Source organism: Haliotis rufescens, unplaced genomic scaffold (assembly GCF_023055435.1).
Source record: "Haliotis rufescens isolate VD_foot unplaced genomic scaffold, xgHalRufe1.0.p SCAF_16, whole genome shotgun sequence".
NCBI lineage: Eukaryota > Metazoa > Mollusca > Gastropoda > Lepetellida > Haliotidae > Haliotis > Haliotis rufescens.
The window spans coordinates 5,168,244-5,456,601 of record NW_025963846.1 but is presented as its reverse complement, the minus strand read 5'-3'; the positions used below and the strand labels follow the sequence as shown (position 1 = coordinate 5,456,601).

The 288,358-nt window shown below is 41.8% G+C and overlaps 7 protein-coding genes and 1 long non-coding RNA gene across 13 annotated transcripts; 5 read left to right on the top strand and 3 right to left on the bottom strand.

Annotated features, from left to right (window-relative positions):
• Positions 1-10,353: 10,353 nt before the first annotated feature.
• Positions 10,354-50,135, bottom strand: LOC124144226 (copine-8-like). Its single transcript, XM_048396812.1, has 21 exons — positions 50,025-50,135; positions 42,227-42,267; positions 36,069-36,112; positions 33,905-34,008; positions 33,404-33,443; positions 32,113-32,183; positions 27,352-27,383; positions 26,446-26,474; positions 26,217-26,320; positions 25,509-25,604; positions 22,502-22,543; positions 22,027-22,102; positions 21,447-21,503; positions 20,865-20,926; positions 19,782-19,934; positions 19,370-19,445; positions 18,508-18,635; positions 17,767-17,869; positions 13,257-13,314; positions 12,115-12,188; positions 10,354-11,818 (listed from the first exon to the last, which is right to left on the bottom strand). The coding sequence occupies exons 1-21, from the start codon at positions 50,099-50,101 to the stop codon at positions 11,618-11,620; spliced, it is 1,668 nt and encodes a 555-aa protein (XP_048252769.1). The 5' UTR covers positions 50,102-50,135; the 3' UTR covers positions 10,354-11,617.
• A 4,604-nt stretch (positions 50,136-54,739) lies between these two features.
• Positions 54,740-100,396, top strand: LOC124144227 (constitutive coactivator of PPAR-gamma-like protein 1). Of its 4 annotated transcripts, none has more exons than XM_046513529.2 (16): positions 54,740-55,648; positions 73,616-73,695; positions 77,529-77,638; positions 77,835-77,941; positions 79,314-79,369; positions 81,634-81,715; positions 83,871-83,965; positions 85,224-85,343; positions 88,120-88,276; positions 89,189-89,453; positions 90,229-90,337; positions 91,225-91,431; positions 93,730-93,961; positions 94,463-94,698; positions 95,270-95,427; positions 96,469-100,396. In XM_046513529.2, exons 1-16 carry the CDS (start codon positions 54,928-54,930, stop codon positions 96,479-96,481), a joined length of 2,748 nt encoding a protein of 915 aa, XP_046369485.1. In that variant the 5' UTR covers positions 54,740-54,927; the 3' UTR covers positions 96,482-100,396. The 4 variants fall into 4 exon arrangements, with proteins under 4 accessions (XP_046369485.1, XP_046369482.1, XP_046369483.1 ...); XM_046513526.2 differs by having other exon boundaries at positions 54,741-55,648; positions 81,634-81,790; positions 93,730-93,955; XM_046513527.2 differs by having other exon boundaries at positions 54,741-55,648; positions 81,634-81,790; positions 94,478-94,698.
• Positions 100,397-102,695: 2,299 nt separating this feature from the next.
• Positions 102,696-115,301, bottom strand: LOC124144230 (EEF1A lysine methyltransferase 2-like). Its single transcript, XM_046513530.2, has 6 exons — positions 115,171-115,301; positions 110,835-110,900; positions 108,380-108,500; positions 107,708-107,815; positions 104,143-104,377; positions 102,696-103,417 (listed from the first exon to the last, which is right to left on the bottom strand). Exons 1-6 carry the CDS (start codon positions 115,266-115,268, stop codon positions 103,320-103,322), a joined length of 726 nt encoding a protein of 241 aa, XP_046369486.2. The 5' UTR covers positions 115,269-115,301; the 3' UTR covers positions 102,696-103,319.
• On the top strand, positions 115,177-130,229 carry LOC124144231 (ras-related protein Rab-7a). Of its 2 annotated transcripts, none has more exons than XM_046513533.2 (5): positions 115,177-115,308; positions 124,943-125,011; positions 126,504-126,630; positions 128,403-128,621; positions 129,102-130,229. In XM_046513533.2, the coding sequence occupies exons 2-5, from the start codon at positions 124,959-124,961 to the stop codon at positions 129,318-129,320; spliced, it is 618 nt and encodes a 205-aa protein (XP_046369489.1). In that variant the 5' UTR covers positions 115,177-115,308; positions 124,943-124,958; the 3' UTR covers positions 129,321-130,229. The 2 variants fall into 2 exon arrangements, with proteins under 2 accessions (XP_046369489.1, XP_046369487.1); XM_046513531.2 differs by lacking the exon at positions 115,177-115,308 and adding an exon at positions 116,918-117,044.
• Positions 126,637-128,395, top strand: LOC125380987. The gene is made up of 3 exons (XR_007221567.1): positions 126,637-127,219; positions 127,260-127,316; positions 127,413-128,395. It is a non-coding gene; the product is annotated as an uncharacterized LOC125380987 (long non-coding RNA).
• Positions 130,230-134,682: 4,453 nt separating the features above from the next.
• On the top strand, positions 134,683-158,876 carry LOC124144232 (OTU domain-containing protein 5-B-like). The gene is made up of 9 exons (XM_046513534.2): positions 134,683-135,297; positions 141,677-141,770; positions 143,546-143,610; positions 144,688-144,844; positions 145,856-146,004; positions 149,473-149,667; positions 151,066-151,270; positions 152,024-152,155; positions 153,052-158,876. Exons 1-9 carry the CDS (start codon positions 134,833-134,835, stop codon positions 153,240-153,242), a joined length of 1,653 nt encoding a protein of 550 aa, XP_046369490.1. The 5' UTR covers positions 134,683-134,832; the 3' UTR covers positions 153,243-158,876.
• A 2,705-nt stretch (positions 158,877-161,581) lies between these two features.
• On the top strand, positions 161,582-177,568 carry LOC124144233 (serine/threonine-protein kinase pim-3-like). Of its 2 annotated transcripts, XM_046513536.2 has the most exons (7): positions 161,582-161,730; positions 172,604-172,667; positions 174,541-174,647; positions 174,762-174,809; positions 175,024-175,387; positions 176,285-176,461; positions 176,683-177,568. In XM_046513536.2, exons 2-7 carry the CDS (start codon positions 172,613-172,615, stop codon positions 176,838-176,840), a joined length of 909 nt encoding a protein of 302 aa, XP_046369492.2. In that variant the 5' UTR covers positions 161,582-161,730; positions 172,604-172,612; the 3' UTR covers positions 176,841-177,568. The 2 variants fall into 2 exon arrangements, with proteins under 2 accessions (XP_046369492.2, XP_046369491.2); XM_046513535.2 differs by lacking the exons at positions 161,582-161,730; positions 172,604-172,667 and adding an exon at positions 174,243-174,422.
• A 95,514-nt stretch (positions 177,569-273,082) lies between these two features.
• Positions 273,083-273,421, bottom strand: LOC124144293 (filaggrin-2-like). The gene has a single exon (XM_046513631.2). It carries the CDS (start codon positions 273,419-273,421, stop codon positions 273,083-273,085), a length of 339 nt encoding a protein of 112 aa, XP_046369587.2.
• Between the last annotated feature and the right edge of the window lie 14,937 nt (positions 273,422-288,358).

Below are 288,358 nucleotides of genomic sequence, written 5' to 3'. Positions count from 1 at the left end.
ATTACCAACAGGCACCACAGGACGATTGGGCTATACAATTACCAACAGGCACCACAGACTGAGTGGGCTGTACAATTACCAACAGGCACCACAGACTGAGTGGGCTATACAATTACCAACAGGCACCACAGACTGAGTGGGCTATACCATTCCTCAGGACATTCACCCACATTGTGAAACCCACGGGTATGGTGCTGACAAACAAACAATCATTATTAGAATTTCCAACTGGAACCAATGAACAGAGAAACCTGGAACGCCTAAGGGACGTAAACGTTTACCCCTGCACAAATAATGGCACTGTCTACAACATTTACAACATTTACTTCTCGCACATTGTATATTTCTTTTCTTCTTTTTTTCAGCTATATGACGGCGGTCTGTGAATAATCAAGCCAGGACCAAACAATCCAGTGATTGACATCATCAGCATCGATCTACGCAATTGGGATACAATGACACATCAACCAAGTCAGCGAGCCTGACCACTCGATCCCGTTGGACGCCTCTTACGACAAGCATCGTCGCCTTTTACTCAGCTCCTTGTAGACTATGGGACAGATATGTCACATTATACATGTACATATATTACTCAATGTCTTACAGTTCATTCGAAATTAATCGTTACATGCACACACAATACGTCATTCTACATACTTTATTAACACTATTTCCCTAGCCGTACATACCCCGAAAGAAATATATCCAATAAAGCCCATGCAAGTCTATAATATTTGGCAAGTGGCAAGCCCATGCAAGTCTATATTATAAAACATACATACATGCATATTATTGATCGGAAACTGTCTCAACAATCGATTTATTGACTTTTAGTGCTTACCAACAGCAATATATCGATATTTCGATTTATCGTGACACCCCAATTACATACATCACTGCAACAACAGCCTGGCTGGCATCACTTGGCATCACTGGGCGTGGCATCACGCTTCACCGTCGAAAACTATCCCCCAGGAACACAGCGCTGGGGTGCCGACACCATCTGACAACACCCACAGACTCTGTCCCCCTGGGGGTCCCCAGAGATCAGTACCCGACGCTCATAGCACACCCGAAGGCGCGATTGCGAGGCCGCTTTATCGGGCACGTCACCCCAAGGACCGAGCTGAATTCACTTGATCTGTCTACATCGGTAACAGGGTTACCGACCCGCCCTCCGTCCGGTAGGTATGCAGCTCAGCCCCTGGGCCCGAGGCACACGAACGCACCCCGGGCCCATACTGTTATCTCACGCTGTGAGCCGTTGTTGGTAATTCGAAGTAAGCGGCGTCCTGTCACCCTCCCCACGAAGACAACATCAGCTCGCCATGGCGTCCCACCTCGCCGACAGCAAGGACTGGGTCACCTACAAGCTTCTGCGTCTCCCTGGTTCAAAGCGACTGTGACTCAGACAGCGAAGATTTACTTTATATACCCTCATGTTTGTGCCTAATCAGCATAACGAAGTCACGTGAACGGTATCGACGGACAACAGTGTTACGGTACGAGCGAGGCGTCTTAAGTTAAAGTTCTTGGAAACCGTGTTCTAGGTGATCGTTGTTAAATGTGTTGGGAGAATTAGGCTTAACGTCTGTTTGAACACATCCTCGATTATCGTGTGGTTCTAGCACAGGACCGTGCACATGTAACCTAATATTCTATACCAACAAACTGGCAGACCAGGTCATGGGACTAATCTGTGATCTGAAAGTGAGTGGTAGTATTTAACATCAGCATTCAAACAATGAAGTGACGACAGCAAGTGTGCCACACTCTAAATCTATGTGTCCTAATACTGAATGTTCTAATTCGGGCAGCTCTCCAAGAACATGTGTTCTGCAGTGTTCTATAATGAACATAAAATGATAAGTAGAACACTATATGTTATACACACAGCTCGTAACTATGTGTAAATAAAAAACGCTCTCTCCATCTGCTTGAAGATTAATAGCTCATCCTCAATAAAAAGTCTTTCGTGAGCAAAGCCAAAATCTTTGACATAGACATGACCATGAGAGACAGTATGCCTGTAACCCTTTTTTTTTATAAATAATCATTTAAAAATCTTCCATTTCAAGAGGCAATAACAGCTGTTGACTGTGATGACCATTAAGCATTACTTGAAAAAAAACCAATATAAACATATAAAAGAATAAAAATAGTTTATTACAATAACCTACAATGACGAGCAAAAGGAATGTTACCCATCAACATTGTTTCTCAAAGGAGAACAGGAAGATACTTGCATGGTTAGAAGACATGAAATAACAACATCATTACAAGATACGCCATCAGAATCAAGTTGGTTTAAAATGTACCTTGTTGCAATTTGAGATGCATCAGTTGTGAGGGCGAAGGGTTTGTTTTGGACGGGATATTCAAGGATGGGAGCCGTTGTTAGGGGTTGCTTTAGCTTTCGATGGCCTGTTGGCAATTGTTGGACCATTCGAAACACGCATTTTATTCAGACGGACGGAAGAGGGGAGGCGATGCCAGAAAAGTTTGCCACAAATTTGGGTTAATACGAGGCCAAACCTAAGAAATGACGCACGTCATGGACATTTTTGGGGCCTTTGATCTGTGTGACTGAATCTATTTTTAAAGGATCGACATGGATGCCATCTTTGCCGAAGACATGCCTCAAGTAGATGACTTGTCGCGATTTTACATTTGCTTGGTTTTTTTAAATGTTCTGAAAATGTTTTAGACAATATTATGATGTCATCTTCATTTATTAATATGTAAAGCCAATTCATTTCTTTTAGTGCCTGGAATGGTTTGCTAAAATGCCATAGGAGCATTTTTGGGGCCGAAAGGGGGGGGGGGGGGGGGGGGGGGGGAGAGGGGGCGATTCCATTCAAAAACACCATCGGGTGTAATGAAGGCCGATTTTTGTTTTGGATCTGGATGGATTGGTTTTTCCCAAAAGCCACTCGCATGGCTGTCGACTATGAATGGAATCAATGACAGGGGGAAAAATATTGGCTTGGTAACTGCATATAGAGGCGTCTATAATCTACCGCAAAGCGATAAGAGCTATCCCGTGTTTTAACCATGACAACGGGAGAGTGCCATTCAGAGGACTGGGCTGAATGATATTGGCTTCTAACATTTCTTGCACCTGTCTGGACCATTCTTTCCTAATGGCTGCGTTTTGCTTATAGAAAGGGAGTCTAATGGGTCTGGCGTCACCTGTTTCTATAATGTGATGTATGTATGTATGATGCGAACGGTTATATCCCATTAGTTAGACGTCCCATTAGTTAGACGTCCCAATTGTTAGACATTTCTATTTAGGCAAAGAGGGAATATACCTACAGGTGTAATGGATCAGTCCTAATTAGATTAAAGTACTGAGTAGGGATAGGGGACTCACAGTTTAGGGAGTATAAATGTTATAATTTCGTTTAATTAACCTAAATTACCTTACTCTCAGCACAGGTTCAATAGGCATGAGATTAACTGTGTAAACTATGGAGTAGCTTAATTGTCTTACTGTATGATCAGTTGAAGGAGTTGAGTTTAGATTATCTACTCGTCAAACAAATAAAAATGATCTTGGGGTACGTATCATTATCAGTATCGATATGGCTGGTTTAAGGAAAGTAGAGTACATCACCTCTCGGCGTGGAAGTGAGCAGTTGATATTAGATGGATATATTTACAACAGAAACCGCGAGAGGCAAACCTTCACACATTGGAGATGTGTCGTCAAGACGTGCAATGGGAAATGTACGACTGTCGGTGACTTTCTTTGCAATCAGCCGGAACATAACCATCCGCCTGGAGATGAAACCAGAGTGAACTTTGTCAGCAATCTTCGTGAAAGAGCGCGAGAAGAAACCACACAGTTGCAGGCATTGTACGAGGAAAGTGTAGTCTATTCTCTCTTGAAACCACAATTTGAATTAGAAAATTATCTGACGTCCCTACCCCTAAATAAAGCTATCCCTTTTCCTTTATTCGTACTTCATGCCACCACCTACCAATTGAAAAAGGAAGATGGAATGGGATACCTATTTGTGAAAGAAAATGTAAACTGTGTTTTATTGATGATATTGGAGATGAATTTCACTATATTTTTAAATGTCCATATTTTACTAAAGAAATAATTTTGTATATCCCACCTACATATTCTAAAAGACCTAATATGATTAGATTTCAAAGACTTTTCACTTGTAAAGAGATATCTGTATTAAAAAACCTTAGTAAATTCTGTAAATATGTAATGCAAATTGTAAAATCTTCCGGCTAACCATATATCCGCTATTATAATGTGTATTTTGCTGTCATTTTGTACCTCCTATGCCGAGGATCTCGGCCTGAGCGTAATAAAGTTCTGTTCTGTTCTAGAGGAGCAAGTCACTCAAGAAGATGAAACCAACATGCCAGCGATGCCATTATTTCACCAAACTGTATACAATTTATCAAATGTAAAGTGTCATTAAATGTTAATTATAATATTAAAGTATCTATTTAAAGCTGCTTTGCTTTGTTTGTCAGATCTTATCTGGACTATTCCATTTTAAAGTCTGAGGTAACAAGCATAAGGATTAGTGTGCGCTCAACCGTTTAAAGTGTTGTTATAAGCTGTCTAACTATTGGGACGTCTAACTAATGGGAGGACACCATGCGAACACCCTGAGCAAGCTGGGTCTTTGTGATTTTTGCATTTTACTGTATACTTCGACTTTCAATATTGTCACTAGTTTTAAAACGCTTTTGAGGACGAAAGCTCCATGACGTTCAGGGGTATTTTTATAGTGCAAACCATCTCAATAGGTTTCTTTATAAACTTCATTTATCCAAAATACCTAATTGTTTCAATGTGTTTTAAAAGTGCACGGAAGTTCTATCTCCTTTTTCTGTTTATTGTATTCAGCAAACATTCAGCGTATCCCCTCCAATCATAAACCCCTCCCGGCAGGACCCTTAATCCCCAGGGTATCTATGAATGTCAATCAACACCGCCTTAGGTCGCTGGATCTCACGTATGGTCTTTTATTACATAAAAAATATTTATTACACTGCTATTTTCATTGTTCTGTTTAAAAATCACCTACATCTTGACAGAGTATAAGGATCTATACCGAAACGTCGCCTTTACAGTAATAAAGAAGTTGTTATCCACACATTGTGTCTACTTTGTACATCTGTACAGTTAGTATGTTTCAGTGAACAGAAAGAAACTTTCAATATTCTCTCCATAGGTTGAATTTGAAATGTGCCGTAAAAAAATCTCAGCTCTCTTTACAGAAGAAAATGCTCAGCCCCTAAAAATGACGAAAGCCAAGTATATGCGTACATTGAGCGAGAGGAGACGCTATAACTGGAACGTGGTTATTAAACAATTCATTCGCTCGGTTCTTGTACGTTTTGAAAATACTGTTCGACTTGTAGCCAAGATCTTGCAACTCCAAAGCGCGGACGTGGCTGATTTTACCCGACCAGACCCACAGAGGAGAGGTGGTGAAATTGGGTTTAACTTTAAAGACTAGTGCACTTGAATAGCGACGGGACCGCCTCCATGGTTTTGTGGGTAGCGCGTCCGCCAGGAAAGCTGAAGTTCGCAGGTTCAGTCCCTGGCCGGGTCATACCAAAAGACATAATAAGTTGTCAACTGGCTCACACACAGGGTACATCACACCCTATGCCCGGAGGAATCGGTTGACAACGTTACATGATAAATAATTACATGGAAAATAAATGCCCGCTACTTAATCAATTTGAAGATAGTGTTTTAATGTAAGGTGAGATAATGTTGTTTATACCCTGCATGGTGCTGGGTATTAAGGAGCTAAAACAAGGACTGGTCAGCTCGGACAGGGACACGACCACACGCACGCAGGCACGCACGCACATGTCACTAGTCACTATATAAGTGCAATAATCTTGAACGTGACAAAACATCATTTCACGCCACCACCATGCACTCACAGTCAATGCGCGTGCGTGTTGTACTTTCACTGCCTGTACTTTGACGGGACTTATGTCATGTTTAAAGTGATAGCCCACTGAGATGCCATGCCACAGTTTAACAACAGACGGGGAAACAACAAGTACCATCTTTTAATGTCTTTTGGTATGACGCGGCCAGGGATCGAAACACCGCCCTGTGGTTAATATGGCTCTGTGGGCCGACACTCCATACACTAAACCAGGGATACCGGAACGCCAGACGACTATGGGATATAGTAACTCATGCAGCCATGTCTGAAACCAGGGAGACTATACAAAGATGTTGACACCCTGCTCAAGCTAATAACCACATGGTCACAAGACACTACTGATGCTTCCTTCATTCTTAAACATCCAGTGTGGGGGCACGGGTGGCCCAGTCGTCTAAGGCACCGCGATTCGCTGTGCAGAGTTGCGTCCCTTGGGCATGGCAGAAACCTATGATTGTGGGTTCGAATCCTGGTTTGCCCCGATTATGTTTCTTGGTTTGTCAGCACCATACCCGTGTTCGTGGGTTTAAACGTCTGAAACCTGCATCACTTCGGGCTTTCCTCCCACATTAAGCTGACACGCCGTGATATAACTGGAATCCTATTAAAAGCGGCGTTAAACCCAACTCACTCACTTAAACATCGAGTGTGTTTCAATTTGACAGAGCTTAGAACAGTGTTTCAGTCATATTACATCTGTGAGCTTATTGTGGGCAGAAATCCCAAAGCAACATCGTTGGTTTAGACTTTAACACTTGAAACCAGGTGAGTACACTGTATTTATATATCATTTTGTGAAGGAAAACAGAAATTGCATATGACTGTTTTTAAATTTGGAAAACCGTCTTTGTGGGTCTCACAAACCATGGGTGGCCCAGTTGTCCAACACTGTGCACATGGTCAATAAATGCATAGTGCAATCTTTAAAAGTAAGCGATTTAACGAGACAGTTATGTCACAGGTACTAGCTTATGGGTGGCAAGTCCAAAACAGAGTTTCTACAGGTTTACCACTTGAAACCCAGAAAGCAACCACCTGGGGTGCTGACAAGCCAAAGATCACAATCATGGGAAAAAACATGATTCTCACACTGCATAGCGACACAGCTCTGCACAGACTTGAGGGCAACTGGTGCCCCTTCATAAACGTAGAGGAGAAAGGGGTATTCCACAGAAACATAAGTACAATGATGTAATTGTTTTAGATGCCACCAAGAACTGGAGCCTTTCCTGGATTGTGTTCGTCACTGATTGAGTTGGATTTGCCGCAGCTTTGAACAGTATTCCAGTAATATCAGGGTGAGTCAGTTTAATGTAGGAGGAAAGCCCAAAGTGATGCAGGTGACAGACTTCAACCACTTTGGTGAAACCCACGAACAAGGGTATTGTGCAGACAAACCTAGAAACATAATCGGAGCGGACAGCGATTTGAACCCACAATCATGTTCCTGGCATGCCCAAGGGATGCAACTCTGCACAGCAAGTTGCAGCAGTTTAGACAACTGGGCCACATGTGGCCATGTTTGTCAATGAACAGTTCAGATAGATAAACTGCGTTTCAATAAATCATATTGACTCTTGAACAACTTACAAGTAAATTTGTGGGAAATAAAAAGTCATTACGGAGACGTTAGCATATTTTATTGTGTTAACATGTTCGGTTTTCAATCATAAAATAATCATGCAAAAACACAAGATATCACTAATTGCGTAACAATATACTTCTTGAAGTCTCATACCAATCTTACAGCTATTCATATATCCTGTGACCAAAGACATAGGTAGTCATCACATTTGCCATATCATACATGCACTATATAAAAACACTGCTGTCAAACATGCAACATATATAAACACTGCAGAGTTGACCCATGATAACACTATCAATAGACAACATTGGTGGATCAAGAGGGTTCCTGGAAATCTGTTAATTCAGGTTAAAATTATACAAGTTGCCATGTTATTTGCACTGCAAGAACCCTTAAACGCAACTGTTATCACTCTTTGAAATCTCTGATATAGATAATACAACAAAGCTATCTAAAATGGTACACCTCACTTGGGTAAATAATAACAAGGGTTGGTAGACTTGCACAGTGCACACAAGAAGCAGGGTTGAGACTGGAGAAGCATACCTGAGACTCAAGAAGTATAGCTGAGACTCGCAAAGCAGGGCTGAGACTCACAAAGCAGGGCTGAGACTCACAAAGCAGGGTTGAGACTCACAAAGCAGGGCTGAGAGGGCATGTTCCTTACACTGTAACCTGACATTACAGTGATGTCCTGGGTGGCCCACATAGGACATACACTACAACAAAAGCTTGTTATCCCCTTCTGAAATGGTGAATCAAGAGCAAAGAAGTTGCGACTGATTTGCAAATAATCCAAATATTTCTACAAAAACTAATGAATTATGACCTCACAGCACAAAGGCCAGAGTACTGTAACGCCAAAGATTTGTCACCCAAACACTGCCTGAATGAAGAATTGATGCTTGAATATTGTCAAAAATTCCAACAATATTTTTTTAATAGTTTTTAGAATTACATAAGTAAAATAGACAAAAAGCAATTCACATTGAATCAGAATTTTGAGCACAAGCAATTTCTTTAGTATTTATAAGAAAAAAGACTTGACAGCTTTTCATTTTACATTGAAACTGTAGTCTGTACATATTTTGTCCTGGCCTAAAAAAGTCGGATTATTACTGAACACAAGTGCTGTTAGCCCATACATAACAACAGCAATAACAGTGGGATGAGTAAGTGAAGGTTGTATAAAGCCAGTCAATAGTATTTCAGCCATATCCTAGCAGCCAGTAAATAACTGAGTCTGACAACAAACTGAGTGTCTTGAAGCATGATCCACTGCATCAGGTTACTATGACAAACAATCAACCAGGCTCAGTTGTTCATAATAAGCATGAGGTACTGGGGCCTGGGTCACACCACAGGTCACCAGACAAACCCATCACTGGCAAGGGCGGATCCGGCATTTCTAAAAGGGAGGGGTCCAATACATCAATTTTATTGCCTACAACATACTACTACATTTGCTTTTCAAAAAGGGATCCACCTATGACTAGTGAGGAATAAAACCAAGATTTATCTTTCTCACTCCATAGGATATAACAATGACTTTAACGCGATACAAGTAATGTCATTGTGTGAAAAAAACGCAAAATGGCATGTTTATTACTTTGAAACCTACATGTACTGTTAAAAAGAAGTGCCAGGCACTGATAATACTGGCATTTGAACACTCAACCTGTGTCTCTGAGCAACGAAGGGAAGACGCAGAACCTCACTCCAATATCAGTGTCAGCTGTTTCCACTTGGCGACAGTGTCATCTAGTAACAGCACGGACTCTTGCAACAAACTACCCACATCGCAACCAGCAGTCTGATGACCCCTCCCAACAAGTCCTACTGAACACTGCATCATACTTTATCACTGTTACATATATACACATGCTAAAATTATAAATGAAAATATAAACAGCAGATTTCACACATGCTAAAATTATAACAGAAAATATAAACAGCAGATTTCACATGTGGTAAAATCTCTAGAATATCAGAAAACAGTAAGATGCTCTTCACTATCTATAATAAACAACATTATAAGAATAAGAACTTTAAATGAGTATAAGATTTGTGAATAGAATTTTTCTGTTCTACACATCAGCAATCATAAACTCTTTTTTTCAAGAGGCAGTTCCTTACCAATACATTTGTTTCAAAAATTAAAAAGAGTATAAAGTCATGTAAAGGCTTAAAAAACATTCAAATTGATGTCAATTTAAATTGACCGACAAAATCAATGAAACACACTTGACCTGACTAAGTTCAACAGGGTCAAGCCTAACAAAGAGGTCAAGGCCATCACAGTTGTATACAAAATTAGCTGCAACAATACAAGGTGATAGAGTTGACTGCACAAAACACACATTGTCTGACCTTGGACAACAAGGTCGATGCCATCATAGATGTTGATATAACATTGACCCGCAAAGACAACATTGCATTCATTTTTGCAACAATTGACCATATACAGTCTTGAATAACAATAACAACATGTGGACTGTGACTTGTATTTCTGACATTCACAACAATCTTGAAGTTTATTCTTCATAATTCATCTTCAAAAAGCTGCAATGACTGAGGCCTTATGAAATGTATTGACCCGGTCAGCACAGAACCTCCAGCAAGACCTGAGAAGGATGTAGGAACGAGTCACCTAATCTCTGATGATGGATGTCAATAATACACCATGTGATGACATAATGGTGATTAACATTTGTGGTTTCTATATCCCAAATGACAGAAATACTGGCACTCCAGGACCAACAATTGATTGTCCCCACCCAAAATCCCAACCCCAACCCCCAACCCCCAACCCCCAACCCCCAACCCCAAGAATATGAAATGGTAGGTCCCTTACATACATCTGCACATACAATTTCAAAATCATTTAACATTTCTGATTCAAGTTACATGTGGTGTTATTAGATCTTCTCGCGATACAGAACCAAACAAAACAGGATGTTCACATCTGAAACATTATATATGCAAAATATATTTTCCCCAAATATGCTACCATTGTTTGAACTTGTGGTTGCGTGGCCAATTTGCCCTGGCAGTGGTAAGTTATGCCTGTAAACTGATCAATGTTGATGCTTCTGACTGGACCCTTGTATTCCTTATGTAGCACAGAAAGGCTTAGAGACACTGACACACCCACTATTGACATGAAAACACTTCTGATTACAGATTACTGATTACTCCTCTGAACCATCATCATTTGTGAAATTATTATTGAAAGTACTACTGGAAGACAAGCCAATAAATATTTGAAAATATAACATCAACCTAATTTCCTGTGTTAAGTATGTGAGCGGGACATTGACACAGTCTAAGACATCACACTTGACTTGAAATACTAGTACCAGTAGCTTCTTGATGATGACAACACGATAACTCATACCATACCAGCCAATATCTGGAAGAAGCATCACTCTAGTATCAATGAAGCTTCTAACATTCTATCAATGCAACATCTAAGTACAGTTATTAATACTCATGCTACAGATCCCTTTATCCAGCAACTATTTGCTTGTTTACAGCACAAACAACTGAGGCTTGCACAGAAACTATAAAATAAGTTAATTCTTTATCATTCATTTCAAGTCAATGACAGATTAACTATAGTAAGGTGAAGGAATCAGGTGGTCCTTCACCTCCTTTGAGTAGAATATGTTTATTTTTATTGTCCCATGCCTTATAGTAATAAACAAGTAAAGTCATCAGTGAAGTTCAGTTTGATCTTCTCTTAGCGGTTCCAATACATATTGCACTAAATCACAAACTGGCATGGTGTATGTCAACCCGCTACATGAACACGTACCCTGTAAAACAATGTCCTGTTGGAGCTGCCCATGCCCAGACACAAGAGCAGCTGCCTTGTCTGTCATAATCTCTCCAGTGGCCTTCACTCTACAAAAGTTTTCTGTCTTGGGGCACCCGATAATGATAAACAATATTTTGTTCTGGTTTCTCCTTAAATAAGAAAAGTCTGTTCTACAATGACCGCACAAGGGCAGTGTTCCACAAGAAGGGTCTCTTCTCAGCCTAGGATTTTGTCCTATGTCACCGCCTCTCTCCTCCCCCCTCACTGCTGGGAGACCGGGAGAGAGCTGACTGAGGTGATGGTGAGGCGTCTCTCCAGGGGGGGTTTGGGCTTGACGTTGTGGCGCTGCATGTATGACAGGAACTGGTCGGGGATCTCCTCCAACACTTCCTTAGCTAGTCTGGCCTGAACAGACTGGGGGTCCTCGCCATTACGACCAAGGAAGTCACGCAGTGGGACAAACTAAAACAAGACACAAACAACCACATGTATATTTGAGATAAAGTTCAAGTTTCAACCATTCAAATTTTTATATTGTTATACTGAAACACACATTGGATATGATAATCCTATTAGCAGAATAAAAAATTAAATTTGCTCCTAAAAGTTGAGTCATGGTATGTTTAGCCAGGAACAAAAAAAAAAATATTACTTCAACTGTTTTATCATTTGATCATGTCTGAGAAGAGAATTATGATGTAAGCTCAGCCACTTTTGGGCCAAGTAAGTTAAAGAAGCTACTACATTTCAGGTGTTACCTGTACAATGTCTCTCTCAGCATACCGTCCTCGTGACGACAGCTGCACATCATCGCCATCCAGCACCTCCATGGCTGCAAGCAAGAAACAATTGTCAATCAGTTGTCCACCTACAGGGACTTCAACGAAATGCATGTGGACGGCAAATCTTTCTGAATGAAACTTTTTACAAGTTATTTCAAGAGTGAATGACGTTCAAAGTGACCATTAAATTTGACACAATTATCACATTGAGTTCATTATTGGGTGTCATAAGTGACTGGAAAATGCTTCAAATGTTCATCAATCAAGCAGAAGTGAGGTGAGGTGAAATGTGGTTTAACGTCGCGTCCAAGATTATTGCACAAGGACAGGTTGGCTCGGAGTGCATGCACGTCGCTATATATAGTGACGTGCATGCACTCCGAGCCAACCTGTCCTTGTTTTAGCCCCTTAATGACATGCACCAGGCAGGGTAACAACAAGTACCATCTTTTAACGTCTTCTGGTATGATGCGGTTGGGGATCGAACCCCAGACCTTCCGCTTTCTGGGCGGACGCTCTACCACTAGACCACGGAGGCCGTCTGAATGAATCAGAAATTTTGTGAAACTTTTACCTTAAACTTATACAGAGGTCACCCACACATTAGAGATCATGCATTCTAAGCTTCATAGGTTCTATTCAAAAATACTTAAGTTTCATCAAATTCCATTCATAAATATTTAAGTTAGCACAAGCTTTTTTGACACCTAGTTCATACTTAGTGACCTTGACCTTCAATCTTATCCAATCATATGTCCCCAATACTCCCTGGGGTTATACAGGATGTATATCGGGTCAAATACAATAACATCTGTCATAAGCGTGTGGTTGAGCAAACCAAACTAAATTGATCTGGTTATCAATGAATCACATGTCATCTTTGCAAAAGTAAACAATAAGTTACATTTAAATAACCTGATTTTTACCAGGTTTTTTTACAAAGACCTTGGTAACTGAGAATGCCTAGATCAGTCCCTAACTAAGTATCTGTCAGTCCTCCTTCATTATCTAGTTCTAGATGTCAAGTAATACTGAACAAACGCATTTCTCACATAATCTATCTCTCTCCAGAAAATCACAAATCGGAGATATAGATTTATTGATAGATATTACTTTACCTTCGAAGTCTGCATCCCCGACACCGATGATGATGATTGACATAGGCAAACTGGCAGCCTGGAAACACACCATCATCAAATAAGTACAGCTTTAATCATTCAAGTATAACTGACAGCAACTGACAAATCCATTTGTATTGCCTTCTGGAGCAATGAACACCTATTCCCTAATCTCAATAGCAGACAGCATTGGCCCGGCATATACTATATTCTATAAGCACTAGCTGATCACCTGATGCATACTGCATAAGAACCATTAGCAATATTCCAACAGTAACATGGTGGGGGACACCCGAAATGGAGGGTAATCAATCCAAGGGTCTTTGGCGTGATGAACAATTGCTTTAACCACCAGTCCACCCCACGGCCTCAGCTGATGTATGTGTCAAGCCCCATAAATTGAGGTGGTATAGGTGAGTGAGTGAGTGAGTGAGTGAGTGAGTGAGTATGGTTTTACGCCGCTTTTAGCAATATTCCAGCAATATCACGGCTGGGGACACCAGGAATGGGCTTCACACAATGTACCCATGATGGGAATCGAAGGTGGTATAGGTAGTTCAAACCTTTCAGCCACTTGGTGAATGCTATCTAATTTTGCTGAGCAATACTACCGGGGTACAGCTATATCAAGACAGTGTGTAGGTACACATCGCTGGACCTGACAAACCAGTTGTTGAAAGCAAGAGCTCCACTCAAAGCTGTTTGGATTCTATGGGACACATCTTGTTACAATAACCCAAGGGTTGTAAAAAAAAGAGGACCCAGGTGGCAATATAAATTGATTTGTCAGTTGCTGTTAATCATAAGTCACAAAGGTTTTTGAAGGAGCAACGATTTTGAATAATCCATAGAAAATTAGTTTTTATTATATTCATGGAATCATTTTGGCAAGGTCCAACTGCTGTTATGCAACAACTTGTTGGCCATGAGTTGAAATCCATGTTGTTTACAAACCAGAATTCTAGTTCGATACACGATTTTGAGTGTACTATGCATAGACTTGTTAGTCCAACAAAAATTTAACTCTGTAATTCCAGCCTAGTTCGGCAAAGGTGGAAACTGGGCTTTTATAGTAAGTTAACGCCCTTGGCTCGGGAAGATGGTCTGGGGCATGTCGGTGATGATTCCAACACTACTCACCTTAATGATGGCCTCGGTGGTCTGGGGCATGTCAGTGATGATTCCAACACTACTCACCTTAACGATGGCCTCGGTGGTCTGGGGCATGTCGGTGATGATTCCAACGCTACTCACCTTAACGATGGCCTCGGTGGTCTGGGGCATGTCGGTGATGATTCCATCACCACTCACCTTAACGATGGCCTCGGTGGTCTGGGGCATGTCGGTGATGATTCCAACGCTACTCACCTTAACGATGGCCTCAGTGGTCTGGGGCATGTCAGTGATGATTCCAACGCTACTCACCTTAATGATGGCCTCGGTGGTCTGGGGCATGTCAGTGATGATTCCAACGCTACTCACCTTAACGATGGCCTCGGTGGTCTGGGGCATGTCGGTGATGATTCCAACGCTACTCACCTTAACGATGGCCTCGGTGGTCTGGGGCATGTCGGTGATGATTCCATCACTACTCACCTTAACGATGGCCTCGGTGGTCTGGGGCATGTCGGTGATGATTCCAACGCTACTCACCTTAACGATGGCCTCGGTGGTCTGGGGCATGTCGGTGATGATTCCAACGCTACTCACCTTAACGATGGCCTCGGTGGTCTGGGGCATGTCGGTGATGATTCCAACGCTACTCACCTTAACGATGGCCTCGGTGGTCTGGGGCATGTCAGTGATGATTCCAACGCTACTCACCTTAACGATGGCCTCGGTGGTCTGGGGCATGTCAGTGATGATTCCAACGCTACTCACCTTAATGATGGCCTCGGTGGTCTGGGGCATGTCGGTGATGATTCCAAGGCTACTCACCTTAACGATGGCCTCGGTGGTCTGGGGCATGTCGGTGATGATTCCATCACTACTCACCTTAACGATGGCCTCGGTGGTCTGGGGCATGTCGGTGATGATTCCAATGCTACTCACCTTAACGATGGCCTCGGTGGTCTGGGGCATGTCGGTGATGATTCCATCACTACTCACCTTAACGATGGCCTCGGTGGTCTGGGGCATGTCGGTGATGATTCCATCACTACTCATCTTAACGATGGCCTCGGTGGTCTGGGGCATGTCGGTGATGACTCCAACACTACTCACCTTAATGATGGCCTCGGTGGTCTGGGGCATGTCGGTGATGACTCCAACACTACTCACCTTAACGATGGCCTCGGTGGTCTGGGGCATGTCGGTGATGATTCCAACGCTACTCACCTTAACGATGGCCTCGGTGGTCTGGGGCATGTCGGTGATGACTCCAACACTACTCACCTTAACGCTTAACGATGGCCTCGGTGGTCTGGGGCATGTCAGTGATGATTCCAACGCTACTCACCTTAACGATGGCCTCGGTGGTCTGGGGCATGTCGGTGATGATTCCAACGCTACTCACCTTAACGATGGCCTCGGTGGTCTGGGGCATGTCAGTGATGATTCCAACGCTACTCACCTTAACGATGGCCTCGGTGGTCTGGGGCATGTCGGTGATGATTCCAACGCTACTCACCTTAACGATGGCCTCGGTGGTCTGGGGCATGTCGGTGATGATTCGAACGCTACTCACCTTAACGATGGCCTCGGTGGTCTGAGGCATCTCGGTGATGACTCCAACACTACTCACCTTAACGATGGCCTCGGTGGTCTGGGGCATGTCGGTGATGACTCCAACACTACTCACCTTAACGATGGCCTCTGTGGTCTGGGGCATGTCTGTGATGATTCCATCACTACTCACCTTAACGATGGCCTCGGTGGTCTGGGGCATGTCGGTGATGATTCCAACGCTACTCACCTTAACGATGGCCTCGGTGGTCTGGGGCATGTCGGTGATGATTCCAACACTACTCACCTTAACGATGGCCTCGGTGGTCTGGGGCATGTCGGTGATGATTCCAACGCTACTCACCTTAACGATGGCCTCGGTGGTCTGGGGCATGTCGGTGATGATTCCATCACTACTCACCTTAACGATGGCCTCGGTGGTCTGGGGCATGTCGGTGATGATTCCAACGCTACTCACCTTAACGATGGCCTCGGTGGTCTGGGGCATGTCAATGATGATTCCAACGCTACTCACCTTAACGATGGCCTCGGTGGTCTGGGGCATGTCAGTGATGATTCCAACGCTACTCACCTTAATGATGGCCTCGGTGGTCTGGGGCATGTCGGTGATGATTCCAACGCTACTCACCTTAACGATGGCCTCGGTGGTCTGGGGCATGTCGGTGATGATTCCATCACTACTCACCTTAACGATGGCCTCGGTGGTCTGGGGCATGTCGGTGATGATTCCAACACTACTCACCTTAACGATGGCCTCGGTGGTCTGGGGCATGTCAATGATGATTCCAACGCTACTCACCTTAACGATGGCCTCGGTGGTCTGGGGCATGTCGGTGATGATTCCATCACTACTCACCTTAACGATGGCCTCGGTGGTCTGGGGCATGTCGGTGATGATTCCATCACTACTCACCTTAATGATGGCCTCGGTGGTCTGGGGCATGTCGGTGATGATTCCATCACTACTCACCTTAACGATGGCCTCGGTGGTCTGGGGCATGTCGGTGATGATTCCAACGCTACTCACCTTAACGATGGCCTCGGTGGTCTGGGGCATGTCAATGATGATTCCAACGCTACTCACCTTAACGATGGCCTCGGTGGTCTGGGGCATGTCAGTGATGATTCCAACGCTACTCACCTTAATGATGGCCTCGGTGGTCTGGGGCATGTCGGTGATGATTCCAACGCTACTCACCTTAACGATGGCCTCGGTGGTCTGGGGCATGTCGGTGATGATTCCATCACTACTCACCTTAACGATGGCCTCGGTGGTCTGGGGCATGTCGGTGATGATTCCAACACTACTCACCTTAACGATGGCCTCGGTGGTCTGGGGCATGTCAATGATGATTCCAACGCTACTCACCTTAACGATGGCCTCGGTGGTCTGGGGCATGTCGGTGATGATTCCATCACTACTCACCTTAACGATGGCCTCGGTGGTCTGGGGCATGTCGGTGATGATTCCATCACTACTCACCTTAATGATGGCCTCGGTGGTCTGGGGCATGTCGGTGATGATTCCATCACTACTCACCTTAACGATGGCCTCGGTGGTCTGGGGCATGTCAGTGATGATTCCAACGCTACTCACCTTAACGATGGCCTCGGTGGTCTGGGGCATGTCGGTGATGATTCCATCACTACTCACCTTAACGATGGCCTCGGTGGTCTGGGGCATGTCGGTGATGATTCCAACACTACTCACCTTAACGATGGCCTCGGTGGTCTGGGGCATGTCAATGATGATTCCAACGCTACTCACCTTAACGATGGCCTCGGTGGTCTGGGGCATGTCGGTGATGATTCCATCACTACTCACCTTAACGATGGCCTCGGTGGTCTGGGGCATGTCGGTGATGATTCCATCAGTTATGATAAGAAGGATGAAGTAGTCGGCCCCTTGCTGTGAGGTCTGTGCAAAGCTGAAATGAACAAGCAAAATAACTCCAGACATCTGCTTGTGAGTGAAAACATAGTTCAGTATCTATGGCAATTTAAATGAGTCTGTTATGTAACAATAAAAGAGATATTTTATTTTTGTTTCCATTTATGAAATCTTGTGACAGATACTTGGTTGGGAACATTCTAATGTATCAGTCCAACTCATATTGTAGACTCTGTGTATTGCTCTTTCACGATTCATCAACATGTAGCAATATCTTGAAGGCATGGAACCCTCCCCCCACCCCAAAAAAACCCACAATCACATGAAGATGTTTTTCAGAAACAACAGGCATATCACGCTAATATTGGGAAGACATTATTCCAGTAAAAATAGGAAGATAGCATATGTTCATGATTTTTGTTGTTTTTGTTATTTATGGTTTCTTGTTTAACATTGCTGCACTCACCAATATTTCAGCTACGTGATGGTGCCCTGTAAATAATTAAGTCTGGACCAGACAATCAAGTGACCGATATCATGAGCAACAATTTACACTTTCAGGGTACAATGACCCGCACTCAACCACAGCACAGGCTGCTGTGGACCAATTGTAAGCCAGAAGCCCCACAGGCGTTATTAACAATACAGATCATCAGCTACAGGAGGCGGGATTACCTGGCCACATGGTTGACGACTGGAGCAAAGTTGGTGGGTCCGTACAGCTGGACAGAGTGGAGAGTCCTGTGGTAGGAGTCCAGCACCCCCTGCACCCCTTCACAGTACGGGTTGTTGGGGTTTCCATTCTGAAATAAACATGTTCAGGTACTACTTCATGGAGTAAGGATATTTCTCTTCTAATTTGGACTAAAATTTAAAGATAAATGAATGGACCATGTGCACATACTATATTAGATATTGCAACTTTATCAGCCTCAAATAAGTGATTATTATGATAAAATATATATCACAAATTTGGTTCTAAATGTGATGATATATTCTTGACTCAATTGTACATATATATCAACTTGTTCTTGAGTCTATATGTCTAAAATATTGCAGAAGCGAAGATAAATTTAACTCACTCACTCACTAGTATGTGAATGACCTTGACCTTTGACAATATCATTATAACAATCACAGCCCTTCCCGAGTAGAAACAGTAGTATTATTAGTATTAGTAGTAGTTGAAGTAGCACCAGGATAAACATTTTCCACATGTTGGCTTATCTGTGCCAAATCAGGGTTATCTCCCTTACACAGAGATAGAAATTGGAACTTGTCCTATAGTCCTTACCAAATCTGACCAGTAGTTAAGGTATCGTAAAGATGAGAAGAAAAATGCCATTTTTAAGGGCTTTGCTATATGTTATCGCTTTGAGGACTTGTGGACTAAAAATGTTGCTATCTATCACTGCTTACACCATACTCTGTACCACCCAATAAGCCTGTGTTATTGGTTCCAACCTCCTTATTCCTTCCTATAAACATGCCACGTCTCAATACATCAAGCATAACAAGCTAAGGGCTAGGTACTTACCAATGCGAACTCGTGAGATACAACGCCATCTGGAGGTAGTCTGGCACCGAATCCAAGCGCAGGGAACAGTTTGTCACTGGAAGAAGGAAGCAGCATATCAACACAAGCCTGGCCTCATTACTGTAACTTATGACAACATGCCTGCAGGCTTTCAAATACAGTCATTTTCTAGAACAATGACTGACCATACAAGTCTTCCAAGATCTTATTCAAACTTAGCAATGACTGAGAAGAATGTCCCATCAAAAATATCAAAATGTCCTGATGCCATTTATCTCTAGCATATCAATGGCCTGGCAGTGTCCAAAACTGAGAAAGAAAGACAAGGGGTCCTCATTTCACCCATGACCAACAGACAGGGGACACAACTCTGTGCTTTAGGCCACCTGTTCACATGGCTACGAAGACTCACGTATCATAATCCTGGATGATGTCGCCGACAGCGCGGACGGCGGTGGCGTATGGGTTTGGTCTGTAGGGGTTCAAGTAGTGCAGAGAGGTAGGGGTTTTCGGGTCGCCATTCGAGGCAGTAAAATCAACAGCAAACGTACAGTGTAGTCGGGTTCTGAAATGTTGTAATAAATATAGAAAACTCAATTACTATATAGTTTAAAAATTAATTCAAATAATACTCAAAACATTTTTAAAAGTTTAGTAGGATAAAAATACATTTACTTCCATAATATTAATTGAACCTCATAATTAATAATAGCTTAGTAGTAATCCCGCCAATCCCGGCAGCATGCAAAAACACAGTCCCCATGAGCCAGGCACTATCAGCACTTGTTAAGGAATCTAGCTAACTGATAGGCTAGTTGCTGTCTTGTGAACACCCATACAAGTCAGCTGGACGGCCAGTACAGATATGACCTGATAATGCTTGACAGTGAAACACTAGCTGGTCACAACTGACTTTGTGGTACCACACTGATAGAACAAGGGAGATTATTTTTGTTTGTGTGTTGTTTAATGCCAAACTCAGCAATATTCAAGCTATATGAAGGCAGTCTGTAAATAATCAAGTCTGGACCAGAAAGTCAAGTGATTGACATCATCAGCATCGATCCACGCAATTGGGATACAATGACATATATCAACCAAGTCAGCCAGCCTGACCACCTGATCCCGTTCATTGCCTCTTACGACAAGCCTATGCGTTGAGAAGACCAATTCTACCCTGGATCTTCACGGGTCACAAGATAAATCTTATTGTCACAGGCATAGAGTTCACCAACAAGAATTCTTTGGAACATGTAAACTAAAAGGACAAATACATTACATGCATCCATAACCCTGTGAACAGGATCTTACAAGCTGAACATTCATGTACACATACATGTACCTTGTAGTGCACAAGCCCATTCAGGTGACTGACTAAATTGGTATTGACCCAAGTAGCTCATAACCCAGTGGTTGATAACATGAGCAAACCCCATCATAAAAGGACGACAAAAAGTCAGTGACATCACACACTGTAATCACCCGGGTAACTCACCCTCCTCTGATGTAATCCAGGAAAGTAAAGACCTTAGCAACCTTGCACGACATCAGCTCCACCTGAAGCAGCAAGAATATTCCATCAACAAAAGCCCAGAACACAAGAATACATCAACCAAAGCCTTACGACATGGCTGAAATATTGCCGATGTGACGTAAAACATAAACTCACAAAAACTCAACCAAAGTCAAGAGCATATAACACTTCAATTCAAAAGACTTCTATTATTTAATCTAGTCTGGACTGTGACATTCCACATACATACTAACTTAAACCAACTGGATCTGATCAGTATTGTCAATCAGGCAGCACAGGAAACAACAGGAAGAGACTTCTAAACTTTAATAACTAACATGTACAGCAATCATAAGTTGAATGGGTCCCTGGACCTGATAAAATGCTGAATGCATTTACAGTGATCCAAGACAAAATGTTAGGCACCCCGGTATTCCTTAGTGTAGTCAGTCCTTACATGCATTGGGTACTGGGGATTTTCCTGTGCTCAAACCTCCATAGGAAGACAGTGTCAAATAGTTTGTTTGGTGGATGATGTAAGGAATTAAATCACTACAAACTTACAACTCCTGAATTCTGATACTTGTTCCCTTTCTTTGCCTTCTTCTTTGGATTTATACACTGTAACATAATGACATTCATGTATTGTACACTGTAACACAATGTCATTCATGTATTGTACATTGTAACATGTCATTCATGTATTGTACATTTAACACAATGTCATTCATATATTGTACACCGCAACACAATGTCATTCATGTATTGTACACTGTAACACAATGTCATACATGTATTGTCCACTGTAACATAACGTCATTCATGTATTGTACATTGTAACATGTCATTCATGTATTGTACACCTCAACACAATGTCATTCATGTATTGTACACCTCAACACAATGTCATTCATGTTTTGTACACTGTAACACAATGTCATTCATGTATTGTACACTGTAACACAATGTCCTTCACATATTGGTACTCTGAAACACATTGTTTCAGACCATTACATAACGTCAACGGTTCCAAGCTAAACTTCCAAGCATTGACTATTCAATAAAACCAGTAAATCTGTACAGGGTACATGGAAATAAAGTAGTGGTATATAGAGGATACTGAGTGAACTACCCTACTCCTCACCTCATATCTATTCTGCTCTATCCTGCCCCTTGACAGCTCCCGAAGTGAGGAGGTGAATTCCCCAATGAAGTCATGTCTGCAACCAACACAGAGGAACACTGATGACATCACATTCAACAAACCTTTGTGTGTATCAATAGATCTAATATTGGGCATTCACTTTGTTTGTTTGTTTTAATGCCTCACTCAGCAATATTTCAGCTCTATGACATCAGTCTGTAAATAACTGAGTACGGACCAGACAATCCAGTGATTGACATCATGAGCATTGATCTATGCAATTTGGATACGATGATATGCATCAACCAAGTCAGCGAGCCAGACCACACGATCCCATAATCCGCCTCTCACGACAAGCATGGGTTACTAAAGGCCTATTTTAACCTGGATCTCCACGGTGGACATTCAGTAGTATTGTTGACTGTGAAACATTACATGTAACTACATCAAACCTGAATGGGGGTCACACACTTACCCTCCATCTGCATCCCAGTCATAGCACTGGATCTTGATAGATCTGGGGACAGAGACAGGTAACATAAGTCCATCTTACAGACACTATTCCTCGCTGGGGTCAAACTACCTAGTGTTGTACAGGGGAAACATTTCCAGCACTTGTAAATTTAACATAAAAAGATTATTTCCTACCCCAAAGAGAGAGAAAGGGATGGTGATGTCGCTTCCAAATGAAGCTTTGACAGTGTGAGGTGAGGTGAAATTGGGTTTAACATCGCGTCCAAGATTATTGAACTTATATAGCGACGTGCATGCACGTGTATGTGTGTGTGTGGCTGCTTGTACTAGTCCGGACTGATGCCGATTTATAGTGCTAGCTCACTGAGATACCATGCCGCAGTTTAACATGAATACCCCACTCAGACACAGTATACTGACTCCGTGACGACCAGTCCTTGTTTTAGCCCCTTAATGCCGAGCGCCAGACAGGGTAACAACAAGTACAATCTTTTAACGTCTTTTTGTATGACGCGGTCGGGGATCGAACCCCGGACCTTCCGCTCTCCGGGCGGACGCTCTACCACAAGACCACGGAGGCGGTCAGCTTTGACGGTGATGAGGTCCATGGTAATGGAGGTAGACAACACTGGATAACTGGTGCAAGTGCACTGTTATTTTATTGTGTATTAAAATATGTTCTTGAGTATAGTGCACACTTTTTTTTTCCAAAAAACACAGCTGGGTAGAAGGGGGTGCGCATTATACACGCCATAATGAGTTTGGATGTTTTTTTCCCCCCAATGCAAAGACACTACCATGAGCACGTAACACTGGAAATATCATGTCAACAAATCCATACTGACGTACACAAATTAATCATGTAATTACGCTGTCAGGTTGTAAAAAGTGTACATTGTATATCTGACTTCAAAATTCAAAATTCCTTTTAATATTGTTTTAATTAATTTCAGCGAAATTGTGTGTGAAGCGATCGGAAGATCGCACAACTCACCATTATTAACAGCAACCATAGTCAGATTACCACTATTGACGCCTTGAAACAAACTTTAGTTGATAGAGAATGGAAACACATATCATAAATGCCATACTTTGACTCGTTAAAAGTCATATTTGTTGTAGTTTGAAAATTCTATGTCAACATGTAGTTCTCGCTATCACGTGCACGGTGACTGGTCAAATTGTTCCATGTAAAATAAATAACCGGCAATAGCGATCAGCTGCATCAAAGTGCTACCCTTAGGGTTACTATTATGTTAAATATATTTAGTAAAAGCTGCAACTGAAATAACAAGATATTGGAATATATTATTCATGATAAAAAAATAGTTTCAGATACAATTTTTCCTGATCCTTGTATCAAAATCCTCTAAAGTTATATCATTGGGTAAGTTTTAACCAAATAACCGGTAGATTCCAAGAAAACATGTGTATAGCTGACTGCTGTTTCCAGCTTAGTTTACGAGAAAATACACAAGGTAATCTTAATCCCTGGATGTAAAACAATGCCTAGCAGAACAAAAAATACAATTTTAAACCTTAAATCAACATGTCTGGTGAATTTTATATCTCAAATTTTAAATTGTATCACTCGTTTGTTTACCAGAATTCGCTGAAGAGGTACGGTGTAATTATTTTCTGCACATAATACTCGATTTTCTTTTTTCAAAATACTGAATCCGCTAGAGGTGGTAGTGCATAATACTTGGGTGCACACTATACTCAAGAAAATATGGTATGTCATTGAGAGGCCTACCTGGTGTTTCTGTGATGATCATTGAGAGGCCTACCTGGTGTTTCTACGAGGTCATTGAGAGGCCTACCTGGTGTTTCTATGATGGTCACTGAGAGGCCTACCTGGGGTTTCTATGATGGTCATTAAGAGGCCTACCTGGTGTTTCTGTGATGATCATTGAGAGGCCTACCTGGTGTTTCTATGATGGTCATTGAGAGGCCTACCTGGTGTTTCTACGAGGTCATTGAGAGGCCTACCTGGTGTTTCTATGATGGTCATTGAGAGGCCTACCTGGTGTTTCTATGATGGTCATTGAGAGGCCTACCTGGTGTTTCAATGATGGTCATTGAGAGGCCTACCTGGTGTTTCTATGATGGTCATTGAGAGGCCTACCTGGTGTTTCTATGATGGTCATTGAGAGGCCTACCTGGTGTTTCTATGATGGTCATTGAGAGGCCTACCTGGTGTTTCTATGATGGTCATTGAGAGGCCTACCTGGTGTTTCAATGATGGTCATTGAGAGGCCTACCTGGTGTTTCTATGATGGTCATTGAGAGGCCTACCTGGTGTTTCTATGATGGTCACTGAGAGGCCTACCTGGTGTTTCTATGATGGTCATTGAGAGGCCTACCTGGTGTTTCTACGAGGTCATTGAGAGGCCTACCTGGTGTTTCTATGATGGTCACTGAGAGGCCTACCTGGTGTTTCTATGATGGTCATTGAGAGGCCTACCTGGTGTTTCTATGATGGTCATTGAGAGGCCTACCTGGTGTTTCTACGAGGTCATTGAGAGGCCTACCTGGTGTTTCTATGATGGTCATTGAGAGGCCTACCTGGTGTTTCTATGATGGTCATTGAGAGGCCTACCTGGTGTTTCTATGAGGTCATTGAGAGGCCTACCTGGTGTTTCAATGATGGTCATTGAGAGGCCTACCTGGTGTTTCTATGATGGTCATTGAGAGGCCTACCTGGTGTTTCTATGATGGTCATTGAGAGGCCTACCTGGTGTTTCTATGAGGTCATTGAGAGGCCTACCTGGTGTTTCAATGATGGTCATTGAGAGGCCTACCTGGTGTTTCTATGATGGTCATTGAGAGGCCTACCTGGTGTTTCTATGATGGTCATTGAGAGGCCTACCTGGTGTTTCTATGATGGTCATTGAGAGCCCTACCTAGGGTTTCTGTGATGGTCATTGAGAGGCCTACCTGGTGTTTCTATGATGGTCATTGAGAGGCCTACCTGGTGTTTCTATGATGGTCATTGAGAGGCCTACCTGTCATTACATAGCGACCGCACAGGGATGACAAATGGCTTCCAGGTGGGGTTCAATGTCTTCTTGATCACCTCCGTTCGGTGTACGATGGTGAAACTGCAACAATGTAGCAAGTAATAAATCAACCAATAGTTCAATCATGCGAGTGACTGAGTGACTGATGTTATATACCCAAAACTCTCGCTTCCCAAATGTTCCTTATATGTCACTCCATTCTATGGATCGTCATAACTTCCTTCATTATCTCATGTCACTAGGAGCTAGGGACTAGTGGTCTGTATCTATCCAAGTCTGTCTATCTTCAGGTCCTGTCACAGTCACTTCAAGTCCAGTCACACATAGGATTCATCATCTTAATACTTAACACTGAATTGTACTCAATCCCAATACAAGTTCATCCAAGCCTTTGATGTGTTTGTTTGTTATTTTATGCCGCACTCAGCAATATGCCAGCTATATGAAGGCGGTCTGTAAATAATCAAGACTGGACCAGACAATCCAGTGATTGACATCATGAGCATTGATATATTCAAATGGGATACGATGACATGCATCAACCAAATCAGCGAGCCTGACCACCCGATCCCGTTAGTTGCCTCTAACAACAAGCACAATCACCTTTTACGGCAAGCATGGGTTGCTGAAGGACTATTCTACACTGGATTTACAGGTCCAAAGTCTTTGAGGAAGATTCCTGGCCATTCCTACCTGCCATCCTCATTGGATCTGCTAAATGTCAGGAATGGATCTGATTTGCCAAAGAAGTCCTTCTTGTCTAGTTTGTGAGCACAGAACTGCATGGTTGCTTGTTCCTAGAGATAGAGAGGCATTTGTTATTCATCATAGAGTTGCCTCCCCTTGGTCAACAACAGCTGGAAGGTTTCAGAAAACAATTACCAACAGACTTTTAAAGACCAGAATTTATTTTTAAACCTACCTTACAGCTGCTTAGCTCCTCAGCAGTAACTGCAATCAAGTAAATTATTATTATTAAACACTGTGACATTTTCTTTATAAGGGATTGTAAAACAATATTGTTTTGTAATATTGTGAGTGACTGTGTTGAGTTGAACACAACTTGGAATACGTTTTCAGTTATATCAGTGTGTCAGCTTAATATTGTAGCAAATACCCAAATGATACAAGTTTTAGTTATTTTAATGGTCTTTACATGCATCATAAGGGTAAATAGAGCTACAGATAAGCAGCGTATTTGTGTAAACCCACGAGCATGGGTATGGCACTGACAAACCTAGAAACATAATCGGGGCGAACCGGGATTCGAACCCACAATCATAGGTTTCTGGCGTACCCAAGAGATGCAACTCTGCACAGCGAATAGCGGCGCCTTAGACGACTGGGCCACCCGTGCCCCCCTATGGAAAATGATCTATGATTGCCAACTTGTCATTTGTCTTTCTTACGTTCAACTGACAACAGGATCAAGTCTAGAGTGGAGTGAAAATACCAACATATGATCATGTCAGAACATAAACCACTACTGTTAATGATGACAAAATATACCACTTTTTATGATGTCATAAAATTGCAGAGTGTTAATTGTATATTTTGGCAATAATTCCACAACAAAATACTGCACTGTTTTTAACAATCCTGCAATAGAAACTCTACCTGTTGTTTATGATCATGGCACAATCAAGAATCATTATTCAGGGTGAATCTGGGGTTTGATCATAGGATTCTTGCATTACAAAGGATGCAACTCTGAACAGCAAATTGCTACCGCTTCAACGACTGGGTCATCTATTACTCCCGTATTCCCTAATCAAGCTAATAGAGGGAAAGACATATCACTTCATTTATTCATTACTAAAGTACTCACTAGCAATTGAGCCACTTTTCTTCTTAGGCCCCCTGTGGAAGGAAAAACACCATGAAAACAGTGTTGGCAATGAAAGGAACTCTGAAGGTTTATTTTACATTTGTTTCTATAATATTTCAATCTAAGGACACCTAAAGCTCTAACTTTTATACCATGGTTATGAAAAGGGTCCCTTGACAATGTGAAAGACAATGGAAGCTTAGAGACACAAAAAGAAATGAGTGAGTGAGAGAGTGAGTGAGTAAAAGCAGTTTCATGTTAGTCAGCATTACTCCAGCTAAAGCACCTTGTAACTAGTAGTGTCGGGGCCTAATGACATAGCCATGTCACAGAGCCAGATCATCGGATTCCAATTGTAGTGATGTCTCCCTATAAGCATGAAGTAATCAGGCCTATTCATACCTACAACCCCACAGGGTCTCCACATATACACCACCCAGCCAAAAGCCACAACACAACACTAGCATTGTGCAGAAGGCTGAAGAGGATCTGACCACCAACAATTCTAGGTGTATATCATATATCTTTTTCAGATATACATAGTATCTTATTCTTAAAAAAACAGATGATGCATGACAAGGGTCTATTTTTACCACTTGAAATTCTGATGAAAATTATGGAAAAATGAGTGAGTGAGTGAGTTGGGTTTAACGCCGCTTTTGACATTATTCAAGTTATATCACGGCGTGTCAGCTTAATGTGGGAGGAAAGCCCAAAGTGATGCAGGTCTCAGACATTTACCACTTCGGTGAAACCCACAAGCACGGGTATGGTGCTGACAAACCTAGAAACATAATCGGGGGGAACCAGGATTCGAACCCACAATCATAGGTTTCTGGCGTGCCCAAGGGACGCAACTCTGCACAGCAAATCGCTGCGTTTTAGACGACTGGGCCATAAGTGCCCCACTATGGAAAATGATCTTTGATTGCCAACTTGTCATTTGTCTTCCTTACACTCACACACGTTCAACTGAAAATACCAACATATGATCATGTCAGAACATAAACCACTACTGTTAATGATTAAAAAATATAACACTTTTTATGATGTCATGATACTTGCAGAGTGTTTATTGTTTATTTTTGCAATAATTCCACAACAAAAAACTGCACTGTTTTTAACAAACCTGCTTATTTATGATCATGGCACAATGGAAACATTACATTGTTGTTTATGATCATGGCACAATGAAACTACTATATTGTTGTTTATGATAATGGAAAGACTACATTATTGTTTATGATCATGGAACAACTACATTGTTGTTTTTGATAATGGCACAATGGAAAGACTACATTGTTGTTTATGATAATGGCACAATGAAAAGACTACATTACAGTTTATGATAATGGAACATCTACATTGTTGTTTTTGATAATGGCACAATGGAAAGACTACAATGGCACAATTGGAACAACAATGTTTCTAAAGTAATGCCACAATGAAATTGTCAACACTTTACTGTTGTTGCAAGTGACTGAAGCAGGAATGGTGGTTGTGATGAGTCATAAATGTCAGCAACTTTATCCACTAGCCTGAAACTCGAGTCTAGCAAAATTATGGTTCGTCTAGTAAGCTCACATAAGAATAACCTTATATTAACCAAATTTATTTCATAATATTGTTTTCTCACAGCACATATTACACTGAAGTATACTGTTCAAATGAACTTTTTATGTCAAGTAATCCCCTTCAATGAAGAAAACAACGCCTTAATCAACATTCTAGTGATCGTTTATGCTTTTAATCATGCAACAAATCATTATTATGACCAGCTAACTATCACGAGTCATGACTGTCAAGATGTTAACATGCAAAACAGTGTGTGGCTACAGCCCTAGTCTTAACACAGCTGTACCCAGAGGGAAGCGGAAGTGTGTTCGGTGTATGTACACTTGGGAGTGAGTGAGTGAGTGAGTGGGTAAGGGAGTGAGTGAGGGAGTGAGTGAGTGCAGGATTCAAAATTCCCTGTACTGTACTGTATTGCAAATGGCATGGTTAAAACAAATTCCTGATTGCCAGAAACGGCACATGTAGAAATCATTTTATTTGACCAAACATGTTTATTATATGAAACCAGTGATAAATGTACTTTCACAAAAGTTTGTTGTTTGTTGTTTAACGCTGCACTCAGCAATATTCAAGCTATATGACGGCGGTCTGTGAATAATCAAGTCTGGACCAGCCAATCCAGTGATTTACATCATGAGCATTCATCCATGCAATTGGGATCGATGACATGTATCAACCAAGTCAGCGAGCATGACCACTTGATCCCGTTAGTCGCCTTTTACGACAAGCATAGTCGCCTAATACGGCCAGCATGGGTTGCTGAAGACCTATTCCACCCCGGAGCAGTCATGGACAATGAACATTCTTAATGGACAGTATGATTTACAAACTAATCCTGGGAATTCAGAAACTAAGAAGGGTATTCTTATTTTCAATGAAAGGAAAGGTCAAACTAGCTCATGGTAAAATGACATTTACAGACAGATCAAAGTGTTGCTCTTGTTCATATCATCAGCACATGTCAATACCAAGGGTCACATCTGAACATCTTTATGAAAGAAAACACAATGTTGATATTATATCGTCTGCGACAGGTTGGTTTGTGTAGGTGGATGTGAAGAAAAAGAAGAATAAAGAAGTGAAGTGTCAACTGTGGTTGGTTTGGTTATTTAGACTGACAAATTTGTTGTCTCGCATCAAATGAGTGATTTCGGTAATTTGTTGTCTCGCATCAAAACACGGGCTGTTTACTCGCGGGCAGGTGACCACGGAGTATGTTGATCACTGTGTCGGATTAACAAGACTGATTAATGAGTGATTTCGGTAATTTGTTGTCTCACATCAAAACACGGGCTGTTTACTCGCGGGCAGGTGACCACGGAGTATGTTGATCACTGTGTCGGATTAACAAGACTAATTTCGGTAATCCGTTGCAAATTAGTTTGTTGGAGTCGGAATGAAAGACTGTCGGATTGAAGGGTCTAAATAGCACTGATTTAATTGGTTCCCCTCATTTGTGTCGAATAAAGCCAATTGTCAGATTAACGAGACTTGACTGTATATTGGGAAAGGTCAATCAGGAGGAGGGAGAAGAAATGTTCGGACAATTAATAGTTGATGCAGATCATCTCCATCACTGTCTCTCTAGCAAACTAACTATTCTTTCAATAGAGTTTGACACAACATTCAGGTAATATAGATTAGGGAAAATCTAATATCAATATGATGTAGGACAGAAAGAGTTTAGTACAATATTGGTAAATCTAAACTATTCTGTTTTCTAAGGAGTTAAGCAAGAGATTTGACAATATGACTTAGTATAAGGTACTAGAAAGTAGTCAGAGACTTCTACAATGCAGAAAGCATCCCTATAACTATGTTTCATGTACACATTTCATTCACATTTAATGATGAAACCAACAGTATGGAGGATACGGAGGTGGACAAACACACTCACCCTTCTGCATAAATGCCTGGGTCTCTACAGGGTTAAAATGCAACAAAAGAATATTTAGTTTACTTTTCAGTATTTAAAAACTCCAGTAAGGGTACAATATGGTTCTAATACAAGGCTGATTTTATTAAACAAAATACTTGTTACGAAGGAGATCCTGGATGCACCTGCAGGCAGTGACAGATCAGCTAATGAGGGATGAGTAGTGCCAGTTCAAGTGATATTGTGATGCCGTATTTGACGTAATAAGCGTCTGGGGCACTCTCAAAATTAGAAATAGGGGGCTCTTATTAGAATATAATTTTGGTGAGAAAAAACCCCAAAGAAAGATTGTAAATTTCGTAGTTTATGCTGACAGCCTGAAATGATACAAAAGAAAAGTATGTGCCTATCATACAAGACAGATATATTTTCCAGAATTTAATTGCCCTTAATTAAGGGTGCATATAACACATGAGTGCGTATTATAAACTAATAAGTAAGTCTTCTGTACATTGATCAATCGAAAGGGGTGCTTTTTGGCGAACCTTTTCCAAGCCAATATATTAGCAAATATCGCTGTGGGCAGTTATTAGAGCGAAGCTTATTACATTGAACACAGTATATTGTGCTGCAGTAGGCTTTGTGTTATATATGTTGGAATATATTCTGTTAGGTTATTCTAATAACATGAATGAATATAGATAAAATACGTCATTGTTACTGATATTACCAGGAAATGCATCTAGTATGGCTATTTTATTGTTTTGTGATATTGTTGAATTGTACGGAAATTATTGACATATCGATCCATCTTTATTACTGTGAGGTGAGGTAAAATGGGGTTTAACGTCACATCCAAAATTATTGCACTCATATTGCGACGTGCATGCCACCAAACCTTCCACTCTCTGGGCAGACGCTCTATAAACTAGACCACAGAGGCGGTTCTTTATCAATTAGACTTTGGAATAGAAAGACCATATGTCATCACTCTGGGGTTATCAAATGTCAGTTGAATTTCAACCGCCTCTGTGGTCTAGTGGTAGAGCTTCCGCCCATAAAGCAAAAGATTCGGGGTTCGATCCCCGGCCATGTCATACCAAAAGACGTTAAAAGATGGTACTTGTTGTTACCTTGCCTGGCACTCGACAGTGAGGGGCTGAAACAAGGACTGGTCGGCTCGGAGTCTGTGTACTGTGTCTGAGTTGGGTATTCATGTTGAAATTATATAAGTGCAATAATCTTGGACGCAAAGTTAAACCCCATTTCACCTCACCTCAGTTGAGTTTCAACTGTCTCCAGATACTTACATGAGATTCTTGACGAGACGGTTGGAAGAGACAATCTCCCCAAGACTACATTCAAATCTGCCCAGAAAGTCCTGTCAACAACAATAGAACTTAAACTCAACTTTGTGCTGCAAATTATGTTATTTGAGTAACCAATCAGAAAGTAGCATGAGAACAGTAGTCCAGCCATGATCAAGTTGAAATTACAACTACACTTTTAATCCATATATCTATCATCCTAGGGACTTCTGACAAATTGAATCTGCCTCAGTCACAAAAAACCTACGGTCGATCTTTGAAAATACTTAATTATGACCAATTTGTACAGCTATCTGTGACAAGCAGAGCTAGAAACAGGTAATACATTTCAAAACCCATCCAATACTGGCAACCAAATTGTTCACAAGACATGTCACAAGATTCAAGAAACTTATCAAAATTCAAATCATTTCTACAAGGTCAAACATCAAATGAAATGCAAAAAAAACCACATTTCTTTAGATGCATTACAGTGAAACTAAGGCACCATTCCACAAAGAGATCTTTGTGCTAAGCCAATCCTATCTCCCATACTTTAACACAGACTTACGACAATCAACTACGAAGATTACTTTGAGGAACAATGCCCTGGTTGGTTCAGACACCCAAGCAATTCCAGACAACAACTGTCAGGGACATCATCACAGCCACCCATCTATCCCAACACGAGGGAGGGAGGGAGTTGGGTTCAAAGCTGCTCTGTAACGCAGTTGGTTGGTTTGTTTGTTTGTTATTTAACGCCACACTCAGCAATATTCCTGCTATATGACGGCGGTCTGTAAATAATCGAGTCTGGACCAGACAATCCAGTGATTGATATCATGAGCATCGATTCACGCAATTGGGATACGGCGACATGCATCACAACCAGGTCAGAAAGCCTGACCACCCGATCCTGTTAGTCACCAATTACGACAAGCATGGGTTGCTGAACACCCCGGATGTTCACGGGTCTGTAATGCTGTAATATGATGAAGTCACTTTAGTGAATTCAGTGGGATTGGTACTGACGAGCCGACCAGTGAGCCTACTGGGCCATGAGTAAGTGAGTGAGTATGGTTTTACACCGCTTTTTAGCAATATTCCACCAAAAACACGGCGGGGGACCCCAGAAATGGGCCCACACATTGTACCCATGTGAGTAATCAAACACATGTCTTAGGCGTGATGAGCGAACACTTTAACCACTAGGCTACCCTACCGCCCCGGGTGTGATATGACCCATGATAACACAGATATATTACAAATTTATAGGAATAGCAGATGTACATACATGCTTCTTGAGATCTGCACTGGCCGAGTCCACATCATAGCTGAAGAAAACACAAACATGGCATTAAAGCATTGTACCGGTGACTTTATCACCATGGTTATTGCAGGATGTTAATGTAGGCTCAAATAGGGAAAATAGAACAGTGCAGGGTTTTTCAAATAAGAGAAAGTTCACATGTTCAAATACAGTGAATTTCAAAACATCCTGACAAGGAGCAATCCATTTTGAAGAAAGAACAGTTTAATTTCTACACTGTATCATGAATATTTTACCAAATCCTGTCACAGAATTAGATATACAAACAAACCGTGATGTTCTAAATTTCTCAAATCTAACAGTTCTGTTATATAAATACAGTATCCCTGTTTCATGACATTATTTTGCAAAAGCTCAAAAATAGGAATCTTAAACCCAAATATGATCTTGTTTAAAATAACACTTTCTTCTTTGGCAAACTCATACCAACACCAGCTAGATACCAAGTTTCATGAAAGTTCTCACATTTCAAACTTGAGTTTCTGTGACTGCTCAAAGTAATACTGCATGACAAACTTGTGGACGAAGTCTGGGTTCAGGTTATTCCACACAATTTCTGTTCGTCCAAACTGAAACACAATTATGTCTCTGTTACATAAACAGAGGAGGAGGAGGATACACCACAGGCATATTTGTAGAGGACATCTTTTGTGGGTTTTGTGACCACAAATTTTAAGTGTTGAGCTCCACATATGCCATAGAAATTTCTTGTCATAGCTAATATATTATGGCAAAGAACATTTTCTTTATTTGTTGTACAATGCCCATACTCAACAATATTCCAACAGCAGGGATATGACGGCACCCTGTACATAATCAATTTTGGACCAGACAATTAAGTGATTGATATTGTGAGCATCGTCCCACTTAAAAATGTTGATCTGATACTTCTAGCATGGACATAGATAACGAGGAGCTGAAGATGCTGGACATAGATAACGAGGAGCTGAAGATGCTGCTTCATCACTTCCACATTGTAGGTTACTGATGACTCCAGGACGAGTGAGACTGACTGTAGGCCACAGCTGTCGGTCAATGACCATATGACAATGTGGGTGGGGGTGGGTACACATACTGTACAGTTAGCAATGGTTAGGCAGCAGATTGACAAACAGGGTGGGGACGGGCAGGTGCACTATGAACTGTACAGTGAGGGAGCAGATCCACCAACAGGGTACAGATGGCAGGTGCAATATAAACTGTACAGTGAGGGAACAGATCCACCAACAGGGTACAGATGGCAGGTGCAATATAAACTGTACAGTGAGGGAGCAGATCCACCAACAGGGTACAGATGGCAGGTGCAATATAAACTGTACAGTGAGGGAGCAGATCAACAAACGGTACAGATGGTAGGTGCACGATTAACTGTAGAGTGAGGGAGCAGATCCACCAACAGGGTACAGATGGCAGGTGCAATATAAACTGTACAGTGAGGGAACAGATCCACCATCAGGGTACAGATGGCAGGTGCACTATAAACTGTACAGTGAGGGAGCAGATCCACCAACAGGGTACAGATGGCAGGTGCAATATAAACTGTACAGTGAGGGAGCAGATCAACCAAAAGGGTACAGATGGCAGGTGCACTATAAACTGTACAGTGAGGGAGCAGATCCACCAACAGGGTACAGATGGCAGGTGCACTACAAACTGTACAGTGAGGGAGCAGATCCACCAACAGGGTACAGATGGGCAGGTGCACTATAAACTGTACAGTGAGGGAGCAGATCCACCAACAGGGTACAGATGGCAGGTGCACTACAAACTGTACAGTGAGGGAGCAGATCGACAAACAGGGTGGGGTTAGGCAGGTGCAATATAAACTGTACAGTGAGGGTGTAGATCAACAAACAGAGTGGGGACGGGCAGGTGCAATATAAACTGTACAGTGAGGGAGCAGATCCACCAACAGGGTACAGATGGGCAGGTGCACTACAAACTGTACAGTGAGGTAGCAGATCGACCAACAGGGTACAGATGGCAGGTGCACTACAAACTGTACAGTGAGGGAGCAGATCAACAAACAGGGTGGGGTTAGGCAGGTGCACTACAAACTGTACAGTGAGGGAACAGATCCACCAACAGGGTACAGATGGACAGGTGCACTATAAACTGTACAGTGAGGGAACAGATCCACCATCAGGGTACAGATGGCAGGTGCACTACAAACTGTACAGTGAGGGAACAGATCCACCAACATGGTACAGATGGCAGGTGCACTACAAACTGTACAGTGAGGGAACAGATCCACCAACAGGGTACAGATGGCAGGTGCACTACAAACTGTACAGTGAGGGAGTAGATCCACCAACAGGGTACAGATGGCAGGTGTACTACAAACTGTACAGGGAGGGAGCAGATCAACAAACAGCACACAGTGAGGCGGCAGCACCACTGTACAGAAGTTGCAAGTTTGAAACAAGCACCATAAAGCTCAATAAAGCTGCTTTCTGATTTGCAAATGATGAATTCTCGTTCCGACATGCGCCGTAATGGGATGTCCTCAGATCTTTGCTTAGCGTTAGTGAGAACTGAGATGCGACTTTAACAAGATTGCACAAACTGCGTACAGTTAGTCAGCTGTACAAGGACAGGGTACAAACAGCATGATGTTGGGCACACTCACCTCTTTCCAGGCCTTCCTTCCATCTTGAATGAACAACACACACACTGAAACACAGTAACACACAACAGTTACACAGTTGTTCCATTCTCCGGTATATACTATATAGATATATCTAGCAGCCTGTGCAGCGTTTGCAGTGTATGTACATTACCAGCACAAACTGAAAGAAAAAAACATGCAGAAGTAGTATTTAAAGCACTACTGACCAAGCTCACTGCTAAATATAACCATTAGCAGTCACCTGACTGCCGAATCAAAGCTCAGTGGTGGATAGTTCTTGAGAAGCAAAATGGATAGAACGTGAAATGTGCACTTTGCTATTTTTGTGATTACTGTCAGTAATATTCCTTATTGGTGGAATGGCTTGTTTTCACTTCATATGTATAACACATGCAGCTATCTTCATTGATTAAACAAGGAGTTTAGTCCCAAAATCATCGTCAAAAGTCGTGATCGCCATTGCCTTGTCTGTAAACGTTCGCTGCACTCGAGTGACGTCCCTTGTTTTGGAACACCTGCTGGTTTGTACTTTTGCAGGATTTCCATGAATGAACAGCCATGTTTAGGCGTACTTTAATTCTTTCAGGTCAGCATTAAACTAAAAGAGTAAATTAAACTTCGAAACCTATTCACAAAATATGTATTAATATGACCATTTTACTCTTCCCTGTCATCATAACACGGGCACCAAACTTCTGAATGATGATGGACTGTTATGACAGGTGTACAGTACATCACGTGGACCCAATGTCGGATGTTTGCACTGTCAAGACGGCAGCTTTGAAGAGATCACACGTCTTGTTACAATGCGACAAATCACTATCAATATGGCTGTTCAAAACACAGGTGTACATAGTCTTAGATCTATTTTTAGAGATCATACTGATACTTAAAATGTAGCAGGGTGATCGCTTGTATCTGTGTCCATATTACACAATAGATCACAGCCATGTCTATCGCTTTAATAGTTAGATTAGAGATTACACATAAATGCTAATGATAGACAGTTTTTGTTGAAAGACTGGAATAGGTGCGTCTTTAGCTTACTTCTGCAAATAGCAAGTGTTGAAGCTGTTTTCAGATGCAATGGTAGAGCGTTCCGTTTGGAAGCAGCAGATATTTTGAAGGATCGATAACTATACATGCTATAGGTTTTCAGCTTCCATTTGGGGACATCTAGCAGGTTTTCATGGCTTGATCGAGATTTCTTGAGGGACAATTAGGCTTGAAAAGTTTGATCAGATAGGATGGGGCTATTTTTTTACTGCAATGGTAGGCAAGACACAAGACACAAGACACTGAATTCCACTCATGCACTTACTGAGAGTCAGTGAAGGCACTGTAGTGCAGGTGTGATGCTGTCAAACTTCAGTGTTTTGGTGCCAATGCAGGCAGCTTTGTTCTGGATGGGCTGGAGTCGTTGGATCTATTCCCTATGAGATGATGTTCAGAAGCTGTTGCAATAGGTCCAGTCGCGATAGTATGAGTGCTCTCTTAAATGCTGCTGATGTGTCTTCAGTCAGTTTGTTCCGATGTTCCGAAGATTATTATAGCATGATTAGCGAACTTCAGCGACTTGCCTTATTCCTTGACAGGTCTGACAGTAAGTACATACCGAGATTCTTGACTGAAGGTGGAAAACGGACATGTTCCCCCTCAAGTGACATCACTTCGTAGTCAGCTTTGCCAATGTGAGGCTGGCCCAACAAGTATTACCAACAAGCATGACCAACAAGCATGACCAACAAGCATTACCAACAAGCATTACCAACACGCATTACCAACAATCATTATGAACACGCATTACCAACAAGGATTACCAACACGCATTACCAACACGCATTACCAACAAGGATTACCAACAAGCATAACCAACACGCATTACCAACAACCATTACCAACAAGATTACCAACACGCATTACCAACAAGGATTACCAACAAGCATTACCAACACGCATTACCAACATGCATTACCAACAAGATTACCAACACGCATTACCAACAAGATTACCAACAAGGATTACCAACAAGCATTACCAACACGCATTACCAACACGCATTACCAACAAGATTACCAACAAGGATTACCAACATGCATTACCAACACGCATTACCAACACGCATTACCAACACGCATTACCAACAAGATTACAAACACGCATTACCAACACGCATTACAAACACGCATTACCAACACACATTACCAACAAGATTACCAACATGCATTACCAACAACCATTACCAACAACCATTACCAACAACCATTACCAACAACCATTACCAACAACCATTACATTCAGCTGCAGCATGTTTCTGTTCATCTAGGCTTTGAGGTCTTTAATGAAATGCTCAAGTTTGTTCAGAGCGGTTGCCTTGTTGCTGTCTGGACAGAAGATGTCTATAAACTGGGTGTCGCCAGCGTTCAAATGGTGTAGCGCCCTGCATGCCTGAACAACTTCTTCGAGCTGTTTGGTGTAGAGAGTAAACAGTATAGGCCCGAGCACTGATCCTTGTGGAACTCTGTAATCCAGATTGATCTGACCAGAATTGGAACCTCTGATGATGACCGATATAATAATTGCTTTTCTTCCATCGTCCACAGCAGTCTGAAGATTGTTGAGGACAGGAAGTAAAGCGGTTTCCGTGCCGTGTGCCGATAAAAACTCAGTGAGGAGCTAGTGATTTTTAAGATATTGTTTGCTGACCACTTTTATAGTAGTATGGATAAAAATATAAATTTGAAACTGGTCTATAATTTTTGAGTAAATCTCAGTCCAAGGTCGTTTTTTTCAACAGAGACGTAGTAACTGGTTTGAATTGCTGTAGCTTTGATCCACTGAATCTGTCAGAATTAGGCGACTCATCAGTGCATGGCATAAAGTTGGTGGTCTTGTCCATAAAAAAGTTCTTGAAAGATGTTGCTAGACTAGGTCACATTTTGTCTTGGGAAGAACATAATCGAGTAGCGTGAACATTTGCGACCACAATGCCTTGGGGTTCATCTAGATTCGCATGGATTCTTTTATGTGGTTAGCTTTCTTTGTCTTTTGTATAAGTCTGACAACATCATTTCTGGCTTGTATATTTCTCTATGAACAGTCAGTAAGGTTTTCCGCCACATTCATTCAGATGCATGTCGTTTCGGTTTAGCAGTGCAAATCTCATCTGAGTACCACTGTCGTTGGACTTGACCTGCACGGTTTTCAATGCCAAAGGTGCACGTTTGTCAAGAGGTCTAACAGAGTATGAGTTGTAGAGTTGTGGCCAAAAATGACATTTTCAATATGGCCGCTACAGTCTCAGAGGAGACGTCGACAGACGAACAAACAAATGGACATATGGACAATGTGCCACAACAGAAGTTCACTTGACTTTCAGTCTGGTGGGCTAAAACGGAAAGGTTCACTTAGCATATAGATTTTTCCCCTAAAAAATATTTCTTTGTTAACATTTCTTGCCACAGAAAGAACGAAAAGACGGAGGACAAAGCGTGACAACGTCCACTCCATTAAACATAAAAGTGTTAGCATTAACATACTGAAAAAATAATATGAAGTCGTAATGGGCCATATACTCCATAGATAGAGGTTACAACATTAGACCTGAGCAATACAGGTCCCTAGTTGGCTTGCCACGTATATATGGCACAGTATACAGGGATTACAGCAGTGATGACAGGAGTTGTGTCACTGTGACCTGACACACTGACTGAAATAACAAAACATGTAACTTGAGGCCCTGTGATCTAACATTCCCCACCTCTAGTAAGGCCAACAGTAAAGAAGGGAGTTTTTTTTGGAGCAAAAATCATTTCAGACAGTGTCATGATTTTCCCTTGGGCATGTTGGGGAAGACTGATAGTTGTGTACCGGTATGCATTGTAGGGGCTATGGTGTACCTCAGCAGTATTTGCTTGTCACGCTGAAGGTGAGATGAGGTGACATGGGGCTTTATGTCATGCTAAAGATTATTGCACTTATATAGCGATGTGCATATACGTTTGTATGTTTGGCTGCTTGAAAGACCCCGGACTAGCCCACTGAGAACCCCTTGCCACAATTCTTTTAGATGGATACCCCATGCCAGTACATTATCACACTGCTATAACCGATCTATTTCCGTGACTCTTTTCATGACATTTTGGTGAAATGACAGAACAGTCCTCACAGCATTGCATCACATAATCCCAAATTAAATGACTGTCATCAAATGATAGTGCCAGTGTCCCTATACGAACACATCGCCTGTCACTCATAGGCTGTAAGGCTGTCCAAAACTGGTCACGTCAGATCACTTTCATGTGTACTACGAAATTGTATTTATTCAAGTCCAAACTGCTGTAATTCACTGGTGTTGACACCGACATTAGATTCTTGAAACATAATATACCCCGGGTAATGCACGCTGCTTGGAACCTGTCCAAAATCCACCTTAACAGTTTTGGTAGTCATAATTCTGTTTTAGTTTCACTGTTTGTTTGTTTGTTTGTTTAACGCCACACTCTGCAATATTCCAGCTATATGACGGCGGTCTGTAAATAATCAAGTCTTGACCAGACAATCCAGTGATTGACATCACGAGCATCAATCCACACAATTGGGATACAATGACATGCATTAACCAAGTCAGCGAGTCTGATCACCCGATCCGTTTAGTGGCCTCATACAACAAGCACAGTCACCTTTTATGGCAAACATGGGTTTGCTGAAGGACTAACACAATAACAGTAAGCCTACTAAGGGCAATGTATTTCTTATATATCATCCTCAAGTGTTTATGTATTGTATGGTCAAACAGGATTATTTGCAGTTCTGTGTTTTGTTTATTTGCAATTACATTATTTACAAGCCTATGTGCTCATCAGCCTCGTACGTAAGTGAGAAGATATACAGTAGAACACGGATATAACGAACTACTAGGGACCAGAGAAATCAGTTCGTTATATCAGTTGTTCGTTATACACGTTTTCGCTCGGAAACGTCCGCCATCTTGGATAAGACAAAACAAAATACACACGTAACTGCAGGATTGATTTGTATTAGCAGTGATCATTCAACTGATATCAATTTACAACATTCATGTAATAACATTAAATTCATAACATTTTCTGAAGATTGTTATCAAATACATGTACAAAATTTAAACATATTTATCATTTTTCGATTTACATACGAAATGTGTAGTCTGTGATTTTACTTTGCCCTCGTTTCGCTGACTGCATTCTTGAAACGGCATCGTTCAGATCCGCCAAACTGTCAAAAACTGTTTGTTTTACAGACAAGATTACATGTACAGGTAAGATTAACACAATGCAAATTTAACAAGGTTGATCCGTCACCACTGATTGTATTGATTCACCGCCATTGTTTTGATTCGCCGCTGATTGCATACAGCCAATTGTCAGTAACACTTGACACTGAGTGAGATTTCTCAGTTCGCTATACACGTCGCTAATAAGTGATAAATGGGCTTGTCGGTGATCAGGTATCAGTTCGCTGTATCCGTTAGTTCGCTATAGAGAGTTTGTTATATACGTAAATTTTATATGATATTATATAGGAGATAAATCGGGGATTTTTTAACACTTCGTTGTATCCGTTTGTTCGCTATATCCGTGTTCGTTATATCCGTGTTCTACTGTACTGTGTATAAGAGGTGATGGCAAAGGGGTTCGCCTCTCTAACAGTTGACAAACACTATTTGGGTAATAATAAAAATAACCTACTGGACAGTGGACACTAGTAATTTCAAGTAACATATAATCTGTAACCTTGAGTACCTCGTCAGTTTTTCTCTAAACAAGCATGAAATATTCATATCCCCCGCCAATGTGACATGTTTAGTTGTGTGCAAGGCAAGAAACACTGTATGGTTTTCGAGACTAGCTCTGGAATGGAGCACTACTGCTATTTTCCGTCTTAGTCAAAGTTGTTGCCATGGAAATAGATTTTTTTTAAATCCCAAACTATCAAAGGCACCAGTTCACCACTTGACCTATCTATGTGCAAAGTTTGGTTAAGATATCTCTCGTGGTTTTTGAGTTCTGGTCTGGAAACGAAACGTAACGGATGGATGGATGGACGGGCAGCACCCATTCCTATATCCCCCTTCCACTTTGTGGCAGGGGATAATAATGGTAATAATCAGTTAAACTTACTTGGATCTGACTTCGAAAATACATCAGCATCTATCAGTTTCCTGAAAACAAAATAAGGCATGATTAGATATTTGTTCAGAAACTAGAGTGATCCTAAATTGGATGATAAGGTATTTGTTCAGAAACTCGAGTGCCCCAAACTGTTCCCCCGATCCTGACCCCTGCTCAGCCAAAGTTATGACTTGATTGGTCAAAGACTGACATGTAAACCTTGCTAGATGATGCAGTATTGTCAGCGGAATATGCATGATTCTGGATAGAAGTATCTTCTGGGTAATTAGCAGGGACACAAGACTTCTTAATAACCAACCACATGATGCAGACTTCATAGTACCCCTGAATTTGATGATTTAACAGACTGACTCAACAGGCAGAAGAAATATGAATGGTTTCAAATTAGCACCAGAAACATAATCAACATGTCCACCTTACAGAAAAAGAGCCAAGAGGCTCTGAGGCTGACCTATATTTTACTCGTATTTACATTGTGTTAGGTGACAGTGTTCCCGTTTACCGGTATTTACCAGTTTTTTACCGGTAAATTTAGGCTTGGCCTGGTAATTCAGGTGACTGCCAGTCCCTCTGGGCCGGCAAATAAAGATCCTTATAAATCTTTGTTATTGAACAAAACATCAGTGATATTCATAGAAATATATTTTTTTAAAGAAGTCAGCTTGTCTGTTACCATCAGGTCATCCCCTTGTCTTTTTTAGCGCAAGGAAATAACATTTCACTTTGCTTCGAGGTTAAATATCCATTTGTAGTGACTTTGTCTCGAAATATTAAAAAAAGAGAGAGAAAATTGTGACTGAAGTTTGTATGAATGACACATTGATCTAAGTTATTTCAGAGATGACTCATTGCACTGAACATGATGTTGAGAGAATTAAAACCAGCTAATTTTCATACATTTTATATTTGTTGAAAGTTGGGAATCAGTGGGGACTGGTAATTTTTAGAGTTGCCAGTCCACCATGACTGGCAGTTTCAAAAGCCAGTGGGAACACTGGGTGACAATTATCATGTGATTATAACAGAATTGGGTTGGGGATAACAATGGGGATCATGTGAGTGAGTGAGTATGGTTTTACGCCGCTTTTAGCAATATTCCAGCAATATCACGGCGGGGGACACCAGAAATGGGCTTCACACATTGTACCCATGTCGGGAATCGAACCCGGGTCTTCGGCGTGACGAGCTAACGCTTAAACCACTAGGCTACCCGACCGCCCCGGGGATCATGTGTGGTTACAGATGTCACAAGAGTTCCGGGATGTAAATGAATTGAAGGGTATGTCAGGGAACTGTGTGTGGGAAGGGGAATTTATCAGTTGGAATTTGAAAAGCATGCGCCAAAAATAAACCATTTTGTTAAACAATAAAACATAGCATAGTCAGTTGATAGTATTTCAAATACTCATCTGGAAAAATGTTAAGCACCATCTTTTTCTTATTTTCTATTATCAGTCATTAAAACAAAAGTTGCATCCACACAAGTTTTGGGGAACCACGGAGGACAGTGGTTAGACCCAATCCAATCCTGTCATCATGTCATCGCTATAGACATTATCTGAATTTTAGATAGTAGACATTTTAGTCGCAACTTTGAGACCTGACCACGGAGGATATTAGTAAGACCCAATCCAATCCTCTGTCAGCCTAGACATTATCTGAATTGTCATCCACAGAAAACACTACTTCATCAGATGTCCCACTGTCATTCCTTTTAAATTCTTTCTCCCTTTTCTTTGTTTCTTGTTCAGGTTTCTTTGACAATTTTGTCTCTTCATTCTGTTTCCTCTCTTTCTTTTTCAGTTCCCGATCGTTCTTTTGCTTTGCTTCTGCTTCGAAGACAACAAAAAAAGAAAAGTTTTCTCCTGAATTCCAGTTTTTAAAAATGGCATGTGACCTGGCTTTCTTCTTCCTTTGTAACCACATCCTTGTGTACATGGTCTTGATTTCAAACAGTGAGTGAAAAGTAAGAGTGAGTATTAAATTACAAGGAAAGTGTTGAAAGTATTTCTATGAACTTGAAAACAACCAAGCTGTAATAGTTTTGTACATAGTGTACCGACCCATGAAGACCCGAGTTAGAATACGTCTTCAGCAACTCATGCTTGTCATAAGAGGTGACTAACGGGATCGAGTGGTCAGGCTAGCAGACTTGGTAGATGCATGTCATTGTATCCCATTTGCGTAGATGATGGCTCATAATACCAATTACTTGATTGTCTGGTCCAGACTTGATAATTTACAGACTGCTGACCTGTAGCTGGAATATTGCTGAGTGCACCATTAAACAACAAACAAACAAACAACACAAAACATAGTGTATCATGGCAGAGAGCCTTAAAGACTCAACACGGCCCAATACAAAAGTGTGCTATTTAAAACTCGGGGAAATACTAATCATTCTGTGTAATCATTCTTCCAAAATGAGTTCCATTCATTGGTGTGAATGAATACAACATGGTGGTCACACAGTAAAGGAAGTACAACATGAATTGAAGACTAAAATTTAAAGTGCGGGAAATTGGGAATGGCTGAATTCAAAACCGGGAAAAAAACAACAACTAGATCCGCAGGTTTAAAATGACTCGCAAGATGATGAGAAACATTAGACCCCTGTGCCACCCAGGAAAAAGAAACAAAAGGAACTGTTGACACCGGCTGGGTACCAGTAGCTGATGCAGCAGGGTCACCAGTGGCTTCATTTGTGAGGACCGGGAGGTGAGGACCAGGAGGTGAGGACCGGGAGGTGAGGACCAGGAGGTGAGGTCCAGGAGGTAAGCACCAGGAGGTGAGGACCAGGAGGTGAGGTCCAGGAGGTAAGCACCAGGAGGTGAGGACCAGGAGGTGAGGACCGGGAGGTGAGGACCGGGAGGTAAGCACCAGGAGGTGAGGACCGGGAGGTGAGGACAAGGAGGTGAGGTCCAGGAGGTAAGCACCAGGAGGTGAGGACTGGGAGGTGAGGACAAGGAGGTGAGGACCAGGAGGTGGGGACCGGTCATAGATTGCTTTATCACGTAATCACCAACAGGTTCTTTTTGAAAGTTTCGCACAAACTGCTGCCATGTTCCCTTTAATGGTCACAAATTTAGAGGCTGTATCTGATGCGAATCATGCTCTTGTGAGCAATAGCCTCCAGTTTCCCTACAAATTTCAGAAGTTGTCATGGTCACATGAGTAGAATGCCTATCAACTAATGGACTGTCTAGGTCATCTTCTGTTAATCACTGTTAATTAGGGCTGGGACGAGTCCAAATTTACTACCCGGGTACCCACCCCCCTATTACCTGGCACTACCCGGGTACCCACTGTAGGTCTCAGGAGATGTCTCAAAATGTCTGAGTAGGAACATTTCTAGCACAGCTCATATCACGTGACTAACCACGAGTCCGGGTAGTCCTGTGGGTACCCGGGTCCTACTCAGTACCCACCCGACCTGGATACCCGAGTTACCCGTCCCAGCCCTACTGTTAATATTTTCTGAACTGTGGTAAGTAGTTTCTGTTTAGGTTATCCCAAACCAATTTTCACCATGACAATAATAACTTGTTTTCTTTCCTCGTCTAACATGCGAACAGGTTTTTTCCCCCGAATACTTGTAATATTTACCTCCATATTGATCATTAACTGTTTGTGTACGGAATGCCACAAGATTTAAATCCTTTAGGAACTGAAATAGATCAACCTTTTATCATAGAAACTGTTCCTGTACCATTTATCATTCTTTTATCATTCTTGTTTGGTGATCCTATTAGACGACACAGGTTTTCCTGAAATATGCATAGCATTTGAACAAATTATATTATAAACGTTTAGTCCGCAGGTATTTACAATTTTCTAAGGTAGAGAAAATGTAAAAGTAAAATTGTAAATTTTACAACAAATTGTGCATTTATATCCTTATCCTGAATCGGCTACTCATATCCTTATATATTTTGAGAGAACCCGAAAAATAATAAACTCGAAGAATCATGCCAAGGTTAACTGTGTCTAGAGATACAAGGAACTGGATCGGGTAAACATGTCACCCAACCTGCACATTGTCCTGGAGATTTGCTGTGCCAGTACCAATGGCCCAAAATGATGCGGGCCTTTGACGTCAGTCACAGAGATGTCTCAGAGGTAGTGGGACGTGAAAACCATCTCAGATTTCCAGAAACATTCTTCCATAATTGCAGCCGAAGTGCAATGATTGTGTAAAGCCATATTAGAGGAGACAGTGCGAATTTCATGAGGGTTGGAAGCAACTAGAGCAGGAAGGTCAGCAAAAGCATAGATATTATTATTAACCAAATGAATCCCAAACAAAATCATGGCACGGGAAACTTCCATAACAACTCACGGGAACTCGAAGAGATTTTTCTGCATCAAGATATATCAGAAGCGTGCATAGGGGACACAGGATTCAAGATGGACTTCTCAGGCGGGATATTAAATAACTGATCAGGTTGACCGGGAAATTGATTTTTGGCAATGAAATCTGATCGCAAGCCCATGCAGAGTACATTCGAAGCAAACTCTGTTGACGTCTAATGCATGAATCTCAATCACTGGAGCAGCTGTCACAAGAGCCAGAAGAAAGACAGCTTTAAGTGTCGGCAAGTGGTTCGCAATCAGTAGAAGTTAGATGACGCAGTATGACGTTAAGATACCAGGGTTGTGGTCAGAGCCGAGATGACTTGTAAGACTAAATTAAGGATTGTAGTTCATTACCCACAGAGACCTTGCACCTGTTGTAGTAGCGACAACAGAATTGAACTCAGCAAGATACGTAGCTAAGGTAGAATCCTTAAGCTAACGTGACAACCGGAGATGATGACGGTATTCAGCAATTTGTTGTGAAGAAGCAGGTGAGTGTGCTATCACACGCGTGTAAGTAGATCTCAAAAGCCTTCCACATATGGCCGTACAAGGACTTTGTTGACGATCTATGATCCTCTGAAATGGTCTTGACTACCCTTCTGGAGTAACCCTTGGCAACAAAGGATTTCTGTAATGCACCAGAAGCACAAATTGTGGGTTAAGGTCACGGGTGGTGCAGCTGGGTGTGATGTTAAAGAAGAACGTCGACCCTTAGTGGTAGACCATGAAATCGTCTGTCTGCAAGTTGGATGATCATGGCGAACCAACTCCGAGTTGGCCAATAGGGCAAGACCAAAAGCAGTGTGACGTGACTGGTAGACGTTATCTTCTGCCAGACCCGAGGTAGGACACCGGTTAATGGGTTACTCAATGAAAATGCAAATATCCAATTAGATCAAGAACAAGGAGTATATACCTTAAAAAATTATCTGTAGCACTGACCAATACCTGCTGATATGTTGGGACAAGAACATTGTCTTTGCTGTTTAACACCGTACTCAGCCATATGACGGCAGTCTGTAAATAATCAAGAGTGGACCAGACAATCTGGTGATTGACATCATAGGCATCGATCTACTCAATTTGAATACGCTGAGTCAATGACATACATCAACCAAGTCAGCAAGCCTGACCAAACAACACCATTAGTCACCTGTTACGACAAGAATAGTCGCCTCTTACAACAAGCATGGGTAGCTGAAGACCAATTCTACCCGGATCTTCACAGGTCAACAAGAACACTGCCCTGGATGGTTGCAAGAACAGAGTAATGTGATGCAAGGCAGCAGATGAAACAAAGTACACAAATAACTACTGGGATAGAACAGTTGCAAAACATGTCCAAAGAACAATTAACTTTATTTCGGTTTCTATATTTCAATTTGTGAAGTTAATTTTGTAAATAAGAGATTTCATCAGGAAACTAATACAGGGTTAGGTTTGAAATGGTTATTGTGATGACTTTGGCAGCTACAACAAACACTCGGCTTTCCAGGGAAAGGTTGTATTCTCTCATTACATGTCAATACACTCAGTCAAGTGTAGTCGGCAGCCATGTGGTCTGCTAGCGCACAACACACACACTTCCGGCGCTGTTACACGTGCGCACTCATTTATATAGAGACATCGTATGGATAAAGCGAGTGACTGGTTATATGATACTAAAACGCTACAGTTATTCAATAAGGAACTTTACAGTAAGCAGTGCTTTATCAGGTATGTACTTGCATCACCATGACTACATGTATTTATCAGTTGCATCATCACAAAACCAGAGTTGTCAAGACTGTATATCAAATGTTACCATTTTTCAACATAATAATTATGACAAGAACCCCTCAACTTACATTCCCAGCGCTTTACAAATATTGAGTAAGTCCAAGCAGCTGATTCAACAAATAATAGCTGTCATTATTAAAACACATCCCAATTGCAGCATTAGTTTAAAGGGCTTTAAAGTGCCTCATATACCTCGTAAATACAGGTGAGGTGAGATGAAATGGGGTTTAACGTCGCGTCCAAGATTACTGCACTTATATAGCGACGTGCATGTACGTGTGTGTGTGTTTGTGTGGCTGCTTGTACTAGTCCGGACTGATGCCGATTTAAAGTGCTAGCTCACTGAGATACCATGTTGCAGTTTAATATGAATAACCTACTCAGACACAGTATACTGACTCCGAGCCGACCAGTCTTTGTTTTAGCCCCTTAATGCCGAGTGCCAGACAGGGTAACAACAAGTACCATCTTTTAACGTCTTTTGGTATGATACGGCCGGGGATCGAATCCCGGACCTTCAGCTCTCTGGGCAGATGTTCTACCACTAGACCACGGAGGCGGTCTCGTAAATACAGAATCAGAAACAGTTTTAAATACTTTATTGAATGTGATCCCTGTTTCTTCCTGAAGGAGGTATGTAATGATGTGAGTGAATCAGGAAGGGTCACAACAAAATATGACAGTCTCTAGGAGAGGGCTAAAAAAACTCATAAACATATTTGGGGAGGAAATGAAAAAATGGACCGTACAGAATAAAATAGAACATGCTTTTGCAATTTGACATTTCATGGAGGGTCGTGAAAATAATTTACAAGCACTTGGGAAGGGTCATCCAAAAATATGACAAGCATTGGAAAAGGTAATTATTTGCAGTACTTTTGTGCATCAAAAACCTCTGACAACCCCAACCCCTACTATAATAAATGACCAGTCTCTCATGGTTAGATACATGTTCCATCCTTGAAGCTGTACAAAACAATACCATTGACATAACATCCACATCTGTGCTTATATCAACAACAACAAAATCAATCTGAGAGTAATGAGCTTCCCAGAAGGAATAAAGTACAGCTTCACTATGTACAAACATGATTTCTGACTGACATGTAGACGAAAAAGGACCGTGACAGGTTGAAATCTGACATAACCACATGATATTCTGAATTGCATGGCACAGGTGTGCTGCCGTCACTATATAGTAGCTAGTTTGTTAGTGTTGGGTCATTTCTCTGTATTAGTGTGCTTACTTCTTGGCACACACTATATGCCATTGCATCACAACGAACCAGCTTCAAGAGTGTTTCACAACAATAACACGGAAGTGCATTGCGAAATTAGGTGACGTGATCAAATGGAAATTTTCTTTGGAGTCTGACATTAGCAACCTATTTGGAAACTTCTGTAACTACGTCTTAAAACAAATAGAATTAATAACTACATTTGGGCTGTCAAAACCTGACCTCTTATGGCACATAATTTGAAATGCAACTAGATATCTAGGCTCAGTCAGTCAGTGTCAATAATTTTGTAAACAAATCCTCAAGCAGACGAATTTTCTGACTTTCGATCGTCAAATGTGAAGTGCAGGTGGATGTCTTCCACTTGTACCTCGGTGTTATCGACTTGACGTGAAACAGAACATACATACCGACATGCCACTGATAATTCCACAAGGGTAGCTGGTGCAGCACCAGTCCCAGGTTGAAATGTTGCCGCCTCCGCCATGTTTCACGTTGTCTGACGGGATTGCTGTAATAGCACTGTGTCACGTGATCAAGCAGCATTTCTCGGACCCGGACATTTGTGGAGACTATTTTCAACACAACTATCTACAACTTACAATGACAGCTGAAGAGACCAAACTGATGTGTCATCGTTGTAATTATAAGATGCCTTTCTTTGCGATGAACAGTGAATGGTGAGCAATGTCTTTTATAAATGCATTTTGTCTAGTCTTCCGGGTCAAAAGTAATAAAACATAAAGCTGCTTCGAATCCAACTCACCCACTGGCTACCATATTTATACATGCAATAAAAAGGTTTTGTGCTCGCGAAAACGAAATGTCCTTGATGCAACACCTGGTCTCCACTTTACGACTGTTTATACATTTAAAAACAATGTTTAATTTAAAAAATGTTTGACGCCGATAAGCACTCTTCCGTTTAAATCCGTTAAAACAACCAAGTGTGGAGTCGATGGATCACAAAATCTTAGTGTTGATAGAAGGGAGAATAGGTCCCCAGTACACGTGAAATTAATCTTCCATGGCAACTAAAATGAGGATCAGCGGGAGTGTAACCTGTTTGATCAGGTCACATGTAACCAGACGGTCGGAATCGTTGTTCATAATATCAACCACTCGCGAGGTTCGACAGTTTACAAGCCTTCGCCATCATATATCTGGATTACTGCTGATTGCAGGGTGAAAACGTTCATTCACTCATCGGAATGTAACAGGGCTCTTCCAAAAAAGTTCAAACTATAAAAAAAAAATAGTTTCGCTGTCGGGCAGAGGCTGTGTGAAAACGCGCAGTAATGTAGTAATATAGTAATGATAACATACCGATAAGGCTTTAAAACCGATCTTCTTCATATGAACAACTATATGTATCAAAAACAAGGTCACATCTCACATCTCGTCGTATGTGTGTACGTGTGTGTATAAATAAGCACTATAATGTCCTGTTAAAATCTGCCAAATTCATCATGCTTGTACCCTGCCACACAAGGGTATCTATTCTATTCGATTCAATGCATTTGCTGAAGAAAGTTCACATTTACACTTAACCTGAACCACGTTCATAGTTGCATTTGCTGAAGTACGTTTAAATTTACACCTAACCTGAACCACGTTCATAGTTACATTTGCTGAAGAAGGTTAACATTTACACCTAACCTGAACTATGTTCGTAGTTGCATTTGCTGAAGAATGTTTAAATTTACGCCTGATTGACCTTCTTATATTTACATATGCTGAAGTACGTTTACATTAAAACCTAACCCGAACGACGTTCATAGTTACATTTGCTGAAGAAAGTTTACATTTACACCTGCTGGAAGCCGTTCCTAGTTACATCTGTTTTTTAACGTTCACGTGTAAGAATGGGCACAACGTGTTAAGTCCATTCTGGATGATATTGCTTGAATAATTGCATGAAACCGACCCGTGAAGATCCGGGGTAGCATAGGTCTTCAGCAACCCATGCCTGCCGTAAAAGGCGACTATATGCTTGTCGTAAGAGGAGACTAACGGGATTGTGTGGTCAGGCTCGCTGACTTGGTTGATGCATGTCATCGTATCCCAATTGCGTGGATCGATGCTCATGATGTCAATCACTGGATTGTCTGGTCCAGACTCTATTATTTACAGACCGACGTCATATAGCTGGAATATTGCTGAGTGCGGCGTTAAACAATAAACGAACGAACGAATTATGAAACCCCTTTAACTCTCATTTTGCAGCAACCTATATAGTGCTGTGTGTTAGATTCCATCAGGTGATCAGGTGGTAACTTGGTTGATGCATGTCATCGTATGCCAACTGCGTGGATCGATGCTGATGATGTCCATCACTGGATTGTCTAGTCCAGAATCGATTATTTTGCAGACCACCGTCATATTGCTGGAATATTGCTGAGTGTGGAGTTAAACAAGAAACGAACGAACGAATTATGAAACCCCTTTAACTTGGTTGATGCATGTCATCGTACCCGACGCCGTGGTTCGTTGTTCACAGTATTATAACAATAGGCTATTTATATTGCGCATATTTCCACACCACTCAGGAACTTGACTAACATATAGTCTCTGAAATGAACATATCATACAGAAAAAATTGAATTGACTGGTCCAGACTCGATAATTTACAGGCCGACGTCTGTATGGAATATTGTTGAGTGCGGCGTTAAACAACACACAAACAAACAACTGTAGCCGGACAATCACATATCTGATTATAGAATTCATAGTGAGTGATTATCAACGCCCCATCAATCTTTCAGCTATTTGCGGCGACTGGTAAGAGTACTAAAACTAGACGTGTTCAACATGCTTGTTTGTATACAATCACGTGACCACCCCATGAGGCCAAATAGTCAAAACCCCAAAGTAATAGCGGATTAGAATTGGTCCACAAACACAAGCTTATTTGACGGTTGATTTGTTCGGGTGTTCAGGGTTGTTGACCTGATTGACTGGTATCATCTTGTCCCGACTATACCTTGGACATTGCTCACAATATCAATCACTTGTTTCCTTGGCGATTATTTACAGTCTCATTCAGCCGGCGTTAAACAACAAACAAATAGATAACCACATTAGTCGATTGTTCTTGAAATAAAGATTATATTAAAAATTAAATGTTCTCCATGAGTGCATTTTCCCGAGTCAATGGAGTTAACTGACTTTAAAAGTCCAGTTTCCACCCTTGCCGAACTAATTCCTGGGATCGATTGTAGCGCCACCAGTGGCTGTTACGAGTTATGTCCCTTATATGCCTCTCCTATGGACCAATCAGATTCAACCTCTCGTATCACTTGCATTTGTTTCAAACAAAAAGGCGGCGCCCAGACAAGACGATCTGATCGACAATCAAAATCAACATTGTGATAAAACGGGTCTTAGATCGCGAAGTGCATCAAATCATGTGAGCACCTTGATGAAAAACGTGAAAAGATTTAGAAAATATCTGTTGACAACGAGTTGGCAGTTCAATGTGGGAGAAAAGTCCACATTGCTAGCGTGCAGGTCGAAGATGTTCTTGTGAAAAATCTCACGAGGATGGGTATTGTGGGAGAGTGAGTGAGTGTACGCTGCTTTGAACGGTATTCCAGTTTTATTACGGAGAGTCAGCTTAATGTTTTGTTTGTTTGTTGTTTAACGCCGCACTCAGCAATATTCCAGCTATATGACGGCGGTCTGTAAAATATTCGAGTTTGGACCAGACAATCCATTGACTGACATCATGCGCATCTATCCACACAATTGGGATACGATGACATGCATCAACCAAGTCAGCCAGATTAATGTGGGAGGAAAGCCCGAAGTGATGCAGATCACAGACGTTAATCACTTTGGTGAAATCCACGAGCACCCGTATGGTGCCGACAAACCTAGAAACATAACTGGGTCGAAACGGGATTCGAACCCATGACCTCAGGTTTCTGGCGTGCCCAGGGACGCAACTCTGCACAGCAAATTGCGGTATATTAGACGGCTGGGCCACGTGTGTCCCCCACGGGTATATATGCTGGAACCGGGCCGGGGCGTATCTGTGACTCCCGAGCAACTGAGAGATGAAACGTTGTCTGTCATGCGGACCCTGAAACAGGTATATAAAATATATACAGCCCATGCAAGTCTAGATTTCTACAATTTTTTAAATGAAGACAGTCTGAAGTCTCTTTTTTATTATATTTTATAAAGTGAGTGAGTGAGTTGTGTTTAACGCCGCTTTTAACTGTATTCCAGATATAAATCACGGCGTGGCAGCGTAATGTGGGAGAAAAGCCTGCAGTGATGCAGGTCTCATACGTTTACCACTCCGGTGAAACCCACGGGTATGGTGCTGACAAACCTAGAAACATAATCGGGGCGAATCGGGATTCGAACCCACAACCATAGGTTTCTTGCGTGCCCAAGGGACGCAACTCTGCACAGCGAATTACGGCGCCTTAGACGACTGGGTCACCCGTGCCCCCCAAATATTTTATAAAGATAATGCAAGAATCGTTTTTCTGTGAAATATTTTCATTTCGGAGACTATAGATGTTAGTCTAGGAAGAAACGCTGCTCAGTGAATTCCGGCACCTCAGACCATTGGCTTTCCATGCACCCTTCCTTCGTGACCCTCCAGAAAGTTGTGAACCGTAACCCTGGCAACATTAATAAGCAGAGGTCAATGCGGGTAGCAAAGTAGAGACAGCAATAATCGTCATGTCGAAAACCCGAGTTCGATTCCCTTCATGGCTTTAACTTCGAACGCCGTAATATTGCTGTAAAATTGCCCCAGCATGCTAACGAGGGGATTGCCGGTGTATTCTAATGACACGTGCGTCGGTGTGTGTCACCACCATGGTGTTGTGGTTCTGCATTCTGATAACAAACTGATGGATAATCGATTCCTTCGTGTGGAGAGAGGAGGAACACTGTCGCGTTTTAACTCAACACACTTCTCACTAACTCCGGCGTCGTCAGGATGGTGATAATGTACAATTGATTAGAGGGTGTAATTGTTTCCAACAGTTATTTCTGCAAAGCAAACATTATGTTTATTTTTCAGACAACAGACGACTATTTGCACGTTCGTGTTTGCGAGTTGTCTTATGGAAAACTGTAGCGCATTAGTTAGCTGAACTATGGGATGCAATCCGGGCACCGTCACGTGACCTGCCAAGTATCTTGGCTGCGATCGACAGGCTGAGCACATGGCGGATTGTAGGTAGAATTTGTCTATTTTAGCTTCTTTATAATCGGAATTCTTGTGGACTGTCCACTTTCCTCTACTGCCATCTTATTATGTAATCCCTTGTTCACACGCTGCAATACAAAATGGGCATTAAGGATTTCCAGGAATTTTTAGAATCAGAGTGTTCCAGTGCCTGTGTCTCGGTCGACTTGCTAAAGATATCGAGAGGGTTCGTACCGAAAAGGCGTGGTCCCCGTTATGGCGGCTCAGGACGATTTTGTTTAGTCGTTGATGCTGAAAGTTGTTTGGACAGATTATACGGTGGCTTCTTCTCTGATTGGGTATGTGGGGGTCAGTGGAACCGGATGACAGCATTTCTCACAAGCTTGATTCAAGCATGTCACAACGCCAACATGGAGTTAGTCGTCTTCTTCGATGGTTGTCTTGAAAGTCAGAAACTACCCGAATGGTTGACACAACAACTTGCACAAAAGGAAAAGGTTCGCCTGGTCTTGCGGCACATTAACAACAAAGGCACGCCCCCTCCTAAAGTATGGTGGTCGCAGCCCGTCTTCCTCAGGGGTGCTTTGAAGATGGCCCTTCGCCATCTAGGAGTCGCTGTCGCGTGTTCTATGGACGATCATCACCAAGAGGTCATAGGCTTCTGCAGAGAACACAATCTTCAGGGCATCGTTGCTCAGGAGTCAGTGTACACCATCTTCGACCCACCACGCTACTTTTCTTCAAACAACCTCAAGCTCACGTACAAGGGCTCCCTGGAGACCAAAGAATACATCATGGACGAGATTGCAAAGTGTCTCAACCTCAACCCGAACCGATTCTGCATATTCGCTGCACTGCTGGGTAAGCTAAACTAATGTCGGCTACTAATATTTACCTCTGACCTTTTGTATTAATGCTATATGCACTGTGCCTGATTAACATGCTCTCCAGATTAATGTCATGACTGTCAAAGCTGGAAGTAGGAAATGGGTGATTGCGAACAGGCGCCCACGGTAAATGACACACATGCATCTTGTTCATTCCTCCAGCATCATTGATGTTTGCATTGCTCTGGGTTAGAATTGTGTCCTTGAGATTGCTGCATGCTGCATTCCAACTTTGAAAAACCCAAAGTGGTATGACAGAAAGAGAGCTGATGTTATCTTTTACACACTAGACATGAAGTTTCTCATTACTACCACTTTTGTGCTTCAAGAATATACTTACACACCGTTTTTGGACATAAAACTGAATTATTCCTATGAATTCTCTCTGACCACTGATTCTTGCTTATAGAGATGGGACACTGATAGTGTGAATGATGCACCCTGTAGAGAGATACTTGTAGGTAATACATGAATAGGTGATCACCTTATGAACTAAACTCATCAGATACATAACCCATCTGAAGTATCTTTCAGACTGTCCAAAAGACTTACTTGGCTGAAACTGTCTCTAAGCTTTGAGAGTTTTAGTGTCAATAATAAACATATATGAAATATTGTGAGCTAAGCTTATCTAAGATATTTTACAGGACTCGGCCTTTGGACTGGTGCCTAAAATCACAGGCTGTGTCCAGCGTCAAAGCCTGTAGTCTATGATCACATGTGTGAACAGTGACAATTACTTTTTGACATAGCTGTCAAAATTATAGGGCCCATGTCATAAAATAGACTCATACTTAAACGATGCAAGTACAGCCCAGAAACTTTAAATCAAGGCATTCCCTCCCTAAATCTAAGGTGTTTGAAACTATTAGAATTGTGACAGGCACCCAAGGTCATCCTCATTGTGGAGCTCTGATTAATTGACCCCCACAGAACACTGATTAATTGGCCCCCACAGAACACTGATTAATTTGCGTGGCCATTTCGTCATTGTTTGTTTTTCCTGCTCCAGTGGCTGTATGTCATGTGTGTCTGTGATTAATATTAAAAGGGTGATTGTGGTTGCCCGAAATCTGAAGAACTTAAATATATGCTACAGGAACATTTTGCAACTTTAGCCACTAGTCAAAGCCAAAGCCTATAGTAAAATTCTGTTTCCTTGTCATAACCCTAATGTTAAACAGAATGTAGGGGATCCATAGCTACATATGCGATTTAAGTCTGATTATCCAACTTGGCCCAGTGGAGATTACAGGGTAGAATTGCTCTGTCCTAATTAAGGTCAGCTAAAATGGATCATTTGTCCAGCCTCGGTGACCTGACCAATTACCTATCATTATACTCCAGTGATGTGGATCGATGCTCATGCTTTCAGTCACTGGTTTGCCAGGTCCAGTCATTATAATTTACGGGCAGCAGTGGCATACAGGTAGAATATTGCTGCTGATATGGTTATACAGTTAGTAGTAACTATGTAATCAGTATTGTAGTAACTATGTAATCAGTATTGTGGCTGTACAGCATTTTCAGTGATTGGCTTAATGAATGACACTGGACCCAAATAATTCTTGTTGACCAGACATGAGAATTTTCCTCGGATTCTGCTGAAGACGCCGGGGTTTTGATTCCCGATTCCCGACATGAGTACAATGTGTGAAGCCAATTTCTAGTGTCCCCTGCCGTGATATTGCTGGAATATTGCTAAAAGCGGCTTAAAACCATACTCACTCACTCACTCACTCACTCACTCACTCAGCGTCAACCGCTGAAGCACCTGGGTTATGATCCTTTGACTGAAGACTTTCAATAAACTTGAATATTGTGTGGTAAACGTCTACATCTTGCATCACTTATGGTTTTCCTCCCATGACATACTACTCAAAAGAAGTTAAGGACCACCCTATTCTTTCATATTACAATAGTTAATGTCATGCCATCACTATTGTAATATGAAAGAATTGAGTGGTCCATGTGTAGTATATTACAATTGCAAAACTGATCACATGTAACACGCTCATTCTGGAATCTCTATCATCGAGTGTTGAGGATCTAATTATTAACACTATATCAGTCGATGTCCTGATATGCACTACATTGATGGCAGATGGAGCTTATGATAACTGATATTGATTATGAGCTGGGCTACATCTATAGATAGTTTCCATCCCAGTAGAGCGACATGATTGCAGAGGACATCCTAAGTACATTGCCATACGTGAAGGAAGCCAAGACAAGCATCGTTAGTGCTTGTACAATGTGATCTGGGGATGTACACGTATTAGATATAATATGTCTTGAGGTCGTTGTTGAGGTTTGTTCAAATTATGTAACTTGAAGATTGCCGGGGCCACCAGACTTCAACAGAACAAACCTGAAAATGCTACTCACTTCAGTGTTTGAAATTGGGCACATAAGGACAGAAGTCTTTATAATATCAGTAATGTAATAAGTTACAATTTGAGGGGTCTCTAGATCCATGACGAAATCTGTAGGTGATGAGAACTCGAGTGTCGATAAAAATAGGACTGACTAATGGGTTTCACCATTTTGTTGAATCTTATGAAGCCATGTTTTAGTGAATGTGCTAATGTCTCTTTCAAGCAAGTAAACAGATGGATTATGTAATCAAATTGATATGTTTACTTTTATTTATCATGTTTATGAGTCTATTTCAGACTAGCCCTGTGACAATTCCTAATAGAATTGGTGCCCAGCAACTCATGCTTGTTGTAAGGCGGCTCACTGGATTGGGTAGTCATTAGGGCGGGCTATCGATATAAATCTTAGAGATCAATCATTGTGAACTAAATAACGATAATTATCGATAAATATCAGAAGTATCACCAAATATGTAAAAAGCTCAGACAAAAAAACATATTTCACGTCACAGGTATGTGGTGACACATTTATGCATGGATTACTTTGGTGGCATTTAAGATATAAATCAGTTGCTTGCCGTCTTTCGGCAATTGTCAAAAACATGTCTGCTTCGGTAAAAAACTTTTTTTTTTATTTCATCACAATAGTTTGTGTAAGATATTATCGATGACACAATTTTCATATCAATAATTGTTAATATTTCTTCCTATTGACGATAATTCTGATTATCAATCGTTTTAGCCATCCCTAGTAGTCATGACAGGTAACTTGGATCATTGTAAGGGGCGGTCAGGTAGCCTAGTAGTTAAAAGCGTTCGCTAGTCACGCCGAAAACCCGGGTTCGATTCCCGACATTAGTAAAATGTAGAAGCCCATTTCCGGTGTCCCCCGCTGTGATATTGCTGGAATATTGCTAAATATTACAGTGCATGAACTAGTATTCTATAAAAGTGCGATGCCTACTGTGTGTGTATGGAGCTCTGGGTAATGTTGCCAAATGGCGACGCCCTAGCAATGGGCATATGTTCTATATCGTTGGGTTATCAGCTGTTCTGTAGTTATGGATCTGAGTTTTCAGAAATGGATGAATCAGACTTAGAACTTGATGAATAAAATTTTCAATGAGTTAAAGTAACTAAGTTGACAATCCACCAGTTTATTTTCTGAGAACTAACATTAAACGGTACTATTCTTACGTTTACCCTTTTGTAACTTGTGTTCGTTTGTCTAGAAACTTCTAGATTGGCAACATTTGGCAACTTTGCAAAGTTGTCAGTCCGGTTGACTGACTGAAATTTGGGGGAATTTTATGCACTGATATTATTCTTGTACTATCGGCATGACTATCATCTACATTTACAAGCTGCATCCATGGGCCGTCCTCCCACAACATGCCGTGATATATAGGAAATCCAATCTGATTACATCACTGTTTCCGTCGCTTCGGTAACGATGGGATTACGCTGCTGTGAGCTAGAGAACCAAGTCTCTTGCTGACCAGACTCATCTGTGTATGATAATACATGTTTATTTACATCGATACAGACGAGAATGATCAAATTGATATTGCAGTAATGAAGGCCTCACTGGTAACTGTGTTGCAATGCTCCCGATTGCCATGGGCCTTGTTGCAATGCTTCTGATTGCCATGGGGGCCTTGTCGTGGCCACTCTGTGTGACGCAATACTTCTGATGTGACGTTATGTCCTAAACCAGCAAGTGTCTGTTAGGGATTTATGTAGAATTCCAAACCAAATGCCTCTTGCAAGCAGAGCAGGGAAAACACAATTATTTTTCTTATATTCAGAAGTAGTCTATGATTGTATTCAATCAAATAATGTAAGCTTTGTATAAAAGCCATTTCCCATTTATTGATTCTGTAATTGGCAAAATACAAGTCCCTTATGCAAAGCTATTAGATTATTTATTAGGAATTGACACTAGCCAGCTAGTCCAAGTTTATTTTCTATAATGTTAAGGGTATCCTGGGGGGGATCCTGGTTCGCCCCGATGATGTTTCTAAGTTTGTTGGCACCATACCCATGCTTGTGGGTTTCACCAAAGTGGTAAACATCTGAGACCTGCATCACTTCAGGCTTTCCTCCTACATTAAGCTGACATGCCATGATATAACTGGAATAATGTTGAAGTGGTGTTAAGCCTAACTCACTCGCTCAACTTTTAAGTAGCAGGGTTTTACGCGACGCACATATGTGCGTCCAGTTCTCACAAATGTAGAGAATGGCAGAAAAAAAATACTGCGCCCCGAAGGATGCACAGTAATAGTCATTGTACCTACTGTTCATCAAAACAGTGATGGGTGTCTGTTATTTCATCCAATAACCTCTGTCCACATTGATTCATTCCAGGATCTAAAGTAATTTAAATTATCAATATTTACAGTATATTACACCCTGTCATTACTTTACAGGACTACCAAACTGCCTGCAACATGTGCAAAGACCCCTAAAATTAAATATTGGTTTTTGGGGATCAGTTGGTCAGGCTCGCTGACTTAGTTGATGCATGTCATTGTATGTCCCAATTGCGTGAATCGATGCTCATGATGTCAATCACTGGATTGTCTGGTTCGGACTTGATTATTGACAGACCGTCGTCATGTAGCTGGAATATTGCTAAGTGAGGTGTTAAATGACAAACAAACAAAAAATATTGGTTTTGTAAGTCAAGGTACAACCTGAAGTAGTATATTTATCAGAGCTCCAGATAAGCTGCGTATCTGCGTAAAATACGCTGCAGAAATATGCAGTAAAATAAAATCCAAGCGTATCAAATATTACAGAACATTACAGATTCGCTACAAAAATAAAACTTGTGCGTATCATCAAAATATTGTGAAGTAACCCTGTGTATTCGATTAGCAAATCAGCAACTTATTTTGAAATTAAAACCGGACATTCAGTCAACCTTGCCAAACTCCACGATGACAGTTACATCATGATCATTTGCCATCACACTTTCTTGTGGAAGTATCGTGGTATTTTTGAGTCCTATAAAGCTCTCGAACCCACACAACACCAGTTTGCAGGGACTAGATGAATAGTGTTTTTAAATATTTAACTTAAATACCCACATGTGTAAAAACTAGTGGGTAACAGAAATTTGAATACCCAGATAGAATTACTGATACCCAATGATTTCAAAATGCAAGGGTAAAATACCTACAACCCAAAAGCTTATCTGGAGCTCTGTTTATATAGTCTGCAAATGTTGTGTATTTGTGATATATACAATTACAAAAACAGTGTGGTAGGCACATAGTCTCATTAGCTATCGTATCACTAGATTGGTTTCAGTTTTGTTAGGAAACAAGTTGAGCCTTTAGATACACATGTACGTAGGTCCTGGTAGCTATCTTTGTATGGATCTGTTTGAGATCAGATACTTTTGACTGTGACCAACCCGATTGAAAACTGAAAATAAGGGCACAATAAAATAATTAGATTTTCATCCAAATTTTTTTTAAATTGAGGCGAGAGGGCATTTTTATTTTTATATACTCTCAAACGCCAGTGTTTTGAACTTGGAGCGGCCAAATCCCCGGTTATGTCGAACTATGTCTGGTCCTGGCAAACTTTTACTGTATGCAACCTAAGTAGATGTGTCAAATTCCTGGTTGTCTCCATCTCAATTTATCATGTTTATAGCCCCAAGAGCTGTATATAAGTTTTAACTTATCCTGATAAGTCAAACTCAATTTTTCAAAAAGCACAACTCTGCAAAAATTAGAGTTTGTTTCATATGAATAAAATGCATATGGATGCATAAAGGAAGATATGACATGCTTCTGTTATTATTTCTTTGTACATGTTATGTAAATAACATTTATATAATATGTGGTACCTGTTTGGTGCGTAGCTCAGGTGGTAATAAGGTTGAGTCAGATTAGTCGAACCCTGGATAGGTCAGACTCTTTTGTGAAACCAACTATTCAAGGCATCTGGACATTTAATGTTGCTTGGTGAGATTTACATGATGGGTAGGACTAGTTTAAGGTGTGGTTCATGAAGTTAACATGGTGTAGTGGGGAACAGTGCGAATTGTCTTGCCTGTAGGTACTTGGAGATTACAAGTCTATGTTGGGTAAGAAACCTAAAGATCCGGGTAGAGAATAGGTCTTCAGCAACCCATGCTTGTCATAAGAGGCGCTATGCTTGTCAGAAGAGGTGTCCTACGGGTCTTGTGCCACAAACACATCTTAGCGCTAAGTCAGTCGTAACTACCTTTCTTAACACTGACTTGCGACTGTTGTAGTGCTGAAATCGTTTTGTGGAATGGAACCCTTGTCTAGAGATTTTGTCAGGCAGGTATATATCTTGTTTGATAGGCATTACTTAGAAGTTGGCAGATGACAAGATAGACACAATTTTATGGATAACAACTTCTTTAATATAGGTATATATCTGTGTTGTGTTTAACAATAAGCAAGTAAAAGCTTATCACAGAAACAGATTGGGTAGTTAAGATGACATGTTTGACGTGGTGGTCATTGTGGATCGTTTGTTCATGCTCTTGTCCAAGGTTTGTTTATGCTCGGGTCCAAGGTTTGTTTGGCCAAGACTGGAAACCTTTTGGTTGCCACGATGTGGCCAGAATAGTGATGGCTGATGTTACAATATTCACTCACTAACACACTCCAAATAAGCATGATAAGCCCCATAGCCCTAGCCCTCACTACCCCTTCCATGAAGCCCAGTACAGGCATGTATCCTGTGTGTACATCCTATGTACATCCTATGTATTTCTACAGATATATCCTGTATGTACATCCTATGTATTTCTACAGATATATCCTGAATGTACATCCTATGTACATCCTATGTATTTCTACAGATATATCCTGTGTGTACATCCTATGTATTTCTACAGATATATCCTGTATGTACATCCTATGTACATCCTATGTATTTCTACAGATATATCCTGTATGTACATCCTATGTATTTCTACAGGAATGTATCCTGTATGTACATCCTATGTATTTCTACAGATATATCCTGTATGTACATCCGATGTATTTCTACAGATATATCCTGTATGTACATCCTATGTATTTCTACAGATATATCCTGTATGTACATCCTATGTATTTCTACAGATATATCCTGTATGTACATCCTATGTATTTCTACAGATATATCCTGAATGTACATCCTATGTATTTCTACAGATATATCCTGAATGTACATCCTATGTATTTCTACAGATATATCCTGTATGTACATCCGATGTATTTCTACAGATATATCCTGTGTGTACATCCTATGTATTTCTACAGATATGTCCTGTGTGTACATCCTATGTATTTCTACAGATATGTCCTGTGTGTACATTCGATGTATTTCTACAGATATAGGGGGCGGTCGGGTAGCCTAGTGGTTAAAGCGTTCGCTCGTCACGCAGAAGACCCGGGTTCGATTCCCGACATGGGTACAATGTGTGAAGCCCATTTCTGGTGTCCCCCGCCATGATATTGCTGGAATATTGCTAAAAGCGGCGTAAAACCATACTCACTCACTCACTCTACAGATATAGCCTCTATGTATGGGACCGCCTCTGTGGTCTAATGGCAGAGCATCTGCCCGAAGAGCGGAAGGTCCGGGGTTCGATCCCCGGCTGCGTCATACCAAAAGACGTTAAAAGATGTTACTTGTTGTCACCCTGTCTGGCGCTGGGCATTGAGGGGCTAAAACAAGGACTGGTCGTCACGGAGTCAGTATACTGTGTCTGAGTGGGGTATTCATGTTAAACTGCGGCATGGTATCTCAGTGAGCTAGCACTATAATCGGCATCAGTCGGGACTAGTACAAGCAGCCACACGCACGTCGCTATATAAGTGCAATAATCTTGGACGCGACGTTAAACCCAATTACACCTTACCTCTATGCATGTCGTGTATTTCTACAGATATATCCTGTATGTACATCATGTGTATAACTTGATGTGATAGTAGTTTGTTTGGACCAGTCTTCTACGGCGCCACAATTCGCTGTGTAGAACTGCTTACTTTGGGCATACCAGAAACCTATAAGTGTGGCTTTGAATTCCGATTTGCCCCTGATTTTGTTTGTCAGCACAATACCCGTGCTCGTGGGTTTCACCAAAGTGGTAAACATCTGGGACCTGCATCACTTTGGGCTTTCCTCCCACTTTAAACTGACATGCGGTGATATAACTGGAATGCTGTTAAAAGCGGTATGAGGCTCACCTCTCAAAACCTCATTCACTACAGTGGTTTGTAGAGACTTCGTACCTTGTGGATTTTTGTATATTACAATTTCGAAACCATATCATGAACTAATGTTATGATCCCTGAAACATTTATGAGACAGAAAAGTCCTAACATATGAGGACACCCCTTGAAAAGCCTGAAATTCTACTCGTCCTTGGGACATCTTTAACAATGTTAAGTTAAGCATGAAAGTCAGGGTCCTTGACTGGTGTTATATTGAATCCCTGTATTTTTGTGATCATATTAAATGTAATATGGACCCGTGAAGATCCGGGGTAGAATAGATCTTCAGCAACCCATGCTTGCCATAAGAGGCGACTAATGGAATCTGGTGGTCAGGCTCGCTGACTTGGTTGATGCATGTCATTGTATCTCAATTGCGTGGATCGATGCTCATGATGTAAATCGCTGGATTGTCTGGTCCAGACCGCCGTCATAGCTGGAATATTGCTGAGTGTGGCGTTAAACATCAAACAAACAATCTGATATGCCAGTGAGATCATAGTCAAATGTGTCAAAATGTAAATGTAACTTCTTTAATTTGTTTTTTCTGTTGAAACAAATATGAAAAATGGCCACTAACGATGAATTCTTGGTAGACAAAAAAACCCACTTTGATGCATAAAATTATGGAAAATCTATCCACCAGCTTTCGTTTCATATGCAGATGAAATGATGGAATTGTTTTGCGTGTTCAGGTTGAGAAAGGAAGTGTAGAACAACATATCAGGTACTGGTAACATCTTGTGTATGTTTGTGATGACGGTAACCGAAAGTAACAGTACAAACACAATGCGAACTCCAGGCTTCTCCGTGACATCGCCAGCCTCGGAACAGCTTCGGCACGTGGTTGTACCAACTAATTTATCTCAGATTCCAGGTTGCGTAACATGATAAATTCTCAGGGTTATTGCTTCCAAACTGAAGATTTTCCGAATGAAAAGTGTTTCTACTTTGCTTTCCCCTGGGTTCATCTTTGTCTGAAAGACAGTTTTAACATGTGTTTAACTTAAATGTACACAGCAAGGTCCTAAACCCAAATACCAAAGGTGAAGGTTACGATGCATTGACCTAGTGCTCATTACTGGCGAGCCTACCCTTGCAATGCTCACACTGTATCTGCAACAATGAAAGCTGGGAGAGCAGGGGAGCTGCAGCATTCCTGTCTGGGCCGTCTGGCAACTGTAGCTGAGACAAACACTGCAGGATCGGGTAGATGGAGATCTGTGGTTAGGTAGAGAGCCGCAACACTCTATTGAGCTTAGGAGCCACACCCCAGGGATGAGGAGCCATACTACAGGGATGGGGAGCCACAATATAGGGATGGGGAGCCACAATATAGGGATGGGGAGCCACAATATAGGGATGGGGAGCCACAACATAGGGATGGGGAGCCACACTACAGGGATTGGCAGCCACACTACAGGGATGGGCAGCCACACTACAGGGATTGGCAGCCACACTTTAGGGATGGGCAGCCACACTACAGGGATGGGCAGCCACACTACAGGGATGGGAAGCCACACTACAGGGATGTTGAGCCACACTGAAGGGATGTTGAGCCTCACTAAAGGGATGGGAAGCCACAACATAGGGATGGGGAGCCACACTACAGGGATTGGCAGCCACACTACAGGGATGGGCAGCCACACTACAGGGATTGGCAGCCACACTTTAGGGATGGGCAGCCACACTACAGGGATGGGCAGCCACACTACAGGGATGGGAAGCCACACTACAGGGATGGGGAGCCACACTACAGGGATGGGGAGCCACACTACAGGGATGGGAAGCCACAATATAGGGATGGGAAGCCACACTATAGGGATGGGCAGCCACACTACAGGGATGGGCAGCCACACTACAGGGATGGGAAGCCACAATATAGGGATGGGAAGCCACACTATAGGGATGGGCAGCCACACTACAGGGATGGGCAGCCACACTGAAGGGATGTTGAGCCACACTGAAGGGATGTTGAGCCACACTAAAGGGATGGGGAACCACACTACAGGGATGGGAAGCCACACCACAGGGATGGGGAGCCATACTATAGGGATGGGGAGCCATACTATAGGGATGGGGAGCCACACTATAGGGATGGGGAGCCACAACATAGGGATGGGCAGCCACACTACAGGGATGGGGAGCCACTATAAAGGGATGGGCAGCCACACTACAGGGATGGGGAGCCACACTACAGGGATGGGCAGCCACACTACAGGGATGGGGAGCCACACTACAGGGATGGGGAGCCACACTACAGGGATGGGGAGCCACACTACAGGGATGGGCAGCCACACTACAGGGATGGGCAGCCACACTACAGGGATGGGAAGCCACAATATAGGGATGGGCAGCCACACTATAGGGATGGGGAGCCACACTACAGGGATGGGCAGCCACACTACAGGGATGGGGAGCCACACTACAGGGATGGGGAGCCACACTACAGGGATGGGCAGCCACACTACAGGGATGGGGAGCCACAATATTGGCATTGGGAGCCACACTACAGGGATGGGGAGCCACACTACAGGGATGGGCAGCCACACTACAGGGATGGGGAGCCACACTACAGGGATGGGGAGCCACACTACAGGGATGGGGAGCCACAATATTGGCATTGGGAGCCACACTACAGGGATGGGGAGCCACACTACAGGGATGGGCAGCCACACTTCAGGGATGGGCAGCCACACTACAGGGATGGGGAGCCACACTACAGGGATGGGGAGCCACACTACAGGGATGGGGAGCCACACTACAGGGATGGGGAGCCACAATATTGGCATTGGGAGCCACACTACAGGGATGGGGAGCCACACTACAGGGATGGGCAGCCACACTACAGGGATGGGCAGCCACACTACAGGGATGGGGAGCCACAATATTGGCATTGGGAGCCACACTACAGGGATGGGCAGCCACACTATAAGGATGGGGAGTCCTTTGCAGGATTAGGTATTACTATTAGAAATCTAGTGATATGGTCGGGATCTCAATGATTGAGAGATCAAAGGTGGGAGAGATAATGCAGTAGCAGTGTGGAGCCACGCTGGAAGAGTGGGAGGCAGTGAGATCACACTGAGGGGAAATGTAGTGTTGCAGTCTTACAGATAAAGAGATTGCACTAATGGAGGTGACAAGATTGAGTTGATGGCAGATTTCATTGATAGGAGTTAGTGGTGAAGGAGCAGCATTCCCACAGATTGTCCTTCATTTGGCAGAGGCAGAAGAAATGGTTCACTGGTGATGCAATACTAGTGGGTGCTGTATGTATGTGCAGCGTGTGTGCGCTGGCAGGTAATGCTCTGCCTGACACAGGACTGTCCTGGGAGGTGAGCAGCTACTTGCTGGAGAATGTGTAACCTGATCCTGTCACTTCAGGTTGGAGATAGATGTGCCCCAACTACCTTACCTCTCTGGGCCTCAGGAGGCTAGCTTTGTGTCCCTCCCCACCCACAACACACTAGACTGGATCTATGCTGACAACACTGCAAGTCTCTTGATTGATTAGAAGTTGTGGCTGAAATAGCTGAAATTCCTTGATACTACTGGGGAGGTAATCTGTCTTTTCATAGTACAAGGTAGACTAAAATCTAGTCTCTGAAATGAACATATCGTACATAAAAAAAACAGTTGTTCAGTTATCTTAATAAAAATATAATAAAAAGGAGCCCAGTGACTCTCTTCATTTTCAGATACTGCATTGATCTAGACTTGCCAAACATTATAGACTTGCATGGGCTGTATTTGATATATATTTGTATCAGGGTCTGTAAGACAGACTAAGTACAAGGGTACATGTCCTTTACACATGTTTGGTGATTCAACCTCACACAATGGGTGGAAGTCAACAGTACATGGGTCCCTCTACCATCCACTACGCCAGCGTGCACCGTCCATCACGCCGGCGTGCACCGTCCACCACACCATCACACCAGTGTGCAACATCCACTACACCAGTGTGCACCGTCCACGCCAGCGTGCACCATCCACCACGCCAGCGTGCACCGTCCACCACACCATCACACCAGTGTGCAACATCCACTACACCAGTGTGCAACATCCACCATCCACCACACCAGTGTGCAACATCCACCATCCACCACACCAGTTTGCAACATACATCACCCCAGCATGCACCATCGACCACACCAGTGTGCACTGTCCATTAGCCATCATGCACCATCCACCACGCCAGTGTGTACCATTCACCACACCACCACACCACCACACCAACATGCAACATCCATCACACCAGCATGCACCGTCCACCACACCACCACACCAGTGCGTACCATCCACCACACCAGTGTGTACCATCCATCACAGCAGTGGGCAGCTTCAGGGATTTACCTTGAACCGCTCAGAGGCCAATATTCTGCCACTAGTCTGGCTTGTAGTTGTAGTTATGGTCAAAGATTTCACGCAATTGGATACAGTATTTGACAAAGTAACACTGTTATCAATTGTCCAGTATGGCTGCCATACTACAGCACCAGCAGTCATGACCCTACTGTCAAATGTATACTACTCAAAAGAAGTTAAAGAACACCCAAATAAGTTATCAAAATCACTCAAAAAATAAATCGTGGCCACAGGAACAACACTGATTGGGAAAGATAAGTATTTAATCATGACATTTCATTGACGAAAGAAACGCTGGCATACAGCTGACCAGAGCAAATCAATATGCATTGCATGTACCCTATAAATCAAAAGTCACACACTACAGTTCAGGATAATCCTGTTCCTTCAATATCGGGTAGGCCCACCCCTGGAAGCAATACAGTTCTGACATCTTCTACGCATAGATCGAACAAGCTGCCGCAGTGTTGTCTGTGGAATTGCTTGCTATTCCTGATGAAGAAATCCTAACAGTTGCTGGAGATTAACAGGAGTTGGGTGGTTAGCTTGAACGGCTCTTCCCAAGGCATCCCAAAGATGTTCAATGGGCGCCAGATCTGGCGAATAAGCAGGCCATTGCATAACGGTAATCTGCCTTTGTCTGTGATAGTCAGTGATAATCCGAGCGCGATGGGGTCTTGCATTGTCGTCCTGAAGGATAGCACCTTGACCAATCTGACGAAGTGTGGGCAATACCAGGGGTTCAAGAATCTCATCACGGTACCTGGCAGCATTCAGATTCCCGACAATATGGTACAGAGGAGTCCTATGATTCCAACTGAATCCTTCCCATACCATCACTGATCCCCCACCAAAAGCGACACGTTCACGTACTGTGGCATCAGTGAATCTCTCTCCAGTACGACGCCACACCCGTATTCTTCCATCATTGAGCTGCAAACAGAATCGCGACTCGTCTGTAAACAGTACACGAGACCATTGCTGTCTGTTCCAACGCACATGTTGTCGACACCAAGCCAGACGTGCTGTTCTGTGAACTGGACGTAAAGGTGGTCTCACTGCTTGTCGTCGACTTCTCAAGTGCGCAGCTCGTAAACGGTTTCGCACCGACTGATCACTAACGACAGTGTTATTGACAGCCCTTAACTGTAACCTGAGGTTGTTTGCTGTTGATGTACGCTGCCTGAGTGCTTGGAGAACCAGGTATCGGTCATCACGTTGTGAGGTACACCTTGGCCGTCCAGAACGATGTCGCTCTTGCACTCCGCCAGTGGCAGCAAAACGATGCCAAAGGTGTGAATGACAGAGGGAGACACCTGCAATCTTCTGCCCACTTCAGGTAAAGAAAGGCAATCCTGGAGCCAACCAATAGCTCGTCCTCTATCAACATCAGTCAGATGTCGTCTCTGTGGCATGGTTTTGGAAAGTGTGATAACACGATCATCATCATCGCCTTCTTAAAGGGAAAGCATGCACGTGCACCATGAACATCACCACTTTCATATGCTGAGCATGAAAATTGTGTTGGTTGTTGCTAAGGACAGGTGCAGCGTTGTGTTTGGGCGACAATATTCCTGTGTTTTGCTCATGTTTTCAATTCATTTGCATGACTACCAGAAGTGTTTCCAGAAAGTGTCAGGAGGATAAGCAATACCCCAGACGTGGTGCAACATGTTGCCAAACATTAGATGATAGTAATGTTATAACACATAATGCCATGACCAATTTGCTAAATCGTGTATTATATATCTGGTGTTCTTTAACTTCTTTTGAGTAGTATATATAATTTTGGCTGTGCCCAAGTGGAACACCTCCAGGACCCTAGTATGCAGGGTTAGACATGGCCACTGGTCCGTTAATCTGAGACTATTGCAAATACAGAGGGAATGATTGTTTTCTACTTTGCATATACCACATGTCCAAAATGAGTTCTGGACAAGTTGGATATGACCAATAGTGTCTACCCTTGAGTGTGTACTGTTTGGAGAACCCCAGATATCCTTTGAACATCCTTATCCGATTTCTGTACACTTTTTTTTAGAGTAAATGTTCAGTTGCAGGAACTGGCAGGAATACTTACTAAACATTCATTTGATTTACATAATTTGCAGCATCATTGGTCAGTCTATTGCCAAGTATAATCTGTGGTCACTGTAGGGTAATTTGTTCTGTCCCCATTCCTATGAAATGTTCCATTGTGTTCATCAGCATATGGTGGGACATTTGGACCAGGTTAAGATCCCCCTTGGGCATACAGTAGGTAATTATCAGTTCTAGTGTTGCATTATCCAGTATTTAAATACAGTGCCCATGACTGCCTATGCCTGTATATATCCCGTCTGCCAAGTGGCCAGCTGGCACTCTCTGAGCCCAACTTGAGTTCTCCTCATCCCCCATCTTAATCGCAGTGTGTTAATGATAGCATCGTCCATTGATTCTCCCAGCTATTGATTTGAGGGACAGAACAGCAAGAAGTAGAAATCTGTGAGAGCAATCAAGCCTGGGCCAGGCCGGCAGCAGACACTGTCCGCCATCTTGGAATAATGGAATGGTTGACTGCTGTGTTCTATTTAAAGATAGAGTGAAGCTGCACTAATGTCAAACTCGCTTTGTGGCCGGCTGTTTAGTTTTGCAGCCTCATCTGGCTTCATGGTTCTAATTTATTGCTTGTGAACGTTAGTAAATATGCAAAGTGTAGATAATCGACACACATATAGAAAATGTTGATCAGAAACTGACATGACCAAATCGGCTTTGATTGTTTGGAGAAATGGAAATATTTGATTACAATGATGTTCTGCGTGTTTAATATTCTCAAATAAGATGTACACATGTCCAAAAATGAGAAATTATACCTCGTTAATGTTTTGTATAATAAGGCAGCTGTTAGAGAAGAAAGGGATGGTGGTAGATGTGACATTTTCTGGTTCACTGATAGGTTCTGTTTATGATCACGGGTCATCTTGCTGCCTGCCTGTCCCTTACTTGTCCTGACGACCTTGTCAAATTGATTACAATCCTCCCAGATCTGACATCAAGGTCATGGTGACCTCCAGAAGAGGAGCTTGGTTGCAGACTTAAAAGGACAATTAGCATTATGGCTACTGTCATTCATCTGGTTGTCACACAGTGGATTTAAATGCTCTATGCCTCAGACTGCACCAGATACTCTGGCTCCAGTAGAAAGCTTTCTATGGACTATTCTGAATCAGTCATTCTGGATCTTCAGAGTTAACACTATTACGTAGGGACTATTTTTAGTCAAGTCTACAAGGCTGGCTTGATTGGAATAATTGGATTCTGCAGAAATGTATGTGGAAGGCTTGCTGTTAGTCAACTCCCTTCAATTTGAACTGGCTTGTTTAAGTCACTGTTGCTGTCTACAAATTTTGCCATTAGTCTGAGGCATGAGTATAGTTAAATCTTCCGAAGAATCTGGAGTTACAAGTTTGGGTTTGACTCAGATGTGTTTGCCACAGATTGCTAGTCCTTGTTTTGATGTACACTGGCAAACCTTCTAGTCTCGAAAAGTTTCTACTAATTTGATGGATGCTGTATCAGAAATACAGGTTTTCTGCTTAAGGATCTCATTGATGTGAAAGTTTGACCATAAGGACCCTATCACTTTAATTTATGACAAACCCTTGAAGATCCGGGTTGAATAGGTCTTCAGCAACCCATGCTTGCCGTAAAAGGCGACTATGCTTGACGTAAGAGGCAACTAACGGGATTGGGTGGTCAGGCTCGCTGACTTTGTTGATGCAATATGCAGCATGTCATCGATCCCAATTTTGTGGAGCGATGCTCATGATATTAATCACTGTATTATCTGGTCCAGACTCGATTGTTTACAGACCACTATCATACAGCTGGAATATTGCTGAGTGAGGCGTTAAACATCAAACCAACCAACCAATCATTCATGACAAGAATGACCTTTTGCTTTAACATATTTCTTGTGTACAAAATGCAGCTGTATAGCTTGGGATGTACTAGGTGCACACAGACAATGAATGAGTTGATTATTTTTCCCAATTCCAATGCATTACCTTGAGCATGTAACACCGGAAATACACACGTTAGTCCTGTTAATACAGTATCTGTTTATGAAAAGTGTTTGGGCGGTGGTGTAGCCTATAGTGGTTAGAGCATGTGCTTGTCACACTGAAGGCCCGGATTCGATTCCCCGCGTGGGTACAATGTGTGAAGCCCATTTCTGGTGTCCCCCTGCTGTAATATAGCTTGAATGTTGCTAAAAGCAGCGTAAAATCAACAAATCTTTTATTCCAGAGAATAAATAAACATATCATACTTGTCATACTTTGGAGGGCGGTCGGGTAGCCTAGTGGTTAAAGCGTTTGCTTGTCACGCCTAAGACCCGGGTTCGATTCCCGACATGGGTACAATGTGTGAAGCCCATTTCTGGTGTCCCCCGCCATGATATTGCTGGAATATTGCTAAAAGCGGCGTAAAACCATACTTATTCATTCATTTGTCATACTTTGGCTTATAAAAAGTCATTAGTTGTAGTTTTGACTATTATGTGTCACTACATTGTTTTTGTGATCAAAATAGCAAAGCCATGAGAAGCCTCAAACTGTTCCATGTGTAAAAAATTGTTGTTGTTTTTGCCCAAATGCTGCGCTTCAGGTTATTATCTGATTATTGTTGTAAAATATATGCAGTAAAAGCAGCATCTAAACTAGCACAATATTTAAATATATACTTCCTAGTACTGTAGTAGTTTCAGGTGCATCTTTTTTCTGATCATTGCATTACAATTCTTTTCAGTTATGATAGTGGGTATTTTTTAACGGAATCACTGGTAGACAGTTGCAGTAATCTTAATCTCTGCATGTAAAATATTTCTGAAAAGACTTCTTCGTCTTATGATGACCATCGCATGCTAAATCAGGATGTGTTTTTATGTTACAGGAAATCACATTCTGACTGATGATGACCTATATGACTTCCGGTGTCAGCTGGCCGCTGCTGAGGGAGGGAAGCCGGTCAAGGTGAGTGTAGGTGATGTTGTGGGTGTGTCTGACATGGTTGCTGCTGTGGGGATGTCTACATGGGTTTCTGTTGGCTGTAGGTTTGTGTCAGTGGTTTGCAAGAGATAAATGACTCGAGGACATTTTCATGACTTTCCACAGTGTCATTACCTAATTTAAAAAAAAATAATCAGGACATTTTGGATGATAATCAGAAAATGAACCAATCTGAAACCCTGTTTCACACATGGTTACTGCTGGCTGTGGGTGTGTCTGACGTACATGTGGGTGTGTCTGACGTACTTGTGGGTGTGTCTGACGTACGTGTGGGTGTGTCTGACGTACGTGTGGGTGTGGGTACTGCCAGTTGTGTGTGTGTCCCACATGGTTACTGCCAGCTCTGTGTGTGTCGCACATGATTACTGCCGGCTGTGGGTGTGTCGCACATGGTTACTGCCAGTTGTGGGTGTGTCCCACATGGTTACTGCCAGCTGTGTGTGTGTCGCACATGATTACTGCCAGTTGTGGGTGTGTCGCACATGGTTACTGCCAGTTGTGGGTGTGTCCCACATGGTTACTGCCGGCTGTGTGTGTGTGTGTCGCACATGGTTACTCCCAGCTATGGGTGTGACTGACGTGGTTACTGCCAGCTGTGGGTGTGTCCCACATGGTTACAACTGGCTGTGAGTTACGCTATGTGTCAGGTATGTGAGGGTTATACAGTGTCAGGTCTGAGTGTTATACAATGTGCCAGGTCTGTCATACAATGTGTGATGTCTGTGTTATAAAATATGTCAGATCTGTGTCATACAATGTGTCAGGTCTGTGTGGGTTATACAGTGTGTCAAGTCTGTGTGGGTTATACAATGTGTCAGGTCTGTATTTGTTAAACAATGCATCAGATCTGTGTTATACAATGTGTCAGGTCTGTGTGTTATACAATTTGGGATGTCTATGAGGGTTGTACAATGTATCAGGTCTGTGTTGGTTATACATTGTGTCAGATATGTGTTATACAATGTGGGATGTCTTTGAGGGTTGTACAATGTATCAGGTCTGTGTTGGTTATACAGTGTGGGATATCTGAGTGTTATACAATATGTCAGATCAGTGTTATACAATGTGTCAGGTCTCTCTGTGTTATATAATGTGGGATGTCTTTGAGGGTTGTACAATGTATCAGGTCTGTGTTGGTTATACAGTGTGGGATATCTGAGTGTTATACAATGTGTCAGATCAGTGTTATACAATGTGTCAGATCAGTGTTATACAATGTGTCAGGTCTCTCTGTGTTATATAATGTGTGATATCTTTGAGGGTTATACAATGTGTCAGGCATGTGTGTTATACAGTGTGTCAGATCTGTGTTATACAATGTGTCAGGTCTCTCTGTGTTATACAATGTGTAATGTCTGTGAGGGTTATACAATGTGTCAGGTCTGTGTTATACAATGGTTTGTTTGTTTAATGCCGCACTCAGCAATATTCCAGCTTTATGATGGTGGTCTGTAAATAATCAAGTCTGGACCAGACAATCCTGTGATTGATGTCATGAGCAATGGTCCACGCAATTGGGATACGATGACATGCATCAACCAAGACAGTGAGTCTGATCACCTGATCCCGTTAGTCGCCTCTTACGACAAGCCTAGTCACCTTTTATGGCAAGCATGAGTTACTGAAGACTTATTCTACCTGGGTCTTCACGGGTCGTTATGCAATGTGTCAGGTCTGTGAGGGTTATGCAATGTCAGATCTGTAAAGGTTATACAGTGTGTCAGGTATGTGGGGGTTATGCAATGTATCAGGTCTGTGAGGGTTATGCAATGTATCAGGTCTGTGAGGGTTATGCAATGTATCAGGTCTGTGAGGGTTATGCAATGTATCAGGTCAGTGAGGGTTATGCAATGTATCAGGTCTGTGAGGGTTCTGCAATGTATCAGGTCTGTGAGGGTTATGCAATGTCAGATCTGTAAGGGTTATACAGTGTGTCAGGTATGTGGGGGTTATACAGTGTATCTGGTCTTAGTGGGTTATACAATGTGTCAGGTCTGTGTTGTACAGTGTGGCGGGTCTGTGTTGTACAGTGTGCCAGGTCTGTGTTATACAATGTGTCAGATCTGTGAGGGTTATACAATGTGTCAGATCTGTGAGGGTTATACAATGTGTCAGGTCTGTGGGGGTAATACAATGTGTCAGGTCTATTATACAATGTGTCAGCAGGGGTGGAAATTTGCCATTTCCCGACTCCCGGGGCAAGTAGAAATACGAGGTCGGGCAACAAAATCACTTACTTTAACTTGACCGGAGGCAAGTAATATTGGAAATTACTATCACTGTCTACATGTCTAACTACTGGTAAAAAGGTACAATAAATGAGTTGAGAGAAATGTCGTATACGCGCTTTCGTAACATCACCTGGTTTTTTCCTTAGTTATAACAAGCGATTTCATTGGATTAAAATTGGTTTCTAATGACGCTTTCTTGATGAAATCTGCTACAAGTTTCGTGATTGGTCAATTTTGAGCACGTGGCCTCAGGCAGCCAATCAAATTACAAGTGTGATACCAAGCTCGTGTTTGATAAATTTCAGAAGTTGGCGAAAGGTTTTTTGTTAAACCGTGCTATACTGAACGTTTTAAGCAGGAAATTACGATATATATTAAAAATATGGAACTTCGTGAATGTATCGTGCTAGGTTACGAGCAGTGACAAAGATTTTTCATGCATATATTTTTGCATTAAACATCGTGTCCGAGCTGAGAATTCAAGGCAACGAAAGCCGAGATGTCATTTGACTTACATTACACGCGATCGCACGAAAAGATGGAAATAATAACTTAGATGTAAGTTTGATTACTTTTAGATATATTTTTGTTGATTTTATTTATTACTGTGAAATGTGATAGATTTAATAAATGAATGATATTACAGGTAGGTCCATAAAAATATATACTATTTTGACGTGACTACGGCTTGGCCGGAAAACAGGCCTACGGTGTCTGGGGACTCGATGCTTCTTGGCCGGAAAACCGGCCTACAGTGTTGAAAGAGATAAACACATATTGATGATTTGAAGTTTTATTTTGAAATTATTCGGGCAAGTGAAAATGAAATCAGGGCAAGTGAAAATTGTCTTTAAACTTGTCCGATGGCAAGTGAAGTTTTTTTTTTAAATTTCCACCCCTGGCCTGGTCTCCGTGTTATACAATGTGTCAGGTCTCTGTGTTATACAATGTGTCAGATCTGTGAGGGTTGTACAATGTGTCAGGTCTGTGTTGTACAATGTGTCAGATCTGTGATGGTTGTACAATGTGTCAGGTCTGTGTTGTACAATGTGTCAGATCTGTGAGGGTTATACAATGTGTCAGGTCTGTGAGGGTTATACAATGTGTCAGGTCTGTGTTGTACAATGTGTCAGATCTGTGAGGGTTATACAATGTGTCAGGTCTGTGAGGGTTATACGATGTGTCAGGTCTGTGTTGTACAATGTGTCAGATCTGTGAGGGTTATACAATGTGTCAGGTCTGTGTTGTACAATGTGTCAGATCTGTGAGGGTTATACAATGTGTCAGGTCTGTGAGGGTTATGCAATGCAGTGTTAGAAACAAACAGTTTTTGTCCACTAGTCCTTATAATGATAACATGTAGCGAAACGCTTAAAAAGGGCAAATTTCTACTAGTCCTTGTGATACCTTAACTATTGGGCAGTTTGATTAGGACTATAGGATGAGTGCCAATTTCTACCGCTGCAATGTGTCAGATCTGTGAGTGTTATAAAATGTGTCGGGTCTGTGTGTGTTTGGTCTCTCAATCTGATCTCTGTATTTTAAGTGACCATACCATGTTTTCAGCGTGGACAGAACAACCGGCTTGAAAATTCCACCATCAAATATACAGTGGACTTCATCCGCAATCTTCCTGCTACTGACAATCTTGACAGTGTTGGGGAAGTCGTCTTTAAGTGAGTGGATTTCGTTCTTTCACCGTGTCCTTGTGACAGGTTTGAAATAATTGATTTACAATAGGACTTGTATAACAGGCTGGTGGGGGTTGCAGGTCACAAATTGGTTGTCATGATTCCCTGTTATTGATGTATGATGTCACTTCCCTCGGAGATTAATTAATTACATGTTTGTTACTTGCTTGATGTGTTGCAGGGGGACTAAGAATAAGGCTGAGTTGATCAACCGCTTCAAGCAGAGTGTCCAATACTACCTGAATGGAACACAGGAGGGTTTCCTCAAGTATAGACCCAGGCTGAAGAGTAAGTAGACAAGTGTGCCCCACCCCACCCCACCCCACCCCACCCCACCCCACCCCACCCCACCCCACCCCACCCCACCCTGCCCTACCCTAACCTACCCTGCCCTGTCCTGTCCTACCCTACCCTGCCCTTTTACACCCCACTCTTCCCTACTTTACCCTACCCTAGCTCTCGCCCTGCCCTGCCCTGCCCTGCCCTGCCCTGCCCTGCCCTGCCCAGCCCTGCCCACCAGACACCAGTGTTCTCCAGTTCTTCATGGAACTAGCCTAATCCAAAATAAGTAGCATATGTGTTGCACTGCTGTGCACTAGGCAGCTGTATCGTGATCAAGTGTACGCCAGTGGGCCAATATCCTGCAGAAGCCAGCTGGCACACTGCCCACAGAAATGCATATATTCTGGAGAAATAGGTTGATTTATAGATCGGGTACTGCATAGCTTTCATTTGTGGAACACCAGTTTGACCTGTAGTGACCTGTACGAAGTCATGATGGCTCAATTATGGTGGGCAGATGATGACATTTTGGGCCAAAAAAGGTGTAACTGTAATTAGATTATCCATTTTCAAACCTGACACACCACTGAATAATTACAGGTTGATGTTATCACTGTTTGAGTTCCTATCAATTTCACTGTTTTGTGTTGGCATTGATAAGGATGTGGTAGCTACAGACAGCATCATGTGGATCTGCTTCACCACTGTGTTCCTCTGGATCCAGACCACTGGAGACACCAGGGATTTCTGTAGGCATTCCCACTAAGTCTGCAGCAAATCTATCATATTGCACGTAGAAATAACGACTTCTCTGCCTTTAATAGAAAATGGGCTTTGTTTACTCATACTGCAAAATAACTTATTCACTTGATGTTTGCAACATAATTTGATGTACCATAAATACCGCATCTTCTTAATTGTATACATAAATATGCCTTCATCTGTACCATGATGTGGATTATGCCTTAGGCCTCCTCTGTACCATATTCATTTGAGAAGTACCTGTATTCATAAAGCTGTACTGCTTTTCGAGTGCATATGTATCCTGTGTACATGACTGAATAAAAAAAATATAAAAAAAATTAAAAAAAGTCTGCAGCAAATGTAATAACAAATCCTAAATTGGAATTAATGATACCCACTGTCAGGTTATCATAAGTTTTATCTGAATATTTTATGGCTGTGCATATGGGACGATATGGCCTTGAATGCACTGTTAGAATATGGAACTTGTCCCAATTTGCCCATCATAGACACTTTAACTGAGATAAGTCCATGGAAAGACACGTGTACCTCCTGGGGCAGTGACCTCACAGTGTGTTTATGTAATGTTGATGAAGTTGTGGCCGAACATTGAGTTTGTGTGTTTGTGTTGCAGTGCCTGGCTCTCCCCGGCAGCAGGGCAGTTATCCCGGGACACAGAACGGACATGCGGTAACTAGACGCAACACTCAACATCTCAGCTCTCATGATTTATAATGTGCAGTTGTGTGGTTCCCACTCCATGTCAAAAACCCAGACAAGTCACTTTTGTCCCACTTTCTTCACCTGTGTTCTGTTTTGCTGAAGTGGGCATTGCCCATAGAAGGACATGCTCATTTGTATTGTTTATTTTACTCATATATGAGTGAAACGTGAATTTGAAGCCTGGCAGTTCTCTTCTTATTTTGGTTTGGAAATTGTTGACTCTTAAAATACTTGGCTGCCAGAAAACTACAATATCAGGAGCCAGTTCGTTCCTTTGGAAAATATTGGACTTGGAAGCCTGTTTTTGTAGTCTTACCTCAACAAGGTCAAACCTCAAAACAAACTGTATGTCATTGTGTGCGAGACTATTGTTCAAATATGGAGACATTTGGCATATATCAGTGTTCGCGTTTGCGCAGAAGTGTGCGTTTTTCACTCAAAAACACAACAAACACACACAATATATTTTGCTTCCATGTTTTGCACACAATGCTTTTTGTCTGCTTTTAACAGTGCTCATCAAAGTTTACAGACAAAAATGAATCAAAATTTGGAATTCCCAATTGTTGAAAATAGATTTGAGCTAGATTGCGCTCACGACTCCAAACAGTGATTGGCTAGTAGGTTCAAATCATGCAATGTGTCCCTCATCTGCACGGTAGACTAGTCTAGTCATCATGTCGAAAAAACGGCAAAGACCAGCTTAGTTTCGTGACAAGCCAGTTGTCCATATTATCAGCAGTCCATACTGAGGTCATATAGTCATCTGGTTTCCACCAGCCAACATTCTTGCTTATTGAATGCAGCCATTATGATTACGTGGTCTCCAGTTTGTGATATGTATACAGCCTGTAAACTAAGTTAAGGTTAAACTTCCGTTTACCATTTAAATTGTATTGCCTGTCCTGCTAGGCATTGGTTTATATGCGGAGATTAAGATTACTGAGTGTATTTTCTCGTAAACTAAGCTGGAAACATCAAGCAGCTGTACGCATATTTTCTCCCTGATCCACGGTGATTCAGTTAAAACAAACCCAATAATATAAGTTACTAAGAATTTTGATGCAATATTCGGAAGAAATTGTATCTGAAACTATCATTGATCAGCATATTCCAATTTTGTGTTGTAGTATTTTCACTATTACTTAAAAACATCCAAAGCATGTAGGTGTGTATTATGCGCACGCCTATCTACTCAGCTGTAATTGTTGGTGACAAAAAGTACATAATATGATCAATACCCCATTGACTCACTATGAAAAGACAACAGTGCAAAAGATTTTGACGAAACTATAAAATAGATTTTGCATGCACTGGCAAAATACTACCTCAAACACTATATGTATGCTCTAGATGAGTTTTTTTACCCCTCGGAGAGGCGTGGCACTTATCGGTCCCACCCTTCTCCCTTGTTCATTACAGACATGCAGCGACAAAATACATGCTTTAAACTTGCATTTGAAATAAGATAAATTTGGAAGCCTGAATGAAGATATTTACAGAGAGCGTGTTACCAAAATATCCTTGCGAAACAGTGCAATCCCTATCTCCACCACCTCCACATCATCAGTATGATACACACAGCTCATTAGAGATGTGATTATCATGATGTGGTCCATAGGTATGAGAATATGAAATATATTTAATTATTATATTGAATCTATATTTATGATAATAGTCTGTGACTTTAGCTACTAGTCTGAAGCCTATTAGTCTAGTAATATTCTGTTCAGACTAGTAGGCTCAGCTTCCCAAGAAGATCCAGTGTAGAATAAGTCTTCTTCAACCAATGCTTGCCAAAAAAGGCGACTGTGCTTGTCGTAAGAGGCACCTAACGGGATCGGGTGATCAGGCGCGCTGACTTGGTTGATGCATGTCATTGTATCACAATTGTGTGGATCGATAGTCATGATGTCTATCACTGGATTGTCTGGTCCAGACTCGATTATTTACAGACCGCCGTCATATAGCCAGCTGATAGCTGAAATATTGCTGAGTGCGGTTTTAAAAAAGAAACAAACGAAAACCAAAAGTAAGCTCATCTAATAATAATCCATATTTAATTAGTAAAATCTACTGAAAATGAAGCTGGTAGTCTCAAAAGGTTTTGTCACAGATTGTATTAAACTTTCAATGTTTACAATGGCATTGTTCATGTTTATAGTGATACGGTCCTTGTTTATGATAATGTGGCCATGTTTATGATGATCTGATTTATGTTTGTGAAACAGGAAATATCTGGTTATGGGGACAGTCTTGGCCAGCAGCCTGCCCCTCAAATAGTGATAGATCCCCCACATCACAACGCGCTCGGTGAGTTGGGACGGAGGCATGGCTACGGAAGTAGCGGAGATGCAAGCATGAACAATCGCCATCTACAGTTCAATGGTAATAGTCGCAGTGCATCCTAACTAATGTCCACCGCAGCAGTCTGACCACTATGGCCTCCGAGCCTACTGTATGGAGAAACATGCTTCAAAGTGGCGTCACAGCTCAGCCGAGTAAATTCAGATGTTTCTGGCATCCACTTTGAACTAAGTACTAGAGAAAAGTTATGGACTGGTAGAGAAGGCTTAGTTGACATTTTCTCAGTAAAGGACAAATTCTAGTACTTTATGGGTTGAGTCCCATCCAAAATTCAAACATTACTGAAGGCATTGTGTATTCCTATTTGTAGTTGACACAATGGGAATAGTAAGCTTGTTTCCCCAAGTGGGACAGGACGGCTGGTACAGTTCTCAGACTGCTGCTTGTACATAACCTTCACTGTTCCTCATACAGTTTGTCTTCCATCCTAACCATCTGTAGTTCCTCATGCAGACAGTTGTTGTCATGGCAATTATCGTAAAGGCTAAAGTTGTTTGTGTAATGTGAGGCTCGAGGGAAAAGTGGGATTCTTCATCGTGATCCTTGTCCAAGTCGCTTTGCGAATACTTCTGATAAGGACAATGTCTATTCTTGAACCTTTTAAGAAGTTATGCTGATGTAAAAGTAAGCAATGTTCAATGACTTAATCTTCAGTAAATGGATTATTCTTGACTAATTAATGTATTCCGCTCTGCATAGGCATATAATGCATATGTGTGTCTGTGTCTAAGTGTGTGCGAGTGTGAGATTCCATTTTTTTGGCATATTGTTTGACGTCCTAGAAAGCCAGGCTCTTCATAGCTCCACAGTACACCAAACAAGTGATGAAGTAAATGCACCATCTACCGGAACATGCACTGACTACAGATACACCTGGTTCTCTCGATGCCTGTGTCCTGTGCAGAGGAAGGACGTCGAGGAGGAGTAGGCTGTTTTTACGTTGTAATCAGTGACCGGTCCTTTGAATTTTGGGAGGATGCAACTTCACGTGTGTCCGCTAGTTTGTCTGGGGATAGTAGAATTTCAGACTTTGCAGTATACAACACGCCACTAGTCTGGGACTTGTTTAAAATCTGGAGGGTCTAGTTGTATACTCCCCAAATCTTGTTATTTTGTTTATCCACTAGTTCGAAATGGAAGTTTGGACTAGTTGTATATGGCGTATGGTGTCGACCCCGGTAAACTTTATAGTGGATGTCTCCCTTTGTTATCGCTATCTGGGCTAGTAAATCTGTTAGGTTACTTTTGATGGAGCTGTGAAGGAAAGTTGCCTGGTTTCAAGGTTGTTTTGCTGTTTATTTTGTCTTTTTGTCAGTTGAGTTTTGTCCCAAATTCCATGGCAACATCTGAGCAGAAAAACCGTCCACATTGGGGATCTGGTTGGTTGTGTAACATTGTATCCTAGCAGCGGATCTGTGCTGCCATCACCTGTCTGGCCTGGTCTAGGTTACTTACCCTGATATGGCTGCAATACTGCTGATTGTGGTGTAAAACCTCACTCACTCACTCACTCACTCACTCACTCACTCACTCACTCACTCACTCACTCACTCACTCACTCACTCACTCACTCACTCACTCACTCACTCACTCACTCTATTTGCCTTCAATGCTGATCCCTGCATCCACCCACTGTTTTGATTCATCTTTTATATAAGAGCATGCTTTTGTAGTTGAATTCAGTTTTTGAGCATGCCACTTTTTATCTCCTATTCTTGATCATTAGTGTCTTATGAATTTTAAAGAAATTGACCCGCTTCTTTCTGCTTCCTGTGGAAAGTAGCTTTTCGTCACCATGATAAATATACTGTCGTTTCTTGATCTATTTAAATCATTTTGTCTTTAATTTTGGTAAAATCAACTGAAAATATATTTTTAGTTTATAGAATAATTGTACTGTTAAGTTTACACGGCCAGAAAAGACATGTCGTTTCACCAGAACAAATGGTCAGTTGTTATGTTGGAAGTGGGTCCCCAACACACTAGCTCTGCCTAGGATGGGACTGAGGGACCCATCAGAACTAACCGGGGAGTGGACAGAAACCTCCCTGTGCAGGTCAACAAGTTTCAACTGTACTTTTATTGAGTGTTTCTGACACAGGTGTAGACAGCAACGACAAGTTGGGTTCGTCTTCCTCCAGCAGTGGCTCTAGCCCCACCTGTCGACTCAGCCCAGAAGGAGGGTGGCCAAACAAGGTACATTCCCCATACTTACACCTACAAGCATTGAGTGGTTCACCATGGGTGCCCGTCAAGCTGCTCGGTTTCCGTTTCCGGAGGGGATCTCCTAAACCGTTGAATATTTCTTGTCGAAACTTGCTATACATGCCAGTCTAGTGGTGAACTGGTGCCTTTTGATGATTTGGGATTTTTAGTTTTGTATTTTGTAATGTTTAGTTTTTTTCTTTCATGAAGACAAGTTGGACTTGTACTGCAAATGAGAGTAGTGATGGTTTCCAGAGCAGAACTCCCAAACCGTTAAATGTTTCGCGATGAAACTTGCTATACTGATCATTCTTGCATGAACTGGTGCCTTTAAATGATTTTTTTGTGTGTGTGTGGTTTTTTTTTATTTATGCTTCACAATGACAAGTTGGATTTACTGAAAATGAGGCTAGTGCTCGTTTCTGGGCAGAACTCAAAAACCATTGCATATTTCTGGATGAAACTTGCTATACAGATTAGTCAAGTGGTGAACTGGTGCCTTGATAATATGGGGTATGGAAAAATACTGAATAGCATTATTTCTTTCTTCGCTAAACTGAAGGTATCCATTGGCAATGAACCAAAAGTGGAGTATGTAGCCAACACCATATCCGAATTGCACCAGACAACGGGGGTAGGGGGGGGTGGGGGGGTATGTCAACTCTTTGTCTCAGGCGAGAGGGTGTGTGGCCAAACAAGGTACATTCCACATGGTAGTAGCAATATCACATAGGGAGGAGCCCTGGGTTGATCTCGGCACAGATAGGGTGTATAGCCAAAAATGGTAACTTCAAGTTTGAGTTGTTTCGAAGGGCTTGGATGTCGAAGGGCTCTTGATGATATATGATAGAAAGTTTTGATGGATCAATTTACTTGTCTGTGCCCTGGATGGCATGGTCCAGCTTAGCATGGTCAGGGGGAACAGTTATTGATACTAGACTAAATGTTAAGGATGGTTGGTGTTGCAGCACGACTTAGGAATGTTATGGGATAGTGAAAGAAGGGAGTCCCAGTGCTTCAAGTGTTCGCTTGCCACAAGGAAGGCCCGGTTCCCCACTCTGGTACAATGGTTGCCATGATATTGCAGGAATATTGCTAAAGTCTGTGTAAGACCAAACTAACTCACTAAGGAAAGACATCCAGAATCCGAATGACACACCTTTATGGCTGGGGAAGATTTTGATCAAATTGTGTTTCTGTAATTCCAATGATGATGAATGAAGTCTCATATGCTGATATTTTTCTTCAGGGACGAACAAATGATGTTGATAACAAGGGCCCCCCTGTGACACCAGAGATCGTCCGTATTGCCAGTGAGCGCCATCAGAAAGGGCTGATGTCTTCCTGGATATACCAGCTACTTACACAAGTGAGTTGCACAGTACCTGGAGCAAAACTGAAGTAGGCCAAGGACAACACTAGTTAGAGTGCTTGAGAGAATGAAAAGAGTAGCCAGAGTACGTGCAACAGTAGCTGGTGTGAAAGGAGTTGTAGCCCACTAGCTGTTACGGCAGCTTGAGCACATGAAACAGGAATGCATGCAAAAGGAACAGTAGCCCAAAGAAAAAATTGTAGCCTGCCTGGTTGAGACAGTAGCCACAATCGGTGGAACTGTAGCTTGAGCAGGTGAAGCAGTATTCTGAATGAGTGAAACCACAGCTAGCCAGTACAGGTGAAAAAGTAGCCTGAAAGGCATAAAAGTAGCCAGAACAGGTGAAAAAGTAGCCAGTACAGTTGACAAAGTAGCCAGTACAGTTGAAAAAGTAGCCAGTACAGTTGACAAAGTAGCCAGTACAGTTGAAAAAGTAGCCAGTACAGGTGAAAAAGTAGCCAGTACAGTTGACAAAGTAGCCAGTACAGTTGAAAAAGTAGCCAGTACAGTTGACAAAGTAGCCAGTACAGGTGACAAAGTAGCCAGTACAGTTGACAAAGTAGCCAGTACAGGTGAAAAAGTAGCCAGTACAGGTGACAAAGTAGCCAGTACAGTTGACAAAGTAGCCAGTACAGGTGAAAAAGTAGCCAGTACAGTTGACAAAGTAGCCAGTACAGTTGACAAAGTAGCCAGTACAGGTGACAAAGTAGCCAGTACAGGTGACAAAGTAGCCAGTACAGGTGACAAAGTAGCCAGTACAGGTGACAAAGTAGCCAGTACAGGTGACAAAGTAGCCAGTACAGGTGACAAAGTAGCCAGTACAGGTGACAAAGTAGCCAGTACAGGTGAAAAAGTAGCCAGTACAGGTGACAAAGTAGCCAGAACAGGTGACAAAGTAGCCAGTACAGTTGACAAAGTAGCCAGTACAGGTGACAAAGTAGCCAGTACAGGTGACAAAGTAGCCAGTACAGGTGACAAAGTAGCCAGTACAGTTGACAAAGTAGCCAGTACAGTTGACAAAGTAGCCAGTACAGTTGACAAAGTAGCCAGTACAGTTGACAAAGTAGCCAGTACAGGTGACAAAGTAGCCAGTACAGTTGACAAAGTAGCCAGTACAGTAGCCAGTACAGGTGACAAAGTAGCCAGTACAGGTGACAAAGTAGCCAGAACAGGTGAAACAGTAGCCAGAACAGGTGAAAAAGTAGCCAGTACAGGTGACAAAGTAGCCAGAACAGGTGAAAAAGTAGCCAGTACAGGTGACAAAGTAGCCAGAACAGGTGAAACAGTAGTCAGAACAGGTGAAAAAGTAGCCAGAACAGGTGAAAAAGTAGCCAGAACAGGTGAAACAGTAGCCAGGACATGGAAACAGTAGCCAGAACATGGGGAAGCAGTAGCCAGAACATGGGAAACAGTAGCCAGGACATGGAAACAGTAGCCAGAACATGGGGAAGCAGTAGCCAGAACATGGGAAGCAGTAGCCAGAACATGGGAAATGTAGCCAGAACAGGTGAAACAGTAGCCAGGACATGGAAACAGTAGCCAGAACATGGGAAATGTAGCCAGAACATGGTGAAGCAGTAGCCAGAACTTTGGAAGCAGTAGCCAGAACATGGGGAAGCAGTAGCCAGAACATGGGAAGCAGTAGCCAGAACATGGGAAGCAGTAGCCAGAACATGGGAAATGTAGCCAGAACAGGTGAAAAAGTAGTCAGAACAGGTGAAAAAGTAGCCTGAAAGGCATAAAAGTAGCCAGAACAGGTGAAAAAGTAGCCAGAACAGGTGAAACAGTAGCCAGGACATGGAAACAGTAGCCAGAACATGGGGAAGCAGTAGCCAGAACATGGGAAACAGTAGCCAGGACATGGAAACAGTAGCCGGAACATGGGGAAGCAGTAGCCAGAACATGGGAAGCAGTAGCCAGAACATGGGAAATGTAGCCAGAACAGGTGAAACAGTAGCCAGGACATGGGGAAGCAGTAGCCAGAACATGGGAAACAGTAGCCAGGACATGGAAACAGTAGCCAGAACATGGGGAAGCAGTAGCCAGAACATGGGAAGCAGTAGCCAGAACATGGGAAATGTAGCCAGAACAGGTGAAACAGTAGCCAGGACATGGGGAAGCAGTAGCCAGAACATGGGAAATGTAGCCAGAACAGGTGAAACAGTAGCCAGGACATGGAAACAGTAGCCAGAACATGGGAAATGTAGCCAGAACATGGTGAAGCAGTAGCCAGAACTTTGGAAGCAGTAGCCAGAACATGGGGAAGCAGTAGCCAGAACATGGGAAGCAGTAGCCAGAACATGGGAAGCAGTAGCCAGAACATGGGAAACAGTAGCCAGAACATGGGGAAGCAGTAGCCAGAGAGGGCAGAAACAGAAGCCAGAGTGGGTACAATTGTTGCAAATGAGGGTGAAACAGAAGCCCAATCTTGTTAAACAGTGGTGTGGATTTAGCTGAGGATATTGATATTGTACTATGATCTAATGCAAAACAAATACCTAGTTGCACAGTTTGCCAATGTTTCTTATTATAAGACTTCCCACTGGGTTTGCTGGTAATTAACATGGTCACCTGCAAGAATCACTGAGCAAAGTCATCATCCTCGATTATCCAGCGAATCTTCATTTATTATGTGTAAGAAAAATTCAGTTGGCAACTGACTGATGGAGACAACACTTGAGAAATGAAGCAATGGGAGGGAGCAGGTCCAGGGTATTTCATGTATTTCTCATGATGAAAGTGATGTCAGTCGGTGGATTTTTCCTTGTTGCAGTGTGAAATCAAGCTGCCTGTGATCCTCGAGGACGACACCAACCGTGAGCTGCCGTCCTACATCGACCTCTACCGCCCCATAAGACAGACTGTGTACTCTGTTCTATTCAATCTTAACAAACTCAAGATCATCCATGAAAACCAAAGCAAGGAACAGGGTGAGTGCTGTAAATGTTGATCCACAGAGATCTAACTTAGGCAATGGCCATCTTGGCCAGACAACTCCAACTTAGCAGTGGGGTACTTCTCCAGAGAGCTCCAACTTAGCAGTGGGGTACTTCTCCAGAGAGCTCCGACTTAGCATTGGGATACTTCTCCAGAAAGCTCCAACTTAGCGGTGGGATACTTCTCCAGAGAGCTCCAACTTAGCAGTGGGATACTTCTCCAGAGAGCTCCAAGTTATCAGTGGGGTACTTCTCCAGAGAGCTCCAACTTAGCAGTGGGGTACTTCTCCAGAGAGCTCCAACTTAGCAGTGGGATACTTCTCCAGAGAGCTCCAACTTAGCAGTGGGGACCTTCATCACAGAACTCATACTTAGGGCAGTAGGGAAGTTCTTAAAAATTCTCCCACTTACGGCACTGGGGATCTCTTCCATACCTTCTTATGGCACTGGGGAACCCCTCCAGAGTGTTTGGTTTAGTTTTTGTGATTTCCACTGACTATAAAATATTTTTCCTGTGAGAAACATCATCAATTCATTAAGTAAACATTTTGTTCCAACATCACCAATGATACACACACATGCACACATTTGCTCTGCTCTGCTTTGCTTATTGTGTATGTAGCAGGCAAATGTAGGGCTCTAATGTAGGTTTGCATGTTCAGTAAGAGAAGGACACATTTGACTTCCATGAGTTATGCACGGCCTCTGTTCGTTCCTTGTCTTCAGTAGACTTGTCACTGCTACACCTCATTCTGTCCTAATTGACACGTGATGGAGGAATGTCATGTGTACGAACCTATGAAGTATTGATGATTCTTGAGAAAAGTTTGAGGTTATGTACTGCAGCGAATCTCTTGACTGTTGCGCAAATCTTTTCCACATCTCTCCCTCGTAATCTTATCACAGGTGAGGCACCCCCAAGATCCTTCGATGTGTTAGTAAAGGAATGGATCGTCCGTCGAGGCACCAACCGACCATCATTTGAGATTGTTATAGCAAAGCCTGTGGAATGGAAGACACCAAGCATCGAGCGCATGTGGTTGGGCCAACAAGCCGACGATAAGAACCGCAGACTCCGCGCCTTCCTCACCTGCATGCAGAGTGACTCCCCCTTGATGCTTAACACCAACTATGTACCACAGCACCTCCTCATCATGTGCTGTGTTCTCAGGTATGACACAACTAATGACATGTAGACATACATTGTACTGTAAGGAAACTTAACAAATATGGAATGGGATTTCTTACCACAGTTGATGTTATTCCAGTTATGACAAAAATATTTCTAAGTTCGTCAGGGTTGGAAGGGAGGTAACCATGTTTCTCAATGAAAAGAAAACATTTATTAAAGTTTTCATTTCATTCACTTGGAAAATCGTTTGATCAGACTCTATAAAAACTTGTGATTTTTTTTCTTGTTTATATTTATTTAATAAATCCATAAGGCATGTGATAGACAATTAGAGGCCTATTATGTATGATGTTGATACAGCAGGCGAAGGGTTCATTTAGGCTATAAAAAAAAGTCTTGGTTCTCAAGCACATCACACATCATCATAAAGTCTGCTGCACATTTCGTTTTTATTTCCATTTTCAAAAAAAAAATCCTAATGCTTAAAAACAATGTGATCCAATATATCAGAGTTACTTCCCTTTACATGTGAAGTATTTTGTGAACTGCTTTACTGCGCATCTGGTGTTATTTTCATGGCAGCAATAGGAGTTTGTATGTTTGATTATGTAGGGAGGCCCTTTCCCAGGTTGATAGTACACAACTGCTTATTTGGTTACATACTAGTTTGAACACGCTAAAACAAACAACTACCGCCCACCATGCACTATATTTTCAAAAGTCATTGCCTGAGAACCAATGCTTTTGTTTTAAGCCTTAAACCTAAGTGACTCACTCTTTTAGGGATACATATATTTTGTCGTGCTTTTTATAGATACACCCTCCAGTTCGGTCGAGTTCTCCAGCGACAGGAGCTAGATGCATTCCTGGCAATGGCCGTCTCTCCATTGCTCCACGATGTGCAGACCATGCAGGACCTCAAGGTGAGACACCATTCATGGGTGGACACAGTTAAATATCCAACTTGTCCACAACGTCTTTTGGACTTATGGTTTGGGAGTAAAGTAGTAAGCCCAGATGATCTTTGTATGATACAATCAGTATCATGACGACATTATCTCGATGCATACTTAGTGATAGTGTACCGTGAAGATTCCGGCGTAGAATAGGTCTTCAGCAACCCATGCTTGCCGTAAAAGGTGACTATGCTTGTCGTAAAAGGCGACTAACAGGATCGGGTGGTCAGGCTCGCTGACTTGGTTGATGCATGTCATCGATCCCAATTGCGTGGATGGATGCTCATGATATTAATCACTGGATTGTCTGGTCCAGCCTCGATTATTTACAGACCGCTGTCATATAGCTGGAATATTGCTGAGTCCGGCGTTTAACAACAAACCAAACCAAACCAAAACTTAGTGATAGTAACAAGGAAATAAACAAGATCTCAAACTAGTTACCCAATTGGAAAATTTTATTTACATTGTTTGTTTTGTTTGCCGTGTAACGCCGTACTCAGCAATATTCCAGTTATATGACCAGGGGATCAATCTTAAATATTTCACCAGTTAACACAGGTATCGTGATACTGATTAATAATAACCCCTGTGAGCGAAGGTAATGTTCCACCATGTGGATTCAGTGTTAGAATTACAGGTCGTAAGAGGCTATTTAGTGGATTGGACAATGGTCAGACTTGCTGACCCTGATTGCTTTCATCTTACTCGACGGCGTGGATCATTGCCCATATCAATTACAGGTTTGTCTGGTCGGGACTTGCTTATTTACAGGCCTCTGTTGTTTGGCTGGAATATTGCTGAGTTCGGCATTAAACAACAAATTGTTCTATATGGATGTGTTCATTCTTCAGCTCCCCACCATCCAGCCCCGGGGAGCCCAGCTTGCCTCGCTCTTCATGGCTGGCGTGGAGACAGCCATCTTTGCCAATGACGTGTGCGGCGCCCCCATTCCCTGGACCATGTGCTGTCCCTGGCTGTTCTTTGACGGGAAACTCTTCCACTTCAAACTTCTCAAGGCCAACAACAACACTCCACTCATTGACATGTGCGACGGACAGGTGAGACGGCGGGTTTGTTCTTATGTGCTGGTGAAGGTTATCATCAAGCACAACCTGGAGACTTCCAGACTTGTGCACTTATTAACTTAGCAAACTTTCTAGCAAAGACTTTTGTGAGTCCAGACTTGAACGTTTAAACTGAAACACTTTCGAAATGCAAAGTGTGTTTTGACTCATGATAAGTATCAAGTGACTGGAAGCTGATGTCTAGGTATGACAACATGAATGAGGATTCAAACTCAGACACCATTTTTTGCAACGTTACATGCATTCTGGCCTCACTACCACATACCAATTTCTTTGTTTTCTGTTGGTTTGGTCAAAAATATTTCCCCAATTCCATGGTGCGTTTTCATAATGTGTCAAGGTCAGGGGCATTTGTGAGTCCAGCTCCCTTTTTGCGTTTTTAATTTATATACCACATTGTGTTTTTTGTTTTTTTTTGTCACAAAATTGTTTCAGTGGGTCAGTTTATAGTTTTGCTAATTTTGTGCAGATATTTAAATATTTCATATTTGCAGTATCAGACATGACGTGCCATGGGAAACATGTACTGTAATATAACTAGAAATAAATGTGAAACTGCAAATTCCAAGGTAATGTCAAATACTTCCAAATGACTTCTGAAGCAATAGGTCACATTCAGTCCCCGCCTGGAGTAATCCCTCCTGGAATAGTACCTCATGCTTATTCCTGGAACTGAACCATCAGTGGATACTGTTACTCACCTGCCGTGGGAGGAATCGTAAGCAAGCAATAGCTAATCAAATCCATTTTCCTGAAGTGTGTCAAGTATGTGTTTGAGAAAAATACTTGGATGATGTTAACTCTTTCAACACCAGTCAACCAGAAGTGTTTACTGCTGGGACACCGAGTTCCCAGAGACTCTTGTGTGATAGATGAAGCCAACATTTATCAAAGAAAATACCTGCTTGTAAAATATATTTGCTACTACATGTTATACACCATTTGAAAGGTCTGATCCTATGGTTTATAAATATGAAAGTTATATTTTTCAAATTATTTAAAATAATGCATTTACAACTTAATTAAATTCGTTGTAAATAAAAAATGTAAGCTAACACGTTGTTAACATCCAGATTAAGGACCAAGGAAGCGAAAACTTGACGATTTTCAGCAAATATATGATTTCATAATATCCACGTACCTATTTCTGTTTTATTTTCATTGTTTACGTAATTGGAAAATCATTTTAAAAAGAATTATAAATAGTTTCTGTCATCACCCATTTCCCGATAACAGCGACTGTCCGCTCAGTAAAATGAAGAAATACCCCCGTTTTCGAGGTTTCGTATGAATAACACGTTCGTCGAAGAATGGCATATGACACATCGCTGGAAAGCTTATTCCTTCATCTACACGCTCGTAACATCGACTGGTTTTTTTTCGTAGTTATAACAAGCGATTTCATTGGATTAAAATTGGTTTCTAATGACGCTTTCTTGCTGAAATCTGCTACAAGTTTCGTGATTGGTCAATTTTGAGCACGTGACCTAAGGCAGCCAATCAAATTACAGCTGTGATACCAAGCTCGTGTTCGATAAATTACAGAAGTTTGCGAAAGAATTTTGTTAAATTGTGTTATTCTGAACGTTTTGAGCAAGAAATCACGATATATATTAAAAATATGGAACTTCGTGAATGTATCGTGCTAGGTTACGAGCTGTGACAAAGATTTTTCATGCATATATTTTTGCATTAAACATCGTGTCCGAGCCGAGAATTCAAGGCGACGAAAGCCGAGATGTCATTTGACTTACATTACACGCGATCGCACGAAAAGATGGAAATAATAACTTAGATGTAAGTTTGATTACTTTTAGATATATTTTTGTTGATTTTATTTATTACTTTGTATAATATATTTAAAGATTTGTTTAAAACGTCTTTATTTTCCTCTTTGACGTGTTCGATGTGGACCCGTTGTCGAAATGTGTGTCTGAGAATTTTATTTTCAATAACATCGCGAGAAATAGTGAATAATTTTTTAATTTAACGATAAAAAATGTTAAATTGAAATGGAATATGTATTTCAGACATTGTGAAATGTGATAGATTTAATAAATGAATGACATTACAGGTAGGTCCATAAAAATATATACTATTTTGACGTGACTAAGGCTTGGCCGGATAACCGGCCTGCAATGTCTGGGGACTCGATGCTTCTTGGCCGGATAACCGGCCTACGGTGTTGAAAGAGTTAATATTCTTCCTTGATTCAAACTGGGGCAGAGGCAAGCAGAGCGAGTTGATGACCTTCACATTGTGGTGTTTCAGGTGGACCAGGTGCTCCGAGTCGAGAGGATGCGGCAAGCCATCATGGAGAACCTGAGAGTAGAGTTTGCCAAGCCCCTGCTGCCAAATGCAGCAATGTATGCCCACTACCCCTTCCCCCCTTACCCAGGCCACCCAGGCCACATGGCATACAGACCAGGTGGGCGTGGTGCCCCGCCCCACGGGGCGGGCCCACAGTCTCAGAAGGGCAGAGGAAGAGGCATCCTTGGTAATGGTGATATCACTTAGCCATCCTCCCGGGTTTAGTTGGCTTTTCTTTCTTTTTATTCTTTTATCCACATTTTCATTTAGTTGAGTATGCGTAGCCACATTCTTGCATGATGAATTAATATACCACCTTTGTTCATCTTAATAGTTTCTCCCTGTTCTCTCTTAGCAGTCCTACTAATTATTCAAGTAATGTTGTATTTGTGTGTCGTCCTTTTATGGACCCAAAAATATAATGGGGAGATGAGCAGTCGTTGAGAAGACGTTGCTTAAATTCCCTACATTCACTGACTAATGTACATCATTGCATTCTAATCCACCTTAATGATAGTATGAAACCATGAGCAATTATTGACGAAAAATAAGCTGTTAAATTTGTCGGAGAGCAAACCGCTGTAGTTGATACTTGACCTTGAAGATAGTCTTAGTAAAGTTTTGAGCAATCCGACCTGTCAGTTAAAAGGAAAATCAATGTCGATGAAACTTAATATTTTCTTTTTGCCTGCAGGCCGTTCACCAATAGATTCCCGAGGAGGCCAGTTAGAGATTGCTGGAGTTGTGGTGGGCAGCTGGGGTCCGAACCTGTCAGCTGGACGCGGGGGTCGGGGTGGCATGAGTCCTCAGGTCATGTCTGTGGGCCGCCGCGGCATGCCAGGGCGGGGCTACCTCCCAAGCAGACCTATCAGAGGCCGCAGTCCAGCCCTTTACAGTATGGGGCGTGGCCTCAGACCCACGTACAGACCGGTGAGACATTTATTTTGTAGTTTTGTTTCGTAAATATAATGTAAAAATATGTCAGTACATATGTTCGCCTTTTAGTGTGTTCCCATATGTGTTCCATTTATTATATGGTGCCAAACTAAACCAGACATTTTTTTACCAAAACATCACATAAGAAAACTTTTAACTTTATGGGTAACAACTGGTTTATTGCTTTTAATGATGTTTCGATGTAGATTCTTACTCTGTTATCAAGCTGGAGTAATAATCTACATCAAAACGTTGCTTAATGCAGTAATCTAGAAGTTATTATCCATAAAGTTATGTGTTTTGTTAATAATCATCAACTTCTAGAATACAAATCTACATCAAAACGTTGATAAATGCAGTAATCTAGAAGTTATTATCCATAAAGTTATTTGTTTTGTTATTAATCATAAACTTCTAGAATACAAATGACGCAGTTTGAAACATTGCTCATTGGGAAACTCTTTTTGAAACTTGTTGGGAATGTTGGACCATATTTTGTTGAGCTAGGAGGTTAGTAACGGTAGACCTGTAGAGCAGTTCAGCAAGATGCTTGCTTCTGTTTCAGGGTATGTATGCTGCACGGGGCACAGGCCGTGGTTTCCGAGCAGTCCGCCGTGCACCCCTCCGGGTCCGACCCCGCATCAGTGGGCGTGGGCGTGCTGGGAAACCCATGACGATGCCAGGGCCGGGGCGTGGAAGAGGAGTAACTGTTGACTCCTCGGGGTGAGTGTTGTGGGCAACGGAGCTGTTGTGTGTATGGGAAGGAAATGTGTGTGTGTGTAAGTGTGTGTGTGTGTGTGTGTGTGTAAGTGTAAGTGTATTGGCAGTTTGGGGAGAAAAAGGCCTCTGTCCTTGATAACTGTCCTTTGTAGCTGACATTATGATGAAACCCTCCTTCACATCTTTTCGGGGCAGTAGGCTTGCCAAGTGGATAAGGCATTAGCTCGTCACACTGAAGGCCTAGTTTCGATTCCCCTCGTAGATGACAAGGTGTGAAGCCCATTAGTGTGGTTCCCCTGCCCTGATTGTGCTGCAATATTGCTACAAGCGGCAGCAAACCTCACGCACTCACTCACTCACTCACTCACTCACTCACTCACTCAGTCTTGAGCATCCCTGTTGTAAAATAAATAACTGATCAATGCATTAATAGATTATTCCTGCGGTGCATAAAGATAGGTACTTGCACTAACACGACTAAGCGACAAAGTCCTGCTTTTGTAAGATGGCTTTGTACATGTGGACCCTGCGAAATACATTCTACTTGTTGCTCTGATGGCAGTAAGATATCAATGTATTTCATGTAATAGAAGAATCTTTCCAGAAATTGATATGGGTTTGCGTAAGGTCTGATATCAAATTAAAAAAGTGTCTAAAGACCCTGTAGTCCGCTGTGGCTGCAGATCAGGACCTGTTCGAGGTCCCTGTGGTCAACTGTGGCAGCAGAAGAACCCATGTGTAGCCTTGTGAACGATGCCTACAATCATTGTGGGTTTGAATCCCAGATTCACCCTGTTTGTTTCTAGTTTTGTCAGCACCATACCCATGCTTGTGGGTTTCACTGAAGTGGTAAACGCCTTAAGACCTGCATCATTCAGACATTTCTCCCACCTCAAGCGGACATGCCTTGACATGCCTGAAATACTGTTAAAAAAGGTGTTGAACTGTCCTCTCTCTCTCTCTCTCTCACTCTCTCTCACTCTCTCTCTCTCACTCTCTCTTTTTCTGTTGATAGATTAGTTTCAGTTTGTTTTGTCCTTTCAGATATGTGGATTAGTCACTTTCCACCATGGGGACGCCAGGAGGTTGCAGTGGCAGGGACGATGTTACCATGGCAGCCAGTTCGTCCCACACTGCTCACACCACCAAGCAGGACAATAAAACCACTGAAGCTGACCTGCTGCCTCTTGAACCGCCTGGCGACACTGCGATCTATACCCCAGCCTAACAACACTGCCCAAACAGTCTTTTCTTTCCCAAACCCCCAACCCCTACGACGGCCGGTATTTGTGGAGCTACCTTCTGTCTTGTCTGACCAGGAAACTGACAAGCCATCTGTAGTTATATTGATTCTCAAAGAAATGAATTTGAAATGGAAAGTATTTTCTTGGAATCTGAGATGATCAGTGTGAAGACGTTCTGATGGCTTGTTGAGAAAGTTCTCAGTCTGACAAGACCATAGCCTCAATCTGAGTCAAGTTCAGTAATTGTTACTTTATATTTCTGTTGTTATGTTATATTGAATTTTTATGATGAATTTGACTCTTATTGATAAAAACCTGTACCTCCACAAACACAAGCATCTGTCGAAGCCGAGAAGCCGGTCGCAGCTGATCAGGGTACTTGTGATTCAGCGTGGCCTCATCACCACCTATTTGTCTCGTGTAACGGGAACATGTTACGGAGAGGGTTATCTCCACATACCAATGGTTGGCTGCTGAAGCAGACAGAAACCCACGGCCATTGAAGGACACTGTACAAGTGCTCTAAACGGAGCAGTCATTGAGGAAGAGTGTGCCGCCGCCGCGACAGTGACGATGCTCGATTGAGTCACAGCAGCATTTGACGAACCGTCATCAGCTATGAGACTATCGTCAGGAAAGTCAGTGCTATCAACTTTATGGACAACTTTTTTTGGGTGTTTTTGCCCAATATATGCATTTACATTTTTACCAATGTTGGAAGCGCTGTAAGAAGCGTGAACGCCAAATGGAATCTTGCAAGGGGTGGACAGACAAGCAACTGTATGGATGGAGAGGAGTGACTGATGCGGATTTATTTTTGACTGACTTTTATACAGAGAAATGTATTATTTTTGTACATTTCATATTTGTTTTTGTACAATCTGGCAGTGTTTACCGAAGGAGGACGGACAACAGAAGGAAAGAAGTTCCCCCACAAGGAAATGTTCCTTTCATGCTTTTTATGCAAGGACTTCTCCATGTGTGAGGGAACAACAGGTTGATGCAAGGACTTCTCCCTGAGAGGAAAAGAAAAGGTTAATGTGGGCATTGCTCTGATCTCTGAAGAAAATCAGGTTAAAATTGGTCATAAGCCGTGGTTAAACTCATAATATCAAACGCTTAACATACAGGTTTGTCTCTATCGACAGGTTGATTCAAGATGTTTTCTTTCTTTCAATACCCACCAACACTGATGTGTCCTTGGTACAGATGCTATCTTGACAATTTCTACAAGAAATGATTTCAATGAAGATTCCAGCTCTATGTCAAGCAAGCAAGGTGTAAGATTTCATCTTATTGTTGGTCCTCAAATTTTCCAGTTTTCTCAGATATCGGGTCAAAGTGTTCCACAACAGACAGGAACAGTGATTGCTAGGTCTATTAAAGTGAGAAAGAAATGTGTTAGTACTTCGAAGATTGCGTGAAACATGCAGAGTTGCTCTGTACTGAGACAAACATACAAACATAGATCAGGTCTTATGGACAAGATTAAACTAAGGAAGCAAGTTCACCGGCCACGTGCCAACAAAGCTACAGTGCCTCCGAAGGGATGGAGGAATCTATAAAACTTAAGACATTGATGAAAAATGTAAGCCTGCCCAGAATAGACTCGACCACAAGGTCCCTTGTAAGGTGAGCTTCTGTTCTGCGGAGACACAACACCATCTTTACTACGGGTGCCTCGACGAGCACCGCGAATGATTATTCTTGTTGCTGTTGATATCTGGCCCAAGGGCTAAAGGTTAGGAGCGGATTTTCCTACTTTCGAATTACAAGATAATTGTAAGATTGTCGCAAGACAAAATGTTTTGATAAGACGTCTAATGAGAGATAAATGCTAGGCGAAAACACACTTGCCCTCCTCTCAGATGTCTAAATCAGGCTCGACCCAGCCTCCAATGGGTTTTGGATGAAGTAATTTAGTTTTTGTTGAAAGATGTCTTTTAAGCAGAGATGTGCCCCTAGAGAGGATTAAGAATGAAAAAGGGGATCTTTTCAAACTTATTATTCTCATGTCAAGTTTATTATGCGATAAAATAATTGGAATATTCAAGTTGTGTTTTCATATCTTACACGATATACTATTGATGTACGAGTTGAATATTTTAAAATGTTAATGAGTAAAGGTGAAGGTTGAACCACATATCGGGGTGCTGATACTTGTATCATGCCGAGGATTTTAGTACATCATGAAAACTATACCCCATATACTCTGAATTGTAATCTTTTCAAACTTATATCATTAAGCTTTGTAGCCCTAGAATTCATTGTGACAGTAACTTTATGTACACCTAGTGTGGAAATAAGATAGCCCAGGACTTAGATAATGTGAAAATATTTGAATAATTATTCAAGCATCATGGAATTTGAATAATGTAATGTGCATGTGAACTTAGCTATTGGTCATGAACTACATATATTCTTGTGTTAAATTGATTGATTTTTCTCAGTACCCTAATGTGTTATGTCATTGTTCCACCTGATTCAAGGTTTTTTCTGGATACCAAGAGGAGAGAGATGGATCCAAGTTTTAAGATTGAAATGACTAAACTGCATGATAAATAGATGAGGACAACATATTAAGGGTACGATGTAATATTTCAATGTCTTTGTAGTTGAACTTTGATGCAAGTCAGATTGTCTTTTTGCCTGATAATCCTAATGGAGTAAGTCTTAACCTGTAATTCCATGATGCTAATATTTTTTAATTTCTTGACATATTGTGTGAGTTTCTAATTTGATCTTGCATATAACCATGCTTGCTTTTCTGATTATTGTTTTTAAGTCAAATTGCACAATGTTGGACTTTCCGTGTAGTGGTGACAATTAAAATGCCTGTCCCAGATGTTGCATGTGTGGCCATTATGTTTGTATTTCTGAATTTTATTATTATAGGAATATGTGAATAATCATAATGCTAATAATGATGATTATGAGGAAAATATATTAAATATTTCATTTTGTTTATACTCACTCTTGATAACAATAACGGGGGTATCCTTTGAAACAGTTCTTCGTACTCGTTACTTGTATGGTTGCTATAGAAACCAGTTCTTTGCCCAACTATGACAACTGTTTGGCTTGTGTTAATGCAAGGGTGTTTCCTTACTACATTACATTGAAGAACTTAAGGAGATTGTATTCAATTGTCATGATTTTTTCTCTCCACTGTATCAAGTTTGACTTTTGCTTCACCTAGATAGAATATTGATATAAGCTGGTAACTTTAGGGACTTTGTAGCATATATTGTGATGTTTGATTTTCCTGAGATCTTCCAAGTCAACAAAGTACACTACAGCAGAGCACTTTTTGAAGTTTATGAATTGTCTGAAGGTTATTGGACTAAGATTCTGGGCAGTCCTTGTCTGTCTCGAGGAACTCCCTCCCACGTTGTTTCCTCGGGATACTGACAAGCAGGAAGAGTTAACACCCGGTGGTGTAATGACCTTAAGGATTATCTCCCCTGACAAAACCTTAAGCCCTGTCCTACTGTGGTAGGGTGTCCATGTGTCCGACACATGCTACATAGGCTGAGCCAGGGACTGCCCGACAGGTCCGGTATAGAGGTATTTTATTGATTCCTTACAGCTAGAAATCTGTATCTGTGAAATATTTAAGAAAAAACGGCAAAGGCTTGGACCAGGCCAGGGAACTGTTAGCCCAGGGTTGTCGAAAACAGTGGTACGGTTTTGTCTGTTACTGAATAAATGTTGTTTTGTGGTGAAAACAAGTGTTATCTTGTGCTGATGCTGTGAATTGCCGCCTTTTGCATACAGGAGAGGAGTTTGTGTATGTTTTACACCACAATACAGTGTTGAAGTGAAAAATAATTTATGCCTGTAAATAATCTACTCTGTATCGGGCACCCAAATAGTCAATAGCGTGAGCTATGATCTACAGTCTGGGCATGACAGGACACCCCTGGGATTCCGGGTTACAATTGTCCCCAGCAACCTATGGTGGTTGTACGAGGCAACCAAATGGATTGGATGTTCAGGCTTTGTGATTTGCTCACAGAGTCAATCACTGGATTGTCTGGTCCAGATGTGATTGTTTATAGGCTGTCGTCACAGCTGCAATAAGGCTGAGTGCGGCTTTAAGCAGCAAACAACCGGTTGAGCCATGACACATTGTAACCAATGGCCTAGTAATTGAAGGTCCTGCAATTCGCTATGCAACTCTTGTCTTGTGTGTTTCGTTAACCTGTCATGAGCAGGTTATGGTACTTTTTTCTCCAATCTGAACCAGTTATGACCATGCCTGTGTGTTTCCCCAGAGTGGTAAGATCTATGTCCAGTGTCTCTTGAGATTTCCTCACACCCCTGTGGGGATTCTGGGATAGAATTGGTCCCCATCAACCTGTGCTGGTCGTAAGAGACGATTTACTGGATCGAGTGATCAGTCATGCTGACCTGGTTGATGGTGACATCGTGGACCGTTTCTCACAATATTAATCACTGATTATTATCAGGCAGCCGCAATACTGATGGAATATTGCGGAGTTTGGCGTCTAAGAACAAAAAAACACATTAGGCTGACAGTGTAATATTACTGAAATTTCTCATCGGAGTAAAGATTTCTGATTAGTAAGAAATACTCATCACAAAGAATGAACACAAAATATTTTGTTCGATAACTTTTATCAATGCAAGTTCCAACTATCACAAGACAATGGTGCTGCTACAACAACAAACTCAAATGTATGCACCAAAAATACCCCAAGGAGGGTGGAAAGTTCACCTTGAGATAGGTTGAGGAGCATCCAAACACAACTTCCCATCATGTAAAAACACCACCCAAGGCGTTGATCAGTGATCCACCACAATGACTTTTCAAAAATCCACCACTGACAGATGGCCATACAAACTACACTAACATTTGGCACCCATGGAAGGTTGTACACATTCTGGCATCGGCCTCATTCTACCCAGAGTTTTACACGCACAAATCATAGAATGGAGGCAGAAAAAAATATATATTTGCGTTATTCATTGTACCAAATTCTTGACAAGAAATACTAGTACACAACTTACAGTAACTACACCATTTCATGACTTTACAGGACCCTCATTTCCTACAATAACCTTCGAAAATTTGCAATCTTATTAAAATCGGATCTGAGTTCTTGCTGCCGCTAAACAAAGATCTGAGGAGATCCCATTACGGGTCACATCAGAACGACCTTTCATCCAACCAATCAAAGCGTCGCTTACCAGATCATGAAAGTGACAGTCTGAATGTGTTGTCTCATCATGCAACCTCGAAAACGTTAACACAGGGTAATCCAAACGACACTTACGGCCTGTACGACGGATTCTTTCAAAATTATCGTCTATCTCTGGCTTCAGTGGGATAAACATTTGAACGGAGGATGCGTTGCACAGTATGTGGGAAGCACTGCCATACACTCTCAACCATATATTAGACATTTGGAATGTTTGTTCAGTTTTCAAAATTTTAATTGAGAACTGTGTCAACATACTTTTCAAGCGTAGTCTGAAATGGAAGTCGCCAGGTTGAAATGAGTGCCGTAAAGCTCGTGAAAGCTGCTTTCTAATTGACTGATATCGACTTCTTGTTTGTCATTTCAGTGGTTTCAAAGTTCGCAAAAGGTCATTCTGACGTGACCTGTAATGGGATGTCCTCAGATCTTTGGCGATAGCGAGAACTAAGATCTGATTTAAATGAGATTGTGAAATTTGTAACTAGAGGTCCTTTGGACCCCCAGTTTTTTAGGTCAAGGTAAGACCCTGCTACCCGAATATGTTATGAGAAACACACCATGCCATCAGTGAGTCCAACCATCCAATGCAATTAGGTGAGGTGAGGTGAGGTGAAATGGGGTTTAACGTCGCGTCCAAGATTATTGCACTTATATAGCGACGTGCATGTACGTGTATGTGTTTGTGTGGCTGCTTGTACTAGTCCGGACTGATGCCGATTTATAGTGCTAGCTCACTGCCGCAGTTTAACATGAATACTCCACTCAGACACAGCATACTGACCTCGAGCCGACCAGTCCTTGTTTTAACCCCTTAATGCCGAGCGCCAGACAGGGTAACAACAAGTACCATCTTTTAACGTCTCTTGGTATGACGTGGCTGGGGATCGAACCCCGGACCTTCCGCTCTACCACTAGACCACAGAGGCGGACTCCAATGCAATTAATGCCCTGTTGCAATCATAGGTTTCTTGGGATTAATTTTGATACAAATTCCTCACTACACAGGAGCCTGTAAATTCTCCAGTCTTGTCCAGACGACCCAGTGGTCGACAGCAAGAGCAATGATTCATGCCGTCGGTATAATGACACATTGTAGCTACCCAATTCACAAGAGTCACACGACTCCTATTGGATGAATCCATTCACACAACAGATATTGAAATATGGTTGCTCGTCTCTATTGTACCTCATGACAAAGCCCTGATAACAAATAGATTTCTTTAATACAAGGGGCGGTCGGGTAGCCTAGTGGTTAAAGCGTTCGCTTGTCACGCCGAAGACCCGGGTTCGAATCCTGACATGGGTACAATGTGTGAAGCCCATTTCTGGTGTCCCCCGCCGTGATATTGCTGGAATATTGCTAAAGGCGGCGTAAAACCAAACTCACTCACTCACTCTTTAATACAAATAAATGTTACATGGTACATCATGACTTGGGTTTGAAGACAAGAGAGGTGACAGTGTTCCCTGTTTTGCCCCCAAACTGAAATGTTGGTGTGGGTATCACAGACTCGAGAGAGAAATCTGAAACAAAAACAGAGTTGTCTTGTACTGGTAACTTAGGTCTTCACCAAAAAAGGTAATAACATACAGCATCTGTATTTCATGTCTTCCTACCAACCAAGCAGTCTCTGGAATCAAGGAAATAAACCCTCATGAAGAGAATAAAACAATAAAATAGGTGATTGGGAATAACCTTGTCTGTACTTGACAAGTGTTCATATATTACTCATATGAATGACAGATTAACTATTGTAATATGAAAGCGTCCGGTGTTCTTTAACTTTTTGTGAGAAGCATATATGACTGAAGGAGTGAGTTTGATTTAACACTGCTTTGAGTAATAATACAGTTATATCACAGTGCGTCAGCTTAATGTGGGAAGAAAGCCCGAAGTGATGCTGGTCTCCATATGTTTACCACTCTAGTGAAACCCACAAGCACGTGTATGGTGCTGACAAACCTAGGAACATAATCTGGGCGAACCGGGATTTGAACCCACAATCATAGGTTTCTGGCGTGCCCCAGTAGTATCATGTACACTGTGCATCCCAGTAAGATGACATATATGCAACACCAGGATGATCAGGGATTCAACCCACGACCACTGGATTCTGGTACACAAAGGGATGCAACTCTGCACAGCTGATTCCAGACCTCAGATAACTGGCAATGCAAGCCAACACCGACAGTTACCCCAACTGTCCTGTACATGATCAACCTCAAACAGTGTCCTTAACAAGCTGTACCTGTAGAGAAAAATTCCTCCAATTGTTCACAAGTCCAGTTACACGACGTGATCACAAACAAACCATCTGCCCGGAGGAGATGCTTGATGTTTTCCTGGTACGTCCGCCGCGCGGTCAGTGCATTGTCCGGTATGAGGCTGATGGCATCATACGTGCCCTTGTCCACACACATCTTGTAGTGACCACACCGACATGTCAGCGCCCCCTCTCGTACATCAGTGGTCAGGTCAGCTGTCTGAAATCACAATGGACATCTGGACATGTCTACATACACAGCAACTTGTCCAAAACAAACTTTGCAAACTTTATGAGGGGGATCGACGGTTACTGAGAGGGGGAAAAATAGAACATTACTGATAGATTTGTGACTATTGTTGTACTGTTCTGTTTCTGTCCTTAACAGGTGTTGGTGTTCTTTACTGCAATATAACAGATCGATGTGTTTTTTACCTCAATATAACAGCTGTTGGTGTCCTGTACCGCAATATAACAGGTCAAGGTGTTCTTTACCTCAATATAACAGGCGTAGGTGTTCTTTACCTCAATATAACAGTTGTAGGTGTTCTTTACCTCAATATAACAGTTGTAGGTGTTCTTTACCTCAATATAACAGTTGTAGGTGTTCTTTACCTCAATATAACAGTTGTAGGTGTTCTTAACCTCAATATAACAGGTCGAGGTGTTCTTTACCTCAATATAACAGGTGTAGGTGTTCTTTACCTCAATATAACAGGTGTAGGTGTTCTTAACCTCAATATAACAGGTGTAGGTGTTCTTTACCTCAATATAACAGTTGTAGGTGTTCTTTACCTCAATATAACAGGTGTAGGTGTTCTTAACCTCAATATAACAGGCGTAGGTGTTCTTTACCTCAATATAACAGGTCGAGGTGTTCTTAACCTCAATATAACAGTTGTAGGTGTTCTTAACCTCAATATAACAGTTGTAGGTGTTCTTAACCTCAATATAACAGGTGTAGGTGTTCTTAACCTCAATATAACAGGTGTAAGTGTTCTTAACCTCAGTATAACAGGCGTAGGTGTTCTTTACCTCAATATAACAGGTGTAGGTGTTCTTAACCTCAGTATAACCGGCGTAGGTGTTCTTAACCTCAATATAACAGGTGTAGGTGTTCTTAACCTCAGTATAACAGGTGTAGGTGTTCTTAACCTCAATATAACAGGTGTAGGTGTTCTTTACCTCAATATAACAGGTGTAGGTGTTCTTAACTTCAATATAACAGGTGTAGGTGTTCTTTACTTCAATATAACAGTTGTTGGTGTTCTTTACCTCGAAATAACAGGCGTAGCTGTTCTTTACCTCAATATAACAGGCGTAGGTGTTCTTTACCTCGAAATAACAGGTGTAGCTGTTCTTTACCTCGAAATAACAGGTGTAGCTGTTCTTTACCTCGAAATAACAGGTGTAGCTGTTCTTTACCTCAATATAACAGGCGTAGGTGTTCTTTACCTCAATATAACAGGCGTAGGTGTTCTTAACCTCAATATAACAGGTGTAGGTGTTCTTAACCTCAGTATAACAGGTGTAGGTGTTCTTAACCTCAATATAACAGGTGTAGGTGTTCTTAACCTCAGTATAACAGGCGTAGGTGTTCTTAACCTCAATATAACAGGTGTAGGTGTTCTTAACCTCAGTATAACAGGCGTAGGTGTTCTTAACCTCAATATAACAGGTGTAGGTGTTCTTAACCTCAGTATAACAGGTGTAGGTGTTCTTAACCTCAATATAACAGGTGTAGGTGTTCTTAACCTCGATATAATAGGTGTAGGTGTTCTTTACTTCAATATAACAGTTGTTGGTGTTCTTTACCTCAATATAACAGCTGTAGGTGTTCTTAACCTCAATATAACAGGTGTAGCTGTTCTTTACCTCAATATAACAGGCGTAGGTGTTCTTTACCTCATTATAACAGGCGTAGGTGTTCTTTACCTCGAAATAACAGGTGTAGCTGTTCTTTACCTCAATATAACAGGCGTAGGTGTTCTTTACCTCAATATAACAGGTGTAGGTGTTCTTTACCTCAATATAACAGGTGTAGGTGTTCTTAACCTCAGTATAACAGTTGTAGGTGTTCTTAACCTCGATATAACAGGCGTAGGTGTTCTTTACCTCAATATAACAGCTGTAGGTGTTCTTTACGTCATTATAACAGGCGTAGGTGTTCTTAACCTCAATATAACAGGCGTAGGTGTTCTTAACCTCAATATAACAGGTGTAGGTTTTCTTTACCTCAATAGAACAGTTGTAGGTGTTCTTAACCTCAGTATAACAGGTGTAGGTGTCCTGTACCTCAATATAACAGGTGTAGGTGTTCTTTACCTCAATATAACAGGTGTAGGTTTTCTTTACCTCAATAGAACAGTTGTAGGTGTTCTTAACCTCAGTATAACAGGTGTAGGTGTCCTGTACCTCAATATAACAGTTGTAGGTATTCTTAACCTCAGTATAACAGGTGTAGGTGTCCTTTACCTCAATATAACAGTTGTAGGTGAACCTCAATATAACAGGTGTAGCTGTTCTTTACCTCAATATAACAGGTGTAGGTGTTCTTTACCTCAATATAACAGCTGTAGATGTCCTGTACCTCAATATAACAGCTGTAGGTGTTCCGTACCTCAATATAACAGTTGTAGGTGTTCTAAACCTCGATATCACAGGTGTAGGTGTTCTTTACCTCAATATAACAGGTGTAGGTGTTCTTTACCTCAATATAACAGCTGTAGGTGTTCTTTACCTCAGTATAACAGGCGTAGGTGTTCTTAACCTCAATATAACAGGCGTAGGTGTTCTTAACCTCAATATAACAGGTGTAGGTGTTCTTTACCTCAATATAACAGCTGTAGGTGTTCTTTACTTCAATATAACAGCTGTAGGTGTTCCGTACCACAATACAACAGCTGAAGGTGTCCCGTACCTCAATATAACAGCTGTAGGTGTCATGTACCTCAATATAACAGCCGTAGGTGTCATGTACCTCAGTATAACAGCTGAATGTCCTTACCTCAATATAACAACAGCTGTAGGTGTCCTTCACCTCAATATAACATGTGTAGGTATCCTGTACCTCAATATTACCACTGAAGGTGCCCTGTACCTCAATATAACAACAGCTGAGGGTGTCCTGTACCTCAACATAGCAGATGTAGGTGTCCTTCACCTCAATATAACATGTGTAGGTATCCTGTACCTCAATATTACCACTGAAGGTGTCCTGTACCTCAATATAACAACAGCTGAGGGTGTCCTGTACCTCAACATAGCAGATGTTGGTGTCCTGTACCTCAATATAACAGACGGTGCTGTCCTGTGCCTCAATATAACAACATCTGTAGATGTCCTGAACCTCAATATAACAGACGTTGGTGTGCTGTACCTCAATAAAACAGGTGTTCCTCACTATAACAGCTGAGGGTGTCCTGTACCTCAGTATAACAGCTGTAGGTGTGCCGTACCTCAATACAACAACAGCTGTAGGTGTGCCGTACCTCAATATAACAAATGCAGGTGTCCTGTAGCCCAGTATAACAACTGTAGGTAAACTGACCTCATATTTGATGTCTGCCATTCCTTCTTTGTCTGCGATGTTGCGAGCGAGTTGTACTGCAGTCTCGGAGTAGTCAACGCCAGTCAGGTCCCTGTACCCCTCTCTGTGCTGAAACACCAAACCTTCATGTTGGTGGAAATAACTCAACATAAGACCCTGGTATCGACATTGAGAAAAATTTCTATTTTATACAGAATGCACAGGCTCAGTCTACTTCAAGGACTGTTGTTTCCATCAGGTTCTTGAAGGATGGAGCTGATGTTTTCATTTATCATATACCCGTGAAGATCCGGGGTAAATAGGTCTTCAGCAACCCACGCTTGCTATAAAAAGCGACTCTGCTTGTCGTAAGAGTCGACTAACAGGATCGGGTGCTCAGGCTCTCTGACTTGGTTGGTGCATGTCATTGCGTGGATCGATGCTCATGATGTCAATCCCTGGATTGTCTGGTCCAGACTCGATTATTTACAGATCCCCGTCAAATAGCTGGAATATTGCTGAGTTTGTTAAACAACAAACAGACAAACAAAAACATTTATACTATTGTACACACGGGGTTTGTTAAATCATATGAATACAATGTGTGAAACTTCGTCTAGGTGTCGCCTGTTATGGATGGAATATTACAAAGCCTGATTGACTCACTCACTTATGCATGGAGTCTCCACCTACCAGCTCAACCAGCATCATGCCGTTGCCACAACCCAAGTCCAAGATGGCGTCCTGTGTGTCCACATCCTCGCAGTCCTCCTCCAGCCATCGGACAACCCGCATCTGACTCTCCTCGCCAAACCTGCACGCGAAGTGAACATGTAACACAACAGTAGAGGTTTGTGAACACAGAAAAACAATAGAATTACCACGTGAACACGGGATAACACAACAGCAGCCCAATGTCAACGTGAATAAAAAGAGCAGCGCCATTTGATAACGGAATAAAAAAAGAAACGCCACGTGAACAAGGAAAAACAACAGCAGCGATGTGAACAAGTAGTAACAGCAGTGACATGTGAAAATGGAATAACAACTGCAGAACTATGTAAACACAGAATAAAAGCGGCGCTATGTGAACATGGAATAACACAACAGCAGTGAGCATGGAATAACACAACAACAGCGACATCTGAACATGGAATAACAACAGCAGCAGCATGTGAACATGGAAAAACAAATGTAGCAACATGTGAACACAGAATAACAAAAGCAGCAACATGTGAACACAGAATAACAAAAGCAGCAACATGTGAACATGGAATAACGACAGCAGCAACATGTGCACATGGAATAACACCACAGCAGTGACAAGTGAACATGGAAAAACACAACAACAGCGACATGTGAACATGGAATAACAAATGTAGCAACATGTGAACACAGAATAACAAAAGCAGCAACATGTGAACATGGAATAACAACAGCAGCAACATGTGCACATGGAATAACAACAGCAGCAACCGGTGAACATGGAATAACAACAGCAGCAACATGTGAACATGGAATAACAACAGCAGCAACAAATGTAGCAACATCTGAACACGGAATAACAGCAGCGATATGTGAACACAGAAGCAACATGTGAACACAGAATAACAGCAGCAACATGTGAACAGCAGCTTCTGATCTATCACTGGTATTTTGATGGGACACAGGTTTTAAAAGGGAGTTCATATATTCCCAGATTAAGTAAGTTAAATATATACATGTATATATCAAAATATTCACAGCAGTCTTTGCTGAAAGCTGTTGAGACGATTAGCCCAAGCCTGTCTAATGACACTATTTTTTCAGTAGATCTCAATATTAATGTACAGACTTGAATGTCAAAGCTTACCAGACTGAAAGACAATTTACCAGACTCAGGCTACGGACTAGTGGCTAAAGTCTCAGAGCTGTCAACACAAATTAGACAACAGCAGCTGAGATAATTGCCATGGCCAGCAGCGAAGAGTCCTGTGCAGGTCAGCTGCCTGTGATACAAGTTAGAGTTGGCCACTGAAGCATGGCATTGTGGATGAGATGAGGAGTACAGCAGGCTGACCATACAGGTATGGCTTGTATATGTGGCAGACTGATAGAGACTCCCCATATGATTAAATGTAGAATGCCTTGTAGAGGTCAAGGCTTGACCCAGGGACAGCATCTATGCAGGTTCGCTGACTTACGCCTCACAGATGCCACCTGGTCAGTGCTGTTTCATCATTATAATGTAGTTGTATTTAATTTGACATAACGCAATAAAAATGTTGTGCACCCACTGATGGACTCCTGTGTTTGAAGACCAACAAACAAATGTAACTTTTTAACCTGGGATATTTGTCACAAACAATTGCATGATTAATTCTTATCACACAACTGTCCTCACCATATATATCACACAACTATCCTCACAATGAATTACATAACTGTCCTCACCATTTATATCACACACCTATCCTCACAATGAATTACATAACTGTCCTCACCATTTATATCACACAACTATCCTCAAAATGAATTACATAACTGTCCTCACCATTTATATCACACAACTATCCTCAAAATGAATTACATAACTGTCCTCACCACATATATCACACACTTGTCCTCACCATTTATCACACACTTGTCCTCACCATATACCAAACATATCACACACTTGTCCTCACCATATATCACACACTTGTCCTCACCATATACCAAACATATCACACACTTGTCCTCGCCATACACCAAACATTTCACACACTTGTCCTCACCATATATATCACACACTTGTCCTCACCATATATCACACACTTGTCCTCACCATATATCACACACTTGTCCTCACCATTTATCACACACTTGTCCTCACCATTTATCACACACTTGTCCTCACCATATACCAAACATTTCACACACTTGTCCTCGCCATACACCAAACATTTCACACACTTGTCCTCACCATATATATCACACACTTGTCCTCACCATATATCACACACTTGTCCTCACCATATATCACACACTTGTCCTCACCATTTATCACACACTTGTCCTCACCATATATCACACACTTGTCCTCACCATTTATCACACACTTGTCCTCACCATATACCAAACATTTCACACACTTGTCCTCACCATATATATCAACACTTGTTCTCACCATATATCACCCACTTCTGCAGAGTTGTTATAGTTGTCCAAGTCTCGGATGTAGACATCATCCCAGCTGGAAGAGAAGGAACAGAATTATCAATATTTCAGCAATATCATGGCAAGGGACACCAGAAATGGGCTTCACACATTATAACCATGTGGGGAATCGAAGCCGGGCCTTGGGCATGACGGGGGAACACTTTAACCACTAGGCGATCCCACTGCCCCTTCCAAGTATGACACCCAAGTCTTTATGACTATTTACAGAACTGATTTCTTTTCCATTGAAATATAGTTGTAGACCATTCCAGAGTCCTTGACTTTCTATGAACCTTACCAATTCAATGCCCCACCCAAGGAAACATGCCACCCATTTCATCCTACCACAGTGAACACTTCTTGAACATAATATAATTGTGAGTGTATAACCTTGAGAGTGAATTTGATCTTGAACATCAGTGAAAAGTATTTCAAGAAAAAAACATTTCAAAGGCCTATCCAGTATATACACCATATGTGGCACATGCATCTCATTGAAAGTAGGTCACAGTGACCTACCACTGATATCATTAGATTGGTCGCTATATGGCTGAAATAACGCTGATGCAATGATAAATTTTAACTCACTTACTATCATTAGACTTCCATCATTTGTCATAAATAAGTATTCAAATGATATAACCACTCGACGTACATGAAACTGAAAACAATTCTGCAGAAGAAGGCATTTAGTAAATATGACAACCAAACTCTATGTCACCCACAACCTATTCAGACCTGGAGTTTGGCCTTAAGATGACATGTACTAAGTTTCATTCACCTACAGTACACCATTCTCAAGTGGTTGGTTGGTTTGTTGTTTAACGCCGCACTCAGCAATATTCCAGCTATATGACGGCGGTCTGTAAATAATCGAGTCTGGACCAGACAATCCAGTGATTAATATCATGATCATCCATCCACGCAATTGGGATACGATGACATGCACCAACCAAGTCAGCGAGCCTGACCACCCGATCCCGTTAGTCGCCTTTTACGACAAGCTTTGTCACCTTTTACGGCAAGCATGGGTTGCAGAAGACCTATTCTACCCCGGAATCTTCATGGGTCCATTCCCAAGTGGAGGCAGTAAACAAACTTTTTTCAGGCTTTGAATTAGAGGATGACCTTGACCTTTTACATATCACTAAGCCAAATTTCCCACATGATGTGATATCCCCGAGATATCTCCAGTCACCTACTTTTGATATCAAAAGCATGTCATCCCTTGTCATACGTAAGTATTCAAACAATATAACCCCTACAGCCATAAGACTTCAAAAGGTGTTGTAGTGAAAATGGCAAACATGCTTCATGAACCTTCACTGTGACCTTGACCTCTTATATAGGTCACTCACAACCTATTCAGATCATAGCCACGCCCAAAGTACCAAGTTTCACTGACATATTGTAAATGCTTCTGGAGTTCTTGAGGATGACCTTAAGGATGACCTTGACCTTTAATGACTGGTCAATGTGTCAAAACCATTCTGAGGTTTCTTGAAACTATCAGGCCATCACTGTCACGAGCCTGCATCTGGGAATCAGTCTTTCCTTCAACATGTTATGGACACCTAGCCCCATAAAACCTAATATTGGATTGTGTAATATATATACTGTAAATCTTGAAATTAACGCGAGCGTGAATTAAATTTAAAAAATGTGAATGGTCTTTGCTCGCATTATTAACTTGGCATTTATGTCTTGAAATGACTATCAACAATAAGAAGGCCTCACTGCGCACTGAGGATAACAGAAATATCAACTTGAATATAAACACAAACACGGCTTATTGAGCAGCAGTTGTAACAGGTATATTACAATGTCATTCACTGAATAAGAATTACACAATGGGCATCCGAGGAGTTATCACTGATGGGGTCAAGAGTTCTACCCACTCGAGTCAAGATTGTTGACACCTCCTCTGCATACCAATCAGTGAACTGTTGTTGGTTCAATTATTTTATTGCCTTTGAACTTCCTTAATGCCAGTCAACCGAGTAAACATATAAACTGTATGTTGTTTTTAGGAAAACACTGTTTATTGTTATTACGGAAGTGCTCTACTCAGTGTTAATAAACCATGCTATTTGCTGTTTGATGGGATTAAGGTAAGGATATGTATCATTCCGCTGGGGATGGGGTGTGGGGAGTCGCATTGATATCGAGTCATATTTTTGGTTAGGGGTCATCAGTCGTATTAATTTGGAGATACATTAATTTCCAGATTTACATTCTATATATAAATATGTATATGCCTCTAGTTCAGCAACCATGGCACAGACTCAGGACACAGTGTGTTAATCAACTGAGGAAGTCGTTCCTGTCTTTCCTTGTTCCTCACCACTGTCGCCCAGACACCACTCGCCAAACAATGCCTTCACACTAACAGGCACACTGAACAGGCGGACATCAATCAAAGTAAACTGGTCTTCAACATAACAGTGATTGAAATGGGGTTTAACGTTGTATTCAAGATTAGTGCATTAGTGCCGCAGTTAAAGATGAATACCCCACTCCAAGCCGACCTGTCCTTGTTTTAGCCCCTGAAAGCCGACCGCTAGGGACGGAGTGAGGGAAGGAGAGAGACAGACTATTGATGTCATGTTGGAGTGGCCTGTTGATATCATGTGGGAGTGACCCTGTAGATATCATGTGGGAGTGACCGTGTTGAAAGCATGTGGGAGCAACCCTCTTGAACCCAGGTCTTCAGAGTGACGAGTGAACGCTTTAACCACTAGGCTACCCGACGCCCCTATCATGTGGGAGTAACCCTGTTTATATCATGTGGAAGTGACCAGTCGATATCATGTGGGAGTAACCCTGTTGATATCATGTTGAGCGACCAGTCGATATCATGTGGAAGTGACCCTGTTGATATCATGTGGAAGTGACCAGTCGGTATCATGTGGGAGTAACCCTTTTGATATCATGTTGAGCGACCTGTCTATATCATGTGGAAGTGACCAGTCGATATCATGTGGGAGTAACCCTGTTGATATCATGTGGGAGCGACCCTGTTGATATCATGTGGGAGCGACCCTGTTGATATCATGTGGGAGTGACCTTTAGATACCATGATGGAGTACAAATTGAACAATTAAAGTTTTTCTGAAACAGCATAATCAGTATTGCAATTCTGAATCTATGTTATACCTTGAAATATGTGTTTGATGTTAATGAAAGGGACAGGACCTAGAGGAAATGACCAGTACTTTAAAAAAATATCCAATTAATTGGAAACCATGGCTATTATTGACTGAATGTCTCCAATAGAAACTTCCCATTTCCATTGTCACAGGTGTTTTATTGGAGGAAGCATGGTAGATTTGACAAGGCCTGATAAGTTAGGAATGTCATCGACAATGACAATGATGATTCACCAGTACATGTGAACAATGTGATACCATAGACAGGTTTATGAAAGCCATGATTGTGTTAAGATCATAAACAGTTTCACTAATACTTAAAATTAACGTACCCACAAGTTCCCAAGCCATTTGCCTTTTAGTATTGTTGGATCATACGTTTTCAGACGGCATATGTTTTCGGATGGCAATGTTTATCGCAATTACTCGCGCCATAACAAGGGGTGTGGTGTCATACAGACACACATCAGATGATGGCCTGTTTTTAAGATAGAGTTGTCTTTTATAAGTGAGTGAGATGTTTTACAGTTGTTCTTGTGATTAAGGAGAAAATTCTAAATGTTTCTTAAGCGTCCAAAAACCCATAACATGGGGATACAACAAATCTGTATATTGAAAATGTGTTTTACATGTGAAAGTCCTGTAAATTGACACTAGGGAATTCTACAGCATAATAGATCAAAGTGCACCCCCATTAGGACTATAGGAGCAGTATGGAGCAGTGATCAGCTGGTGACAATGGAGTCCCTATACACCCAACAACATGGATACTTGCATCTGTAGTTTTGACTTTGCTTACTCTGAAGTAAAGTAAAATTACATTCGCTTTAATAGAGGACTAAAACAAATAGAACTGCATCTGCCCCGCCCACCTTCAAGTTCGTGTTGGGCATACCTCAGTGTTCATATCAGTATTCTGTTTTCTCAGATTATGAGAATATACTACAGTAACAGCGTGCAGGGTGCAGCACATCACATGCCCGTCGACGTCGAGTCTCTACCTATCACCAAAGTACAACGTGTGACAATGACAAGATGACTTCACCTCCACACATAGCATACCATGTGATCGACCACATGGTTAATCTATTTTTAACTGGAGCCGCGGGGTGTTGTGCGTCACAAAAATTCATAGAGCGCGTTAGAAGTTATTACAATTGTTTTGTTCCCAGTTCTGAAGACTGAAAGTCTCTGTCATCGCCCGTGACATCACTAGCCTGCGTCCCAGTGTTTGGTTCCATGTTGAAGATCATTACAGAGAAACGGAAGTAGCAGACAGCAGTGTACTAGCCGGTAGGCAACTCATTCTAATACTCAACAACCATCAGACAATTCATCTTGTTACCTTTTTACCGCTGTTTTCCGTTAATTCAATCAACAATATTAAATTATATCAGATGTCATATACATACCTGTTATATATGATTCCACCTGGCATCGGGTTCTCTTTTATGAGATGTAATTAGGAACTGGTAATTTATTGGGGGGTGTGGGGATGCCATTGTCATGAAAAAGTCGCCAAAATTTTTCACAAGGGGTAAGGAGGTTGGGAGAGATGAAAAATTACAGAGTTCTATTGTTTCACATATTCTTTAAAATTACAAATCTAAATGTTAGTGAGGGAGTGGTAATGTAGTATATTATTAAAACATTACATCATTAAATCGGCAAAATATGATACAGTCCTTAGAGGCCAATCTCCAATCACCCCTCGCCATCACCCTCCACCCATCAATCTTTCTCCTCTAAAGTGCACGTGCGAAGAAAGCCGTTCATCAGTCTTTCTTCGTGCATTGCGGCTTGTTAAAACGCCGAGTCTATATCAGTCGTACATATAACGTAGACTCTGAAACAATACATGGATTATATAATCTACTCCTAGATCAGATCATGAATGGTGTTGATTGCCTGTTTATTTCTGCTGTTACCAGCAGCTGAAGGAACGTTTGGCCGTGCAGTGAGACGTTTGAGTGCGTGTTGAAGTCGTTAGTTTAAAAACGGACAAAAGTAAATAGGTTGGTGAAGCTAAAGATTGTATTTCACAATGAATAAATGTGAACAATTGTTGTCACAAAGTCTTTGACGGATAGTTAGAAGAGCATGAAGACCTAACACTTTCATTGATAACATATTAAATTCTTTATTGTTTGCAATAAAGTATTTGTTTGTTTCAAACAATAACAAAACGTTAACCATAAACGTTTTACATCTTCAATCATTGGTACAGATGGAAAGTTCATAAATATTGGGAGTTGCGTCCCTTGGGGACGCCAGAAACCTATGATTGTGGGTTCGAATCCCGGTTCGTCCCGATTATGTTTCCAGGTTTGTCGGCACCATACCCGTGCTCGTGGAATTCACCGAAGTGGTAAACGTCTGACACCTGCATCACTTCGGGCTTTCCTCCGACATTAAGCTGACACGCCGTGATATAACTTGAATACTGTTAAAAGCGGCGTTAAACCCAACTCACTCACTCACGAATATTGACTTCCTTTGTTACACATTAACTTACAACAGTGGTGTTACGTACCCCTTCTCACGGATTCTTGTGATGTCCATGGTGGTTTGTCCCGAAATGGGAAAAAAATAAAAGATAAAATCAATTTTAATATTAAAAAAAACAACTATTATTTCATTGAAGCCGTTATCAGTGCATCATCATCTATAGTGACTCACTCTGTTGTATTTATTCAGGAATTTCGGGACAGTTGGATTTTATTTTTCATGATATAACGCTCGGCAATATGTTTAAAAGATGTTTTCAATGTGTTGGTTATTATCCTAGCATCATATTGTTGTTTACCAGTTTTACTACGTCGTGTATCAACTTTTGTCGCCTTGACACAATGAAATCAATAGATAACTCGTGATGGTGACTGGCGCATAGGATTTGTCGTATGAATGTAGTATATAACGGAGTTGTGGGTAAATGACGTAAATGATCACGAGACTTCTCGCCATTTTGTGGAGGGTGTTTATTTCTGTGGATGAAGTTCTGATCTAAATTACACTGCGGAGATCTTGTGGTAAGGGTGTTGATTTATGGACTCTGTAGTTTGTGATGATTCCATAATTCTTATGAAAATGGGCAGAATTAGTTTGTATTTTTGACACATAACGATTTAGTGTTTGATTTAAAAAGTGGGAGGTTTTGATAGAGATTTGTGAACCACTGAATGTAATATTTCTGATATGAGGTGGTTATCATGACCTGTCAACAGAGGTGACCACTAATATTGGCAACTCTGTATCGAAAGGTGAATGTATTTGTGCCGATTACAACTGCTTAGTGGCAATAGTCGACAAGGATATAGTTTGCGTATGTTACAAATACGACTCCGGGCACTTCTTGAAACAGACAACTCAACCTTGTATTGTGGCCTACATAATGCGTTGTTTATAAAGAAAAAAAATGGTGCCAATCACACAAATACTCATCAGAGTCTTCGGAAAGATATTGATATTTCCGTAGCAGTATGGTATGGTGATAAGGTTGTCAAAGTGTGTATTGTTATCTGTTCCATTTTCTTTGATTAACCATGTTAACGTGAGCTTCATCATGTGACTTATATGAACCGAGGCTGAAAAATAATATCTGAAATAAAACTGAAAAATGATTTGGTTACTCTTAATTGTTGACTGTATGGTCATTGATGGTAGACCAGACAATTAACATTATCTTCATCAAGTTCATAAATTACATTCAGGCAGTCAGTGACTTGCCCTTACTAATTGGCTTGGACTTACTTCCTATTTGGATGACTTTAAACTGTACTGTGGTGATGTCCATTTATATAATATTACGACCACATGGGGGCACAGGTGGCCGAGTCACCTAAGGTGCCGTGATTCACTGTGCAGAGTTGCGTCCCTTGGGCACGCCAGAAACCTGTGATTGTGGGTTCGAATCCCGGTTCGCCCCAAAAATTTTAGGTTTGTCAGCACCATACCCGTGCTCATGGGTTTCACCGAAGTGGTAAACGTCTGAGACCTGCATCACTTCGAGCTTTCCTCCCACATTAAGCTGACATGCCACGATATAACTGGAATATTGTTAAAAGCGATGTTAAACCCGACTCACTCACTCATTATGACCACAGAGGTCCATACCGAGAGAGGCCTTACTTATTGTTTGAAATCGTGTAGTTTTAGGGTCACCACACAGAATATAACACTGACAGAAAGTGGTACGTCATATTTCTCATATAAATAAAATACATATACTTTATCGTCACTGGCTCAAGATACATGAACGTATTGACTTCAAACTCCTGGTTGACTTATCAATGCATTCATGGGAATGCTTCCAGATATGTTCTCACGCTGTAGACCTGCCTGTGCACTTCGATCAAGTGACTGGGACGGCAGGAAGCCTGGTGCTTAAAGTGTTCACTAATCACACTGCAGGCCCGGGTTCGATTCCCCACGTGGGTAGAATGTGTGAAGCCAGTTTCTGGTGTCCCCAGCTGGGATATTGATGGAATATTGCTAGAAACAAATGGCATAAAACCATACAAACTCACTAGATGAAGTGACAAGCTCCTACTCAACTTCTCAATCTTTCCAGTATGCTGTTGCTTCACAATGCAACACTCTTCCACATTGCCTGAAACCAAATCACACTGTGTCATCTTTCAAGTAAAGACTAACAACACATCTCTTTCGACGTTACCATTTAATATTCATTCAAATATTTCTCTTGTTATTTTGTATATCGTCGGATCATGTTTTCGCACATCATATGTTTTCGGACGGTCATGTATATTGCGAATACTGCCGCTATAAGTATAACGAGGGTTGTGGCGTGACACTGACGGAAGTTGTAATTATGGCCTTTTTAAAGATATATTGTCTTTTATAAATGAGTGAGATGTATTACTGTTGTTCTTGTAAATAGCAAGAAAACTACAAATGTTTCATAAGGGTCTGAAAACCCATAACAGAGATATATAGCATACCGCTTGTGGTGTGTAGGTATGACCCTCAAGATATTATTATTAAGGACTTAACAATGTTGATCAATGTTTTTTAATATCCCAAACTGGCTTACCCCAGGAGATACTACTTAGTGACAATCAAATGACATCATTGAACTCTCTGCCTCTGAAACTGGTCAGCTGTACTGTTTACACTGGTTATTACTGTTTTCAAACTAAAAAAGTTGGAAGAATTATTTTGGATGATAAATAAAATCCCTCCCGAGTGTCTTTTGATATCAAATATATCAATGTTTACATGAGTTGATAAGAGTTTAAAACTCTGATACATCAGTACATGGAGACTCGCTGTGTTTTCCTCAAATATAGCTTCAGTGTCATGTTTTCATGGACACCTGAGATTGTTACCCTCAGCATCACATTTAGCAAAGGTTCAGTTTTGATCGTACAGTATATCATGATATTGATGTATTGGTAGGGGGCACGGGTGGCCCAGTTGTCTAAGGCGCCGCAATTCACTGTGCAGAGTTACGTCCCTTGGGCACACCAGAAACCTATGATCGTGGGTTCGAATCCTGGTTTCGCCTCGATTATGTTTCTAGGTTAGTCAGCACCATACCTGTGCTCGTAGGTTTCACCGAAGTGGTAAACGTCTGAGACCTGCATCACTTCGGGCTTTCCTCTCACATTAAGCTGACACGCCGTGATATAACTGGAATACTGTTAAAAGCGGTGTTTAACCCAACTCACTCACTCACTCACTCACTCACTCACTGATGTATTGGTAAATTTCTAATATTGAATCTGTGTCGATACAAATTTATGAATATCAAAGCTAGATTGATATTTTATTGCAACAGAAATGTTTACATTTATCAAGGTTGCAATGGTTAAGATGGACTATGAAGAGGCAGAAAATTAAATTTTAAACTTTTAGTCAGTTAATCATGTTAATGAATCAAGCTAGATCATATTTCACATTAAAATCAATAATTGCAGCTCTGCATAAATGGATAGGAATGTTTTATCGATACACATACAGAATAGCTAATTTTATTATTAATTGATACATACTACTACTCTTGAGCCAATATATCAATACTTAAATTTCCAATCAATGACACCCCTAGTTTGTATGTTGTTGCTAAATGGAACAATAGGTGATGACCCTATTTTGTTTATGTTGATTATTGATGTTAAATGTTAGGAGTAAGACTTTAGTCAAAAGAAAATGTTTGATAAACAAAATGTCGGGGTGGGTACTCAAGATCCTGACACAAGGGTTACAAGGAAATATCTGATGTTATAAAAAGTGCTTGAGATTTTTGTTCTTTTTCTACATTTATCTTGAAATGTCTTTCATTGTAATGTAAAGTAGATTTTTTATACAGGTTTCTTTTGTGGACAGTTACAAATTAAATCGGTATAGTTATACATGCATGTGTCTCCTGCATATTGTGTTGTCATCATGATCATTATCAATTTTATTGCAATATGGTTATGCTGTCATCACAATGACACTGCGTTAAGAGTTGTTGTTTTTTCTAGACATTATTCAACTCTGTTGGAACATGGATAAGAGAAAGTCCCCAGCACTTGTTGTAAGAGGCAGTTGACTTGGATCAGGTGTCCGGCTCTGTGACCTGGCTGATGATATCAGACCAAGGCAGTGTCAGATGGTGTTAATTTTTACAGGCCATGCTATTGTTCTGAATGTGTTGACTGCGTCCTACAAATCAGGGCTCAATTAATAGGACTTATTTAAGTTGCACCAGGTGCATGCTGACATCCAAACCAAGTTGCACCAAACAAAACCATCAAGTTGTCAAACGTAGTCTGGTCTGCTGCCAGAGTCATTTACATTCATGATGCATTGCTGTAAAACATAATAGGAACATAAGCACGCAATCTTGAAGTACCCACTGTTTGATGAAGAAAGTATGACAAATTACACATGACACAGGGATTAGTGATGTAGTATGGTAAATACGTTTTAGAGAAATTGAGTGTGTTCAAAATTGATTGTGTGTGACAAGCAAGGGTTAGTCAAACATAAACTTTTAAATTGTTTAACATGCATGTGGTAAATATTATGTTGCATTTTTAAATAATAGGTTGCACTGGTGCATATTTTATATAGCTAAATCGAGCCCTGCAATGTGTAAACATTGTCTTCTATGTAAATGTTTCTATGTAAAAAGTTATAATCAAGAAACCGGTCCCCGGCAATTTCTTTGGGTCATTATTAAGTTATCTTTGACCTTGTTAATTTAACTGAAATGGTAGGTATAGTCAGATGATTGCAAGGTTTTTAACCAAAGAAAATCCTGTTATAATTGGTCTTCAAACAACCCATGCCTGTCCTAATATGCGAGTAAAGTGATTGGGTGGTCAGGCCCGCTGACTTGTTTGACAAACATACAAACAAATGGGTTATTTTCCTAAATACTGAGTTATTTTATCATTGCATTCCGTACAATATTGTATTACTAAGCATTCAGAATCTTCCTGTTTATAGGTCCTGTTATCTGTGAAATGCAAGGCACCTCTACAAAGCCATCACACTTGAATAACAATATCAACATGGATTGGGACATCTTTTTATCCCATTTTGGGAATGTCACTGACTTCTGCTGCAGTCAGCCCAGCTTTGCACTCAATCTCTCAATCAATAAATAATCTCTGAGAGCTGTGATTAGGGATTAATTCTGTCACAATAATCATAGGTTGGTGCTGCACAGTTGATCAGCATCCTTGTAGGGTGAACATCGTCTGCAGTCTATACTGGGTCTAACATGTCTAGCAGCCCCAAATTGTCTCTTATCAGACTAAGACTAGTTAGAGTTCAGATTAGCTGCTAAAGTTGCAGACTGATCCTATTGCTACCCAGTTGACAGTATTTTGTCTGAATATGTATGTTCTGGGTATGATGTAAAATATTGTATCATGAAGTGGTGGAGGGGACATTTTGAGTTGAATACAGCTCTTTTTTATAAAACAAGTGATCCTTCCAGATAGATACAATAGTCCGGACTCGTACCCAGAATGTATCCCCAGTCTGCGATTTAGCCACTTATGAAGCCAGTGTCTAGTTAAATTCTATTTGGTCTAATAAATATCCATATAATAACACCAGAGTCTTCTGCAAATGATGCTAAGAGCCATGTCTGGGCTAGTAGCCTCTAAAGGTTTGGGCACTGACCATGGTGACTATCTCTGTTAGATATGGCACTATGTTGCTGGTAGATGTGAGTTTGTGTAGTACCGTATATGACCGCGTATAAGCCGAATTTTGAGGACCAGAAAAAAGATTCTGTAGAGTCGGCTTATCCACGGGATACACATTCATGATAGTATTTTTCAGATCGTGATCTGTCAGAAACATTGCCTGAATGACGGTCCGATAGATTACAACTTCCCGAAAGTTTGGAAGTTGCCACGACTGGAGCCATTATTGTTATAAATTATCAATAAAGTTATTATTATACACCAATGTTGTCATTATTAAAAAAATGTTATGCATGTTACTATTTCCGATAAGTTTTCAATTGAATGTTCAAAGTTTATCGTTCTTCATAAACTCCACAATCTTTACATGTAGATATCTAACAATATATGTAATTCACAGCTATAATATATAATCCCCAGATGAAATCGCCAATAGCTATTACGTACGTTTTGCAAAGTTTATAAATTGATAGTGAACAAGTGTCTACCTTTATTGAAAGAGGCAAATAAACAACTGTATCGGCGAGTTATTCCGTTTGCCATTTGCAAAAACATGTGATCAGCTGTTTCCTGTGACGTCACAAACGGTGACCACTGTGATTGCTTCCTGTTTTAAAAAAGCAACACGGTACACACAAGGAAATGAGCACTGATAATAACGGGCCGATTGGTATTGTCATGTTGTTTACACAAACATTTTCAAGTTGTGGGTGCTTAGCGATCGTGTTGGGAGTAGGGGCTTAATTCCTTTGTTTTCGAGAGATTAGTTTAATAAACTGGAGAAGCCTGTGAGTAAGTGATGGTCATTCAATGTGTTCATAGTATATTTTTTCTGACTGACACACTGATGGATCCTAAAATCCTATCAACAACAGTGCTGGTTACGGGATCCATATCCACAGCTCCAAACCCCAAGCACATTCAGTTCGCTTCCTGGTGAGACAGTATTCACAGCTGAATTGGAGGCAATTCATCATGCACTTAAACTCATTCCGGAACTTCCGGAAGCAAAGGCAGTCGTCCTATCAGACTCGCTAAGTGCACTTCAGGCCATCAGTGGCAGAAACTCAAACTCCAGGCCAAACAAAGTCAACAATATTCTATACGAATATACAAAACTATCGGACCAAGGGCAACAGGTGGAGCTGTGTTGGATCCCCTCTCACATAGATATTCATGGTAATGAAAAAGCAGACTCACTGGCGAAGCTAGCTCTAGACAAAGCAGATATACAGCCTATTCCCTTTAGTAAACTAGAGATAAAAATCAAAATCAAAGCCTCCATAGCAGAAAGATGGCAAGCCCAATGGGACGCAAGTAAGATCGGCAGATGGCTATACAAAATTCAACCCAAGGTCCAACAAAAGCCAAACTCATACTCAAATGAAAGGAAAATTGAAATTGCTATCTCACACCTCAGACTTGGTCACAAAAAGCACTATGACAAGGTTTGTTCATCTTGCAATCAGGCTGAAACCATTGATCATGTGTTACTAGAATGTCAAGACCATGCCCCAGCCCGGGCTAGGTTAAAACAAGAATTGCAGTGAGAACCGCTATCTGTCATAGATCTCCTCAAGCCAAGAGATGCAAAAGCGAAGGCCAAACTAACTCTATTTCTGAGAGATGGACAGCTACTCGAACGTATATAAACAGAGCAGCCAAGGATAGAAATGAAATCATATCAATACAAAAACAGAAATTATGTGAACACCAAACTCACAATAGATAGGTGTACCCTACTCACACACAGGAGTCCCAAAGAGGGACAGGTCAGCCGAAATTGCCTAGGCAGAAGGCGACCTCCTAAACACTTAATGCAACAACAACACTGACTGACATTCTCATCATGAGTTTGAAACGAAAAACGCCATGCTTACGATGCTGAATTAAAACTGCGAGTCTTTGATTTAGCTGATATATTTTCTCACGGGTTCATAATTCTATATACACCGATTCACAAAATGGCGCCTCGTTGATGGCAACATATAACGATCATTATGAGATTTAAAAAACCCAAGAGAAACGGCTTCCCACATTATGAAAGTGGATGACTGGTTTGTTAAATCTTTATTAGAAATAATAATGACTTTTTCAATATAATTACAAAAATTTTCATCTTATATTTTTGAATATCTGCGAGTTCTGGCACATGTCTTGCAGTCCAACTTCGCAGTGTTTTTTGCCTTTCACTTCCTGGTTCGGCTTATCTGTGGGTCATATCACTTTCTTTCGTATTTTAATGGTCAAGTTAACACCTCGGCTTATCTACGGGGTCGGCTTATCCGCGGTCATATACGGTACCTGTTGCCAACATGGCACTTTCTGAGATAGGGTTGTCAACATGTCATCAAGTGAAGATTTGCCATCAAATTATTCTTTTCTTTTGCCAGGAAATGAGCTTAAAAGGGCTGGAATGGTTATCCACTTTCTGGAAAGACATTGAACTTGGGTTGACGTAATTGAATCTTTTTGATAAAATTAAGGTTTATGTATTTTGGGATTTGTTCTTTCTGCTTCATTGCGTGCAGGTGAATTTTGTGGTGTTACGTACCTGCCTGATCTCTGGAGTAGGTGTGCAGATCTGACTACTTCGACATTCCTTGATAGTTTCAAGTATGGATTTTTCAATTGGAGATTTGTCCAGATGTTTTTGGGGGGGACAGTGCATCAATGTCAAATATCACTGATTAATTACTAAGCTGTTGCCCAAGGCTGATCTTTTTGAAATATCATAACTAGTTTTTATTATTTTTCAGGTAGCCACGTACCAAAATGACATCCCGGAAGAAGGTTCTCCTGAAGGTTATCATCCTGGGGGATAGCGGGTCAGTATTAATACTGCTTCTTCTTTGTCAGTTATTAACATTTTCCTCAGGAAAGCGAGTCAATATTTGTACTGTTCTACTAACTCTTGGTAGAAATGAATAATTGAAATGAAGCCTGAAAGTTTTGGGGCTGGTTGTCAGTCTTCCCAGGGATGGGTCGGATGCGGCTGGGAACATAGATGAGTACTGTTTCTTGTCAGATATCAGTATCTTCCTGGGGAATGCAGATCAGTACTGTGTCTTGTCAGATACCAGTATCTTTCTGGGGAATGCAGATCAGTACTGTGTCTTGTCAGATATCAGTATCTTTCTCGGGAATGCAGATCAGTACTGTGTCTTGTCAGATGTCAGTATCTTCCTGGGGAATGCAGATCAGTACTGTGTCATGTCAGATGTCAGTATCTTCATGGGGAATACAGATGAGTACTGTGTCTTGTCAGATGTCAGTATCTTCCTGGGGAATACAGATGAGTACTGTGTCTTGTCAGATATCAGTATCTTTCTTGGGATGCAGATCAGTACTGTGTCTTGTCAGATGTCAGTATCTTCCTGGGGAATGCAGATCAGTACTGTGTCTTGTCAGATATCAGTATCTTCCTGGCGAATGCAGATCAGTACTGTGTCTTGTCAGATGTCAGTATCTTCCTGGGGAATGCAGATCAGTACTGTGTCTTGTCAGATATCAGTATCTTTCTGGGGAATGCAGATCAGTACTGTGACTTGTCAGATATCAGTATCTTCCCGGGGAAAGGGCAGGTCAGTACTGTGTCTTGTCAGATATCAGTATCTTCCCGGGGAAAGGGCAGGTCAGTACTGTGTCTTGTCAGATATCAGTATCTTCCCGGGGAAAAGGCAGGTCAGTACTGTGTCTTGTCAGATATCAGTATCTTCCCAGGGAAAAGGCAGGGCAGTACTAGTACTGTGTCTTGTCTCCATTATCCTGCAGTTTCATACACTGATATTTTGTGTTGACATTTGTGTAACAGTTTTGAACATCAGGCATAGAGATGTTCTTAAAGCAACATGAGTTATGAGGTTGTATGTGCCAATATTCATATTCATCCCTCTGACTCCTATATATACAACGGACCCGTGAAGATCCGGGGTAGAATCGGTCTTCAGCAACCCATTCTTGTTGTAAAGTCTTTACCCATGTAAGGTTCCACAGTCCACTAGAAAACCAGAATTATTACATTTAACTATGACATATATTTGTGTTCTTTAACATAAACATCACTCGTTAGATAAGATGATTTGTGTAAAAGGGGTAGAACAGGTCTGCATGTCATCGTATCCCAATTGCGTGGATTGATGCTCATGAGGTCAATCACTGGATTGTCTGGTCCAGACTTCATTATTTACAGACCACCGTCATAAAGCTGGAATATTGGTGAGTGAGGCGCTAAAGAACAAACAAACAAGCCTATATGCAATGGTGCTGCTGGAAAATCCCACTCATTCACACATTAACATTCTGTGGTGTTTGTTTCAGTGTTGGCAAGACGTCGCTCATGAATCAATATGTGAACAAAAAGTTCAGTAACCAGTACAAGGCTACAATTGGGGCTGACTTTCTGACAAAGGAGGTGATGGTGGACGATAGGCTGGTCACAATGCAGGTAGGTCAGCCTCTGTGGGCAGTAGGTGGATTTGGAATGGATAGGCAATTAATCATGGAGATGAATGAGATGCAGGTAGGTGGATTTGGAACAGATGGTTGTGCAGCCAGAAGATGGGATAGGATACATGTTGATAAAATGGGATGCAGGTTAACAGATGAGTTTAGATGCAGGTAGTAAGTTTAAATGCAGGTAGATGTGATGCAGAGGTAGATGAGATGGGATGCAGGTAGATAAGATGGGATGCAGGTAGATAAGATGGGATGCAGGTAGATGGCATGCAGAGGTAGATGAGATGGGATGCAGGTAGATAAGATGGCATGCAGAGGTAGATGAGATGGGATGCAGGTAGATAAGATGGCATGCAGAGGTAGATGAGATGGGATGCAGGTAGATAAGATGGCATGCAGGTAGATGGGATGCAGAGGTAGATAAGATGGGATGCAGGTAGATAAGATGGGATGCAGGTAGATAATATTGGATGCAGGTAGATGAGATGGGATGCAGGTAGATAAGATTGGATGCAGAGGTAGATAAGATGGGATGCAGGTAGATGAGATGGGATGCAGGTAGATAAGATGGGATGCAGGTAGATGAGATGGGATGCAGGTAGATGAAATGGGATGCAGGTAGATGGCATGCAGAGGTAGATGAGATGGGATGCAGGTAGATAAGATGGGATGCAGGTAGATGGGATGCAGAGGTAGATGAGATGGGATGCAGGTAGATATGATGGGATGCAGGTAGATGGGATGCAGAGGTAAATGAGATGGGATGCAGAGGTAGATGAGATGGGATGCAGGTAGATGAGATGGGATGCAGGTAGATGGGATGCAGAGGTAGATGAGATGGGATGCAGGTAGATGAGCAGGTAGATATGATGGGATGCAGGTAGATGAGATGGGATGCAGGTAGATAAGATGGGATGCAGAGGTAGATGAGATGGGATGCAGGTAGATGGGATGCAGAGGTAGATGAGATGGGATGCAGATAGATAAGATGGGATGCAGGTAGATAAGATGGGATGCAGGTAAATGGGATGCAGAGGTAGATGAGATGGGATGCAGGTAGATGGCATGCAGAGGTAGATGAGATGGGATGCAGGTAGATGAGATGGGATGCAGGTAGATATGATGGGATGCAGGTAGATGAGATGGGATGCAGGTAGATAAGATGGGATGCAGGTAGATGAGCAGGTAGATATGATGGGATGCAGGTAGATGAGATGGGATGCAGGTAAATGGGATGCAGAGGTAATTGAGATGGGATGCAGGTAGATGGGATGGGATGCAGGTAGATATGATGGGATGCAGGTAGATGGGATGCAGAGGTAGATGTGATGGCATGCATGGGGAATGAGGTTGGATGCAGGTAGATGTGAGTGATGGGATACAGGTAGATGTGATGATATTGAATACAGGTAGATATGAGATTAGATACAGGTACATGTGATGAGATTGGATACAGGTGGATGTGATGAGGTCGGATGCAGGGGTGGATGATGTGTGATGAAGGGGTGGATGAGATGCGGGTAGATTGGGAAGGGAAAGTTGGAAAGAGGTGTGTGGCAAGATGGTATCCAGGGGTGTATATAATGAGATGAGAAATAGGTAGATAGATTGGGAAGGGCACATATGCAGATAGAACACGAGCAGTGATGTATGGGATATCTACTTTCAAGATAGATAACACAAAAGTCACCTCTGCAGATTATGTTGTTGGATCCGGTTTAGTCAATCCTCCACAAAGTGTCTTTTTGTCTTTTACTGTAGATATGGGACACAGCTGGTCAAGAGAGATTCCAGAGCTTAGGGGTGGCATTTTACCGCGGCGCTGACTGCTGTGTGCTCGTCTTTGATGTCACCATGCCAAACACGTTCAAGAATCTGGACGGCTGGCGAGATGAGTTCCTCATACAAGCAAGTCCTCGCGACCCAGAACACTTCCCCTTCGTAGTCATTGGCAACAAGATAGACTTGGAAAACAGAGCGGTAAGTTCACAGGGACCGAGAAATGTATGAAAGTGTGATCTTGCATGTAGGGCTCTCCCTCTTGACACAAGTATTATACCTGGCCATCAACAAGTTTCCTTCAATTCACAGAGTACCAGAACTTCCACTCTTTGATGAGGGCATGAGTCCCTTTGGCACACCAGAAACCTATGATCGTGGGTCCGAATCCTGGTTCGCCTGATTATGTTTCTAGGTTTGTCGGCACCACATCTGTGCTTTGGGGTTTCACTAAAGTGGTAAACTACTGAGACCTGCGTCACTTCGGGCTTTCCTCCCATTAAGCTGACACGCCATGATAACTGGAATAATGTTAAAAGCGGCGTTAAACCCAACTCTCTCACTCCACTCTTTGACTATTAGACAGTCACTCTGTTGATTCTGATGTGATCCTTTGATGGTCACGTTAGGCTGGGTATTGCTTGTTAAATTGTCTGTTAAAGGGTTATGTGGATGTTTCAGGTGTCGGCAAAACGGGCCCAGAGCTGGTGCAGCAGCAAGAACGACATACCATATTTTGAGACAAGTGCGAAGGAGGCTATCAACGTGGAACAGGCATTCCAGACAGTGGCCAAGAACGCACTGATGCAGGAGTCCGAGGTGGAGCTGTACAACGAGTTCCCCGACCAGATCGTGTTAACAAAAGAACAGAACAAACCAAGGGAAGGATGTGGATGTTAATAACAACTGGCAATCTAGTGACTTGATCCGATACTCGGTGGCTCGGTCAGCCGGCCAGCTACAGGATAGTGATGTTGGTTGCCGAGGTACCATACAGCCCAATACAATGGGATGACTGACCAATTGTCAAAGTTCTCTCTCTCTTGTCCAGGTTTCAGAAATACTTTGGTAGGAATCGTCAAAGAATTTTATCATTTAGGAAATATATATATATATATATTATTTAATCCCCCATTTCTACGTGAGTATTTCCGAGCAGCAAGAGAAAGGCAACTTTGACAATACTGCGCACTATTGTGTCCTGTGTAAAACAGCTTCACACGTTTCTGTGAGGTGGTTTTGGCCTTTGTGCATACGAGTAAATGTGTATGGATATGCTTATGATACCTCCGAATGTGACATGACTGTCATCTTGCACGTTTCAGTGATTTTAATAATGACACTCTGTTGACTAAGACGGAACTGTACAAATCATCCATTGATAATATTGCTTATCTGCATGTTTTACATCAAGGTCAAGGCTGCCACTGACCAATCCTGTTGTGGATTGGCTCGGGGCAAGGCAATGAGAAAATATAGAAATATTTTCCATGTTGTACATGCAATGTGATTATATAGGTAGGATTACTGAACTTAGAGAAATTTTATGTATCATATGTATTTATTTTGCTGCTTCATTTGTAAGACATGCCGCATGACCAGTTGTACATTTTCCTTCAATATCTGTGAGCTTTGGTTAGAGTTATCCCCCTTCCTTCAGCTGGACGAATATCTGCTGGATGCATCTCAAAACACAATATATCATGGTCAGCCAGTTGACTAATCAGTCTCTTTACAGAACTCCCCAACTTTACTTTCTCTTTTGTTGATAGTTTACTACATTCAAAATAAAGGAAACCTTTCTACATCCGTCTGTGTTCATGTGGTGTTTTCAGTGGGAGTGTGGTGTGTATTATACAGTACTGTGTGTCCCTGTAGGCAATCTTGTTAAAATAGATCTTAGTGCTTGCTACCACTATTCAATGATCTTAGGACACCATTACAGGTCAGGTCAGAACAACCTTTCACAAACTTAGACCAACCAATGAAATGACTAACAGGAAGTCGATATTAGCCAATCAGAGAGCAGCTTTATCAAGCTTTGTGTTACTAGTTTCAAAATGGCAACTTCCATTCCAGACTACCTTTGAAAAATAATTTGATATAGCTCTCGATTCAAAATTTAAAAAGTGAACAAACTTAAATTCTGAAATGCCTACTAGAGGTGTATGGCAGTACTTCCTAGTGGCTGTGAAGAGCCTTATCCCATTGAAGCTAGAGATACACAATAATTTTGATGAGAAGTTTGTTGTTTGTCCACTTTGCCTACTTTTTACGAATATAATGAGTTTTTTTCTCTAGGAAATTGACTTTTGGAAATTTTATATTCGCCAAAATATCACAATTATTTCTTTCACTTTATTGGCCCTTGAAAAGATGGTACTTCTTATTAACCTGCCTAGTGGTGGACATCAAGGGGATATAACCAGTACTGGTGGCTCTGAGTTTGTATACTGTGTCTGAGTGGGGTATCCATGTTAAACTGTGGCATGGTACAATCTCATTAAAATCAGATCTTAGTTCTTGCTGCCGCTAAACAAAGATCTGAGGACATCTCATTACGGGTCACATCAAACCGACCTTGCACAAACTTTGACTGACCAATGGAATTACCAATTAGAAGGCAGTTTTCTCTTGCTTTACGGCACTAATTTAAAATTGGCGTCTACGCTTCGCAACATATTTTGGCAAATTCTCGATTACAAATTTGAAACCTAAACAAAAGAACACTCTGGAATGGCTAATAGATGGTCTAGATTGTATGGATTCAGTCGTTAAACCCGTAACTATCGTTCGGAATACCCCGTGTTAATGTTTTCGAGGTTGTATGATTAGAAATCACATTCCGACTGTCACTTTCATGATCTGGTAAGCGACGCTCTGATTGGTCGGATGAAAGGTCGTTCTGAAGTGACCCCTAATGGCATGTCTTCAGACCTTGTTTTGCGGTAGCGAGAACTGAGGTCTGAATTTAAAGAGATTGTGGCATGGTATCTCTCAGGGCTAGCACAATAAAACCAGCATAAGTACAAACAGACACACACACATGCATGGATTGCATTGAAGTGTAGTCGTATTGACCCCGACCCCACTTCATCTCATCTCGCCTCTCAAAGATTAATAATGGTTTAGTTACAGGTTTTGTTTTCCTGACTGATGACAAGAAAAGACTACCAATGGGTGTTCAGTCCTAGGAAGTTATCTACTCTTCAAGCAAACAATATCACTGTTGGGTGTTGAACCAAAACAAGGAATATACCCAAGATTCTCCAAACATATTCATTTTGGGAAATGATGACTTGCAGCAACCTGATACTGAATTTCCTAATGAATACCATGTTTATCTTGGGAACTGTTATTTTAAGGCATTTTCAGAATATTGAAAAAGTATAAAAATATAAAGAATAAAATTCCACACACTTTACTCACGAGGATTAAAACTACAGATACTGTACTGTGAGGAATAAAACTTCACATCCTGTACTCACGAGGGACAAAACTCAACATACTGTATTCATGAGGGATGAAACTACACATAATGTACTCATGAGGAACAAAACTAGACATACTGTACCCATGAGGGATAAAACTCCACGTAATGTACTCATGAGGGATAAAACTTCACACAGTCACTCGTTAGGAATAAAACCACACACACTGTACTCGTGAGGGATAAAAGTACACATACTGTACTCGTGAGGAATAAAACTACACATAATGTACTTGTGAGGAATAAAACTACACATACTGAACTCGTGAGGAATAAAACTACACATAATGTACTCGTGAGGAATAAAACTACACATAATGTACTCATGAGGAATAAAACTACACATAATGTACTCATGAGGAATAAAACTACACATACTGTACTCATGAGGAATAAAACTACACATACTGTACTCATGAGGAATAAAACTACACATATTGTACTCGTGAGGAATAAAACTACACATACTGTACTCAGGAATAAAACTGCACATACTGTACTTATGAGGAATAAAACTACACATACTGTACTTATGAGGAATAAAACTACACATATTGTATTCGTGAGGAACTGAACTCTGCATTTTGTTTTCATGGGGAATAACACTCTACATGTTGTCTTCATGGGGCATAAAACTCCACATATTGTTTTCATGAGGAATAAAACTCCACATATTGTTTTCATGGTGAAATAATTAATCTCCATGTAATTAGATCTTGCACTCCCATTCCATACCTATCTTCATGTAGATCGGAGGACACACCCATAGAATGTCGAGTGAGGTGATCCCCGAGCTAACTTTGACTGTCCAGGCGATAAATGAAGAGCCAATCGGATGCCAGCTCTCCAAGCCAATTCAATTTCATTCCTTTTCCACCTCAATTTGTAAATTTGGCTTTCAAGGAAAGAAAACCCACACAGTGCACAAGTTCCTTTGGTGGACTTCCCGGGTACCCGGGTAGTAAAATTGGACTCGTCCCAGCCCTAGGTTCTAGTACCTTTTTTTTTAGTTGAGTCCCATCTGGGATTCGAATCCACACTGCTAGAGTGAGGCACCTAATCGCCAGCACACAAAGTCAGCGATCTAACCAACTTAGTTACCGAGGCTTCCGCAAAATATTGGAAGTCTAGATCATGTACTTTGTGTACCCCTCTGACAAGTGTAAATTGGCACGGCTCCCATGGCCGAAAGCTATGAACACACAATGCCATTTAGAAAGTGGTCAAATGCAACAAATGTTATATTTGCGATAACTCTTTCTTAAAATAATACACATTCTAGTACTTTTTTTTAGCTTAGACCCATCCAGGGTTTCAAACCAACAATGCCAGAGTAAACTATCCACAACAATATAATGACGTGGCCTCATTAATTACATGCGGAACTGGTCATTTAATTTGTTATTTGTATATGCTGGTCTGAATCCTTCACTTACTAGCACTGAGGATTTACATGCCTTGACATTGATTTGTCAATTAAAAAGTTCACGCAGACAACGTCCTTGGTGTCACCAGACCTTCAAGCAGAGAGGTATCATATCAATAGGATTTTAATGAGATCGGAGGAATAAAACTCCATATATTATACTCAGGAGGAGGACCGCCTCTGTGGTCTAATGGTAGAGCGTCCCCCCGGAGAGCGGAAGGTCCAGGGTTCGACCCCCAGCCGCGTCATACCAAAAGACGTTAAAAGATGGTACTTGTTGTTACCCTGTCTGGCGCTCGGCATTAAGGGGTTAGAACAAGAACTGGTCGGCTCGGAGTCAGTATAATGTGTGTGAGTGGGGTATTCATGTTAAACTGCCGCATGGTATCTCAGTGTGCTAGCACTATAAATCGGCATCAGTCCGGACTAGTACACACACACACATACACATGCATGCACGTCGCTATATAAGTGCAATAAACGTTAAACCCCATTTCACCCCACCTCACCTCAGGAGGAAAAAAATGTCAAATCTTGTACATATGGGGAATAAAACTACAGTGTATTTATATGTGATGAACATGTCAAACATATTTTACCCAACCATCACCAAACACTGAAGATTGTATGTTTATTCAAATAATTAATGTTTATTAGTTATCTCTTATTTGATAATTCTACACATAGGCAAAGATCAAAACTGACATTCATTATGTAGAACATGTTTGTGGTTTGGTCACATCTTTGTGATATCATTGCACTTCAGAAATGATCATCCATTATTTTACAGCAACTTTTGAATGGTCTTTTTGGACATACACTATACTAAGAAATTTGCAATTAAAGATTAAACTCAAAAGAAGTATATCATAGTCTTAACAATATTTAAATGTCTTGATCTCTGTGAAAAGTATAAATACTGAAGGACTTTCTTTGTGTGTTTGATTTTGAGATCTGATTTCAATTACTGATGGTCCGGAAATAGTTATATCTATCAATGTTTTGCATTTACAATATAACTTTTCAAGGCTTACAGAATCATGCCATGAATGATGCCTGTAATTTTCAGCAGAGGCCATATACCGATTTGGGCTTTTGGTCTTTGTTTTCAGGGATCGATAATATATTTTTCTATTGCATTTAGAACTAAGAAAATTGTTATGTAACATCCAAAGTTAATATTTTATCGCAGAAACATTATACTATATGTTTTAAAATAGGCAAAAAGTGAAATTGTTTTTTAAAAATGAAAAATGGTTCAGGGCGGGATACGAACCCTCAACGTTCGTGTTGCACACTCTGCTTTCTCGCCAGATGGCAGTTTTCATGAAAATAAATGACGTCACGTGTGGACGCCATTTTAGGTGTGGAGTTGTCGTTTATGTTTCACAAATGAACAATATTTGAAGGATATCGGTAAATGCCAACTTTACACATAGACCAGGCAGGCACTGCTTTTATCAGAGAAACGTCTTTGGTGTTTTTCAAGCGATAAGATGACTATTCTGCCAAAGAAGAAACAGTCAAAAGATAAGTCTGATACGGAAACAACCGACCATTCGCATACAGCAACACACAACCATTCTCACAGCCACAACCATTCACATTCTCACTACCATCACGCTAACTCCAGTGAAACAAGACACGAGAAAGGTGCTAGAGGAAGAACTTCACCTACAAGATGGCTTCCTTCAACGTCAAGGGAAGAAAAAGTTCCAACTCACGATCCTGGTGGTGGGACATTCGAGAACCATGAAAGTTCGTCGTTGACATCGTCGCATAATAAACGGCGTCATCGGTCGTCGCCACACAGGACTGTCAGGAAGCACAGGGGTCATTCCGCGAATGTACCCCCTCTGTCCCCACACAGTCCAACTGAAGGACCCTCCCAGGAATGTGAGGACCCGTACAATAGTGAAGATGAACACAGTCCACCCACTTTGCCGGAGGACATCAAGGAGGTAGCCTTATGTTTAAAAAATGCTGTTGATCAGGAACATGTTAAAATATTGTAATTTCTTTCCGTGTCTTATGAGTTGTTTACAAGCCGGGCAAGAGTACAATTTTTTTTTTGTAATGAGATGAAAATAGTGATGTATTTGACCGATATTGTAAAGTAAACAAACATCAGCATAGAATCTATTCAACAATTATAATGCTTGGGTTATCATATGGTATGGTACAGTGAACATGATGTATGCCTAATAATAACGATAACATGCATATATGAAAGTTTTAAGGGTTTACTACATATACAAATTAAGCCATTTAGCTGTGGTCGATGCCGATCAATATGTGAATCATAATGAAATAACGTGCTATGGTATATGGTGACTACCAATGAATATATGAGTTCACTGTTACTTGTTATTTGTAACCATATTGCAAGATACCGGAATGATTTACCTCACTGCACATCAGGTTCAATTAAATGTTATAACTTTTGTAAGTTGATGAATATAGAATCTCCAGACTTCAAAGTAAGAGTTATGTATTCAAATCAATGACAATGAGATTTAAATGGGATATTTCAAACGTTAATACCTTTGGTCAATGTAGATTTTACTGTATGGCTAGGATACCATAGAAACTGATAATCATGAAATCCCAGCTGTGGCAGTTGTCATGACGCTAATGTTGATATGATTCGCATGCATAGATACATTTCATTTAATGAAAACAAGATCCGGGTTATTTTGCCAGCACTGTGATAAGCACTTGATATGAAAAGTATTTTGTCAGACTGCGTCTTCTAACTTTTAAATTTGGTTCGTTCATTCTTAGGGTGCGCGGTATTATCACTATTTCGGTAAATGGAGGTTCATTCTTTCAACGATATGTATCACAATATCATGTTTTAATGCTCGGTATATTGGGTGATTTCAAATAGCGATTTTTATCATGTGTTCAATGTTATACACTTGCCAAATACCCGAAGCGTACATCCATGCATGTTTATTGAATGACTATGAGTAAATACTATGTTGTACCAGTGTCTTGTTCTGTTCCATTTATAAACTTCAATTCATACACTGGTATTTCAAATTGTCTCAGAATTCAAAATTTAGAATTATACAATATATTGTGATATGTATCACAATACAGCCTTGTGCATAGTAAAATATTGTGATACACTTGATATCATTAGTTGCTATATGGCTGAAATAATGCTGATGCGACGCGAAATTCTAACTCACTCACATGTATATATTATTAACAAAATTGAAAAAAATCTTGTGGACATTTTGGATGACCATCAGTCAAATGTCCTAGAAAACAAACTGATCTTAAACCATGTAAACCATGAAGTCTACAGATAATAATGCCAAAATACGAGTTTGGGCTAGTAAAAAAGAATTTGGCACAGACTGAAACAAATGTATTTCCTTGGATGCATTATAAAGTTTATTAAAATCATCCTGTTACAGCTAATCTCAGAGTAATAGTTCTTGTATACACTTATAAATAGTCACAACTTGTGTTTGGTTTGAAAATCCTGGATAACCCAGGTGAACTCGTGTTGACCAAGGTATAACCCACGTTAAACATGTTTTCCTAATGTTTGCACATTAACTGATTGTCCAAGTTATCCACACCTACTGAACCCCTGGACTGACCGGCCTGGGGTGTGATAGCAGCCCCCAAGTGTTGTCTTTGTTATTGCCAACTAGTTCCATTTATTGATTCAATCATGAAAATTAATCAACTAGGTACAATGTGCCCTCGCTATTGCACTCTTTGATACAGCAGTAACTCGGTTATAGCACACGGTAACGCAAGGCTTCACAAATTTACAAACATTTTTAATGAGCTCAAGTTTTACACTAACACAATGTTCTTTCTCCATCGCAAAAAAACATCACCAGTTGATCACCAAGAGCGCTTTACACCGGAAATATTAGTCAAGATTTATGATCTGAAGTACACAATTTCATCCTATTATTCTTCTATCTTGTTATAAAAACATGTTCATTGTGTGTCTGGACTTATGTTTGTAATTAGTTTTTGTGTTAGTTTATTAATGTTATTCAAAATTGCATTAAAAAATTGTGTGTGAAGTGATCCGTAGATCATGCAACTCGCCGTCATTTACAGCAACCACAAGTCAGATTACCGCTACTGACGCCTTGAAATGAACTTGAGTTGACAAGGAATGGATACATATATCATAAATGCCATGACTTGTTAAAAGACATATTTATGGCATTTTGACTATGTAATGTGGGAAGTCCCAACGATGACTGTTCAAATTATTAATGTAAAAAATATCCTGCAATGGCAATCAGCTGAACTTAAGTGGTACATTTATGGTTCTTATAATTTTAAATATATATAGTAAAAGCTGCAACTAAAATAACATGATATTGGAATATATTATTCCTGATAAAATTATAATTTCAGACACAATTTCTTACAACTATATGCATCAAAATGCTTTGAAAATGTGTCATTGGCTAGTTTTTAACTGTATCACCAGTAGATTGGGAGAAATTGTGTGTACAGCAGGTAGCTATTTCTGGCTTAGTTTACGAGAAAATACACACGGTTATCTTAATCTCTGCATATATAAAATGCTTTGGAGTGCAGAAAATACAATTTAGATGGTAAGTATGTCTAGTGATGTTCCATATCAAATTTCATATATTTATTGACCAAGTTTGTTATGCCTGTTGGTTCACCTGAATTCGCTGAAGGGATATGATGTGTTTTTTTACTGTGCATAACGCTCTTTTATTCTTTTTTTAAACTATGACTCCTAAACAACTGCTATTCTTATTTTTTTTCAAACTCAGAGCATGTACCGTTGTGTTGATTATCTACGCCCTACGACTCCATCTCCGTTAAACCACTGATTGTCTATAGCTCTCTACAATTATTTGGACTCAAAAGGCAGTTCTGTAGCGAGGGATCCCTGTATTGATAGTATATATTTATTCTGATATGCGTAATGGTTTAAACTTTTGATTGATGATCTAACTTTAGAATCAATAATGCAAGTTGATGATGATTTTGCATCTCTGTTTGATGTTCTACTCGTCATTTTGACCTTTCATGTTTTTTTGCTTGCATTAAACAGGAAAGGTACAATGACAGCTTTGTCAAGCAATGCAGCACTTGTTAACCTCCCATAGCTGTGTGCTATAGCAATACACATGGCTGTTGTTTCTCCTTCTCCTGGCAGACAATTGTATTGTAATATATATTGCATCTAAGTGTTATTTTATGAGTTTTAAATCAGGCATTGCCATAAGTTATCCTTGATTAACACAGGTTAACTCAGGTTGAATCTAATCAACCATGGTTGCCAGACATGTGGTAATCTTGATTGAATCAGATCACTCAAATATTGATAATTGAACGCACATACTGTGTTACCTCCCTTGATTAAGCGTTACTTGGGGCAGCCGAGCCTCTAACAATAGCGGAAATGACAATGTATGATGTTATTATGGTCTTTTAAAGAATAAAGGGCAGTTTGAAAGTGAAAGAAAGCATAGCAGTATGTTAATGGCATTGATATTGTATTAACAATATAGACCTAGTTGTTGCAGTATATAACAATATAAAATTACAGGCAATACACAGCCCTAGAATCTTGTTAAAATTTTATTACAACATAATCTTAATCCAACAAAGTCCAATGTACATTTTGCCAGCATTACTGCATTTTTTCAGAAAAAATACAGGCTTCAAATATTTTTTTCAGGCTAGAGCCATATTGAGACTTGTCTCTGCATAAGATAAGCTCAGTTCAAAGCACACAGATTATATCCAAACAGAAGTTATCCTTATTATCACAGAAAATCTGAGACTATCGCTTCGTCTCTGAAAATATGTGAACTTCTATCTCACACTATGCATTTCTTCTTTCTTCTTAGATCCTATGTGGAAACGTGCTGGAAACATGTTTCCAGCTTCTAAAACAAAATACTTCACCCAAACGTTTATGCCATTGTTTTGGGGCGCTGTTTCTGGGATTTGCAACATACTGTATGGGAAAACAAGACAATATCTAAGGATATACCTCATACTTGTCAGAGTAAAATTACACTGGGATTTTGTGGTCATTGTCCTTGTAATAATATGTTTAAGATGTAATAAGTTTTAGATGTCCTAGGCATCAAAATGGGGTCCCAGGGTGAACACTCCCCCAACAGTTTATAAAAGTGCATGGTTACCTTACACGACCTGATCACATATCTCTGCCAACTCATTCTCTTTCTGATTGCCACTGTCTGACCACTCTCAACAGCGAATGCCTTATGTTGATTATAAATGGGATTCTTTGTTTAAATCAAAAGTTAGTGATTGAATGAAGAAACATTGATCATATTTCTGCAAATTAAAGAACATTCATCAATGATTCTTTGAAATCAGCTGACAGTATATATACCGTAGTATGCCACGAGACAGTAATTGCTGATAGGAACCAATGAAACTACAGGTAACTCAGAAATACCTTAGCTCAGATTGCTTGGGCTGAGTGATCATTTGTCATTAGGTGAGGCCGGTGATATCCCTTGTTTAATGTTTTTGAAAATAGGGGAAAAAAATAACATACAGATTTTGACTGGACATGTGGAAAGAATGATTACTTTTAACATCTACTTGTAACTTGTGTTTAACTTTCACTTAAACATTGTTGTCAGAACGACACAAGTAGGTTTATAATAATTTCAAAATGAATTTAAAAAAATCTTCTTTTGGGGAGGGGGATCTTACTTCCTGACTGACCTCAACGGGTCCAAATAAATCTTCAACTCATTTTTTTGGCCTTCAGCATCTTGGCATTTAGAGTGATAAAGTCTGTGAAACAAACAAAATTGTTCATACCTTGTGAAATATTCAATTGGTATAGATATGGTGTATGCTATATGTTTATGTAACATAACCAGATTTTTTGTGAAAACAGCTGTCCTTCAAGATGATAGACTAGTGGCTGTGTGTAACTCTGATCCACAGTAATACATGCCTTGTTCTGACTATAAGTGTAGGGGCAGTCGGGTTGCCTAGTGGTTAAAGTGTTCCCTTGTCACGCCGAAGACCCTGGGTTCGATTCCCGACATGGGTACAATGTATGAAGCCAAGTTCTGGTGTCCCAGTTTTGATATTGCTGGAATATTGCTAAAAGTGGATGTAAAACCAAACTCTCACTGACTATAAGTGACTCACTGTTATCAACTAGTCTTCAGATGGGAAATTCCTCGTTTCATGGAATGTTGTGTAAGTTGATTAGATTTGGAAAGAACGCCAAGCAACACCTGAGACAGTGTTTTGCTGTTGTTGGCTAGAAGCCCAAATGAGCTGATGTCAATGCATGTCTGTCTGTTGTGACATCCATCATCCAGAGCTCCAGATAACTTTTTGAGCAGTTGAGTTTTTACTCTAGGGTTTCTATTTTAATTGGGTTAAAACATTTTTCATTGGGTAACCAATATTTTTTCTCTCATCTGTTCATCACTCTATTGGGTTTTTCCCAAAATTAGTAAACAATTTAAGATTTTACGCAAATAGGCTGCTTATCTGCAGCTCTGATCATCACCTTTGAAAGATACGGTGGTATTGATGAAGCTGAAACTTGGCATGCATCTTCTCACCAGTGATGACACCAGTGTGTTTGTCATTTAAGAAATAATAAACTAAGTTTCGTCATTAGAAAGTTGCAGCATCCTTTTCTCTAAAAGCTTCTTATGGTAATGATAAATGTATTCCACTGTTTTTCAAGGCATAGCAATTGGCATCGTAACAGCAACAGCTAGCTGCTTCGGATTATGTGACAAACTATTTTTGTAACCTTTCCCAGAAGCTGGTAAACCGAATGTGCAAGAACTCTAAATGATTGTATGTCAGCATAACACAGGCCTCTGACAAGTCTGGCATTACTGTAATTGTTTGTCACAGGCAGCTCTCTGTATTATTTTGGAAGTTCAATGATCATGATGATACATGACTGTTTTGCAACTCTGTTTTAAATTCATAGCCATGACAACCTTTTTATTTTAAGAAAAGCAGTTAATTTGCCTTGATAATGTTACCATTGGTATAGGTTAAGCTTGTAGTTCTCATTGTACTCATCTTAGTAGGTATGTTTTATTGTCAACTGGTAGAATATGCACTGGTATCACTGTATATCAGTTTTTAATTTTTTTATTATTTCTTTCTTTTTTGTAGGTGGAATTGCCCATCATATTTAGGACTAACATTTGAGAAATTAAGAAACACAAATTATTTTAACAATTTGAATTAATATGATACATTTACTTTGATCTGTTGATACATGCAACACACATTGATTCAGGAGAAACAATTACATGCTGAACTGTCTATCTACTGTTTCAGCTGGAGAGATGGTTTGAAAATGCTATGAAGGAAAAGAAAGGATTTCTTATAAAGAAGATGAAGGAGGATGGTGCTTGTTTATTCAGGGCAGTCGGTAAGAAACTTTATATATTCCTGTACATCGGTGTGGACCTTTGGTTTGTTATTCATGCTTCGTTTGTTTGTTGTTTAATGCCACACTCAGCAAACTTACAGCTACATGATGGTGGTCTTGATGATTGAATCTGGACCAGACACTCCAGTCATTGACATCGTGAGCATCCGTCTACACAAATGGGATACGTTGACATGCATAAACCAAGTCAGTGAGCCTGATCACCCGATCCCATTAGTCGCCTCTTACAGCATGCCTGGCTTGCCGAAGACCAATTCTAAGTTGGATCTTAACAGGTTTATTATTTATGCAGTTTGTTAGGAGCTTTACTGATCGGTCATATATTATGTACTGTTCTGAAAGTCCCACATGTGACAATATGGAGTGTCAAGTTCACTCCCATGCATGCTGGAGATCAGACACTGTCGTCAAGATCCGGGGTAGAATAGGTCTTCAGAAACCCATGCTTGTTGTTACATAAACAACGGGATCGGGTGGTCAGACTCGCCGACTTGTTTGATGCATGTCATCAATCCCAAATGCGTGGATTGATGCTCATGATGTTAATCACTGGATTGTCTGGTCCAGACTCGATTATTTATAGACCACCGTCATATACCTGGAATATTGCTGAGTGCAGCGTTAAACAACAAACGAACTTACAGGGTAATCATAGGTGTGTTCTCATGCTTCTCCACATTGTCACCCGACCAAGTCTAGGCCCCCAGCACCCAGTGTTAGCTGCGTGAGCCAACTGAAATGATGAGCAGCTTGTCACAATGTGTTAGGGGCGGTCGGGTAGCCTAGTGGTTAAAGTGTTCGCTTGTCACGCCGAAGACCCGGGTTCGAGTCCCGACATGGGTACAATGTGTGAAGCCCATTTCTGGTGTCCCCTGCCGTGATATTGCTGGAATATTGCTAAAAGCGGCGTAAAACCATACTCACTCACTCACTCACTCACTCACTCACTCACAATGTGTTATCAGCTGGTGCATCAGTGTACCCTGATGGTATTTTGCTCATACTGTCGACCACTGTGTGCCTTGCTCCTGGCATGGGATTTACCTGGACCATCTCAGAGAACAATATGTGCCCCCAAGTCATCAGCCAATATCTATACTAATTCCCAGTGATAACCAATATTATGGCTTTGTTGGGGTGTCTTGTATTTCAATGATAAGAGGACCATTAAAGAGGACAGAGAATGCTTTAGTGCTCAGTTTTGCACTATCATATTGAAAGCAATTTAAAATACCTCCTAATCTGAAAAAATCAGAACTTTTCACAGAAGTCCCAATTTTGAAAAAATGATGACTTTTTCACAGCTTGCCACTTAGATTGGAATCCAAGAAAAATACCTGTCCAGCAACCTATGCTGGTTGTAAGAGATGATCAAATAAATTGGGCAGTTAGCCTCAGTGACTTGTTTGATTTCATGTCAGCGTTACTCGACAGCATGAATTGTTGCTATCATTATTCATCACAGGATTGTCAGGCCCAAACTTGATTATTTATTGGCCACCGTCATATAGTTGTAATATTTCTGAGTGCGACATTAAATAACAAACAAACAAACAAATCATGTTAGCTATATAATAGGGGAATATTATCATGATTATTGCTGACATTCACTCACTCATGCAGGGTGATAATGTGAGAAAGATTAGTGATATTATTTGTCGGTATTCTTGGTTCTATCATTACATTTGTGTGTTTGGACTTGATTACTTCGTGCACATGGAAATCTAATTCAGAAGGTATTTGTTGTGTTTCAGCGGACCAGGTTTATGGAGACCAGGAGATGCATTCTTGTCTACGCAAACACTGTATAGATTATATGGTGAGTCAAACATTAGATTATTGGGTGAGTCAAATGCTGTATAGATTATATGGTGAGTCAAACACAATAGATTATTTGGTGAGTCAAACATTAGATTATCTAGTGAGACAAACACTGTATAGATTATATGGTGAGTCAAACATTAGATTATTGGGTTAGTCAAATGCTGTATAGATTATATGGTGAGTCAAACACACTAGATTATATGGTGAGTCAGACACTATAGATTATATGGGGAGTCAAACACTATAGACTATAAAGCGAGGCAAACACTATAAATTATATGGTGTGAGTCAAACAATGTAGATTATATGGGGAGTCAAACACAAGATTATTTGGGAAGTCATAAACTGTAGATTCCATGATGAGTCACATAGTATAGATTATGTGGTGAATCAAACACTACTGAGTATATGTTGAATCAAACACTGTATGTTATATGATAAGTGAAACACTATAGATTATACGGTGAGTCAAACACTGTATAGATTATATGGTGAATCAAACACTAGATTATATGGTGAGTCAGACACTATAGATTATATGGGGAGTCAAACACTATGGACTATAAGGCGAGGCAAACACTATAAATTATATGGTGAGTCCAGGGTTAGAAACTAACAGTTTTCGTCCACTAGTCCTTATAATGATAACATATAGCAAAACCCTTAAAAAGGGCAAATTTCTACTAGTCCTTATGATACCTTTACCATTGGGCAGTTTGGAAAGGACTATAGGACTAGTGCCAATTTCTAACGCTGAATTTAAACAATGTAGATTATATGGGGAGTCAAACAAGATTATTTGGGAAGTCATAAAGTGTATAGGTTCCATGATGAGTCACATGCTATAGATTAAGATCAAACACTACTGAGTATACGTTGAATCAAACAATGTGGATTATATGATAAGTGAAACACTATAGATTATAAAGGATGTATACAGTTTGCAACCTATGGAGATCCTCATGCAGAGAGGTATGGTTTTGGAGTGAAAGGTCTCATTATTATCAGATTGTTTTGAAAATCCAATGAAATAAATGGCGAATGTATTCTGACCTGAATGATTACATTTCAGAAAAAAAATGCTGAGTTCTTTTCTCAGTATGTTACTGAAGACTTTACAACATACTTGAACAGAAAGAGGATAGAAAGTTGCCATGGCAACCACCTTGAAATGCAGGCCATGTGTGAACTGTTCAACCGACCAATAGAGGTCTACCAGTACAGTATTGGTAAGGAGTAAAAGCATCTAACTTCTGTTTTAGTGGTTGTTGCAGAGTTGCATCCCTTTCTGTGTGGCAGAAACGGATGCTTGTGGGTTTGAATCCTGGTTTGCCCTGATGTTTTTATGTTTGTCAGTGTCATATTCAAGCTTGTGGGTTTAACCAAATTGATAAACGTTTAAGGCCTACTTTACTTGAGGCATTCTTCCCACATGATGCTTACATGCTGTAATATAACTGTGATATAACTGTGATACTGTTCAAACTTCAGAGTTAAACCAAACGACCCGTGAAGATCCGGGGAAGAATAGGCCTTCAGCAACCCATGCTTGCCGTACAAGGTGACAATGCTTGTCGTAAAAAGCGACTAACGGGATTGTGTGGTCAGGCTCGCTGACTTGGTTGATGCATGTCATTGTATCCCGTGGATCAATGCTCATGATGTCAATCACTGGATTGTCTGGTCCAGACTTGATTATTTACAGACCTCCATCATATAGCAGGAATATTGCTGAGTGCGGTGTTACAACAAACAAACAATAAAAAAGAAGTTAAATCAAACCTACTTACTCACTAAATAGTGGTTGTTCCCGACATGGGTACAGCATGTCAAGCCCATTTCTGGTGTTCTGATGTTACTGGAATATTGCTAAAAGCAGCGTGAAATCTAATTCACTCACTCTCACACTATTATTTGTTTGTTTGATGTTTAACGTAGCACTCAGCAATATTCCCGCTATATGATGGGGATCTGTAAATAATTTTACTTTGGACCAGACAATCTAGTGATTGACATAATGAGCACTGATCTACACAATTACGATGACATACATCAACCAAGTCAGTGAGCCTGACCACACAATCCCGTTAGTCGCCTCTTACGACAAGTATAGTCACCTTTTACGACAAGCATGGGTTGCTGAAGATCTATTCTAACCAGGATCTTCACAGATTCTCACACAATTAAAGATCAGACTATGTGATACTTGAAGGGGTAAGCTTGACTTTTCATGTTTGCAGAACCAATCAACACGTTTCACAGTGCCTACAAGACAGACAATGAGCCAATCAAGATCAGCTACCATGGTGGTGTTCACTACAACTCGGTCGTTGATCCATACAAAGCTACAATTGGTGTTGGCTTGGGGCTGCCAGGACTGCAACCAGGAGTGAGTATTGAAGGGTGGGGACTTTTAGGGTAAGTAGTGCAGGGTGGGGTGAGTATTGTAGGGTGGGACTGTCAGGGTGAGTAGTGAAGGATGGGACTGTCAGGGTGAGTAGTGAAGGATGGGACTGTCAGTGTGAGTAGTGAAGGGTGGGACTGTCAGGGTGAGTAGTGAAGGGAGGGACTGTCAGTGAGTAGTGAAGGGTGGGACTGTCAGAGTGAGTAGTGAAGGATGGGAGTGTCAGGGTGAGTAGTGAAGGGTGGGAGTGTCAGGGTGAGTAGTGAAGGGTGGGACTGTCAGTGAGTAGTGAAGGGTGGGACTGTCAGTGAGTAGTGAAGGATGGGACTGTCAGAGTGAGTAGTGAAGGGTGGGAGTGTCAGGGTGAGTAGTGAAGGGTGGGAGTGTCAGGGTGAGTAGTGAAGGGTGGGACTGTCAGTGAGTAGTGAAGGGCGGGACTGTCAGTGAGTAGTGAAGGATGGGACTGTCAGAGTGAGTAGTGAAGGGTGGGAGTGTCAGGGTGAGTAGTGAAGGGTGGGACTGTCAGGGTGAGTAGTGAAGGGTGAGGTGAGTAGTGAAGGGTGGGACTGTCAGTGAGTAGTGAAGGATGGGAGTGTCAGAGTGAGTAGTGAAGGGTGGGACTGTCAGTGAGTAGTGAAGGATGGGACTGTCAGAGTGAGTAGTGAAGGGTGGGACTGTCAGAGTGAGTAGTAAAAGGGTGGGACTGTCAGGGTGAGTAGTGAAGGGTGGGACTGTCAGGGTGAGTAGTGAAGGGCGGGACTGTCAGGGTGAGTAGTGAAGGGTGGGACTGTTGGGGTGAGTATTGTAGGGTGGGACTATTGGGATGAGTATTGTAGGGTGAGACTGTTGGGGTGAGTATTGTAGGTTGGGACTATTGCGATGAGTATTGTAGGTTGGGACTATTGGGATGAGTATTGTAGGGTGGGGGTGTTGGGTGAGTATTGTAGGGTGGGAGTGTAAGGGTGAGTATTGTAGGGTGGGACTATTTGGGTGAGTATTGTAGGGTCGGACTGTGGGGGTGAGTATTGTAGGTTGGGACTATTGGGATGAGTATTGTAGGGTGGGGGTGTTGAGTGAGTATTGTAGGGTGGGAGTGTAAGGGTGAGTATTGTAGGGTGGGACTGTTGGGGTGAGTTTTGTAGGGTGGGACTATTGGGATGAGTATTTTAGGGTGGGGGTGTTGAGTGAGTATTGTAGGGTGGGAGTGTAAGGGTGAGTATTGTAGGGTGGGACTGTTGGGGTGAGTTTTGTAGGGTGGGACTATTGGGATGAGTATTGTAGGGTGGGGGTGTTGAGTGAGTATTGTAGGGTGTGACTGTTGGTGTGACTATTGTAGGGTGGGACTGTTGGTGTGACTATTGTAGGGTGGGACTGTTGGTGTGACTATTGTAGGGTGGGACTGTTGGTGTGACTATTGTAGGGTGGGGGTGTTGGTGTGACTATTGTAGGGTGGGGGTGTTGGGTGAGTATTGTAGGGTGGGACTGTTGGTGTGACTATTTTAGGGTGGGACTGTTGGTGTGACTATTGTAGGGTGGGACTGTTGGTGTGACTATTGTAGGGTGGGACTGTTGGTGTGACTATTGTAGGGTGGGGATGTTGGGTGAGTATTGTAGGGTGGGACTGTTGGTGTGACTATTGTAGGGTGGGGGTGTTGGTGTGACTATTGTAGGGTGGGGGTGTTGGGTGAGTATTGTAGGGTGGGAGTGTTGGTGTGACTATTGTAGGGTGGGGGTGTTGGGTGAGTATTGTAGGGTGGGGGTGTTGGGTGAGTATTGTAGGGTGGGAGTGTTGGGTGAGTATTGTAGGGTGGGGGTGTTGGGTGACTATTGTAGGGTGGGGGTGTTGGGTGAGTATTGTAGGGTGGGACTGTTGGTGTGACTATTGTAGGGTGGGGGTGTTGGTGTGACTATTGTAGGGTGGGGGTGTTGGGTGACTATTGTAGGGTGGGGGTGTTGGTGTGACTATTGTAGGGTGGGACTGTTGGTGTGACTATTGTAGGGTGGGGGTGTTGGTGTGACTATTGTAGGGTGGGGGTGTTGGGTGAGTATTGTAGGGTGGGGGTGTTGGTGTGACTATTGTAGGGTGGGACTGTTGGTGTGACTATTGTAGGGTGGGGGTGTTGGTGTGACTATTGTAGGGTGGGGGTGTTGGGTGAGTATTGTAGGGTGGGAGTGTTGGTGTGACTATTGTAGGGTGGGGGTGTTGGGTGAGTATTGTAGGGTGGGGGTGTTGGGTGAGTATTGTAGGGTGGGAGTGTTGGGTGAGTATTGTAGGGTGGGGGTGTTGGGTGAGTATTGTAGGGTGGGAGTGTTGGGTGAGTATTGTAGGGTGCAGGTGTTGGGTGAGTATTGTAGGGTGGGGGTGTTGGGTGAGTATTGTAGGGTGGGAGTGTTGGGTGAGTATTGTAGGGTGCAGGTGTTGGCTGAGTATTGTAGGGTGGGGGTGTTGGGTGAGTATTGTAGGGTGGGAGTGTTGGGTGAGTATTGTAGGGTGGGGGTGTTGGGTGAGTATTGTAGGGTGGGAGTGTTGGGTGAGTATTGTAGGGTGGGGGTGTTGGGTGAGTATTGTAGGGTGGGAGTGTTGGGTGAGTATTGTAGGGTGTTGGGTGAGTATTGTAGGGTGGGGGTGTTGGGTGAGTATTGTAGGGTGGAACTTTTGGGATGAGTATTGTAGGGTGGAGTGTTGGGTGAGTATTGTAGGGTGGGAGTGTTGGGGTGAGTAATGTAGGGTGGGGGTGTTCGGTGAGTATTGTAGGGTGTTGGTGTTGGGGTGAGTATTGTAGGGTTGGAGTGTTGGGGTGAGTATTGTAGGGTGTGAGTGTTGGTGTGAGTATTGTGAGTATTGTAGGGTTGGAGTGTTGGGGTGAGTATTGTAGGGTGGGAGTGTTGGCGTGAGTATTGTAGGGTTGAAGTGTTGGGGTGAGTATTGTAGGGTGGGAGTGTTGGTGTGAGTATTGTGAGTATTGTAGGGTGGGAGTGTTGAGGTGAGTATTGTAGGGTGTGAGTGTTGGTGTGAGTATTGTGAGTATTGTATTGTTGGAGTGTTGGTGTGAGTATTGTGAGTATTGTAGGGTGGGAGTGTTGAGGTGAGTATTGTAGGGTGTGAGTGTTGGCGTGAGTATTGTAGTGTTGGGGTGAGTATTGTAGGGTGGGAGTGTAAGGGTGAGTATTGTGAGTATTGTAGGGTGGGAGTTTTGGGGTGAGTATTTTGAGTATTGAAGGGTGGAACTGTTGGCCTGAGTATTGTAGGGAGGGTTGGACATACTCAAGGTTTGTGTCTGCAATTAATGTTTTGGATTTGGTCTTTGTTTAAAAAGAATAAGTTAAGTATGTGTATTGATGACCCTCAATATTATTGTTCAATGAACAATGGAGATTTTAGCAATTAGTCACAAATCTGAAAGGTTCTCTGGTTCATCTTACAGAGACTTGATTGTTACGTCTTTTTTCTAGCTTGCTGACAAGAACCAGATGAAAGATGCAGTGAAGATGTCTGAGAACACCCATATAGAGAAGACAATGCTGGAGGATAAGATTCGTGAAACAGACTGGGAGCTGACACAGGAGACCATTGAGGAACAGGTGGCGCGGGAGTCATATCTTCAGTGGCTCAAGGAACAGGAGAAACAGGCTAACAGGCAGGGAGGGGTGAGTCACAACCACAGTGACATACAGGGGGTGGGGGGGATCCTTTCTGCAGTGGCACAGGGGAAAGGGGAAACAGGCAGGGAGGGGTGAGTCACAACCACAGTGACATACAGGAGAGGGTGGGGCGGGAATCCTTTCTGCAGTGGTTCAGGGGAAAGGAGAAACAGACAGGGAGAGGTGACATACCCCACAGTGACATACAGGAGGGTGGGGCGGGAGTCCTACCTGTTGTGGCAGTTTGTTTGAGAGAGAATGATATATTTGAAGCCTGTAAATAAGATAAAGACAAGGTTTAGGAACAAGTTGATGTAAATGAAGATTTGAAACAAAAACTTAGCCTTTCAAGTTGAGTTGTCTCAAGCAAGTTTCTAAAAACAAGTGGTTGCTGTTTCCAGCTCAGTTAATAAGACAGTACACACAGTAATCTTAATCTCTGCAGATAAGACAATGCCTTGTAGAACAGGAAATCATCATGTCTAGTGATGTTTTGTCTCAAATTTCAAATTTGTATTGACCAAGTTTAATTGTTTTCATCTGTTCATTTACCTGATTCCCGACATGGGTACAATGTGTGAAGCCCATTTCTGGTGTCCCCTGCCGTGATATTGCTGGAATATTGCTAAAAGCGGCGTAAAACCATACTCACTCACTCACTCATTTACCTGAATTCACTAAAGGGATACGATGTAATATTTTTCTGCAGAAGACAAACATGTTCTTATTGCAAGTATAGGGATTGTGTATGCGCTGGTGATGTGCTTCATTCTGGTTCGCTTTATAGACAGGGTATATTAATAAGCAGTGATTTTGAAGGTGTTTACAGGGGGCGCTTTATTGACGGTGATTCGCGGTAGTAGAAATTAACCCTATATAAGAGTTTTGCTATATGTTATTATTATTAGGACTACTAAACTAAAACTGTGTTTCTATCACTGAATTAGGAATGTGTGGGGATTCCTGATAAGGATTAGCCTGTAGCATCCTATACTAGCTGTGAGACACTTGATGACTTAATATTAATCACTAGATTGTCTGTCCAAACTCAAATCATGTAAGGGTTATACAATATGATATGCATTATTATTATTATTATTATCATTATTATTTCCCCCCTCCATGAAGGAACAGAGTTGGTCCGCCCTTCCATCCGTCTTTCCGTCCGTCCGCTTCTCAAAGGGGACACATTTTCTCAAAAACTATTTAAGTCAGAGAATTGAAATTTTAAAAACTCATTTTAGTGGTCATGACCTCAAATGAGTTTGAAAATTGCTGTCGTAAAATAATTTTTTACAGAGTGCATACTAGGGGATAGTGATAACGCTGTTTTCTTCTTCTTCTTGTTATTTTTTGGTTTCTATTGTGAATGATAAGGTGATGTGACGCTAACATCTGTTGCAGGCCCGTTCAGCCAGTGCCACATGCAGCTCATCCAGCGAGTACAGCCACAGCCTTTATGAGTCGGCTGGCTCCCCCGAGACACGTGGGGGTGGACGGTCTCCACGAGTCCGTAGTGGACAGAACTCCACCCAGAACAGTCCCCAGAGGCTGGATGGGGTGGACAACAGCCTGCCTCATATGGCCAGTCCCAACATGCCTACTGCAGGTGTGTGTAGTTATCTCCCCTATTGGAGACATATTTTTGTTACATTTACGAAGTCTTTCCTTAACAAGACTACTCAGCCGTTATCAGACCTGTGGAGTCCGAGTTAGAATTAGCCTTCAGAAATCCATGCTTGTTGTAAGATGAGACAAGCGGGATCAGGATGTTGTGTTCCCTGTTTTTTATTTGGTTGATGCGTGCGATCCTATTCCAAATGTGTTGATCAATGCTCGTTATGTTAATCAGTGGATTTTCTAGTCCAGACTCTATCATTGACAGAGATCACTGTCACGTCATAAAGTTTGGGCAGCAATTTGTTATGGCAAGAATTCCTTCTTTTCATATCTATCAGTACATTGTAAGAATGTCGGCACCACATCTGTAGGTTTCACCAAAATACATCGCTGTAATTTAACTGGAATACTGTTCAAAAAGGTGTTGAACCCAACTCACTCACTCATTGTATTGTGCTATATAAGAAGGGCTATTGAGATGGTATAAACAATGCAATAGGCAGAGTTGCTTCCCTTCTGTGAATATCCTTATGATAAAGAAAAAACCTGAATGTTGTTAATCAATGAAATTATGGACAAATCAGTTGTTTTTATCCTCACTTGGAGACAAATCAGTTTCAACAAAAGTTAGACAATTATTTTAGGGAATTAGCTCAAATTTAAACCTAGATCAGTCTAGCTACTTCTGTTTGCTGGAGACACATTGAGAGACTGACTTTGTTTCTTCCTCTTTCTCTCACAGGCTGTTCCCAGTCTCCAAAGGTGGAGCAGTCCCTCTTGCCTAACATAGCAGACATTGAGGTGCCTGGCGCAGTCGGAGGAAGCTTTGAAGAAACTACTTCCATCATGAATCAAATCCCCCCTTCCATGCTAGGTGAGCTTTCTGTCTGCCTGTAAGCAATAGCTTATCCATATATCTTCTTGCTGTTTGCCATGGCTTCACAGACCAGAAGTCATGAAGGTATTCCTTAATGATAGATCTATGTGGTGCTTCCAGGGGCTAAATAGAATGAAACACTTCATCAATAACCTGTATGGTCTTTCTAGAAGCCCAATAGTCCCCCAAGACTTTTATATTTCTCACTGATAAGCCCCTGTGGTGATTCTAGAAGCTCAATAGTTCCAGTACCTCATGCTTGCATTTCTCAATGATAAACCTGATTCTCAAAGCACAAAATGTCCCAGTACCCTTTGATTGTTGTATTCCTCGCTGTTAACCTGTGGTGATACTAGAAGCATAAAAGGCCCCTGTGCTCCATGCTTCTTGTATTCCTCAATGGTAAACTTGTGGTGATTCCAAGGAATACAAAAGGCCCCTGTACCCCATGTGTCTTGTATTCCTCCCTGATAAACCTGTGGTGGTTCCAAGGAACACAAAAGTCCCCTGTACCCCATGCTTGTATTCCTCCCTGATAAACTTGTGATGATTCCAAAGAACACAAAAATCATGCTCCCTGCATCTTGTATTCCTCCCTGATAAACTTGTAGTGATTCCAAGGAACACAAAAGTCCCCTGTACCCCATGCTTGTATTCCTCCCTGATAAACTTGTGATGATTCCAAAGAACACAAAAATCATGCTCCCTGCATCTTGTATTCCTCCCTGATAAACTTGTGGTGATTCCAAGAAACACAATGGGCCCCAGTACTCCCTGCATCTTGTATTCCTCAATGATAAACTTGTGGTGATTCCAAGAAACCCCTGTACCCCATGCGTCTTGCTTGTTGTATCAACCTGGTCTGATCTTCCATCTGTATTGCTGTGCTGCAGGGCTGTCGGAGTGGGACGAGGATGACATCCTGGCACAGGTGATGGCTCAGTCCCAGCAGGAGTACCTGGATAGTCTCAAGAAGCACAACACCCCAGCCAGCCAGTCCCCGATCCTTCCCCCATTGGATGACATCGCCAGCTGCAGCACGCCTGGTCTTAGTGAATCCTTCCATTACGACGACCCAAGCTAACACACGCCCACACCTGTATCATAATATAACCTATTGTTATACTCTATCTCTCTATATATACATAACACAGAAGTACTCAGTGCTGGAGTGGTGGGGACATTGGGTTTGAAACTGGGTATTCTGTTGTGTAATTTACATATTCCTTGTACCAATGTTAGGGGTTGACGTCGAACTGATGCATTTAAAACCGCAAGAGTTAACTCTGTTCTTGACTCTGTGAAAGTATCGGGGTGAAACTGCAGTGGATTCTGCTCTGTATGTGTTGTTCAACCTTAAGATTTGTGCATACATGTAAAGATGGAACTTTCTTACATGTGAGCGTTATCACACATTATATGAACTGATGCTGATGTCAGTGTCAACCAGAGCATTTGTCATAACTGAAGGCTATCTCTTTATGTTCTTTTCTGTTACGAAGGTTTTTGTCAAGGTTTTCAGGTTTTTTTCTTCAGTTATTAAGTTTGATAAATTTGCTCACCTATGATGAGATTGGATTGCAATCCTGCTCAGTTCCAGGTATACGGGGATCTCTAAGGGTCAGCAGGTTAGTGTGGGAATTGTTTGTACCCTACAAGAACAACTTAAAGTGTAATGACATGTTCCTGGCGGTGGGTAGTTCTGGCTGCTGCAGTGTTTGGAGCTTGTATTTTGGGTACTGCAGTGTTTGGAGCTTGTACTGGAAGCATGTATTCCTGATGGTTGTTTCTGAGTCCTATTGTGTTTGGAGCTTGAACTGGGAGCAGGTATTCCTGATGGTTGTTCAGAATGCTGCAGTGTTTGGAGCTTGTACTGGGAGCATGTGTCCTTGAGGGTTGTTCTGAATGCTTCAGTGTTTGGAGCTTGTGTTGGGGACATGTGTTCCTGATGGTTGTTCTGAATGCTACAGTGTTTGGAGTGTGTATCAGAGTGTGTGTTGACACAGTAGCAGTGTTTGGAGCTTGTATTTGTAGGCAAGTTGTGTGGGCCACTTGCACAAAGAAATCTAAGCGTTAAACTGTAGTAGGTCTACGTTAGATGGTTACAAAGTTAAGCTGAATTTACTTTGTTCAAGTGGGTCAAAAGAATTGGATCTGACTGCAGCAGTGTTTCGAGCTTGCATTTGGAACATTGGTTCCTGGTGGTTGGTTCAACTGCAACAGTGTATGAAGCTTACATGTCAAGCTAATTTGAAGACTGCTCAAGCTCACCTGCCCTACTCTACAACTCACGTCAGCTCTTGCAGTACAACATTCATCACACTTACCCTCTAATATATTTATGTTAAGTTAATTAACTTTATGCAATTGTTGTCTTTTTTTGTACGTTGTCAGTTAACTTTTCATGCAAATTTCTCAACATAGTTAATATAAAGTGGCAATTTCAATGACTCAGTATTTGCCCTTTTCATGAGCTGAAAAGGTACCACAACCAGCCCACATGGGAGAAAACATTGATTTGATTTACGGAAAAGGAAAAAGTGAATTTGATTGTAGAAGAGTGTGTATGGAACAGCCATGATAAACAGACATAGCTTTTTCAGCCATGTTATTTTGGCCTGAAGTCAACATCCCAAAACTGTGTTGTGAAAACCTATAAAGTACATATTCAGGGTGGTTGTGTATGTCCATAGCCAAAAGGAGTCAAAACAACTTAATGTTCGTCGACAGTCTGAATTCTAAAAGCTATGAATGTCATGTATCCATGGTTTTCAAAGCCTTAATGTTGAGGGTCTCTCATTTATTGGACACAACTATCCTGTCAGTTGGTACTTGTGTTGGTTAGAGTTTGTACATTCTTACTGTCTCAAAATAACTTTTGCAAGACATAATTTGTACTGCATAATCCAAATTTTTCAGGAATGGACAAGATCTGTAACTAGATTTGATGTGTAGAGTTTCACCAATCTGTGAGAATTGAGTTGTCCTTGAGGTCACGGGTCAGTGGTCCTTGGGGTCACCAGTCCCTGAGCATTGAGTGATCCTTAGGGCTGCTTGTCAGTGATCCTTGGAGTGACCAGCTGGAGAAAACTGAGATGTCATGTCCTTTTAGGTCACCTACAAATTAATGGGGAAGGTCATGCCACTAAATGGGTGAAATATTGTAGGAACTTATGGGTCACCCGACCGTCAGTGGGTATTGTATAACCCGTTGTATTCAACAGTCAGAGGGTATTGTATAACCCATTGTATTCACCAGTTAGTAGTCATTATATGGCCCTGGGGTCAGATGTCTATAAACAAGTGGGCAGTGGACCCTGTCCTTGGTTTGTTATATCATTCTACTTGGCTCAAGTTGAACTGCGAGGTCAGACCATCATCTGATGCTTGTGTTTAGCAGGACTCCTGTGTAAGAAATCTACACATTCATAATTGATCATTCATCCTCAGTTGTGAACAAACATGGCTACTGCTAATAATCGCCATAAAATTTTGTATTCTATGCATCCAAAAAGTGATATTGATAATTTTCTAAGAAAAACTTTTTATTATATTTTTATTTTATTTCCAAAGAAATGACTTATTGAAATAAATAAACACTGTTCGCTATACACCTTTATATATGTTGAGGTTGTTAATGTTTGTGTACAGGATATGATTGTCTGAACTTTGTTAACCACAGAACCTATTCAGAAGTGTAAGATCACATTGGTATGCTCGTATGTAGAGATGATTGTCAAAATGTTGTTTTTTTATAGAATATATTCACTACGCACACAGACAAGGTCATCTGAACTCAACTAAGGTCAAAGATCTGTTCATAATACATCCTAATCAGGAAGCTTCACGTGAACTAGAGGTAGAGGGGTGCCTAGTCGTCGAAGGTGCTGCAATTCACTGTGTAGTGTTGCATCCTTTGGGCATATCAGAAACCTAAGGTCTTTGGTTCAGATTCACCCTGATCATGTTTCTAGGTTTGTCAGCACCATACCCTTGCTTGTGGGTTTCACCGAAGTGGTAAAAATCGAAGACCTGTATGATTTTGGGAATTCCAAAGCTGACTTGCCATATTTCTGAAATACTGTTCAAAGCGACAAAAAACAACTCTCACTTACTCATCTGACCTAACAAAGGTCCTTGTCACCGTTCATCACACATTAAGAAGCTTCATCTGAACTCTCAAATGTCCTTGAACAGTTCATCACATTGTCACTCATCTTCTGAATCAATGTAGCACAGCTTACAGGCTAGCATCTCACAGCTTATTGCGCCAGAAGTTCTCCTACACCTTCTCACCTTGCAATAGCATGGAAAACTTACTGGCTGCCAGTGTGATCTTTACTTCATTGGTATCATGTCTCTTCACTGAAGAAGGTGATCATTTTGACAATGTTTGTGATGATTGTTGCTTAGTCTCTTAAACATCACTGAAATGACTTTTACCCCCAATGAAATGAAAGCATATTCCTGTCTCTTAGGATTCCGAAGGTGATGTGTGCCTCCAACATGGCCATTGTTTATCCTCTGGATCATATGTAGTGATCTATGGAGGTCATGCACACCTGGCATTAACCAATGGAATTAATGCACCAAAGCCCTTAGCCAATCGGGCAGATGCACAACAGGCATGAGTTAGTCAGTGGAGGTGGACCAGGCTTTGGCCAGTGGAGAAGAGACACAGCTGGCATTCACTAAGGCAATATCCAGTAAAAGAGATGCTCCAGGGGCATTAACCAATGAAGATGCACCATGGGCTTGAGCCAAAATGCAAAATTTTATTTCTGCTCTTGCTTAGATGATAGTTACACAAATACAAATATATGTGACATGACAAGCATGTGGGATATGACGGAGAATTTTCTTAAGGTGGGTTCTGGATGCAAAGCAGAAAATTGTTGCACACTTTGATTGGACGAAAAATGGATGTATTTCTGTGCTGCGGCAACTAGAGGAAGCATATCACAATGATTGTCTACCCTTGTTCATGGTCAAGGAGGCACAGCCGTTTAAGGTGAGGCAATTTGCTGAGCATACTTTCATCCTGAAGTAGACAAGGATCTGATGATCGTTGGTTTCAATCCCGATTTCTGACTGATTATGTTTCTACATCAGCACCGTACCCATACTTAGGGGTTTCACCATAATGGTTATTGTTGAAACCTGCACCCATCTGGGCTATCATCCCACATTAAGCATATATACAGTGATATAACTGAAATACTGAGACCAAACTCACTCACTCTTTGTGGTCATAGCTTCTGTCACTGTCACCTCAGTTCTACTTGCCTGGTCATTTGTGTGCATTGTGTGGCGGTTAATTTCTGATGGAGATGGTGGATGTGATTGTGATGAGATTGATTATAAGGTGGAATCAAACAAGTTGGACAGAAGTAGGACTCACGAGTAGGAGCAAGCAGGTTGTCTCAGCAGCCCGGGATTTCTTCGTGTCTCAAGGTTGAATAACTGTAGCAGCTAAATCACATTCTAGAAAACATTTGTCTTCATTTCAAGTGTTATGTATAATTTCTGTCAATTTTGAAGTGTTTTTCTGTAATGTTTGTATCTTATATTTATATGGAATCTAAGGATTTCCCATGAGACACATGGTACAAGTTTCTGTAAACAAAAGTCGACCATTTGCAGTAGGTGTATCTGTTTCACTTGTATGTATGGTGGGGTGTAGGTGGATTTGATTTTTAGTGTTTGATTGTAATTATAGTTGATTCATGAATGATATTTCCCGCTGAGCGAATTATCTAAGTTTCACAACTATCAAATATAAGGATATTCTCTTTTTTTCATAAAGGATTATTTTCCCAATAAACTGTGATTTTATTTCAAATGAGTGCTATGCATCAGAAAGATGATTAGTTTTAGTTTGCACACCATGCCCACAGTTCATCCTCCTTCTGATAAGACTGTAGTCGTAGACCAGCTGAAGATGTTTTACATGACTTTGTGCCTAGCCATAGTGCTATAGGTGAAATTTAAACCAAAGAATGAACACCAGACATATCCATGGAGGTGTCTGCAGGGTACCCATTCTCACCATGTTTCAAAACACAAAGCCATTCCCTTCAAGGTGCAAGATCAGGGCTGCTTTGGGTTTTTTAAAGCTATGTGTGTGTTTTACAAATTTTGATAAACATTCTACACACTAAATGTTTTAACAAATGCTTTTCACTGACAAGCATGTTTAATTTAATGTGAAATACACTTCGACATCCAGAATTATGTCGCAGTCTTGCCCAATGTTTGCATGACTGACGAAGCCCTTCTCGTATAGCCTGGTTTTCGCAGAAAATGCATAGTGTCATATTTATGATTTTCTATTTGTTTATGTGCATATTCTTACAGGAAATTATCCTTTGTCAAGGAGAAAACTTATATGATTTATATTACCTAAATTTGGAAATTGATCTTGCACCTAAAAGGATCTCTGCCATTGATGGACTAACCATATGATGGTTGACACTTGTCTGAGGAAGGGGGATGTGACTTAGGGGAGACTTGCTTTGTTTTGTTGTTATTTCCCTGTGACAATTGGCATGCAGCAGGTCAGCCAGGTGGAGTGATGGCCCCTTGCTGGAGGAGGAGCCTGGTCTATCTGTGGCCCAGGTGCCACTGCTTCCTGCCATGCTGCTGCATATGGCAGGCAGTCTCTCACTGTCTAGGTCAACATAGCCTTAGTTGCAAATAAACATTGACTTGCAAATTACCATTTCTTCTGTTGTCATTGTCGGTTGTAGATGGATTGCTTACCAGTAGGTGAGATTGCCCACCAGAAATGGGAGAGATTGTCCATGACAAATAGGTGAGATGGCCCACCGGAAATGGTTAAGATTGTCCATCACAAGTTGGTGAGATTGTCCATTTCAAGTAGGTGAGATTGCCCACCAGAAATGGGTGAGATTGTCTATTTCAAGTAGATGAGATTGCCCTCCTGAAATGGGTGAGGTTATTCATCACAAGTAGGTGAGATTGCCCACTGGATACAGGTGAGATTGCCCTCCTGAAATAGGTGAGATTGCTCACTAGAAGTGTTTTGATTTGAACATATTTTATTCCACTTAGATAGCCCTTTACATTATAAGCAATATATAATACATGTATTACAATTTAAATATGTACATACCACAGAGTACATACATAGAGAAGCAGCAGGAAACAGCTTTACAATTATTTAAATCTTTTAGTGCAGTTGATGTACTTATAGACAGTGAAACAACTGTACATTGTCGTCGAAGCTGAGATGGGAGCTTCCGTTAAACAATTACAAATAAGGCACTAGCTTGTCTTTACAAATTTCAGTTATGCAGTGAAACATATTTCTTGCAGTTTGATAAAATGGACATTCTGTTAAGTTGTGATAAACCTGTTCACACGGACTACAGATACAGTTAGAGCTGTATATTAAACCAATTCTAAAAATAAGTCTTTATTGAGAGCATGAGTAGCGTAAGTTTGTAAGCAATATATTATACTTCCTCAAACCACAGGAAAATATGAAGGCGCACATTTAGTCTGGATTTTGGTTTTGCTTTTAAAGAGCTTAGAGAACTGGAGTCTCTAAATGACGGGCAAATCATTCCATATTGTTATAGCAGACGGAAAAAATGACCGACCAAATAATTGTTTTCAACTGAATGGTATTGATATATTTCGTGCATTTCATAGCTTGTACACAGATAATTCATCAACAGTATTTGGTAAAAGTTCACACAAGTAAGAGGGGTTACATAGTTAATTTTATTAAACAAGCAAAGCTTGTGATCATTCTTCTTTCTGCAAGTGTATTCCAAACCCTTTCAACCAGGAGTGGGGGAGATTGCCTACCACAAGTAGGTGAGATTGTCCTTCACAAGGAAGAGGGACTGCCCACTGGAAAGGTGAGATTGCCTACCAGACGTATGTGAGATTGCCAACCGAAAATAGGTTAGATTGCCTACCAGAAATTGGTGAGATTGCCCAGTAGACGTATGTGGTATTGTCCACCTGAAATAGGGGAGACTGCCTACAAGAAGTAGGTGGGGCTGCCTCCTAGAAGTATAACTGGCAGATGGGGGCTAGTGTCTGAGTGAATATCTTTCAATGCAGTCGGCAGTATTCAGGCTTCGTCGGGGCAGTGACAGAGTTAGTGAGTACGCCGCTTCTAGCAATATTCCAGCAATATCACTGTAGGGGACATAAAATTTGCTCATTTAAATATTGTGGACTATTAATGAGCAAGGCCGTAGTTGTCCCCAACTTGATTCAAATAAAACTGTTTTCTATAAAAACAAACAAACAAGCAAACTGATGACATCGGATTGGTCATTTGGAGAAAACTAGGTTCAACACGCTAAGTAGTCCCAGTATGTGCGTATTTGCCTTGTCATCCTACGTTCGTTTGATTGGCCGCAGAACTCAATCTTCTGCAACACATTCAGAAATCCGAACACTGAAACTTCGTTGCGACCAGCAATTAAGTGATTATGACAGGCCACACGGGTGGTAGCCACAATGTAGGCTGCGTTCCACAAAGCGATCTTTGGGCTAAGTCGACAGTAGCTCCTGTACTAACACAAGCTAACGATTGCCAACGAAGATTGATTTACGATTTTATCCCCGATTCGTAGAATCCTTATCTTGGCTGTCCAAAGAGTTACCCAAACCTGCTCTATGACGTCATCGTTAGAGTCGAAATGGGATACGGCCAGGGCCTTCGTCCTGTTGGAGTGAGTGAGTGAGTTGGGTTTAACGCCGCATTGAACAGTATTTCAGTAAAATCATGGTGTGTCAGCTTAATGTGTGAGGAATGTCCGAAGTGATTCAGGTCTCAGACGTTTGCCACTTGAAACAGGGATTCGAAGCCACGATCATAGGTTCCTGGCGTGCGTAAGGGCCGCAACTCCTTACTGCGAATTTGGCCCATTCCTCTATCTCATTGTAGTGAGGGAGCGAGTGAGTATGGGTTTACATCGCTTTTAGCAATATTACGACGGGGGACACCAGAAATGGGCTTCACACATTGTACCCATGTCGGGAATCGAACCCGGGTCTTGGGCGTGATGAGCAAATGCTTTAACCACTAGGCAACCCGACATGGGTACAATGTGTGAAGTTCATTTCTTGTGTCCCCCACCTGATATTGCTGGAATATTTCTTAAAGCGGTGTAAAATCAAACTCACTCACTCACTTTATTAATAAAACAGAGACTGATACCAGTCTTCTGCAGGCATAGGTACCGAGAGGACATTTGGACTTAATGACCACAGCTTGACCGGATACCTTGAACAGAACGTGCTCCCAATGTGACGTCACACAGACGATAATTCCACTGAAAACTTGAAGCGCTCGCCCGTCAACAGCTGAACGCACGGCATGCCACGCGGGCGGCACGTATTGCACGTGCATGACACCCGACGGAATGTCGGTCTTATTATACACTAGTGACATGACTACATCTGAAGTTGTGGCGGCAAGGTTTGGTTGGATACTGAGCACGAAAACTTGATGGATATTTCAGTACCTGGTCGCTGGTTACAGATATATATTACATAGAAAGTATTTGCTGTTACCGCTGTCTCAGGTATGTATGTAATCGTGTTTAGCAATACATAAGATTTGTGTGACTGGAAAATCAGCAGAAATATTGCCCCCACATCACTTTTCGTAAAGTTCTATCAGGAAGCGTATAGGAAGCACTTTTCGGAAATCATTTTGTTTGAATTTTAGCAGCAAGAAGCAGTCCTTCAAAACATTTATAATGGCGTCGGTTCACCCCTCTATATACACAGGTGTGATTTTTTTTTCTATACGAATATTACGCTAACCACGCTATCATCGAGTTCCTGCGAGTAGGTTTGGTAGCCTTGCGGCAAAGACAGTGACCAAGTTTTATTTCCCAACAGGAGCGCAACTTGTGTTCTTGTTGCCCCTTTACATGATATTGATTGAATATTGCTAAAAGCGTCGTAAAATCATACCCACTGACTAATAATTGCGATGCAAAACATTTGGAAATCAAGGAAGTTTTGCTCGTGTTTGACATGTCAAATCGAGATTTGGGATCATATTGGTCACACTTTACATTCAGTTCGTGTGTTTTCCATTGCGCTAAGTCGAAAGGCACGTTTTTTTTCAAATTTGGGTTTGAGAAATCTAGTTATTCATTAAAAAACGTATTCATTCGCAGTGAAATTATAGAAAGTTTTTCGGGATACAATCCCTTTTAACGAAGTTTGTCAATTAAGTATGAATCAGATTACAGCATGCACTCCCATTGATCTTACATATACAACTCAGATATGTATGTATTCCTTTTCAGTTGCCTTAAGCCCTGCAATTCACTGTGCAGAGTTGCGTCCCTTGGGCACGCCAGACCCCTATTGGTCGTGGTTTAAAATCCCTCTATCAAGGTTTGTCAGCACCCTACCCGTGCTCCTGGGTTTCACCAAAGTGGTAAACATCAAATATCTGCATCACTTAGGCTCTCCTCCCACGTCAAGCTGACACGCCGTGATATAACTGGAAAACAGTTAAAAGCGGTGTCAAACCAAAATCATTCACTCATTGATAGACAATTATTATCAGGATCAGGAGATTAAAAATGTGATCTGGTAGGGTTTGTGTCATCCCGCAGAAACCTACGAGGGGTGTTCATTAAAGATTTCCCCTAAACCACTTAGGGTTATCATATTTGGTTGAAATTTCACATGTGTAATGATACATGTATCTATGGGTTATGTCTGAATTTGCAGCACCGAACTATTAATCCCACCACTTTTACAGGTGTTATGATCGAGTAGGGTGTGACAATGAAGCCAGTAGAATACCGAGCAGTGATAAGGTTTTTATATTTGAAAGGTCGCACACCAAAAGAAACTTTCAATGAAATGAAAGCAACTTATGGGGAAGATGCCCCATCATATGACGTTGTTAAACACTGGTATCGCCAGTTCAAGTGTGGTCGGTCATCTGTGGAAACAGCTGCCATTCCTGGTCGCCCCCATTCAGCCATTGATGAGGACACTATCCATCAAGTTGAGACCGCCATTTTGGCAGACCGACGTATAACTGTTCGCCAGTTAGCACAAGATGTCAAGATCAGTGTAGGGTCCGTGGAAAAATCATCTATGACAGTTTGAACATGCATAAGGTGTCTGCACGATGGATTCCCAGGTTGCTCACACCTTTCCAAAAGCAGGAACGAGTCAATTGCTCAAAGGATCTTTTGGACATGTGCCAAAACAGACTTATCACACAGGATGAAACATGGGTCCATCACTATGATCCTGAGACTAAAGTTCAGTCGATGCAATGGAAGCATGTGGAGTCACCACCCCCAAAGAAGGCACGTGTCCAACCCTCTGCAGGCAAGGTCATGCTCACGGTGTTTTGGGACCAGCACGGAGTAGTGATGATGGATTTCTTGGCAAAGGGTACCACAATTACAGGAGCTTATTATGCTTCACTGCTGCGGAAATTGCGGGACGCTTTCAAGCTTAAGAGGCGTGGCATGCTGACCAAGGGTGTCCGTCTCCTGCAAGACAATGCTCCAGTACACAACTCTCATGTTGCCCAGACAGAAGCGCGGTCCTGTGGCTATGAAATCCTTCCACATCCTCCTCACTCTCCTGACCTTGCACCATCTGACTTCCACCTCTTTCCAAACATGAAGTCATTTTTGAAGGGAAAACGTTTCACAGATGATGAAATACTGATGTCTGAAGTCAAGTCCTGGTTTGAGACGCAAAATGAGGGCTTTTACAAGCGAGGTCTCCATAGTTGCATAAAACGATGGGAGAAGTGTGTAACTCTTGGTCGTTCCTATGTGGAGAAAGACTAATACCTATGCCAAGTTTCATTCCACTAGGTCCATCGGAAGTGGGTCAGGGGAAATCTTTAATGAACACCCCTCGTATGAACATGGGTTCGAATCCCCGATTTCCCCCGATTATGTTTCTATAGGTTTGTTGGTTCAACCAAAGGGGTAAACATAATACCCGGCATTCCCCCCACTCCTAATCTGGATCCGTCAGTCTTCAAACAGGACGATTCACCGAAGCGGTAAACGTCTGAGACCTGCTTTCCTGCTTCGGGCTTTCCTCCCACATTAAGCTGACACGCCGTGATATAACTGGAATACTGTTAAAAGCGGCGTAAAACCCAACTTCACTCACTCACTCCAACAAGACGAAGGCTCTGGCCGTATCCCATTTCGACTCTAACGATGACGTCATAGAGCAGGTTTGGGTAACTCTTTGGACAGCCAAGATAAGGATTCTACGAAACGGTGATAAAATCGTAAATCAATCTTCGTTGGCAAATATGTGTCGATATGGAACAGGGATATTTTGAAAAATATATCACTTTAATGTATTGAGGTCGTGATTCGAGGTGAGGCCAGAAGCCAAAGACAGTGATCGGCCCAAATGCCCCAAGTTATTTGCAGTGGTAAGGCCAGTCTGTGCGGCGATTAGAGAGGTTTTGAGGCGATAGTACACCTGTTATTACCTGTTCTGAAAATAACTTTACTAATTACGACCAGTGAGCATGAGTAAAATACTTCTTGATCCGTGAAATTCTTCACCAGATGTATCCGTGTACAAAAAACTGAACACATCTATGAACAACCTCGATTATCCAATTGATTTTATCTTTATGCTAGGGTGGGTGGGGTGGAGGGAGCACGGGCGGCCCAGTCGTCTAAAGCGCCGCGATTCGCTGTGCAGAGTTGCATCCCTTGGGCACGCCTGAAACCTATCATTGTGGGTTCGAGTCCCGGTTCGCCCCGATTATGTTTCTAGGTTTGTCAGCGCCATACCCATGCTCGTGGGTTTCACCGAAGTGGTAAGCGTCTAAGACCTGCATCACTTCTGACTTTCCTCCCACATTAAGCTGACACGCCGCGATATAACTGGAAAAATGTTAAAAGCGGCGTTAAATCCAACTCACTCCCTCTCTATATTCTACTATATGATAATTATCGGTGTTGTATACTGGATAACCGAGTGTGCTTATTACATTGGTAGTACAAGTGCTGCCCTTCTGTATGCAACTTCTATACGCTTGCAGTGTATTAATTTACATTGCCGTTGACGACATTTGGTGGTCGTGTTTTGTATTGAGCTATCAAATGATTAGAACGATAGTCCTTGAAAGTAGATCGTGCCACTTTTTAACCAGACACAATTTGAGAATCACATGTTATGTAATGAAGGTTCGTGCGTGATATTTTCACCTCGAGGTAATTGCTATGTCACTATAACCAGCCGGTCAAAACATATTACGTTGCAATTTGGCGCTGTCACGAAGTAGACCAAAAAAACTTGTATTCGTGAATGTTTTTGGTTTATTTGTTGTTTTTAACGCTGCTTGTCGTAAGAGGCGACAAACGGGATCGGGTGATCAGGCTCGCTGACTTGGTTGATGCGGGTCATCCATCAGACGTGTCATCAAGCAGACGACCCGTGAAGATCCGGGGTAGAATAGGTCTTCAGCAACCCATGCGACAAACGGGATCGGGTGGTCAGGCTCGCTGACTTGGTTGACATCGTATCCCAATTGCGTGGATGGATGATCATGATATCAATCACTGGATTGTCTGATCCAGACTCGATTATTTACAGACCGCCGTCATATAGCTGGAATATTACGGAGTGCGGCGTTAAACAACAAACAAACATCAAGCAGACACGTCGTGATATAACTAAAGTACTGTTTAAAGCGGTGTCAAAGAAAACTCACTTACTTTAGGTCCGGGGCGTTCTGTAGATGTGTTGGTTTCCCCTATGTTTATCGACAATATACAAATTAAACAATATAATCTTGACAAGGCGGTTTCAGAGTCGCGTCCCTTGGGCACGCCAGAAACCTATGATTGTGGGTTCGAATCCCGGTTCGCCCCGATTATGTTTCTAGGTTTGTCAGCACCATACCCGTGCTCGTGGGTTTCGCCGAAGTGGTAAACGTCTGAGACCTGCATCACTTCGGGCTTTCCTCCCACATTAAGCTGACACGCCGTGATATAACTGGAATACTGTTAAAAGCGGCGTTAAACCAAACTCACTCACTCACTCACAAGGCGGTTTAAAACCTGCTGCACGGTATTAAGGGGATAAAACAAAGACTGGTCGGCTTAGAGTCAATATACTGTTTCCAAGCTGGAATATTACGGAGTGTGGCGTTAAACAACAAACCAACAAACAAAAAGTTAGATACGGTAGAATGTTACATGTCGATGTGATATCGTTGTACACTTCAGGTTGCCATCAAGGTGAGGGGTTCTGATGTATCCTAAAATCAGCTGCTTGTTATAAAGATACAGGGCCGAGAATGCATTGCAATATAAGTTAATATATCGTATAATGATTTCGATAAATTAATGAAACAACTTGCAATCACGTGTAGGTACAGTTTGTCATATTACACATTTTGGAATTTTTACCTTCTTTATATAAACAATATCCATGCTCGTGGGTGTCACCGAAGCTTAAAAGTCTGGGGGCTCCTACCAAATTAAGTTGACACACTTTGATAGATCTAAAGTAATGTTCAAACTGGCGTTAAACCTACCCCATTCAATCACAATCAGTGTTCGCTCGTCAGGCTGAGAGTCCGCATCGATTCCCAGCATGGACACAATGTGTGACGCCTCGCCTGGGTGTACTTCTTGGAATATTGGCAAAAGCGACGTAAAGTCATATTCACTCACACTGGCTGCGGGATCTGTCATGTTCTGGATTTATTACGTGAATCTCGAGATCTAACGAATTAGTAGTCGCCTCATTGTAACAGTAGACCCAATCATAAACAGCTCTTATAAGTTACTTACGAATTTGAGCCGTGAACATCCGGGGTAGAATAGGTCTTCTGCAACCCATGCTTGCCGTAAAAGGCCACTATGCTTGTCGTAAGAGGCGAATAACGGGATCGGGTGGTCAGGTTTGCTGACTTGGTTTATGCATGTCATCGTATCCCATTTGCGTGGATCGATGCTCAAGAGGTCAATCACTGGATTGTCTGGTCCAGACTCGATTATTTACAGACCGCCGTCATATAGCTGGAATATTGCTGAGTGCGGCGTTAAACAACAAACAAACCAACTAGTACCAATTTGACTTTGTTTTTTTCGTTCTGAATCATGACAATTAATTAGTTATATGTGACACCTGCTTCTTTGCTTCAAGCACACGAATAAAAAAGAAACATGGTTTAATGTGTGAATCATGTCGGAAGACGATCAAATCTACTACATCACGATTCACTGCATGTGAAAAGAATTTTCTGTAATCAGTAATTGCAATATGACGATTATGTTCCGGAAGCCCTTCTTCGGTGCATGGTGTATGTTAGATCTAGTTAAAAATATGAATTGAAATGGCTAAAAACATGGGTAGGTGATGTTTCATGTGCTCGGATGAAATAACATTTTTTTACGATCCAGCGAGAAAATGCTGGTTGCCATCTTCCATCTTCCGGTTTGGCATTAACAGCTCTTACATCCTGTAGAATCTTGACTTATGTAATCCCTTAATGTAACCCCTTAATGTAACCGTGTTTTATTACTTGAACGTATTTGATTTTCTGATGTAACCAAAGCATCTGTACCCTTTTGACCTCAGCATTCATCTGTTTAATGATTTAATCACGCCACTCCACCGCCTGGCCCAAACATCACTGCCGTCCAACATGCAGTTCGTCTGCGTGCAATTACGTAATTGCTTTTTAATTACTTGTTTTATTATTATTATTATTTGTAGGATAATTTGTATGGCAAATTTGTAAGTGATAGTTGTCCACCACATTGGCTAACTTAGGTTAGAAGTATTTTAAATGACTGTGGTTTGTCATAAATTTGGAAAGAGCAAATCTTGACTGATAAATCATGGCTACTTAGTAGGGTTGAACAAATACTTGTTGCTCATTTTATATCAAGGATGCGTAATTATACGACTTTATCCTCTAAGGTAAAGATATATGATTGCATAACGCCAGTGTTTGGACATGTGTGTATTTGGTTAACCGATAAGATATCGTATTATATTAAAACTTCCGTGCAGTAATACCAAACTTCCTGTTGAAGTAGGCGGTTGGTATAGTATACTTTTCACTGAAAGACTGGGGCGGTCGGGTAGCCTAGTGGTTAAAGCGTTTGCTCGTCACGCCGAAGACCCGGGTTCGATTCCCGACATGGGTACAATGTGTGAAGCCCATTTCTGGTGTCCCCCGCCGTGATATTTCAGGAATATTGCTAAAAGCGGCGTAAAACCAAACTCACTCACTCACTCACTGAAAGACTCATAAATCTGGAGTTGTAGGCGACGAACTGCATTACATTTTTTAGTGTAATTGTTTATAACCTGAAAGAATGTTATTTTTACCTAGTTGTCAGGTCGTTCCTGCTTGTTTAGGCCTTATAGTCTGTTCACAACCAGTACCACTAGGGTATTTTGTCTCCTGAACAAATTTATCAAATGCATATTTGATGAGTTGAAATGGTTGTCGCGAAAGTTTGAATTATAATGTATGTCCATAATTTGTCCTTTACGGTATCATTGCCTCACGTGTGTACTACTGTGAGGAGTTTATGGTAACAAATAGTGAACTTAAACTATCAAAAACCTCAGGACAGATAGTTTATTTAAGTCTCTATTTATGTCCAGCAATATTATAAACAGGTTAAAATGCATATACATATGTACACATACCATTCTTAGAGGAGGCTATAGTGTGTACATTATGAAACAATGCCTTTCTTCACATGATGGTAAAAATATGTTTAAAATAAAATTCACCAGACATTAAGGCACACAATATAAATGTCCAGAGATGGCATGTCAGAGGGTTGTTTTAGCAACGTTGAAACATAGGTTTTCGTTTGAAATTAAAAGGTCGAATTTGTGTGTCAGTTAAAAAATTGAAATGAGTACACTGTATTTGTGAAACAAGCTGAACATTCAAGATTAAACGCAGATCCAATTGCATAAGGTAATTGGTAAGAGTCCAGGGGATCGTTCCACAAAGCGATCTTAGCACTGCGACTATCGTAAGCCAGTGTTAAAGCATGGAGGTTACGATCATCTTAGCGATAAGATTGCTTTGTGCAAGTGGGCCCAGGGGATCGTTCCACAAAGCGATCTTAGCACTACGACTACCGTAAGCCAGTGTTAAAGCATGGGCGTTACGATCACCTTAGCGATAAGATTGCTTTGTGCAAGTGGGCCCAGGGGATCGTTCCACAAAGCGATCTTAGAACTGCGACTATCGTAAGCCAGTGTTAAAGTATGGGAGTTACGATCACCTTAACACTAAGATGGCTTTGTGGAATGGAACTGGGCCCAGTACTGATAGTGATTGATTGATTAATTAAAATCATCACACATGGTATACACATTGAAGATGCATGTATACACACAGAGTACACAGTAAAATGCGGACCACGCAAGGCCAGTTTTGGCCGAGGAGACATTCTAAACACTATTATACACTAGATGATGTAAGAATTTAAACATCGTCATCTGCACAGTTAGTTAAAGCGGTCGGGTAGCCTAGTGGTTAAAGCGTTTGCTCGTCACGCCGAAGACTTGGGTTCGATTCTCGATATGGGTACAATGTGTGAAGCCCATTTCTGGTGTCCCCCGACGTGATATTGCTGGAATATTGCTGAAAGGCGTAAAACTAAACTCACTCACTCACTCTGCACAGTCAGTTGTGCACACTGTTGCCTTAGGGTATGCGGTCGAAATAAACGTGAAATAGACAAAAGGGTTTCTAAAAATGTTACTTGTAGTATACACAGTAAAGGGTATTTTTGTGTGAAATTGAATGCGAGTTGCGGAGTTGCTTCCCTTCCATTATTGAATCTATTTTGGAGAGGTGAAATGGGATAATTGCACTAACATAGCGACGTACATACACGTGTGTGTGGCTGTGGCTCACTGAGATACCAGTATACTGACTCCGAGCCGACCAGTCCTTGTTTTTGCCCCTTGGTGCCGAGTGGCAGGGTAACAACAAGTACCATCGCTTCACGTCTTTTGGTGTGACGTGGCCGGTTATCGAATCCCCGACCTTCCGCTCTCCATGCAGACGCTCTATGCATTGGACCACGAGGGCGGTCTTTATCCTTTGGTGGTTTTATCATTGCTGAAATGTGTTAACAGACTGGGGCGAGAAAACATAACGTCCACTCATGTTCATTTTAGGCACATTTATTAAAAGTTAGGTTTGGCGGATTTGTATAACAAGAAATAATTGTATTTTTGCAGAAATTCGAGGCAATATATTCTAAAGGGAAGAGTTGTCTCCCGTTGTCCGTTCACCCGGAGACATTTTGCAGATCTTTTTTTGGATAATGATTACTGCCAAACTCTTTCTGTACCCCGGCTAGCTCGGCTGATGCGATTTTGAAACACATGTGATTATTTCAAATAGGCTGTTAATGAATTTCATAGGCAAGATTCCAGGGTTGAATTTGCATTTGTAACAAATTGCATTGTATTATCAAATCTAAATTTTTAAAAAAAAATATCCGGTATTTTCAGGTCAGTTACAGGTCCATGTTATTTCCGATGGATATTAATGATGCTCTAATGTTTCGGGTAATTTACATATTCTGTTTACAGTTTCTTGGGAAAGTAAGAATTCGGAAACATGTATTTGATGTGTGGGAAATCCGTCATGGAAAATGTTGCAGTTAAGGGGAAGCAACTCCTCCAGCCATATTCGATTCGTATGCCCAGTTTTTATTTGTTTCGGGGATAGCACTAGGATCTAATCCTTACAACTTGTTATTTTAAGCCCGTGACAAGCAATCTCTCATAGAATGAAATCGAAACGTCATTTTTCAATTTACATGTATATGTGACCTTGAAGATCTAATTTAGAGAGAACTAATTCAATATTTATGTAAGGTAAAACATGCAGGTTTAAATAGTAGTTCATATCCTGAACTGTGGTTATATAATGCGTCAATATCATTTAAAAACTAATGATTCAGAAGACAGGTTGTATTTCCGTGTCACGTATTTCATAATTTCAACGACAGCCGGTAGTGTTGTTGTTGCATTAAGTGTTTAAGAGGTCGCCTCCTGCCTAAGCGAATTTCGGCTGACCTGTCCCTCTCTAATTTCTGTTTTTGTATTGATATGATTTTTATTTTCTTATATTAATATAATTTCTTTTTTAAACGGTGACAGCTAATTACAATACACATAGTTTGTATTCTCACGGCCGAACCAACTGAGTCGCAAATGTCCCTCGCCAAGAAAGGCACTTTGACACTGACTAACAGTCTCGGGTGTTGTCACAATTGGTACATAAACAGGATAGAACATCGCATCAAGCGAGTGAATCATGTCTTGCACGATGATATACATTCCGTGTTGACATAACACCTGTCAATTAAATGTGACGCTGATTGGGAGACGGACGCTCGTGCTGTTGTGTAACTGTTTGTCTAACAAAGCTGAGCTTTACTGTTTAATATTTGCTTTAGCGCATATCTGCCATTCGTTCTATTTACTGAAACTTTGTAATTCCACACAAGAAATGGATCGAATCCAAATGCAAACATGCATTCCCATAAACCTGTGAAATTATTTAAATTACCTTCCTTTACTAGTTGATTGACGCCGTTATCTGTAGGTCGTGCTTGTTCATTGATTGGTGTTTTTCGATGAGGCGATTTGTTTCCTTGTCCCATTTCATTGGGAAGTATATTCGAAAATGTAGTTCAACTCTCCAAACATCTGAAGGAAGATATCACATGATCACAAGTGTTGTAACAAACCAGGAAATGTTCCGTAATATGTATCTGCAGTTGTGAATAGCACCACGAACTTCCTGGTAACGGCGCATCAGCAAGAGATATGAACTACCCACACACTGTGAAAACGTGTCGACATTACTGGATAGTGTGTTGACATTTGCCTGTTGATAAAAGATACCAACATACAACATGCGTATTTTCCTCCATCGTTACAGAAATAAATGATTATAAATTAATAGCAACACATTTATTAATTACTATAACACTTTGTAAGTCATTTTTGTAAATTTAGACGTACATGAATATGATGAACTATTTATTATCCACCATGGGTTGTGAATTGCTAACTATGACATCTTGTTAACACAATATATGTGGGAGGATTTCGGGTCTGTTGACAAATCCAATTTTCAATATTTATTGAGAATATAACATTGTTTAAAACACATTTATTCTCAACATCATAACTTCATTTGTATTTTCGTGCGCTGTTTGGTTTATGAATAAGCCATCTGTTTTTGTTTCGAGAATGCTTTTCATCACAAATACTTATTACAAATACCCAACGAGAAGAGAATTTGTCCCAACAGGCGTACTTAAAATCGTTATTGAGTCATGTTAATTATTTAAGATAAAATCAGTCCATTAATTTTTTTTATGAATAAAGAAATGCGATTTTGGCTTTCAGATCGCCATAATGCCTTTCAAGACAAAGAAAGTACCCGACTTGGCACCCAAAACTACGTCACAAGGTAATGGTATGCTTTATGTCAACACTTTTAGATAATCAAAACCCCATATTTGATATCATTCACGTCCCCACCCTCTAACCGTCCCCAGATCGTGATGTAGTTTGAATTTAGGCGTATCGAGGTCCCAAACACTCACTCTTCAAGTATGTGAACGTACACTAGAGAGGGTTAAGTTTATGACCCATTGAAAGAATGTATATTCTTTGCCCGTGAATGAACGTAACCCGCTCGTCTAGTTGTGTACTATAGACATGTCTATACGTCTATATTTAGCTACTACATATATCTACCCGGCGTATAAACTTGCTTTCATTTGAGATTGAGTCAACCGTGGGAAGGGAGTGGGTAGCTCTGCCTTACTGCTTAGAGGATAAACAACAAACACCCGACTAGGCCGCTCCTAGGGAACCCACTTAGCAACGCATCAGTCCTAGCTTATCATAACACCAGATTCGATCGATGTAATATATCGATCCTTTTTAACAATTGAAGCTCACCCAGCACCCAGCTCAGAGCACTCAGTGCAGTTTAGAGGCTCTGGCGTCTTTTGTTGTGAAAACTGCACTTAATGGCATAATTCTGTTAATTCATCCTGTACTTAATGAATGAGATCGCTTGGGCTTGGATGAATATTCTAATTACATTGATTGTTGGCAAAACAAGTACAAACGGCTCTTTGTTTTCGTCAACTGGTTTTTTTTCCACATTGGTAGCTTCAGGTACGAGAGACCTTGTTATATCCTTTCTAACGTTTAAATAATTAATAATATAAAACTAGAAATTAACGTGCAAAAGTACGTACATGTCATACATTTACACAATATCCGATTACTCACAAAATAAAATTATTTATTAATAGCCTTTGTATGTTTGTTTTGTTTTACCCGGTTCATTTGTTTCGGTGGGGGCTAGTATTATATATTTTTTTTTTTCAAATACCATACAAATATGTAAACAAATCTATAAGGAAAGTAAACCTTGAGGCAAAACATGATTTCAGTTCTCTAGATTTGAAAACATGAAATGGCGCATAACTTAAATTTAGGCGATTTGTTGTGAGTACATAATAGTATTGAATTCCCTGTCTGGGGCCTGATTTCCCGCTAAGAAAACCCACGTTACGTTTGTTTGCACCAACTGGCCAGATGAACTACAACTACTTCAGGGCTTTTACCGCGTGGTAAGTCCCACATAACCATTGGTGGTTTTATAAGGCGGGAACGATTTTGATTGGCCGACAAGGAAAGGAATTTGGTGAATGCAATGTACAAGCTACGTGGTACGTCAATCTAAGGACATGCTGGCGCTCGGCCAAGAAACCGCTTCACTACCTTTGTTTTGAAAGCGCACCAATATAGTTCCCTGTCTGGTTCGACAAAACATATACTTACAGTTATCATTTTTCGAATTTAAAGCACTTTTGCTCGTGAAAGGTTACATACACATCACTGTCTGTAATTGGTTAGTCACTAAAACATCTAAAATTGTTTGGACATGTGCCAAATGTGGGCCGTACCCAGACAATCGTAGTACGGGATTAATGCGCCATCGCCCAAGTGGGTTCAACGTTCATAGTACAGCCTTGTGTGCTACATGAGCAGATCAAAACAGAGACTCGATCGAGCAACACTGTGCTGTTTCTCTCTGGATACATTACTTTAACCGGACATATATCCGCCGTGTTTACATACGGTGTGAAAATGTTATCGAGGAAACTTGGATTTAACTTATACCCAGGAGAAAAAGATCGCCAAGGTAAATCATTGAAGTGATGTCGATTTCAGTTTGTTCGTGGTGATGGAGCTTATTCCGTTAGGGCTTCACTGTTGATAGGCGTGTACCACCACATAACGTGTTCATTTTCTGTTTACAGTCAAAGAAAAGGAGAGCTTTGAGAAAGCATACACAATCGGCCAAGTTCTTGGTAGCGGTGGATTTGGAACAGTGTATGCAGGGATCCGAAGAAGAGACAATTTGCCTGTAAGTGTAGCAAAACATTGTCCATATTCGCGTCCATTTGTCTCTCCGTTCCGACATATGTCAGCCTCTTCGTGTTTGCTTGATCTTCATACCTACTTGATTCTCTGTCTTCAGGTTGCTGTTAAACACGTCAACAAGGAGAAAGTAACAGAATGGGGCCAGGTATGTACATGAAACATATTTTTGCTAAAACATGTTTTCAGTAAAGCCCATGTGCTTGGCTCGTTGCCAGTTTTGAAGACCAGTGGTCACGATCATTTTTGGTCAATGATTCTAACCAGATGTTATTAGTAAGTTGTTAACTTTGCTATGTTTATACATTCTTATAGTTATAAATTATACATTTTGCTATATGAATGTTTGTTTATTTTCACAGATAAATGGACATGCTGTACCCATGGAGATCTGCCTCCTGAGGAAGGTTCAACATGTGAATGGTGTTATTCGTATTCTGGATTATTACGAGCGACCGGACAGTTTTATCATAGTTATGGAGCGACCAGAGCCTGTGAAAGACTTGTTTGATTACATTACTGAGAAGGGTGCTCTCAACGAGGATCGTTCAAGAGACTTCTTTAGACAAATTGTGGAAATTCTGAACAGTATTCATCGTGCAGGAGTTATACATCGTGATATCAAAGATGAAAACATTCTCGTAGACCTAAAAACAGGACAGTTGCGACTCATTGACTTTGGTTCCGGAGCATTCCTGAAAGACACTGTTTATTGTGAATTTGATGGTGAGTGTCCCTCGAATTGGATTTATTGTTTCAACCTGGATACCTAATATTCGGTTATTATGTTAGGCTGTGTATATCGGATTTACTTATATCTATACCCTTTGTAGTCCTACCGCCAAATATGGGTCGTTGTGAACTAGCGCCATGGCTGGGACAAACCTTTCCGTGTATTCCGATAGGCCTATCGTATTGCACTCCTCCACAAGAGCAGGGGGTGGGGCGGGCCGCCATGTGTAACACCACTGCTACCATATGTTATAGGCCTACAGCGTCTCGTTTTAAATGTGGATATTTAAAAACATGAGAATTAGGGCTACCATATGTGAAGTTACTATATTCATTTGGGTGTGTGGGTCGATTTCCTAACTGCGAATATGTTGAGGTTCAGTAAACAGACGTTTGAAAAGGGGCATGCGGGGAATGTACAAAGACCCAGTTGTGAGTGGGCTTTCTCGGAAAACTAGATTTCGCAGTCAACGGGTCTTCCGCGACGCGGTGATTGGCTGTAGGTGCGGCGTTTGTTTTGAAAGGCTCCCCTGCTTCGCCCCCCCCCCCCCCCCCCCCCCCCCCACGTCCTGGTAGGCTGTGCCGCGTTCATGTCCGGTCATCGTTTAATTTTCACGCTGGCAAGGTGACCTCCCCTTTTGTCCCCCGACCTTCCTTTTCTTATCAATTTCAAAAGGTTGACTTGTCTGCAAGTACTATAAGGCCTCGGTTCACTGCACATATGTTCGCTATGGTTGAGTGACCGAATGGGTCACCTTAACAAGCTGCGTATCTGTGGGCGGTCACTAGGTGCGGGCGTGTTTTTGGGTGGGGTTATTTCATGTTTTGTCTCTTGACTGTTGACTTTGAAAATATGTGAATGAAACTCAACTCGTCATCTTTGCCCTTCAGGTACCCGTGTATACAGCCCACCCGAATGGATTCGCTACCATCGTTACCATGGGCGTTCTGCGGCAGTGTGGTCACTCGGCATCCTCCTCTACGACATGGTCTGCGGAGATATTCCATTTGAACTTGACGAACACATCATCAAAGCTGAACTCACATTTAAAGGCAGAATTTCTCAAGGTGTGTATATAAACATTTCAATGTGTTTTTGTTGTCAGTTAAATTGTAAAAAGGGGTTTAATTAACTGAAAATAATGCTTTTTGAACAAAAACTTTTTTTTACGAACCTGTAGTGACATTAGTTACCCAATGTTACAACAATATTAGTAGTTGTACATGCGTTACTTTATAAATTGTACTCATTTAAGATATATAGCTAAGTATTTTGTTCTGTTTTACAGAAGTGAAAGATCTCATCAGAAGGTGTTTGTCCATCCGGCCATCAGAACGTCCAACAGTTGAACAGATCCTTGACCACCCCTGGATGAGGCAAGGCAATGCTCAGAAGAACGACAAAGAGATGGATGTATCTTCTATGAGCAGCCAGGAGAGTATATGACGCAGGCTGCCTTCTTAGTCCAAGTGCAATGTGATAAACCAATACGGCAACCAGCCACGCCCACCTCACATTTTCCAAATGAGGAGAGGTTGGGTCGCCATGACTGCCTGTGCTGGCCCATGAACATACTGTGAGTCAATGGTCAACAGCGACCATACAACACTGCCACTTCAATGCAACGTTCCTTTACGAGGAGAAAAAGACATTCTAAGGTGCTTTTTGCCTCTTCAAATTCCACTTGACTTCGGGTGACTTCAAGGGGTGCAAGGCAGCAAGAACAATGCAGATTACGACAAAGGAAAGATGGATCATTACATTCCATCCTTACCTGAACCAGTGACTTAATAACTTATTTTCATCCCAGTGAGGGATGTATCTAAAACGGGTACATGTCAGTGACATGGTGTAACCAGACTTTCATATGGTGGAGAGCCGGGATGTATCTTCCGACAATTGCTTGGGAAATACCACTTCTTCCAGATGCAAATGTTTCTTAACTTATTTCTCATATCATTTTCATGATTTTCATTGTACATAGTTATCATCAATTGGAAATAATTTATTGTTTGTAACGAGGGAAGTGAATGTATTTAAGTGTGAATGAAAGTGTGCTGTGTACATCTGTATTTATTCAGCGGCCTATGGTCGGTTTGGTTGTGTTCCAAATGTACATAAATGTATTTTTATAGAAAAAAGAATGAGAAAAGAAATAAATGAACTTGAATTTATTTACGTGTTGGTTTTAGCTGAGGCTTTTGCTACAATAACACACCTTAAATGGGGCGAGGTTACACAACAGCTGCAAGAGTGGGCGCCATTGATCTTATCTAACTAGTCTGCAGGTCATTTCAAACTACGTAGTAGATATATTTTGGGGACAGCTAGTACCACGTCTAACTCTGCTACATTCTCAAAAACAGGAATTGTGTATATCGGGAAGGACCTGTTTACTCACTCAACATTTATTTGTGTTACACCAAGCAGTTCCACATGAACTGAAAGTGAACTAGTTTGAGGTAAACAGTTGCAACACCACAATACTGGAAATCAAAACAGCAGCATAATAAAACAGGGGCTTCACAACATGCGGATTATGCTACTCAAGAAATGTTACAGAATGTTCACCTAAACCTTTCACCTTGATACTATTTATTGCAGAAAACATTCCATTAAGAAACAGGTGCATTTTTAAATGCTTAGCATACAATAATTCAAGGATCATTCGGGGAATTTTCTGATGTGGATTTAAATGTTAAGTGAAATTTGGAACAATTTCTGTAATGCCAAAATATAATATGTTATAAAGCCCCACTGCTACCCGTGTATATCCGGGGTAGAATTGGTCTTCAGCAACCCATGCCGTAAAAGGTGACCAACGGGATCGGGTGGTTAGGCTCGCTTTCTTGGTTGATGCATGTCATTGATCCGAATTGCGTGGATCGATGCTCATGATATGAATCACTGGATTGTCTGGTCCAGACTCGATTATTTACAGACCTCCGTCATATAGCTGGAATGTTGCTGAGTGCGGCATAAAACAACAAACCAACCAACCAACCAACCCACTGCTTTTGAAAAGTGTGGGCCTTTTTTTAAAGATTTATGGGTAAAAAGCCCAAGGGCACTCCCTAGAATTATGCTTGATGTGAAATGTATGGTTCCTTGATCCTACCAAGAACAATTCAAAACAATACTCAGGAAAGGACAACTATTTTTAAAAAAGGGGAACACAGGAGAGTGAACCGTTTTATAACAAGCCTAGCACACATGTGGTACTACATACATATGTTGACGTGGGATGGGTGACCGAGGCCAGTGTCGGTGGTGGTATGTGGACCAAAGGTGAAGCGAATGAGACAGCATATTTAGCCGAGGACTTAATGATATATTTCCACAGTCCATAAGGGACATCCCAGTCACCCTCGCGAGGCGTGTTGCTCGTATATCTGGTAACTGGGCTGAACATAGCCTTGCTTTGAGACTCATCTGAATTTAAATTCAATGGACATATAGTAATTCTGTCCTAAAAACGGACACGTCGAGATAAGCGGACAGCACGGTCTTTTATAGGGACACGTGTCCTTTATATTTCTGTCATCACGAAATTAAAATTTGAACTACTAAATATTGCCTTAGAGACTTTTGCAAGTCTAGACTGAACCCGCGTACTGTTATGTACCAGCTCGGGATGGGCGCTCCTCTATATATAACTGTAAACATATCTTTGACATACCTACATACCTTCAGGCGAGATCTATGTCATCGCCCTCCAAGATGCTATCACGACCTATAGATAACCAACAATCTTTAGGTAACCGACCAAACTCCAACCATTCTAAGCCTGCTTGTTATACTATTTTAAAATATTATTGTGCAATATTTTGAATGTTTACGATCTTCTTTACATGTTTTGAGAAGGGCGTTATAGTTATAAATAATAAACAATCGGTTCGGTTCATATAAGGTAACCACAATCAACTACTAAAGCATCATAGAAGTAACAAGTCCTTTGTGATAACGTGATGGGTTTGTATTTTTGTTTTAAAATGTATGTTTTGTGATTACTGCACATCTGAAGGACATGGATATTTCGCCATTTTTCTCGAAATCTGATCTGACTGTTCCTTATGATATAATGGTAAAGATTATATGTAAAGGTGCCATTCCGTGTTATTGACAACGTAGATTAAAAAGAAGTTAATTTATAAACAAACAAAAAATACTCTGGCGCAAACTCCCTCGTAATTTTCAATAAAACACACCACACGGCGTTATTGTGAGTCTGAACAATAACAATCCAATGAGTTGACGTGTGATTGACCTGAAATGCAGTCATGTTTTAACTGCTAAATCAAATTCTCCAAGATAAACTTCTATCCCAACCTCTACTACTTGTGTGATTTGGTTGCACAAAACATATTAAGGAAGTATATCTTTGTTTGAAATCAGTATTGACTATATTCAGCATGAAACATGTTTTTTTCCTCAACCCTATGTCGTGTAGTACAACTCGTATCGTGAGAAATCAATGAATCCTGGAGAACTGTGACGTCACAGCTACATGTATCACTCGCTTGTCACATGCACAGCTAGGTCAAGGACGTTTGGTGACCTGCGCAGTAGGCGACAGCCTGTGTTGTGGTTCGTAAGTAGGTCATTGTAACCATAACACTGGAGTGGGGTCGCTGGCGAATGGTGGAACGCTGTATACTTGTAAGATATCATAAACAATATGACATAGCTTAAATGTTTTGTGAAATAAGAGCGGCATTCAACGTATTTTGAGCGTAATCTCCCACGAACAATCGCACAATGCAGAAAAAGATCTAGATCAACGAGAATCAATATAGACATGGAATGGTTTTCCATTTTCCTCACAGGCAAATTTCAAAGCCGCGTACCAGTTCGTTGATTCCAGAAAATACAGGTTATTAAGCGTTGAATGTGATCTGTACACCTGCGGTCAATAACAGCGCAACTGACGCCGAAAGTCGATGCACTCAAACAAAGAAGCACTACGATAAATATACGGAGAACCAATTTTTATTAAGTTATGGAGAGAGAGAGAGAGAGAGAGAGAGAGAGAGAGAGAGAGAGTAATAAATTAGTTGTTCAGTCGTGTTGTGATGAAGCTCAATATCTGTTCCTAATCTTGTTCTAGCATATAACTTACAACTATCACGGGATCAGGAATTATTTAAACTTTGATGTGAGCATGCCTTTACTAAGAACCTTCACATTGTTTGACATGGAAAAGAAAATCAACGTTAAGGCGACAATGACAACTTGGGTACAAATACGAAAATAGATAAATGGTAATACCTTAAATTGCAAACTTATGTTTTCACAATAAAACCGCCACAATTATAGCGACTGCAATTACGAGGGGCTATATCGCCCGAAAGGAAAATTAGGATATTTTTGTCTCTTTACTTTCATGTTTTGGGTAAACCTACACGAGGTATATTGTTTTTGATTTGATGTTTTTTGCATTCTAATATTCGTCAAAAATACTGATGGCTACAAATATGGGGCAGAAATATCATTGATTAGCGTTTACTACTGTGTTCAGTAATAGTGTTTCGAGTGAGTGAGTATGGTTTTTACACCACTTTTAGCAATATTCCAGCAACATCACAGCGGGGGACGCCTAAAATGGGCTTCACACATTGTACCCATGTCGGGAATCGAACCTGAGTCTCCAGCGTGACGAGCGAACGCTTTAACCACAAGACTACCCCACTGCCCGAAAATATAGTGCTTCGAAACACGCAAACAGCCTGGTTAGAACGTGGTCTTGGCAATGTCATTGTACCCCAACTGCGTAGACCGATGCTCATGATGTCAATCACTGGCTTGTCTGGCCAGACTCGAATATATACAGGCCTCTGTCATATAGCTAGAATATTGCCGAGTAGGGCGTTAAACAAAAAACAATAGTGCTTTGAGTAAATAAAATAAGTCACAAAATAAAGCATATTGTATCTTTTGTACATTGTTGATAAATCTCAAGGATTACTGCGGGTACAAAATGTCTTGTTAACATATGTATTTCCCGTTCCCTTATTTCTGCCGTTCAGTATATAGTTATATATGACCATGCCCATCTCTATATATATGGTGATTTAACTTTTCATATCCCCTAGTTGTTTCTGTATTATGAGACGAAGTGTGTGAAGTTAGCATTCCAGCACCTTATAAAACCACAGACATGTATTCTGCGAGTTGAAACAATATTGATTGGTCGAGATTGTACGTGTATCAAATGGAAGCATTAGTCATTTTCAAATTGAAAATCCATTATTTTTATTCCAATGGGTAAATGTAATCATTATAATGTGTTATTAATCGTGATTGTGGGTGTTTCATATTCTGTTTTGTCAACCAATACAAGGAAGTAACGCCACTTTTCCTCGAAAATGATCACCATTGAAACACGCCTGCACATTTAAACAAATATGAAACCAGGACAGGAGATGTTCAGGACGCTGAATTAGTTTTTATCATCACGACTTTCCATCTAGGCTCATTTCAGTTTTGACAGAATTATAAGTGATAATTGATAAATTTCAGTAGTTGAAGAAATGAGTCGCACATGTTACGTCACAGTAAGATCGCACCGGGATGCGTGACGTCATATCCTGTATGAGTTTGTCGGCAACACAAAGATAAAGTAGACCAAGCAGGATGTTCTATTTTCTCCTTGTTGACATCCTCGCTTTTTCACTCGATCCTAGACTTGCACAAGTCTCTAATGCAATAATTATTAATTTTAATAATTATTCTAGATTATATAAGTAATAAGAACAAGGGAAAGACTGTCGTCCTTAGATGTACAATCCGCTTATCTAGACTTGCCTATTATAAGGATAGAACTACGACACATATATGTACTCTTTTAGTCCAGCCTTGGAGCAAGGCTAACTCGATCCCAGTAGCGTTCAATTCAAACACGGAACGTTTTTTTCCAGATGTATAAAACATATTTATTCATATGCATATATATCCTTGATCCAGTTATCCGACTGTAGTTCTGTTTTCAAGGGGATGGGAGTGCCGCATTGACAGACACAGGGACACCCAGGGAGCATCGTCACCCTACCCAGTGACGAACTCTACCCAGCGGCTCATGTTAAACCGGGGCCCCTCGCCCACGGGGCTGAGCATCGCTGAGCATGAATGAACAGACTTGTCCCGGTGCGCATGCCCTATAGGGGTGACCCTACCAACCAGATGACTGCCTCCGCACAAGCGCTGACTTGCGTTGCCAAAAGTACTTATGTCTTATCTGTATCGAGGACCCTTTGTCGCAATATTTGAATTTAATTTCGTGTTTTGAAGTAGACAGCAGATGGCGCTGTGAATGAGTCGAGGTCGTAGAGTACGAAGTCGCGAGTGTCGTGCAGGCGTTGAGGAGGGATGGGGAGCGGAAGTCATGACAACACGTGGGAGGGGTTCGCCGGCCACCATTTAAACTTCAGGAAGGGGCGCTGTGCTTTTTTAATTCCGTAAGATAACTTGAACCGTCAATCCGTTGTGGTTAAGCGGGAATTTCCGCTGTTTTTTTATACATAATTATAGTTCAGAAACTATATTTGATTTCATAAGGAGAGTCGGGTCTTCAGTACATCCTGACAATTTCTCGACGGGACTCCCGTCTGATAGAAGGCTACGAACTCATGGATAGCTGCGCATAGGAACAATAGAACCAGCCGAAAACAGAATACGATATTTTCACATTATACCCCATTCACATATGTGTATGTTTGCCCCGATACGTTCAAACAGGAAATGACGTAACAATGGTGTCTGCATGCTGGATTTTCTGTTTCCGAGTCAACAGACAAGGTTGATATGTACACCCCTGATCATGAAGTACGTGTGGGGGGATATGTCCTGGAGAATGACGTCATCAATGAAATCCACCAGCCAATTTAACCCAACTAGCAATTAGCGGCTGAAATATGATACCCTTATTGACATTCTGAACACACAGGGTCCAATACACGGCTATGACACCAAGATTCATTTCAATACTCCTCTGACAACAGCGTGCGTTGGTGGCAGCGTAAATACGTCAAGTTCAGAGCTTGAGTACCCTGACATTAACTATATGTACATTACCGCGTGTGTGTGAAGAGCTCGCTATTATCAATGGACACTGTAATCATATAACATCGGCTATCTCAACCAAATGTTAAATTACTTGGATATGAACCCTTTAACACTGAACGTATGCTAACACCACGACGCATTATAAGTATTATTATAGACATTAAGAATTCAATGTACATGTGCGAAATCGATCGCTATTTTGACGCGCACCCACACCCGCCGCTGCAGTTAAGGAGCTTACTCCCACTCAAAGGATGCAAAATAGGACACGAGTTCGAATCCTATCGGTAAAGGATTTCAACGGATAATTGCAAACCCAAATTTTCTCTACTCTTCTTTGAGTGTATTCAGTGAAATTTGATACTGAAACTAAGCACCAACTGACCTTGATTCAGCTGTTTGATATTAAGAGTAGGGCAGAGACGATGTGATCTTGGGGTGATGCACAATGATAGAAAGAAGAAGAGGAGAAAAATAATATATATTAGAGTGCCACGCATTGTACAACATAGAATTGCTACGTAGCTCGGTTAGATGTGTACAATACCCGGCCAGTATCAACAATGAGACACTAAAGTCATTAAAATGCGTAAACTATTTATAGATTTAAAGAAGACACTGGAAGCGAGAAAAAGAAAACACACACACACAAAAGAAAAGAAAAACATGCAGAGGTTAACCACGTGGTCATATATGGTCATATATCCATATGTTTTTATACTGTCTCTCAAAACCCTTTTAGAGCGGCCATTGTACATGATATGCAGTTTTAATTATAGATGGTCTTATATTTCTCTCTCTCTCTCTCTCTCTCTCTCTCTCTCTCTCTCTCTCTCTCTCTCTCTCTCTCTCTCTCTCTCTCTCTCTCTCTCTCCTGTTGATGATTTGCTGTTTGGAGTGGTTGTCCTACGGCATGGCGCCCTGCTGTGGGTCATCTCTGTTGGACTGTAATACACGCAGCGTGCATACCACTGCTGTCACGGAAACCGACATAGAAGAGAAACTTTAATGAACATATCTTGAATTGTTTGCAAGTACAGTCATACTTATTACTGTGCAAACGCCATACTATCATGTGTTCATCAATAAGATGTGATGGATGGTGAATATCACACTCTGTTCACCAATATAATGTACTGTATGTTGTTAGTCCCACTGTATTCGCATATGCAATGTGGTATACAGTGCTGTCTTTATGTATTCACATATATACAATGTGGTGAACAGTGCTGTCTTTATATATTCACATATACAATGTGGTGTACAGTGCTGTCTTTATGTATTCACATATATACAATGTGGTGTACAGTGCTGTCTTTATGTATTCACATATATACAATGTGGTATACAGTGCTGTCTTTATGTATTCACATATATACAATGTGGTGTACAGTGCTGTCTTTATGTATTCACATATATACAATGTGGTGTTCAGTGCTGTCTTTATGTATTCACATATATACAATGTGGTGTACAGTGCTGTCTTTATGTATTCACATATATACAATGTGGTGTACAGTGCTGTCTTTATGTATTCACATATATACAATGTGGTGTACAGTGCTGTCTTTATGTATTCACATATATACAATGTGGTGTACAATGCTGTCTTTATGTATTCACATATATACAATGTGGTGGACAGTGCTGTCTTTATGTATTCACATATGCCATGTGGCGTACAGTTTTGTCGTTGTGTATTCGCATATATATGATATCGATATATCGCAATGAACAATGAAGAACGAAGCGTGGTTTATTTCACGATAAAACATTGTTCTACCATGAAGTCATTTCTGGAGATTCGAATATGCGCTTGCAACTTGATGAAGTCATATATCGGACGACGTTATGTTTGAGGGGGATGTGTCAAGTAAGTTGTTCCCCATAGATGTTGCTGGGCTACGCAGATAAACACAATGGTCGCAGGATCGCATCCAAAAGTGGGAGAGATATGACAATCGGTATTGGGAGAAAAGGTACAGGTAGTCGACGTGAGGATTGTGAGAACAATTGTGCCAATACTAAACAAACCTGTTCATAAAATGGACTTGTCCGACATGTCCAAGGTCGGATTCTATTCAGGTAGTCATCATTATTAAAATATGGGTAAATATTTTTATAGCTTGTACATTTTATTAACATCCTTAAAGAGGCTGTACATAATGTTGAGATATCATATAAGAATTAAACGACTCGTGGTCGTTGTTTATCGTACAATGCTCACCTCATTGTTTATTCTCCCTGTAGTGTTTTATTGTACGGTAAACAAATCCCACTCGTCGTTTATTTCTTAGATATACAATGATAATGCCTATCACATTGTATTCTCAAATACACTGTGACGTATTTTACTATTGTTCCGGCTAGTTGTTTGTTTGTTTGTTTAACGCCGCACTCAGCAATATTCCAGCTATATGACGGCGGTCTGTAAATAATCAAGTCTGGACCAGACAGTCCAGTGATTGACGTCATGAGCATCGATCTACGCAATTGGGATACGATGACATGCATCAGCCAAGTCAGCGAGCCTGACCAACGATCCCGTTAGTCGCCTCTTACGACAAGCATAGTCGCCTCTTACGACAAGCAAGGGTTGCCAAGGCCATTTCTAACATGATCTTCGCGGGGCTCTTCTGTCTGGCATTCACAATGACACGATTGTTTTCCTTGTTTTCAAATATCGTGAATTGCACACAAGTGCATGCAAAGAAAGTGATTTTCCCCTAATGTGCCCTATCTACCGTGATCCCGTATATCGTGAGAGCTTCATTGCGTGTAGAATATACACTGGACTGTTTACCCGCGGTAACCGAAGCCATCAAAGGACACGCGTGACGTCAATCACGTCACTGTTATTCAACAGAGGGCTTCAAGGTTGCGTGCTTCGGTGTAGTTTCTCTATATGGAGCAATTCAAGCTGGAATCATTTCAACTATAAGCTTTTACTATTCATTCACGAGAACAATCATACATTCCAGTCACCTCATTATACTCGACCACATCATTATATAGCGTCGTTTCCAGAATGCATAAATGATTATAGAATACTGAGCATGATTCACCGGGGGACCGGTGTATATGGCTACTCGATCACACATAACGTGTGTCCCTCGTGGCCGAATAGTGCCAGCTGTCCAGTATCACGCTGACCGCGACTTGTACACGTGGACCATACAATGATATCTTGTATTAGTTGTATAGATGCATGTTGTTTGATACTGATCAGCTGGTGCCAAAGTTAAACGTTACATTCACTTGGTCTGAGATTCTTTAAACACGTTTGATACCTCTAATTGGTTCTGTAAACCTGTTTGATACCTCTATTGCGTTCTTAACCGTGTTTGACACCTCTAATTAGTTCTTTAAACGTGTTTGATACTCTTAATACGTTTGGTTTCAAATTGAATGTACAGGTATCAACTATATGCAGTGACAAGGCTCTAAATTAAATCACAATAGCCTCCTCTCCTAATTGCTCAAATCCCGAATTTTAACTTGATTGTCATTAGTAAGTAAACGATATTCTATTTGATAGCAGGAGGCGGTCAACTGTCTGTATCCCCGGTTGCCGGGGAAACTTTACATCTTGACAATGGAGAGTTATTGTGACGATACCTGTGGACAATAGAGAGTCATTGTGACGACATTAGTAGACAATAGAGAGTCATTGTGACGACATTAGTAGACAATAGAGAGTTATTGTAGACAGCATATGTGGACAATAGCGACTAATTGCTGACACTACTTGTAGACATGTAAACTGTAATATGCTTCACATAGGTGATCAGTGTCACTGTTAAAACAATCCCTTGTTCAACGATCTCCAAATCTCCTACATCATCACACCATCCAAAGGTTCCCGCAGATATCGGCATTTTTACAACTATAGTGTATTTTCAATTGCAAAATAAACTATGGCACTTAGTAATATATAAAGTCAGCCAACCCGCCTTTTTATCGTTTTAAATACATGTGTGTATTTACATTTATAATTTATACACCAAGGGATTCGATCTTAGGTCTCTTCTGACAATGGCGAGTTATTGTGGAACTGTGTTGTCCCTGAACCTACACATATATACTTAAGATATTACAGTAATTCTCCGTGACACCACGGGAGGACGTTAGACTAATTTAGTCTCAGTACTCTTATTTATATATAATTTATAAACAAACTAAAACTAAAAATCCAAATGGAGCCCAGAACAATGCTTAAAGACTGAGGCATGCTAGACTTGCCAAATCATTCTAGACTTGAGTTTTATTTGTTTTCTAATTTATTCTCAAGGGTCTGGGAAGACCGGGAGGATGTTGCTATGTTGTGATGTTCATCCCTTTTGTTTTTGTTGTTGTTTTGTTGTGCGTTTGCAGTCTGGACTTGTACAAAAGCAGACACACACACACGCACACTAGACAGTTTATGTTATTATTGTGTAACCACTGTCCGTGTGCATATTTAGTAAATCTCGTTCAAGTCTCGCGTGAACCTCATTACTTCAGAGTCTCCATTACTGATGACACTGAACCTGGAGACGGGCCTCCGCCCTGGCGAAGACAAAGGTCACAGTAGAGGTCATCAGAGAGTCCATCACAGAGTTCATCATCAATTGCATGCCCATTATTTCCTGTGTCCGAGGCACGTGATTTCAGCGAGACCACCATGGCCTTCGCTGACCACCACGTGATTGTTTTCCAGTAATGGCCTTTGTTATATCCCCCCCGTACCTTGATTCCCGCCAGATACACCCAGGCTAATAAGATTATCGTAATTCCAGCAGATTGTCCTTGGGCCACTATCGTATATCACGTGATCCGAGGTTTAATTTTCAGTACGCGTTTCTCCCTGATAATCCAGATTACCCCCTTAATCTAGCTACTGGTAATAATAAGTAGACATCAAGGATGCCGACTTGCGGCCATATCAAATTAAAACTCAACTTACAACAATGGCGACCATCCCGCTCAACGTGGTGCTTGAACAGACGGAGATTAAAGCCATACCATTACCTTTTGCTGATACACATACCTTAATAGATCGTAGTTAATGTGCCGTGACACGACACCGGGGTCACACGGTGCGCGCGTAGCATGTTATGATGGACACATGTAAATAGAGAAAATGAGATTATGACGTCATAAGGATTGGATCAAAAGCTCTCACTGAAGTCTCACGATACATATTCAATAACTGGCCTTGCAATAAACAAGGCACACCCATAGTGCTTGAGTTTTGTAATCATACGTACAGGCGTATCTGTGCCACGTGTATTATGTGTTAGCAGACCGCGGTCACGTGTACCTATATATGAGCCAGATGTACCTATAACTCAGCTAGTTGCATCCATATCTCCGCTAGATGTACCTATAGCTCAGCTAGTTGCAACCATATTTCCGCTAGATGTACCTATAGCTCAGCTAGTTGCAACCATATCTCCGCTAGATGTACCTATAGCTCAGCTAGTTGCAACCATATCTCCGCTAGATGTACCTATAGCTCAGCTAGTTGCAACCATATCTCCGCTAGATGTACCTATAGCTCAGCTAGTTGCAACCATATCTCCGCTAGATGTACCTATAGCTCAGCTAGTTGCAACCATATGTCAGATGTACCTATAACTCAGCTAGGTGCATCCATATCTCCGCTAGATGTACCTATAGCTCAGCTAGTTGCAACCATATGTCAGATGTACCTATAGCTCAGCTAGTTGCAACCATATCTCCGCTAGATGTACCTATAGCTCAGCTAGTTGCAACCATATCTCCGCTAGATGTACCTATAGCTCAGCTAGTTGCAACCATATCTCCGCTAGATGTACCTATAGCTCAGCTAGTTGCAACCATATCTCCGCTAGATGTACCTATAGCTCAGCTAGTTGCAACCATATGTCAGATGTACCTATAACTCAGCTAGGTGCATCCATATCTCCGCTAGATGTACCTATAGCTCAGCTAGTTGCAACCATATGTCAGATGTACCTATAACTCAGCTAGGTGCATCCATATCTCCGCTAGATGTACCTATAGCTCAGCTAGTTGCAACCATATGTCAGATGTACCTATAACTCAGCTAGTTGCATCCATATCTCCGCTAGATGTACCTATAACTCAGCTAGTTGCAACCATATCTCCGCTAGATGTACCTATATCTCAGCTAGTTGCAACCATATGTCAGATGTACCTATAACTCAGCTAGGTGCATCCATATCTCCGCTAGATGGACCTATAGCTCAGCTAGTTGCAACCATATGTCAGATGTACCTATAACTCAGCTAGGTGCATCCATATCTCCGCTAGATGTACCTATAGCTCAGCTAGTTGCAACCATATCTCCGCTAGATGTACCTATAGCTCAGCTAGTTGCAACCATATCTCCGCTAGATGTACCTATAGCTCAGCTAGTTGCAACCATATGTCAGATGTACCTATAACTCAGCTAGGTGCATCCATATCTCCGCTAGATGTACCTATAGCTCAGCTAGTTGCAACCATATGTCAGATGTACCTATAACTCAGCTAGGTGCATCCATATCTCCGCTAGATGTACCTATAGCTCAGCTAGTTGCAACCATATGTCAGATGTACCTATAACTCAGCTAGTTGCATCCATATCTCCGCTAGATGTACCTATAACTCAGCTAGTTGCAACCATATCTCCGCTAGATGTACCTATATCTCAGCTAGTTGCAACCATATGTCAGATGTACCTATAACTCAGCTAGGTGCATCCATATCTCCGCTAGATGGACCTATAGCTCAGCTAGTTGCAACCATATGTCAGATGTACCTATAACTCAGCTAGGTGCATCCATATCTCCGCTAGATGTACCTATATCTCAACTAGTTGCAACCATATGTCAGTCAGATGTACCTATAACTCAGCTAGTTGCAACCATATGTCAGTCAGATGTACCTATAACTCAGCTAGTTGCAACCATATGTCAGTCAGATGTACCTATAACTCAGCTAGTTGCAACCATATGTCAGTCAGATGTATCTATAACTCAGCTAGGTGCATCCATATGTCAGTCAGATGTACCTATAGCTCAGCTAGTTGCAACCATATGTCAGTCAGATGTACCTATAATGAATCCACGAGAATTAAGAAACCCTCGAGTACCTATATTTCAGGACTCGCTCTCTCTCTCTCTCTTCTCCCCCCCCCCCCCCCCCCCCCCCCTCTCTTTCTTCCTCCCCTTCTCTCCCCTTCTCTCCCCCTCTCCTTATATATATGGATATGTGAATGATAAGAACATATCCTTCCTGCGCCTGGATGCTGCAACTATGGTCATGGGTATCATTCATAAAAGTGTCACATATTTCTGCACATTAATGACTGGCTGGAGGCACTGTCTGGTCAGTGTTCAGGTCAATGGCGACACTTACACACAATTCATTATTGTATTTCAGATTTGCACTATAAATTAATTGACTGACGCTGCTTGAGGCAAACAGAGCACAACCCCGGCCCTATAATCTGACATGAAACCGAAGTGTATTCCTGTTTTTTTCACCTGTCATTCATCATATAAGTCCCCTGCAGCCACGTCATAGTTCGCCTATTGTTGTGTGATGTAACCGTGGATGTAATGTCACCCCCTGTCAGACATCAGACAACTCACAGCCAGAGTGTGATGCGCAGCCATGACAGCTGTTGCGTCAAGACTGATGCTCACACGTCGGTGATACCAGGCAAAAACGACCCAGTCCCCGTAGAACCAGGGTTCGACGACCTGATATATTCACCAACCACGCATCCCCACAGCTGGTGTGTCACGTGACCTCAAAGAAATGAACCGGCTGAATGGACTGATTGTCAATCTCCTCCATCTCTCACACAACCCACCCACAGTCACCGTTAAGCACACCCAACACATCCACCCGTACCCCTACACCCGCACCCAACCGCACCCACCCGCAATACAGACTTTTAGACGGACTGTATCTCAACAGTAAAATCAAGTTCAATATCTAGCGACTTAAATGAAACTTCGTGAACGTGTTCACAGCCTTGAAACTGAGATGTGTGGGAAATTGGGAAGTGGTGGGGTGGGGGTCTATAACGACCCAGCCACAGTTAGATTTACCCACTCCGAATCTAAGTTGAGTATGGGAAGCACGTGTTACAAATATGTCCTTTGTATGTCCCTCAGTCACCGTGGCGTATTATTTTACAAGCCCAACACTTATTTTTATGAAGAAGTAACAGATATGGTCACCGCTCCAAAACTGGTAATAAGCATCGGAAAAGAAATATCCCAAACTAATAACAAATGTTCACATCAATCATTTTAATCACATGCCAGTTTTCCTGACAATCCTGGTTTAAAAACTACATGCATATCTTAGACATATTGTAAATCCCATGAAGAACATTGCTTGGTACTTTCGTGCGGCTCATTGTTGACGATACCGGTAATACTTCATGGTGCCAAATGTTATTTTGCATGTATTATATAGAAGTGTCCGTCCGCGAGGCCATTTGTTCTTTATAGTCTATTACCTAGTCTGTCTTACAGACCCTGATACAAATATATCAACTACAGCCCATGCAAGTCTATAATGTTTGGCAAGTCTAGATTACTGCAGTATCTGAAAATGAAGAGAATCACTGGGCTCCCTTTTTATTATATTTTTATTAAGATAACTGAACAACTGTTTTTTCTGTACGATATGTTCATTTCAGAGACTATATGTTAGTCTATCTATTACCCTGCTCTACAGATTCACCGCGAAGCTCCCGTGTACTCAGGTAAAAGTACGTTTACGTTGGGGGGACGGGTTTGGCCTGGGGTGGTGCGTTGTCTTAGAATAACCACAGTGGACCAAAATAGACGTGTATGTCTCCAAGGCATCCCGAACGCATGATTTATTGGGACCACAAATATAACTTTATGAGAAAAACAGAAGGGTGAAGGAACTTTTCATGGCGTTCATATGGACCACGTGACTTAGCGTTATGGCAGTTCCCCTCACTGATCATTTAAACAGAGAGGTTTGTCTCTATGACTAGAACGTGAATATACAAAACACACAAACATGTTTACGATACCAGGCCGGTCTATATATTGATGAAGGTGTGTCGCTCTCCGAGCCAGGAAACAGTCGTTGTTGTAACGGACGGCTCTAGTCAACGTTGTCATAAACAACTACAAATGACCTTTCAAAAAATCTCAGAGTAAAAAGAGGTGTCAGCTGTAGTGTTGATTTGTTCATAGGCGACAATGCCAAGTGGCAATGAGCTGCGTATTAGCATTACATTAGCAGCAGCAGCAGCAGCAGCCGGCGCGACCCGCGTCACAGATGGGATGTTTGCGTCGGGGAAGTCAGCCGCATACATTTCATCGGGGTGAATGGTATTTTTTATATTGTCAACGGGTCTTCTCCCCTCCCCCACCGGGACAGATCAGGAGGGGGGAGATGGTTTACTGTTATTGTGGAATATTTGCATTTAGTAATCAAATTTATTTATAAGTTCAAAACCGGATAATTAAAATTGGTAAGGTCACCTGTATGAATGAGTATGCTTTTACGCCGCTTTTAGCAATATTCTAGCAATATCAAGGCGGGGGACACCAGAAATGGACTTCACACATTGTACCCATGTCGGGAATCGAACCCGTGTCTTCGGCGTGACGAGCGAACGCTTTAACCACTGGGCTACCCGACCGCCCATCAGCTGTATAATTAGAATGAGTGAGTGAGTATGGTTATACGCCGCTTTTGGCAATATTCGAGGAATATCACGGCGGGAATACACATTGTGCACATTGTACAATCGAACCCGGGCCTTCGGCGTGACGTTTCACCCCGATGAACGCTTTAACCACTAGGCTACCCCGCCGCCCCTGTGACGAAGTGTATGTGCGGCACCCTAGGACCTCCCAAGGGACGTACAAGTGGTGGGTGTGGACGTTATCACTGACTTAGATGTACCCGCAGAAACTTTTAACAGACATTTCTATTCTGATTCAACAGGTGCGGTGGGTTTGGCATAGTGGTTAACGTCACAGGCCACGATTCTTTTATGAAAAATAATGAAATTATATTTCAAGGCATTAATCAAACGATATTCATATTTCAAGAGTGAATGTTACAAATACGTCATAGATTCACATCGTTGAGATAAGACACGGACCTACACGGAGAAACTCATTATGTTTATTTTGACACAAATAGTTTGCCGTTATTTTTATCTATCTTGCGACAGACTAGTTTTAGGTTTCAATAGGCTGAGATTAATGTTGGAGTACAAGTACTGAAGATATCGCGCGCTTCTACAAATAGACATATTAGTTATAAGGGAGTCGCTGGTCTATCTACGTCATGTCCTTCAAGGGGGACTTAAGTGGGGTCACCAGTACTCTTCACTATCTCTCCCGTCGTGATTCCAGAATTGTATAGTCCCCCATCCTTCATGCGTCACTCTCCCCATAAGCGTTCCAGGTCAGAACACATCTCCAGTCCCCGGCTCCCTGCTGTGTGAAGTCTGAAGAACGTGTACCCGCTATACCTCATGCTTGTCTCACCCACGGGAAATCCGTGGCCCCTATATAGGGGGGACCCTTTCACCGTGGGAAAGAATACCATGCAAGCGTGCTTGGAGTAATGGTGGGCTCTTCCATGTCCACACCACTGGCTTTCCCGCTCTTCACGCACATGCTCACTCACGTATTCACTCAATGAGACATGGACAAATACTACCCCCCCCCCCACCCCCCCCCCCCTCACTCACTCACTCACGTATACGCTCCATCAGACACTCTCACAACTATGCACTCATTTATGAACACGCCTACCGTCTGTGAGTTCGTTTGCACTCCGCTCCGGTCGTTGTGGGTAATATCAGGTGGCGTCAGCCTATTGTGGGAGGAAACCCCAAAGTCACATTGTCGTACACGTTTGCCACTTTGTCGCCCCCCACAAGCCCAGGTATGGCGCTGTCAAGTCAAGGATCATAATCGGGTGAAACCTGGGATTCGAACTCATGATCAGCGCCTTCTGGCAAGGCTAAACATCAACTGTTTCACAACGGGGCCTTAACCCACAGGGCCATCCCGTTCGCTTCCCAGGGTTAAAAGTGTGACCCATCTATCCCACCCGTCTGTTTCACCCCGACGTGGAGGGGTGCCGACATGGGTAGATCACTAAATATGTTCTTCTTTCTAGCAGTGAACATTCTCTCCAGAATTTATAAATAGTTAATATTTTTCTTGTAAATATGAATATAAAATTAAATAATAATAAACATTAATGAATTATTGATCGACATAATACAAATATAATTATGAAATAAAATGTAAATATAAAATATAAAACGTCAACGCAGAGAATAACCAGTTTCCATTATCCGCCGAAACAGATCATTAAACATTTTTTTCCAGGGAAGGTATTTTGATCCTTCTATGTTGTTTAGATGCAACATATAGATAGTAATTTTTAAAAATATGTTGTTCGTAATCATAAAATGGCAAATATAAATACATAATAAAATAGTATTCAATTTTATATAAATCTAATAAAATAAAAAACAGAACATCAAACGTTCTGTCCAAGGAAGGTACTTATACTTATATGTTGTTCGTAAGCACAGCAAACATTCTATCCAGGGAAGGTATAAATAGTAAGTACATGTACGTTGCTCGTACAGTAGATAACCGGGGGACCAGAGCGACCTAGCTGGGACTCGATGCCCGACCATGCGGTCGCCTTACCAATCACCAACATTTCTTATCTAGCAACTGTGAACATTTTAACAATTATATCTCAGAACTTCCATTTCGAAGTTAGCTGTTCTGTATATTTAGAGTTGTTCGTTGTTTGACCAGAGTGACCACGAATGGTCAGTAGTCCACAGACACTGCGGAGCTTGGAGGCGACGGTAGACAATCACACAACTTGGAAGTTTGAAGGCCAATGTCTACAAAATGAATTAATTTTTCGAAAACTTTTATGAAGATGATTGTGAAAACCAATTTAAACATTTTAAAAGGCGTTGCGGGAAGCAATTTTTGTAAAACGTTTGAATTCATTAAGTAAATAAATTTCTCTTCTTCACATTTGACATTAAAACTTGTTTTCTTCAGCTGCACAATATATATATCATACCGTAAATGTTCATGAAAAACTGCATTGTAGTAAAAAGTGACATTCATCTTCCACCAAATCACAATTGCAATATTTAAATAACCTCTCGGATAGTGTTATAGGAGGCTTGGAATATCTGCCTGTCTCAACAAACAAAGGTAAAATTCCACATCTACACTAAAATGGGGCGGTGGTCTCTATACATACTATTTAGAACTTACATAGAAATCAGCAGAAGGATATGTAGATTTGTTATGTTTGTATAACACTGATGAGTATCTCAACCAGTATCGTAATGTAAGGATGTGAAAAACAACGTTAAATTAAGCAGATAATACAAATACAGTTCATTATATATCGCAAGCGAGTCAAATTGATTGCACTTTTATAATAGGAGGGGGTCTCAGTTCCATGTCCACATCAATAAATCTGTCTGCCTCTCTGCTTTCATTAATCAGGGACAACACGCTCAGCCTGTTCTTGATATGATATTCGTGCACCGGAGCCCCCGACCGCCACCAGTATCGGAAGACTCCATTGGGTGTGACCAATCACAGCGACATGACCAGTCTTCCACAAGAGATCCCCATCTTGCTGGCGCGTCGCCATCGACGTAGTTTCGATCAAAATGTACTGTACGAGTAGACATTATTATTGTTAATGTGATCACCGCATGTCACATGTTGAAAACAACGTCAACGTAGAGGTGTTTACCTAACATTCCGATTTATTTTGGGACATATCGATCCTCGTTTTAGACTCGCGTGCAAGATCAGCAATAAAGCATTCTTCTTCTAGCATCTGTTGCGTGTTTGTCAGGGTGGCTAATTACGTGTCGTATTGACCGTGGCGCCACACAAACAATGTGACGTCACAGGTCATGTGACATCTGTCACCGCCCCTTGCCACATTAAGTAAATACATTCATAGATAGAACACTCGGAAAAAACCTCCAGATATCAGCTTTATGTCCATGTAGTGGTATCCTAACTGTTATTGCCCGTTTGAATATTGCTTTGATGAGACATTCAGAATGCAACACCATATGCCACCCACGTTGTACCCTGTTCGTATTAAGTACACGTATACTTCAGTGGCTTCGGGGGTGTGAATTACATCCCATTCTGCCTCCATTTCCAATGTACCTACATCCCATTCTGCCTCCAGTTCCAATGTGCCTACATCCCATTCTGCCTCCAGTTCCAATGTGCCTACATCCCATTCTGCCTACAGTTCCAATGTTCCTACATCCCATTCTGCCTCCAGTTCTCATGTACCTACATCCCATTCTGCCTCCAGTTCCAATGTGCCTACATCCCATTCTGCCTCCAGTTCAATGTGCCTACATCCCATTCTGCCTCCAGTTCCAATGTGCCTACATCCCAATCTGCCTCCAGTTCCAATGTGCCTACATCCCAATCTGCCTCCAGTTCCAATGTGCCTACATCCCATTCTGCCTCCAGTTCAATGTGCCTACATCCCATTCTACCTCCAGTTCCAATGTGCCTACATCCCATTCTGCCTCCAGTTCCAATGTGCCTACATCCCATTCTGCCTCCAGTTCCAATGTAACTACATCCCATTCTGCCTCCAGTTCTCATGTTCCTATATCCAATTCTGCCTCCAGTTCCAATGTACCTACATCCCATTCTGCCTCCTTGTAGCATCTGTTGCGTGTTTGTCAGGGTGGCTAATTACGTGTCGTATTGACCGTGGCGCCACACAAACAATGTGACGTCACAGGTCATGTGACATCCGTCACCGCCCCTTGCCACATTAAGTCAATACATTCATAGATAGAACACTCGGAAAAAACCTCCAGATATCAGCTTTATGTCCATGTAGTGGTATCCTAACTGTTATTGCCCGTTTGAATATTGCTTTGATGAGACATTCAGAATGCAACACCATATGCCACCCACGTTGTACCCTGTTCGTATTAAGTACACGTATACTTCAGTGGCTTCGGGGGTGTGAATTACATCCCATTCTGCCTCCATTTCCAATGTACCTACATCCCATTCTGCCTCCAGTTCCAATGTTCCTACATCCCATTCTGCCTCCAGTTCCAATGTACCTACATCCCATTCTGCCTCCAGTTCTAATGTGCCTACATCCCATTCTGCCTCCAGTTCTAATGTGCCTACATCCCATTCTGCCTCCAGTTCCAATGTGCCTACATCCCATTCTGCCTCCAGTTCCAATGTTCCTACATCCCATTCTGCCTCCAGTTCTAATGTGCCTACATCCCAATCTGCCTCCAGTTCCAATGTGTCTACATCCCATTCTGCCTCCAGTTCCAATGTGTCTACATCCCATTCTGCCTCCAGTTCTCATGTACCTACATCCAATTCTGCCTCCTTGTAGCATCTGTTGCGTGTTTGTCAGGGTGGCTAATTACGTGTCGTATTGACCGTGGCGCCACACAAACAATGTGACGTCACAGGTCATGTGACATCTGTCACCGCCCCTTGCCACATTAAGTCAATACATTATAGATAGAACACTCGGAAAAAACCTCCAGATATCAGCTTTATGTCCATGTAGTGGTATCCTAACTGTTATTGCCCGTTTGAATATTGCTTTGATGAGACATTCAGAATGCAACACCATATGCCACCCACGTTGTACCCTGTTCGTATTAAGTACACGTATACTTCAGTGGCTTCGGGGGTGTGAATTACATCCCATTCTGCCTACAGTTCCAATGTGCCTTCATCCCATTCTGCCTCCAGTTCCAATGTGCCTACATCCCATTCTGCCTCCAGTTCCAATGTACCTACATCCCATTCTGCCTCCAGTTCCAATGTGCCTACATCCCATTCTGCCTCCAGTTCCAATGTGCCTACATCCCATTCTGCCTCCAGTTCAATGTTCCTACATCCCATTCTGCCTCCAGTTCCAATGTACCTACATCCCATTCTGCCTACAGTTCCAATGTGCCTACATCCCATTCTACCTCCAGTTCCAATGTGCCTACATCCCATTCTGCCTCCAGTTCTAATGTACCTACATCCCATTCTGCCTCCAGTTCCAATGTGCCTACATCCCATTCTACCTCCAGTTCCAATGTGCCTACATCCCATTCTGCCTATAGTTACAATGTGCCTTCAGCCCATTCTGCCTCCAGTTCAAATAAAGTTATAAAGGGAACAGTTATAAAATATATAACTTCATGACCAGATGGAAGGATCTGACAGTACCGGCTTTACCATAGAGGACAACAGTCATACTCAACCGACCATCCTGTAATGGACACTTGTTGAACAGTACGCTGTCTGGTCAGTGTCCACTTTGGGAAGGTCGGTACTGTCTGGTCAGTGTCCACTTTGGGAAGGTCGGTACTGTCTGGTCAGTGTCCACTTTGGGAAGGTCGGTACTGTCTGGTCAGTGTCCACTTTGGGAAGGTCGGTACTGTCTGGTCAGTGTCCACTTTGGGAAGGTCGGTACTGTCTGGTTAGTGTCCACTTTGGGAAGGTCGGTACTGCCTGGTCAATGTCCACTTTGGGAAGGTCGGTACTGCCTGGTCAATGTCCACTTTGGGAAGGTCGGTACTGTCTGGTCAGTGTCCACTTTGGGAAGGTCGGTACTGTCTGGTCAGTGTCCACTTTGGGAAGGTCGGTACTGTCTGGTCAGTGTCCACTTTGGGAAGGTCGGTACTGTCTGGTCAGTGTCCACTTTGGGAAGGTCGGTACTGTCTGGTCAGTGTCCACTTTGGGAAGGTCGGTACTGTCTGGTCAGTGTCCACTTTGGGAAGGTCGGTACTGCCTGGTCTGTGTCCACTTTGGGAAGGTCGGTACTGTCTGGTCAGTGTCCACTGTTGGAAGGTCCACTGTGTGGTCAGTGTCCACTGTTGGAAGGTCGGTACTCTCTGGTCAGTGTCCACTGTTGGAAGGTCCACTGTCTGGTCATTGTCCACTGTTGGAAGGTCCACTGTGTGGAGTGCCCACCAGGGCCTTATCTCGTACTGCGTGTGTCCGTGTCGTGACGTCTGGTGATATAAAAATACTCTACCTGTCCTACATGTCACATATACCCCTCCCAGTGCCTCCTGTATCCAGATATACACACCAAACAGATGACGCACAGATAAGACAAACACTCTCACATTGGGTGGCTGGAAAGAAGAGCTATTGTCAATATTGTCGTAGGCTATTTAATACATTCATACCGTAGTGAATGTAGTCATGGCATAGTCGATATAGTGAAAGTTTAGGCAATATAACCTCAGGATAATCAGTATAGTCATAGCGTAGACAGTGTGATCGTAGGGTAGGCAATATAACCACAGGATAACCAGTATAGTCATAGCGTAGACAGTGTGATCGTAGGGTAGGCAATATAACCACAGGATAACCAGTATAGTCATAGCGTAGGCAGTGTGATCGTAGGGTAGGCAATATAATCACAGGATAACCAGTATAATCATAGCGTAGACAGTGTGATCGTAGGGTAGGCAATATAATCACAGGATAACCAGTATAGTCATAGCGTAGGCAGTGTGATCGTAGGGTAGGCAATATAATCACAGGATAACCAGTATAGTCATAGCGTAGGCAGTGTGATCGTAGGGTAGGCAATATAACCACAGGATAATCAGTATAGTCATAGCGTAGACAGTGTGATCGTAGGGTAGGCAATATAACCACAGGATAACCGGTATAATCATTGCGTAGGCAGTGTGATCGTAGGGTAGGCAATATAACCTCAGGATAATCAGTATAGTCATAGCGTAGACAGTGTGATCGTAGGGTAGGCAATATAACCTCAGGATAACCAGTATAATCATAGCGTAGACTGTGATCGTAGTAGAGAAATATGTTAGGCAGTATAGTGATATGGTAGGCAGTATAGTCATATGGTAGGCACTCCAGGCATATGGTCTGCAGTATAGTCATATGGCCGGCTGTTTAGTCATACGGTCGACAGTATAGTCAAAGACAAGGCACTATGGTAGTCAGTATATTCAGAGGGCAGTCAGTATAGTAAAAGGGAAGGGAATATATTCACGTAGCCTTTTGCAGAAGAAATGGAAATCGTGTTAGTGTTAATAGAATGTTTATGAAAGCCGTCAACGTCAGACGAGACATGCATTCGTGACCAACTCGTGTTATTCCGGGACAAGCCGAATAGCGACTCGTACCCCTCTCATAGCCATTTTTGCGACCGGGTTCCGTCTTAGCGCAAACGGGCATACCTAAAACAGTTGTCAACTCGTTGCCTAATGGTTCACATATATTTCCTCTTTTATTATATATATTTCAGATGCAATTAAAAGCACATCGGGACGTGCGAAATTATACAGTACGATTGAACACATTTAACTGTGTCTTTGGTATATTTTTAGATGCAAGACATATGTAAAACCAAAAATTATTTCTGAGGGATTCTTTGACGAAGAACTTGAAATCATACGCGCATTCTGTTTGGTTTGTCGTATTTTCGCACATAACATTCATCGACAGGTGGACGAGTCTTCTTGTAGGTTACGGAAAGAGGCGAGTTGTGACGAATGACGAGACATGGTGTAACCTAAGAGTGCAATGTTTGGCGTGTAGAGATTACGGGCGTATCGTTATTTCCTGAGTTGGTACGGAGTACTTTTCCAACTGACCCGACCCCCACCACACACTGGTGCCGCCACGTCATAGCGGTACTAGGGGGCACGGGTGGCCCAGTCGTCTAAGGCACCGCGATTCGCTGTGCAGAGCTGCGTCCCTTGGGCACGCCAGAAACCTATGATTGTGGGTTCGAATCCCGATTCGCCCCAATTATGTTTCTAGGTTTGTCAGCACCATACCCGTGCTCGTGGGTTTCACTGAAGTGGTAAACGCCTGAAACCTGCATCACTTCGGGCTTTCCTCCCACATTAAGCTGACACGCCGTGATATAACTGGAATACTGTTCAAAGCGGCGTTAAACCCAACTCACTCACTCACTCATAGCGGTACTGGAAACCAATAAAGCTTATAAAGACACTACCATCCTTGGAGAAAACAAAACTATGGAACAGTCTCGACCTTATCCCGACCTACAAAGTTTATCTCTGTCCCATAAGGCGGGCCACGGTGAGACACGCTAGTCAAGTCTATGACATCAGTCCACCACGTTTACGTCAAGGTGATGTGAACACAACACCTGTTGTTAAAACTCCCGTAAATCGAATGTTGGTGTCTGCGCATGCACGCCATGTGACCCGAGTAAACTCCCACGTTCATTAACGATATTGCTGCTGAGGTGACGATAAATTATATGTATGGAAATATACAACGCCACAGATGTTGCCGGCCCTCGCACGTCCTTCATGCTTATATCTGTTTGTAACCCTGGCTGAGTGAGAATAGGCTAGATGTACAGTTACAGTACAATCAATAACAACAACTGCACTCTCCACGCGTGCTACCGTTCCGGATCTTGTTCAAACACAGCCTCCGTTATATATATCATTGATGTTATTTTATCATTACTGAACCTAATTAATCTAATTACCATCCAGGATTTGGAATAACTGGTCATCGAACAGCGTATTGGTGACCAGGTATTGTCTGAACTGCTGTCACAGACAACGGCATCTGTGCAGACTGTTACGAAATGTTACCACCATCAATTAGAAACTCAGTTCCCACTTTGAAACAGGCTTCTGCTTGTTTACCATGGATGTCCGTGCTCTATGCTCTGTTTGTTTGGGGTATCGATATTGATATTGATGTTTGTATCATGTCGTTTGCTCAGGCCACTTGTGGGAAGTTAGGACGCGTAGGTCGTGTCAGTGTCCCGTATCACAGGAAGTTACAGTATGTATGTCATGTCAGTGTCCCGTATCACAGGGAGTTACAGTATGTATGTCATGTCATTGTCTCGTATCACAGGAAGTTACAGTATGTATGTCATGTCAGTGTCCCGTATCACAGGGAGTTACAGTATGTATGTCATGTCATTGTCTCGTATCACAGGGAGTTACAGTATGTATGTCATGTCAGTGTCTTCTATCACAGGGAGTTACAGTATGTATGCCATGTCAGTGTCTTGTATCACAGGGAGTTACAGTATGTATGCCATGTCAGTGTCCCGTATCACTCGGGAGTTTCTGTATGTATGCCATGTCATTGTCTCGTATCACAGGGAGTTACTGTATGTATGCCATGTCATTGTCTCGTACTACAGGGAGTTACAGTATGTATATCATGTCAGTGTCCCGTATCACAGGGAGTTACAGTATGTATGTCATGCCATTGTCTCGTATCACAGGGAGTTACAGTATGTATGTCATGTCACCGTCCCGTATCACAGGGAGTTACAGTATGTATGTCATGTCACCGTCCCGTATCACAGGGAGTTGCAGTATGTATGTCATGTCATTGTAGGGTGTTACAGTATGTATGTCGTGTCATTGTAGGGAGTTACAGTATATATGTCATGTCATTGTAGGGTGTTACAGTATATATGTCATGTCATTGTAGGGAGTTACAGTATGTATGTCATGTCACCGTCCCGTATCACAGGGCGTTTCTGTATGTATGTCATGTCATTGTAGGGTGTTACAGTATGTATGTCGTGTCATTGTAGGGAGTTACAGTATGTATGTCATGTCATTGTAGGGAGTTACAGTATGTATGTCGTGTCATTGTAGGGTGTTACAGTATGTATGTCGTGTCATTGTAAGGAGTTACAGTATATATGTCATGTCATTGTAGGGAGTTACAGTATGTATGTCATGTCATTGTAAGGAGTTACAGTATGTATGTCGTGTCATTGTAAGAAGTTAGAGTATGTTTGTCGTGTCATTGTAGGGAGTTACAGTATGTATGTCATGTCATTTTAGGGAGTTACAGAATGTATGTCGGGTCAGTCAATGGAGCTGTGGTATGTAGCATCTGTTATACAGATAGCTCTCACTGACAAGTCTTTGAATACGTGTTGTTCACATGTTGGTATTTGCTGTCTCCTATCATCATGGCGCAGTCCACCTTTCTCTGGCCTTGACATCCTCGTGTATCAAGGCTTCTGTGAGCACTGGGAGGCTTCCTCTGGCTGCAGCGTGGTCTCAGGACCCCATCAAATGTGATGATGCAACTTGAAGGTAGAGTCAGTACAGCTGTGGGCAAATATCGGCACTCCCCTGGCCTCGTAGACTAACATCTAGTCTCTAAAATGAACATATCGTACATAAAAAAACAGTCGTTCAGTTATCTTAATAAATAAAAATATAATAAAAAGGAGCCCAGTGACTCTCTTCATTTTCAGCCTGATACTGCAATTATCTAGACTTGCCGAACATTATAGACTTGCATGGGCTGTATTTGATATATATTTGTATCAGGATCTGTAAGACAGACTACTGGCCTCGTAGCACAGAGAACTGGAAGCACAGAAGACGGTGATCAAGACTTGAGTGCTGCTAGTAGTAGACAAACAAACGTCTTGTATTTTATTTGCTCATTTTCACGTCTTTTGCCGATTTCATTAGCAGCAATATAGCCACCGAGACTTATATTTTCTAGACTGTTTTAAGGCCTATATTTAAACTAAACGCAGATATACCACAGCATAACTATGTTACTAGGAGTATATCCATTCCTTAGATTTGTATACATTTATATATTTTCGAATGATGTCAAATTCTTGTTCTAGAAAGCCTTGAGTACCGGGCATTGTGTTTCAGTGAGAAGGTTTACAAGATTTACTATCTCTACCTTGGCTCTATTCATGTCAGGTCGACTTGTAAGATAAGCGTGTAATTCGTTGACCGCTCCCATGACTGGTCACTCCTCCAGCTATATTCGGCCGTCTGGTCTGGAAATGGCACACTCGTTCGCCCGTATTCCAGAATATCACTTGTGGTATCACCTCCAATCGATACACTGCCGGATTATCTGCCAGTTAGAGTGACGGCGAAATGAGAGCCGGCTTATTAAATGACTGGAGGTCTGGGGTTATTGGACGGCCCCATTCTGCATTTACCGTTGTACCGCGAGGGACAGACGCACCCCGGCAACAAGTACCGAAAGTCATTGATTTTGGTAAACTAGGTTAAACGATCAAACTAAGTATGTTATCACAAAACCATTAGCGTATTGCGACCACTCATCGTCTCATAACGGTAAAGCCAACTTGGCCTGACAAGTACGCATGAATCCAAGATACTGATAATAGATTGTTATATACATAAAAATAAAATGGCTGATTGCGTGTCACGCGCCCCGGTGGCGTGGATGGTTGGTTACTGTTTCACTGATTTAACTGGTTCAGACTGAATTAATTTCATGCCGCCGTTACGTGGTGTTAACCAACACTCACTCCTGCAGTATACGCACCAAGTATACATTGAGTAATGCATGTGGCATACAGTGCATATACACCGAGTATACCGTATGTATATAGCCTGTATATACACCGAGTATAGCGTGTGACATATAGCATGTATACACACCGATTTAAACGTGTGACATATAGCCTGTATATACACCGAGTAAAACGTATGAATATAACCTGTATATACACCGAGTAAAACGTGTGACATATAGCTTGTATATACACCGAGTAAAACGTGTGACATATAGCCTGTATATACACCGAATATACCGTATGTATATAACCTGTATATACAGCGAGTATAGCGTGTGACATATGGCCTGTATATACACCGAGTAAAACGTGTGACATATAGCCTGTATATACACCGAGTAAAACGTGTGACATATAACCTGTATATTCACCGAGTAAAACGTGTGACATATAGCCTGTATATACACCGAGTAAAACGTGTGACATATAGCATGTATATACATCGAGTAAAACGTGTGACATATAGCCTGTATATACACCGAGTAAAACGTGTGACATATAGCCTGTATATACACTGAGTAAAACGTGTGACATATAGCCTGTATATACACCGAGTAAAACGTGTGACATATAGCCTTTATATACAGCGAGTATAGCGTGTGACATATAGCCCGTATATACGCCGAGTAAAACGTGTGACATATAGCCTGTAAAATACGCCGAGTAAAACTTGTGACATAAAGCCTGTATATACACCGAGTAAAACTTGTGACATATAGCCTGTATATACAGCGAGTAAAACGTGCGACATATAGCCTGTATATACACCGAGTAAAACATGTGACATATAGCCTGTATATACTTCGAGTAAAACGTGTGACATATTGCCTGTATATACAGCGAGTATAGCGTGTGACATATTGCCTGTATATACAGCGAGTATAGCGTGTGACATATAGCCGGTATATACAGCGAGTATAGCGTGTGACATATAGCCTGTATATACAGCGAGTATAGCGTGTGACATATTGCCTGTATATACAGCGAGTATAGCGTGTGACATATAGCCTGTATATACAGCGAGTATAGCGTGTGACATATAGCCTCTATATACAGCGAGTATAGCGTGTGATATATTGCCTGAATATACAGCGAGTATAGCGTGTGACATATAGCCTGTATATACACCGAGTATAGCGTGTGACATATAGCCTCTATATACAGCGAGTATAGCGTGTGACATATTGCCTGTATATACAGCGAGTATAGCGTGTGACATAAAGCCTGTGTATACTTCAAGTAAAACGTGTGACATATAGCCTGTATTTACGCCGAGTTAAACTTGTGACATATTATAGCCTGTATATACATCGAGTAAAACTTGTGACATATAGCCTGTATATACACCGAGTAAAACGTGTGACCAAAAGCCTGTATATACAGCGAGTATAGCGTGTGACATATAGCCTCTATATACACCGAGTATAGCGTGTGACATATAGCCTCTATATACACCGAGTAAAACTTGTGACATATAGCCTGTATATACAGCGAGTAAAACGTGTGACATATAGCCTGTATATACAGCGAGTTAAACGTGTGACATAAAGCCTGTATATACAGCGAGTATAGCGTGTGACATATAGCCTGTATATACAGCAAATAAAACGTGTGACATATAGCCTGTATATACACCGAGCATAGCGTGTGACATATAGCCTGCATACAGAAGAAAGATTATGTACCTTCTGTGATTTTGATGAAACAGAAGATGAGGAACACTTCCTGTTGCGATGCCCTTTCTACAAAGATCTTAGAGGGGAACTAAATTCATCACCCGGCTTTGCTATGCACCCACTATCGCTAAAAATACTATTAAATCCACCAGAGCCCTTTGCAAAAATTATCTCTAATTTCTTTCACAAAATGTTCAGGCAAAGACAATCTGCATCTCCTCCCAAACAATATAATCATAGCAATATTTGTATTCTGTTTTGTATGTCAATGTTTTAATTAGTCATGTTAATGCTTTGTACCCTGCCCCTGGGGGGTGTTTATGTACAACAAATATTCTTCTTCCTCTTCTTATACACCAAGTGTAGCGTGAGACATATGGCCTGCATATACACCAAGTGTAGCGGGAGACTAACGCCTGTACACGACAGGAATCAATATGACCAATGATCAAAGAGGAGTGAGAAAACCCTGTCCAAAGAACAATTCACAGTGGTCAGCAGATATGAAAATTAAAAAGGTTTCAGTGAAGAGTCTCGTCGTGATGTCCAGTAATTCCGTAAAGTGACTACTATGCTTAGTCATGTCATGTAAGGACTTTTACTGTTAGTCATGTCCTGACCGGTCTCTCCTCCCTCTGACTGTCCCCCAGCATTGAGTGGGAGTGTGTTATTGCACAGTCATACCCTCCCGCCTCATGGTCACTCAGTTCATTTCTCCAAGAGTTGAGTGCTACGAGTAAGTACTGTCTATTTCCCCCATGGGTGTCTTTGTGCTTCACGGTGACCACTCCCCCCCCCCCCCCCCCCCCCCCCTTCCCTTCCTGTCTTCGCGGGGCCACGTGGTGACACAGCACAACAAGCGTGTGGGTAGATGCACTCTCAGCTAACATATGTTACAGTTCAATCATCATCGGAGTCTGGACAAACGGGTCATATATTTTCGTTTTTGTTCGTGTGTCGCTGTCTATTCACGTAAAAGCTTCTAATTGTTCATGCTAGTTTAGTTTATGATAGATATGCTAATATTTATTGAGGAAACAATCTATTACGTAACAGATGCAATACTGAAATGACAAAACATTTTGATCCATACATACACACATACATACATGCTAACACACACACACACACACACACACACACACACACACACACACACACACACACACACACACACACACACACACACACACACACACACACACACACACACACACACACACAATCACAAGCACGCACCCACGCGCACCCAACCACGCACGCACACACACACGCACAATATCAAGCTTACAGATTTTGCATATTCTCTGGTCGGCAGGCGTGTTGGTGTACCTGTCTCTTTCAGTCTTCAGATTGTGGCAACTGAGTCTTATAGGCCATGGGCTACTTAGGTCCACCGTGCCCCCCCCCCCCCCCCCCTCAAACCTCCCAACGAAACTTACTTTTCCTGAAGCCTTAGAGTGTCCTGAACATGAAATCATATGTTAACATTGAAAATATAGGGATGCACTTCTGTTTTCATCATATTTGTGGAGGTACCCTCAAAATCACGATTTTGCATTCCACGTCAGCGTCATTTTTGCAACAAAAAGGTCAATAAATGTCTTTAAAATTGTCCAATTTCCATGTGTAATATATCAAAATAAAGCTGAAGTTATTCCGGTTACGATTATGTTATTTTCACTTGTTATAACACTTGATTAAGAGAGGTGCTATTAGCGCAGCCCGATCATTCATTCCTGGCAACAGATTCATGGGGCAAACTCTGTCAAATCCATGGAGCGACAAAGAAGGGGATGCGGGGAGAAACTCATTGTCAAAGGAGTGAAAACGAAAAAACCCGCGGACTTGAAGCAGTTCCTACCCAATGATATCAACAAGCAACAGTTCGTCACTCTTCTTACTCGACTCTGGAGCCAAGATAAATACGCCAAAAAACTACAAGGTAGAAAAGTAACAATCGTATGTGGAGGCTCTGCATACCAACTTACTTCTGATGACGGTCTGAGAACACAGTGTGCAGAAATACCAGTCCTCAAGTCCTCCCAGGAGGAGGCAGATTCCAGGATCATCCTTTATTGTGAATATGCCAGGCTCCAAAACTACAAGTATGTCAGAGTAAAGAGCCCAGATACTGACATTTTGTTTATCCTTCTCCATTATACACTCAAGATGGAGAATATCAAAATTCCCTTTGGACGGTGGACCTAAGTAACCCATGGCCTATTATATTAGTTAGACCGAATCTGTGATCTTTGCATTTTACTGCTGAAACATACATCTGAAGTACAAATTTATCTTTAATAATTCCTAAATGTTTATGAGAGCTATCAAAGTTTACTTGGTCACTTTAAATGAAAAATATATTTCTAACTTTGGTTTGAAGAGCTTCATTGAACTTTGGGCAAGAGGCATTTTCACTTTTGAATTTAGGAAGTAGGTCATCAGCATATGGAACCTCTGTGCTGTGTGTGTGTGTTCAAACGGCGACAGCATGGGCGCCCTGATTTACTCTTAGTTTGTAAGACATTCCGTAAAAGACTTCGAGTCTGTTAGAGCTGTAATAATCTGGATCACGAAATGATAAGAGAGTTATTCCATCGTATCTTGGCTGGATATAAATTGTTATATCATCCTTATTAGCGTAGATATAGATGCCTTTTCCTGATATGAGAGTTATGCCATCCCTTCACGCTAGATATAATGTATCTTTTTTATTTGAGTATACGAGAGTTTTTTACGCCGCTTTTAGAAAGATTCCAGCAATATCATGACAGGAACACTCTTCTTGATTTAAGAGTTATAGCGTTCTCATAAGGGTAAATATGACGTGTCTTCTTGATTTCAGAGTTATATCGTTCTCCCAGGGCAAATGTGATGTCTCTCCTTGGTTGGAAGTAATATCGTTCTCATAAGTAGATATTCCGTATCTTATTCATATGATAGTTATATGGGGTTCGGGTGTACAGATGGGGTCCGAGTGTACAGATGGGGTTCGGGTGTACAGATGAGGTTCGGGTGTACAGATGGGGTTCGGGTGTACAGATGGGGTTCGGGTGTACAGATGAGGTTCGGGTGTACAGATGGGGTTCGGGTGTACAGATGGGGTTCGGGTGTACGGATGAGGTTCGGGTGTACAGATGGGGTTCGGGTGTACAGATGGGGTTCGAGTGTACAGATGGGGTTCGGGTGTACAGATGAGGTTCGGGTGTACAGATGGGGTTCGGGTGTACAGATGGGGTTTGGGTGTACAGATGGGGTTCGGGTGTACAGATGGGGTTCGAGTGTACATATGGGGTTCGGGTGTACAGATGAGGTTCGGGTGTACAGATGGGGTTCGGGTGTACATATGGGGTTCGGGTGTACAGATGAGGTACGGGTGTACAGATGGGGTTCGGGTGTACAGATGGGGTCCGAGTGTACAGATGGGGTTCGGGTGTACAGATGAGGTTCGGGTGTACAGATGGGGTCCGAGTGTACAATTGGGGTCCGAGTGTACAGATGGCGTCCGAGTGTACAGATTGGGTTCGGGTGTACAGATAGTGAGCATCTTCAGGCGCCTGCGTCCCGACACACCCATGTTGACAACGCTTGTAAGTCAGTCCACTCCCTGTACTACGCACTGAGAATCACTCATCCGAGGGTGTTTACGTCTCACGGTGCAGATCAATGTTATCGATCTGTGATGACTCTCCTCCTTAAAGTGTATTGATTTACGTTGGGAGCAGTGAACCCCGTGAAGAGTGAACTTGAGAGAGAGAGAGAGAGAGAGAGACAGAGGAGAGAGAGAGAGAGAGAGAGAGAGAGAGAGAGAGAGAGAGAGAGAGAGAGAGAGAGAGAGAGAGATTTACTGAAAACCTAGGCAAGTCTGGATCAAATTTAAAGTCTAGTTTCCTTGATTATGAAAACAGCTGAAGAGGAAGGAAATGTGGGTGGCTGTGTTGGTGGATGCATGATTGTGGTATGGCGAATGTGATGGGGTTTGTGCAGGGGATGAAGCTGTGGCGTTAACACAGGTGTTACTGAAGATGGTTTAAGAATGGGGATGGGTATGAGGCCGGTCTGTTGATATATGAATAGGAAGTTGAGGCAATGTGTTGAATTGGTATTGCTCAACAGGGTGGGTCGGTGTTTGTGTGCGCCGAAGACACACGGGCACTGCAGGCATATATTATTCTGTCTGTACAATTGTCAACTAGTCATGACATATCTTAACGGATGCGGGGAAGGTGGTCTCAGACTTGCATTCGGGGCCATGGGACAAAGTGATGCTATCATATGCATTTAACTAAAATTTAGATATAGAAACCAATTTCGATCGTAAATTCTAACAACTGTACACACAGGACTAAAAGCAGTATTTTTTTACGAAAAAGCGTAAATGTTCAATTGTCTACTTTTCTTTGATGGTACCAACTTAAAAAAGTAGCCGGGGGTGGATACGTAATTGTGAGTGAGTGAGTGAGTATGGTTTTACGCCGCTTTTAGAAATATTCCAGCAATATCATGGCGGGGGACACCAGAAATGGGCTTCACACGTTGTACCCATGTCGGGAATCGAACCCGGGTCTTCGGTGTGACGAGCGAACGCTTTAACCACTAGGCTACCCGACCGCCCCGGGTATGTAATTACATAAGGAAATCATCAAAACATATGTATTATACTCTCACCTAGTTTCAGTGCAAACCCGACTTTATCTCATCACCAGTTCAGTTCAAGTTAAGAAACATGGATACAAATATGTCTCTTTCACAGATCTAGGTTAAGCCATATCAGACAGACAGAGGTTTAGATGGGCTATGTTGTAACAGTAAAATCGCAAGTGATTCGATAAAATGTGGATTGTCTAACTCAGCAATTTTATTCATTATTGTGTGCTCCGTTAGTGGTCTACTTCTATTTGTATTAGTGTCCTCGTGTCTACTGACTGCACATTCGCGTCTTCGTGTCTACTGACAGTCTATCAGCGTCACCGCGTCTACTGACTGTATTTCAGCGTCATCGTGTCTACTGACTGTATATCAGTGTCCTCGTGTCTACTGACTGCACATTCGCGTCCTCGTGTCTAGTGACAGTCTATCAGCGTCACCGTGTGTACTGACGGTATTTCAGCGTCATCGTGTCTACTGACTGTGTATCAGCGTCACCGTGTCTACTGACAGTCTATCAGCGTCCTCGTGTCTAATGACTGTATTTCAGCGTCATCGTGTCTACTGACAGTCTATCAGCGTCCTCGTGTCTACTGACTGTATATCAGCGTCCCCGAGTCTACTGACTGTGTATCAGCGTCATCGTGTCTACTGACAGTCTATCAGCGTCCCCGTGTCTACTGACTGTATTTCAGCGTCATCGTGTCTACTGACAGTCTATCAGCGTCCCCGTGTCTACTGACTGTCTATCAGCGTCCCCGTGTGTAGTGACTGTATTTCAGCGTCATCGTGTCCACTGACTGAATATGGTGTCTTCGTTACAGTGACCACAAAGCCAATCCTCTATTCCTCATTCTGTATCCAACCAAAAGTCGATTTCCCATCACTTGCAATTCACAGGTGACGCTGGATGTGTGTTAACGCCCACGGGAGCGACACACTTTTACTGTCTCGCGGAAATCCTTGAAACTGTTCAGAAAGGAAAAATGCCAGCAATATAGTCTGATACAAACCACCGACCAACGAACTAATGAATCATATCATGTCAGTACTCGTCCCTAACGGTGTTGGTGACAGATGGGTCGTAAACGTGCTGTTTATGCCGTCGTGCTACTGGTTCCACGAACTGCAACGCTGGTCAATCTTTCAGGCAGTAATTTGTCGTCAAATCAGGAACTAGAGGCAGGCACACTAAGCCAAGCATCAGATACAGTCAAATGCCTGTTGTTGTTGACAAGACTATAATTACTTCTGTTCTTCTGTTAGTGTCTCGTTACCGTAGCCCGGCACGTGGCACCTTGACAACCATCATGGATTGACGTAACTGGCACTCATCAAGGTCGCACCTTGGAACATTGACAATAGGATCTGATATTGCCGTCTCTGGGATAGATATATGTTATATCACGAGTTTCTGCGTGTGACTTTATGACACAAATCATACATGATTTAAATGCCGTTATTAATTAGGTGTTCTTGTAACAATCGCTAATTATGCACTATGCGACGGTGTAAATATTAAAAACATAATTTGCAGTCTGACAGAACCTATTAATATTGTACGTATGTATCGTCACATGCTGGGCAAAGTGTGTGATTTGCGTTGAACACGGCTTATTCAGTGGTTTTGCTAAGTAAAGGTTCTTGGATTCGAACTCAAGATCGGTGGATTAAGGAACTGAATTCTCCTTCTACTGCAAACTCACTTAAAAGTGTATGTTTCACAGGAACCACACTCAATTGTTTACAATGTAATCGTCCTACACACTGACTCGCGTATTTTGCACAAACAACGCCCAGCTTACATAGAAAACTCAAGATAAATCATTACCATTGTCCTTGGCTAATGGCGTTGCATCTGCTTTTAGTAAATATGTTTTTCTTATGATATAATTGCATTTTGAGTTTAAAACTTCACTCAGCATCCAGAAATATACATTCAAAACATATCGTCAACAAGAGTCACGCTCCTCACAGAACGTGGGGACAGTTTCAGGAATCAATACTCGCAGCTTGCCTGCCTTCCTTCATCAGCATGTGCGGCACCGTCTTGTGTTGTGTAGCCAGTCCTTGACCCCCGACACAGAAACAGAAACGGGATGCAGACACGGATACGGACTGGGAGATTCAGATACAGACACACAAACTGACAGACACAGATCCAGATACAGACACAGATAAGACACACAATGACAGACACAGATACAGACACACAGACTGACAGACACAGACTGGGAGATTCAGATACAGACACACAAACTGACAGACACAGATACAGATACAGACACACAAACTGACAGACACAGATAAGACACACACTGACAGACACAGATACAGATACAGACACACAAACTGACAGACACAGATACAGATACAGACACACAAACTGACAGACACAGATAAGACACACACTGACAGACACAGATACAGATACAGACACAGACTTGGAGATTCAGATACAGACACAGATAAGACACACAATGACAGACACAGATACAGATACAGACACACAGACTGACAGACACAGACTTGGAGATTCAGATACAGACACAGATAAGACACACAATGACAGACACAGATACAGACACACAGACTGACAGACAGACTGGGAGATTCAGATACAGACACACAATGACAGACACAGATACAGACACACAGACTGACAGACACAGACTGGGAGATTCAGATAGAGACACACAAACTGACAGACACAGATACAGATACAGACACACAGACTGACAGACACAGATACAGATACAGACACACAGACTGACAGACACAGATACAGATACAGACACACAAACTGACAGACACAGATACAGACACACACTGACAGATACAGATACAGACACACAAACTGACAGACACAGACACAGATACAGACACACAGATACAGATACAGATACAGACACACAAACTGACAGACACAGACTTGGAGATTCAGATACAGACACAGATAAGACACACACTGACAGACACAGATACAGACACACAGACTGACAGACACAGACTGGGAGATTCAGATAGAGACACACAAACTGACAGACACAGATACAGATACAGACACACAGACTGACAGACACAGATGCAGATACAGACACACAAACTGACAGACACAGATACAGACACACACTGACAGATACAGATACAGACACACAAACTGACAGACACAGATACAGATACAGACACACAGATACAGATACAGACACACAAACTGACAGACACAGATACAGACACACAAACTGACAGATACAGATACAGACACACAAACTGACAGACACAGACACAGATACAGACACACAGATACAGATACAGACACACAAACTGACAGACACAGATACAGACACACAAACTGACAGATACAGATACAGACACACAAACTGACAGATACAGATACAGACACAGACACAGATAAGACACACACTGACAGACACAGATACAGATACAGACACAGATAAGACACACACTGACAGACACAGATAAGACACACACTGACAGACACAGATACAGATACAGACACAGACTTGGAGATTCAGATACAGACACAGATAAGACACACAATGACAGACACAGATACAGATACAGACACACAGACTGACAGACACAGACTTGGAGATTCAGATACAGACACAGATAAGACACACAATGACAGACACAGATACAGACACACAGACTGACATACACAGACTGGGAGATTCAGATAGAGACACACAAACTGACAGACACAGATACAGATACAGACACACAGACTGACAGACACAGATACAGATACAGACACACAAACTGACAGACACAGACTTGGAGATTCAGATACAGACACAGATAAGACACACACTGACAGACACAGATACAGACACACAGACTGACAGACACAGACTTGAAGATTCAGATACAGACACAGATAAGACACACACTGACAGACACAGATACAGACACACAGACTGACAGACAGACTGGGAGATTCAGATACAGACACACAAACTGACAGAAACAGATACAGACACACAGACTGACAGACACAGACTGGGAGATTCAGATACAGACACACAAACTGACAGATACAGACACAGATACAGACACACAGACTGACAGACTCAAACGATATCCATGCAAGTTTGTCAACCATCCCAGTGTCATTAAGTATGATAAACAACTATAGGGTATTTGTTAGTTTTGAAGTTGTCATAAGTCATAAGTTGCAATCGTATGCCATAATAGCATTACACGTTTATACCATTTAATAAAGCTGTTCAAATTCACCTGAAATCGTGAAATTTTGTGTCGAATTTCGAAGGTCAGTTGAAAGTTGATAAAATTTTAAATGAATATTTTCAAATATTTTAATTTTACTAAAGTCCAAACCCCAGAACGGTGCATTAAAATCTGTGCGATTATTTTGTCAAATGCGGATATTATACAGCCCAGAGACAAGTATAAAGTACCACCTGTTAACGAAAACATAACCTTTGTGTCATTTACCATTAACAATATAATTGCTACCGCGAATCTCCCGTTTCTATGTAACTTTATTTAGAGTATGATCATCAACAATTTCTAAAGGCTGTTCCGTGAATACTTATTTGGAATTGATGCTTCCGGCAACCCACTTCCAAACATTATTATTTTGGTTCGGAAGGGATTTACATTCAGCTCCATCGTGAACATTATTCAGAAAACGTCTCTCGTGATATTTGCAGGTCTTTTGGATTTTCGCTAAATGTAACAGCGTCATCAGCATAGAGCAAACATATATCAACACCTTCACAACACCTTCTTGCTTGACAAGGGAGAGCTAGAGATTATTAATGAAAGGAAAAAAAACATTTCGCGTTTCAATTTTTATCCATATATTATATATTTTTGTGCAAACTATGTGAGTTGTGGGTGCTACCGTTAGGGCGGGACATGCTTACCCTTTTCGCGAACACCTGGTGTCATCGCTGATTTTCGGTGATCCATTCATATAATTTTCACCGCTATTGAAATCTGTTTCGGTGGTTGGAGACAGTTTCCTCTCTGACGTCGGCGCGTCATATTGAATGCTCCCGACATTTGACGATAGTGCGTTTTGTTTAAATGGGTGCTACATAATTTATATTTGTCTCAGCTTTATGATTTTGTTTTGTGCATTGTCTGTCTTGCACGTCCTGTTGAACGATGGTTCACCATTGTTGTTTTTGATTCGCCAAATGCACCAAAGGTTGCCAATTAATGATATTACATCCCACACGAGTAATCACCCTTAGGGTAGGTACCTGATCCGAGTCATGATACATATATATATATTCATCCCACCCGAGTAACGAGTACTATTAAACTGTACAACGCCCAGTCATCTCTGCTTTATGACGAATGCATATATTGCACACTCTTTGAAATGTTACATACTCTTATTTCAACCTTGATGATCGTGAATATTTATTCCATTCTTGATGAATAACTCAATAATTGACCCACCACAGCGATTAACCTTTGTGTTCTTTATTCCAAATACAATGAAACAAAAATATATTTTTTAACCCAAATAACAACAATCGGAACAAACGTCAGTGATACACGACATAAACAGTTATTGTTATACAACGACGGCTATCGAAGGTTGTTGTTAGACGCTGGTGTCACCGACAAAACAGATGAATCCCGAGTGACCTCGCCCTTGTCGTTCCGACCTTCTGATGGACGCCAGTGCTGTTGCCACGTGCCATCGCCTTGTGATGGTGCCAGCAGGCGACAATCTCATTACGTATAGGAGTGCGGTAGATGTAAGTCCGCGGATAGGATGGACGAGGAGAACATTAACAATAACTCCACAGTTTATATAAACCACAGCAGGGCGACTAACACGTGTAGCGGTGTATACCGGCGCACCCCAGTGTTATGTATATATGTAACGTCATGTGCATCCCAGTGTAATGATATATATGTAACGTCATGTGCATGCCAGTGTTATGATATATATGTAACGTCATGTGCATGCCAGTGTTATGATATCTATGTAACGTCATGTGCATCCCAGTGTTATGATATATATGTAACGTCATGTGCATGCCAGTGTTATGATATATATGTAACGTCATGTGCATCCCAGTGTTATGATATATATGTAACGTCATGTGCATGCCAGTGTTATGATATATATGTAACGTCATGTGCATGCCAGTGAGATGATATATATGTAACGTCATGTGCATCCCAGTGTTATGATATATATGTAACGTCATGTGCATGCCAGTGAGATGATATATATGTAACGTCATGTGCATCCCAGTGTTATGATATATATGTAACGTCATGTGCATGCCAGTGTTATGATATATATGTAACGTCATGTGCATGCCAGTGAGATGATATATATGTAACGTCATGTGCATCCCAGTGTTATGATATATATGTAACGTCATGTGCATGCCAGTGAGATGATATATATGTAACGTCATGTGCATCCCAGTGTTATGATATATATGTAACGTCATGTGCATGCCAGTGTTATGGTATATATGTAACGTCATGTGCAACCCAGTGTTATGATATATATGTAACGCCATGTTCTTGCCAGTGTAATGATATATATGTAACATCATGTGCATGCCAGTGTTATGATATATATGTAACGTCATGTGCACCCCAGTGAGATGATATATATGTAACGTCATGTTCTTGCCAGTGTAATGATATATATGTAACGTCATGTGCATGCCAGTGTTATGATATATATGTAACGTCATGTGCATCCCAGTGTTATGATATATATGTAACGTCATGTGCATGCCAGTGTAATGATATATATGTAACGTCATGTGCACCCCAGTGAGATGATATATATGTAACGTCATGTGCATGCCAGTGTTATGATATATATGTAACGTCATGTGCACCCCAGTGAGATGATATATATGTAACGCCATGTTCTTGCCAGTGTAATGATATATATGTAACATCATGTGCATGCCAGTGTTATGATATATATGTAACGTCATGTGCACCCCAGTGAGATGATATATATGTAACGTCATGTTCTTGCCAGTGTAATGATATATATGTAACGTCATGTGCACCCCAGTGAGATGATATATATGTAACGTCATGTGCATGCCAGTGTTATGATATATATGTAACGTCATGTGCACCCCAGTGAGATGATATATATGTAACGCCATGTTCTTGCCAGTGTAATGATATATATGTAACGTCATGTGCATGCCAGTGTTATGATATATATGTAACGTCATGTGCATGCCAGTGTTATGATATATATGTAACGTCATGTGCACCCCAGTGAGATGATATATATGTAACGCCATGTTCTTGCCAGTGTAATGATATATATGTAACGTCATGTGCATGCCAGTGTTATGATATATATGTAACGTCATGTGCATGCCAGTGTTATGATATATATGTAACATCATGTGCATGCCAGTGAGATGATATATATGTAACGTTATGTGCATCCCAGTTTTATGATATATATGTAACGTTATGTGCATGCCAGTGAGATGATATATATATATATATATATATATATATATATATATATATATATATATATATATATATAACGCCAGGTGCTTGCCAGTGAGATGATGAGAAGGATGTGGTTGCAGATCCACAGGAAATAGTTATGCATTGTGTTCCCGACGGCGCAGGAATCTCGCTGTGCGCCCGAGATCCGAGAAGACAGCGTGATGGACACGTCCGCCGGTTGTAAAGTTTGCCTCTAAAGCGATCGATACAACCGAGTTCCAATCTGTCTTAAAAGGGCGGGAGCTGACATCTGCGGTCGTCTGTGCAAGGTCAGAAGCTAACTTGTCCGTTGCCGGTCAATGACCGCTGTGGTAATGAGCCTGAGAAACTCCGTGCACTGCTGGGGATGGGGGAAACGCTGCTCGTAAACTACTGGCGCCTGAGTGGATCTGCGTGGAGCTCAACTGGGGCGAGCAGACGACACGTTCCGATGATGGTTAGAGAGGAGGAGCAGATATGGCGCTTTGAAGTGCGGCTGCTTTATTGCTCTTTCAACATATATTTGATAAGAATCCCATTTACAAAATAGCAACACCACTGGAACGGGGAGCTTTCAGTACGCTTGAAATTGGAAGGCCGGTTGTTGGCTTGTGTAAAGGGTCACGTCAAGGTCAGGGGATGTGGGCTGAGGTCAAGGGTCGGAATGCCACGAATAATGAATAACCGGGCTCAGAACAAGTCGAGTGTTAAAATTATGCATGGAGGCACAGATCTGGCCATCATCAACCTGCATATCTTAGCAGCTGGGTTTCATTGTCCCGCACAAGGCTCGGGCTCTCGGCTTTCTGCATCTGTGGGGCATCATCAACGGTGCCTATCTTCTAGTCTCTGAGAGGGCACTTTATCTCATCCGTCGGATGCTAAGATTGCACTCATCGATTAGTCCCATCCGTCGGATAATGAGATGATACGTATGCTTAAGTCTCATCCATCGCATACGAAGATGGTACTTATGTATAAGTCTAATTTAAAAGAAATGCCGATATTCCACGGTAGTGGTGGAAAACTAGTCGACTAGTTCAGTGGCATGGTTCTTTATTCAACAGTAATGGCGGAGTACCAGTCGACTAGTTCAATCGCATGGTTCTTTATTCCATGGTAGTGGTGAAGGACTCGTCGACAAGTTCAGTCGCATGGTTCTTTATTCCACAGTAGTTGTGAAGGACTAGTCGACTAGTTCAGTCGCATGGTTCTTTATTCCACAGTAGTGGTGAAGTACTGGTCGACTAGTTCAGTCGCATGGTTCTTTATTCCACAGTTGTGGTGGAGGACTAGTTTAGTCGCGTGGTTCTTTATTCCACAGTTGTGGTGGATGGACATTCGATCCTCAACATGGATACAATTAATGAAGTCCATACGTGCTGTCCCATTCAGCTTCATTGTTATTGCAGTATATATGTATCATAGAAGCATCTTCCCACTCTCAGAGTCAATGCCGTTTGAAAGATAGAGATCAATGAAAATCTGCAGTGATAATTCTGCAATAACATACACGTTTAATGGGGTATGATAGGGTATGTTGGATGTATAAGTAGTGTTACTCTAAAGGGATCGATGTAAGACATGTTTGATTTTTTATTTGTTTGTTTAACGCCGCACTCAGCAATATTCTAGATATATGACGGCAGCCTGTTAATACTCGAGTCTGGACCAGACAATCCAATGATTGATATGAGCATCGATCCACGCAACGTGGATACCATGATATGCATCAACCAAGTGAGCGAGCCTGACCACCCGATCCCGTCAGTCGCCTCTTATGTTAAGCATAGTCGCCATTTAGGGCAAGTATGGGTTGCTGAAGACCTATTCTACCTAGGATCTTCACGGGTCGATATCAGACATGAGGAGACGATGCACTTCTTCTTAAAGACATCAATACACATGTGTACATTGTTTATCGGTATTCCCGCAGCGTAGACGAACATATTGTCTCTGAAATAAACATATTTAACACACAAAAACAGTTGGTAAATTATATTAATAAATATAATAAAAAGATGCTTTCTTCATTTTCAGAATCTGCAGTAATCTAGTATTATCAATATCCAAATATTATAGACTTGCATGGGCTGTATTGGATATATTTGTTTCATGATAGATTACAATACAGTAACCATTAATATCCAATGTGGTAGTTCACGTCTCCCTTATTGAGCCGAAACAAGGAGTCTGAATGGACGTGCTCACGTTGACTTCTCTGGACGTAAAGTATATTCCACAACTCTGCCCGACTCTCTGTAGGACATTTGCATTTGTATTGTCGCACTAGTGCGAATATGGGAATGAACGCTGGGCATTCACTGATTTCAGAGGGCGGGGAAGAAAGACGCGTGGTAACGTGAGAGTGCGTGAAGGTGAAAGTGGCGACATCTTGCGTTAATGTACTGTAAAGTTATAACTACCCTTCTCGAGAAACAGCTGGTAAACTTATTTCCTCTCCAGGGAGATATTTTGTTCACAAATCCAGATTAAGGAACGGTACTACATTTCGCCACTGAAGTTAACTTAAAAGTATTAAATTGTCTGTCCAGAGTCACAGAATGAAGGTTGCCAGCAGGTCAAAACATGACGAGAAATGTGACCGTCGGTCAGTGTATGTGTGTGTGTGTGTGTGTGTGTGTGTGTGTGTGTGTGTGTGTGTGTGTGTGTGTGAATATATTTGTGTGTGTGCGTGAGAGAGAGAGAGAGAGCGAGAGAGAGAGAGAGAGAGAGAGAGAGAGAGAGAGAGAGAGAGAAAGAGAGAAAGAGAGAGAGAGAGCTTTACTAAAAGCCAAGGCAAGTCTGGATCAACCTAAAAGTCTAGAGAGAGAGAGAGTGTTAATGTCCTCAATACCGACGAGGCAGGGTAACAATAATTACCATCTTCTAACGTCTTTTTATATGACGTTGTCGGGGATCGAACCCCGATATCCTTGCATATGCTGCATCCACTCGACCACGGTGGAGGTCTGTCAGGGATAAAGGGTCTTTCTGTACTGGTATCTGTCAAGCACCCAGCCATAGTTTCAAATCCTAATAATATCTACTCTTTGATTCCATGTCCTGGTTGGAGTGTCGGTCCATGACTATGTGAAGACCGCTCCTGTAAAGCTAGAACGTTATTGACACTGGTGGACGCATGATGGCACAGAGAGAGAGAGAGAGAGAGAGAGAGAGAGAGAGAGAGAGAGAGAGAGAGAGAGAGAGAGAGAGAGAGAGACATGCACACACACACCGCCCACACTACACCCACAAACACACAGAGAGACACATGCACACACACACCGCCCACACTACACCCACAAACACACAGAGAGACACATACACACACACACAAACACATACCAACACAAACACACAGACACATACGAACACATAGCACATTGCATAATAATAATAAAAAAACCCAAAACAAACCCGGCTACCCTGCGGCAGAATGCAACCTTCATTCGCTCACTCTGCGTGTATATTCTGTCCAAGTTATATGCATACTACTTTATCTGGTGTAACCTCTCAGTCGCCACATCATCTGATTCAACGTCGGCTGCAGCTACACAAAAAAGATTGACCCTAGTTTCAATGGCGAGATCTCCCTAGTGAAGGGATATACCTAGTGAAGTTCTTAATCAGATTATATATCACCTCTGACTTTAAGGTATCGTCTAGACATTTTAATTGGAATAGCAGTATATGTAGAGCCTACACGCTGAAGGATGCTTCAGTCCTTATCTTCCCGCACTCGCAACGTGTCCCCGAGTTGACGTCTGCCTCACATGTGGTCTACCATGAGTAATCATTACCGCGCAATCTGCTGGATGCTGAAGAATCTCTCAGGTGCGTGGGTGGTGCGACAATTACGACCACATCTCCTCAGGGGATGCCATCTAAGTGAGAGGCCCGTACTTGTCTTTCACTTTTTTTCCTGTCAGAATTAAGAGATGACAAAGGGCCTCATCCGATCACCATCAACCTACATATGTCACAGGAGGTTCCTTTGACCAGCACGAACGCTGCAACTCAATCAACTCTTTCTACTACGATGTCACAACTGTGTAATCTTCACCCGCCTCTACTACGACCACACGACTGGGCACATCATGGTTGAAGCAACGCCTCCGTCCTCTATTCTTGTGACGGCGGAACTGCGGAGGTGTTAAGAGAACTTTGTCAAGGAAAGACTGAACGTTTTTGTGTCTCCATTCGCAGCAACACCCACGTCATCTTACCTAATGCTCAAACCGTCACGTGTTGGGCGCTCATGTTTTAATTCGGTTTCCACTTCTCACACCGACCGTGATGTTATTGCTTCTATAAATAGCTGAATATCTCGGCCATCTTCATCACTTCGGCTTCATCCAACGAAGAAACTAACCCACAAAACATTTTTTACAGCACACCAAATTAAGGATGCTTTGAAAAGATCGATGAAGCTGAAAGTAACTAAGTTAATTGAGTTTGGTGAGTTGGTTGAACACCCATTTAGCTTTTTTGTTTACATTGATTTCAATCATAGACGTTGGCTTCAATCTTTGTCGTGCACGTTACCGAGATTGACATGGTTGAACATTTTAGCGACATTGACTTACCTTTTATTTGGTTCATTCGAAACATGGGCGTGACTTTGTGTGTCGTATCCGGCTTTCAACAGTTTTAATTCCGCATGTGTGTGCATGTGTGTGTGCATGTGCGTGTGCGTGTGCGTGTGCGTGTGCGTGTGCGTATTTTACTTCATGTCCTTTCATTGTCATCGACAAGTTCACTCAACGCCAAAACTAATATATCAATATGTACATAAACCGTTGATGGAAGGGATATATCAATCTGTATACCGACCGTTGATAGGATATATGTCAATTTTACACCAACCGTTGATGAAAAGGATATATCAATCTGCACATAAATGGTTGATGGAAGGGACATATCAATCTACACATGATCCGTTAATGGAAGGGATATATCAATCTGCACATAAACCGTTAATGTAAGGGATATATCAATCTGCGCACAAACCGTTGATGGAAGGGATATATCAATCTGCACTTAAACCGTTAATGGAAGTGATATATCAGTCTGCACTTAAACCGTTAATGGAAGGGATATATCAATCTGTATAGCAACCGTTGATAGATTATATATCAATTTGTACACCAACCGTTGATAGAATATATATCAATTTGTGCACCAACCGTTGATGTAAGGGATATATCAATGTGTACACCAACCGTTGTTGGAATATATCAATCTCTTCTCCATCCGTTGATGAAAAGGATATATCAATACTCCCACCACATCTTATTCACACGTCATCAGTGCTATTGTCAACACAACTGTTATATACACATACGGGGTAGAATAGGCATCCTACAACCAATGCTTACCGTAAAAGGCGACCAACGGAATCGGGTGGTCAGCCTCGCTGACTTGGTTAATGCATGTCATCATATTCCAATTGCGTGGAACGATGCTTATGATGTCAAACACTGGATTGTCTGGTCCAGATTCGATTATTTACAGACCGCCGTCATATTGATGAGTGCGGCGTTAAACAACAAACGAACATACACTTGTAGAAGGTAAACAACGTTCGATAAATAAATGAATAGTTGCACAACGTATCATCTCCACTGACTCCAAGATATACGACAACGACACATTTATACATGTTTACATATTGCTTACGATGAAACTACATCAATAACTATCATTATTTATTTATGATATTTATTTATGCTGCTAACAAATACATTAAATATATATTACGTCGGCAACACGTGGTCAATGCTTGTTACAAAAACAAAAAAAGGGGTACATCTATTGAAGACCGATATTTACTGCTGTGTTCGGTATATGGTCTGTGGTTCAGTGTTTCTGTTCGACATATATTAGTATGAGAGTACATGTGTTTTCAAAGCGCATTATCGCATCGCAGTCGTTCATTTATTTCTCAGTACATCTTGGGATCGATGTTATACTACATATCGCTGTCTGTTTCAATTTGTTCTATTTCTGGAGCTAAGTTGCATTTATATGTATGTATTTATTTACATTAATCAAGTTTGTAATTACTGAAACCCCACGTGACCGTAATTGCTGCATGCATGGGGGCGGAGCGAACAGTCTGATGCGATGTGTCCTTGACCCCATGTCACGCTCATCGCCAGGGATAGGGGTCATTACGCCCGTGGGGGTGGGTTGGGGGCAGACTACGAGGGGGTGGGGGTGGGATGTTTATGAGGCGGCGTGGAGGGGGGTCTGTGAGTGTGTTTCACGCTATTAAATTGGAAAATGCTCATTAACAATAACAATTTCGGTTATTATGTCGGGAGAATAATTCGAAGAAGGTGTGGACAGTTGTTGTAAAGACCAACGGTCAAGCCGTTATCACCAGCTGTGTGTGTGTGATACATACGACCCTTCAATGACATTGTGTATTGTAATTTGAGTACTGATTGGATCAGTTTTATTTCCTCACGTGCTTCTTCTGTTTCTTTGATATGTGATACATGGCCCATAGTCCTGCACTATGACTAGAATTTATATTTTTTAGGTATTTTGTTTTACTAAAAGCCTAGGCAAGTCTAGATGAAACTAACCAAGTCTATTTTACTTGATTCCACATATGAAAGAGGAAAGGTTCTTTTAAATTTAAAAAATATATATTTTAAAGACACGTTTTCATTGACTAAGTGTTAGTCTACATGACCCTTAGTGTGGTCACTAGAGAGGTAGAGTCTGAGGTTTATATGTCTGAACCGAGTGTCCATTAGATAGATAGGGACCTGGGTTTTTATGTCTGAACCATCTGGCCATTAGATAGATACGGACCTGGGTTTATATGACTGAACCGAGTGGCCATTAGATAGATAGGGACCTGGGTTTTTATGTCTGAACCATCTGGCCATTAGATAGATAGGGACCTGGGTTTATATGACTGAACCGAGTGGTCATTAGATAGATAGGGACCTGGGTTTATATGACTGAACCGAGTGGTCATTAGATGGATACGGACCTGGGTTTATATGACTGAACCGAGTGGTCATTAGATAGAAACGGACCTGGGTTTATATGACTGAACCATCTGACCATTAGATAGATACGGACCTGGAGTTTATATGACTGAACCGAGTGATCATTAGATAGATAGGGACCTGGGTTTACATGACTGAACCATCGGACCATTAGATAGATACGGACCTGGAGTTTATATGACTGAACCGAGTGATCATTAGATAGATAGGGACCTGGGTTTACATGACTGAACCATCTGACCATTAGATAGATACGGACCTGAAGTTTATATGACTAAACCGAGTGGTCATTAGATAGATACGGACCTGGGTTTATATGACTGGACCGAGTGATCATTAGATAGGTACTTAGGTTTATATGACTAAACCAAGTGGTCATTAGATAGATACTGACCTGGGTGTGATAGTGTGCCTGCCCTCTTCGTGTGATAGTGTGCCTGTCCTCTTCGTGTGATAGTGTACCTGCCCTCTTCGTGTGATAGTGTACCCTGTTCGTGTGATAGTGTGTCTGCCCTCTTCGTGTGATAGTGTGCCTGCCCTCTTCGTGTGATAGTGTGCCTGTCCTCTTCGTGTGATAGTGTGCCGGCCCTCTTCGTGTGATAGTGTACCTGCCCTCTTCGTGTGATAGTGTACCTGCCCTCTTCGTGTGATAGTGTACCTGCCCTCTTCGTGTGATAGTGTGCCTGCCCTCTTCGTGTGATAGTGTACCCTGTTCGTGTGATAGTGTACCCTGTTCGTGTGATAGTGTACCCTGTTCGTGTGATAGTGTGCCTGTCCTCTTCGTGTGATAGTGTGCCTGCCCTCTTCGTGTGATAGTGTGCCCAGTTCGTGTGATAGTGTGCCTGCCCTGTTCGTGTGATAGTGTGCCTGCCCTTTTCGTGTGATAGTGTACCTGCCCTCTTCGTGTGATAGTGTACCCTGTTCGTGTGATTGTGTTCCTGCCCTCTTCGTGTGATAGTGTACCTGCCCTCTTCGTGTGATAGTGTGCCTGCCCTCTTCGTGTGATAGTGTGCCGGCCCTCTTCGTGTGATAGTGTGCCTGCCCTCTTCGTGTGATAGTGTACCTGCCCTCTTCGTGTGATAGTGTACCTGCCCTGTTCGTGTGATAGTGTACCCTGTTCGTGTGATAGTGTACCTGCCCTCTTCGTGTGATAGTGTGCCTGCTCTCTTCGTGTGATAGTGTGCCTGTCCTCTTCGTGTGATAGTGTGCCGGCCCTCTTCGTGTGATAGTGTGCCCAGTTCGTGTGATAGTGTGCCTGCCCTGTTCGTGTGATAGTGTGCCTGCCCTTTTCGTGTGATAGTGTACCTGCCCTCTTCGTGTGATAGTGTACCCTGTTCGTGTGATTGTGTTCCTGCCCTCTTCGTGTGATAGTGTACCTGCCCTCTTCGTGTGATAGTGTTCCTGCCCTCTTCGTGTGATAGTGTGCCTGCCCTCTTCGTGTGACAGTGTGCCGGCCCTCTTCGTGTGATAGTGTGCCTGCCCTCTTCGTGTGATAGTGTACCTGCCCTCTTCGTGTGATAGTGTACCTGCCCTGTTCGTGTGATAGTGTACCCTGTTCGTGTGATAGTGTACCTGCCCTCTTCGTGTGATAGTGTGCCTGCTCTCTTCGTGTGATAGTGTGCCTGTCCTCTTCGTGTGATAGTGTGCCGGCCCTCTTCGTGTGATAGTGTACCCTGTTCGTGTGATAGTGTACCTGCCCTCTTCGTGTGATAGTGTGCCTGCCCTCTTCGTGTGATAGTGTACCCTGTTCGTGTGATAGTGTTCCTGCCCTCTTCGTGTGATAGTGTGCCTGCCCTCTTCGTGTGATAGTGTGCCTGCCCTCTTTGTGTGATAGTGTACCCTGTTCGTGTGATTGTGTTCCTGCCCTCTTCGTGTGATAGTGTACCTGCCCTCTTCGTGTGATAGTGTTCCTGCCCTCTTCGTGTGATAGTGTGCCTGCCCTCATCGTGTGATAGTGTACCCTGTTCGTGTGATTGTGTTCCTGCCCTCTTCGTGTGATAGTGTACCTGCCCTCTTCGTGTGATAGTGTTCCTGCCCTCTTCGTGTGATAGTGTGCCTGCCCTCTTCGTGTGATAGTGTGCCGGCCCTCTTCGTGTGATAGTGTGCCTGCCCTCTTCGTGTGATAGTGTGCCGGCCCTCTTCGTGTGATAGTGTACCTGCCCTCTTCGTGTGATAGTGTACCTGCCCTCTTCGTGTGATAGTGTGCCTGCCCTCTTCGTGTGATAGTGTACCTGCCCTCTTTGTGTGATAGTGTACCCTGTTCGTGTGATAGTGTGCCCAGTTCGTGTGATAGTGTGCCCTCTTCGTGTGATAGTGTGCCTGCCCTCTTCGTGTGATAGTGTGCCTGCCCTCTTCGTGTGATAGTGTGCCTGCCCTCTTCGTGTGATAGTGTACCCTGTTCGTGTGATAGTGTGCCTGCCCTCTTCGTGTGATAGTGTACCTGCCCTCTTTGTGTGATAGTGTGCCTGCCCTCTTCGTGTGATAGTGTACCTGCCCTCTTCGTGTGATAGTGTGCCTGCCCTCTTCGTGTGATAGTGTACCCTCTTCGTGTGATAGTGTACCCTGTTCGTGTGATAGTGTGCCTGCCCTCTTCGTGTGATAGTGTGCCCAGTTCGTGTGATGGTGTGCCTGCCCTCTTCGTGTGTCAGTGTGCCTGCCCTCTTTGTGTGATAGTGTACCCTGTTCGTGTGATAGTGTACCCTCTTCGTGTGATAGTGTGCCCAGTTCGTGTGATAGTGTGCCTGCCCTCTTCGTGTGATAGTTTGCCCGCCCTCTTCGTGTGATAGTGTACCTGCCCTCTTTGTGTGATAGTGTACCCTGTTCGTGTGATAATGTGCCTGCCCTCTTCGTGTGATAGTGTGACTTCATGACAGTGAAGTTGCCAGGTGTTGTGCTAATAATTGAACCTGCTCCGTGTTGTGTTTCCAGTTATAGCACACTCAGCAAATATGCAGGATCACCCACACAACCCAGGCCTGGGGATATTGATGGTCGGGACATCTGGGAGTGTATGTTCTGCCCTTGATTGGCACATGGTCGCCGAACACGCCCACCTGCAATACGTGACAATGTCAGACAGCTGATAACTAGCAATAATGTATGTGTACATCATGTTTCTAAATAGCTGATCACTAGCAATAATGTATGTGTACACACTATTTCTAACAGCTGATTACAAGCAATAATGTTTATGTAGACCCTATGTCAGACAGCTTATCACTAGCAATAATGTATATGTAGACCCTATGTTAGACAGCTTATCACAAGCAATAATGTATATGTAGACCCTATGTCAGACAGCTTATCACTAGCAATAATGTATATGTAGACCCTATGTCAGACAGCTTATCACTAGCAATAATGTATATGTAGACCCTATGTCAGACAGCTTATCACTAGCAATAATGTATATGTAGACCCTATGTCAGACAGCTTATCACTAGCAATAATGTATATGTAGACCCTATGTCAGACAGCTTATCACTAGCAATAATGTATATGTAGACCCTATGTCAGACAGCTTATCACAAGCAATAATGTATATGTAGACCCTATGTCAGACAGCTTATCACTAGCAATAATGTATATGTAGACCCTATGTCAGACAGCTTATCACTAGCAATAATGTATATGTAGACCCTATGTTAGACAGCTTATCACAAGCAATAATGTATATGTAGACCCTATGTCAGACAGCTTATCACAAGCAATAATGTATATGTAGACCCTATGTCACACAGCTTATCACCAGCAATAATGTTTTGTTTTGTTTGTTTGTTGTTTAACACCACACTCAGCAATAGTCCAGCTATATGACGGCGGTCTGTAAATAATCGAGTCTGGACCAGACAATCCAGTGATTGACTTCATGCACATCGATCCACGCATTTAAGATACATTGACATGCATCTACCAAGTCAGCGAGCCTGACCACCTGATCCCGTTAGCCGCCTCTTATGACAAGCATAGTCGCCTTATACGGCAGGCATGGGTTGCTGAAGACCTATTCTACCCCGGATCTTCACGGGTCTGAATAATGTATATGTACACACTTATTCTCACAGCTGATCACTAGCAATAATATATGTGTATACACGATGTCAGACAGCTGACCAAGAGCAAAAATGTATGTAAAATATTTACGTCCACCGTGATATAAATCAACATGATCAAATATGGTGTGTCACGTGACATGGAGCCCGGACGACGCCCGCAGTGACAGGCTGCAACACGGGGACTATTTCCAGCACAATAAAGACTATCAACATTTAATGATGGATAAACGATTGATCCCTGGGGTCAAATACATAAGTTCGTATGACCTTTACAATCGTAGCTTATACAAATACGAGGGGGCGGAAGGCTACCCTATTGGTTAAATAGGCGTTAACTTGGTGTTAGCTGGTTGCCGGGGTTCGATGCCCCATATAGATACAACGGTGAAACTCATGTTGGTGTCCCTCCGCCGTTATATTGTTGAAATACTGGAATAAAGCTAAATGCTTCGGTGGCATAGATTTCTAACAGTTGATCCAAACAAATTTCCATCACATCACGCAACCTTCATGTTATTATATTGTCTTTTGAGTTCTATCGGATCATTTGGAAATATCCGTCTGGGGTGTTTCCTGTGAGATTAGAAACGCCATAAAATTATTTTCTCGATTTACCAAAAATGCTTTCATATTTTATAATTTTGGTACAACCTCTGAGTTTTATATTTATTGTGCTTTGTGTGTGGGCTTGAGGTTTTCATGAGTAACATAAAATAAACATCTTCTTCTGTGAGATGTATATGTAGGTAAAAACATAACGTCAACGTCAGAGAATAACAAGTCTCGATTATCCGAAAAGCCCAAGCAGATTCCAATTGGCGTGAAAGGCAGATTTGAGGTGAAATTTATTTGAATGTATCACTGAAAATCAGTGATGACGCCAAGTGTTCGCAACAAAGGAAATGACATCCGCGGGCAACAAAACTAGTGCACCCAGAGACGACCTATTCAGTTTTGGGTGCCTTCTCTGTGTCTGGTTATAACGGGATTGGCCAAGGATGCCGGCCTCTACACACACACGAGAGAGAGAGAGAGAGAGAGAGAGAGAGAGAGAGAGAGAGAGAGAGAGAGAGAGAGGCGGGGTTAGCGGGGGTAGGGGCCATGGCTGATGACTGTGTGTGTGTCTGACACTACAATTTCTTCTCCTGGCAGACCGAATGGACGAGGATAAGGGTCAGCGCGAAACTAGATAAGACCTTGAAATCGATATGCTGGACAATACAAGCCACATGTCCACTATGGAGATGATGCATAAGACAATATCTGTCGTATAAAAAAAAATAAAAAAATAACAAAAAATAAAAAAATTAAGAAATAACAAATTTAAGAAAAAAAATAACAATAAAATAAAATAAAGAAACATTTAAGAAAAAAATAAAAATGCATCTGTTCCGTAATGGAATGTCTCTGCAATCGATATTATCTTATCTTATAAATATTATCTTATCTAACATACAACCGAAGATGCAGCTCGTCCTACTCTCCACTGTAACCAGGTCTTAATTTCCAAATTTTGTCTCAGATGGTACTTCAGAGGATGCTCAACGCATAGGTTAGATCATCCAACAAATAACTCGACTCCTGATGTTAATCACTGGATTGTCTGGTCCTGATTCGATTATTTACAGACCATTGTCATATTGCTGGAATATTGCTGAGAGCGGCGTTAAACAACAAACAAACAAATAGGTCGACCATAATAACACACACAGCAATGTGACATTCATAATTTAGTGTATTGTTTTTGTCATCATTGTTATAATGTATTAATGTCATGTCTTGTTATATTAAATGAAATAAATATTTTGTACAACCGGCCCTTAGAGCCCCGCACTCAGCAGTATTCCAGCTATATGACGGCGGTCTGTAAATAATCGAGTCTGAACCAGACAATCCGATGATTGATAGCAGGAGCATCGACCTACGTAATTGGGATACGATGACATGCATCAAACAAGTGAGCGAGCCTGACCACCCGACCCCGTTAGTCGCCTCTTACGACAAGCATGGTCGCCTTATATGGCAAGCATGGGTTTCTGAAGACCTATTCTACCCCGGATCTTCACGGGTGAGTGAATGTGTGCAATTTATATCCCATCTTACAATGGCACAAATTGAAAGCCGTGAAGCAGAACGATATGCTTTTCCGAGACATCGTCCAGATTACCAAATTTCCGGATTAACGAATCGTTGTCACGAAAAAAATTTCTGTGTGTGTGCACGTTTCTACAAAATCGTCAAGAAAGTGTGGCGGTCGGATTATCAGGATCCGGACACACGAGGTTAGACTGTATGTACAGTGTATATATACAAACGTGAACAGTGCATTTTAATGACAGTAAGATGTCTCTACGCTGATATCTACGCTCTCTCTTGAGCCTCAGCCGGACGCTTCTGTGATGAATGACTGTGTCCCTTGTATGGATAGCCTTGCTCCAAGGCTGTACTGAATGATAAGTATGGGTGAGTAGTAACTGTATCCTTATGATAGGTAATCTAGATAAGCGGACAGTACAGCCTCTCATAGAGACAACTTGTTCTTATTATTTATATAATCCAGAAATAAGGATTTCAACTAATAATGTTTGTCTTAGAGACGTGTGCAAGTCTATTGTGTGGATAACGTGGCGAGCAATTCCAGAGGTCTTGCTGAGCCTGACATTTGTTGTTTTTGGGTTTCGCAATAATGCAGTTTAATAGCACCGTATTCAGGAAGTTGATGTCGAATTATTTTACATAGACGTTTGACATTTTCTTTGCAGTTTTAGTGTAAATGCATGGGTGTATTTCTGTATCACGTTGAAGCACCAGCGTGCTGTGCACGCCAACACACATATGCCCGCACGCCCGCACGCCCGCACGCCCGCACGCCCTAGATGCGCACGGACGCATTCACGCACATGCCGAGGACAAGGCTATTTATATAGCAGGGCATGGTGCCATGTAGACATAGCAGGTCTGTTCTGCCTACACATTGGAAAACTGGAAAACCTTGAGCTGACATATGTCTCGTCGTATGATGGATTTAGAAGTGTAACGAGAATAACTCGGACCTCTCATGTTCCCAGCGTGTCAGTTCGTACTTACAGGGTCGGCGATGTAGAGCGCTGACGACGAGATCACGTCGTTTTGTTAATAACGACCGAAACAGTATCGTATAACTGGGGGTGTTGCTGGATGATACTGATGCTGACTAGTTGATGTACAGGGGCTGACACACACGAATATAGAGACTCACACACTGACTACGACTAGAGTGAGTGAGTTAGTTGGGTTTAACGCCGCTTTTAACAGTATTCCAGTTATATCACGGCGTGTCAGCTTAATGTGGGTGGAAAGCCCGAAGTGATGCAGGTCTCAGACGTTTACCACGTCGGTGAAACCCACGAGCACGGGTATGGTGCTGACAAACCTAGAAACATAATTGGGGCGAAACGGGATTCGAACGCACAATCATAGGTTTCTGGCGTGCCCAAGGGACGCAACTCTGCACAGCGAATCGCGGCGCCTTAGACGACTGGGCCACCCGTGCCCCCGACTACGACTAGAATTAAAGCCTAATACTGGAGTTCACTCTTCTACTGGCTCTAGAATTCACTATAACACTGGCACTAGAATTCACTTAAATACTGGTTGTAGAATTCACTTAAATACTGTTTGTAGAATTCACTGTAATACTGGCTCTAGAATTCACTCTAATACTGGCTCTAGAATTCACTCTAACACTGGCAGTAGAATTCTATCAAATACTGGCGCTAGAATTCACTTCTAATACTGGCATTAGATTTCACTTAAATACTGGCACTAGAACTCACTCTAAATCTGGCTCTAGAATTCACTCTAATACTTGTACTAGAATTCACTCTAATACTTGCACTAGAATTCTCTCCAATACTGGCACTAGAATTCATTTAAATACTGGCTCTAGAATTCACTTAATTACTGGCTCTAGAATTCTCACTGAAACTGGCACAAGAACTCATTCGAATACTTGCACTAATACTAACACGGGTACTGACACCCATTCTGTTATACACTCGGGCGCATATTAACACTTAATGACTGGGTGAGTGGCAAATCCTCAGATTCGAAACCACAATCATCGGATCCCGACGTGCCAAAGGGACGCAAATTTGGGTAAATTTGACGACTGGGTCTCCGTGCCCCCGAAGAATATGTGACTGTTATACATTGAAGGATATATTGCAATGTCACTGTTGATATAATATTAAATATCGCCTTGTCACTGAAGTATTAAATGTCATATGCACCCAAGTAACGCTACCACGTGTTTGTTTGTAGAGTATTTTTAACTCGACTATTTAAATCGTCCTTAAGTATTTCTATTTTTAAGCATTTCAAGGACAACTGGTGTTGTGTTGGAGCATGTGACTGAATTTATATATTGATATTGACAACCACATTGGTTGAAACACGCGCTGCACGCCTCTGTGTAAACAACGAACGTTATTAGTCGTGTAAGTGCCAAGGAGATTTTTATATGAGAAACACAACTTACATGATTGATCGTCGATGTAGGCCATGGGCTGTGGGCGGCAGCAGCGGTTAGTGTTGACACTGACACCACTAGTGGGGAATAATCGAAGGACGTGTTTTGTGGCGTAACAGTCGGAACGTGGTATTTCACAATATCGGAGTTAATGCACATCCCGCTGGAGGCGGAATTTATTGCCACATGTGTGCGTGGTGGAAGACTCGTGAATTTGGCCATCTGTGTGTGGTCGCTTTGTTTCAAATGAATCGCCACAACAAATTTATAGTTTTTTCTTTGGCAAATATATTCAGACTGAGGAAACAAAGGTCTATCTCTTTAAATTATTTTCATATTTATCCGTGACATATGTTACCATACCATCATCTAAATGGCGTATCGTTAATGCTGTTAACAGACTCTCTTCATTCCAGATGTGTTTCAATAGTATATTGCTTCTTCTGAGAACCGGGGTGGTGGGGGTAGCCTGGTCACTGGGAAGACCCGGGTTCGATTTCCGACATGGGTACAATGTGTGAAGCCCATTTCTGGTGTCCCCCGCCGTGATATTGATGGAATATTGCTAAAAGCGGAATAGAAACCAAACCCACTCACTCACACACTCACCCTTCTGAGAATCAGCAGCTGGGCGTTTATGTCTAAGCTATTTTGTTTATTTTTCACCTGGCAGTCATCTACAGGCAAAGCGGGGATTTAGACTGAAGCTTATTCTCTGAAAATAAGTTTTGGGAAACAAGCAACTACAGTTAATTTGAAAGGAACCCCAGTGAAATGGGAGTTTTCTTAATATGTGGAATATCTAGACTTGCTTCATTTTGTTCTTTAGCATCATATTTAGGGCTGGGCGTAAGGGGAAATCATATGGTTTGGGGGCTGTGAGACATGCTAGGTAGGGATTTAACAGCTTTACATTGTTTCCTGGAGCCGCTTGCACAAAGCGACCTAAGCACTAAGACCTTCGTAGCTCCTATACATTAAAATAGGCTGACAATAGTCCTGGTGCTAAGATTGATTTGTGCAAGTGTGCCCTGTTCCTTACTCGTGAATTAGGTCATGTTCTGTTCACTGTTCGGTATCAACAGCATTCAGGCTCAGCTAGGCAAACCAGAGATTAATAGCATGAGCAGAAATACACGGTGGCACGGTGGCACTCTATCAGCCACGTCACACATTGTGACCATCCGATACTCATCTTGGTCAGGTCTTCCGACAGGCATTACAAGACACTAGTTCAGCTGCATCACGGGGTGTCAGCTCCATATGAAGAAAAGCTGACAATGACGCAGGTCATAGCGTTCATCGTGGTGATGAAACCCACGTGCATGGTGCTGACAGAGCAAGGATCACATCTGGGATTCGAACTACGACAGCAGTCCATAGCAATACTTTATATAAGGGAGACAATCAACGATAATGGATATCCTCATAGTTCAAAATATAGTGACACTTGCAGGGATATGGCACTGCATAAATCAATACTATTATGTGGAAAGAGTTCAAGTGAACGTGCATTGGTCTGTCCAATACTGTCTACTATCTGTCTACTTGCCTAACTTGAGTTATTCTCAGTACAGTAGTGAGTGAGTGAGTGAGTATGGTTTTACGCCGCTTTTAGCAATATTCCAGCAATATCACGGCGGGGTACACCAGAAATGGGCTTCACACATTGTACCCATGTTGGGAATCGAACCCGGGTCTTCGGCGTGACGAGCGAACGCTTCAGTACAGTAGTACTCACGGTTTCACTATCAGCTGATGGTAGACACATGTAAACAAACAACCGGTCAACAGCTTGTTTAACATTAGATTGTATCGATTTGACATGCTTCACGTGGCTGGGGACGAGATGAGTCACCCTCGGCGTGAATGACCCGACACTTCTGTACGACACATATCATTCAATTAATTAATTCTCCTTGAACGATAGGCATATACCTTGGTCGCGTTGACCGAAGTACATCACCTTATATTATTGTTTGAGTCCCGTTATATGCCCGGACCAATCACGCTCCCGGTACGCTAAGCTTAAGCCAACTAAAATGTTGATCGGGTGGTTAAAATGTGTGACCGGTATCGTGCCCCGATGGCATGGGCCATTACGCTTACTTTCTGTAGCTAGTGTGCCTAGTTCAGACTAAAGTATTTCAAGAACTCAGTGAATATATTTGTCTGTTGCGTAAAACAACGCTCACTCACTTTGTTAGTGATTTAAGACTACAGCTCAGCGCATTTGATACAGACACACACGCCAATATCTGACGTCGTCGGAGCTCTGCCGACTATCGTAAGCCTATGTTTAAGTAGGGGGGCACGGGTGACCCAGTCGTCTAAGGCGCCGCGATTCGCTGTGCAGAGTTGCGTCCCTTGGGCACGTCAAAAACCTATGATTGTGGGTTCGAATCCCGGTTCGCCCCGATTATGTTTCTAGGTTTGTCATCACCATACCCATTCTCGTGGGTGTCACCGAAGTGGTAAACGTCTAAGACCTGCATCACTTCGGGCTTTCCTCCCACATTAAGATGACACGCTGCAACATAGCTGGAAAACTGTTAAAAGCGGCGTTAAAACCAATTCTCTCACTATCTTTAAGTATGAGCGTTACAATCATCATTTAATCGTTTTGTGCAAGTGGGCCCTGCAGATCTACTGTTTAGCGTGGGCGTGCAGTAGCAGTACACCAGATGTCACAATACATACAAATTGTTCAGTTTGATAGAATTGATATTATGAAATTATTAGGCGTTGTATTTCCAATTATAATGCGTGTTTGTCTCGAACATGTTCATATATGCGTCATTTTTAACAACTCTTAGATTACGTAAAAGCCTGTTACCATTTGCTGTAAAAAGTTATATTTCACGAGAAATTTTGAAGAAAAAAACACCTACAAAATCCTACCAGTTTCACGTACATGTATTGAAAAACACGTAATAAAACGTGGTCTTCCCTTACAACGACAACTCACAGCACAGTAAGTTGGGAGCTGGTCGCGACATGTTCAATGTTAAATATTAAATTTATTACAATCAAAGTAGGTCTACATGAACTGATATATTGGACTAAACAGCGATGATACGGAGACAGTAGCGCTCGTGGTACGAGTCACCGCGTGGCCCGGGGATGCATTGTTTACACAAACAAGAGCGGGTCCGAGGACACTGGAACATCCCGCATAAACAAGAGCAAAGTCCAGTTGGTGTGAGGAGTGGAGCGACCCAGTTGAGCGGATGATACAGAGAACGCGCAGCGCGGGAGTGATGGGCGGGCTCGCGCGGCATGTGCTTCTGTAGATAACAGCTGATAACAGTTGGTAATCTACATGTTGAGAGCTTTGTACCGCCATCCCAGCGGATACGGCGGATTGCAATGCACTCAGTACTACGCGAAGTTCTATAAAACGCACTACACTATTAAGTCCTTACAACCCTTACGTCGTTAGACGGGACTACTTCAGTGGTTATCGTTAGGTAACACACCCTCTAGTGTGCTTGTGTATAATTGTATATCAATATAGATTTGTGCTCGCTGTTTAGCTATGACATGCACTGTCGCGGTGTATAATAAATTGATGTCTTCCTCACAGCGCCCTGTGCATGATGCTAAACTGACGCCTTTGAATGACCACAGCACCAGATCCCTGTGTTCTCCTTATGATGGCTACCTGACCGCGAGCTGAAGGTCACGCCCGGGTACTATGTAATCTGTTATATGTATGTATATTGTATGCACACGGGGTTTGGTTGTATTAACACAGTCATGAACAGGACACACTAGCATTGCCGCTAGTCCTAGTCCGCGTTTTCTCCACAAATGCTGGCGTGCAATGATGTGACTGGTTCAAACCAAAACACGTGGTTCTCCACAGACCAGTTCTGCGCCATTACTACGCAATATCAACTTTGGACCTCAATCAAACTAGTGTAGATAATACAACAACCAAATGAAGCTAGTATGGTCCAGCTGTATATTAAATCAGCATTGAATTTTTTTAAAAGAGAGAGATACATTTATTGTGGGATAATTTCTTTGACTATATGTTACTCTATCAACTGGTAAGCCCCTAGCTTCACCAGATCCAAGCACACGAGGACCAAGGGGTCGACACATGATATAGTCATATGTGTGTGTGTGCGTGTGTGTGCGTGTGTGTGCGTGCGTGTGTGTGTGAGTGAGTGAGTGCGTGCGTGCGTGCTTGTGTGTGTGAGTGCGTGCGTGTGCGTGCGTGTGTGTGAGTATGTGTGTGTGTGTGTGCGGGGGGTGGGGTGGGGGGGTGGGGGGTACGTATGTGTATCATCTCTGTCCAGTTGCTTTGTATCTCTTTACAATGTGTGTGTATGTGTGTCTGTGTTTGAAACATGAATGTACCTCCCTGTACAGTTGTTTGATACGTAAATGTACCTCCCTGTACACTTGTTTGATACGTGAATGTACCATCCCTGTACAGTTGTTTGATACGTGAATGTACCTCCCTGTACAATTGTTTGATACGTGAATGTACCTCCTTGTACAATTGTTTGATACGTGAATGTACCATCCCTGTACACTTGTTTGATACGTGAATGTACCTCCTTGTACAGTTGTTTGATACGTGAATGTACCTCCTTGTACAATTGTTTGATACGTGAATGTACCTCCTTGTACAGTTGTTTGATACGTGAATGTACCTCCCTGTACAATTGTTTGATACGTGAATGTACCTCCCTGTACAATTGTTTGATACGTGAATGTACCTCCCTGTACAATTGTCTGATACGTGAATGTACCTCCCTGTACAATTGTTTGATACGTGAATGTACCTCCCTGTTCAATTGTTTGATACGTATGTGTACCACTTCTGTACAAATATGTGATACGCATACTTACACTTGCTTAATGCGTACGTTTACTATGCCTATACACATGGTTGATCTTTCGCGGGTGTTTATCTCCTCAGTTGACCTGCTTGATACATGAATATTCCCCTTCTGAGAAAATGGTGGGCGTTTCACGGTATGGACGCGTATCTATAAATCTCGGGGTTTCAACGCTGTATTAAATTGTGTAATGTTTCAACACATCCGTGTTATATGGTGAGGATGATAAATATGTTTACCCATTCCAACTGCCCTCCTCACAAAACAATTACGTAATATTTGAGTGCAGTAAAGTGCTATTGCTCAAACGGTGAGTGTTTGCGTGTTGAGTTTCAGAGGGGTCTCCAAACTTCCTAGTAGCATAATATTGGTTGTGCTCTTCGGGAAATACGCAATCTTTGTCCAGATAACGAGAACAGTTAAGTTATTTTAGATGAGAGCTTATATATTTCCTCCTTCGCTGTCACGAATCAAGCCCCACCAGTCTATTTTTAACACCCGACAAAGACCGATTCATCTGCACGCGGACATGCCACGCCAGTTGGTGGCGTTGCGTCTCGCTGTGTTTACAAACAAAGACGTCACGTGACTGAAGACGTCACTGAGATAAAAATAGCCGGGATCGACCAGGGGAAACCATTATGAACGGCGTCGCGAAAGCCCGTGACGTCATATGCCGCGGGGCTTTACATCCGCAACTGAAAGTATGACCATCATTAAATTTATCAGAAAAGAACATATCTGCGTTGATATTTGTGACGCACGAGGTATTACACGAGGTCACATGGGAGGTTCCAGGCCTGATGTTTAGGATAGGAATTCCGTGAGAAACATGTCGAGTAGAACTGATCACACAACTTGATGTGGGCGTTGCCGTGAATGTGAGGTTGATGGGGAAGGAAGTGGGGGAGGCGTTATTGGGGCGTTGTCTGTTTTGACAGTCACACTCTACTGGTTGACTAGTTGACTACCGTACTTGAAGTGTATTTCCCAGTTGTTCGACTGGCTCGGTCAATTTTCCCCAACCAGAAGGCAAAATGAATGCGAAATAAAACCCACGATATCTAGAATTAAGAATTTCTTTATTGTAATATGACCCCTCATAGGTCAGCGTACAAACTAGCTACATTTGGAAGTAAATATAGTTATAGGCATGAAAGGTAAATATACATATAACGTACATTATGCATATAAACATTATATGATATTTTCAATCACGATGCATAAAGGTTTATGTAACATAAGGTGACTCGAAGCCCACACTTAGTGAAAATACTGTGTTGGTTAGTTACAAAAGCTGTAGTAAAGATTAATCATTTTTAAACGTTTGGTAAACTAGCTGTCTTTCAAAACTATAATTCGGACAGTACAGAAGAAAAAGTATTTCATCTTCTACCTTGTTTAGGTTACATGTTTTACACATTCCCTGGTCGGCAGGCTGGATGGTGTATCTGCCCTTCTTCAACCTCCAGATTATGGTAACTCAGTCTTAATTTAGTTAGAGCTAATATATGATCATTTCATTTTACTGCTGAAACACTCTACTTAAGTTCAAATTTATTTTTTATAATTCCTATCTAAGTTTATGGATGCTTTCAATTTTTACCTGGTCACTTTAAATGAGAAATATATTTCTAACTTTGAAGAGCTTCACTGAAGTTTGGCCAAGAGGTTCCGTACACACTATATCACACTAATCATCGACATTTTCTGTCGAAGCCAATTCCCCGCAAAGGACAATATACTGTACCACATAATGGGGGATGATTACAATGTATCAAGTTGATTTTAATGTGATTATCAATTAATACTTGTTGTCGGTGTATTACCAACTTCATATATACAGTATAGAAGAGGTTTCCCTGCATCACCTAGCAACGCTGGTTTTGCATGTTTCCCTGCCATGATCTTGCCAAATTGTTGTCAATGAGGCAACGGTTCTTCATCCTGACCTGGATGCCCCGCATCACTGTTCTCTTGAATGGCGCATGGGTACAATAACGATGGCTTCATCTGTATAGCAAGGGGAGACTGGTGTCACATATCACATATATGTGTCTCCATGTGTGACATTCTTAAAATGCCAGTGTTGGACGTATGAATAGTTTGTTTGTTTGTTTGATGTTTAACGCCGCACTCAGCAATATTCCAACTATATGACCGCCGTTTGTAAATAATCGAGTCTGGACCAGACAAACCACTGATTGACATCATGAGCATCAATCAACGCATTTGGGATCGATGACATGCATCAACCAAGTCAGCGAGCCTGACCAACCGATCCCGTTAGTCGCCTCTTACGACAAGCATAGTCGCTTTTTCGGCAAGCATGGGTTGCTGAAGACCTATTCTACCCCGGATCTTCACGGGTCACGAATGGATAGATATAGACCGATATCTCAATGTTTCGAAGACGATTTGTGTTAGCATGTTTCATTAATTAACATTAAAGAGACAGACGTGTACATGTTTCATTGATGGACAGAGAGAGGTGTATATGTTTCATGTAGGGACAGACGGACTTCATATGTTTCACGTCTCGAAAGACAGACATGTATTTGGTTCGCGTATGGACAGACAGACAGACAGACAGACAGACAGACAGACAGACAGACAGACCTGTATTTGGTTCACGTATGGACAGACAGACAGACAGGCCTGTATTTGGTTCATGAATGGACACATATACAGACCCAGACAGACCTGTATTTGGTTCATGAATGGACTCATATACAGACCCAGACAGACCTGTATTTGGTTCATGAATGGTCACATATACAGACCCAGACAGGCCTGTACTTGGTTCATGAATGGACTCATATACAGACCCAGACAGACCTGTATTTGTTTCACGTATTGACAGACAGACAGACAGGCCTGTATTTGGTTCATGAATGGACAGACAGACCTGTATTTGGTTCATGTATGGACAGACAGACAGGCCTGTTTTTGGTTCACGTATGGACAGACAGACAGACAGGCCTGTATTTGGTTCATGAATGGACAGACAGACAGACAGACAGACCTGTTTTTGGTTCACGTATGGACAGCCAGACAGACAGGCCTGTATTTGGTTCATGAAAGGACAGACAGACAGACAGGCCTGTATTTGGTTCATGAATGGACAGACAGACAGACAGGCCTGTATTTGGTTCATGAATGGACAGACAGACAGACATACCTGTTTTTTGGTTCTCGTATGGACAGACAGACAGACAGACAGGCCTGTATTTGGTTCATGAATGGACAGACAGACAGACATACCTGTTTTTTGGTTCACGTATGGACAGACAGACAGACATACCTGTTCTTTGGTTCACGTATGGACAGACAGACAGACAGACAGGCCTGTATTTGGTTCATGAATGGACAGACAGACAGACCTGTATTTGTTTCACGTATGGACAGACAGACAGGCCTGTATTTGGTTCATGAATGGACACATATACAGACCTGTATTTGTTTCACGCATGGGCAGACAGACAGACAGACCTGTATTTGGTTCATGAATGGACAGACAGACAGACCTGTATTTGGTTCATGAATGGACACATAGTGCCTGTATGTTTCACATATTGACACACCATTTTCACGTGTGAACAACTGTTTCTACCTGTAAATAATATGTAGACACAAAGGTGTCTGTATTTGTCACATACCGACGTACCTGTGTCTGTGTGTGTTGTATGTGTCAGACCTTTGTCTCTTTGTGTCATTTGTGAAGATACACGTGATATTTGGACAGACAATTATCTCTTTGAATGTCTTACAAAAAATATAAACCCCACACGATCTCGGCGCATTAATGAAACCACTGGTAGATGCGCACGGCTTGGCTCTTGCTCGGCGTTGATATATAATGGCGCAGCAGCTACATGCGCACTGACTACTGCGTCTTCCGAAATATACAACGTCGACGTAGTGCTCTGTGGCAGACTCCACGTGGGGGTGAGGGCAACAGACTCAACACAGACATGTTTATCTCAAGATCAACCACAACCCCCACACACGCGCCGCCTTCCTCATTAGTCAGTAGTTTGATATCTTTCCAACGTTTCTACGGAAGGGCACCTTGCCACTATTTGTAAACACGGGTCACGTGGTCGGGATGCACCAACGTCTGCGCATTTAAATTGTTTTATCGGAAAGGACGAGATATCTTATCGGGTCTATTTACACAGATTCTGGGTTATAAGGTTTGTTACATGTGTGTATGTAGGAGGGAAAATATAGGGTTACAGGACACATTTGTTGGGCTGGGACGACACTATCATCCCTCCTCGCTGGACTGCTCGTCGCTATCTGCACCTGCTGAAACTGCGTCGATAGCGTTAATCTAAAATATTCGGTTGTAAGGTGCATGCATACACAAGGAAGAAACACGACAACTTATTCGGATGGACGTCTCGTCCTTTTCCCCAATAATGATTTCTGCGATGACTAACCATGTAAATATCATTTACACAATTTCTGCACAGAATCAGCTCTGTAGGTAAAGCGCAGTGTGACAATGAGCGGTGCAGTAGTTGAGTAATGTGTTTGAAACCATATGCTCTGTTGGTGAGTGAACGTGCAACACTTTATTCATAAGTCTTTGGAATCACGTGTCATGTTGCTCAGAACGGGGCGATGTAGTAATATTTTAGTAATTTCTTTGAAATCACGTGCAACACGTTTGAATGCAATAACACATCTCTCGAGTTATCCGTAGTTCAATATCCGGGTGCCGAGATGAGACAACAGGATTCTGCAGGAACCCCGGCGTTACGACACCTTAAACGTGTATATCAAGTTAACGGGATTCGAGTTTATGTGTCGGTTGGGTAGCCCAGTAGTTTAAGCGTTCGCTTGTCACTCCATAGAACCGGGTTCCTTCTCCACAAGGGTACAATGTGTGAAGCCCATTTCTAGTGTCTAGTGTAAATATCACTCAGCACTGTACAATCTCTTCTTACTGGGAGGGGCGGTGGGGTAGCCTAGTGGTTAAAGCGTTCGCTCGTCACGCCGAATACCCGGGTTCCATTCCCCATATAGGTACATCTTGTGAAGCCCATTTCTGGTCTCCCCCGCCGTGATATTGCTGAAATGTTGCTAAAAACGACGCAAAACCATACGAGATAGTCAGCGATCACTGTATGATTTGGTTGTTTGTTGTTTAACGCCGCACTCAGCAATATTCCAGCTATATGACGGCGGTCTGTAAATAATCGAGTAGGGACAGACGGTGATCCGGTGATTAATATCATGAGCATCGATCTACCCAATTGGGATACGATGACATGCATCAACGATGTCAGCGAGCCTGACCACCCGACCCCGTTCGTCGCCTCTTACGACAAGCATAGTCGCCATTTACGGCAAGCATGGGTTGCTGAAGACCTATTCTACCCCGGATCTTCACGGGTGAGTGAATGTGTGCAATTTATATCACATCTTACAATGGCACAAATTGAGAGCCGTGAAGCAGGATGATATGCTTCTCCGAGACATCGTCCAGATTACCAAATTTCCGGATTAACGAATCGTTGTTACGAAAAATATCTTACGACAAGCATCGTCGCCTTTTACGGCAAGCCGGATTTTCAGGGGTCTCACTGTACGAAGAATACGCACGATTAACCAACCTTCATTATCGATAGCTAGAAAAAGCATGCACGGTGTAAAGTACTGTCTGTTATACAACCCTTTAAGCATTATGATATCTGGTTTCCGAGAATGACTTGAACGCGCACGGTCTTGTACACCTGATGGGTCGAAGTCTCCGCGTGCCACCGTATGGCAGGTATATATGTCAAGGAGTGTCACATGCACCCAGAGTTGAAAGCTTAGTGTACGTTTGTCGTTGTTTGTAATGATAAAAAATTGTTTCGTCGAATATTTAAATTGCAGCTTGCGCTGTCCTAGATGGGCGTTCGTCAGACCGGGGCGGCGAGTACATGTCCCGTTCCCAGAGCGCGACGTAAAGTGCGCAGTGACACCCGCCTTGTTAGTTCATGTACGTGAATGTATCACAATAGTTGTTTATGTGTTCTGTCGCTGTAGAAGACCAACAGGTAGCTACTTGCTCACAAATACACCGTCATACTCCCTCCCCTTCAGCCCGAATCAACAATCCTCACGTGGGTATCATTCATAATGTTCAAAGGCATCGCCGCCTCGGGACAGTCGTGGAATGTCGGTTATGTTCGGGTTAATTCGGGTTAAGAAGCCAACACAGGGCTGTGAGAACGGATATCACGCCTCACAGTTGCCACACAGGTGATATCAGATACAAAAGATCGCGGCCACCCGACGAACAATATTCATTGAAAGGGTTGAATCTGATGCAGATACAAGTTAAATTTACTTTTTGTTGTTGTTTACAAAGTGTTTTAGCATTGGACAATGTCTGAACTATTCACCCTTAGTAGCCGTTTCGTGCACGTAATATTCTACTCTGAGAATTATGCATATGTTTCCCTCTTTGCTCAAACTATATATAAGGTTGGTATTATGTGTGCCAAATTGTAAGCTTGTACCCTGTCCCGAGTGGGCACTTCGTGCAATACATCATCATCATCATCATCATCATCATCATCAACATCATCATCATCATCATCATCATCATCATCATCAACATGAACATCATCATCAACATCATCATCATCATCATCATCATCTTCTTCTTTTATTGGGGCGGTGGGGGTATCCTAGTGGTTAAAGCGTTCGCTCGTCACGCCGATGTCCCGGGTTCGATTCCCCCCATGGTACAATGTGTGAAGCCCATTTCAAGGTGTCCCCACCGTGATATTGCTGAAATATTGCTGAAAGCGGCGTACAACAATACTCAGTCAGTCTTCAATTGCAGCGGTTTGTACCAACACTCAAACAACCATTTGTCTCCGGGTGCATTTCTTCAATATCACCTACCACGATTAAACAAGAAACACGAGATTACACTACCCACTCTCAAGAATATACATGTGTGATAACCCAAATACTTCAGCGACAAGCACCCGATGCCCCCCCGACCCACATGACTTGTCTGAGCGGGACAGGCGGTAAGTTAGCCAGCCACCCCGCACCCTTAAACACACACGTCCCGTGATCTGACCCAGTGATGGGGCAGTCATCGAATATCTCGCAGGGTGTCACATATCTCTCGCCGGCTACCAGCGTCTCAAGTGGGGCACGGATGGTCCCCTCTGACACGCATTCTGTCCACGTATCGCCCGGTCGTGTCCCCGCTCCTTACAAGTCGTATCACGTTAGCCGTCTTGCAAGTCCCCCCTCCCTGGGGAATGTGGGAGCGTCCCCAATCTGTCCCCGTCAAGGTCTGACCTCTTAAGTAGAGGAGGGAGTATATCTTTATTCCCACACGTTTAGAGTGAAATACTTACGCGCACCTCTGTTGAGACCTGTCGTAACAAAGACCTCTGATAATCAGTTCACATAAAACATGAAACGTTGACAATATCTCATAACACTGCACATTCTCTTTTGTTTGTTTTTTGTTTGTTGTTTAACGCCGCATTCAGCAATATCCCAGCCATATGACGACAGTCTGTAAATAATCGCGTCTGAACCAGACATCATATGAGCATCGAGCCACACAATTAGAATACGATGACATGCATCAAACAAACCAGCAAGCCTGACCACTCGATCCCGTTAGTTGCCTCTTACGACAAGGGTAGTCGTCTTTTACGGCAAACATGGGTTGCTGAAGACCTATTCTGACCCGGATCTTCACGGGTCGTACATTCTCTTCTTCCCTGGGAGGGAGACAGTGCAAGAGTTTCGAAAATAGGTACCAACAGACAGAAACTTTGAAAAGAGTGAACATAAAATTCTTAGACTCAAAGTAGACATCAAACATACGGCTGTTCAAACCTTAAACATGAAGTGTTCATACCAAGTGAAAAGAGGGTACGCCAGATACACGGATTCAGGAACTAAAGACAACCGGTGCGTGGGTGGGGTGGGGTGGGGTGGGGTAGGGTAGGGTAGGGTGGGGTGGGGTGGGGTGGGGTGGGGTGGGGTGGGGTGGGGTGGGTTAGGGTGGGTCGGGGTGGGATGGGGTTGGGTGGGGTTGGGTGGGGTGGGGTAAGGGTTAGGGGAAGGGGAAGGGTAGGGTAGGGTAGGGTAGGGTAGGGTAGGGTAGGGTAGGGTAGGGTAGGGTATGGGTATGGGTATGGGTATGGGTTTGGGGGAGGGATGTGTATGGTGCTGACAAACCTATGGTAACATAAACAGTTTAAGTCAGTATTCACCACAACACATGTCTGTCCTGCACAACATATCACACTTGTGTCCTGCACAAATGTACCATGTCACATTTGTGTCCGCTAGATGTAAACCATATCACACTTGTCAATTATTTGACGATTCCTTTAATAAGCAATCCAAATCAGTACTCTCAATGAAATGAACTTGCCGAAATATTGACAAGGGTCCATATTCGGACACAACTGCCAATATTTAAGAAACAGTATCGTCAAAACGATACGAAATGACTTCTACCAAGACCTCCTGGTGGCGTTTCACTTCATCTATTCATTCAAAGAACTATCGGAAATAGACTTTCTTACAGATAATGTTTGGTTAAATGAAATTATTGAGATTAAGGTAAAGGTGTATTCTATGCACATTGGTGCAGAAGTAGACTTGCACAAGTCTCTTATGCAATAATTATTAGTTTAAATAATAATTTCTATATTATGTAAACAATAAGAACAATTTATCCCTATAACAAACTGTAATGAACACATATCTAGACTTGCCTATAAGGAGAGTAGAATCAGTACAAGGAGCAAGGCTAGTGCCGAAAAAGCACCCGTTATGTAAATGACTTAAAATTTCTATCCTTTGAATATTTTGTTAAGAAATATACTTTACAAACAACTTTCTGGACATACGTGGGCATGAAAGCCTATAAAAACCCAACCCAATACAGCAGAAAAAAGCATCAACTGGGTGAATCTTAGTCCCCTCTAAACTCCCATATAGACTCTTTAACATGCAGCACTTACAGAAATGTGATGAAGGCACTCAATACCTTTACAACTGTTTATAAAACAAACATTGTAAGACATATAAACATTGTGTGTAAAGGAAAGAATATTTTACAGGAAGCAATATCTTTAGAAGGCTGGACAAGCTATAATATCGTATGTTATAGGCGCAGTGTGGACAAGGAGGTGTGAAAACTACCGGTGAAGGTCATAGTATGGGATAGCATCGCGCATCATGTTCACTAGACTAACATTTAGTCTCTGAAATCTTATATTACTCAATATCCTTCTTGACTCTAAAAATAAAAAAATTCCCTAAGCTGAATGTGGAATAGAGCTAGCTTGAGCTGGCTAGACTTGCTTTTGTATGCATTTCTAGATTATTATTTTTTCATAAAATAAATATATTCCACGGTCATGGTGCAGGTCTACATGTTCACAAGCAACGTGTCAAATTTAGTGATTTCCTATGAACGTCTATTGTTACGTGTCCGTTCCCATTTTGAAACAATATGTTACCCCAGCAATCTGCACGTAAAAGAATTTAGTGTGAAACCAACAAATAACCAACAAATAGTAAACAATCAACAATTAACTTGGTTTACAAATCAATACAAATTACTGCAGACCGATTACAATGGCAGTGTGCAATGGAGTGGTAGTACAATATTCAATGGAAGGATCAAATATGATGGCAGTAGTGATAGCAAAAAGTTCAGAGATAATTATATTCACCTATCCGCAACTGTGGCGATGCTTCCGAGATAGGCCTAAGCTGGGAATCCGGGGTGATAAGTGATCTTCACACAAAAGCTGGTCTTGATGTAATGTGAGATGAAATGTGAGATGAGAAAGGGCTCGCCCGCTCCACTTATATAGTCTAACTAGCTTTGAGCACTTTCCACACAGTGCTAGACCAGTCTAGTGTTACTAGACACATTCACAGAATAGTCCACATGTTTTTATAACGCTTGACATCCATCCATGCTTTTCCGGAAGTTTACAGATAATTCGAGCATATAAATATAATAACTTACTCGCCACTGCTTACGATAACTAATCTTTGTCCATATACAATGCAATGAACTTCTTCTGAGTCTCAACAGAAACAATGTAATTCAGTTACAATCATTGTTTAACAATAAATAACACACCCATATATAACACTTTCACAGAAAAAACAATCTGGAATGATTTGACCAGGCTTTTGATGGTGTGAGTGAGTGAGTGCGTGCGTGCGTGCGTGCGTGCGTGCGTGCGTGCGTGCGTGAGATGAGTGAATGAGTGAGTATGGTTTTATGCCGTTTTAAGCAATATTCCAGCAATATCACTCCGGAGGACACTAGAAATGGGCTTCACACATTGTACCCATATGGGAATCGAACCAGACCCTTCGACGTGACGAGCGAACGCTTTAACCATCTAACCCCCCCCCCCCCCCCCCCCCCCCTCCCTGTCTTTCCACGAATATATAATAACATGTACATGCACTGAAGTACCTAAACAACCAGGAAGTGTAGATACCATGACCTTGGCCTGATGGTGGATTGCTCAACAGGGGAAAATTGTCATCCAGCTTGGTACGGAGGCTGCCGTCAGTTTGCATTTCCATGCATAGATCCAGATAAGTAGACACTGAATATGGTTTCTCAGTAGTTTCTTTGAGCCCAACTCAAGTTGATACATGAGGTGAAGATGCGGATTTATCTTGGCTTAGTTGAAAGAATTGAGTTCATCTCTCTGTCCACGGTTGAACTTCTTGGCAAAGTATTGTTTCTTTAACTAAAGTAGTAAAAAAAGTAAAAAAATCTCGCCTTCGTATCTTTTGATCTCAAGTATATGTTGATAAGAGTACAAAACGTTCTCGGCATACCTGTTAGTAGTCCTGCGCTATGACTGTGGAATTTATATTATTTAGGTATTTCTTTTTACTAAAAGCCTACGCAAGTCTAGATCAAACTAACCAAGTCTAGGTTGCTGGATTGCAAATGAAAACAGCAGAAGAGGAAAGGTTCTTTCGATGAATAAAATGTATAATTATTTCATAGACGTGTTTTCAATGACTAAGTGTTAGTCTAACCTGTTCATTCAGTGTGTTTTAACGATTCGTGATGATATGTTTGATATTAAAAGAATCTGGTGAGATTCTTTTTATTGAACAGTATTACTCGAGTCTTACAGTGTTAATATTTCAAGATAAACTCTATTTCTATTCTCTAACATGAGAAGCGCATCATTCCTCTATCATCCTATAATCGACACGCGTGGGGTTAACAAAGATGTGTGTCCCGTGGAATCTAGCCCATGCAAAAATCACGTGACTATGTCAAGCTATGGAGGTCGCCATGACCTACCGGGGGCAATCAGCGATAGACCATCTTGAGCTTCAGGTGACGTCTAGTGTTTTTCATCTCCGTCGGCGGCCGGCTGTTGTTCGTGCTGGTGCTCAACAGCTTGTTTTCAAGCAATATGCAGAAAAATTCCATATTTGAAAGACACTTTTAAAAAGAAGAAGATCAATATGTTAAAACAGTGAGAAAAGCGTCATAACTAAAATCACTTAGGGTTATATAAGGGTTTTATATATCGTAGCCATGACGTATCCGCGGTTTACAGTATATATTGTTAGCATGACGTATCTACAATTTACAGTATATATTGTTAGCATGACGTATTCACGGTTTACAGTATATATTGTTAGCATGACGTATCCACGGTTTACAGTATATATCGTTAGCATGACGTATCCACGGTCAACAGCATAAAATGTTAGCATGACGTATCCACGCTTTACAGTATATATTGTTAGCATGACGTATCCACGGTTACAGTATATATTGTTAGTATGACGTATCCACGGTTACAGTATGTATTGTTAGCATGACGCATTCAAGGTTTACAGTATATATTGTTAGTATGACGTATCTACGGTTACAGTATATATTGTTAGCATGACGTATTCAAGGTTTACAGTATATATTGTTAGCATGACATATCCCCGTTTTACAGTTTAAATCGTAAGCATGACGTATCTACAGTTTACAGTATATATTGTTAACATGACGTATCCACGGTTTACAGGGTTATATATCTTTAGCATGACGTATCCACGGTTTACATAGTTATATATCTAAAACATGACGTATCCAGGCTTTGAATGGATGATATATTGTTAACATTCCGTATACTAGTTTACAGGGATGGGGGAGTACGTCGTATGCCCTGGAACTATACGTGTTCATAAGTACTCCTAGAGATGATTAGCACTGTCAATGTCTAGGAATGCGTGCGTACCTGGCCTTCGTTAACGATCGCGGGGCTTTTTCCTACCTGTGGAAGGAATGTCCCCAATGAGTGATCCGTCTCAGAAAGGGCGTTCACTGACACACATTCCGACCACTCCCATTGCCGAGAGCTAAACAGACATCGACGTTGTCGATATGCAAGGTGCTGACCAAAACATCAACAATCACAATACAAACAACAATGCATGTATATAAAACATCAAGAATCACAATACAACTATGTAATATACACTGGTGGTAATTAATAAGGGACAAGAGAAGAATGTAGAAAATAACTTCACTGTCTGTACATTTGTAATTGCGCGCATACAAGTTAAACACATGTCAGAATCAAATGTGTTTTTGTGCGCATTGTTTCCAGCACGTATTTGGTAGACAAGCCTGGGAACCATGATAGCATATCAGTTTACTGTGTCTAAAACTGAGTGTTCCCTTATCCATTTCCATCAGTATATGTCAACATTTCAACAATGGCAATACAGATATTGAATATATGTCAAAACATTGAAACACCAACAAGGAAACGCCCTCTCTATAGGACTCGTGTCAACAATCTATACAGCAATTCTATTTATAGTCAGTTATATCCCGGCGTGTAAGTTTGCTGTAGTAGGCAAACCAGAAATAACGCAGGTTGCAGAGCTTTACTTTGTTTGTTTGTTTATTTGTTCTTTAACGCCGCACTCAGCAATATTCAGCTTTTTGACGACGGTCTGTAAATAATCAAGTCTGGACCAGACGATCCAATGATTGACAATGACAATTGACAATGATTGACATCATGAGCATCGATCCACGCAATTGGGATCAACTAAGTCAGCGAGCCTGACCACCCGAACCCGTGAGTTCTCCATGTTCCTGTACCATTAAACTGTGCAGCATGCGCACTGTTAAAACGATTCGTCGGTTGGCGAACTAATGCCTGTCATGACTACAGCTCAAATTATATTCACACCATTAAATACGCATTTATTACACAGTCATTACATATTTAATGCACATTAAATATTTAATATCCAATAAAGCGTCACCTTTACACTTGATGCAGTTTTAACTTGCCAATATTCTAAAATGTTTGGTATTCTTTTATCACGTATTTCTTTGACGTGCTCATAACACGAAGCTAGCGAGCATCTGTTCATGTTGAAAATATGTCACTATCGCCAAAGTGCCAAAACAAACATCTTACGAGCTAATCCAACATGCTTGCTAACGTTTGTGTCAAAGACAACAAATGTCGACGTCCCATCACCTCACTGTTGACAGGCTCCATTGTGGGTTAATTATGCATATTTTACGGGGAGAAAAACTATTTGTTTGAATGGTTATTTCACCTACCCTCGTGGATATTGCAGGCTGGAACGGAGGTGAGTGTGGACCCCTGGTTATCGAGGATGATGTGGAACTACCGGAGGAGTTGCGCTGCCTGTATACGCAGACGGTAGTGGCTAGCCCTGTAGCTTGGCTATTTATTTCTGAGCGTTGGATAAACACTGCGGCTATGTGGTGTGGTGAGGTAATGCGTTTGTTTACACCCATGGTGTTTTCACGGGGAGACAATGTTTGACAGTCTGTATTCTGCTCCAGGTCATTCCCGAGTATCTTACCAGAATTCCAGTGCCTTGCTGACAGTGTCTTCGTATAGTACCATTGTCCTCATACATAGGAATATATTTTTCTGGAAGTGTTGGAATTCGTTTTTGTCCCAGGTTTTAAAACCACCCTCCTTAAGACTATCCCCTTACTAACAATGACTCCACCGACTTAAGACTACGCCCTCACTTACGCTGACTCCACCGACTAAAGACTATCCCCTCACTTACACTGACTCCACCGACTTAAGACTATCCCCTCGCTTACAATGACTCCACCGACTAAAGACTATCCCCTCACTTACACTGAATCCACCGACTTAAGACTATCCCCTCACTGACAATGACTCCACCGACTTAAGATTATCCCCTCACTTACACTGACTCCACCGACCTAAGACTATCCCCTCACTGACAATGACTCCACCGACTTAAGACAATCCCCTCCCTTACACTGAATCCACCGACTTAAGACTATCCCCTCACTTACAGTGACTCCACCGACTAAAGAATATCCCCTTGCTTACACTGACTCCACCGACTAAAGACTATCCCCTCACTTACACTGACTCCACCGACTTAAGACTATCCCCTCACTTACACTGACTCCACCGACTAAACACTATCCCCTCACTTACACTGACTCCACCGACTAAACACTATCCCCTCACTTACACTGACTCCACCGACTAAAGACTATCCCCTCACTTACACTGACTCCACCGACTTAAGACTATCCCCTCACTTACACTGACTCCACCGACTTAAGACTATCCCCTCACTTACACTGACTCCACCGACTTAAGGCTATCCCCTTGCTTACACTGACTCCACCGACTAAAGACTATCCCCTCGCTTACACTGACTCCACCGACTAAAGACTATCCCCTCGCTTACACTGACTCCACCGACTAAAGACTATCCCCTCACTTACACTGACTCCACCGACTAAAGACTATCCCCTCACTTACACTGACTCCACCGACTTAAGACTATCCCCTTGCTTACACTGACTCCACCGACTAAAGACTATCCCCTCACTTACACTGACTCCACCGACTTAAGACTATCCCCTCACTTACACTGACTCCACCGACTAAAGACTATCCCCTCGCTTACACTGACTCCACCGACTAAAGACTATCCCCTCGCTTACAATGACTCCACCGACTTAAGACTATCCCCTCACTTACACTGACTCCACCGACTTAAGACTATCCCCTCACTTACACTGACTCCACCGACTAAACACTATCCCCTCACTTACACTGACTCCACCGACTAAAGACTATCCCCTCGCTTACACTGACTCCACCGACTAAAGACTATCCCCTCACTTACACTGACTCCACCGACTAAAGACTATCCCCTCACTTACACTGACTCCACCGACTAAAGACTATCCCCTCACTTACGCTGACTCCACCGACTTAAGACTATCCCCTCACTTACACTGACTCCACCGACTTAAGACTATCCCCTCACTTACAGTGACTCCACCGACCTAAGACTATCCCCTCACTTACACTGACTCCACCGACTAAAGACTATCCCCTCGCTTACACTGACTCCACCGACTAAAGACTATCCCCTCACTTACACTGACTCCACCGACTAAAGACTACACCCCATTTTATGTAACATTTTTTCATGAACCAACTGCCCCCCCCCCCCCTCTCTCTCTCTCTCCCTTATATGAAGTACCAGTCCCTACATAATGTGTCATCCATCGTCAAGGTTGTACATTCGTAATCAGTGCAGATAGAAATAAATCTTCAGAAGACGACACCACAGGACCGACAGCAAGATATATAATGATATTGATTTCAAGTCAATGCTTGTAGGTATTTAAGTAATGAAGAAATGAACAGGACTAATCAAGTATATTTATGATTTCACATAGTCAGTGAAAATAACGTTTGTCAAGTGCGCAAAAGTCAGGTGCGTAGGGTAGGTACAGACAGGTGAATCTCGTCAATATGCGTCTGTTTCTGACAGAACTTGAAAACACTCCGCACAGATAAGCAAACCGTGTTTCCTCGTTGCTATTAGCGACGGGGTGTCATGTGATCTTGGGGATCACGTGGTGTAAACACGTCCACATGCAAACATAACACAGGTTGTTATGTAAGGCGCAGATTGTTAAGTGCGATGTAATTTGTTCAAGGTCACCAACTCATAACTCATTTAGTCACGCATACACATAACAACGCTACCCCACCCCTCGCTCTCACCGACATTTATGCTGGGTGGGCCGGGCATGGATTAGGGTAAATGGTCCGGTGAGTTTGGGCTGGATCACTATTTTGACGTGTACTTACATATGTTGCCGTGTTTTTGGCAGGTTCTCTCACTTGCCTTTGCATGTGTTTGTGACAGGTGGCTCCGGTGGGGCAGGTTATGTTCACCTTTCCGCGAACACCTGGTATCATCACTCTTTGATAGTGATTCATAAACACATGATTATGTCATAGTTGGTAACATACTAGGGACTTTCCTATGGTTAAGGAAATGTTTTGTCGCCTTGCGTTATTGTTGGTTAAATTGAAGAGGTATGGTTTGTTGTGGGTTTGATAATAGTAGGGTGGGTAGGGTGGGTTATAGTAGGGAGGAATGATATGGGGTTGTAGTGGGGTTGGGGTTGTAGTGGGTTCGGTTGTGTGTGTTGTTTCGGGGTTGAGGTTTTACTGGTATGGAGTTGTGTGTGTTGTAGTGGGGTTTTACTGGAGTTGAGTTGTGTGTGTTGTAGTGGGGTTGGGGTCGTAGTGGGTTCGGTTGTTTGTGTTGTTGTGGGTTTGGGTTTGTACAGGTGTGGAGTTGTGTGTGTTGTGGTGGGGTTGGGGTTTTACTGGAGTGGGGTTGTGTGTGCTGTAGTGGGGTTGGGTTTGTACTGGAGTGGAGTTGTGTGTGTTGCAGTGGGGTTGGGTTTTACTGGAGTGGAGTTGTGTGTGCTGTAGTGGGGTTGTGGTTTTACTGGAGTGGAGTTTTGTGTGTTGTAGTGGGACTGGGGTTTTACTGGTGTGGAGTTGTGTGTGTTGTAGTGTTGGTTGGGTTTGTACTGGAGTGGAGTTGTGTGTGTTGTAGTGGGATTGGGTTTTACTGGTGTGGAGCTGTGTGTGTTGTAGTGGGATTGGGTTTGTACTGGAGTGGAGTTGTGTGTATTGTAGTGGGGTTGAGTTTTACTGGAGTGGAATTGTGTGTGTTGTAATGGGGTTGGATTTGTACTGGAGTGGAGTTGTGTGTGTTGAAGTGGGGTTGGGTTTTCCTGGAGTGGAGTTGTGTGTGTGTTGTAGTGGGGTTGGGTTTTACTGGAGTGGAGTTGTGTGTGTTGTAGTGGGACTGGGGTTTTACTGGAGTGGAGTTGTGTGTTGTAGTGGGGTTGGAGTTTTACTGGAGTGGAATTGTGTGTGTTGTAGTGGGGTTTTACTGGAGTGGAGTTTTGTGTGTTGTAGTGGGACTGGGGTTTTACTGGAGTGGAGTTGTGTGTGTTGTAGTGGGACTGGAGTTTTACTGTTGTGGAGTTGTGTGTGTTGTAGTGGGGTTTTACTGGAGTGGAGTTATGTGTGTTGTAGTGGGGTTGGGGTTTTACTTGAATGGAGTTGTGTGGGTTTAAGTGGGTTGATGGGTTTGATTGAAGTGGGCTATATGTGAGATAGATTGCCTATTTCTACCATGTGGGTATTCCTGTACGGTTAACTCAATAAGTGGTGGTATATAGTTGCGCCATTTCGAGTGAGGTGTACCAATGTGTATGTGTCTTCTTTGTAAGTTACACATCTCAACATACATTCGCAAAACAAGGGAGGTTCCGGAATGTTTCGAAATTTTTCACTCTCCCCATTTCTACACATGCCAGATCACAACTGCCTTTAAACATGGATGGGTTAGGACCCCCCGGAATGTTTCCTAACTTAACCAATTGCGTTATCAACGCTACGCCCACCCTGAATTACTTGTTGGGGGAACATAGTCATGTGATGCATCAGAGCGTGCATATTGAACTCTGATCACCCTCCCGCGTGGCCTTGACAACGCTAGTGGCATCCTTGGACGCATCGCTAACATAACTAGTCTGTAGGTAAACATGTGCACTTTTTGTGCGTTCCCCTGAGAACGGGAATACAGACACGACATTACTAGAGCACTATCCTGTTTAGAAATTCTACTTCTATCACATTCACGTCTTTCTGGGCAGCGAGAACTTGGTCCAGCGCGAGCGTACCAGTCTGCCGACATTTTCAATAATCAACATTGGAATCTGGGAATTACCAAGGGCAAAGGTCAACTAACAATACTCCCCAAGGTTGTTACTAAATATAGCTACTACGTCGCGGCGGTCCGGTCCGGTCAGAACTGGATGACCACTAAGTGTACGCCAAGGCCTGGCAGACATCAACACCTCCATCCACTAGCAAACAATGCGTTGTTGTTGCAGATGACAAACTGAATATATCCCCCGGCCATAGTGTTATGTAATGTTGTGATGTTGACAGATGGCAACCGACGCCATGGGTTCCGAAAGACGGGGCGGTGTGAGGAGTGTGTGTGTGTGTGTGTGTGTGTGTGTGTGTGTGTGCTTGAGGCTTAAGGTCCCAATAACCAAACTGTCATAAACGTAAATTTTACAGTGTCCATTTACTATGAATATTGTTGATGTACTGGAACGAAAGTAATTCTTACGATTTTGATTGAATGTTTATGACAGTAACAGAAAACTATTTCTTGGTGTTATGCTCGCTGTGGAGATTAGTGTACCATTCTCGTTAACAACGACCTAGTCTATACACCTAGACATTCGTCAACTTCCTGATACTGGTAAAGGATTAATTTCCTTTATTGAGTTAACAAAAGCTACTCATTTCAAATCCCCTTCAAAACAACATGGCTCCCTACTAATAGCTCCCTACTAATAGCCCACTACAAATAGCTTTGAATTCTTGGGTTCACATCCAGCAGAACAGCTGCTAGAGCCCTTAATTTGAAAACATATGGTCACGGAATAAAGTGATGTCTAAGGTTAGAATAATTCTTTAATGGAGTGTTTCGGTTGAGGCGGACCCGTCAGGTGTTGGTTTCCAGGCATGCACAAACCACAGTGTAGAATTTAATCTCTTGAAGATAGACATACAGGAATGTTTTTATCAACACGAACGACTGAATCCGTGTTGTTGTCAACAAGTTTAATAAACACACTTCCTTGTTTGTATATTTACATTACATTAAACGCTAATATTACTAGATGTGAGCACGTACAGACTCCAGGAGTATCTGACTCAGGTCATGATGGAATGTGACATTATGTGGAGTGAGTGAGTTGGCGTTAACGCCGCTTGATTGTTTGTTGTTTAACGCCGCACTCCGCAATATTCCAGCTATATGACGGCGGTTTGTAAATAATCGAGTCTGGACAGACAATCCGGTGATTAATATCATGAGCATCGATCTACCCAATTGGGATACGATGACATGCATCAACGATGTCAGCGAGCCTGACCACCCGATCCCGTTCGTCGCCTCTTACGACAAGCATAGTCGCTAATGCCTTGAACATCCTATCAGTCATGTCATGGTATAGTAGGGCAGTATTGATCTCCATGATCCCACCCTCCAAGACAATATGGAATAACTGCCTCAACAGTAACGACAGTATCAGCACGAGTGAGTGGGTTCCACGTCGTTTTGAAAGTATTTGGATGCGACTTGTTATCACGCTTCAGATACAGCGACTTTAACATAGCAGTAAACACAGGAAGACGCCAGTCTACACCATATGAAGAAAAACTCATATTGTCTCAGTAAGGAAAATATTTTAGTGAAGATGAATTGCATATTTTGTTTGGGTTGGAACTCCATGATCTCCCAAGAAATAAGTTAATGGGTAAATAAATATAAAACCACCCCATACACTCTTTCATATACTTGACTTTATCACAAGGCTATGAAATATTGCATAAATATGTTGAAATAACAAATAATGTTCCTTAAAATACTTTTGATATAAATACACATCTACTTCTGTATGTATTATGTATTATATTGTGCAAATGGTTTCATCTCTGCTATGCTAATGTATTTTGAGACAGTGGCCTTATACTGAATAAAAATGTCTGTCTGTCTGGATACGAGTGAGTGAGTGAGTGAGTGTCATTACATAGAATTGTAGAGCTGCAGGACCTCGCTGGACGAACAGTACAGTGGGAACAATATATAACCGCGTCAATGAATAGTTGTGAATATGTCGGAGAAATAATATCAGATTTATGTTATTTTGTCTTCCTGACCTTGCCTCAATTATTTACAGGCTGTCGTGCTGATGGGAAATATTCTGCGACTGTTGTGTGAACTATTCAATGCACGGGATGCTGCGTTGACCATATCTTTTGTATATCGGTTCAAGCTAAGTCATTCCCCTCTCTTTGTCAGACCAAATAATTAATGATTCTAAATACAGTTGTACGCAAACACATGCGCATGTCACACATGCAAGTCAGGATTATTTCCACGTGATTGATATTCCGTCCTACGCGTTGAAGAACAATAGCCCGATTCACATGTGGCACTTGTACAATGCTTGTATATCATGGTGGCAGGTTTAGCAGGGATTCTATATATATCTTGTATACACTCTCTGATTTCAGACTTAGCATTCAGTATGTGACAAGTTAAACATGATTTTCCATACGTTTATAAATCTAATGAGTGTAGACTTTCCCCACGTGAACAATTCCCCACACTGACATTTCCCTACTGGACAATTCCCCATTCGAACATTACCCCACATGGACGTTTCCAAACTGGACATTTCCCAATGTGAACAATTCCCCGCACTCACATTTCACAACGTGAACAATTCCCCGCACTCACATTTGCCCACAGGACAATTCCCCACTCGAACAATACCCCACATTGTCGTTTCCAAACTGGACAATCCCCCACGTGAATAATACCCCACACGGACAATTCCCCACACTGACATTTCCCCACAGGACAACTCCCCACTCGAACAATACCCCACATTGACATTTTTACAAAGGACAATTTCCCACACTGACATTTTTACACAGGACAATTCACCACTCGAACAATTCCTCACATGGACATTTTCCCACAGGACAATTCGCACGCGGACGTTTCCCCGCATTGATATAAAATGATATAAAACAGACAACGTACAGTTTTATTTTCAACTTGACTAACTATAATAATATGAATATCAAAATTCATCATCACTTGTCAAGTTCATTGAAATGTCACCACTTAGAAACTGCCACAGATAATCACGGATTGGTTGACCGACTGTCTTCCATGATATTCAAATTGTGTCAGTGTGATGCTTGTACAGATATGATCCTCTTCAATACTATGAACGCTGTTTGACCATTATGTTTTCAGCAAGATAGTATGTGACAGATCATAGTTATCATTGGGGCAATAATTCTTAAAGATCATCATATTTATGCCAAGTCTGTCATACAGACTCTGAAACAAATATATCCAATACTGCACATGTGGCATTAAAATATAAAAACTGTGTTTTTGCAATATATGTTCATTTCAAAAACTAGATGTTAGCCTATTTTGTGCCAGAAGGGGCAAGAACGCTCCTTGCGAAACAAGCTAGAGCCCTGTATTGGCGACAGACGGGGGACATAGCACCATGCTGTGTATCACTGGTCACTCGCTGACCACCACGGGGTCACGTACAGCAGGTGGACGCCTGACATGCTTGGTGTGACATGCCAGACACAATTACTATAATGATAAGAAATAAATTGGCAGAAAAACGTGTCCTTTTTGTGACGACCTTCCACAAGTTCGTATTGAGGAAACCAATGCGCACTCCGAGTAATCGATTGGTGTGACGTCACGGGCTTTCATACAGTCTCAGATCGTGGGAAAGCGCTGATATTATTGTGACGTCACATGGTCTTGCTAGTGAAAATAGTCCCGTCCTCTGTGACGTCACAGGATTGTGACACAGGTAATTGAGTCAGAGCCAGAGGAAGTTGTTATGAAATTGTTAGTCATCCATCTAGTATCACTCTTGGTCGGGGCAGTGATATCACTCAGCGAGATAAACACGGCGTACATGTAGACACACATGCTGTGTATTACTCACTGTTGGACTGCTACCAATATTCCAATCTCTGCCAACTCGCCACGCAGTACCTAGTCATGGTCGTGCCTCCACCAGTGTATTTCCACCTGGTGTGTCATTTTCAGGATTTGGTGAATCACAAACAAAACAAATAACACGGGTTGTATGTAGACCGAAACTGCTATATCGGGGTAGCCATTAAACGAAAATGTGCGTCACAATTCTATTTTCTGAGCGAGAGTGAGCAGAGTGCAGGAATTTGGTATTTTCTCAGAAAGAACGAGGGTGTTATAGGAATTTGGCACGGTTTCGTAAAAATAGTATGATATAAATACGATAGTCTATTTGTCACTGTAAGGGCAGTGTAATTGTAGTGAAAATGCCGTCTCGGTCCATATAAGTGAAAAATTACGTTATAATTATGGTACCACAATACACTCTTGCAAAGACAATGGCGTACCTTAATTCAATAACTCTCAACTTTCCACGAAGGCTACAAAAGTGTGTAATTGTCAGAGGCCATATGTTGTCCGTGTTTCGGTATATGGTCTTTGATAATGCTAAATCTGTAATATAATACACCAGAACGATGAGTTCTATATTTCAGCAAAGCTAGTGATATAAATATGTGACACGCACACTCACAATCACGCACGTATGCAGAGTCACGCACTCATGCACAACCTGACACACACACACACACGCATCAGCTAAGCTTGTATGTTCTGGAGAAGGTGAGTTCTAGCCAGTACGTACAGGTTGCGATGCCAGTACATTATTCTCTTTCAGTGCTTATACCCTAGTAATCCTGCACTATGACTGCATAATATCTGCATATTTAACAAAAAAACAGTCTAGATGATAAAAATATGCGTGAACCCAGCATCAGCATTCTGTCAAAGTATACAATCTCATCTAAGGTTCGGCTACAGCGAATTAAACGCTAATAACTTTGAGCGTGTTGCGGACAGATCGGACTTCAAATATAGGTATCATTTGGAAGATTATTTACATTTTCTATTTACATGCAGAAACTATGCAAATATTGGGAATAATATGTATTTTTACACCCATGGATATTACCTTCAAACAGTTTTATAGGCAACTCTTCATTTAGTGACGGAAATTCTTTAATTGTCAAAAGCAAATGATTGGAAAGATTTTAACAATATAAAATTAATCAATTTTGGATAAAATATTGAAATTGTGATACTACATTCCTTCAGCTCGGACGCAAGTAGCTCAAGCTTACAATTACATATTAATCGATTTGTTATATTTATATTTAACATTAACATGTTTATATAAATTCAACAGGTGTAATCTGTGTTACCGGAGAGCTATTTTTGTAATAATTCTTTTAATAGTTAACCAATCCAGATTTCGTTTATCAGATAAAACTATATTTGAACCATATATTCTGAGTTATGACTTGTGTGTGTACTACGTTAACCCCAACCAGAGCAGCTTCCCTAGCAGTCCCGCACTATGACTGCCGAATACACACTTGTCATTTAATAAAATCCACCTTCGATGATACAAATAGCAATATTCCACATCACAGCATTAGAAAGAAATGTGAGAATTTATAGAATAATAAAAAAACCATATCGCTGACTAAATGCTCGTCTCATTTCCTTATTCCATATAAGGTCAACCTAGCACATCCGCCATGTTTTTAGTTCACAAGATTGCTGAGGAAGTTGTTATAGGTAAAAGGGGGAAGCTGTCAATATGGGATGTGATTTACATGTGCAGCTATTATAATATTTTCTGCTTGATAACGAATGGTAAATTATGTCCTAAACGGTTGGTTAACTATGTTTGTTTGTTTGTTGTTTGTGATCGACATCATGAGCATCGATCCACGCAATTTGGATCGATGACATGTATCAACCAAGTCAGCGAGCCTGACCACCCGATAGCGTTAGTCGCCTTTTACGACAAGCATAGTCGCCTTTTACGGCAAGCATGGGTTGCTGAAGACCTGTTCTACCCCGGAATCTTCACGGGTCGGTTAACTATGTAATAGCGGTTATTGTGATACAAATACTGGTTATTGTTAAATGCTATTGCGTCGCTCATAACGCTAGATAATGGTACCGATGTCAAATGAGGATGTTTTTCGCCGCTTTTAGCAATATTCCAGCAATATCACGGCGAGGAACACCTGAAATGGGCTTCACACGTTATACCCATGTGAGGAATCGAACCCGGGGATTTGGCGTGACGAGCGAACGCTTTAACCACTAGACTGCCCCACCGCTCCCTTTCTGTTTAGATGGGGGCACGGCTGGCCCAGTCGTCTAAGGCGCCGCGATTCGCTGTGCAGAGTTGCGTCCCTTTGGCACGCCAGAAACCTATGATTGTTGGTTCGAATCCCGGTTCCCACCGATTATGTTTCTAGATTTGTCCGCACCATGCCCGTGCTCGTGGGTTTCACCGAAGTGGTAAACGTCTGAGACCTGCATCACTTCGGGCTTTCCTCCCACATTAAGCTGACACGCCGTGATATAACTGGAATACTGTTAAAAGCGGCGTTAAACCCAACACACTCACTCACTCTATTTAGATATCTATCAAATAGAGCGATGAAGCAATACGCTAGATAGCATGCATCTGTTGCTGAATCAGTTCAGTTTCAGGTTACTTGATTCATTTCAGGTTTTAGCTATAAATATACGACCTCTGTCCTCAGGTCTTAATGACACGCACACGCACCAACAGGCACACCGAGAGGACGACAGATCTAGTCAGTTTGTGTCCTGTAAATGTTATATACACATACGCGAATTCATTGGCTGACACGCAGTTCGCTCGTGGTGAAATGTGATTTAGAACAATGATGGCTCCCTAAATCACGAGTCACAGAGCCGTTGTCAGCAACACAGTAGGCTTTGCATAAGTTATAGCGGGTGACACAGCCGAATGTCAACACCAACATAGCACGGCATTACTGTATGCTGAACTCCGTGCTTCTCGCCGCGGTAGAGCTGTAGCTCATTCGCCGGCCGTTCACCTGAAGATTCCAGGCCCATATGGTAAAGTACAGATGCTATCTTGTCGCGGCATTTAGCGTGACCTTGTCTAGTACAAGAACCATGTTGGGGACATCTTGTCCTAGCAATGCAGTGAATAGTTTCGATATAGCCATATCTACATGCTGTGTTCTTATACTCAGCTGATGTATAAGTCGAAATATCAAATTACATGTCCAGATGAAGACTATCATGCAAGTTCAGTCGACCATTCGCGCGACCACGTGGTGACCTGTGTAGGGTGATGTGGCTGGGGGTGAGGGCAATGTGGGTTGTGGCTGTGGCTGTGGATGGGGGTGGGGGTGGATGGGCGGGGGTGGGGTGGGGGTGGGGACAATGTGGGTTGTGGCTGTGGCTGTGGCTGGGGGTGGGTGGGTGTGTTGGGGGGGGGGGGGGGGGGGGGGGGGGGCAGTGTGGGAGGGTAGACACCGGGGCTAGCCGTCCGACTGGAACATGACGGGTGGTCGTTTTGAGTGGGTTAGGGATGTGTGTTTGGAAATAGGGGTGGTACAAGGGGTGGAGAGGTGGGGAGGGGTGGGCGTGGGCGTGGGACTGGAGGGTGGTTCTGCAGGGCCGGGCTGTAGCACAGGGTAGGATGTATGATGTGTGTAGGGGGTGGCGTGAGGGGGTGGTCTGTCCCTGGTAGAGTGGGGGTGTATTATACGGGGTGCTGTCTGTACATGTGTATTGAAGGGTGAGTAGGGGAGGAACAGGGCCAGATTTAGTGGGTTTATACACATAGTATACTGAACGTCTGTAAGAAGAAGATGTATTATACATAAACACCCACAGGGTGCAGGGTGTAAAGCATGAACATGACTAGTTGTAACAGAAAGTTATAAACATTGATATACACAATGGAATACACATATTACTGTTATTAAGGTGTAGAGAGGAGATGCAGACTTTCTTCGCAAGAACATTTTGTAAATGAAGCGCAAAAGGCGCTGATGGATTTAGTAGTATTGTAAGTGATATTGGGTGCATAGTTTGTAACTGCTTTGCGGTGTTCTAATGAGGTGGTTACTTTCAGATATGCTTTAATTTCGAATTTGTCTCCTATTTTCCCGAGGTGTCTGAGGATATGTGGTTTAGTGGATGAGCTTTGTCAGTTTCAATAAGGACTATGGAGTTGAACTTTTACTGCACAATTTTCTTAAATTTTCCAGAAGAGATGTTATTGTGAGCCAGATCAAGGAAAATGTAGTTGAGTAGAGTATTTATTGAAGAGGTCCATGAGTTCAATGTTTTATCTTCATAGAAGGCGGCAGTGAGTAATCTGTCATTCTTCACATCTAATAGCCAAAGGTAATAGTTGTACATGAATAAGAGAATGTACATGAATATTGAAATATTAAGGGGGTAGAGATAGACTAACGCTTAGTCAATGAAAACGTGTCTTTAAAATACAAAAAAAATCTTCGAAAGAACCCTTCCTCTTCTGCTGTGTTGGATCAAGATAGCTAGACTTGCCTTGGCTTTTAGTAAAAAAAAAATACCTAAAAAAAATAAATTCCACCGTCATGGAGAAGGACTAGGGGTAGAGACAGCCGATGTCACTTGTTCTCCGAGGGACTCTGTCGGGGAGTTCCGTGCAGCCAGTACCACGTGGATAACACGCGCCACCTAGACATGTAGGTCCCACATTTCCGAAATGATTCCGAGGCTTTCAAAACCAGGTGTTCCAGTAGTAGAGGTGTGAACGGGAGTTACCGCCCGGGAATGCTGGGAATGTCAGAACCGCTGCAACTGGAACATACCAGTGTGGACGAGTAGTCCGAGCCAGCTGTGCCACGCTCCGTACGTGCGTATACGTGGAACATGCCAGACATTCGCATCGTCACAGTTTGGGTACAGCCGTTACAGTGATACAGTGTAGACGCACCTAAGCATATCCATGATCAGGGTTGTATAATACAGAGGACGCGGCTAAATATAGTCAATGTTGTATAACTCGGGATAATTATACAAGCATGTGTGTCATACTGATTTTACGAAACGAGTGTCAGAATTCTTGTATTTTCCAGAGCCAGAGCTCCCCAAATGCACTGGGTGCCTCTGACAAAACAACACAGACTTTACACTCAGCGCTAAGATTATGGTATATAGGAGTAACGATCACCTTAGCGCTAAGATCGCTTAGTACATCGGCATTCTGATCACCACCGCTGTCCTAGAAAACCACAATTTGACGAATGACGTCAACAATCTTTTCAGTGTGACGTCATTCCGGCCTTATGTCACAATAAGATTCGAATGGCGTCAACAATTCCGTCCTTATGACGGAAATAAAACACTGATGCCCATGAAGTGAAATTTGCACTGGTGCACATACAATTTTTATTTCTAACCCTTTGTGTAGAAACTGATTATAGACAGAAGTTATAAGTCAGAAGTCAAACGTTCAGGAAAGAAATATACTCTTTGGAAAATTATCCACACTAAATGTTCATGTTAATGTCCATAGTCATGAATACAAATCATGTCACTGCATCCTGTCAAATAATGAAGCCATCAATATCAATTGCATTTGTTTCCATGTCTACCATTTCAAACAATAAATACCCCTTCATATTAATCAGACCGCCTCCGTGGTCTTGTGGTAGAGCGTCCGCCCGGAGAGCGGAAGGTCCGGGGTTCGGTCCCCGGCCGCGTCATACCAAAAGACGTTAAAAGATGGTACTTGTTGTTACCCTGTCTGGCGCTCGGCATTAAGGGGCTAAAACAAGGACTGGTCGGCTCGGAGTCAGTATACTGTGTCTGAGTGGGGTATTCATGTTAAACTGCGGCATGGTATCTCAGTGAGCTAGCACTATAAATCGGCATCAGTCCGGACTAGTACAAGCAGCCACACAAACACACATACGTACATGCACGTCGCTATATAAGTGCAACAATCTTGGACGCGACGTTAAACCCCATTTCACCTCACCTCATATTAATCAACCGTTGACATTTTATGTATGATAATATCATCAAATATGTAATAGTGATTGGTTTTTGTGTCTACAGGAATGTAAATTATGTATGTCTGTATATATGTATCTATGAATCATAATGTTTTGTCTTTTAAAAAAGAATTGCATCTGTCCCGTTATGGAACGTTTCTTATCTTACCTTATCTTATATTACCAGGGGTTGGTCCGGGGTTGTATGTCTATCTATAGTAAGATGCATGGCATGACATTAGACCAACAGGGCAATGCTCTAGAAACGCCAACATGTGTGGCAAGGGCAACGAGGTACTGATTCCTATCCCACATTCCCTACTCATATCCCCCACCCCCCCAGACAACCAACACGTGCCTCACATATACCTCCTCAGACATACACTGTACAAAGGTGATTGTATATTTTACATCACCCTCACCTCGCATCTACCCTGTTCTTTCATCGACCCTCTCTCTGCCATCTACCCTGTTCTTTCATCGACCCTCTATCTACATCTACCCTGCTCTTTCGTCGACCCTCTCTCTGCCATCTACCCTGTTCTTTCATCGACCCTCTATCTACATCTACCCTGTTCTTTCATCGACCCTCTATCTACCATCTACCCTGTTCTTTCATCGACCCTCTATCTACCATCTACCCTTACGTCTCATCTACCCTGCCATCTACCATTTCCCCCCGTCATTTACCCCAGTTCTTCACTGTTACTGACTTCCGTCTATATATAATGCATATACACCAGTATCGTCTTCAAAGTTGTACTATAATGACATTGAACGTCTGGCACGTGAAATGAAGGGCGCGCGTGGGAGATCTAGAGGTGATATCTGGATTCTTCTTACTTGAATGTTAGACACTGTTTGGGCTGTCTCAGACATCTCAAAATACTCGGCCCCTGGTCCATCTGCACCGACACACACACGTATACAGCTACTTGAGAAACTTTACTCTTTTACACACATGATGTAGCGGGAAAGCAGTACATCAACTCTTTAACCCCCTACCCCCATTACCATGTCTAAACCCCCATCTCGCCCCCCCCCCCCCCCCCCCCCCCCCCCCCTTCCCATCTCAACCCCAAGAAGATTAAGCATTCCATCATAAACAGAGCCTTGTAAATTTGATGTCGACCAGTGTTGCACAATAGGCGATATTTCATGAAGAGCGAAGAGTTACGTATGGCGTCTTCCAACTGCCTCAAAGCTGAACGGTTCCCAGTGGCAGAACACCACACATGCCTGTCGTGGCGTTTCGAGTATTAGCGTGTGTGGGCTCTCTGATGCGGAAACACGCACTGCACAACCCGGGAGATGGCGGGAACAGAGGTCATTGTCCGGTTAAATGAGACACTATTATTCACAGAGACGCTCTCCGGTGACACGGTCGGAGATTTTAATCTTTGTCCCCAGAACTCTATCACCACGTGGTGAAGCCGTCGACGTCGAAGTCTGTGCATGTGGCAGCGTGTGTGAATGTAAGTGTGTGAGTGAGTGTGAGGATGAAGCTGAGTGTTTGGGAAGGTTGGGGTGGGGGTGGGGGTGAGTACGAGTGTGAGTGTGGGGGTGAGTGTGGATGTGAGTTTGGGGGTGAGAGTGAGGGTGAGTGTAGGGGTGGAGGTGAGTGTGAGTGTGAGTGTGGGGGTGGAGGTGAGGGTGAGGGCGAGTGTGTGGGTGAGTGTGGGAGTGGAGGTGAGCGTGAGGGTGGGTGTGAATGCGGATGTGAGTGTGGGGGTGAGTGTGAGCGTGAGGATGGGGGTGAGTGTGAGTGTGAGTGTGAGTATGAGGGTGAGAGTGATAGCACCGAACTGATACACCTGCAAGAGAGTGAGTGAATATCGTTCCCCTTAAATCGCTTGATAGATAAGATAAGAAAAGATAATATTATTAATTTTTAACATTCCATTACGGAACCCATACAATATATAAATGTCATTTACAGAACCCATATAGTAAACAAAAAAACCTCAGATTCCATTCCACCCACCAGTCCCTTCTCAGCTCCATCATCCTGTCCTCATTCCATCCTCAGCTGTGAGTTCCTCAACACTCGCGTGTTCCCTTATAGACTTACACGTTAATCGAATACAGGGACTAGTATTTCGCAAAGATCAAATTTTGTTGTGGAACTGGTAAATTGCGATATAGAGGCCTCCAAAGCAATGCAAGTGACTCATAAGTGAGAACTCATTTAAATTAACAATATTAAAAAAAAACTGGTATCGAGCCCACATCTGCAGCCCTAGATTGTCATTCCGGTGTTAACAAAGTTCCCGCTTTGGAGAGAGTAAAACGAGCCAGCAACGAGGTTTCCAAACGAGTTAAATTACTTCATTCCTCTTTGATCACTGAAAAACCCAATGTGCATTCTGGATGCTCCAGTGACCTGGATCCAGGTTCGGGTTCGGCACAAAGGAGTTTCCCTCGAAGAAGGCTTCCCTGGTAACGCCACGCCGGGACTACTTTCGCCACATCGAACAAAGCCATGTTCCCGCCACGAGACAAAGAATTAGGTCCTGTTATCAAACACAAATGACCTGGTTCTGTTTTTGAATTTAGAACACGTCATGATTTTAACAAAGGTTATTGACCTCAATCTCGAGAACATATTTTTTTAATGAAAAAAATAAATGGATACACTACAACAAAAGAAACATAATGAAAGCCTCAAACGCGTGGCAACACCTGATAATTAAATATTGAATAAATATTGACCTCGGTTGTTTTGGATGCATTTCTTTAATACATGATTATGCAAGCCACGTGGCGATATTTTTCATAAAAAGCAAAGCTTACCAAAAACACAACACGTTTGATGATTAATTTACTGCATTCTGGCAATTCACAGATGTTAGTTCAGACAAAGACGTATATAGAATGTATGTACGTCCGTGGTTCAGATTACTATTTTTTGCAAAAAAAAATAGTGTGATGGCTAGATTTACTTCTAAAAGTAATATCTGTGTCAAAATGAACAACAAACACGCACTTAACAAACAGCCCTATCTTGAAGGCATTGTGTACCTTAGCTAATACACTTTAAGTATTCACTGGGTTTCGATTGACCAGTAACACTCTTGAAGTAAGACAGTTATGGTTATATTCAAACACATCAGGAACCCGTGAAGATTCGGGTTACAATAGCATGCATGCTTGCCGTAAGAGGCGACTAACGGGATCGGGTGGTCAGACTCGCTGACTTGGTGGATGCAAACAGGGTGTAGTTTGGTGTTTATCGATGACAAAACATGGTGTAATGTGGTGTGTATCCAAGATAAAACATGATGTAGTATGTTGTTTATCTAATACAAAACATGGTGCAATGTGGTGTTTATTCATGACAAAACATGGTGTAATGTGGTGTGTATCCAAGATAAAACATGATGTAGTATGTTGTTTATCTAATACAAAACATGGTGCAATGTGGTGTTTATTCATGACAAAACATGGTGCAATGTGGTGTTTATCCAAGATAAAACATGATGTAGTATGTTGTTTGTCTAATACAAAACATGGTGCAATGTGGTGTTTATCCAAGATAAAACATGATGTAGTATGTTGTTTATCTAATACAAAACATGGTGTAATGTGGTGTTTATCCAAGATAAAACATGATGTAGTATGTTGTTTATCTAATACAAAACATGGTGCAATGTGGTGTTTATCCCAGATAAAACATGATGTAGTATGTTGTTTATCTAATACAAAACATGGTGCAATGTGGTGTTTATTCATGACAAAACATGGTGCAATGTGGTGTGTATCCAAGGTAAAACATGATGTAGTATGTTGTTTATCTAATACAAAACATGGTGTAATGTGGTGTGTATCCAAGGTAAAACATGATGTAGTATGTTGTTTATCTAATACAAAACATGGTGCAATGTGGTGTGTATCCAAGATAAAACATGATGTAGTATGTTGTTTATCTAATACAAAACATGGTGCAATGTGGTGTTTATCCCAGATAAAACATGATGTAGTATGTTGTTTATCTAATACAAAACATGGTGCAATGTGGTGTGCATCCAAGGTAAAACATGATGTAGTATGTTGTTTATCTAATACAAAACATGGTGTAATGTGGTGTGAATCCAAGATAAAATATGATGTAGTATGTTGTTTATCTAATACAAAACATGGTGTAATGTGGTGTGCATCCAAGAAAAAAACATGATGTAGTATGTTGTTTATCTAATACAAAACATGGTGTAATGTGGTGTTTATCCAAGATAAAACATGATGTAGTATGTTGTTTATCTAATACAAAACATGGTGTGGTCTGGTGTTTATCCAGGACAAAACATGGTGTGGTCTGGTGTTTATACAAGACAAAACATGGTGTCTGTTGTGTGATGTTTATCCAAGATACAACATGGTGTTATGTGGTGTTTATTCATGACACAACAGGGTGTTATGTGGTGTTTATCCAAGATACAACAGGGTGTAATGTGGTGTTTATTCATGACACAACAGGGTGTTATGTGGTGTTTATCCAAGATAAAATATGGTGCAGTGTGTTGTTTATCCAATACAAAACATGGTGTGGTCTGGTGTTTATCCAGGACAAAACATGGTGTCTGTTGTGGGATGTTATTCACGGATATGTTACATGTCGGTTCTGGGATATGGCCGTTTTGTTGAGTAAATAACATCATACAAGCTAACGGTATTTGTCAATATAGTTTTAATAAACTGTTCAAGAAGGAGATGAAGTGTTTTGTTGGAGGATGCTGCAGCCATGAATCTGATGTGGACTGAATGCCGTATTGAACAGTTTTGTTGAAAACTACACAAATTATGAGTTTGATGTCTCCACTAATGCTATTCAGGGCTATGGATTATGCTGTCTTCGTTGATGCTCCATCAAAGACAAGCTACCGATATAAACACACCATGGATCACCGTTATGACGATGTCCCCGACCTCCAGCTGGTAAAAGCATTAGTGAGTGAAACTATATCTGCCGTGCACGTGCCAGGCTGATCTCGTGACCCGCTTGCTCGACCTGACATTAACCTTATATGGTATCATGGGACGCCCGTGGCACGCACAATGGATGCCATTAACACATATGAACATTGTAGATTCATATGACGTCCGACAGCGACCATGCTCATTATGATTGGAAGGGGAACCATGGGAGGATCACGGGTTTCAAATGACACATTTGAGTACCAGATTGATGGCTTTTCTTGAGCACGTGTACTTTTGTGAAGGGCAGTTTTTTTTCATATGCATTGTTCGAACACATCCGTATGATATAGTGTATCCCATATGTGGCTTCCTGAGCATGCACGAATGCAAGTTTATGATGAAGAGCCTATATTTCATTTATGACTGATTAAAATCATATATCATCCGACACTCGCTCGTTATGGTAAGATATGGTTAGGTTGGTGTCAGAGTATCAATGCATCACATCGTTTTGTTGATGATCGAATAGAACAGTTGCAACATTGTTTTGGTGATAGAATAGAGCCATGAAATACTGTTTTGTTTTGTCACATTGTGTCAGGACCGCCTCCGTGGTCTAGTGGTAGAGCGTCCGCCCGGAGAGCGGAAGGTCCGGGGTTCAATCCCCGCGCGTCATACCAAAAGACGTTAAAAAATGGTACTTGATCTTACCCTGTCTGGCGCTCGGCATTAAGGGGCTAAAACAAGGACTGATCGGCTCGGAGTCAGTATACTGTGTCTGAGTGGTATAATCATGTTAGTGTGAGTGAGTTGGGTTTAACGCCGCTTCTAACAGTATTCCAGTTATATCACGGCGTGTCAGCTTAATGTGGGAGGAAAGCCCCAAGTGATGCAAGTGAAACCCACGAGCACGGGTATGGTGCTGACAAACCTAGAAACATAATCGGGGCGAACCGGGATTTGAACCCAGTTAATCATGTTAAACTGCGGTATGGTATCTCAGTGTGATAGCACTATAAATCGGCATCAGTCAGAATGATCAGAGTAGGCGGAATGACCAGAGTAGGCGGAATGATCAGAGTAGGCAGAATGACCAGAGTAGGCGGAATGACCAGAGTAGGCGGAATGACCAGAGTAGGCGGAAAGACTATAGTAGGCGGAATGACCAGAGTAGGCGGAATGACCAGAGTAGGCAGACTGACCAGAGTAGGCGGAATGATCAGAGTAGGCGGAAAGACTAGAGTAGGCGGAATGATCAGAGTAGGCAGAATGACCAGAGTAGGCGGAATGACCAGAGTAGGCGGAATGATCAGAGTAGACGGAATGACCAGAGAAGGCAGAATGACCAGAGAAGGCTGAATACATCCGTGCTTATGGAGACGTGGTTGTTTACGGAATTGAACAAGATGACCATTGACATAGACTGTGAGTTCAGGAAAGGACCTTCGCTCCATTCCTTCTGAACAGATTGTAACATCACTGGTCAGACTGACCGGAAGCTATTGCCGGGGAAAAAACTTGGTCAAGGGGCTCCAGCTCCCCCGGCCGACATCTGTACACACACACACACCATCGCCTGATCAAACACATCCGCGCGACCTCGTTACAGCACTTGAAAGGCTTGGACCGTCTACTGAGGCTCGGCTTTTGCCATTTCCTTCAAGTCCCTGGGTCGTCTCTGCCCTTTTACTCTTGTCCCGGGGGGTGGGGATTGCACGACCGAGGGACCTGCGGCATCCCTGTCAAGATGCCTGACCTTATTGGGTCATGTTGAGGCTAACGACCTACTTTCCCATTGGTAGATTGTGAAAGTTGGCCAAGCCCGCCTCATTAGTACGTTGACTCAGTGTAATCTAAGCAGGACAAGCAAGGCATGACTTGCATTATGCTGTTTAAGTAATTTCACTATCCAGTTAACCCAGTTACAATAACCTGCAGACATGCTTCAGCATGAAAACACTTTTGTCAACAACGGAAATATGCGAAAAGTTAACACTGTGTGTATAGGGAGATGTCACTGTCAATGTCCCGGATAACTAGCCTCCAGTCTGAAATTAATGCAATCTTTACCACCCTTTCTTTGTCACAGTATATTTGATAATAATCACAACAGGAGAAAATACAAAGTATCGATTCGCTGCAAACATATCACAGATCGCCCTCTAGCCTGTGACTGGCTGTACATGTTCCTCACCGAGCCATTGCTTTAATAGAACCGTGAACATCCGGGCTATTAGAGGTCTTCAGCAACCCTGCTTGTTGTAAGAGGCAACTATCGGGATCGGTGGGTCAGGCTCGCTGTTTTGGTTGATGCGTGTTATCGTATCCTCATTGCAGGGATCAATGCTCATGCTGTCAATCACTGCATTTTCAGGTCCAGGCTCGATTAAACACAGACTGCCGTCATATAGCCGGAATATTGCTGAGTGCGGCGTTAAACAACATACAAACAAACAAAACTTTCTTCGGCAACCCATGCGTGTCGCAAGAGGCAACTGACTGGATCGCGTGGTCAGGCTCGCTGACTTCGTTGACGCATGTCATCGTATCCCAATTGCGTGGTCCAAAGCTCATGAGATCTATCACAGGATTATCTGGTCCTGACTCGATTACAAACAGGCCGAGGTCATATAGCTGGAATACTGCTGAGTGCGGCAACAAACAAACAAACAAACAAACAAACAAACGAACAAACATACCATTTCATATGATTGCATTTTATTTACACAGTGTCACCACATCCACTAGTGCAACTGGGAAGTGTATCTGTAACCTATATACAATACAACACATCGGTCTGTAACCTAGCTATTGATACATAACCTACAATATGTAACCTATAAACGCAACACCTGTATGGGGACCGAGTTATCTATTTTCTTCTGAATTCCTCCATGGCTAGGAGTCACAGAAGTCATCAATGACAATTGTAGACATTTAATCTCTGAATATTGCTCCACGCCACCGTAGTTGCAGTTGTTGTTGTAGTGGATGTTGAGGTTGTGTTTGGCTAGCGTCAGGTGACGATGGCGACGTTATCTTGCCCGTGTGAACCGCAGTATGCCACGCAGCCTGTGTGAATCAGAATCTGTGTGACCCTCTTGATGGCGGTTGTGCTTTCAGCCAGAAAATTACCACATACTCGCTACACATGGGATATATTTACTAACCCCCTCAACACACATGTACATGTATACGCATACATTCAAGGAGAGGGCGACAGTTCGTCGTTTGACGTCATTCTGTCACTGACCAATCAGAAAGCTAGAATAATGTCACGGCCAACACAGTAGCGACATGAAAGGTGCATCTCGACATAGACCGATATGTCACACGGGCGGGTTACTGATAGACTAACATGTACTCGGTTACAAAATACCATTTCTGTTCAGAAATAAAATTAAAAACTATTGGTGGTTAGTTTTATTTGCCTTTTTTATCATACATACATACATACATACATACATACATACATACATACATACATACATACATACATACAGGCACGCACACAGACATACAGACAGACAGACAGACACACACACACACACACATACATACATACATACATACATACATACATACATACATACATACATACATACATACATACATACATACATACATACAGGCACGCACACAGACATACAGACAGACAGACAGACAGACACACACACACACACACACATACATACATACATACATACATACATACATACATACATACATACGTACATACATACATACATGCGTTGTGTCCTTTTAGCGTAAACTGCCGTATGTATATTTTTAGATGGGAATGAGATTTAGTGAGACCTTACGCCATACATTTTGAATATAATTTTTTTTATTAGAATGCTTTTGGTGTCAAATTTCAAATAAATAAATAAATAGATCATAGATAGATAGATAGATAGATAGATAGATAGATAGATAGATAGATAGATAGATAGATAGATAGATAGATAGATAGATAGATAGATAGACAGACAGACAGACAGACAGACAATAAAAAATACACGAAAACTGTTTCTAATGCCTTGGGCACTATCCACGACCCGGCGACATTTGAAGGCACCCTTTCACCACCTTCAAGGTAAACTAGGTGTTTGCATCCAACTCCCAGTGTTGTAGAAGTCGTGAGATTCAAGGTGTCTGTGATAATAAAGCGCCCATGTTAATTAACGTGTTACACTCCTCAAGGTGGGTGGCCCCGAGAACAAGCGGCAATGACGTCACTAACAACGATCGCAAATAACGATGACGTCAAAGTTTAGTATCTGGTGTGTGTCAATTACCTGATTCCGTGGCACACCTGCCAATCTGTGCACGTACTTACATATACGACCTACACGACCAGGTGTGACCCCAGCCTTGTGTAGGTCAAATAGTAGACGCGCATGCGTCACATTTAACGAGCGGCCCTTGGTGAGTAGTAAGCTGATAGTTGTTTGTAACATTTTTCCCCAATTGCCTGGTTACTTGAGATGGTGGCGCCAGAGCCGACGTTAGAGCACGCAACAGCGTGAGCTCGCGACATTGAATTGAGATGATGTCTGTTGATCCATTCCTGTCAATTTTCATTTATCTCACATCAACATTATACAACCACCTCCATGATCTAGTACTCCTGATTTTAATCACTGGATTGTCTGGTCCAGACACGATTATTTACAGACCGCCGTCATATAGCTGGAATATTTTTAAGTGCGGGGTTAAACAACAAACCAACCAACAACCAGGGTCCCGTGGATACGGTGTCTGCCCGGAGAGGGCAAGGTCGGTGGTCCGATCCCCGGACGCGTCATACCAAAAGACGTTAAGAGATGGTCATTGCAGCTAGCCTACCTGGCGTTCGGCATTAAGGAAATAAAACAAGGACTGGTCGGCTGGGATTTATTACGTGTCTGAGGGGAAATCGAGTTGAGAATGAGGTATGGTATGTCATTTGGCTAGCAGTTTAAAATCACACACACACACACACACGCACGCACGCACGCACGCACGCACACACACACACAGCTATATCACACATATTTTGGACATTTCGTGACAAATAATGTGATTAAGAAAATACCACTGACATTGCACACTCATAAGACACCCATATATTATTAAAAACATCGCAAAGCGACTCAATCTTGGCATAAATCAATTTTAAGACTAGTACCAAGTGTTTTCAACTTTAAAATATAATAAAATAAGTTACACAAATGGTGAAGAACATTTTTTTTAAATTTCGCCCGCTCGCTCTCTTGTTAGTTGAGGATGGAGATGAGAAACAAAATATGAATGGACTTACAGTTATAAGGAAAACTCTTCAACCCTAAAATATATCAAACCCGCTAAGATAAAGACTTTATGGCCATTTGAAGTTATGGAAAAAAAAATAATTATTTCGGTGATTTCTATTAATAACCCCATATACTTCAAGACCAATCCCTAAACCCCGTATCACTATGGTATCTGCAGAAAGAGAACATCCTGGGCAGGATTCTCTATATCGTCAAGAAAAGCCAGGGTAGTCTGTCATCCAGACCCTGATACAAATATATCCAATACATCCCATGCAAGTCTATAAGTTTGGCAAGTCTAGATTACTGCAGTATCTGAAAATGAAGAGAGTCTCTGGGCTCCGTTTTATAATATTTTGTTCAAGATAATTTAACTTTTTTTTTCATTCTGTTCATTTCACAGACTAGATGTTAGTCTAGGACGGGGGGAAATGGGACAAAGAGCGAAAAAAAGGAAGACGTCCACGTGCAGTTTTTTAAACTGGCCGAAGTGTGCACGAAATATTTCAACTATTCAAAATACATTTTATAGATCCCCAGTGAATCTGTGACTGTGTACTAGAAACTAGTATTTTGACCTATTAAAAGGGATTTATCTTTGTGTTTACGATACGACTCTAATTTTCTTTCGACAAACCCCCGGCTGTCTTATTAACCTGATATTAACCTGATATAACACCTTATACCATAAGTAATATGCATCTTATATAACATGTAAGTGATGCGCATCTGATATAATATATAAGTGATATGCACATGATATACCATATAATTGACACGCATCTGATATAACATTTAAGTGATTTGCACGTGATATAACACATAAATGATATGCACCTGATATAACATGTAAGTGATACGCGACTGATATAACATGTAAATGATATGCATCTGATATAACATAAGTGATATGCACCTGATATAACATGTAAGTAATATGCATCTGATGTAACACATAAGTGATATGCACCTGATATAACATACAAGTGACACTCACCTGATATAACATAAGTGATATGCACCTGATATAACATACAAGTGACACACACCTCATATAACAAGTAAGTGATATGCACCTCATATAACAAGTAAGTGATATGCACCTCATATAACAAGTAAGTGATATGCACCTCATATAACAAGTAAGTGATATGCACCTGATATAACATGTAAGTCATATGCATCTGATGTAACATATAAGTGATATGCCCCTGATATAACATAAGTGATACACACCTCATATAACATAAGTGATATGCACCTGATATAACATAAGTGATATGCACCTGATATAAAATACAAGTGACACACACCTGATATAACATGTAAGTGATATGCACCTGATATAACATGTAAGTGATATGCACCTGATGTAACATATAAGTGATATGCACCTGATATAACATAAGTGATATGCACCTGATATAACAAGTAAGTGATATGCACCTGATATAACATACAAGTGGCACTCACCTGATATAATAAGTAAGTGATATGCACCTGATATAACATACAAGTGACACACACCTCATATAACAAGTAAGTGATATGCACCTCATATAACAAGTAAGTGACACGCGCCTGATATAACAAGTAAGTGATATGCACCTGTTATAACATGTAAGTGATATGCACCTCATATAACAAGTAAGTGACACGCGCCTGATATAACAAGTAAGCGATATGCACCTGATATAACATGTAAGTGATATGCACCTGATATAACAAGTAAGTGATATGCACCTGATATCACCTCGACGTGGATGAAGCCGATATTGTGATTTCTCATAATCATTAAATCCGTGTTACGTCGCCCGCCGTTTCTTCAAAGGATACAATCTGGCTTAATCGATAAATAGTCCAGGTGTGTTCCCAATCCAGTGATTAACGAGACGCTAAAATGAAATTATTATACAAAATTACTCAAAGAAGTTTTTTTTTATAGTGAGACTGCAAATCCTTCAATCTGAGCAGTGACAATCAAACGTTCTTAAAAAGTAATAAAATAGTCACTTTTACACAGTACGGGACTAAATGTGCGCCAAGTGAGTGAAACGCGTGCTTAACACTTCAGGTCGGAGTGACCTCACTGTGAGGGTGTTCAGTACGAAAGGATACAGTTCGCGTGTGTTTGAATACTCAAGGATAATCTTATTGGGTTCACCAGCGTACATTGTGCATTATTATAGATTAATATGCACCGAGTACTTTAAAGCAAGCCGCAGACGTACTGGCGTTGTCTCATCCAGGCAGTCAGAAGCATTGATCACCTGTAATTAGCGGTAATTACAAAGGCGCACATCTGCTATTTACCTGAGATGAATGCAGGTGTAACACGGTATACTCGGATAGCACAAGTACGGGCACTGAGGGCTGTTGTGTTCAGCACAATTAAATTCAGCCGTTCAACCCGAACAGATATTTCTTAAATTCTCCGGGGACTGGCAACTTGCGCCACTTATCATCTGACATTGTGTTATAAGATATGCTCCGACATTGTGTTATAAGATATGCATCTGACGACATTGTGTTATAAGATATGCATCTGACGACATTGTGTTATAAGATATGCATCTGTCGACATTGTGTTATAAGATATGCATCTGGCGACATTGTGTTATAAGATATGCATCTGACGACATTGTGTTATAAGATATGCATCTGACGACACATTGTTTAAGAGTATGTAGTCTGACATTGTGTTATAAATATGCATCTGACATTGTGTTTAAATGTATACTTCTGACGACATTGTGTAATAAAATATGCATCTGACATCTGTTTTACAATATATGCATCTAGCATTGTGTACTCCCCTACTTCATAGAAGACATCGGTTTGAAAATGTTGTCCAATTATTTGTCAACAGTAAGATTGCGTTGTACAATACGAGCTTTCTTTCGTTAAAAACACCCAAGTAAGGCGAGTGGTGGAGTTTCTTCATGGCTGTCGGGCGGTCGGGTAGCCTAGTGGTTAAAGCGTTCGCTCGTCACGCCGAGGACCCGGGTTCGATTCCCGACATGGGTACAATGTGTGAAGCCCATTTCTGGTGTCCCCCGCCGTGATATTGCTGGAATATTGCTAAAAGCGGCGTAAAACCATACTCACTCACTCACTCTTCATGGCTGTCAGAAATATTACAGCTGTATAGGGGAGGGGACATCACACCTTCCAACGTGGTGAGTCGAACTATTGTATTCCTTCTGTTAATGCATTACCCACAAGGGTGCCCCGCCCCTAAACGTTAGATTAGACAAACATTTCAGTCAATTAAACAACAAACATAATTCATGACATGGTTTGTTTGTTGTTTAATTCCGCAATCATAACCATTCCGGCGGCCTGAGAATAATCAAGTCTGGGCCGGGCAAGCCAGTGGTTGACAGAATGCTAGCGTGCCGTTTGGGCACGATGACGCACAATCATCAAGTACACCTGATCCCTGTTTATTTAACTCAGCTCGGACCCGTGAAGATCCGGGTTAGAACCCATGCTTGCCGTAAAAGGCGACCAACGGGATCAGGAAGGCAGGCTCGCTGACATGGTTGATGCATGTCATCGTATTCCAATTGCGTGGATCGATGCTCATGATGTCAATCATTGAATGACGGGGTTATTTGCAAACCACCGTCATATAACTTGAATATTGCTGCATGCGGCGTTAAACAACAAACAAACAAACATCTCTGTTCGTCGAATGGCAACATAAGACACGCAGTGAGAGGGTTGATGAATGGAGGTCGCGTTGAAACGGCTGTTTCATTTACATGAGCAATATGATAAGGATTCATTTTGAGTGCCTGGTGGAGAAGAAATAACAGGGCTGGCGTGTGATTTATTGTTGCATGATTACATCGTGGTACTGTTACACATAAAAAATAAAAATGCATATTAACAAAACAAAAACGACATTTTGTGAAGACTAAACAGCCACCATTAACAACAACACTAATAGCAACGATTACCGATTACTTTGTGAGAGGCTGTTTGTCAAATGTGAGCTGGGTTGAAGTCTATTGGCAGGTCCAGCACGATTATGCAGGTCCGACAAACAACAGTTTGCAGGTCTGCTAGCTCAGGTTATATTATGTAGATCAATCTACCAATAACTGATTGCCCCAGTTACACAGAAACAATATCTCGGTTTCACACAAGGCACGGCTTATAACGTCGTGACCCAGACATGGACAGATGCTTGTGAAGCCTAGTCTGACTTTCAGGGTTGGGATTTTAAATTGGTTGTATTGATTTGTATATTGTCACAGTTGCACGGTAGCTTACCCTACCTATTACAAGAGCGCACATGTGGTCTTAATTCACAGTACAAGATGCACATGTGGTCTTAGTGAGTGAGTGAGTGAGTGAGTTTGGTTTAACGCCGCTTTGAACAGTATTCCAGTTATATCACGGCGTGTCAGCTTACTGTGGGAGGAAAGCCCGAAGTGATGCAGGTCTCAGACGTTTACCACTTCGGTGAAACCTACGAGCACGGGTATGGTGCTGACCAACCTAGAAACATAATCGGGGCGAACCGGGATTCGAACCCACAATCATAGGTTTCTGGCATGCCCGAGGGGCGCAACTCTGCACAGCGAATCGCGGCGCTATAGACGACTGGGCCACCCGTGCCCCCACATGTGGTCTTACATAACAGTACAAGATGCACATGTGGTGTTACATCACAGTACAAGATGCACATGTAGTCTTAATTCACAGTACAAGATCCACATGGGGTCTTAATTCACAATACAAGATGCACATGTGGTCTTAATTCACAGTACAAGATGCACATGTGGTCTGGATTCACAGTTCAAGATACGCATGTGGTCTTAATTCACAGTACAAGATGCACATGTGGTCTTACATCACAGTACAAGATGCACATGTGGTCTTAATTCACAGTACAAGATGCACATGTGGTCTTACATCACAATACAAGATGCACATGTGGTCTTGATTCACAGTACAAGATGCACATGTGGTCTTACATCACAATACAAGATGCACATGTGGTCTTGATTCACATTACAAGATGCACATGTGGTCTTACATCACAATACAAGATGCACATGTGGTCTTAATTCACAGTACAAGATGCACATGTGGTCTTACATCACAGTACAAGATGCACATGTGGTCTTACATCACAGTTCAAGATGCGCATGTGGTCTTTATTCTCAGTACAAGATGCATATGTGGTCTTAATTCTCAGTACAAGATCCACATGTGGTCCTACATCACAGTACAAGATGCACATGTGATCTCATATCACAACACAAATTGAAGATGTAGTTTGTTTTTTGACGTTATACTAAATCCTGCAGATATTGATGCTGGTTTGACGTCACACCACATGCTGCAGATATTGATGGTAACCTGACGTCAAACTACATGCTGCAGATATCGATGGTAACCTGACGTCACATTACATGCTGCAGATATTGATGGTATCCTGACGTCACACCACATGCTGCAGATATTGATGGTAACCTGACGTCACTCTACACGCTGCAGATATTGATGGTAACCTGACGTCACGCTACATGCTGCAGATATTGATGGTAACCTGACGTCACGCTACACGCTGCAGATATTGATGGTAATCTGACGTCACGCTACACGCTGCAGATATTGATGGTAACCTGACGTCAAACTACATGCTGCAGATATCGATGGTAACCTGACGTCACATTACATGCTGCAGATATTGATGGTATCCTGACGTCACACCACATGCTGCAGATATTGATGGTAACCTGACGTCACTCTACACGCTGCAGATATTGATGGTAACCTGACGTTACGCTACATGCTGCAAATATTGATGGTATCCTGACGTCATGCTACATGCTGCAGATAATGATGGTAACCTGACGTCATATTACATGCTACAGATATTGATGGTAACGTGATGTCACATACATGCTGCAGATATTGACGGTAACCTGACGTCATGCTACATGCTGCAGATATTGATGGTAACTTGATGTCATATTACATGCTACAGATATTGATGGTAACGTGATGTCACATTACATGCTGCAGATATTGATGGTAGGTTGATGTCACATTACATGCAGCAGATATTGATAGTAGATTGATGTCACATTACATGCAGCAGATATTGATAGTTACTGAACACAACACTTCCAGCTGCAGATATTGATGATGATGATGTACACACAAGGGTAGTCGGTGTTATCTACTCTACTGTATAAACAGTGCCCCCTACCTGTATATATACTTGTCAACCATACTTTGTATATCACTTGCTTGATAACGGTGTTATCTCCTCTACTGTATAAACACTGCCTCCTACCTGTATATATACTTGTCAACCATACTTTGTATATCACTTGCTTGATAACGGTGTAATCTCCTCTACTGTATAAACACTGCCTCCTACCTGTATATATACTTGTCAACCATACGTTGTATATCACTTGCTTGATAACGGTGTTATCTCCTCTACTGTATAAACACTGCCTCCTACCTGTATAGATACTTGTCAACCATACTTTGCATATCACTTGCTTGATAACGGTGTTATCTCCTCTACTGTATAAACACTGCCTCCTACCTGTATAGATACTTGTCAACCATACTTTGTATATCACTTGCTTGATAACGGTGTTATCTCCTCTACTGTATAAACACTGCCTCCTACCTGTATATATACTTGTCAACCATACTTTGTATATCACTTGCTTGATAACGGTGTAATCTCCTCTACTGTATAAACACTGCCTCCTACCTGTATATATACTTGTCAACCATACGTTGTATATCACTTGCTTGATAACGGTGTTATCTCCTCTACTGTATAAACACTGCCTCCTACCTGTATAGATACTTGTCAACCATACTTTGCATATCACTTGCTTGATAACGGTGTTATCTCCTCTACTGTATAAACACTGCCTCCTACCTGTATAGATACTTGTCAACCATACTTTGTATATCACTTGCTTGATAACGGTGTTATCTCCTCTACTGTATAAACACTGCCCCCTACCTGTATAGATACTTGTCAACCATACTTTGTATATCACTTGCTTGATAACGGTGTTATCTCCTCTACTGTATAAACAGTGCCTCCTACCTGTATAGATACTTGTCAACCATACTTTGTATATCACTTGCTTGATAACGGTGTTATCTCCTCTACTGTATAAACACTGCCTCCTACCTGTATATATACTTGTCAACCATACTTTGTATATCACTTGCTTGATAACGGTGTTATCTCCTCTACTGTATAAACACTGCCTCCTACCTGTATAGATACTTGTCAACCATACTTTGTATATCACTTGCTTGATAACGGTGTTAGAACCTACACCGAAACGTCGCTCTTGATATCATTAAAGAAGTTGTTCATCCATAAATTCGTATCCTTACTTACTACTCCAACTTCTAAATGCTTATCAAAGAAGTTGGTAGAAGTGACAAATAGTGTCAGTATGTCAGCTGAATAAGATATCTACAAAGACCACGTATCAATATACTATCACCTTTTGACTTGACTCCAAAACCTGAATACATCTTTTCCTCTTTTGTATTTGATTCGAAAACCTCATAAAACTTCGTACAAAGAGCGAAAAATTGCTTGGTGCACTAAATGTACCAGAATATCCCAGTCTCAAAGATTAACCAATGTCCTTTATACAATCAAGGAACGACTTTCTTTATACATTCTGCAGTTATTGATGGTAACTTGGACGACACACTACAAGTTACAAAAAGTTGATGGTGGTGTGACGTAACGCCAAATGCTGCAGATATTGATGGTGGATTTACGTAACGCCACATGCTGCAGATATTTATGGCGGTTTGACGTAACGCCACATGCTGCAGATATTGATGGTGGTTTGACGTAACGCCACATGCTGCAGATATTGATGGTGGTTTGACGTAAAACTACATGCTATAGTAGCGACACTTTGATGTCACGGGCCAATTTGCACATATTGTTTGAGGTTGGTGTCTTAGTGTCTGTAGCTGGGCAAGACTGAATGCAATAGGCAGGCGTTAATTTACAGGCCTACTTCACTAACAGCAGCGAACTATTATCACCTTCACTGACCAGCTGGCGCAATGGCCAAACTGTCTACCGATCAACCCAGATGGTTGATTAAAAGTTGATATCAGAGGTCACACTATAAGTATATGTAGGGGCTGTCCGAGGGAGTATTCATGCCTCGAGATGTATCTGGTGTCTCCAAGACTGCTTCTGCATCCATTCAAGACACTGGTCTCTAGGATTATACATAGGCCCCATTCTGAGATAGCTGTCCTAGTTAATGCAAGACTAAATGATAACTAGGTACGGGTCTCCGGGCTAAAACAAAGGATATATTCTAAAGAAGGGTCGCAGATATCTAGGCTCTTTTGCGTGGCCTGTTCTCTTAGATTAAACCTTGCCTCAAATATTTATGGTGTCGATGGATATTTGTAACCGACCATGTGAAATTATGGGTGTGGGGTGGATAAAATCCCCAAGAATATCAAATGGTCGGTCCCTTACACATATTTGCTGTGACGGTATGCATGCACATTACATACTTTTGTTGTGAAGGTATGCATGCACATTACATACCTTTGTTGTGAAGGTATGCATGCACATTACATACCTTTGTTGTGAAGGTATGCATGCACATAACATATTTGTGTGAAGGTATGGATGTATATAACACATATTTGTGTGAAGGAGTGCATGCACATTGCATACATTTGCTGTTAAGGTATGCATGCACATTACATACATTTGCTGTGAAGGTATGCATGCACATAACATATTTGTGTGAAGGTATGCATGTACATAACACATATTTGTGTGAAGGAGTGCATGCACATTGCATACATTTGCTGTTAAGGTATGCATGCACATTACATACATTTGGTGTGAAGGAGTGTATGTACATAAGACATATTTGTGTGAAGGTATGCATGCACATTACGGAGACGCATCTACACAGTTGTGGAATTTTCGCCAGATTATTCGATGACCGAACGTAAATCTTACTGCAACAGATTCAGTCAGGATAGATCCCCCCCAGCTGCTAACACATCACGTGACCGACAGGTTTCACAAGGATCTAGCTAACATCCTCTTATATTTCATATCTGACCTCATTTCTGGTATGTATCAAAGGACAAATTAACGAAACAAACCAAAAAAGTTTCATTTCGTCGACTTAATCCTGGTCTAATTATACGAAGTAGGTAAAGAGTAAAGTCATTTTATGTTAAAGATAGAAAAAATTATTCACGCAGCGAAATAAACCTAAATATATATACGTTGTATATGTATATTTTTGTAAAAGGTAACAAGTGAAGAAATATTTTTCAGGCACTACAAGTTAACAGGTACATTTTATTGTGTCACATCTCCTGGAGGGAACATCTGCAATGAATATATATACCAGATACGAGTAAGGTGAGATGAAATGTGTGTCTGTATGTATCTGTGTGTGTATGTGTGCGCGTGCGTGTGTGTGTTTGTATGTAACAAAGTAATATTATTCATGTAACAAGCAAAACGCAAACTATAAGGTAAAAAGAAGTGTCTAATATGTAACGGGTTCATTGTGTAGCTCCCGTCTACAGGGAACGAATACACAGTGTAAATAATACGGCCACCACGCAGCAACGTCACAGCATAAACATCCAACATAACACACATGACGTTGTTTGTCGGCTGAATCATTTTTTCAACCGAATCATTTTTTTGGGGTGAAGTATGTCGGTGTGGAATGTGTATAAACCGTATGACCATGAATCTGTTTTGGCGCGCAGACATCAAACAGACAGATGAATGTGAAAACACTGGCACAAACACTCCGGAGAGCCCCCTGTCCTGACCTGGGCCCTCTTGCACAAAACGATCCTAAAATAGCGTTAAGATGATCGTAACTCCCATACTTTAACATAGGCTTACGATAGTCTTAGAGCTAAGGTCGCTTTGTGCAAGTGGGCCCAGGTCGTCTTCTTTCATGTGACATACTTGTTTTTAATTTCAACACCTTCTGTAAAGTTGGCCAACATTCCAAGCGGTGGGATCCTGAGCCTATTTGGTTAACAAATACCGAATGCATTCATATCGATCCGCCACCGAAACAACACCAGACGATCAAGCGCATACTTCAAACATTAACCGGCTAAAAATAACGACAATGAATCGCCATGTTGTAACCTAACGGCATTCAAGGTCAATGCGATGGAAATACCACGGGCCCATTTTGAATGAAATTGTTGATTGAGGATTTTTTGTGAGATACGTGGAGTCAACTGACCCAATTTCAGCTTCGTGAGTAACATAAAGAAATAACTGACCTATTTTGGCGAAGAATAAAAGCTGGCAACACTTTTCACTACGTGACGAACCATGGGTTTTGTCACCTAGCGAAGTTCAGAAGAAGCAGCAATGGAGCTTTTCACTCCTTGTACACATGATCCAGTTATGTTTAGTCTTGTCACTGTTCACATGAACCACGGTCCGCTAAGTCACTTCCCTTGTCTCTGTTCATATACACCACAGACCTTTAAGTCACCAACTCTTGTCTCTGTTCATATACACCACAGACCTCTAAGTCACCAACTCTTGTCTCTGTTCATATACACCACAGACCTCTAAGCCACCAACCCTTGTCTCTGTTCATATACACAACAGACCTTTAAGTCACCAACTCTTGTCTCTGTTCATGTACACCACAGATCTCTAAGTCACCAACTCTTGTCTCTGTTCATATACTCTACAGATATCTAAGTCACCATCTCTTGTTTCTGTTCATATACACCACATACTTCTAAGTCACCATCCCTTGTCTCTGTTCATATATACCACAGACCTCTAAGTCACCATCCCTTGTCTCTGTTCATATACACCACAGACCTCTAAGTCACCAACCCTTGTCTCTGTTCATATACACCACAGACCTCTAAGTCACCAACCCTTGTCTCTGTTCATATACACCACATACTTCTAAGTCACCATCCCTTGTCTCTG

Coding starts and splice junctions, on each gene's coding strand:
- LOC124144230 (XM_046513530.2), bottom strand. CDS start 115,268: ATGATCTTCAACATGGAACCAAACACTGGGACGCAGGCTAGTGATGTC. Junction 108,501..110,834: donor GCAGAAGTGGGTGATATATG/GTGAGAACAAGT, acceptor CTTCGCGTGCAG/GTTTGGCGAGGAGAGTCAGA. Junction 103,418..104,142: donor GGAGGAATTTTTCTCTACAG/GTACAGCTTGTT, acceptor TTTTTGTTTCAG/ATTTCTCTCTCGAGTCTGTG.
- LOC124144226 (XM_048396812.1), bottom strand. CDS start 50,101: ATGGCGGAGGCGGCAACATTTCAACCTGGGACTGGTGCTGCACCAGCT. Junction 19,446..19,781: donor ATCATCCAGGATTATGATAC/GTGAGTCTTCGT, acceptor TCCTTCTTCCAG/TGACAAACTGTTCCCTGCGC. Junction 12,189..13,256: donor CGGGGATGCAGACTTCGAAG/GTAAAGTAATAT, acceptor TCTTGCTTGCAG/CCATGGAGGTGCTGGATGGC.
- LOC124144233 (XM_046513536.2), top strand. CDS start 172,613: ATGCCTTTCAAGACAAAGAAAGTACCCGACTTGGCACCCAAAACTACG. Junction 174,648..174,761: donor GAAGAAGAGACAATTTGCCT/GTAAGTGTAGCA, acceptor CTCTGTCTTCAG/GTTGCTGTTAAACACGTCAA. Junction 174,810..175,023: donor AAGTAACAGAATGGGGCCAG/GTATGTACATGA, acceptor TTATTTTCACAG/ATAAATGGACATGCTGTACC.
- LOC124144231 (XM_046513533.2), top strand. CDS start 124,959: ATGACATCCCGGAAGAAGGTTCTCCTGAAGGTTATCATCCTGGGGGAT. Junction 125,012..126,503: donor ATCATCCTGGGGGATAGCGG/GTCAGTATTAAT, acceptor TGTTTGTTTCAG/TGTTGGCAAGACGTCGCTCA. Junction 128,622..129,101: donor TAGACTTGGAAAACAGAGCG/GTAAGTTCACAG, acceptor TGGATGTTTCAG/GTGTCGGCAAAACGGGCCCA.
- LOC124144293 (XM_046513631.2), bottom strand. CDS start 273,421: ATGTATTCAGCCTTCTCTGGTCATTCTGCCTTCTCTGGTCATTCCGTC.
- LOC124144232 (XM_046513534.2), top strand. CDS start 134,833: ATGACTATTCTGCCAAAGAAGAAACAGTCAAAAGATAAGTCTGATACG. Junction 146,005..149,472: donor TGCCAGGACTGCAACCAGGA/GTGAGTATTGAA, acceptor TCTTTTTTCTAG/CTTGCTGACAAGAACCAGAT. Junction 151,271..152,023: donor TCCCAACATGCCTACTGCAG/GTGTGTGTAGTT, acceptor TTTCTCTCACAG/GCTGTTCCCAGTCTCCAAAG.
- LOC124144227 (XM_046513525.2), top strand. CDS start 54,928: ATGGGCATTAAGGATTTCCAGGAATTTTTAGAATCAGAGTGTTCCAGT. Junction 79,370..81,633: donor GGACACAGAACGGACATGCG/GTAACTAGACGC, acceptor TTTGTGAAACAG/GAAATATCTGGTTATGGGGA. Junction 93,962..94,462: donor AAGAGGCATCCTTGGTAATG/GTGATATCACTT, acceptor TTTTGCCTGCAG/GCCGTTCACCAATAGATTCC.